Genomic DNA, 269730 nt, shown 5'->3' with positions numbered 1-269730 from the left:
TGAAGCATATGTAACCCAAGGTACCACTGTACTCTTGGGCTCAGATCCTGCTTCCCACTCAGGCCTCAGGTTGGCCACTGTGAGAAGAGGATGGTGGTCTAAATGGCAGGATCCAGTAGGCTCTCCTTACGTTGTTATTGCCATTCAGAGATACAGTGGTACCTCGGGTTACATACGCTTCAGGTTACATACGCTTCAGGTTACATACGCTTCAGGTTACAGACTCTTTTAACCCAGAAATAGTACCTCGGGTTAAGAACTTTGCTTCAGGTGTGTGTGTGTGTGTGTGTGTGTGTGTGTGTGATAAATGTTCATAACTGCATATATAAACCACATGTCTGAAACCCCACAGAAAAAGTCCTGAATCCATTTTGTTCCTCCCAAATTGACCTCAAATATATCTCTGCAAGGTTGAAGGAAAATGGAAAAGCCTCCCCATTGTCTTTTCATTCACAAATCCTGTCTTAAGGGTATGTCTGTGTATGAATAGGGTGAGCCTGTGACTTGGCTCAGGAACTAAGTAATTATCATTACAAAAGACTGGCCAGGCTCCCCAGGTAATCCAATCAAGTGACCATTAGCAGGTAACCTGCCAGACAGGAGATAAACAACGCACTCAGATTTCTGTTGTAGACTGCCTTTTCTGTGATGTAGGTATGATGTATCTGGGAGGGGGGGTTGAGCTACACCCCTTCTGTGATGTACGTATGATGTTCCTGGACTCCAGGGCAGGCAAATTAAAATGTCTATATAAGGGCGGGCACACCTTTGTTCAGGGTCCTCCTCCATCCTCCTGTGTGTGAGGGGAGCACACTGTTGCAACAGCTTTAATAAAGATCAGGCTTACTAGCTGCTTTGCTTCTCAGTATTCTCTGGTTGGCCTCTGTTATTTTCTCCTACCAATAGGGAACCCACTTAAGGACTCTATACAGGCTCTTGGATTACCCATAAGGGAAGAAGGGCAGATTTTGTTTACAACACCATTGAGGATGATAACACAGTCTTGCAATTTTGACCTGGGTCAAAAGCACTTGCTTCATTTGGATCTACTTTAACTTTCTGTTTCTATTTCCCCATTCCATTTCCCCCAATTGACTGGCACAAAGGAGCAGTTAACAGTCAACCATTCTAAAAACAAAGTGTTGATTTTGGGGGAAGAAGAGAAAACCTCACAGATGGGAGTTTGGACAATAAACCTCTTGAACAACAATAAATACCTGGGCTTGGGTTTTAATTCAAAACTGTTCTGGAAGCCACACGTACTTGCAGCTAAATTGAAACTGTATTCACTCTTTATTGTGGTTTTCCAGAGTTCGGGGGGGGGGGGAGTTTAGTTGCCCCCACAGTTGAGGTATTTCAAAAGAAGATTTTTTTATTTTAAAATAATTTTTATTCGTTTTTCAAACACATAATAGAAACAAAACAAGACAAACAGAAGAAAAACAAGAAAATCAAAACACACAAAACAATTAGACCAATATAGCTTCAAAGTCATCATTTCATACCCTTTTTTCTTTTGACTTCCCCATACCTCCCCATCCCTGCATCCTTGTTTAGTGATTCTTTAGCAACCCTTAAGTCAATTGTCGTAATTCCCTTTCATAAAGTTTCCTTTAGTTTTTTAGTTACTGCTGCAGTTCTTTACCTCTCACCCCCTGACATCTTAACATTCCTCAATTTTGCAATAGTTTTTGAGATATATTTTAAATTTCTTCCAGTCCTCTTCCACTGTCTCCTTCCCCTGGTCGCGGATTCTGCCCGTCATCTCAGCCAGTCCCATAAAGTCCATCACCTTTGTTTGCCATTCTTCCAGAGTAGGTAGTTCTTGCATCTTCCAATACTTTGCCAGTAGAATTCTAGTATTTCAAAAGAAGATTGTGCCACAATTATTGTACGGTGCAGAGATTTGGGGATATATTAATGTGGTGCAGAACTCTTTCCTGAAATCACTGTTGATTGTCCCCAAAGCTACACCCGCCGCCTTTTTAAGAGCTGAAATAGGGCTAATCTCCTTACAAACCAGTGTATATGTAGCGCTAGCCCTATACTGGCTAGTTGTCTAGCATGATTGATTGTGTGAAAGGGATTAAAAAACCCCCCATCCAAACAATGACTATCGGCAGTGCAGGTAAGAAAAATAAATAAATTTTAATTTTTATCATCTACAATTCTGTCTTTTCTATTTTATAGTACAGTACATTAATTATTAAGGAACATGGGTGGCGCTGTGGGTTAAACCACAGAGCCTAGGACTTGCTGATCAGAAGGTCGGCGGTTCGAATCCCCGCAATGGGGTGAGCTCCCGTTGCTCAGTCCCTGCTCCTGCCAACCTAGCAGTTCGAAAGCACGTCAGAGTGCAAGTAGATAAATAGGTACCACTCTAGCGGGAAGGTAAACAGCATTTCCGTGTGCTGCTCTGGTTTGCCAGAAGTGGCTTAGTCATGCTGGCCACATGACCCAGAAGCTGTATGCCGGCTCCCTCAGCCAATAAAGCGAGATGAGTGCCACAACCCCAGAGTTGTCTGTGACTGGACCTAATGGTTAGGGGTCCCTTTACCTTTACATTTATTATTGCTTTCATTTTATGGATCAATGGTCTCGTTAGATAGTATTATTCATGTGAAATTGCTGTTTTAGGGATTGTTTTTAAAAGTCTGGAACAGATTGATCTGTTTTGCATTTCTTTCTATGGGAAAACGCGCCTTGGTTTTGGAACGCTTTGGTTTTGGAATGGACTTCCGGAACAGATTAAGTTTGAGAACCAAGGTACCACTGTACTTGGCTTTATTTGCTCTGAGTAATAAACCTTAAGATTCGTTTATCCTTCATCCATCAGTCTTACCATTTCATCCTGCACAGAGCTGTAATATATTTACCAAGCTCCAGCGAAGGACACAACCCAGCTGGACAAAAACATTCTAGGACAGTGTGAAGCAGGGTCAGCGAGAAATGTAGCCCATGGAAACCCCCCCGCCAAGGGCCAGATAGAGGAGCATTAAGGGCCACATACTCATCCCCCAACCTGAGGCTCCCTTTCCTTTCCCAGAAAACAGGTGGATTCAAAATGGTTCACAAAATCTATTTTATTGGACTGTTCCCAGTGACATGGGTGCTAGTGAGACACAATATCCTATTGCATAAGCAGATTTATTTATTTTCGGGTTCCGTACCTTTTCTATTAAATTATAGAATGTGATCGTGCTGGCTGGGGCTGATGGGAGCTGGCATCTATCAGCGTTTGAAGAGTCACAGGTTCCCTGTGTGATAGGAATTTTGGTTCCAGGTTGGTCTTCCTGTGCTGATCTATGTATGTGCTTGGTTGGTACACTTATGAACATTTAACATATATCTAAGACCTCAAAATTCCTATTACACCTGTGTCAGAGCTGCCCCTAGGTCCCTGAAATTATGGAGGGGAAAAGAGCGCCGGAGTCGTGGAAAGATGCTTACATCACTCTTATACCGAAAAATGAAGCGGAAAAGACACAGCTTAAGAACTACCGCCCCATTTCCCTACTTAATGTGGATTATAAAATTTTTGCAGATATTTTAGCTAAAAGACTGAAAAAAGTTTTGGCAGGAATTATACATAAAGACCAAGCAGGCTTTCTTCCAGGTAGACATATGTCAAATAATACAAGGAATTTAATTGATATTTTGGAAAAATTACAAGTTAATATCGAAAGCAGTATTGATATTTATTGATGCTGAGAAAGCCTTTGATAATATCTCTTGGAGTTTTATGAAGAAAAATTTGCAAGGGAACGGGGTGGGAGAAAGGTTTGGAAACGGTATAGGGGCGATTTATTCTGAACAAAAGGCAAAGTTAATTGTGAATAATGCGGTTACAGAAGAAGTCAAGATAGAGAAAGGGACACGACAAGGCTGCCCAATTTCCCCTCTACTTTTTATTTCAGCCCTGGAGATATTGCTGAACATGATTAGAAGGGACCAACAGATTCAGGGTATACAGGTCGGAGTGAAACATTATAAATTAAAAGCCTATGCAGATGACCTAGTTTTGACATTACAGGAGCCAATCCCTAGTACTAGAAGAGCTTTGGAATTAATACAAGAGTTTGGTCAAGTGGCAGGGTTTAAACTCAACAAATCAAAAACTATGGTTTTAGAGAAGAACTTAACACAAATGGAGAAGGATAGGTTTCAGAGAGAAACAGGTTTAACGGTGGTGAAAAAAACAAAATACCTAGGGGTGAACATGACTTCAAAGAATGTTAATTTATTTAAGGATAACTATGAAAAATGTTGGTCTGAAGTGAAAAAAGATCTTGAAATATGGACAAATTTAAAATTATCCTTACTGGGTAGAATAGCAGTTATTAAAATGAATGTATTGCCAAGACTATTGTTTCTGTTCCAATCGCTACAGATAATTGACAAGATGGATTGTTTCAAGAAGTGGCAAAAAGAAATTTCTAGATTTGTCTGGCAGGGCAAAAAGCCCAGAATTAAATACAAAATTTTACTGATGTGAAGGAGAGAGGGGGGTTTGCCCTGCCGGACTTTAAACTATATTATGAGGCGGCAGCTTTTTGCTGGCTGAAGGAATGGCTACTTCTTGAGAACACAGACATTCTTGATCTGGAAGGGTACGATAATGCTTTTGGATGGCATGCATATTTGTGGTATGGCAAGGATAAAGTACAAAGGTCGTTCAAAAACCATATTGTCAGGAAAGCGCTGTTTAATGTCTGGGTCAGATATAAAGATCTTTTGGAGAATAAAACCCCAAGGTGGCTCTCTCCAATGGAGGCTAAGGCCTTAAAAAAACTTAATATGGAATCTAAATGGCCAAAATATTGTGAAATTTTGGAGCAGGAGGGAGATAAATGGAAATTGCAGAGTTATGAGAAACTTAAAGATAAGGTGCGTGACTGGTTACATTACTTTCAAATAAGAGAGGCCTATAATTTGGACAGGAAAAATGGCTTCCAGGTGGAAAAATCGAAGCTGGAAACAGAATTACTAGAACCCAGGGTTAAGGTATTGTCGAGAATGTATAACTTGCTGCTGAAATGGAATACCGAGGATGAAACGGTCAAATCTGCTATGATAAAATGGGCACAAGATATTGGTCATAATATTATGTTCGCTGACTGGGAACGGTTGTGGACCACCGGTTTGAAATTTACGGCATGTAATGCCTTAAGAGAGAATATTATGAAAATGATGTATAGGTGGTACATGACCCCAGTCAAGCTTGCAAAAATCTATCATTTGCCCGATAATAAATGTTGGAAATGTAAAGAGGTTGAAGGTACATTCTTTCACCTTTGGTGGACGTGCCCAAGGATCAAGGCTTTCTGGGAGATGATTTATAATGAAATGAAAAAGGTATTTAAATACACTTTCCTAAAGAAACCAGAGGCCTTTCTCCTGGGCATGGTCGACCAATTGGTGTTAAAGAAGGATAGAACCTTTTTTATGTATGCTACTGCAGCAGCAAGAATACTTATCGCAAAACACTGGAAGACACAAGATCTACCCACCTTGGAAGAATGGCAGACACAAGTAATAGACTATATGGAATTGGCAGAAATGACCGGCAGAATCCGAGATCAAGGAGAAGAGTTGGTGGAAGAAGACTGGAAGAAGTTCAAAGTTTATCTACAAAATCATTGTAAAATCTATGAGTGCTAAGGGCAGTGTAAATGAAATGATGGGGTTCCAGTGATTAGGATAAGGAAGAGTATAAAGGGAAAGATAAAGGATAAAACGAATTTGAATGAGCTTGCTGAAAAAACTTTTAAAGTGGAATACAAGAAGGGAGGCGGGAGGAAGTAAGGAAAATAAGGTTTTGAAGACTATTAGAATGAACCAGAGTTTTCTTTTAATGTTTCTGCTATTATTATGTTGAATCTTTTGTATGTTTTTGTTTTTTATGTTTTTTGATATTGTTTGTATTTTTGATGTTTGTTGTTTGTTGTTTCGAAGTTTGTTATATTTTGTGAAACTTAATAAATATCATTTTAAAAAAAAAAAGAGCTGCCCCTAGGTCCCAGCTCACAGAGGACCAACGCCCGATCGTCGTTATGTACAAAAGTCTTTATTGAAGTTCAACTTCCATTCCAAAGCCGCAGCGCGCAGCCCTACGTCTTAAACCCTAGACCGGCGAAGTCCCGTCTGAATCTCCTCCCCTCTGACACCAGTTTAAGATCCTAGCCCTGCTCCACCTTTTCCGTTGTTCTCTCCTCCTCTGGGTCCTCCTGCCCGCCGGGGCTTTCCCCTTTCTGGACTCTTCCGACGCTGAGTCGGCTGACTCCTCCCCCTGTCTCCGGCGGGCTTTAGGACCCGGTTCCCAATCCTCATTCTCTGCTGTCCCGCGCTCCTGTACATTTGAACTTGCCTCTCGCGCCAACCCAGTGACCTTCCTCCTGACCGTCACACTGCTTCTGTCACTGCTTCCCTCTTCCGGGATACTGCCCGGATCTGACCTCCCCTCCGTTGTCTGGCTCTCCGATGGAGGCGTGGCCAGCCCTGACTTATCTTCACTCCCTGGTGTGGAATCCTCTGCCCTCGATACCTGGGACTCTTCCCCCCCCCACTATGCTCTGGTGGGGAAGCTGGTCCTGATTTCCAACTGCTACTCTGGGAGTCCCTGCTGGCCCCTTGCTCCTGGAGTGTCCCCCTTGGGAATCCCCTTGCCCTGGCCACTGGCGCCCCCTTCTGTGAATCTTCCGATTCGCTGGAGAGGCTCATGGAATCTCTCGGGCCACTGTCATCTTCTCCTACGCTGCCCTCAGATTCTTCCCCTTCGCTCTCCATCTCCCCTCTTCCCTGTGCTTCTGCTCCTGAACCCCTGACATCCATCCCCCCTCGAAGCCCCCCCTTCCCCCCTCCCCCTCTTCGGATGCGGGTTCCGGGTGCTCCAGTGTTGTGGGGGTGAGTGCGGGATACAGTTCTTCCCCTCTGGTGTGCAGCTGGCCGGCTGGTTCCGGCCAGTCCGGACTGGGCTCGTCGATGTCGATCTCCTCTGCTTCCATCTCTCTGCAGCTGTGCTCGAACCCAGGATCCTCCCCCAACACGTCCATGTCCGTCTCCCCCCCGGTCGCCTCGGGGGATGCTGCCTGCCAAGGCCACTTCAGCAGGTCCCTGCTCCGCCCCACCTCCAGTTGATCGTCCCACCAATAAGAGCGGTCTGTAACAGACCCCGAGGGTGATCCCTCCGGGGAGCGTGTGTCGGGTGCTGGTTCCTCATCTGATGAGAACCCCTGAAACGTGCTGGCTGAAAGTGTGGGTGTGAAAAGATATTCGTCGAAATAATCTGCCGGCATAGGTCTGTGTGGGAAGAGTGCATGGAACTCGTCTTTGAGGTAGTGCACCTCCACGGCATAGTACGGTACCCACCTGTTGGCGCTGGCCGGGGTACCTTCCCTGGCGAGGAGATATTCAACCCCCTCTTCCCCCCATCTCGAGTCTAAAATCTCTGTGACCTCGTTGAGTGGCTCTGCTCTTGGTGACCCCCCCTTCGTGGGCGCCTCGCTGAGCGGGCCTGGTGCTGTCCCTGGCGCCTGAAACCTGTGGGGTGCCTTGTAGGGCGTGAGCACTGATCTATGAAAGACCGGATGCATTCTGGAACCCTCCGGGAGTGTCAACCGGAAGGCTACTGGGTTGATCTGTGCCTCGACTTGGTAAGGGCCTAGCTGCTTGTGTCCGAGCTTCTTCTTAGCTAACGATCTGGCCGGCACTGCCTGGGCTGCTAACCAGACCCAGTCCCCCACCCGGATGTCCTCCCCAACTCTCCTGTGCCTGTCTGCCTGCATTTTGTAGGCGTGTTTTGCTAGCTCTAACTGCCGTCGGAGTTGCTCGTGGACCTCCTGTAACTCCGCTGCCAAGGCCTCTGCTCCCTGTGGCTCCCCCTCCCCCACTTTCTCCAATCCCGGGAAGGTTCTGGGATGCCGTCCATTGTTGGCGAAGAAAGGTGTCACCCCTGTGGACACGTGTTTCGTGTTGTTGTAGGCAAACTCGGCTAGAGGTAGGTAGTCCACCCTGGTCGAGTGCTGCTGATTCGCGTAGAATCTCAGGTACTGCTGCATGATGGCGTTGACCCTCTCTGCTTGTCCGTTGGTCTGCGGGTGTCTTGCCGACGCTAGGTTGACCTTGATGTTTAGGATGCCCATCAGCTTCTGCCAGAAGCTCGAGATGAACTGGCGCCCCCGGTTGGACAGGATAGACCGCGGTAGTCCGTGCACCTTGAACACGTGGTCTATGAACAGCTTGGCGGTCTGCTCCGCTGTGGCCACTCCGCAAGGAATGAAGTGGGCCATCTTGGTGAACAAGTCTACTACCACGAGCACTGCTGTTTTGCCCCTCGAGCTGGGCAGATCAGTGACAAAGTCCAGTGCCACCCTCTCCCATGGTTCGAGCGGGGTCTGTAGCGGTTCCAACAGTCCCGCCGGCGGTCTGTGCACTGGCTTGGCCCTTTGGCAAGTGTCGCACCTAGTGACGTAATCCGCGACTTCTCCCCGCATCTTGGGCCACCAAAAGTCTCTGGCTACTAATTCCACCGTCTTGTCCGCGCCGAAATGTCCGGCGCTGGGTGCGTCGTGCAACTGTTGTAGTACTCTCGCGCGGAGGTCGTCTCCCGGTACGTAGATGGCCCCTTTGCGGAGGAGTAGGCCGTCGCATATCTGGAACTCGTCGTCCTTCGCCGTGCCGCTTCGCACTTCCTCCATCTTGGATCGTGCGAAGGAATCTGTTTGCAGCGCGCGACGTACCGCTTCCAGGTCCACGGTGGCCGAAGCGCATGCCCACGCTCTAGGTGCGAAAATGTGTTTGGCCGCCACCGGTGCCGCTTCCTCGAGATACTGCGGCTTCCTGGATAGCGCATCAGCCATGATGTTGTTGTCTCCCGGGATATACTCTATCCTGAAGTCGAAATCCGCAAAGAACTCCGCCCAGCGGATGTGTCTCTGGTTCAGGAACCGCGCTGTGCGCCAGTACTCCAGGTTCTTATGGTCCGTGTGAACCTGCACTGTGTGTTTGGCTCTGATGAGGAAGTGCCGCCACGCCTTGAAGGCTGCATGGATGGCTAGCAACAAATATAAGCCTGCATATAAGCCACGTCCTTAAAATTCCACAGGCACTCACACCCGTTCCGTTTTACCGTATGTCTGTTTCAGCAGCAATATCGTAAAAAAGCCAATTTTTGTAAGGTCACAAATTTAAGCCGCACTTAATCACAATCAGAATGGGGGGGGGGGAGAGAGAGAGAGTAGGGCTTATATTCAGGCCAATATGGTAAGTGCAATGTCTCTTTTGTCAAGTTACGCTTTCTACATATCACTTTCATTTGTTGCGAGACACTAGTGTTACATTAGGAAGAAAAGGGGGGAAGAGGTGGAGGGGGGAAGGTGAGTGGGGTGGGGTGGGGTGGCAATGCTTCTGTTCTTCTACTTTAGTGTATGTGTGGGGTTTTGTGTCAGTGTCACTTGTGTGGGTTCTATTTACTACAGTGGACACTCGGGTTGCGAACATGATCTGTGTGGGAGGCACGTTTGCAACCCGCAGCGCCGTGTCTGCGCATGCACGGGTTGTGATTCCGCGCTTCTGCGCATGCACAAAGCACGATTTAGCACTTCTGCGCGTGTGCCGAAACCCGGAAGTAAGCCGTTCCGGTACTTCCAGGTTTCGGCGGGTCCATAACCCAAAAAAAACAAAACCTGAAGCGTCTGTAACTCTAGTGTGGCGTTTGCCCTCCTAGGTGTGTGACATCATACTGGGTTCATAAGGAAAGGGTTAACTAATTGTAAAATGACTAACCAATAGGAACCCAAGGGGAGGAGTTTGAGTTGTTAAGAAGTCAGTCTGGAGTTAGAGAAGAGACAGGAGAGGATAAGTCTGTGGGTTGAGCTAGTCTGATGTGAGAGAGAGAGAGAATCTGTTGAGAGGAGTCAGTCAAACAGTTGAGATAATCAGTCAGAAGGTATTAGGAAGGTATAGGCCGGTAAAGAAACTAAAGTTAAGAAACTGACAAGAATATTACAGTGGTACCTCCGGTTACATACGCTTCAGGTTACATACACTTCAAGTTACAGACTCCGCTAACCCAGAAATAGTGCTTCAGGTTAAGAATTTGCTTCAGGATGAGAACAGAAATCATGCTCTGGTGGCGTGGCAGCAGCAGGAGGCCCCATTAGCTAAAGTGGTCCTTCAGGTTAAGAACAGTTTTAGGTTAAGAACGGACCTCCGGAACGAATTAAGTACTTAATCCGAGGTACCACTGTATCTGAGAAACCATAAACTTGTTAATACTTATAAAATAAACTTGTTTATTTGGTTCAATTTTAACAACTGTTTGGACTCAGTGTGTACCCAAGAGTAACGTGTTGGTGGCAGCGGGGAAGCGAGCACAGTGGTGGCAGAGGGATCAATAGCCCATCAAACGTCCGGGGACCCTGTGTGATCGCCACACCGAGGCATGACTGTATTTGCTTATATTCCTTTGGTGGTGTGAGATGTTGGGGTTGGTCTAGGGCAGGGGTAGTCTGCCTTTTTATACCTACCGCCCACTAATGCATCTATCTTGATGGTAAAATTTCCTTACCGCCCACCAGTGCTCGATGGAAGAGGGATTCAGCTTGTGCCGTAGAACCCCCTACCGCCCACCTAGAATCCTGAAATGCCCACTAGTGGGCAGTAGGGACCAGGTTGACAAGCCCTGGTCTAGGGTGTGGTTGTTTGTTTGTGAATGGCTATGGTGAACTTTCTTTTCATGTGTGTGAGTGGGGTGGGGGGGGGGAGTGTGGGTGTTTGGATCAGGTTAGCCAGATTGATTCAAATGCTGTTGGCAGATTCTTGTTGTTGTCTTGTTGGGCTGTGTATGTGATAAAGGGGAACCATAGCGGGGTGAAGGCGTCTTCTTCTATTTGTCCCCGTGTCAGTTTCAGTTTGTTGGTTAGTTTTTCTAATAAGGCTGTTTCCCATACTATTTGATACCATTGGTCCATGCTTCCTTCTGGCAGGTCTCTCCAGTGTCTGGCTATGATGTTTCTGGCTGCTGAGAGAAGGGGGGCTATGAGCTCTTTGTGATGTCAGTGGCATCCACTTCTATCTAGAAGAGACCAGAATGTTCATGACTTTGGGCCTAGAGACCTCAGGCAACTATTAGCATTCAGAAACCCAACTCCCAAGATGCATCTGTTGTAAACAAAATCTGCCCTTCTTCCCTTATGGGGTATCCAAGAGCCTGCATAGAGTCCTTACGTTGGCTCCCTGTTGGTAGGAGAAAATAACAGAGGCCAACCAGAGAATATTGAGAAGCAAAGCGGCTAGTAAGCCTGATCTTTATTGAACTGTCGCAACAGGGTGCTCCCCTCACACGCAGGAAAGGAGGAGGACCCAGAACCAAGGTGTGCCTGCCCTTATACAGTGGTGCCTCGCAAGATGAAAGGAATCCGTTCCGCGATTCTCTTCGTCTAGCGGTTTTTTCATCTTGCGAAGCAAGCCCATTGACGGCTTAGCGGATTAGCGGATTAGCGGCTTTTAGCGGCTTATCAGTTTAGCGGATAAGCAGATAAGCGGCTTAGAAAAAGGGAAAGGAAAAAAAGTCAGAAAAACTCGCAAGACATTTCGTCTTGCGAAGCAAGCCCATAGGGAAATTCGTTTTGCGAAGCACCTCCAAAATGGAAAACCCTTTCGTCTAGCGGGTTTTTCGTCTTGCGAGGTATTCGTCTTGCGGGGCACCACTGTATAGACATTTTAAATTCCCTGCCCTGGAGCTCAAGACCACCCCTCCATACATCATACATACATCACAGAAGGGGTGTAACCCAAGACCACCCCCCACAAACATCATACCTACATCACAGAAAAGGTGGTCTACAACAGAAATTTGAATGCTGTTGTTTTTCCTGTCTGCCAGGTTATCTGATAATGCCTTATCTGATTGCCTTTCCTGGTAGTCTGGCTATTCCTTTGAGATGGTGATTTCTTAATTCCTGAGACAATGGGAAGGTTCCCTCACCCCCTCCCTCCTTGCAGAGAAAACATTTGGTCAGTTTGGGAGTCAAAATGGTTTCAGGGCGGTCTTCCTGTGCTGCTCCAGACATGTGATCCATGTATCTATGTACATGCTTGGTTGGTACATTTATGAACATTTATTATATATATAAGACCTTAAATTTTTAACTTCAATATCTTGGAAAGCAATATAAGCCTCTTCAGACACCCACGGAGAGCTTCTCTTACGATGAGGCTGGAAGGGGTCTCCTCAGAGTATGGTGCAAGAGTACGGCTCTTCCCAGGGCACTTGCAGCTGGAAGGAAAATGAACAAAAATGTAGTTTCCATCTGGCCCACATTTCATGTATTTTACACCCCACTTAATACTGGAACGGTCTCTCAGAGGTTTATTAAGCGATCCCTAACGCAGGCAACAGTCACAGCATCCATTTAGAGCACTGTGACACCACTTCAAGTAACCATGGCTTCCCCCAAAAGAATTCTGGGAGCTGTAGTTCGTTCAAAATGCCAAGACCTGTTAGAAAACCCCTATTCCACTCAGAGCTACAATTCCAGAGCGGTTTATAGTCAACCCCTCTTCACAGGCAGCTCTGTTGAAATGTTTAAGATTTTTTTGTTTTGTTGACTTTGTTTGTTTTAAATACGTATTCTGCAGTTGACCTCCTTTGTAATGTTTTATTCTGAAATCTTTAAGATTATAGTATTTTAGTTTCCTGTTAATTATGTTGCTTTGACTATATACTTTATATTTGACTTCCTTCAGAAATGTTTGATTCTGGGTTGTTTTATTGATGTTTAATATGCTGTAAAGCGCTTTGTGATTTTTCTTTAAAATATAAAGCGGTATAGAAATGAAATTATTATTATTATTTTATTATTATTATTATTATTATTATTATTATTATTATTATTAGCAGCTCTGGAAGGGAAATATGTTTGGAGGCCCCTCTTCTCCCAGCAACTTCAACAAACTACACATCCCAGGCTTCTTTGGGGGGAAGCCCTGACTGTTTAAAACGATGTTGAAATATACCGAGAGTCAAGAGTGGATTTCATGCTCTTTATTCAGCTCATAGCGGTGAGGAGGAATGGAAGTTCCCCCAGGATGTCTGCTTTATATACATTATTTACACAATGGGCCCCACGTGATTGGCTAATTCCGGGATTCTCCTGTAGGCCAATCAGGTTGTGGATTCACTTCTACCTGGAGTTGGATTGGGTGGTTCCTGCAGACCAATCAGACTGATGCATTCTGAACCCTATTGTTCTAGGACCAATCAGACTGCTGCATTTTGGATCCTATTCAACTCAGTACATAACAGGTGTCCTAACACTTTAAATGCATGGTGCTTGTTTACATCAGTGTGAATGTGGCCCTAGAAACTCCAGTTCCGTTCAGGAGAGATGTTGGGGAAACGAAGCATTTCTGTGTACATAAATTGAGGGGCAAGCTTCCTTTCCCCCATCTGTTGCTTTTATTAGGGGAGGGCTTAGAGGATGATTAAACCTGGGGCTGGGAATAAGGACGCAGATGGCGCTGTGGGTTAAACCACAGAGCCTAGGGCTTCCTGATCAGAAGGTCGGCGGTTCGAATCCCCACGATGGGGTGAGCTCCCGTTGTTTGGTCCCTGCTCCTGCCCACCTAGCAGTTCAAAAGCACGTCAAAGTGTAAGTAGATCAATAGGTACCACTCCGGCGGGAAAGTAAACGGTGTTTCCGTGCGCTGCTCTGGTTCGCCAGAAGCAGCTTAGTCATGCTGGCCACATGACCTGGAAGCAGTACGCCGGCTCCCTCGGCCAGTAAAGCGAGATGAGCGCCCCAGCCCCAGAGTCAGCCATGACTGGTCAGGGGTCCCTTTACCTTGCATAAATGCAAGACAATATAGATTGGAGTTTCTGTTGAGTGCGCTCACCTGGACTGCAAATCCTCACTTAGCAGAGGTCAGTCCATCAGGGCAAATGGGGCATTGCCCCACCAACTCCCTGCTTCCTTACTTGCAACCAGTCCAAGGGGTGGCCACACCTACCAGCTTCCTCCTCACTGAGTATTAGTGTTGCCCTTCTAGGACTCAGAAAAAATAATAGAGGCAAGGCTTAGAATTTGTCGGCTCCACCTATTGTTGCTTCTGGCTCTGACTGTTCTTGGCTAGGGTGCCACCTACTGTTGGCTTCCCTGCCTTCTGCCCTACTGGTAATAAACACACTCCAGCCACCTTTGTCCCTAGCAAATGTCACCCACATCACACATTCTGTCATCTCAGTCCGTGAGAGCTGGTTGTTCTTTGAGGGCCACACTTAGGGGCCACATATCACCAGCACAGACTTGACAAGCTGGAATGTGAGCAGAGAAGGGCAACCAAAATGCTTAAGGGCCTGGAAGTCAACCTTATGAAAAGTGATTGTGGGAGTTGGGTATGTTTAGCCTGGCAGAGAGAAGATTGAAATATGAGAGCCATCTTCAAATATCTGCAAGGCTTGTTTTCTGCTGCTTCAGAGGGTATGAACCAAACCAATGGATTCAAATGACAAGGATATTCCAACTCAAGTTTAGGAAGAACTTTCTAAGGATCAGAGCTGTTGGACAGTGAAACGAAATCCTTCGAAAGGTGGTGGGCTCTCCTTCAATGGAGGTTTTTAAACAGCGGTTGGATGACCAACTGTCTTTTTTTTAAAAAAATAATAATAATTTTTATTAACCGGCCAATCAAATCAAATTAAATCACATCACATAAATTCCAAATTACAATGCCGAATTTTAAATTTTGTTGGGGGGACCCATATTTCAAGATCCGAAGGGGGATTCTGATCATCTTCTTGCTACTGTAATGTCCAAATCAATTCAAATCAATCCAAACAGAGTTCATAATTCTATCCAGTCTTATCTTGCTGTTTCCACATCACATCTTGTTCATATATTTTCTCTTTTTTCTTTATGATCTGTTCTGATAGACTCCTTAAGCCAATAAACACTAATAATAATCCTGTGTGAATTTTCCATTCTTCCAATCCTCAAATCGAGATGGTTTCCATATATCATCACCTTCATAGATAACATCGCTCTTTCCATCATTGATCTCGTAAAACTGTCGCTCTTAAGTCCCTCTGAGGAGTTTCACCCACAATATATAAACAGCTCTATTTCTCTCTTTCTCCTCCCAGACTCAAGACCTCCGACAGAACTTCCCAATATGGCGACGGCATTTTTAACTGCGTCATTCCAAAGCTCTTATACATTCCACGCTCTTCTTAAAACATGCTTTGGTTCGAAAGTTTATCTCCACACAGCCTTAGATCCACAGCTTAAGTCCTTAAAATGACAATTCTGACTCGTGAGGGGAGGGGATTCTTGTTTAATCACATAAGGAAAGAAAGGAAAGTTTTTTCCCCTCCCCCATCAGTCATTTGCCATACTGTATCTTGGCGTATAGGGGACGCAGGTGGCGCTGTGGGTTAAAGCCTCAGCGCCTAGGGCTTGCTGATCGAAAGGTTGGCGGTTCGAATCCCTGCGGCGGGGTGCGCTCCCGCTGCTCGGTCCCAGCGCCTGCCAACCTAGCAGTTCGAAAGCACCTCCGGGTGCAAGTAGATAAATAGGGAAGGTAAACGGCGTTTCCGTGTGCGGCTCTGGCTCGCCAGAGCAGCGATGTCACGCTGGCCTCGTGACCCGGAAGTGTCTCCGGACAGCGCTGGCCGCTGGCCTCTTAAGTGAGATGGGCGCACAACCCCAGAGTCTGTCAAGACTGGCCCGTACGGGCAGGGGTACCTTTACCTTTACCTTTTTATCTTGGCGTATCTTCTCATGTTTTATTCTTGTCTTGTTTTATCAGAGATCTCTTCTGTTAGCAGTCTTTACTCCCCCTCCTTCCTTGAAATATGTGCATTCCTTCATCCAAATTGTTTCTTTTGAAGTTCTTGCAGCTAGTGGCGTGGATCAGGGATGGCGTCCAGGAGTGCCGGAATCCCACAGGAGGGCTTTGTGCCTAGTGCCCCCATCCCCACAAATTCGGGGGTAGTATAGGGCACAGCAGGCAAGGGCAGTCCCCCCACCATCCTGGGCTGGGTAGGGAGGCTAATTACTCCCATCATAGCCTCCAAATTACCTTGTGTGGGTCGGAGAGATGTTATTGTCAGCCATCTTCCGATGCGCCCCCTAGTGGCCCGGATGACCAACTGTCAGGGATTATTTATTCCTGCATTGCAGGGGGTTGGACTAGATCAGTGTTTCTCAACCTGTGGGTCCCCAGATTTTGTTGGACTACAACTCCCATCATTCCTAGCCAGCATGACCAGTGGTCAGGGATGATGGGAGTTGTAGTCCAATGAAATCTGGGGCCCCACAGGTGGAGAACCGCTGGACTAGATGGTTGGCTTGGGGTCCCTTCCAACTCTACTGTTATAATAATTTTAAGGTCTCAAATATAAAAGAAATATTCATAAATGCACACATATCTAAATATATAAACCATGTGTCTGAAATAGTACGGGAGAGCAAACCTTTTTGACTCTCCTGATGACCTCAAATATTCCTCTGCAGTAAGGGAGGCCAATGGGGAAAGCCTTCCCATTGTCTTTTCAGTTATAAATCCTGTCTTAAGGGCGTATTTGTGTATGAATAGGGTGAGCCTGTGACCTGGATTCAGGAACTAAAGTATGAACCATCACGAAAGAATGGCCAGGCTGCCCAGGTAATGCAATCAATGACCATTATCAGGTACAGTGGTGCCCCGCAAGACGAAGGCCTCGCAAGACGAAAAACCCGCTAGACGAAAGGGTTTTCCATTTTGGAGGTGCTTCACAAGACGAATTTCCCTATGGGCTTGCTTCGCAAGACGAAAATGTCTTGCGAGTTTTTCTGACTTTTTTCCCTCCCCCCCTTTTTCTAAGCCGCTAAGCCGCTTATCCGCTAAGCCGCTAATAGCGCTAATCCGCTAAGCCGCTAATGGGCTTGCTTCGCAAGACAAAAAAACTGCTAGACGAAGAGATTCGCGGAATGGATTCTTTTCGTCTTGCGAGGCACCACTGTATCCTGGCAGACAGGATTTCTGCTGGAGACTGCCTCCTTCTGTGATGTATGTATGATGTATGGGGTGTGTGTCTTGGGCTACAGGGTGGGCAATTTCAAAAGTCTATATAAGCGCTTGTGCACCATTGTTCAGGGTTCTCTTCCCTCCTGTGTGTGGTGAGTGATGACCCTGTTGCAACAGTTTAATAAAGATCAGGCTTACTAGCCACTTTGCTTCTCAATATACTCTGGTTGGCCTCTGTTATTTTCTCCTACTGATAGGGAACCCACTTAAGGACTCTATACGGGTTCTTGGATACCCCATAAGGGAAAGGGAACAGTTTTTCTTATAACACTACAATACTATGATTCTATGCTGCCCTCACCGGCACATTCCAGGGTTGAACCATGGAGCCATTGGGTTTCGTGAAGCATGCCTGCCTAGCACAATCCGCAGCCTTTTCTGCAAGTAGATCCCAGCGTTTCCCCTCTCCTACGTTCCCAGTTGGATCTGCTGGGTCAAGAATGACAGGCCTAAAATACAGAGACAGGAAAGATTCATTAGCCTCAGGAAGGAGCGAAAGAACCCTAGCCTAAAAACCTGGCCCACCTCCCACCAAGCAATTTTTGGGGGGTATAGACTCCCCCTCCAAACCCACTCATGGTGGTTGTGGGATGCCAGAAGTATCAGGAGATGAGGAATCACCAGCTCTGAATAAAGATACCTCTCCTCACCTCTCACCACCACTGCTATGGTCTGTATTTCAATAGAAGCCCACACTGAAGATCTGCTGCATATATGCTGGTTTGTTTGTTTGTTTGTTAGTTAGTTTGTTTGTTTGTGATGCGCCTGTGTATTCATGGGTTTGAGAGTGTGGGAAGGCAAGGCTTGCTTTCACCATGTCTATTTTCTGGCTCTGCTTGTTCTGAGCTCTGGCGCCACCTACTGTTGGCCTCCCTGCCTTTTGCCCAACCAGTCCCAATAAGCCACACCCACTCTAGCCACACCCACTGCAGCATGTAGACCTCACAAAGCATGTGACCCCACCAACAGAAAAGGATTAGCAACCTCAGCCTAGGGATTTGCAGAATCTCCTTTCAAGCACAATCAGAAAAGGCTCATTCCCAGTTTTGTTAGCTGTGGTCTAAACCACAGAGCCTAGGGCTTGCCAATCAGAAGGTTGGCGGTTCAAATCCCCGTGACGGGGTGAGCTCCTGTTACTCGGTCCCTGCTCCTGCCAACCTAGCAGTACGAAAGCACGTCGAAATGCAAGTAGATAAATAGGTAGCGCTCCGGCAGGAAGGTAAACGGCGTTTCCGTGCGCTGCTCTGGTTCGCCAGAAGCGGCTTAGTCTTGCTGGCCACATGACCCGGAAGCTGTACGCCGGCTCCTTCGGCCAATAAAGCGAGATGAGCGTCGCAACCCCAGAGTCTTCCACAACTGGACCTAACGTTCAGGGGTCCCTTTACTTTTACCTTGGTTCTCAAATGCCTTGGTACTCAAACAACTTGGAACCCAAACAGTGCCAAACCAGAAGTACGTGTTCAGGTTTGCAGACTTTCTCAAAAGCCAAACATGCTCCGTTTTGAGTGCTACACTTATGATTTGAGTGCCACATTTCTGTTTTGAGTGTTATGCTGAGGGCTGTTTGCTATTTATTTTGTGTTTTTGCAGCTTTTTTATTTTTGTGACTGTGTGGAACCCAGTTCAGCTACTGATTGATTGTGTGACTGCAGTACATTGTTCATTGCTTTCATTTTATGGATCAGTGGTCCCGTTAGATAGTAGAATTCATGTTAAATTTTTGTTTTAGGGGTTGTTTTTAAAAGTCTGGAACAGATTAATCCATTTTGCATTACTTTCTATGGGAAAGCGCACCTTGGTTTTGGAATGCTTTGGTTTTGGAACAGACTTCTGGAACGGATTAAGTTTGAGAACCAAGGTACCACTGTATTTTGATTATATTGTAGATTGATTGGTTACACTGGGTTCAATTGCTTCTCTCTTTGTTCCACAAGCTGCATCTTGTAAAACTCAGATCTTACCCACTGAGATTTTAACAGATGCGCAGAAAATCCGAAGATAGATTTGGCTTACAGGGCATCTGATTCAGTGGGTAAGATCAGGTTTTCCTAAGGCACAACTGCAAAATGAAGAGAAATTGATCTCAGATCGGGGGGGAATTAATCAATACACAATACATGTGACTGACCCCTAAGGCAGGTCATCCAGGTGTTTTTCAACTTCCATCAGCCCCAGTCAGCACAGCCATTTTGGACTGCGACTCCCATCAGCCAGCTCTGGTTGTTCTGGAGGGCGCCAAGTTGGCAAAGCCTGCCCTGAGTGGACACCCACTTTGCTTCTATAGTGGGATCAGCCCTGTGTTTGAGATTGGGTTGCCATATGTCCTCTATTTCCAGGACACATCCTCCTTTTCATGGGTAGAGTCCTTATAGTGATCCATAGTTAAAAGTAAAGGTAAAGGTAAAGGGACCCCTGACCATTAGGTCCAGTCGTGACCAACTCTGGGGTTGCAGCACTCATCTCGCTTTATTGGCCAAGAGAGCCGGCGTACAGCTTCCAGGTCATGTGGCCAGTATGACTAAGCCGCTTCTGGCGAACCAGAGCAGCGCACGGAAATGCCGTTTACCTTCCAACCGGAGCGATACCTATTTATCTACTTGCACTGGTGTGCTTTCAAACTGCTAGGTTGGCAGGAGCTGGGACTGAGCAATGGGAGCTCACCCCATCACGGGGATTCGAACCGCCGACCTTCTGATCAGCAAGTCCTAGGCTCTGTAGTTAAAAGTAGAAGTTGGCAAACGTGTTGTCTTTTTTGCTCTTTGAAATATGGCAATCCTAGAGATCTGCATCTCTCAGAGAACTACCATTCTCAGGATTTCAACTCTCACTTTAAACCTACAACAGATTTGCCTGAAGAACTCTCTCTATGCAGGAAAACTCTATGGGGAAGGATGTAAAGTTGGGAAATATAGATGGAGGAGTTGCTGTTCATTTGATCCATGGTGCAGGAATAGGAGGGGTTACTAGTCCATAAGAGGTTCCCTATTTTCACCTGCAAAATGGCAGTGCCTAAGAGAGAGGCACAGAGAATACTGACCTGGGTTTCCGGAGTTGATTATGCAGGTATTTCTTGAGAGTCTCATTCTGAAAGTCATAGTACTTTGTCCAAAAGATGCAGAGGTTTTTGTACTGTTGGATGAGCCAAAGGACCGTCTGGAAACCTTCCGCCATGTCGAAAGAAGTCCTCTTACCATCTTGTTCCCAGGCGTAGACAGTCAGCAACTCAAGTGCATACTTTGGGGGCTTCGATTGCAATTTCGGCAGCTACAGTTACATGGGAGAACATATTAAGTATAGCCCACAGCAATACAATGGGTAGCATCAATGGAAGAATATGAAATGATCAGGCAACGGAATGGGATATACAGGCTGGCAGTACCTGACAACTTAAGACCAGAATTCACAGCCATGCCCCCTTCTAAGTACATAACGGAACTTGCACCCTATTCTCTTGAAACTGAAGAACCTGGCATTTTCAGTGTTCCAAAATGCTTCTCTTTAGAGCAGGGTGTGATGTTAACATATGAGAGTGCTGGAGGTGAAATAGTTAAGCAGGTTACCCAATCAGAACCCGGGGGTGGAGTCAGAGGGACTATAAAACCAGCTCTGGGAGGGGCGAAGGGAGAGTTCGTTGGGAGTTGGGTGGTTGGTTGGAGTGGGAGTGAATTCGGATAGAGTCTGTGGGTAGGTTGAGTTAGTGTAGCGAAATAAGCTGAGTCAGGAACAGTTAGGGGCTAGGAAGACAAGTAAATATCTGAGAGGTGATTTAGTGAGTGAGAGCAAGTAGTGGAAGTTATAGGTATGATTGTAATTGACTGAGACCGTTTATGAAACCACACACTTGTTAAACTGCAATAAATAAACAGAAGTTTATGTTCCAATTTAACCCTGGCTAGACTCAGTATTGTACCAGGTAGGGCCTGGGTGGTGGCAGCAAGAAATAAAGTGGTGGCACAGGGATCAATAGATGGTGAAACGTCCGAGGACCCTGTGCGATCGCCACACAGGGTTTCCCAAATTTGGATCTCCAGCTGTTTGGGGACTATAATTCCCATCATCCCTGATTGCTGGTCCTGCCACTTCACTGAAGACCTTTTCTTTCCAGCAGGTTTCTAAACCAAATTCTGATTTTTATAGTTTGCACTTATTTTTAGTCTTGGGTTGTGTCTGTTCTCCCATTTACTGTGCGCTCACTGGGTTTCCAGTGTGTCAGGGAACTGCCATCAGTACTGGAGGGAGAGCGCGAAAGCCAGAGGGATTCCAGAGGGCGTCCAGGGATCGAGAGAAGCAGCCCATCTTCTGGGGAAGAGAATCAGCGTAGCACCAGTGGAGAAGGGGGGCAGGTGGGGGAAGTGGCGAGGCGGTCCCATGACTCCTTGCCTGGGACCAGCGGGGAGACTAGGGGTCCTCCGTTGCCCACGCCCTCCCTGCGCAGAGAGGGTAGGCGGAGACTAGGCGTCAAAGAACTTCTTTGCTGGAAGAAGTTTAAGAAACGCCCACTGACGGATTCTGCCAGCGATTGAGACAGCCACGGGTGAGTGGCTGTCCGGACAGAGGAGGTTCACTTTGGCAGCCCAGCCAGGTGTTTGCACCCAGCCAGGAAGATAGGCACCTGCTGACGCACGAGCAACCCCCTTAGGAACCATTACACAGTGCTAGGTTTTTAATTTGAATTCACACGTGATCTGAAATTCGTGTGTGTGTGTACCTGTACCTGTTTGTACCAGTATTTCACCAGACGGATGAGACTTTTCAGTTTGGTAGGGCGATCCTTGATGAAGTCTTTCTGCAACTCGGTGAAGCAGGGAGAGAACTGACCCCCCTGGCCTCCCTTGCTGTCGATCAGTCTGATGTACACCTGGGGGTCAGGCATGCCGCCCCAATAGTGACCTGTTTTTCAAAACAAAGACGGAGTCACACGTACAAGGAGAAGCAGGTGATTCAGGCCCCACCTGCCCCTTTGAACAGCCGTGGCTTCTCTTCCTGGGAACTGTTGTTTGTTAAGGGTACTGAGGCCCCCTTCTCCTTTGCAGAACTACAATTGCTACAGTTCCCTGTGATGAGGGATTGACTGTGTTATAAGAATTCTAAGGTCTCAAATATATAAATTAATGTCCAAAATTGAACAAGGCAAACACATACATAAGTATATGAACCACTTGTCTGAAATAGTACAGGAGAGCAATCCTGAAGCCATTTTGACTCTCCCAATGACCTCGAATATTCCTCTGCAGTGGGGAAGGAAATGGGAAAAGCCTCCCCATTGTTTCTTTGCTCACAAATCCTGTCTCAAGGGTGCATTTGTGTATAAATAGGGTGAGTCTGTGACCTGGACTCAGGAACTAAAGTATTAACCATCACAAAAGAATGGCCAGGCTGCCCAGGTAATGCAACCAGTGACCATTATCAGGTATCCTGGCAACACAGGATTTCTGCTGTAGACAGCCTCCTTCTGTGATGTATGTATGATGTTTTGGGGAGCTGGTCTTCAGCTACAGGATGGGCAATTTCAAAAGTCTATATAAGGGCTTGCACACCACTGTTCAGGGTTCACCTCCCTCCTGTGTGTGGTGAGTGGGGACCCTGTTGCAACAGTTCCTTGAATAAAGATCAGGCTCTGCTTCTCAATATACTCTGGTTGGCCTCTGTTATTTTCTCCTACCGCTAGGGAACACTTTTAAGGACTATATACTGTACAGGCTCTTGGATACCCTATAAGGGAAAAGGAGTTGTGTTTTTTTCTTATAACAACTGCTAAACCACTCTGGGAGTGGTAGACCTGTGAGGGGATTAGAGGGTCCTCTGGCAACTCTCAGTGCCCTTAATGAACTACAGTTCCCAGGATTCCTTGGGGAAGCCATAACTGCTCACACTGCTGTCAATGGTGCTTTACATCATAGGTGGTGTGAATGGGGCCTACATCCCTAGGCAGGTGGACTTACCGAGAGCATCAAAGGCCGGCAGGACATCAAAATCAATGTACTCTGTGGAATCGCCAGAACAAAGCTGGAAGCTGAGCACCCGTGGGTTGTCCCACTTTGGTTTTTCAATCAGTATTTCTATATCGCTCCGTATTAGTTCCCGGCATTGCTTGAGCCTCTTCTCAATCTCCTGGATGATAAAGCCCCTGGTCCCTCCCTCCAGGTCTTCGTAGCCACTGAAGATGTCAAGGAACAGCACAAGGTCAGCATCCGAGCCCCCTTTCAGAGCTGTGCCTTTGCCAGATGAGCCACCCTAGGGAGGGAAATCCGATGATGCCTCGTAAAATATCCTTGTCTCCCTGCACCCTGATGAATGAGTACCAGGGGCTGATTCCAGGCTGGTCAATTTCTAGCTTGTGTCAATTTCACACATATCAATCAATCATAGAATTCTAGAGTTGGAAGGGAGTCAAAGGGTCATCTACTCCAACCCTCTGTGATACATAGATATTGGAATCAGGCTTTTGCGTGGGGGCAACTGCACTTCGAAATCCTCCATCCCATTGCTAGGGCTGTATGCCTGAGCACTGGCGGAAGAAGAGGGGTGCGGGGGGAGCGTACCGCCCCCAGCGGCACAATGCCAGTGGGGTGCCATCGCAGCTCCTCCCCCCGTGCTGGGCACCACGCCCCCGCAGGCAGTGTGCCACGCCGTCAGGATGCACGCCACGCCCCTACAGGTGGCACACCACACCCCCAGGACGCACGCCATACCCCCAGGGCGTGTGCCAGCCACGCCCACGCCTGCTCTCTGCTTCCCTGCTGGAGCATGAAGCTCCGCCACTGCGCCTGAGTCATCCAAGGCCTGAATCAGCTGAGCCAGGGGGACTTCCGGGTCAGCGCCAGCGATTAATGGCGGATTCCCTCTGATTCTCAGAGGGATTAGCTCCGCGGGATCGGGTCTTGCCGCTGCGGCAAAGGGGGGACCCTTTAAAAATCACAGGCGGGTGAAGCCTGTGAACGTGGGGACTCGGCGGGCACCATTTGCGCCCCCCCAAGTTGCGAAGGAGCTCTTTTAAGGACTCCAGAGTGGGACGGGGGGTGAGCGGCGTGGTGCTGAGAGTCGACTGCTTCTTCCGCGGAGTGAAGCCGCACAGCTGTTATCGGAGAGCGCTGACTTTTTCCTGGAGAAATTGGACTTAAAAGCAACTACCCGTGAGTAGGATTAAACTGAATTAATTGGAGAAAAAGTGATTAAATTCGACACTGAAACGGGAAGGTATAAACAGGAAGTCTGCCTTCCCTGCTTGTAAATAGATGAAAGCAAAGAGACTGTAAAGCAGAAACTTTGAAAGACGTTCAGTAAGGACTTAAAATCTAACATCAAGAAAGTGGTTTCCCCTCCAGACTGCAGGAGTGGAGGGGAAAAGAGTTGAGCATATTTTACCTGCAAGAAGAGGGGGGAAAGAAAGTTATATCCGCTGCCTAAAACCTGGGAACGGGCTGCCCCCAGACAGGAAAAACCGATCAGTGGAAAGCCTGTCGGCAAGTTTAAAGACTTTTGAACTAGCTCTGCGAGAGAGAGATACAGTGTTTCTGGACTTCTCCTGATTCTAAAGTAACTTTTGATGATATTGAAACTGTTGTTTTTAAGTGACTTGGGGGACCTACAAGGATTATATTTGTTTTTTAAAAAAGTTGCAAACTGGAGTTGTAACTGTGTCCCCCTAGAGAAACATTGACATTGTTGCAACAATAACTAGGCTACTGGAAAATTCCTTTTCAAAACAAATATTTCAGCTGTGGGATTGACCTTGGACTCTCATGAGAGTGTTATGGCAAATGAGAAAGGAAAGTTAGAGCTGGCACAGGAAAAAACTACTAGGTCTGGCAAACAATATCGGACTGACACTACACATCAGCGAAGGGCTTCAACATCTGGAGCATCAGGCACATCAGGAGCTGCTGCTTTACAAGTTAAATCAAAAGTTATGTTGCCTGAAGATGTATTGGCACAGGCACTTGGAAAAATTAATGAATCTTTGGAAAATTTAGCTAAGCAAGTAGCTGAGACAAATAAGCAAGTAGCTGAGACAAATAAGCAACGCCCATGCCTGCTCTCCGCTTCCCTGCTGGAGCATGAAGCTCCACCACTGTGCCTGAGTCATCCAAGGCCTGAATCAGCTGAGCCAGGTTCAGACAAACACAGATCACTGCAGTTTGGATTGAATGACCTCGAGAGGTTTGGGGTTGCCAGGGGGTGGAACATCAGGAAGGAAGGAGGGGCATGCATCAGGTTCCGCCTCTCCCCCCAAAAGGGCTGCAACCTACCTAACTTCCCAGGAGAAGGTAGGAGCCTGATGCCACCTGACTCTAATGCCTCCCTGTAGAGCAGGAGACTCTTCATGGGAGAACTAATTCCAGACTCAATCCAGAAAGGGGGAATCCTGGGTCCGTGCAGGGTGTAGGTTTGCTTGAATGGGGCATGGGGCAGATTCACTGGGGTGGGGGGAGGCTATGCACTGTCCTACCCATTAGACACCTTCCATTCTGGGACTGCAAGACAGTAGTGGGCGGGTCCAGGGGCAAAAGTGGGCGGGGCAACCCAGTGCAGGTGGTAGCTTTGCAGGTAAGGCAAGTTCTTACGCACACCCCTCTCTGTCCTGCATTGAGGCAAGTGACAGGGATGGTCAGAGTTCAAGGATGCATCCTAGCCAGGGGAATGATTGTTAGAATTCCTGCTCCATGATTGCAGTCATGGGATTGTTGTCTATCGCATGACAGTATATGTTTTGACTCCACAGAGTGGGAAGTGACGGAGACAGGATGTTAGTGTTACTGTTTTCCGTGAAGTGGGACAATTGTCCTTTGTTCTTTTTCTCTTTGCTGTCTGATGCTAGAGAGAGAGGGAGCCATGTTGCAGTGTTCCGTGTGTGTTTATATGTAAATAAAGTAGATTCACCAAAATGCTGAGTTGCTGAGGTCTGTTACGCAAACTGCGAACACTCTGCGGATCCCTAAGTGTGCCAGTGTCTGTTGGCATCAGTTGCTGTGATGTTTGGGCTGAAGAAAGCTTTTGAAGCTCCTGAATGATCGACCAGGAGGGAGGGAACATGCTAGTCAGGCCTGTGTCTCTGCTAGGGTCCTACTCGAATGTAAGCTAAACTCTGGGGGAGTTCCAAGAGCCACATAGAGTGGCCCTGATATCTCCCTTAGATTTCCATCCACTATCGGAGCTGGGCTCAGTGGAGACTCACTCACTGTCAAAAGTAAATATCATTTAAGTGTTTATCTACAAATTAGGCTTGCTCTGCCAATGTGTCACCAACTGGGAGTGGGTCCCACCCATTCTGGCTCCGCAAGTGGACTTTCCTCTTCTGCGTTTTGGGATTCGTGTCTCACGTTGTTATACAGTGGTACCTCAGGTTAAGTACTTAATTCGTTCCGGAGGTCCATTCTTAACCTGAAACTGTTCTTAACCTGAAGCACCACTTTTGCTAATGGGGCCTCCTGCTGCTGCCGCGCCTCCAGAGCTCGATTTCTGTTCTTATCCTGAAGCAAAGTTCTTAACCTGAAGCACTATTTCTGGGTTAGCGGAGTGTGTAACCTGAAGCGTATGTAACCTGAAGCGTATGTAACCCCAGGTACCACTGTAACATCTTGGGCCCTCCCTCTTGATTCATGAAAGGGCTACAACATTTAACCAATTAATTGGCTAGATTGTGTTAATTGTGTTAAATTAAATAAATTTGGTTTGATTTGTATTAATTTGGAAAACTAATAAAGGGCACTTCTGTGGGGAAGGAATTCCCTAGCTCAGGGAATGTCCTCTCCTGGGCTCCCTTCTGAGGACGGTGGAGCTACCAAGAGGACCCTCTGCCCGCCTTAATAAGAGAGTCACTTAGCAGCTCTGTGTACAACCGAAAGAATTCTGGGAACTCTAGCTTACCCATCACAGAGCTGGAACCTACAATCTACAACCTTAACAATCTACACTCTCATTCTCTTCCCCACTCCCATCGCTCTCTCTTTGAACCTGCCCACACCGTTCTTTCTTAGCACCCAGACTCTGGCACTGACCTTGACAACCTTCAGCACCTTGGGTCGAGGAGGGGTAAAATCCCTGAAGCAAGTGGATTTCAGGAATTCACAGATGATGTCGATGGCACTGCACACCTGCTGATTAAATTCCCTATTGGGCTGGAGATTCTGAAAGATGAAATTATCAAGTTCTTTTGGTCCACATCTGTAGAGGAGGTCCATGGTAGAGGGGTTGAGGCAGGAGAGACAATCCAGCAGCTTCTGGGTCTGCTTTCACCTCTGCTGGCAATAAAGAAGGAAATGCCTGCTTTTTACCGCTGCCTTTTGTCTTATCGGTATTTGCTCTGCTCTGCCCTGTTCAGTTTCGTTTCCTTAAGTTTCACTTTGCTCAAAACAGCGGCTTTAATCTTAGCATAAACAGGATCGGAACAGAAAGCAGGAGAGTCATTTCCCTAAGCCTCTTATAATAACAATAATTTATTACTTATACCCCACACATCTGGCCCGGCCTCCCCAGTCACTCTGGGCGGCTCCTGCAGGGATAGGGCAGAAATGTTGATTTGTCAACTCTCTCTCTCTCTCTCTATATATATATATATATATAAAGGTAAAGGTACCCCTGCCCGTACGGGCCAGTCTTGACAGACTCTGGGGTTGTGCGCCCATCTCACTTAAGAGGCCAGGGGCCAGCGCTGTCCGGAGACACTTCCGGGTCATGTGGCCAGCGTGACATCGCTGCTCTGGCGAGCCAGAGCCGCACACGGAAACGCCGTTTACCTTCCCGCTGGTAAGCGGTCCCTATTTATCTACTTGCACCCGGAGGTGCTTTTGAACTGCTAGGTTGGCAGGCGCTGGGACCGAGCAGCGGGAGCGCACCCCGCCGCAGGGATTCGAACCGCCGACCTTTCGATCGGCAAGTCCTAGGCGCTGAGGCTTTAACCCACAGCGCCACCTGCGTCCCTATCATATATATATATATACACACGAGTTAAAGGCAAATTTCTTCCATTCAAAACCAGATGCAAACTGAAATGCATGCCTCCATTGAAACATAGATTCAAACTTTTCTGTGCTCTGGCCAAGTAAGGTGCTCCACTATGCATGTACTAAGGCAGAGGATTCCAAATGTTTTAGGTCCACCTCCCCCTTGCTACCACAAATTCATCCCCAGTGCCTTACCCTCAGGGCTGGATCTACAGTCATACCTCGGGTTAAATGTGCTTCAGGTTGAGCGTTTTCAAGTTACGCTCCGTGGCAACCCAGAAGTAACGGAGCGTGTTACTTCCGGGTTTCGCCGCTCGCACATGTGCAGACGCTCAAAATGATGTCACGCTCATGCACGGAAGCGGCAAAACGCGACCCACGCACGCGCAGACGTGCAGTCGCATCTTACATTTTACTCAGGATGCGGATGGGGCTCCGGAACGAATCCCATTCACATCCAGAGGTACCACTGCACTATGAAACTCAAACATATAAGCAGTGGTACCTTTGTTCTCAAACACCTTGGTTCCCAAACATCAAAAACCTGAAATTAAGTGTTCTGGTTTTTGAACATTTTTCGGAAGCCGAATGTCTGATGCAGCTGTCGGCTATTGTTTCCGGGGCGCCTGCACCAATCAGAAGCTGTGCCTTGGTTTCCGAACATTTCAGAAGTCAAACGGACTTCTGGAATAGATTAAGTTTAAGAACCAAAGTACCATTGTATTTGGCGCTTTTGTTTTTGCTATTTATTTGGCATTTTTGTTTCTGAGGCTTTTTCAGTTAATTTGTTTTTGTGATTGTGTGGAATCCAGTTCAGCTACTGATTGATTGATTGATTGATTGATTGATTGATTGTGTTCGAAAACCAAGGCACAGCTTATGATTGGTTCAAAACCCGGTACACTTACTTCCGGGGTTTCAGTGTTTGAGAACCAAGGCATTTGAGGACCAAGGTGTTTGAGAACCAAGGTACCATTGTATAAGGCACAGGAGCAGGGGCTAGTAGAAAAGTTGGCAACGCGTTCATTCTTTCAACCTTAGTCAGAGACAGTTCCTTCCCTCCTCTTTCCATGAATGTAGTTGAGCAAGATTCTCCATGGTGGCCTTCCATTCTATTGTTCTTCTTTATTGTTCTCTCCCTCCTTTCAACTAAGAAAACACATCCGTGCCTTTTCTCAAAACAGGCCCTGCCTGTCCTGGGAGAGTCAGTCAGAGCCAGATAACTAAAGCCCAGCTGGCGAGGATGCAATTAACATCTGAAGTTGAGGAGGGGAGAGAAAGAACGACTTTTCTGTTCTCACCCACAGTTTGTTGGGCAGGTGCAATTCAAGACAAACCATGATTATACTATTTGGGGACTGTGTCTATAACAAGGGAGAAAGAGGGGTATTTCAGGGCAAACACTCAAAGGAGGAGACTATTTAATTAACTTGTTTGCTCCAGGCTTTGGGGAAAAGTCTGGTGGTGGTGGGAGCATATTTTAACTGATTTTAACTGATCTCCAGTTGAGTTTCCCATCTGATAATAAAGTTGGGACCTTTTCCCTTTGCTCTGCCTGGTGCACACAAAATTAAGCCAGGAAGGACAGATAAGAAATCCAGTAAGTAATTTTTAAAAATACAAAAAGAATCAACATTACCATGTCATGTGAGCAACTGAGCTAATTTGGGTAAGCACATTTGGTATGGGAATCTGGGTCCACTGGGGCTGACTCCAGAGGTGTCTGGCACAGCATGTATTTGGTTACAGATGCTCATTTCATTATTTTCACTTTCACGATACAGTACTGTACATAACTTTTCCTGCAACGTAAGGGTACTTCATCTGCAGTAAATGTGTTCAGCCAGGAGAGGGCAGCAGAGGAGAATTCCTTTTTATTCTTGTAAGAAGTCACGATTTTGCTATGACTTATTGCATCGAGATGACCTGTTTATTGAGCGTTCATACTGATTTGTTTGACAGTCAGCTTAACTTTTGAATAAGCATGCTGTAAATCTGAAGGCTAGTTGGGTTGGACTGAACTACGACATTTTCAAATTACCAGAAGGTTCGTTTTGGGTTCATGTTTGTTTTTTAGGGAAAGCTACTAGCAAATTGGGACGCAGGTGGCGCTGTGGGTTAAAGCCTCAGCGCCTAGGGCTTGCCGATTGAAAGGTTGGCGGTTCGAATCCCTGCAGCGGGGTGCGCTCCTGCTGCTCGGTCCCAGCGCCTGCCAACCTAGCAGTTCGAAAGCACCTCCGGGTGCAAGTAGATAAATAGGGACCGCTTACCAGCGGGAAGGTAAACGGCGTTTCCGTGTGCGGCTCTGGCTCGCCAGAGCAGCAATGTCACGCTGGCCACGTGACCCGGAAGTGTCTCCGGACAGCGCTGGCCCCTGGCCTCTTAAGTGAGATGGGTGCACAACCCCAGAGTCTGTCAAGACTGGCCCGTACGGGCAGGGGTACCTTTACCTTTACCTTTACCTTTACCTTTACCTTTACTAGCAAATTCCTCATTACTTTGCATATGTTTAATTAGACTCCCCTTCATTAAAACAGCACTTATCTTTTAAGTATGACCAGTGACATGTCTGGGTATTCGCTGTATCTTTAAAAATAAACCTCACAAGATTTGCTCACCCCAAACTGCTCGCTTCCTTGGGAACTGTACGTGTTTGTATGTTAAGAGGCAATTTGGAAGATAACACATTAGAAACATCAAGCAATTATAACGTAAATGAATCATTGAATGAGATGCAGGGGGTTGGGCTGGATGACCCACAGGAACCCCTCTCACATCTCCAATTTACAGTGGTACCTTGGTTCTCAAACGCCTTGGTACTCAAACATCTTGGAACCCAAACACTGCAAATCTGGAAGTGTTCCAAATGTGCTCCGTTTTGAGGGTTACGCTCCTGTTTTGAGTGCCACACTTCCATTTTGAGTGTTACACTGAGGTCTGTCTGTTTTTGCTATTTGTTTTGTGTTTTTGTGACTCTTTCTTTAAAATAAATGTGACGGTGTGGAACCCAGTTCAGCTACTGATTGATTGTGTGTCTGCAGTACGTTGTTTATTGCTTTCGTTTTATGGATCAATAGTCTCGTTAGATAGTAAAATTCATGTTGAATTGCTGTTTTAGGCGTTGTTTTTAAAAGTCTGGAACAGATTAATCCATTTTGCATTACTTTCTATGGGAAAGTGTGCCTTGGTTTTGGAACGCTTTGGTTTTGGAATGGACTTCCAGAACCGATTAAGTTTGAGAACCAAGGTACTACTGTACCTTATAAATACTTGCCATTTCAAATGGGCTCCCTTCCGATTTGCCTTCTAACACACAAGCATGCACACCCAGATACAGTGGTACCTCGGGTTACGTACTTAATTCGTTCTGGAGGTCCGTTCTTAACCTGAAACTGTTCTTAACCTGAAGCACCACTTTAGCTAATGGGGCCTCCCACTGCTGCCGCACCGCCGGAGCACAATTTCTGTTCTCATCCTGAAGCAAAGTTCTTAACCCGAGGTACTATTTCTGGGTTAGCGGAGTCTGTAACCTGAAGCGTCTGTAACCTAAAGCGTATGTAACCCGAGGTACCACTGTAGTTCCCAATGAATAGAGCAGGATGGAACAAGTAAAGAATTTATAGAAACCACACAGCTTGCAACAAATATGTCAACAGAGTATTCCCACAAAGAATCTGGCAACTGGGGGGAAAATTATATCATTCTCACTCCTGTGTTCTAGCATAACCTTCCAACCCCCTCAATTGAGCAGGGTGGGGGTGGGGGTGCCACTCTTTTTGGTTCACCTCAGGCAGCAAAACATCTTGGGCCAATTGTCACGAGAGCGCTTGGACTAGAATTATCAACCAAAAGCTTTATTATTTTTCTGGCTTATCACCACAAGTCATTAACGCTGAGCTTCAGTAAAGCAAATAATCTGATTAAACAGCGCCTATATGATATTGAGCGGCAGAATAATTCAGCCACGACAAGGAAATTTTTTCCACGGTATAATTATTCTTCACCCAGTCATTTTGGCACGTTAGCACCCTGTTTGCAAAATTTAACAGTTCCGAAATACAGACGCACTTTCACTTACGCAGGATTAAATATGCTGCCTTCAGCTGTACCTGAGGGTCAGTTTCAAAAAATCCCGCTGGAAAAATGGTAATGTCCATGTGGAAATAACCATTTCTCCAGCAGATTTTTTAAAAAATCGACAGCCATGTCCCTGTGGAGATGGCAGTATTAAATGAGTAGCTCATGCGCTTCTGGCTCGCACTCTTTATAAAGATTTGAGGAGTGTTGTTATTACCCCTCTATTATTGTCCATGCCGGGTTGCTCAACCATTGTTACCGTGTCCTTTCTTCTAGCAGATCAAGATAATCAGGTGACAGCAAAAACTGCAAAAAATATATATATTTTTTTTAAATAGCAGGGGCAATTAGAATAACATCTATTATTTGATTATTGATGTAAACATCCAGAATGTATTTTGTATACAGTGGTACCTCAGGTTAAGTACTTAATTTGTTCCGGAGGTCCGTACTTTACCTGAAACTGTTCTTAACCTGAAGCACCACTTTAGCTAATGGGGCCTCCTGCTGCTGCCGCACCGCCGGAGCCCGATTTCTGTTCTCATCCTGAAGCAAAGTTCTTAACCTGAAGCACTATTTCTGAGTTAACGGAGTCTGTAACCTGAAGCGTATGTAACCTGAAGCCTATGTAACCTGAGGTACCACTGTAGTTAAGTTTTTAACCTCTGTCTTCAGTGCATTTTATTTTATTGCTGTCCTGCCTATTCAGCATGTCAGATTGTTTTGCTAGTTACATAAAAGCTGCCTTCAACCTTTCAGCTGGACCAAAGGAACTGGCCGAGAGGACACTGCCCCGATATAGGGGAAGGCAGAATCTGTTTTCCTTTCTGATCCACAGGCCAAAATCTCTCTATCTCTACATACATACAAACCCATCCCCTGTTGCCGCTCGGTCTTGCCCCATCTCAATTCCTCTGCTGTTTGACGCTGTGTTTACCTGCCGGGAAAGTTCAAAAGCGAGAGAGAGATAGCCGCATCCTTTCTGCGGTGAGCCAAGTCACACAAGGTGAAGTGACTCCCCTTTGAGGAAAGGCTTTTGCAACTTTTTAATTTAGAGGAGAGACAAGTTAGAGGCAACATTATAGAAGTTTAAAACAAACAAACCATGCAGGGCATGGAGAAATACGTTTAGAGAAGATTGGAAAACGTTTATTGAATATATGGGAAATAACTGTGTACGGCTGAAAACGCTGTCAGCATTAAGATCAATTCAGCAGTGTGAAAACTGTGTTCATTTAAAAACGCTGGTAGCATTAAGATAAATTCAACAGTGTAAATAAGTGATGATGGATCTAACAATGGTTTGCGGAATGGTGTAGTTCATGTAAAAAATGCAGGGATATTTGGTATGCAAAATGAACCATGGAAAGAGAAGAAGGGAAGTAATTGATTTAAGGCTGTTTAAATGAATATTTTGAAATGTAAATTAGAAAAATTAATTTAAAAAAGATAAATTCAACAGTGTAAATAGGTTATGATGGATGTAATCATGTTATACTGAATGGTATAGTTTCTGTGAAATAAGCAGGGATTTATGATATGTAAAATGAACCGTGGAAAGAGAAGAAAGGAAGTCACTGATATCTTAAGGATGTAAAGATGAGTACTTTAAATTGTAAAACAGAAAATTTAAAACAAGTTATAATATAAAAAAAGAGAAATTGGATACAGAAAAGTTTTCCTTCCTCTCTTGTAACACTGGGATGTCATACCTTCTAACACAAAGCAACAGAAATCCAGGACGCTATCTTTCAGGTTTTGTGCTCCGATGCGACAGCAGTGCACATGATCGCTGCCCCCAGAAAGCACTTTTTTGGGGGGGAGACAGCACTCATGTGCGGCAGCCCAAAATGTGCGGTTTCAGGTGCCATACTTGAAAACATGCAGCCCGAGATCGCAGAGGCTACTTTGTGAGAAAAAAACAGGGTGTCCCATTTTCACCGGAGCAGTTGACAGGTATGCAATGTGTGGACGTGTACCAAATCTGAATGTTGGAAGCTTTGTCAGGACAGATTTTTGAAAGGACTTCTTCACACAGTGCATAGTTAAACTGTGGAACTTGATTCTGCAGGAGGTGGTGGCAGCCACCCACTTGGGTGGCTTTAAGGTGTAAAGAGTAGAGGGACCCCCGACCGTTAGGTCCAGTCACGGACGACTCTGAGGTTGCGGCGCTCATCTCGCTTTACTGGCTGGAAACGCCGTTTACCTTCCCGCTGGAGCGGTAGCTATTCATCTACTTGCACTTTGATGTGCCTTCGAACTGCTAGGTTGGCAGGAGCAGGGACCGAGCAACGGGAGCTCACCCCGTCGCGGGGATTCGAACCGCCGACCTTCTGATTGGCAAGTCCTAGGCTCTGTGGTTTAACCCACAGCGCCGCCCGCTTCAAAAGATGCAGTAGAAAGGGTTTAACTATGGGACCCACGGAGGGGAGAAGTCCAGAGATTCGTGGGAATCTTGTTTTTATGTAAAATTTTGGTGTATGGGTGTAAATTTTAAAATGTAAAACAAAATAAACAAATGGGGTGGGGAGAGAAAACTATCCGCCCTGGGCTATGCCCCCCCCAGCCCTCCTCATGCTGTGCCCCTGCATAGGAAGGGTGCTTGGAGGCAAGAGGGCAACAGGGGGGTGCTGGGGGTGCAAATGACTATCAGAACTGGAAAAGCTGTGAGCACAAGATCAAGTTCGTGACTCAATGTGCAATTAATAGTTACTGTTTTGGCTCTTATCATGTTATGATCTTCCTTAGCGGGCCATGCAACTGCTTTTCTGAATAATGCTTTCGATCAGGTAGGGTGAGGAGCACTTGTGATGGGTTCATGGAACCAAGGGGGCAATGCCCCGCCCTCCAAGTTTGGGAATCCCTGTCCTGGATGATCAACCAACTGAGTTAAAGCTACTTTGAGGAGAAGTGGTTGTGGCCCTCCAGGCCCCTGTACATCTGAAGGCAGCCCTGTTTAGGGAAGCTTTTAATGTTTAATAGACTATTGTATTTTAATATTCTGTTGGAAGCTGCGCAGAGTGGCTGGAAAAACCCAGACAAATGCCCGGGGTATAAATCATAAATTATTATTATATTATAATTATTATTATACCTGGCCTTCAGGACTCTTTCCCAAGCCACACCTCTCACTTCCCGCTTCCTCGAATGTTTTTGCCTGGCTGGGATGTGTCCCTGAATTCTGATCCTGCCTTTTGCTCATCTGGATGGAGGACAAAGAGCTGCGTGTAGAAACTGGCCTCCTGTACAAAGGTGAGATTTACATCAGTTGCTCCGCCCACTTTTGCCCCTGGTCACGCCCACCACCAGCATGCAGCCCCCCAGGTTATCCCAAAGGGACTGCTACCCTTGGGCTGAGAAAGGTCCCACAGCCCCCCCCCATTGTTCCGTATAAAGAATCTGGAGCAGCCAGTGGCGTAGCATGGGGGGTGCAGGGGGGGCCGGCCGCACCAGGCGCAACATCTGGGGGGGGTGCGCTCGCACTCGCAGCTCTCTGCCCCCTGCTAAAATCCACAGGTTAGGGGATGCAAATTACTTGCCTTGCCCCGGCAATTTAAAGTACCCCGACAACCCACGCTACGCCACTGGGAGCAGCCTCATTCAACAAGCAAAGGAAAAGAGATGGCTCCGTTTTTATGGCAAAGCTTCTATGCCTATAAAAGCCAGGCGGTCTGTAGTAATGCAACCATTAATTGCACCTCCTTGCAGCTTTTGATGGCACACCCAGTTCTTGCCAAAAGGAAGAGCTGTCTGTCTGTGAGCACAAGCACCATTTGAGCAACGCTGGATTAAACCCTCTGGAAGCCCCTAGGCAGTCAAAGTCTCAGGCCACCCCTCACAAATTATCTCCTAATATGCTTTCGTAATTTCAAAAATCAAATCATATCATTTTGATCCATTTTCACGGGGTCCCTAAAAGACGTAGGGCCCATAGGCCTTCTCTGCCTATCTGGCAATCAGGCACCGCATTTAAGTGCCGCTGGGAAATGCAGTTACCCAGAGTAGTAGTTTTACTCAAAGATGACTTATTGAAATTAATGGACGTAAGTTAGCCACAACAGGGACGCGGGTGGCGCTGTGGGTTAAACCACAGAGCCTAGGACTTGCTGATCAGAAGGTCGGCAGTTCGAATCCCCGCGACGGGGTGAGCTCCCGTTGCTCGGTCCCTGCTCCTGCCAATCTAGCAGTTTGAAAGCACGTCAAAGTGCAAGTAGATAAATAGGTACCGCTCCGGCGGGAAGGTAAACGGCGTTTCCGTGCACTGCTCTGGTTCGCCAGAAGCAGCTTAGTCCTGCTGGCCACATGACCCAGAAGCTGTACGCCGGCTCCCTTGGCCTATAGAGCGAGATGAGCACCGCAACCCCAGAGTCGGCCACGACCGGACCTAATGGTCAGGGGTCCCTTTACCTTTACAGTACCTTTAAGTTAGCCACACTAGTTCATTTCAGTGGGTCCACGCTGAGTAAAGCATTGAATACCACCCTCTTTCCCTAGGAAAAAAATCCCCTATGGATCACTATTCCTTTAAGGAAAAGGAAAGCGCCCTTTTCCCATGAGAGTTGTAACAAGAACTCTCCACACTTCCGATTCCCAGCTATTGACATTCAGAGTCATTGACTGCCTCTGACAAAAGAGATAGAACTGTGTTGCCCCAACCCCCATGCCATCCGAATTTTGAAAAGGAAAGCTGGCATGCTCCTAATCCTGTTTGAAATCCACGAAAGGTTTCAGTTGAAAGCATTCCAGACAGGATTCCTAACGGGATCACAACTGGTGACCAATTCCTCCCTGAATCCAGCCACCTGCAGAAGTGGAAGATGTTTTGGCAAAGCGCTTGCTTGGCTGGGGCTGAGTTTGCTCCCACTTCCGAGACAGGACATTATTGTGCGGTGTGTCTGAGAGATGCCATTCCCAGGAGGGAATCTCAGGACACATTTGTGTTCTGGATTTTGCAGCGCCCTCGCCGTCAACACTGCAACCCCTCCCCCCCCCCGCCACCTGCTGAGAGACTAGGGTGCCGGGCAGGAGATTAAGCTTAGTGGTGCCTGTCAGCGCTCGGACCGGGGCTTAGCTCTCTGTGACCCTGTGATTTCGCCCCACAACACACCTCTCTTCTCAGCCTTGGTGGAATCTGCAAGGGCCACCCTCCCCGTCTCACAAGTAGAGGCCCAGTCTGTTCTAGATAGACTACCCTGGTTTGTTTGTTTTAAATTATTTAATCATTTTTTCGATACAAACAACAACCGCAAAAGACACTACAACAAAAAAACATAATAACAATAATAATAACAATAATAACAATTCAGATTTAAATACACTGATATACCTACGACTGGTGGGACGCGGGTGGCGCTGTGGGTTAAACCAAAGAGCCTAGGACTTGCCAATCAGAAGGCCGGTGGTTCGAATCCCCGGGATGGAATGAGCTCCCTGCTCCTGACAACCTAGCAGTTTGAAAGCACGTCAAAAGTGCAAGTAGATAAATAGGTACTGCTCTGGCGGGAAGGTAAGCAGCGTTTCCATACACTGCTCTGGTTCACCAGAAGCGGCTTAGTCATGCTGGCCACATGACCCGGAAGCTGTACGCCGGCTCCCTCGGCCAGTAAAGCGAGATGAGCGCCGCAATCCCAGAGTTGGCCATGACTGGACCTAATGGTCAGGGGTCCCTTTACCTTTACCGCATCTTTTATAATAATCCAAATTTTTATATCTCCATTACAGTGGTACCTTGGGTTACATACGCTTCTGGTTACATACACTTCAGGTTACAGACTCTACTAACCCAGAAATAGTACCTCGGGTTAAGAACTTTGCTTCAGGATGAGAACAGAAATCACGCAGCGGCAACTGGAGGCCCCATTAGCTAAAGTGGTGCTTCAGGTTAAGAACAGTTTCAGGTTAAGAATGGACCTCCGGAACGAATTAAGTACTTAACCCAAGGTACCACTGTATGTCTATGGTTCTCGTTACATTACAAGTGCTATTCCAAATCCGCTAATGATTTTAACTGTTTACAGTGGTCTCCAAGGTAAATTATAAATTTCCCCCCTTCCTTATTAAAGTATTGGTCTTCCTGATTTCTGATTTTCCTGGTCATTTTTGCCATTTTCGCATAGTCCACCAGCTTAATCTGCCACAGGGCACATAATTTTCAGAGAGTACGAACTAGGCACTCCCATGCTGGGAACCCCACCCTGTCTGCCATCGAGGGTCTCTGGGCCCTGGAGCCCAGCCTTGCCACAGCGCCTCTGGCCCTTAGGCCAAGGGCTGCATTGGCCGGCCGGCCGGGCTCCCCCCTGCGCAGGCAGACAGGCAAGCCGTGCAGTGTGGCCCCATGAACCCTGTGTGTCCCGTGCTCAGATGTTCGGCTGTCACAGCAGGTTTTCTTTACCCTTGGTGCCCAGTCCTGGTCCCGCCTGTTGTTGCGCACAAGCCCCAGGCACCAATAAAGGATGCGACTCCACTGTTCGTAGGTAATCTGTTATGTACTGAGTTGAATAGGATCCAAAATGCAGCTGTCTGATTGGTCCTAGAACAATAGGATTCAGAATGGGGCAGCCTGGTTGGTCCTAGAACAATAGGCTCCAGAATGCAGCAGTCTGATTGGTCCACAGGAGCCACCCAATCCAGCTCCAGGTGGAAGTGAATCTGCGACCTGATTGGCCTACAGGAGAATCCTGGAATTAGCCAATCACGTGGGGCCCATTGTGTAAATAATGTATATAAAGCAGACATTCTGGGGGAACTTCCATTCCTCCTCACCATTATGAGCTGAATAAAGAGCATGAAATCCACTCTCGACTCTGAGTATATTTCATAATCCCACTGCCCCCTAGGGGGTAGTACTGCTCACTTGGGGAACAGCTGATCTAGCAGATGAGATTATTGAAGTTATGGGCTCACTTCTGACGTGGACGGACTCACAGACCAGCTGCAAGGAGGAGGGATGTTTTCTCTCTAGCACTAGAGTCTGTTCCCCCAACTGGAAGGTCCCAGGGAAGGTTGAAGGCCAAACGGCTTGGTGTCCTTCCCTTATCTGCCGAATAACCAAAACTTTGAGCAGCCAGGAGTCCCTGATGCAAGCTCAAGGTTGACAAGGAGGCCCACCCGTTGCCCTGTTCACAGCCCTGGGCCAATAACACAGGCAGTGACATCATTTATATCCGTCATCAGATTTTGTTATTGTTTTTCGTTTTCATAGAGAGACAGAGCTGCAAGTTCTAGGCCAGGCTTTTTCAACCACAGCCCTCCAGATGCTTTGAGACTACAATTCCCATCATCCCTGACCACTGGTCCTGCTAGCTAGGGATCATGGGAGTTGTAGGCCAAAAACATCTGGAGGGCCGAGGTTGAGGAAGCCCGTTCTAGGACTCAAGAGACCATTGCAGAGAGGGGAGAACTCTCAGGTGTCATTTACCCATCACATCACCTGGCGGAAGTCTCCCTCTGGAGTGACTCTTTAAATGGGGGTGGAGAACCAGTAGCTGGATGTGATCCCGTAGGCCAAATGTACCCCCTCCGGCCATAGCTGTCAAGTGTCCCTTATTTGAAGGGACAGTCCCTTATTCCAGCGCCATGTCCCGCTGCTGTCCCTTACTGATGGATGTCCCTTAAATGTCCCTTAAATGATGTCCCTTAAATTTCAAAGGAAGCAGCTCCTCTCTCTCCTTCCCTGCCAGCCAGGGAGGAGCGAGACTCCAACTGTGCTGCTCACCCAATAAGAAGTCTAAGAACAACTGGGGGGTGGAGCTTGCATGTCTTGTGTGTGGCTAGGTAATGCAAGCTGAGGGGGTTTTTGAATGCTGGACGCCATTTTGTTGCACGTGCTGCTGCAAACTTTGCAGTGCAAAGCCAGGCCGGGGAGCCATCTTAAATTGAGGCTGCATAGGCCTTGTGCTGCATGTGATTCAGATTCTATTCAGTTGAACCTCTGGTTACAAAGTTGGTTGGACAGTGTTCTCGAAGCTACCCAGCATGAGTTTGACCAGACTGCAGGAGGACAGGAAGACTGGAGTGCCTGGAACAGGTGAGGCTGCAGGTCCCTTATTTTGGCTGCTGGTCCCTTATTTTCAAATCTGTAAGTTGACAGCTATGCTTCCGGCCCACAGCACCCCCTCTTTGAACCTCCATTCACTAGGCAGGCTTGAAGCAAGCCTCCAGTTAACGGACTGGGAAAGGCTTTGGAAGTCAGATATGAAATTTACTGCATGTACCCTACTCAAAGAGAATTATATGAAAATGATGTATGGGTGGTATTTAACCCTGGTTAAACTAGCAAAAGGGACGCGGGTGGCGCTGTGGGTTAAACCACAGAGCCTAGGACTTGCCAATCAGAAGGTCAGCGGTTCGAATCCCCGCGAAGGGGTGAGCTCCCGTTGCTCGGTCCCTGCTCCTGCCAACCTAGCAGTTCGAAAGCACCTCAAAGTGCAAGTAGATAAATAGGTACCGCTCCAGCGGGAAGTAAACAGCGTTTCCATGTGCTGCTCTGGTTCACCAGAAGCGGCTTAGTTATGCTGGCCACATGACCCGGAAGCTGTACGCTGGCTCCCTTGGCCAATAAAGTGAGATGACCGCTGCAACCCCAAAGTCGGTCACGCCTGGGGTCCCTTTACCTTTAAACTAGGAAAAATATTTAGAACAAGATCTAATAAGTGTTGGAAATGTAAAGAAACAGAGGGTATGTTTTATCTTACGTGATGGAAATGTAAGATGATTTAAAATTTTTTGGGAAATGATTTATAATGAAATGAAAAACATGTTTAGAGTAACCTTTGTTAAAAAAACAGAAGCCTTTTTATTAGTTATTGTAGGAGCGGAGATTTCAAAAGACCAGAAGGAATTGTTTATGTATGCTACGATGGCCGCCTGGAGACTGTTAGCCCAAAGATGGAAAGAGGAAGCAGCCCCGACCAAAGAAGATTGGCAAACCAATTTCATGGACTATTCAGATCAAGGGTAAATCGGTGTCCTCTTTTGTTGGTGATGCATTCACATTTTGAGGGGTGGGTGTAGAAGTGGACACCCTCCTCTACGATAATCTGGACCACTCTAGAATCCGCCAGCATCAGGATGCTCAGAAGTGCCTCTCCATCGGATCTCAGGAAGCAGGCAGGAAACTGCAAAAGGGAAGCAAAAGCACCAGATTTAGGGATTTAGCCCTCCCACAGGGCGCTGAGCAGAGGGACGCAAAAGGACGATGATAAAAATAGTAAGACCTATCTTTTTACAGGTACCTACTGAGAAGATCTATTGAAAAAGCAAAAGGAATTATTGCGAAAAGAGAAATAATAGGCGGCCCTACCTGATATTGTCCTTACCAGCCAGGGCAGGAAATGTCAAACCCTGGGACCAAATGTGTTGTAGAGTCAGTGTGGTGCAGTGGTTAGAGTTTCAGACTAGGGAGATCAGGGTTCAAATCTCTCCACTCAGCCATGTGAAGCTCACTGGGTGACCTTGGGAGAGCTGGTCTCGCCTTCCTCACAGGGTTGTTGTGGGGATTAAAATGACAGGGAGTACCCTGTATGCCACCTTGATTTCCTTGGAGAATCAGGTGGCATATAAAAGTAATAAGTTTAATAATAATAATAATAATAATAATAATAATAATTCATTATTTGTACCCCGCCCATCTGGCTGGGTCTCCCCAGCCACTCTGGGCGGCTTCCAACAAATATTAAAAATACATTAAAATGTCACACATTAAAAACTTCCCTGAACAGGGCTGCCTTCAGATGTCTTCTAAATGCCAGGCAGTTGTTTATCTCTTTGACATCTGATGGGAGGGCGTTCCACAGAGCGGGCACCACCAGAGAAGGCCCTCTGCCTGGTTCCCTGTAGCTTTGCTTCTTGCAGGGAGGGAACCGCCAGAAGGCCCTCAGAGCTGGACCTCCGTGTCCGGGCTGGACGATGGGGGTGGAGATGCTCCTTCAGGTATACAGGACCAAGGCTGTTTAGGGCTTTAAAGGTCAACACCAACACTTTGAATTGTGCTCGGAAACGCACAGGCAGGGAAGGCAGGCAGGCGGGCAAGAACACTTCCTGACCTGCCGCTTCAGCACTTTTCCATACTTTGTGAGAGGAAGAGGTGCACTTGTGCAGAGAGAGTGTGGAAATATATACAGTACAGTGGTACCTCGGTTTAAGTACTTAATTCGTTCCAGAGGTCTGTTCTTAACCTGAAACTGTTCTTAACCTGAAGCACCACTTTAGCTTAATGGGGCCTCCTGCTGCCGCCACGCCGCCAGAGCACAATTTCTGTTCTCATCCTGAAGCAAAGTTCTTAACCTGAAGCACTATTTCTGGGTTAGCGGAGTCGGTAACCTGAAGCGTCTGTAACCTGAAGCGTATGTAACCTGAGGTACCACTGTACATTTGTGACTGCATATATCTGAGTGCATGTGTGTAAAAGAGAGAGGGAAAGAGGAATGTTCTCTGTTGTTATCAGACAGCGATAGCACTTAGTGTGTGTGACTAATCATATAAAAGTTATAAATAAATTTAAGTACTTTTTTTTAAAAAAAAGTGGCTTGCCAGGCACATTCCGGCCCTTGGAATTCTCCCCAGCATTAGCCACACCTTCTGCCTTCAGGCCACCCGCCTCCCTGGCCTTGCTTCTGCCATTTCTTCGATGTGTTTGCCTGGATAGAGGGCAGAGAGGCACGTGCGCTAGTTTTGCGTAGAAAACAGCCTATTGTACAAAGGTAATATTGACATGCATTGCTCCACCCACTTTCCGCCTTTGCTTCCTGCCAGGAGAGCGTGTGGCCTTCATCACAGTGCCCAGAATGGAATGCATCCCTCAGACTGAAAAACAGTTCCCCATCCCTGAAGCAGGCGGCCCTTTACGTATCCTGGACCCAAACTGTTCCAACACTTTTGCAGTAATAACTAGCACAGCTGGGAATGGATCGTGAACTTCCACCCCCAACGCAGCTCAAAAAACCACAGTGTATCGCAGACAAAACCTCTGGCTGAGTTTAGGTGCCCTTTCCCCTTTCCTGACAGACTTCTGGTGCTTTCTTCGCACAAGAGATTTTTATACACGCAGGAGTAGCTTTCTCTCCTGGCCCAGCAATGCAGCGAGGCTGTAAAAGCTGCACCAGTTGGATTGGCAGTGTCAAGCTGCACGGCTGGATTTCATTTTGCATATGAATGAGAATTTGAAGGGACTCCTGAGGGTCCTGTAGCCCAACCCCCTGCGATGCAGGAGTCTTTTGCCAAATAATAATAATAATAATAATAATAATAATAATAATAATAATCTTTTGCCTAATAATAATAATTATTATTTGTACCCTGCCCATCTGGCTGAGTGTCCCCAGCCACTCTGGGTGGCTTCCAACAAAGATTAAAAATACATTAAAATGTCACACATTAAAAACTTCCCTAATGTGGGGCTCAAACCCCCAAACCCTGGAATTAAGAGTCTCGTGCTCTACCGACTGAGCTATCCCAGGGTAATGGTTTATTTATTTATTTCATAAACTTTCTACAGCACTCGATTAAAAAAACCCCTCAAAGCAGCTTGCAAAGAGAATAGAACGATGAAATTATCAGTAAAAAATAAATAATTCTTAAAAACATTCAAAAAGAGGATCTAGTGTCAGAATCCCCTGGAATGCAGGAATATGCAGCTGCTCCCCTTATCAGCGCCATGCTCTAACCAAATGAGCTGTGTAAAGGTCAAGGTAAAGGGACCCCTGACCATTAGGTCCAGTCGTGGCCAACTCTGGGGTTGCTGCGCTCATCTCGCTTTATTGGCTGAGGGAGCCGGAGTACAGCTTCCAGGTCATGTGGCCAGCATGACTAAGCCGCTTCTGGCGAACCAGAGCAGCGCACGGAAACGCCGTTTACCTTCCCATCAGAGTGGTACCTATTTATCTACTTGCTTTCAAACTGCTAGGTTGGCAGGAGCAGGGACCGAGCAACGGGAGCTCACCCCATCGCGGGGATTCGAACCGCCGACCTTCTGATCAGCAAGTCCTAGGCTCTGTGGTTTAACCCATAGCACCACCCGCATCCCATAATGAGCTGTGTAGGCTTGCCTAAACAAAAATGCCCTGAAAAGGATACAGTGAAGGCACCTCCCCAGGGTCAATAGGCAGGGAGTTCCAAAGTGTAGGTTTTGCAATGCTGAAAAAACTATTTCTTACACATGTGGAGAAGGTACTATGCGGCTCCACAGATTATGGCATATACTGGGGTAAGGTGATCTCACAGGGAAACTAGTCCCAAGCTGTTAAGGATTTTATATATACTACAGTGGTACCTCGGGTTAAGTACTTAATCCATTCTAGAGATCCATACTTAACCTGAAACTGTTCTTAACCTGAAGCACCACTTTAGCTAATAGGGCCTCCTGCTGCTGCCGCACCGCCGGAGCACGATTTCTATTCTCTTCCTGAAGCAAAGTTCTTAACCCAAGGTACTATTTCTGGGTTAGTGGAGTCTGTAACCTGAAGCGTATGTAACCTGAAGTGTCTGTAACCCGAGGTACCACTGTAATTGTAACCCCTTGAACTCTGCTGGCCCAAGAGCCCTGCTTGGGGGTGGGCCGGGAGGCATACAAGGAGCGAAGAGCGAATCCTCTTTGTGTGGATTCTGAGCAAGCACCGCTGCTGACCCAACATGCATGCAAGCACACACCCCAGAGGGGAGGTTTCTGAATGCCTTGTTTGCAAACAGGGGCCTGGAGCGTGCGCCCTCCTCAAGGAGAGAAGCCAGCCAGGCTCCAGCCAGGCAGGATGTCCCTGACCAACCGCAAGTGACATGGCAGCATGAGGGACCTTTGTCATGCCTCAGGCGATGGCAGCTGCACAGGAACCATGTCACAGCCCCGCACCTGGACTCTGGACCCATCGCTGCCACTTCTGCCTCGGGGGATTCACACCAGCCAAGCGGCAAAGCTCTAATCACAAGCACTCTGGCGATAAGGGCTCAGGGGAGATAAGGACCCGGGTTCAATGCCCAGCATCTCCAAGTAGAGCTGGGAATGTCCTTTCTATGAGCTGCTGCCAGTCAGAGTAGGCAACACTGGGCTAGACGGACTCAGTATAGAAAAAAGGACACGGCTCAGCTCTGCATGCAGAAGGTCTCAGGTTTGACCCTCAGCATCTCTAGGGAGGGCTGGGAAATGATGGAGAGCTGCTGCCGGCCAGTGTAGACAATACTGAGCTAGATGGGCCAAAGGTTCGGCTCAGTATAAGGCAGCTCCCTATAGTCCTATGGGGGGGGGCTGAACAGAGGGGCCAAAATTGCTTCCTGTGGATGGTAACAGTGGCATAGCGTGGGGGTGCAGGGGGGGGCCGGCCGCACTGGGCGCAACATCTGGGGGTTAGGGTTAGGGGGCGCAAATCCATGGGTTGGGGGCACAAATTACTTGCCTTGCCCCGGGTGCTGACAACCCACGCTACGCCACTGGCGTAAATTAGTGATCATGAGTGCTGAGACAGAATCATAGAACCAAAGAATTGTAGAGTTGGAAGGGAACCTGAGGATCATCAAGTCCAGCCCCCTGCAATGCAGGAACGTTCAGCTGTCTCGAACCTGCAACCTTGGTATCATTTGCACCACGCTCTAACCAACTGAACTATCCAGGCTGACCTGGATGATGATGATGATGATGATGATGATGAATTATCTATTAAACTTCTATACCAGCTTTCATCCAAAGATCACAGGGCGGTTTACAATATAAAAACACAAACAACAATAGCCTAGGGCTCGCCGATCAGAAGGTCAGTGGTTCAAATCCCTGCGACGGAGTGAGCTCCCATTGCTCGGTCCCTGCTCCTGCCCACTTAGCAGTTCAAAAGCACGTCAAAGTGCAAGTAGATAAATAGGTACCACTCTGGCGGGAAGGTAAACGGCGTTTCCGTGCGCTACTCTGGTTCACCAGAAGCGGTTTAGTCATGCTGGCCACATGACCCGGAAGCTGTCTGTGGACAAATGCCAGCTCCCTCGGAGCGCCGCAATCCCAGAGTCATCCACAACTGGACCTAATGGTCAGGGGTACCTTTACCTTTTATCCACACCCCAGTTTAAAAGGCCATAGATTGCTTAATAGCTAAAGGCCCGGGAGAAAAGGAATGCTTTCTCCTGGTGCCTAAAGATTTGTAGAGAAGATGCCCAGCAGGCCTCCCTGGGGAGAGCATTCCTGGAATGCGGAGCCACTGCAGAAAAGGCCCGTTCTCGTGTTGCCACCCTCTGGACATCTCGCGGAAGAGGCTCACAAAGAAGGGCCTCAGAAGATGATCTCAGGGTCCGGGTCAGTTCCTATGGGGAGAGGCGGCCCTTGAGGTCTTGCCATCCTGAGCTGTTTAAGGCATAACAATGAGCAAAATCCACCAGCAACAAAATCCACTGTGCAAGAGGGCTGCAGGCCTGTATCTCCACCAAGCACAACATTCAGGGCTGGCGTCAAGGGTCAGGACGGTCAGGGAGGTGCTGAGGCCCCACACTGCAGCAGGGGGGCATAAGAAATAACTCTGGAGGGAAGAAGTTGCATTTCTTTCCCAGCTGGGCTCCTCAAGTGCCATCACAATCATGCCAGGAAGAGGTGTGGGCAGTCAGGTGGGCACTTCAGCTGAAGAGGGATGCCTGGACCAGGCGATGCTTTGCATGGTTCTTGGCTCGTTGCGGCGGGGGGGGGGAGCTGGGAGGAGGGAATGGGGCTGTCTGCCACACACACACACCCTTTGAAGACCTGCAGCCCCATAGGACGGGGCCGTGTGGCACCACTCTGGGGTGAAAGAGAGAGGTGCCGCCCTGCCTCAGCCTGAAGGGCGATTAAAACAGAGTCTGCCCGCGATTTTGTTATAAAAGCATCTCCACCCACACTTCATGTGGTTGCTTCCTGGTGCCTAGCGATGGATTTGCCAAAGCTTCTCCTTAGCTGCCAAGGAAGTTGGGCAGCCTCTCTGTAGGATGAGAGGGGGGGCTTCTCTGAGTCTCCGAATGAATCTGCTCCAGAATTAATGAATCCACGGCTTGCCTTTTCCCGCACTAAGACAAGGTGTCTCCATTCTCAGATCTGGGCCCCCTTCGCAGGAGAACTACGCAGATTCATATCGAGAGAGCCTGCAGGATCAGACCAGTGGCCCATCTAGTCCAGCATCCTGTTCTGGTTGGCATAACTTTGCTTCAGGTTGAGAACGGAAATCGCACAACGGTGGTGCGGCAGCAGCAGGAGACCCCATTAGCTAAAGTGGTGCTTCAGGTTAAGAAAAGTTTCAGGTTAAGAACGGACCTCCGGAATGAATTAAGTTCTCAACCCAAGGTACCACTGTATTCAGAAGCATCATTGCCCCCAGACATGAAAGCAGAGCATAGCCATCACAGCTGGTAGCCCTCAATAGCTGCCTCCTCGTCCGTGAATTTTTCCAATCCTCTTTTAGAGCCATCCAAGCTGGCCTCCTCTGCCTCATGGGGGAGTGAGTTCTACAGGCTAACTATGCGTTGTGCGAATAAGTTATCCCATACCCTCCAACATTTCTCCGATGAAAAGAGAGACGTTCCCTCCGACATTTCTCCAAGGAGAATAGAGACATTCCCTCCAACATTTCTCCAAGGAAAACAGGGAAGTTCCATGCTATTTCTCTAGAAAAAGAGGTGCCAGAACTCACCATGAGCATCTCCCTTTTACTCTTATAATGGGAATGGCGCCCATCTGAGAGTTGATGGAACTGATTTCAGGTGAGTTCCAGCTGAAAAAAAGGCCTGGGGAGTCCTATTCCATACTCTCCAACATTTTCTCTAATGAAAATAAGGACGCCTTATCATACCCTCCAACATTTTTCCAATGAAAATTTGTTGTTGTTGTTTAGTTGTTTAGTCGTGTTCGACTCTTCATGACCCCATGGACCAGAGCACGCCAGGCACTCCTGTCTTCCACTGCCTCCCACAGTTTGGACAAACTCGTGCTGGTAGCTTCGAGAACACTGTCCAACCATCTCATCCTCTGTCGTCTCCTTCTCCTTGTGCCCTCCATCTTTCCCAACATCAGGATCTTTTCCAGGGAGTCTTCTCTTCTCATGAGGTGGCCAAAGTATTGGAGCCTCAGCTTCACGATCTGTTCTTCCAGTGAGCAATCAGGGCTAATTTCCTTAAGAATGGATAAGTTTGATCTTCTTGCAGTCCATGGAACTCTCAAGAGTCTCCTCCAGCACCATAATTCAAAAGCATCAATTCTTCGGCGATCAATGAAAATAGGGATGTCCTAAGGAAAAGCTAGACATTCCAGTTTCCAGTAAGAAACTGGGACAGCTTCTGTAAATCTGGGACAGTCCCTGGAAAAATAGAGACACTTGGAAGGTCTCCCACAACAACTTTACTCCCCCCCCATGGCAACTCCCCCCCCCCTTTGCAACCTTCCAGGGGCCATGTGCCTGTGATGGGAGGGGCCAGAGCCAATAGTGAGCAGAGCATTGGATGTGAATCTTAGCCTCTAGCTTCGTTCCACCAGCAGCCAAACACACCCCTTGCCAGCTCCTCTTTGTCACTGAAGGGTTAAAGCTTTCCCTTCCCAGGCTTGCCACCTTTCAGCGCTCAGGAGGTTTCAAGGGGCCAGACCACATGTACAAACCCGGCAGGCAGAAATGTAGCAGGCGCAGCACATTTTCTTGCATGGGAGCCTAGCCAGAGGAAATGATGGTGGCAGGGGGAATGCAGTGGGTTTTCTTCCTCATATGCAAGTGTGACAAGAGCAGAAGCAATCTGTGGCCATTGCAGGTTGGCGTTGGGGAGGGAGAATGCTGCACATAATGAACAGGAAGGCCCAGGACAGGGGTAGGCAACCTAAGGCCCGGGGGCCGGATGCGGCCCAATTGCCTTCTCAATCCGGCCCATGGACGATCTGGAAATCAGCCTGTTTTTACATGAGTAGAATGTGTCCTTTTATTTAAAGTGCATCTCTGGGTTATTTGTGGGGCCTGCCTGGTGTTTTTACATGAGTAGAATGTGTCCTTTTATTCAAAATGCATCTCTGGGTTATTTGTGGGGCATAGGAATTTGTTCTCCCCCCCCCCCAATATAGTCCGGCCCCCCACATGGTCTGAGGGATGGTGGACCGGCCCACAACTGGAAAAGTTTGCTGACCCCGGCCTAGGAGATGTCAGGTCGTAGCCAGTCCGTCTCTCCTCCAGGTACCGACTGAAAGGTACAGAGCGCTATAATCTCCACGCAGGTTAACATCCGAGACTCATCTGAGGCTATCAGCTCCAGCCAGCCAACAGAAGTCACTCGGAGGCTGATATGATTATCAGCGGCTTATCTCCCAAAGCTCCACGTCAACCAAAGATTGAACACAGAGCAACTTTCCCTGAGATGGAAGGAATCGACTTGGGTGCCATAAAAAAGAAGGAAGATGCAAGTAAATAAATAAACCCTCTTCCCATGAGGCTGGTGCCCAGAGATTGATCGGCAGCACATTTGCCCTGCTGTGTCCACCTCAATTTACCCCTATTTAGGGGGAGGGTTGGGACGCAGGTGGCACTGTAGTCTAAACCACAGAGCCTAGGACTTGCTGATCAGAAGGTTGGCAGTTCGAATCCCCGCAACGGGGTGAGCTCCCATTGCTTGGTCCCAGCTCCTGCCAACCTAGCAGTTCGAAAGCACATCAAAGTGCAAGTAGATAAATAGGTACCGCTCCAGCAGAAGGTAAACGGCGTTTCCGTGCGCTGCTCTGGTTTGCCAGAAGCGGCTTAGTCATGCTGGCCACATGACCCGGAAGCTGTACGCCGGCTCCCTCAGCCAATAAAACGAGATGAAAACCGCAACCCCAGAGTCGTCTGCGACTAGACCTAACGGTTAGGGGTCCCTTTACCTTTATCTTTGGGGGGAGGGATGTGGGTCAGTGGTTAGAGCATCTGCTTTGCACGCAGAAGGTCCCGGGTTCAATCCCTGGCATCTCCTTGTGCCTGACCATGGGTGTAGCTGGAATTTATGTTGGGGGTGGGGCACCGGACACCTGTCTGTCATCATTCCCTCTGCCTGGCTATGTCCAGCAGATTTGGAATGAAATGTCTCGACAACAATTGTTTTAAATTACTTTCTTTTAACCCCAAGTGTTCGGGGGGGGGGGGGAATCTGTCCAAATCTTCAGTCTTATGAAAATTGGGAATAATAATAATAATAATAAAACCAGGGAGTACCTTTCATGCGTTTAACGAGTATATTTTGTTTTTTTTAATAAAATTTTTATTAATTTTCCAATTTTTAACAAAGACAACAAAAACAACATAGAAACAAACACAAAAAATCATAATTTCTTAACCTTATTTCCATAAGCCTCTTTTCTCGGACTTCCCCATACCTTCCCCTTTTTGCATCCTTTTATTTTTAACAATTATTCAACAACCCTTTTAGCCAATTAAATATAAATTCATTCTCCTTTTCAATTTCACCCTAAATCAAACAAAATTTACCGCTGTAATTCTACGTCTTCCTCTCCCTTAGCATTTTAGCACTCCTCAATTTTATAGTAACTCTTAAGATATATTTTAAAATTCTTCCAGTCTTCTTCCACAGTCTCTTTCTCTTGGTCGCGGATTCTGCCGGTCATTTCTGCCAGTCCCATAAAGTCGATCACTTTCGCCTGCCATTCCTCCAGCGTGGGTAGCTCTTGTGTCTTCCAATACTTTGCTAGAAGAATCCTTGCTGCCGTAGTAGCGTACAAAAAGAAATTTTTATCCTTCCTCGGCACCAACTGGCCGACCATACCCAAGAGAAATGCCTCTGGTTTCTTGTGAAAGGTGCACTTAAGCACTTTCTTAATCTCATTATAAATCATTTCCCAGAAGGCCTTAATCTTTGGGCAGGTCCACCAAAGGTGGAAGAAGGTACCTTCAGTCTCTTTACATTTCCAACATTTGTTATTGGGCAAATGATAAATCTTCGCAAGCTTGACTGGGGTCATGTACCACCTGTAAATCATTTTCATAATGTTTTCTCGTAGGGCATTACATGCCGTGAATTTAATACCTGTGGTCCATAACTGCTCCCAGTCAGCAAACATAATGTCATGACCTATGTCCTGTGCCCATCTAACCATAGCTGGCTTCACTGTCTCATCTATTGTATTCCACTTCAACAGCAAGTTATACATTCTTGATAAATTCTTAGTATTGGGTTCTAACAGTTCTGTTTCTAATTTCGATTTCTCCACCTGTCTTGTTTGTAGGCCTCCATTATTTGAAAATAATGGAGCCAATCCCGTACCTTGGACTTTATTTTCTCATAACTTTGTAGTTTAAGTTCACCACCTTCTTGTTCTAAAATTTCAGAATATTTCGGCCAATTAGTTCTCATATTGAGTTTCTTTACCTCCTTGGCCTCCATTGGTGAAAGCCACCTGGGAGTTTTATTTTCCAGTAAATCTTTGTACCGAATCCAAACATTGTATAGTGCTTTCCTAACAATGTGATTTTTAAAACCCTTGTACACTTTAACCTTGTCATACCAGATATATGCATGCCAACCGAAGTTATTATCAAATCCTTCCAAGTCTAGAATGTCTGCATTTTCAAGAAGTAGCCAGTCTTTTAACCAGCAGAAAGCTGCCGATTCATAGTACAGTCTTAAGTCCGGCAGGGCAAACCCCCCTCTTTCTTTAGAGTCGGTAAGTATCTTAAACTTAATTCTGGGCTTTTTGCCCTGCCAGACAAATTTAGATATATCTTTCTGCCACTTCTTGAAACAGTCCAATTTATCAACAATTTGTAATGTCTGAAACAAAAATAACATCCTAGGCAATCCTAGGCATTTTAATTACTGCAATTCGACCTAACAAGGAAAGCTTCAGGTTCGACCATATTTCTAAGTCTTTCTTTATCTCTGTCCAGCACTTATCATAATTATCCTTAAATAGGTTTACATTCTTAGATGTCATGTTAATCCCCAGGTATTTTACACTTTGCCACCACTAACCCAGTTTCCTCTTGGAATCTCTCTCTTTCAACATTTGTTAAGTTTTTTCCAGTACCTTTTAACGAGTATATTTTGCAAAATTACAAAGTACACACATTTTTTTATACTAAAGCAAGTTTTCTTGGATTTGCTGAAAACCTTTCCAGCAGTTTCTTCTCAACTCCCTCCTTCTTTCCCCCTCAATGCAGTTTTTCGGTACGCACTCAGTAAGAGTAGCCTCTTGAGATGCTCCCCTGCCATCGCGGACCTTAGCTAGATCTTTATTCTCCACAAGGTACTGAATGACCGTTCTATGGCACGAGTGGGGCATGGCTGAGCAAGAGAGATGAGGAGTTGTAGGTAAAAAAAAAACCTCCACCTCTTTTACCAGATCTGCTTATGTTCAGCTCTTTTAACTGCTTTTTGCTATCGCTCAGCCAGGTTGCCAACTGTGTCACTTAGAATGCTCCACAACATCACCCACGTGAGCCCAGCGAGCATTTCGATTTCTGGTTATTTCTACTTTTACTTAAGTATTGCCATTTATTTACTTGATTTATGAGGAGGGCAGCTGCCCCCACCCCCTGCCCCCCTGGCTATGCTCACGTGCCTGACATATTACCAGCGCTGCTGGAACATGAGAATGACGGGCATCAAACGTAAGACCTTCTGCATGAAAAGTGTCCTGCTATGACCTCTCTTTCTGCCCCAATCTTGGCTTAGCTGAGTAGCAGTGATCCTTTCCCATCAGATAGGCACATATCCCTGTTCCTCCCAGAACATATGTCCATGGTTTCGTTTGGAAAGGCTTCTGTGGTTTTTCTGCTCGTTATGCTGATGCTCTCCCCTGGAGCATGAGAAGGCTTTGGGAAAGGGCTGTGGCTTAGTGGTTCAGCAGAATGTCTCGCACAATGCCCAGCATCTCCCGGGAGGACCAAGAGAGAACCATGCCTGAAATCCTGGGGATCTGCTGCCAGTCAGTGCAGGTAGCACTGAGCTAGCTGGTATAGCAGTCAGCATAAGGCAACTTTCTATGTTCCTCTGCCACACAGGATTTCCCGGGATTTCCCCCTTCGTTTTGGACCTGCTGCTCTGCCTGCCTCCATGCGGTGAGGAGGGCGTGTTCTTTCCCAAGCATCACCATCGGAAGATGAGGATGAGTCACAGGTGGCCTGTTCTGTGCCAGAGGAAAGGTGGAAGGCAACCAAATCTGGAGCTCTGGGCTGGGTGGCAGATGGAGGGAGCAGCTGCCTTGGGAAAGAGAGATCGTTTCGCTTCCCTGGAGACTTCAGATGATGCCTCTTAACTTCTTAGCAAACTTTGAAGCAATTTTTAATGTTATTTTTTGAAGAAGTAATCCACCATCTCTCCTCGTTAGCACTGATGGAAGGGGAAGTTTTATTGCTGATGATTTTTTGTGAGAGAAGTTTGCTGTGACAAATAGGCCCTGGATGAGGTTTCGGGCTAGCAAATAATAATAATAACAGACCCTCCAAGTGTCCCTATTTTCCTGGGACGGTCCTGGATTTGCAGAAGCCATCCCTGTTTCTAATTGGATCCCACTTTTCCTTAGGCTGTCCCTAATTTCATCAGAGAAATGTTGGAGGGTGTGGTAGGACGTCCCTATTTTCATTGGAGAGTATGGAGTTACGTGGCCCCTGAGCCAAGGAGATACAACTTTTAGAAGACATCGGAAGGCAGCCCTGTATAGGGAAGGTTTTAAATGTTTAATGTTTTGTTGTGTTGTTTTTTTTTATATGTTGGAAGCAACCTAGAGTGGCTGGGGCAACCTAGTCTGATGGGCAGATTATTATTATTATTATTATTATTATTATTATTATTATTTAGAACATCCCTTTTTCCATCAGAAAAATGTTGCAGGGTGAGTTATAACAATAATATTATTATTTATACCCTGCCCATTGATTGAATTAAGGAGCCCATTGATGGAAACCAGGATGTTTATTTTATTATATTTGTTTAAAGGGAATACCTTTGTGATAATTCACACTAGCTGTTTAGCTACTATTGACTGATTGCATTTGTATTCCACTTTTCCCCACACAGTTCTCCCCTCTTGTCATTTAAACCCCACAACAACCCTGTGAGGCAGGCTGGGCTGAGAGGCTGCTCCATTGTTACCCAGTGAGCTTCAAATGGCTGCGTGGAGATTTGAACCCAGGTCCTAGTCTGACCACTTTAACCAGTGCACCATACTGCCTCATTACTTATACCCTCCCAACACACACACACTTCATCTGCTAAAACCCCAGAGTGTTTTATAGCACAAACTGCTTCCAGTCCCTCAGATGCTTCTGGGATGCTTGCTAATGGGACATGCACAGTTGCCCATCCACTTGATACTCAGAGGTAGATGCCTCCTGAACATAGAGGTTCTGCCCCAAACCATCATGGCTCATAAGATCTGCATTGCTGGATCACGGCAATCATATATTGAGCCCAAATGGAAGAAAATTTACTGGAAAAAGTGGGACACTACCACCAACCTCAGTTGCCGCTGCTGCCTCCTTACTTACAACCAGTGTGACCCAGCAAGACAGTTCCAATATCCAATAAAAGTTGGTGGAATGGAGCCTCTCTGCTAAAGAGCAGTCTACCTCTGAGTACCAGATGCAGGAGACAGAGCGTTGTGGTCCCCAAGGCCTACCTGGAAGCATCTCCACACTATCTGACTGTGGGCTAGAGCGGTCCAGAGGGTCTGATCGGGCAATGGTTTTATCTCAAGGGGCACCATTGAGGCTCCCAGCCTCTCCCTTTCCCTTCCTCTCTCTCTCTCTCTCTCTCTCTCTCTCTCTCTGTGTGCATGCGCAAATGAGTGTGGGGGTGTGCCAAAGTGAGTCTTTGATCCAGGTGAAATAAAACCTAGTTTCACCCCCTGCTATTTGGGCCACACAAGTGCAAGCTGGATTTAGAAGAGGCAGGGAAACCAGAGACCAAATTGCAAACATGCGCTGGATTATGGAGAAAGCTAGAGAGTTCCAGAAAGACATCTACTTCTGCTTCATTGACTACGCAAAAGCCTTTGACTGTGTCGACCACAGCGAACTATGGCAAGTTCTTAAAGAAATGGGAGTGCCTGATCACCTCATCTGTCTCCTGAGAAATCTCTATGTGGGACAAGAAGCTATAGTTAGAGCTGGATATGGAACAACTGATTGGTTCAAAATTGGGAAAGGAGTAGGACAAGGCTGTATATGGTCTCCCTGCTTGTTTAACTTATATGCAGAATTCATCATGTTAAAGGCTGGGCTGGATGAAGACAGGAGTGCCTGGCGTGCTCTGGTCCATGGGGTCACTAAGAGTCGGACACGACTAAACCTGGATAGCTCAGTTGGTTAGAGCGTGGTGCTGATAATGCCAAGGTTGCAGGTTCAATCCCCATATGGGACAGCTGCATATTCCTGCCTTGCAGGGGGTTGGACTAGATGATCCTCAGGGTCCCTTCCAGCTCTTTGATTCCAAACGACTAAACAACAACAACTGATCCAGCGGGCTGTCTTGGGGGGGGAGCGCCTACTCTAAGTGGGCGTGCCCTCCGCAGGTGGTTTTCCCACGCCCATCCCTCCCCCTGCGTCAGAGCGCTCTATTCGTACCTAATCCGCGAGTTTGAATGAGTCACAGCGGAGGGGCGCGGCTGCGCGAGGAGGGGGGGTTGCCCAGAGCCGTCCAATGAGCGGCCGAGTTCTCTTCTTGTGAAAACCCGCGGCGGTGGGAGGGAGCACTTCATTCATTCAGCGGCCGGCTTCCGAAGGAGGCAAGCAGAGCGTGCGCCGGCAATACGAACTTAACTAACCAGCCAGCGGTCGGGGAAGGAAGGTGTTTGTAGGCTCCCATGACGTCCCTGCGGCCCCTCTTGGCCTCCCTGCTGGCCCTCGCCCTCACGCTGCCTCCGGGCGCCCTGGGCTCCTGGAACAAAGCCAACACCTTCTGCCACACGGTCGCCCCCGACGGCGACGGCCGCTCCCGGTTGCTGAGCTTCTTGTGGCGGCGCCCCGACGGGCTCCCGCCGGCGCTGGTCCAAAGCGCGTGGGACTCCCGGGGGCGCCTTCAGGGCTGCGCTTGGAGGGCGGAGCCATCCCTTACCAGCCGCTACGCAGAGCTGTGCGCGCCTCCTCCACCAACGGGGCCCGGGAGCCGTCGAAGGAGCGGCATCCTAGGGACCCCCCACGGCAGCGCTTTGATTCGCTCCTACTGGGGGCCGGAGCTGCAGCGACGGCTCACCGCCTTGGACGCGCAGAAAGACGCCTGCAGGGGACCTCCGGGGGAGGCTGGAGCTGGCCGTCGGGGGGTCTTGGAGGATCGGGGGCACAAGCGGGTCCGGAGGGGTTGGACGGTGCCCGGGACGCTTTGGTGCGGAGCTGGCGACTCTGCAGGCAACTTCACCGAACTGGGTAAGGATAGTTGGAAGCGGGGCGGGGCGGGGCGGCGGTGTTGTTCGTGTGATGGAAATGGGATGGATTCAGTTTTGGCTGGCGTCGGATGGGTGCAGGGGTGCCTAATTGAAAAAAAATATTGCGGGGTAAGCCCCACCCCGCATAATCGATCACATGACTCAGTGCGCGCACGCACAATTTGAATGGGAATGCCCATCAACTTTATCGGGGTCCGGCCCCCTTAAATATTTTATTGTGGGGGGTCGAAGCTCCTCCAACTCCTACGAGTTGACTCCTTTGACCGCAAGAGCAGCTGATTTCAAAATGGTCCTGGAACGTGGAGTACTAAGAAAGAGTTTCTGAGCATGTGCAGAGCGTTGTTCCTATCCTGCTGAGTCAGTGCCGCCAACCGGGAGATTTCTTTGGAAGAAGGAACAGGCGCTGTCTGCAGACAAAACAACTGTAGCTTTGAAGCTGGAAGGCTGATTCTGGAGGCTGATCAGTTATTGTGCTCATATCTTCTTCCTCTTCTTCTTTTAAAAGTCTATTCTATAATATGAAACTATTCTGTGCAGCTCATGTGGGATTGGGGGCATATGAGCAATTATTCAGGCACTAGGCAACTTTCATACAATGCACGACTGACTTGCGGAACTCACTGCCACTAGATGTGGCTGGTGTCGCATAAGTTTAGATGGCTTCAGAAAGGCTGGGCTGCAAAATTAGTTTTAGGACAGGCCCCTGCAGGTCATTAACTCTGACTCCCCCTACTATTGGCCTCCACCCTGTTTGTGGTTAATGACCTGCAGTTAATGACCTGCAGGGCCAACTTAATTCTAGCTTTCTTCCTGCCCTCCTCCTCCTTGCTGAGCTCTAGGAGGGCAACATTGAGAGGAGGAAGGTGGCAGGCAGGGCCACCGCCTGGAACAGCTGAAAGTCCAAAGGCAGGCAGGTGGGGGGTGACAGGGGCCAGACTGATGGGGCAGTGCCCCATTTGCCCTAATGCACCTGCCATTCATCCAGTGTGGGGAGAAGCCAAAAATGGAATCTAGGAAGCAGCCTTATCTGGAGTAAGATTATACTGTACTAGACTAGACTATACTAGCAGTAGCTCTTCCAGGTCTGTTTTCTCCCACTCCTATCTGGAGATACTGGGGATTGAGCCACTGAGCCACCACAGATCTTCTCTTGAGCCCCCTCCTCTGATGCACATCTGAGTTCATCCAGGACGTTGATTTCATTGCACCATCATGGCTGTCAGATTTTTGGGTACCAAAAGTTTATGTTAGTTTGGAACAGATAACAGCTATGTTGCCTAACGCCCGGTTTAGTTGACAATGCCTTTATTGCTTCATCACTTTTGATGTTTGCCGTCTGGGACTTGTTTGGGAAGAAGGGCTGGGTATACAGGAAATCAAATACATTTCATAAGGATCCTTTGGCAAAACCTCTTTCCACTGTCAAAAGAGCTTGCTTCTCATGTGCTGCAGTGCGCACACCCGAGACCACAAGGGGGCAGTGGTGGTATCGCAGTTTCTCCGTTTTTTTAATTGCTGCTACTCTAGAGCCATGATTTGCGGGGGGGTGGGGAGCATTGCAAGTCTTGTTGGTGGTGGGCTGAGCAGCAGGTACTAGGAGGGAAGACAGTTCAAATGTCCTTGGGTTCATCAAACGAAGAATGCTCCCTCCCACCAAATTCAAAAATCCTGTTAGTCGCATGGCACTGTAGTCGGTTCAGCCCCAAATGCAGCAATAAAGTAAAGGTAAAGGGACCCCTGACCATTAGGTCCAGCCGTGACTGACTCTGGGGTTGTGGCGCTCATCTCGCTTTATTGGCTGAGGGAGCCGGCGTACAGAATCCGGGTCATGTGGCCAGCATGACTAAGCCGCTTCTGGCGAACCAGAGCAGCGCATGGAAACGCCGTTTACCTTCCCACCGGAGTGGTACCTATTTATTTACTTGCACTTTGACGTGCTTTCGAACTGCTAGGTTGGCAGGAGCAGGGACTGAGCAATGGGAGCTCACCCCGTCGTGGGGATTCGAACCGCTGACCTTCTGATCGTCAAGTCGTAGGCTCTGTGATTTAACCTACAGCTCCACCCACATCCCTAAATGCATCAATAATGCACCCCAAATGCAGTATTCGTGAGCTGGAATACTGTGCTTCCAGGCTTAGTGTCCAATGAATTTGTGTGCTGTCCTTTTCACCCTTCTATCTCCAGAATGATTTTTGCAGCCATGAAGACTAGAAACGTGTTTGTATTTGAGATTCTTGGTGCTCCAGTGAGATTAAAGATTGCCTCCAGCATTTGGGAGCGGTGACAATCAGTTTAGGAACACAGTTCTCTGTATAGTATTGCAGCATCTTATTAAGCAAACCGGTATGATGTCATTTTGCAAGTGGGCAGCACCGATAGAACCAGATGGGAAAGAAGGTTCAATCAGCTGGGAGAAAACCCTCCAGGGTTAGTGTAGAGGGCTTCCGTGGTAGCTTTGTCAGTTTCCAATAGTTGCCAGTTAAGCTGTAAAAATCTTTGATGTGCCCAAGTACAATGGACTCTTTGCTCATTCGTGCCAACAAACAAGGGTTGTTTCCTGTCCAGATTAACTCCTTATTTTCCTCTTCTACTCTACCATCATGGGGCAATATATGGTTTACAACATCACCAACTAAACATCGTGATTGCCTGGCTTCGCGGTTTTTCCGCACATTGTGATTTTTGCATAGCACAAACGCATACCACGATTAGTGATATATTGCCAGTTCAAAAAATATGAAACCAGTATCACAAGATGGACTTCAAACTAGTGTTGGATGATATTTTGCCCAGCCCTAGCCATGTAGCTGCTGCAGAAGTCACTGCTGCTTCAAGCACTGTGGCACCTACTCTGAGTAGACAAGCCCTTCACATTTGTGCTGTGGATGCACCCCTGATTGCTAGAGCAGCCTTTGACAATTGGGTGCCTTTGGGTGGACTACAACTCCCATGAGCCGCAGCCAACGGCAGCTCCGCTATCATACGGCTGGGGGTGGCACGGTCAGGAATCAGTGTTGCGAGCATCTTCTTCCCCCGGGCGTCTCCTTGCTCCTGTGGTCACTACACCCAGCCCTTACTCAGCCACAAGCTCTGGAGCTCTCACACCTTTCCTTAGCCTGATCTCCGCATTTTCTCTTGCAGGCGTCTTCCACGGCCCAGACGTGTGTTGTCGGGAGCATGACATGTGCGAAGCTCAGATCTCTGCGCTGGGCTACAAATTCGGGATGCGCAACTTCCGCCTGCACACAATATCTCACTGCGAGTGTGATGAGCGGTGAGTATTGGGTGGCGCTGGACTAGAGCATGGCTCTCGCTCAGTGCCGGATTTACGTATAAGCTGAACAAGCTATAGTTTAAGGCCCCACTCTCTTGGGGGCCCCAAAAAAATTTAAAGGGGAAAAAAACTGGATGTACATTTCCAAAATATAAGATAAACAACAAATAAAATAAAACCTACATACAGCATATGTGTTGCGTAGGCTCCTATGATGTAAGTAATGGGCCCCGCCTGCTAGCCTGCTCCCTAAAATATCACTGGTTTGCTCATTTCTATATATAGGGTGCCTGCATTCTGCGTGGGTCGCGGGTGGCGCTGTGGGTTGAACCACAGAGCCTAGGACTTGCCAATCATAAGGTCAGCGGTTCGAATCCCCGCGACGGGGTGAGCTCCTGTTGCTCGGTCCTTGCTCCTGCCAACCTAGCAGTTCGAAAGCACATCAAAGTGCAAGTAGATAAATAGGTACTGCTCCGGCGGGAAGGTAAACGGTGTTTCCGTGCGCTGCTCTGGTTCATCATAAGGGGCTTAGTCATGCTGGCCACATGACCTGGAAGCTGCACGCCGGCTCCCTCGGCCAATAAAGTGAGATGAGCGCCGCAACCCCAGAGTCGGCCACAACTGGACCTAACGGTCAGGGGTCCCTTTACGTTTACATTCTGCATGGACTGGCTGCATGGCAACATGTGCAAATGGCTTTAGATACCTATTAGGTCCATAAATTACCATATAGCGTATATTCAACACAAAAAACAGCGACAATTTGTTGTTGACAAAGGACAGCTGGACATATAAAGGGCCCCATTACCTTCAGTAGCTTAGGGCCTTGTCAAACCTAAATCCGGCCCTGCTCTCGCTTTGAATTCCAGAAGCCCCAAATCTTCAACCCTGCATGAGGTTTTTCTTTCTTTAGCTATTTTGCAGCATGCTCCAAAGCAGTTCAGTCTCCAGCGCAGACTGAAATGGAACTTGATTTATCAGCCCAGACAAGACCTCTCTGCTTGAGGCCTTTTAAAGTTGGGTTGGAGCAGGGAAATGAAAGACGAGCTGGTCGAAGACTATATTTTTTCCTAAATTTTTGAAGTTTAAAATAAGGGGTCATCTTATACACGGATAGTGCATTTTCTTAATTTTTTAGTTCCCTGAAAATAGGGGGCGTCTTATACATGGGGGTGTCGTATACACAAAAAATATGGTATATTCATCATCCCTTTCTCGCAGTGGCCAGCCAGATGCATGTTGGGAAACCCTCAAGCAAGACTTCTGCACATGGCCTCCCTCCCCTCCTGCGGTTTCTAGCATTCAGAAGCCTTACTGCCTCTGAATGAGGAGGAAGCGCACAAAATGATTGTGAATGGTTCGATACATATTCTGCTCCAGCAGAGTTTCCCAGCTGGGTGAATAGCTGGTCCATTAGGCTGAAGGGGGTGCTGCCCCATCAAACTGTGCCCTCGGCAAGCCCCCTTCTGACCTCGAACCAGTCCAGGGGGCAGCTTTTCCTATCGGCTTCCTCCTGCATCTCTTCAGCACCGCGCAGACTCTGTATGGAGGAGGACGGGGCAAAACTAGTATGAATTTGCTCTGCCTTCCTTTGGCTCTGGCGCCCCCTACTGCTGGACTCCCTGCCTTCTGCCCAATGGGCATAAGCCTCCAAGGGTGCCCACTTCATATTGTTTTTAAACACATATTCTGTAAATTAAAAAAAAGCCATATGTGGAATGTGATCAATAAAATATCAGTAATAATAACACAGTGGAAGCTTTGAAGTTGTCCTGTGTGACAGGCTAGCCTGCCCAGAAGGGACTTGGGGAGGGCTAAGGAGGCACCCACATCCCTGTCTCTCTCCCATGCCAGTTGCCCTGTATAAACCAGCACTGATGGTCGCTCCGCTTCTATTGACAGGTTCAAGCAGTGCCTGTTGGATCAAAACGACACCATCTCCAACCTCGTGGGCATCAGCTTCTTCAACCTGCTGGAGGTTCCCTGCTTTGTCCTGGAGAACTCTGAGCAATGCCTGGAATGGCATTGGTGGGGAGGGTGAGTGTTGGGGTCTCTCTGGTCTTCCCTGGCTGTAGGGGGCTTGCTTTCCCTCTAGGTGGCGCTCATCTTATTTTACCCTGTGCACTGAACAGGGTAATTATATACATCTATAACTTTGTATTTATATCCTTTTTACTTTTTATCTATCTATCTATCTATCTATTTACAGTGGTACCTTGGTTCTCAAACTCAATCTGTTCCGGAAGTCCATTCCAAAACCAAAGCGTTCCAAAACCAAGGCACGCTTTCCCATAGAAAGTAATGCAAAATGAATTAATCCGTTCCAGACTTTTTAAAACAACCCCTAAAACAGCAGTTTAACATGAATTTTTCTGTCTAACGAAACCACTGATACATAAAATGAAAGCAATAATCAATGTACTATACAGTGGTACCTCGGGTTACATATGCTTCAGGTTACATACGCTTCAGGTTACAGACTCCGCTAACCCAGAAATAGTGCTTCAGGTTAAGAACTTTGCTTCAGGATGAGAACAGAAATTGTGCTCTGGCGGCGCGGCAGCAGCAGGAGGCCCCATTAGCTAAAGTGGTGCTTCAGGTTAAGAACAGTTTCAGGTTAAGTACAGACCTCCGGAACGAATTAAGTACTTAACCCGAGGTACCGCTGTACTATAATTTTTTTCCCCCTTACCTGCACTGATGATAGTCATTGTTTGGATGGGGGGCTTTTATCCATTTCCGCAGTCACACAATCAGTCAGAATCAGTAGCAGAACTGGGTTCCACATAGTCACAAAAACAAATTAACCAAAAAACCCTCAAAAACAAAAACACCAAATAAATAGCAAAAACAAAAGCGCCAAACTTAATCCATTCCGGAAGTCAGTTTGGTTTCCGAAATGTTCAAAAACCAAGGTGCAGCTTCTGATTGGTGCAGGTGCCCCAGAAACAATAGCTGACCAGCCACACCAGATGTTCGGCTTCCGAAAAACGTTCGAGAACCGGAACACTTTCTTCTGGGTTTTCAGCATTTGAGAACCAAGGCGTTTGAGAACCAAGGCGCCACTGTATCTGGTTTTTCAGATCAAAATTTCACAGTCACATATCCAACATAAAAAAAAGATTCCAAGGAATCTCTTGAACTTCCCTCCTCCCCTTTGTGGGTCCTGTTGTTAATCATTTCCTTCTGCATCTTTTATGAAAATCCAAATCTTTTCCCTCTCCACTGTGTCCAAAATTCACCATTAAACTACAAGTGATATTCCAGTCCTACTAACAATTTTGACTCTTTTCAATGGTCTTTAAGATAAGTTAGAAATTTTCCCCATTCCTTAATAATACAATTTGGTCTTCCTGATTTCTGATTCTTCCGGTCATTTTAGCCATTTTGGCATAATCCATCAACCTGATCTGCCATTCTTCTCTGGTAGGGAATTTATCTTCTTTTTAGCTTTCAATAACGAATATATTTTCCAAAATGCCTGAAGCAGTATATTATTTAAAAGGCCTGTTGCTGGCTTGGATTCACATGCATCATTGGTGTCAGAAGTGGGATTAAATGTCAAGACATCACTCCTTGTCTTAACTCCTCCTCCTCCACCTTGCCTTTCCAGGTGCAAGGAGTATGGCCTGAAGCCATTGGCTCGCTTGGTGGAGCAGAGCCACTACCACGCCGCCTTGCCATACGTCGAGAGCTCCAGCCCTGCCACGCCTCCACCCCCACCCAGAAGGCATTGGGGCAGGGGCAGGAAGCACGGCTGGAAGAAGAACCGGAAACACCGGAAACATCCAGAACAGGAGGCTTCGGAAAGCCTGCACCCACACCCGGAACACCCAGGCGCCTTGGGTTCTGTGACTCGGCCAATCCTGATCTCCAAGCCAGATAGGATCGCACACTTCCCAGTACACACCAGTCCAGGAGCGGTCTCCGTGAACAAGGAGAGAGTGCCTTTGCCACCCACCCTCAGGACTAAGTCAAAACCAGACTTGTTCAGGTCAGGAGGCGTTCACACGACGGCACGTTCAGATGTGCAGCAAACTGGTGCAATCGGCGCAAGGCTACCCAACGAGGCAGGGCAGGAAGCAGTGTCGTCGTCTAACGCCAGCAAACACAACCGCACTCGTAAACTGGGTAAACTAGGTGAGTAAATGGCTGGGGGGGCGCTGTGTCTGTGCTTTCTGGTGGGGGGTGGTTTTTAGGAGGTCCCCTAATGTAGAAGTATTTGGGAATGGGGTGGGGAGCAAGAGAGCAGATCGTGAAAGAGTCCCCCCCCCCGACTGTGTTAGAATATGAATGGTCTTCTATTCCCCCCCCCCAAAAAAAAAATTTATTACATTTTCTCTTTTACATTTTGGAGCATCCATTTAAACAACTTTAAAATATCAATAACTTCCTTTCTTCTGTTTCCATGGTTCATTTTGCATAACATAAATCCTTGCATATTTTATATAAACCAAACCATTCCATATTCCATTATTACATCTATCAAAACTTATTTACACTGTTGAATTTAACCTCAATGCTGCAAGAGATTCAGATGTCTTCTAAAGGTTGTCTAGTTACTTGACACCTTGGCTTGCGTAACTCCATACCCTCCAGTATTTCTCCGATGAAAATAGGGACATCCTAAGGAAATGCGAGACATTCCGGGATCAAATCAGAAACCGAGACGGTTTCTGTAAATCCGGGACTGTCCCTGGAAAATAGAGGACACTTGGAGGGTCTGTAGTGGCTTGACTACTACCTCTGGGATTGTGGGCTCCTCCTGGTTTTAACTGCTTCCCGCTTTCCTCACCAGCCCAGTCACGGAGCTGCAGCTGCTACCGACGCCTGGACCAGTGCCCATACAGGATCGGGCCCAACGAGGTCAAATACCAGCTGCACAATGTGGACTCCCGCACCCTCTTCCACTGCAACTGCACCCGCAGGTAAGTGCAGGTCTTTTCCTCCCCCACCCCATCCAAATTGCACCATCCCTGGGGCTGAGCAGCTGAACTGATGGGGAGGAAACTGCTGGGAAGGAAGCCCCATAGCCTGTAGACTTGGAGGAGGCGGGGTCTTGTAGGCCACATCCATTTCAACCCGCTTCTTGGGGCGTTTTCAACTGATGGTGGTCCAACCTTCCTTGGAGAACTTCCAGTGAGGGAGACTCTTATCAGGTGGCAGAGGAACCAAACCCCATGGCAGGTTGCCAGGAACGAATAAGACCAGTGCCGGATTTACGTATAAGTTAAACAAGCTATAGCTTAGGGCCCCACTCTCTTGGGGGCCCCCCAAAAAATTAAAGGGAAAAAACCCTGGATGTACATTTCCAAAATAGAAGATAAAAAACAAATAAAATAAAACCTGCAACAGCAACAGTGTTCTGTGTTGTGTAGGCTCCTGTGATGTAAGTAATGGGCCCCGCCTGCTAGCCTGCTTCCTAAAAATATCACTGGTTTGCTCTTTTCTATATATAATAATTATTTCACTATTAATATACTTCTTAATAGTATTTCAGTTCAACAGTTACTTTGATAAAATTTTGTTATGTGCAAATGGCTTCAGATACCTATTAGGTCCATAAATTACCATATAGCATATATTTAAAACAAAAAATAGAGACAATTTGTTGTTGACAAAGGACAGCTGGACATATAAAGGGCCCCATTACCTTCAGTAGTTTAGGGCCTCATCAAACCTAATCCCGGCCCTGGATAAGACAAGGAAAAATCCTTACCACCTGCTTTTTAATTCAATATTAACAGAGAGAGGCTTGGGAATGCAGCCTCTTGGAATACAGTGGTACCTCGGGTTACAGACTATTCAGGTTAGACTCCACTAACCCAGAAATAGTACCTCAGGTTAAGAACTTTGCTTCAGGATGAGAACAGAAATCGTGATCCGGCAGCGTGGCGGCAGCAGGAGGCCCCATTAGCTAAAGTGGTACCTCAGGTTAAGAACAGTTTCAGGTTAAGAACGGACCTCCGGAACGAATTAAGTTCTTAACCTGAGGCACCACTGTAATGGTGTTAGCCTGAGTGACTCTCCGCCCCCTTTTTCTCCCACTTCCTCATTCGTCATCTCTTCTACGGATGGCACTGAGGGCCCTCTGCCTCTGAGCCCTCTGCTCTCCTACTTTCAAAGCTTGCCAGGTTCTGGGAGAGGGGGCTCTCGACTGCTTTCTAAAGACACTGTGTCCGTCAGCTGTCTCCCTTCTGGTGCTGCTTCTTCCTACTCCTCTCCCATTATTCCCCAGCTTTCCCCTTCGTCTTCCTCTGAGCTGTGATCTCCCTCAAAGCCCTGTTGTAATTCTGAGCTGTCTCCTCCTTCTCTGGGAGGGTCAGGCTGGGCAGGTCTCCACCAGTCCCCTTCTGCCCAGTCCCTGACACCGATTTTCTGCCACTGAGCTGAAGTCCTTCCCCTGAAAATAAAGTAGATGGTTCTGGAAAGGAAGAGCTAGATTAAATAGGAAGCTGCCCTATTCCAAGCCAGACCATTGGTCCAGCTAGTTCAGTATAGTCTACACCAGCGGTTCTCAACCTGTGGGTCTCCAGATGTTGTTGGACTACAACTCCCATCATCCCTGAGCTCTGGCCTTGCTAGCTAAGGGTGATGGGAGTTGTAGTTCAACAACATCTGGGGGCCAACAGGTTGAGAAGGGCTGGTCTACACTGACCAGCAGCAGCAGCAGCAGCAGCTCTCCAGGGTTTCAGGCAGACATACCTGAAGACGCTGGCCCTTGAACCCGGGACAACCTGCATGCAAGGAAGGCAGACTGCCACGGGGCTAAATCCTTTCCCTCGGCTTCCTGACTGGAGGGGTGGTGTGGGCTGGAGGTCTCTGGTTTCTAAGCCTCTTTCTCCTTGCAGGCTGGCCCGGTTCCTCCGGAGGACGAAGGGTCCCAACGAGGTGGAAGAGGAGGTTCTCTCTGGCTACGTCTCCTCCTCATGTTTCGTCCTGCAGAGGCCTCCAGGTTGCATGGAAGGAGAGGGCAAGCAATCCAAGTGAGTGGCCTGTTCGTTGGGTGGTGGTTGGGTAAAAGGTGGGCTCGGGCTTCTGGAAGGGAGGCTGGAGGCGGGGCCAACGCGAGGCATGTTGCTTCCCTAAGAGGCTACAGCAGCTAGATGGGATGGGTGTCCCTGACCGGCCCTTATGGTTGTACAGTCGTACCTTGGAAGTCAAACAGAATCCATTCCGGAAGTCCATTCAACTTCCAAAACGTTCAGAAACCAAGGCATGGCTTCCGACTGGCTGCAGGTTTGCAGTGTTTGGGTTCCAAGTTGTTTGAGTACCAAGGCATTTGAGAACCAAGGTAGTCGTTGATGTACAGTATTTTTCGCTCTATAAGGCTCACCTAGTTTTTGGAAGAGGAAAACAAGAAAAATTATATTCTGAATCCCAGAAGCCAGGACAGCCAGCAGGATCGCAGCGCTGCGATCCCGCTGGCTGTCTTGGCTTCAGCGACAGCAACACGAAGCCTCCGGAGCACAACAGGAGCTCCCGCTGCGCTCCGGAGGCTTCGCATTGCTTTCACTGAAGCCATAGAGCCTGCATTCGCTCCATAAGACGCACACACATTTCCCCTTACTTTTTAGGAGGGGAAAGGTGCGTCTTATAGAGCGAAAAATACAGTGATTGAGGAAATTATGACTTTGCTGAAACGGCCTAGCAAACGTCTGTGTGGCAGAGGTGAGATTCAAACCAGGGTCCTTCCCGTTCCCATTCCTAGCGGCGGACCCGTTCTTAAGCTTGTTTTTATCCAAAACCCTTGGCAAAAACCCACAATAAAATTCCCCGCCCCGTTTCCCCGGAGGCAGGGAGGGCTAACCTGTTCCTATTTCTTTGCCCTCTTGCAGTTGCATTGATGTGGGTAGAGCCGTCCTGGCCCCTGCACGGCACCTCACCAATCGGCTGGCACGGACGCACAGGGGCTCCCGCCTCAAGGTGAAGCGGCAAGAGTGGGCGCCCCCCAGCCAGCCTCTCCGACTGTTTGATAAATGCATGCAGCTGCTGTGAAGGCGCCCACCAGACCCGGCCCCATTGAGCCACAGGCAGTCTTTTTCCTTTGGACACTGATGGGGTGGGGGGAAAGACCCCAGAGTGGGTTGCAGCCGAGCTTGGCCCCCATGAAGTGGACTGCCCTGCCTTTACCGTGGGGTTGCCTCTACTTCCGCTGATGTCACTGAGGATATGATGCCCCCCAGCCGTGCTGAGTGCAGCAGGGGAAAGGGCTTCCCTCCAGAGGCTGAGAAATCAGTGCTTACCAGCGCTCACCATCAGCACAACTTTGTGCAGAAGAGGCCAAGAAATGGCCTTGTGGGGGGGGGTGGCGTAAAAGGGCTCTTTGCGGAGGGTGGATTTGTCTTGAGCTGAGAACAGACTCTGCTCATCTTCAGCAAACAAATCGCTTCCAACCCCTTTGAGGACCCACGGGGGGAGGGACATTGGATTACGTGGCATGGAATGGAAGTGGGGGGGGGAAGGACCTCTGGTTCCCCTGCCAAGGAGAAATGAGCCCCTCCTGCTCCTTAATGCTCTTCCTGCTCCCTTTCCCTTAATGGTGTATTTATTAAGAAAGCTCTTGCTGTGTGTTTTGTAGGATGTTGTCGACTTGCAGCTGGACGCACCCCAAAGTCTGCACCCTTGCTTATAATTTATTGGGAGGGGGGTTGGTTCTTGCTTCAGCTACTGTAAATAGTGTACTAATGAATAAAAGTGCTTTTTCTGTATGCCTGGGTTCTGCTTAGCAAGGGGAAAGATGCCCGAATGCTGAGGGGGAGAGGTGTGAACACAAATCCTATCCCACGTTGGCGGGGTTCTTTGCCACTGCCAGGGAGAGAGAGAGACAAATGCAGTCATCCGTAAGTTGGTTTGTAGATGATTTTTATTATTATTATTGGAAAGGAGGCGGAAGGGAAAAGTGAGGTAGGACAGATTGCATCAACTCTGAACTCGTCCCAGCGAAGGTCATGGATCTGTCTCGGGGGAGGCCAGCCCCCCCACCCTCCCCTTTCCCCAACCCCCCCAGGCAGCTTTCGTCATTTCTGGTTCCAAGGCACCTTGGTCACGTTGCCCCGACAACCTAGCCACACATACTGCCCCCTCACACACACACCCGTTTCTTTTTCGGCTTCCTGGGTCAGAGTTCTCCCCCCCCCCCTGCCTCGTAAGGCAATGGAACCCAAACTCTCCCCCCTGTACCTCCACAATCTCAACTGGGTTGCATCTACCTCCTTCCCTCCAGCAAGAACGTTCTGCCATTTGCAGTTCTCCCCCAGTTCCTCAGGGGCCCCCCAAGCCTTGCGGGGGGAGGATACCAGCTGAGCCCTAACCGGACCTGAAGCACCTCTTATGGTCTCAGCCACTTCCTGCAAGCAGGCTGGGCCTGGTCCTGCAGCAGCCATTGAGTCCAGCCAAGCAGAGCTTTTGCAACCGATAGCAAAAGTGCGTCTTCATCCCGTACCCAGCCAAGCTTCTGGCATGCGCTCCTCTTTCTGCAGCTGCCCATTCCGCTGTACTGATCAATTGTCCTCCCGTCGGATTGCAAGTAGCAGGCTTTCCTCTTCCTCTTCCTCCACCACCATCGTGCCTCAGGACAAGAACAGAGATGGCGCTAGGAGAGGCAGGTGAAGCTCCATCGCAACACCAAACTGGATGTTCAATGGGGAAGGGAGTTCTCATCAAAGGATGGGTCCCCCCCAAAAAAACAAGGAGTGGAGAGTTTCTATGGCTGAAAAGGCTGAGGGGGCTGAGGGCTTTTCGCTCGCGATGTTCAGCCCCCTACGCAAAGGGAGGGAGGAAGTTGATTGTCAAGCATACTCGAGTCGGGAGACGGGGCCTGACAGGTGGCAGCCCCCTTCCCCAGGTCTTCGTGTCACACACCGGGAGAGAGAAAGACACACACGGAGCAGAAAACTGGCAGGTAAAGGACACAGATAACACTGCAAGCTCACTACACGGGATGGTTGGACAGTGGGCTCATGGCGGCCGGCTGCGTCCCCCTCAGTGTCCCACCTCACGGCTGTGGTGGTTTGGACCCTGGTGGTCTGGGGATAACCCCTCCTTTGGGGAGGTGCTGAAGAGGTTGGCCAGGGCCACGGTCGGACTAGTGGGACTCATCCTGCGGGGAGGCAGGCCGTGGTCGGCACTCTCTCGCCGGGGGCCCATGACTTGATCGATGGTTTCCAGGCGCATGGCTGGCAGCAGTCCCAGGTTGCGGGGGTCTGTGCGGGCCAGGGGGTTCTCGTCAAAGCGCCAGGGGTTCTGGAGGCGAGGCCCGGTGAGGCTCTCTGCATTCTGGACAGGCTCTCGCGACTTGGAGCGTTGGCGGGGGCTGTCCTTGGAGAATTGGATGCTGGGGATGTCGCTTTTGAGGATGCTGCTGCCCCGGCGGCCCTGGGGTGAGGGGCTGCGGCTGGCCGCATGGTCCCGGCTCGACGAGCGCAGGATGAGTCCATGGAACTTGGCCAAACTGGGGCTGCGGCTGCGGTGACCCTTCATCTTCCCGGGGCTGGGGCTGCGGGATTTGGGGCCCAGCAAAACCAGGGTGCTGTCGTCCTCCTCTTCCGAGGTGCTGCTGGAGCTGTCGGTGGGGCTGGTGACTTGCTCCAAGGTGGGCAGTGAAATCTGTGCAGGGAGACGGAGGAGAGTCGAGTCAATATTGACTTGGGAAGGCAGGGCCCAGCTGCTCCCCACTACCTGATAAATTTTGGGCTGGACGGGTTGAGAGGAGGGATAGGGGAAGAATTTCAAGTCTATCTAATTTGCACCTAGCGAAGCAAGAAGCAAATCAAAACACAGCCAACCTTCACAATCTGCTCTTCTCCAGATTTTGCAGTGTAAGGTGTACAGAAAAAAAGGCATTTAATAGTGTAAAGTGTGCATAGAAAAATGCATTATGAAATTTGCAAAATGAAGCAAGCCATTTCAAAGTTTTTAAGCTTGGTTTACTAAACACCAGCAAAAGCACACATACTGAATTAGGTCACTCCACAGGGCAATAAATGCAAATTACCCTGTGCAAGTTATCCCAAGAAGTTTCCAGTTCATAATTTCCTGGAACATAGGAAACCTGCCTCAAAGCAAGTCAGACCCCGGGCCCAGCCAGCTCTGCACAGGAGCCAATTCCTAGGGGCCAAGGTCCCTTCAGCTGCCCCACCCCCCAAATAAAATATTTCAACTGCCAGGCCCCCTTCTCAAGTTGATGAGCATTGCTATTCAAATGGTTTTGGGGGGCACGTCTTGTTATTGATTATAAGGGGTAAAGGTGGCACTGTGGTCTAAACCACTAAGCCTCTTGGGCTTGCTGTTCAGAAGGTCAGCGGTTCAAATCCCCGCAACAGGGTGAGCTCCCGCTGCTCTGTCCAGCTCCTGCCAACCTAGCAGTTCAAAAGCACACCAGTGCAAGTAGATAAACAGATACCACTGCGGCAGGAAGGTAACCAGTATTTCCATGCACTCTGGTTTCTGTCATGGTGTCCCGTTGTGCCAGAAGCTGTTTAATCATGCTGGCCACATGACCCGGAAAGCTGTCTGTGGACAAACGCCAGGTTCCTCGGCATGGAAGCGAGAGGAGCACCGCAACCCCATAGTCGCCTTTACCTTTATATGGTGGGGGGGGGTTTACCTGAGCCCACCAATATTTTATTCAAGTAGGCACCCCTACAGCTTGGTATTGTCCACACAATGACTCACAGTCGCTCTCCAGGATTTCTGACAGGGGTCTCTCCCAGTCCTACCTGGAGATGTCAGGGATCGAACCTGTGACCTTCTGCATGCAAAGCAGATGTTCTACCTACTGAGCTAGAGCACTTTCCCCCCAACTCGCACTGCTGCTTAATGTCAAATAAGCATCCCTCTTGCACATCTGTCTCTGTGCTTACCTGGAAGGGCTCTGTCACACCCACCAAACAGCTGTAGCTGTTGCTGTAGTAACCCAGGATATAGTCGCCCTTCCCTTTGGGTAGAGACTCCTCTGGAAACAGTAACTAAATATTTGGGAAGAGAAAACGGGACAGCTATAAGGGTGGTCAAGAGCAGCAAGATGCCAACCTAAACAGCAGAGAGCCAGTGGTGGTGGTGTCTAATGCAATAATAAATATACACTTTGCATGTGCCATACAAACTCTAAATCACGGTTTCCCAAACTTGGGTCTCCAGATTTTTTTTTGACTACAACTCCCACCATCCCTAGCTAGCAGGACCAGTGGTCAAGGATGATGGGAACTGTGGTCCAAAAAGAAGCTGGAGGCCTAAGTTTCAGAAACCCTGCTCTAAATGATAACATAGGTATCAGTAAGAATATCATACAGTGGTACCTTGGTCCTCAAACGGCAAAAACCCAGAAGTAAGTATTCCGGTTTTCAAATGATGCTATTGTTTCTGGGGTACTTGCACCAATCAGAAGCCGCGCCTTGGTTTTCGAACATTTCGGAGGTCAAACCGACTTCCTGAACGGATTAAGTTTGGCGCTTTTGTTTTTGCTATTTATTTTGCGTTTTTGTTTCTGAGCCTTTTTCGGTTTATTTGTTTTTGTGACTTTGTGCAACCCAGTTCAGCTACTGATTGTGTGACTGCGGAAATGGATAAAAGCCCCCCATCCAAACAATGACTATCATCAGTGCAGATAAGAAAAAAACACTGTCTTATTTATTTTATAGTACACAGTGCCTTGATTATTGCTTCCATTTTATGGATCAATTATAGTAAAATTGATGTTAAATTGCTGTGTTAGGGGTTGTTTTTAAAAGTCTGGAACAGATTCATCCATTTTGCATTTCTTTCTATGGGAAAGAGCACCTTGGTTTTGGAACGCTTTGGTTTTAGAACGGAATTCTGGAATGGATTAAGTTTGAGAACCAAGGTACCACTATAATCCAACACAACGCAGCACTTTAAATACATACTCCCATGATATCATAATGCAAAATTGTTTACTGTTACCCCCCCCAAAAAAAAAATCATATTCCCATACCTGGTAAACATTGCTTTCGGCGTCTTCCTGCTTTGCCCAGACATAGGCAACATAGTCCTTCAAGTGTCGGAAGCCCACCTGAGAGAGGGGAGAGAGGGAGGTGTCCGTGAAAATCATCACCAGGGCTTGTGCATCCTCTCCCCCACCAAAAGAAACCCCTGACAGCCCTCCTATTATTGTGTCTTCCACCACAGGATCGCTCAGCAGGTTAGAGTATGGTGCTGATAAGGCCAAGGTTGCAGGTTTGATCCCCGTATGGGGCAGCTGCATATTCCTGCATCGCAGGGGGTTGAACTAGATGATCCTTAGCAGTCCCTTCTGACTCTACGATTCTAGGATTATGATACTGCTATAAAGGGTCAGGGAGTGTCAGCTCTTGAAATAAAATAAAATAAAATAAAATAAAATAAAAATTGACTTTAATTTGGAACCAGGTGGTGCTGTGGGTTAAAGCCTCAGCGCCTAGGGCTTGCCGATCGAAAGGTCGGCGGTTCGAATCCCTGCGGCGGGGTGCGCTCCCGCTGCTCGGTCCCAGCGCCTGCCAACCTAGCAGTTCGAAAGCACCTCCGGGTGCAAGTAGATAAATAGGGACCGCTTACCAGCGGGAAGGTAAACGGCGTTTCCGTGTGCGGCTCTGGCTCGCCAGAGCAGCGATGTCACGCTGGCCACATGACCCGGAAGTGTCTCCGGACAGCGCTGGCCCCCGGCCTCTTGAGTGAGATGGGCGCACAACCCCAGAGTCTGGCAAGACTGGCCCGTATGGGCAGGGGTACCTTTACCTTTACTAATATATACAGTGCTTTTCTTCTAAAAAAATGTTTAGGGGTACTCTCATTTTGACTCAAGAAAATCACCATTTTATAATTCAAATCGGGGAAAATAATTACAATAAATAGACAAAAGTACAAAGATTCACAAAATGTTTAGGGGTATGCATACCCCTGCGTCCCTCCAGAAAAAAGGCAGTGTGTGTGTGTGTGTGTGTGTGTACACACACACACACACACACACACACACACACACACACACACAGAGTGGTACCTCGGGTTACAAACGCTTCAGGTTACAGACTCCGCTAACCCAGAAATAGTACCTCGGGTTAAGAACTTTGCTTCAGGATGAGAACAGAAATTGTGCAGCGGTAGCGCGCTGACAGCAGGAGGCCCCATTAGCTAAAGTGGTACCTCAGGTTAAGAACAGTTTCAGGTTAAGAACGGACCACCGGAACGAATTAAGTTCTTAACCCAAGGTACCACTGCGCGCGCGCGCGCGCACACACACACACACACACACACATATTTTATTTTACTTTATTTCATTTGTATATGTATATGTGTATGTGTATATGTATATATATACACATACACATACACATAGTAAAGGTAAAGGGACCCTGATCATTAGGTCCTGTCGTGACCGACTCTGGGGTTGCGGCGCTCATCTTGCTTTATTGGCCGTGGGAGCCGGTGTTTGTCCGCAGACAGCTTCCGGGTCATGTGGCCAGCATGACTAAGCCGCTTCTGGCGAACCAGAGCAGCACACGAAAGGGCCGTTTACGTTCCCGCTGGAGAGGTACCTATTTATCTACTTGCACTTTGACGTGCTTTCCAACTGCTAGGTTGGCAGAAGCTGGGACCGGACAACGGGAGCTCACCCCGTTGCGGGGATTCAAACCACCGACCTTCTGATCGGCAAGTCCTAGGCTCTGTGGTTTAACCCACAGCGCCACCCGCGCCCATATGCAAATGAAATAAAGTAAAATAAAATTAACCTGCTTAGCAAGAGGGTTTTGGGAAGGGACATAGCTCAGTAGCAGAGCACATGCTTGGCATGTAGAAGGTATCTGCTTCAAACTCCAGCATCTCCAGGTAGGCCTGGGAAAGACCCCTGCCTGACTCCCTGGTGGGGACAATACCGAGCTAGTTAGACCGGGGGTCTGATTTGTCAGAAGCAATGACCCTTGGCTAGGTGACCTAAAAATCTGTAAAAAATGGCTTTCCTGTGCACACCAAAAGCTTTGGGTTCCTGCAAGGATTTTGCCAACCTTCATTTGTGCTGTTTCTGAACCTCCCACAGCACAGAGCAAGCATCGCTGCTGATCATCTTTGTCATGTGGCTGTTTGTTGCTCCCTCCACCTTTGCAGCATGAATAATTTCAATCAGATGCCTTGGAGGTCTGGCCCTGGGAATCATCACATTCTGGAAATCATCCTGAAATTGTTTTAATCCTAGCTTTTTTCCCAGAGAGGTGGCGGAACAGACCAGAGCGGGAAATGATCTTGGGAGAGCCTGTGCAGACCAGGTGGCCCAAAGTAATTTGCTTTATCTTAGCTACTGCAGTAGGGGGAGTAATAACACTTAAAAACATTGCATTTGTAATAATTATGGTTCATCCAGGCTGCCTTTTGCAGTCAGGGATTGTAAAATATTTATCGGCTTCCTGACGCTTTCAGTGGAAAGAAACTAAGTGAGTAACAAAGAGCTTCATTAATTGCTAAAACCACACCAAAAATAGTAATGGATTTTGGTGTTATTAGATCAGGTTGTCAAAGATAAAACACAGTAGACAGAACTGTCAGGTTAAATATAATATCATCTGGCCGTCTTTCTGAAATGTATGTGGCAGAATACAAAGATTGGGGGTTTTCCCACCCCACCCCTGAATTTCTTAACATCTCTTCCTGTTGTCCTCTGAGAAGCACTGAGAGATAGGCTAGCCCATGCACACACAAAAAGTTGTTTTCTTTTATTATCATTCTTCGTTTTGTCTCAACAGTGATGGCAGAAAAAAGGAAAAGGAATTGGGATATTGCATGCAGGAAAGGTGAGCTTTGCAAGAGGTCAGCTGCTGCAGGAGGAGGGAAGATAAGCTGTGCAAAATCTCACGGCGCACATCGCAGCCCATTCTCTTGTGTGCAGAAGCAAGAACACTCAAAGCTTCTTTTATTTGATACGCTCTGCCCTCGTGTTGCTGCAGCCCTCGGTCAGGTGTTACTGGAAAACCACTGTGTGCGGCAACTGCCTCTTACCCGGTAAAGGGCGACCCAGTCCCAGGAGCTGCGGTGATAGCTCGAAGACACCTTGTACCAGGTGACAGCTTGTTCTGGTTTCGTCCACTCATCAGCTACCTGAAGCTCCACCAGCGGCACGTCAGCCCTGGAAGCAAACTGCCAGAGAGAGAGAGAGAGAGAAAGGGGAGCAGGTGGTTTATGAAGATTACCCACTCTGGATCCCACAGCTAATTCTCTTCTGGTCTCCTCGCTGGCCCAAATAGGACTAATTTAGCCAGCTAGCCCTGGTGATCATCTAATGTTTATTGGATTTTTGAATTCTGAATTTATTGTTATTCACGTTTTATACTGTATTTTATTCTGTTTTTTGTTGCATCAATTAAGTGTTTTTTTAATTTGTTGTTAGCTGACCTGAGCCCGGTTTTCTGAACCGGGAAGGGCAGGGTATAAATAAAAAATTATTATTATTATTATTATTATTAGAGCCGAGCTTTGCTATGTTCAACAACTCACAGCAACCTGCTAAGAAACCCCTAGAAAGTGGTGGGATTACCTAGGGGGACACCAAAAGGCAAGGGGGGAGCAGCATAGCTGTCAAGTGTCCCTTATTTGAAGGGTCAGTCCCTTATTCCAGCGCCATGTCTCGCTGCTGTCCCTTATTGATGGATGTCCCTTAAATGTCCCTTAAATAATGTCCCTTAAATTTCAAAGGAAGCAGCTCCTCTCCCTCTCTCCCTGCCAGCCAGGGAGGAGGGAAGCTCTAACTGTGTTGCTTGGCTGTGTTGCTCACCCAATAAGAAGTCTAAGAATGACTGGGGGGTGGAGCTTGCATGCGTTGTGTGTGGCTAGTTAATGCAAGCTGAGGGGGGTTTTGAATGCTGGACGCCATTTTGTTGCACGTGCTGCTGCAAACTTTGCAGTGCAAAGCCAGGCCGGGGAGCCATCTTAAGTTGAGGCTGCATAGGCCTTGTGCTGCATGTGAATCAGATTCTATTCAGTTGAACCTCTGGTTACAAAGTTGGTTGGACAGTGTTCTTGAAGCTACCAGCATGAGTTTGACCAGACTGCAGGAGGACAGGAAGACTGGAGTGCCTGGAACAGGTGAGGTTCAGGTCCCTTATTATGGCTGCTGGTCCCTTATTTTCAAATCTGTAAGTTGACAGCTATGGGCAGCAGGGAGTGCTGGATGTGGGATGTAATCCATTGGAGCAATCAAATACAACATTCCTTGTTTCCCTAGAGTGGGCACAGGCAAGGGAACATCCAGTCAGTGTAACTTCCTGTTCTACTGGTCTGGAGTGTCCTCAACTTGAATGTGATCTGGGAGATGGGCGTGATCCTGGCTGACTCCATAAAAGAGCCGAGTCACGCAGCCATCTCTCCTCTCTTGATGACATGCTGCTCTCCTGCAGCCATTTTGTTCTCTTGATGCTGCTCCCTTAATGTATTTTGCTGTCTGCTGGCTCTCAGCCAGCAGCACATGGGCTCAATCCCCCTAAGGGATGAATTCACACTATGTTCTGTAACTACGAGCTAAAATCTGCCTTCAGGGATCATACTGTGAACTGAATGTGAGTAAACTTCTTGTTACTTTTAAGGAAAGACTCTTGTCTTTTAAGAGGGATCAAAGGGGACACCAGGAATAATCCAGGCTGTTCAGGCCAGACTGGATTGCTTAACTAAAGATATTCAAATGAATCTGCAAACTAGCTTCTAGAGGGGAATCTGCTCTGCTACATGACTCACTAGCGTGAGTGAAGGAAGGATAATATTTAATCACTATATCCTCTCCCACTGTCCTTAACATTCCCACACTGGAGTCGTAAATGACTATCAGGCTTTAACAGCTGGTATCAGGAGTTCATCAGTTTTGTGGGGTTAAACTAAATACAGGCAACCCCCGATTTGCACGGGGATTGTGTTACAGGTCATCACACATGACTGTGTAGCACATGTAAGCCTGTCATCACGACCCTGTCACACCCTCTTCCAGGTCCGAACAGGGTGTGTGCATGCACAGCTGAGCCTGCCTTGAATGCGTGCAGAATGGTCATTGCTTGTAGTTTCAATTGGATTTTGAATAAATGTGCATTTTCCACTGTTTCTAATTTTATTATTATCTTCCTTAGTGGATCGTGCAAACCACTATAACGATTAATGCTTTGCACTGGGGATGGAACCCAGGGGGCAGCGGAGGCCCCCCCAAGTTTGGAAACCACAGGTTTAGGAGAATTCAATAGACAGAGCAGAATTTTCTGTCCCAGTTTACTGGTTGAAGAGAGGCCTTGATCATCCCCACTCACAACAGCACAGACCTGACTTGGCACACAGCCAGGACAGCCCAGAGATTCTCGGCTGCATCATTTTCCACCAGGGCTCCAGACTCACCTTCACGGCAAAGATGGAGACCACCGGCTTGTGGTCACTGACGGTGTACTCCATGTGGCTGCAATAGCAAAGCTGGTTCACAGACAGGAGGCCACAGATGGATCTCCCGGGATGCGTCGGTGCACCAGAGCCTTTGATCTTCCACAGGATCCGGTCGGTCCAAGCCGGCTTCCTTTTCTTGGCGCTGTGAGGCACACGAGAGAGCAGAATGAGCGGGCGCTAAAGGAAGTGCCTGAGGGCACAGTGGTTCTCCCCTATCCCTCCACTTAGGATACGAATGCCCCCATCCAGTCCAGCCAGACAAGCCCCATTACCTGGTGTCATACATGTCGGTGCCCACGTCAAACTTGAAGGTTGGGGGGAAGTTGAGGGGTCCCTCTTGGAAGCCTTTCAAGATAGGCCAGGTGTTCTTAGCGATGTTCAGCTGCATAGAACAAGAGCCCGAGGCAGAGAGAGAGAAAGGATGAGAGCACCTGAAGGAGAGTCTCCAACCCATTGTTCTGCCCAGACACTGAGGTCCAGCGCCGAGGGCCTTCTGGCGGTTCCCTCACTGCGAGAAGCCAAGTTACAGGGAACCAGGCAGAGGGCCTTCTCAGTAGTGGCACCTGCCTTGTGGAACGCCCTCCCACCAGATGTCAAAGAGAAGAACAACTACCAGATTTTTAGAAGACATCTGAAGGCAGCCCTCTTTAAAAAGGTAAAGGGAACCCTGACCATCAGGTCCAGTTGTGACTGACTAGGGTTGCAGTGCTCATCTTGTTTTATTGGCCGAGGGAGCCGCGGTACAACTTCCGGGCCATGTGGCCAGCATGACTAAGCCGCTTCTGGCGAACCAGAGCAGCGCATGGAAACGCCGTTTACCTTCCCGTCGGAGCGGTACCTATTTATCTACTTGCACTTTGACGTGCTTTTGAACTGCTAGGTTGGCAGGAGCAAGGACCGAGCAACGGGAGCTCACCATGACGTGGGGATTCGAACTGCCGACCTTCTGATTGGCAAGTCCTAGGCTCTGTGGTTTAACCCACAGTGTCACCCGCATCCCAGGGAGGAACCTACCGACACCTTATTACACACACACACACACACAGAGAGAGAGAGAGAGAGAGAGAGAGAGAGAGAGAGAGAGAGAGAGCCCTCACCTGGTCCTTCTCCCAGAGCTGGTGGAGGATGTTGTTGTCAATGGCGTATTTCACAAAGCGGATGTCTAAGCTCTCGATGCGGAAGTTGAGGTCCCCAAACCAAAAGACGATGCTGGGGGGGGGGGGAGGGAAAGGAGACACAGGTGAGGCCGGGACCCTCTGCTGTTTGAGTCCACAGCACGGCCAAGTCAGAAGGGGAGGCAGAAAGTAAGACACATTCACAGAGGACGTCTAGCAGTGTGGCTGTTCACCTAACTGGAGAACCTCCATGTAAAAGAGCAGGGCTATCAGATGTTGGAGAGCAAGGCAGCCAGGGAAAAGCTGTCGCTTGGTTGTGCAAATTCCTTGCAGTAGCTCAATGGCCTCCTTAATTACCGTATTTTTCGCTCTATAAGACACAATTTTCCCCTCCTAAAAAGTAAGGGGAAATGTGTGTGTGTCTTATGGAGCGAATGCAGGCGGGAGGCTCTGCTCAGCGCTCCCTTTAAAGAGCCGTGTGGATCATGTGTGCAGCTCTTGGGGGCTTTTCTCTTTAAAGGGAGCGCGGCTCTTGGGGGAGCCTTCCTCCCGCTGCCCAGGAGAGGCTTCATGCAGCTATCCCAGAAGCCAGAACAGCAAGAGGCTACCCCATAAGCCAGATCCCTCTTGCTGTTCTGGCTTCTGGGATTCAGAATATATATTTTTTTTCTTGTTTTCCTCCTCCAAAAACTAGGTGTGTCTTATGGTCTGCTGCGTCTTATAGAGCGAAAAATACGGTATTTATTTGTGCTTTTATCGTGTGTTTTCATATTGGGAACCGCCCTGAGATCTTCTGATGAAAGGCAGTATATTAATCTAATAAATAAAATATTTCTTTTTTAAAAAAACAACAACAGGCATTTCTTTCTCACACACGCACAAACAAACAACTGAGACACGATTGAGGGGAGAAGGAGCCCTCCCTCCCAAGCAGCGGAGGACGGAGGCTTTTGCAGGGAACAAACAGCGGTGGCTAAGCCGAGATTCTGAGCCGGGATGTAGGTCAACGCCAGCCGGAAGCCCTCCTGGCTGACTTCCAAACTGCTCCGCCGCCGAATGGATCAGGTGGCTTGGACCATCGGCATCAGCTTCGAGCGCCGCCTGGTTAGCCGAAGCCTCCCGATAAAGAGAGTCTCAGGCTTCAAGAGGGTCAGATGTCACAGCAAGCCCTCTGTGTGCCAGCCTCCCCACCTGGGCGGCCCACAAAGACACATTTCCACCAGCGGGAACCAGTCGGAATCAGATGGCAGAAGTGATGTGGGCAGATGGTGGGGGGGCAGGGAGACAGATTGCACTTAGCACTGATACCCTCCCATATTTTTTTCTTCTTTTTTTTAAAAAAAAAAAGTGCCAGAAAACAACCACTTTGAAGATGGAAATTCGCCTGTGAGTTCTGGGAATCTGGTTTGGGTTGGGCACGATTTCTGAGCAAATGCTTTCCGTCCATCGATTTCTCCCCACCCCCTGGATGTGTGAGAGAGACAGGGGGAGGGAGGGGGAGGAGTTAGTTTAGCCCGGAGAAGAGAAGAATGACGTGATCGCCTTCTTCAAATACCTAAAGGGCTGTTACAAGCTTGTTCTCTTCTGCTCCAGAGGGGAGGACTTGAACGAGAGCTGATCTACAGCGGAATGGACTCACTCAAAGTGATGGGTTCTGCTTCATTGGAGACTTTTAAACAGAGGTTGGATGGCCATCCGTCAGCGACTTTTAGCCACGATTCCTTCGCTGCAGGGGGTTGGTCTAGATGACCTGCAGGGAACCCTTCCAACTCTGCAGTTTTAGCCTCCATATTCCCTCACAGCTCCTTCAACTGCCCCACCTCATCCCTACTCAGTTCCTCTGTGCCCCTCTATCCCTGCTTCATTGAAACCTCTGCCATTATGTAAAACCTCCGTTTAAAAACCTGCCCTTCTGATTTTGTTCTCTTTCCCCCCACCCTGACTTCATGCAAATCCAAGAATGGGATGCAGTACCACAGATCCTCCAATGGGGGGACTGCGCGACGACAGCCTCGCGTTTTTATGTATATAGGAAGATATATATCACTTTGAATCTAGGTTTCTGTTGTATTAACGTTCAGATTACCTGGCCTATGTGTCACTGCTGTTTTAAACACACACAAAAACGCCGCGGTCTTTCAAAAGTCTTAAAGTGCCTGGTTTCCAAAGTAATTTCATGATTACATAATCCCAGCTTTCTCAGTCCGGAGCTTTCCAGGCTATTCTGGCTGAGGTTGATGGAAGTCCAGAACAGCTGGAGGGCACCTGGCTAAGAAAGGCAGATGTAAGCTTTCTTATTAGTGTTCTGCCCTAGGAAAAAACAGCCTATAAATAAGTATGTGTGCATTAGGGGCTGGTTCCCCTGCTCACTCGGTTTGTCAACCCCGCCTACCCCTTTGCCCTTCTCCTGCACCTTCCCCCCACCCTTTAAATCTCACCCACCTTTCCTCTCCATAGCTGACCTCCCCAACAGCTTCCATGAGCCTGCCTGCCATTCTTTGTGGTGCAGCTGGTGTGGCCACCTGCTGGCAGCCGTGTGAACTACAGAGCGTGACAACACCTTACATTTCTATTTCTATAGGAAGATATGTATTCATACACATTGAAAAGGAGTCTCAGAGACCAGCATGACTGGGAAGAGGGCAGTGGAATGGAGGCTGGGGTGGATTGGGAGTCCTGCCCATCTTCCTTCTTGCTTCTCTCTGCTCAAAATCGCCTTCCGACTAAACATCAGGAAGAACTTTTTGATGGTGAGATCTGTTTGACAGTGGAATGGTCTCTCTCGGAAGGCAGTGGGGTCTCTCTTTCACTGGAGGTTTTTAAGCAGAGGTTGGATGGCCATCTGTCTAGGTTTATTTAGTTGCATTGCAGGGGGTTGGACTAGATGAGCACCGGGGGGCCCTTTCCAACTCGATTATCCAGAAGAAAAGATTGGACTCTCTATCATACAGGAGAGCTTTTCAGCCACAGGGCCACATTCCCTTTGGGACAACGTTTGTGGGGGAGGGGGACATGCCAGGGGTGGGCAGGGCAAAGGAAAAATGGGTGGGGCAATTGATATGCAATGCACCTGGGACCGAGACTTACTCGTGGTCGAGGATCCCGCTGGCTGACGGCCCTTCGAACTGCTGCATATGGAGGATGGTGGTGAAGTCCTCCTTGCGCTGCTCTGCCTTCTCCATGTGTGCCGGTAGGTGGCAGTTTAGGAAGCAGACCATGTTGCCAAAGATGGAGAGGCGGATGCTCACCCCGCCTTTATTGCCCTGCATTGGGGAGGGAAGGTGGGGGGGGGGAGAAAGGTATGGATCAGCTGCCACCAGGGGCTATGCCTTCGCTCTGAGCCCTTGGACCCATGCACACTTTCTGTTAGGCTTCAGGGAATCGAGTTCCTCCCTTGTGGCAGCAGATAAGGAGTCTTCTTAACAGTTGGAAACTTTAATAATCACAGCGAGAGAACAAAGACCACTCCTCCAATTTGCAGTGTTCCCAATTAAGTTCCCTCCTCCCTCCATCCCTATTAAACTACGTCACTCCTACGTCTTGCAATCTGAGCTTGGAGCCGCTATGTTTTCTGTTCTGCCACCATATATATATATATATATATATATATATATATATATATATGCTTTTATTGATTTACAAAAGTGTGTGCAATGTCTCTCTCTCATATTTTTTTTCCCATGTAACATTTTTACAAATCAGTTTCATTTGTTGAGACATTAGGAAGAAAAAGGGAAAAGAGGTGGAGGGGGGGAAAGATGGGTGGGGTCGGGTGGCAATGTTTCTATTTTACTTACTATATGTGGGGTTTTGTGTCAGCGTTGCTTGTGCAGGTTCTCTGCTGTTCGCTTGTGTTCCTTTGGTGGTGAGAGAGGTTGGGGTTGGCCTAGGGTGGGGTTGTTCATTTGTGGTTGGCTGTGTTTTCATGTGTGAGTTGGGTGGGTGGGTGTTTTGGATTAGGTTAGCCCTACTGATTTGTATGCTGTTGGTGGATTTTTGTCGTGGTCTTGTTGGGTTGTGTATGTGATAAAGGGGAGCCATGAAGGTGTCTTCTTCTATTTGTCCCTGTGTCAGTTTCAGTTTATTAGTTAATTTTTCTAGTAGGGCTGTTTCCCATACTATTTGGTACCATTGGTCCATGCTTACTCCTGACAGGTCTCTCCTGTTCTGCCACTTTCTGAGCTCTTCTTGACCTCAGGGAGAGCGGAGGATTGCTTTCCAGAGAGAGTGAATCTGTTAACCCTCCCCCCCCAGTGTTTCTTCTCCTAACTGCTCCCAATCCAGTATTTCCCAGCTTCTACCTTCTGAACTATGCCCCTCTGCAAACCGTTGTTCCAAATCTATTCTGTCCTCCTGCTCCTGGGAAGATTCAGGATCAGGATCAGGGGGAGGGGGTAGCTCCCACCTTTTTTTTCAGTGCAGCCCTCCTCAGCACAACCCCTGACACTTACCCAGTATCCTCCCAGTCCCGTCCTGGTGCAGTCCGTCTGGATGTCCTGTAGAAACGGCAGGTGGTAGTACTTGGCAAAGACCATCAGGATGACACCTTGCATCCGCACCGTGCTCACCTGGAGGAGCGAAAGGCAGTGAGAGAGCCAGGCAGCATGGTGCAATGGTTAGAGCACCTGGCTAGAGGGCCTGGGAGACCGGTGTTCATTTTCCCACTTGGCCACAATGAAGGTCGCCGGGTGATCTTGGGCCAGCCACTGTCCCTCAGCGCTACCTACCTCACAGGGTTGTTGTGAGGGTTTAAAGTGGGGAGGTGTGGGGAGAACTACATACACCACCCTTGAGCTCCTTGGGAGGAAAAGTGGGATAGAAATGCAATAATGAATAAATATATCTCTCCACCCTCGCAGAAGGCACGGCACTCAGTTCGAATCCTGAACACACACACCCCAGACTCAGGATGGGAGAATCGCAGGCTTATCTGCAACAGCAAAGTGTAATTAAGGAGAATGGAACAACAGAAGTAGAGAATCACAAAGTTGGAGGGGACCACTGAGGTCATCTAGACCAACCTTGTTTCTCAATTTGACCCTTTTACATGGTTTTGTATGTTTTGTGGTATTTTATGCATTGTGACTTGCCGTTATTTTTTATTGATCATAGTTTAGTAATTCTTTATTGTAACTGACAAGTGTAAACTGTTTAATTATTATTTGTTGACCTTTAATTTTATTGTTTACTATTCTGTTACAACGGATTGCTGAATACAGTCGTACCTTTGAATTCCAAAACGTTCGGAAACCAAATTGTGTTTTCTGATTGGCTGCAGGAAGCTCCTGGAAGCCGAAGCCGAGGAAGTTCCGTCCGATGTTTGGCTTCCAAAAATATTTTGCAAACCGAAATACTCACTTTTTTTTTTTTGCGGCATTCAGGAGCCAAAATGTTTAAGAACTAAGCTGTTTGAAAACCAAGGTACGGCTGTATTGCTGTATTTGATCTAAGCTGTTTGTTTCAAAGTTATTGTGACTTTTTTTTTTTGGTACTGGATCAGAGGATCAGATTGTTATTACATGTGTGACCTTTGCTGGCTATTTTCTTGTTTCTTCAGCTCGTGAATCACCTTGTGTATGTATAGTAACATAGGAAGGCGGTGTTACAAATTAAAAGTGAACTGAAATGTACAGTAGTACCTCGGGTTAAGAACTTAATTCGTTCTGGAGGTCTGTTCTTAACCTGAAACTGTTCTTACCCTGAGGTACCACTTTAGCTAATGGGGCCTCCCGCTGCCGCCGCACGATTCCTGTTCTCATCCTGAAGCAAAGTTCTTAACCTGAAGTACTATTTCTGGGTTAGCAGAGTCTGTAACCTGAAGCGTATGTAACCCGAGGTACTACTGTATGTGTATTCGTGGAAAGTCAGCTTATTGATGGCTACCACCCATGATGGCTGTTATGTACTGAGTTGAATAGGATCCAAAATGCAGCAGTCTGATTGGTCCTAGAACAATAGGATCCAAAATGCAGCAGTCTGATTGGTCATAGAATAATAGGATTCAGAATGCAGCAGCCTGCTTGGTCTGCAGGAGCCACCCAATCCAGCTCCAGATGGAAGTGAACCCACAATCTGATTGGCCTACAGGAGAATTCCAGAATTAGCCAATCACGTGCAGCCCATTGTGTAACTAATGTATATAAAGCAGATACTTTGGGGAAACTTCCATTCCTCCTCACCACTATGAGCTGAATAAAGAGCATGAAATCCACTCTCGACTCTGAGTATATTTCAAGGGCTTTGCTGAGCCTCCACAGCTGGGGGCAGCAATGCTTCTGAATTCCAGTTGCTGGAAACCACAGGAGGGGAAAGTGGGCTCTTGTGCAGGTTTCCCAACAGGGATCTGGTCAGTCATGGTGAGAACATGATGCTGGACTCGATGGGCCATTGGCCTCATTCAGCTGGCCTCATCTCATGTTCTTATGAGTTATGCACAGCGCTCCATTTTCAAAGTGTGTTTCCTTTCTGTATTATATTACCTCGTATGCCACAGTGAGAATAGCATATCCAGTTCGAGAGCACAAAAGTAAAACATGCAAGGGAGATGGAGTTGTCCCAAGGTGATCTGGCGTGTTATGAATGTGTCCTGGAAAGCTCTGGTTGTGTGTGGGGTGGGCAGGGCGAGAGAGAGAGAGAGAGAGAGAGAGGAGTAGAGTCAGGCTGTCAGAGCAAGCCCATCCCATCGCCCCAAGTCACACAGAGGCTGTCCTAAATAGGGAGACAGCACAGCAGGATCCTCAGCCCTTGAGAAACCAGCAGCCGCTCCTCTCCCCTTCGCCGTCACAACAGCCTCCCAAACGCTCTGATGCTCCTCGTCTCCATGGCATCGCCATGGAGACCGCTGTGATGTTATCGTCGGGAGCAGGGCAGGGTTCTGAGGTCATCTGAGGAACTCAGGCAAGAAAGCACCCAAAGCAGCACGCCTGGAGCACCCTGACTTTGCCAAGGCTATTGGTGCCTCGCACCCTCAAATCCTCAAAAGCGGGGCTGTGGAGGGAGGGAGGCTGGCACCTGCAACACTCACAAGGGGCATCGCCTCAGCCAGCCTTTGCGTCCCTGAATCCCACCAGCGCCACAGTCGCTGGGCCAGAATGGGCTGGTGCATGCAGATCTTTGCAATCTGGGCTGTCGTCTGAGGTTTCGTGTGCGCCTTGGGGACACATCTCTCTATGCGAACCTGCCTCCCTGTGTGAGCACCTTCTCTCAGTGCCCTCGACGTCAGAGGAATGAACCAGAGAGAGCCTTTTTGGTGCCCGCTCCCAGGTTGTGAGGTTCTCTCCCAAGAGAGGTCAGATTGGCTCTCTCCATACAGAGATACCTCGGGTTAAGTACTTAATTCATTCTGGAGGTCCGTACTTAACCTGAAACTGTTCTTAACCTGAAGCACCACTTTAGCTAATGGGGCCTCCTGCTGCTGCTGTGCCTCCGGAGCACGATTTCTGTCCTCATCCTGAAGCAAAGTTCTTAACCTGAAGCACTATTTCTGGGTTAGCGGAGTCTGTAACCTGAAGCGTCTGTAACCTGAAGCATCTGTAACCTGAGGTACCACTGTATTATCCTCCCACTGGTAGGCTAAGAGAGGCCTTTGAAAGCTGAGGATCAGATGATGCAGATCTACTGGGCTGCCATCCTGGCAAACTGGATTGGGACACCATATCAAGCTGCATCCCATAATGCGCTTTAGGACAGGAGTGGGCAGGAAATCTGTCTGGATCGACTGGGAGGCTGCCACATCGAGAGGGCAGAGGCTATGGGTCAGAAGAGTGGACCCATGGGCAGTGACAGACATTATGTGCATTTGTGTACAGTGGACGCTCGGGTTGCGAACATGATCCGTGCGGGAGGCACATTCGCAACCCACAGCACCCGCAACCTGCAGCACCGTGTCTGCACATGTGCAGGTTGTGATTCGGAGCTTCTGTGCATGTGCAAAGTGTGATTCAGCGCTTCTGTGCATGTGCGAGCGCCGAAACCCTGAAATAACCCATTCCGGTGCTTCCGGGTTTCAGCGCGTCCGTAACCCGAAAACGCACAACCTGAAGAGTCTGTAACCCGAGGTATGATTGTATTCTAATGAACTGAACAGAGTGAAAGGTTATGAGTCATGGGGGTGCAGAGATGGGTTGTGTGAATGGGGGTGTGAATGAACTTAGTGCTTAGCTTATATCTTTAGTTACTATTTTGTTAATGTTTTTAATATTGTTTTATGGATTCCAAATGCTGCATCGATTTGTTAAACGCACCAGTTGTCACAACTGTGAGGTTTAGCTTATTTTTTAGTTGCTGTTTTTTATAGATTGCAATTTTTTTTGGATAATTTGTTAATTCTTTTATATGACGTATGATGTATTCGCGATGTGCTATCATGTTTTATTATGTTATGGTTATTTATAGGTTGTTAAATCGCTTTGAAGGGACGCGGGTGGCGCTGTGGGTAAAAGCCTCAGCGCCTAGGGCTTGCCGATCGAAAGGTCGAAAGGTCGGCGGTTCGAATTCCCGCGGCGGGGTGCGCTCCCGCTGCTCGGTCCCAGCGCCTGCCAACCTAGCAGTTCGAAAGCACCCCCGGGGGCAAGTAGATAAATAGGGACCACTTACTGGTGGGAAGGTAAACGGCGTTTCCGTGTGCTGCGCTGGCTCGCCAGATGCAGCTTTGTCACGCTGGCCACGTGACCCGGAAGTGTCTCCGGACAGCGCTGGCCCCCGGCCTCTTGAGTGAGATGGGCGCACAACCCCAGAGTCTGTCAAGACTGGCCCGTACGGGCAGGGGTACCTTTACCTTTAAATCGCTTTGAGATTCATTTGAATGAACAGTGGCATAGAAATGCAATCAATCAATCAACCACAGCTGCCCCACCCCTGGCTTATTGCTCACCACTACCATGGCCAGGGACCAGGGACCAGCGCATTGCCAACAGACACTTGAGATCTGCAAGGCTAACTCCCCCAACACCTACCTGCCCACCAGCTGATGTCACTTGTGACATCATCTGATGAGTGGGAGGACAAGGTTAAATCCTGCACTGGCAGTGTGTACCGGTTTTGAGCAAGGAACAGGGGCACATAGCCAAAGCAGCAGGATTTTACACACACATCCTGCTCATCAGCTGGTGAGTGGAGGGGTTAAATCCTGCTCGTTTCAGCAAATTTCCTAATTCAGAACCCCTTGCTGAAACAGTCAAGGAAAGGAAGCATAGCGAAAGGAAACCCAGGAACCACAGCAGGGAGATCAGAAATCATACTAGAATTAGTGAAGAATTAGTGCGGGTGGCGCTGTGGGTTAAACCACAGAGCCTAGGGCTTGCCGATCAGAAGGTCGGTGGTTCGAATCCCCGCGATGGGGTGAGCTCCCGTTGCTCGGCCCCTGCTCCTGCCAACCTAACAGTTCGAAAGCACCTCAAAGTGCCAGTAGATATATAGGTACCGCTCCAGTGGGAAGGTAAACGGCGTTTCCATGCGCTGCTCTGGTTCGCCAGAAGCGGCTTAGTCATGCTGACCACATGACCCAGAAGCTGTACACCAGCTCCCTCGGCCAAAAAAGCGAAATGAGCGCCGCAACCCGAGAGTCATCTGTGACTGGACCTAATGGTCAGGGGTCCCTTTACCTTTTAAACTCAATTTTGGATGTAAGAAGTGCAAACTCTTTTTCGGATTGCTTTTTATTGTGTACTACATTTTCTTTGTCTTGCTATGTTTTTTCTTTTAAAACCAATAAAGCAGTTTTAAAAAGAAACAGTCAGGGAAAACCTCCTTTTAGCAGTACCCTGAAAGGTACTTTGACGTGCTCCTTTATTTTTATTATTACAGCCTTTATTTAATTTTTTTTACACCTCACCTTTTCTCCAATGCCTGGATAGCTAAGTTGCTGATAACACCAAGATCACAGGTTCAAGCGTTGCATGGGACAGGTTGAGTAGATGACTGTTGGTGTCCCTTCCAACTCTACAATTCTAAGCCCTGACTTTGGAACTTCAAGGCACCTTGCAGCGGACATCATTGTGATGTCAGGTGATTGACAGGTGGGCCTCCTGTCCAATGCGGCTCATGCATCCGATCCCAATACGGATTTGGCCCATGTAGCTTCACACACACACACACACACACACACACACACACACACACTGGTAATCTAAACTGCTGGACTATGCCAGAATGGCAAAACTAACTGGGAGACTCAGGAACCAAGAAGACAAGGACTTTAAAAAGGAATGCGGGAAATTTACAATTTACTTAGGAGAGCACTGTAAGCAAAGCAAAACTTTAGCTGGACTATAAGAATCACTTGTAAAGTAACGAAGTTTATGGATAATTTGGGGAAATGGAAATAGTGGAGAACATATTGATATGCAGTCTTAATTACTGTAATAAGGACCCATGTAGGAGATGGGCAGGGGGAAATCACGAGAGTCAGAGAATCTCACAAAATGATTATAGAAATTGTTTGATTGTAAATTTCTATTGATAAAAATTAAAAAAAAATTAAAAGAATAACAACAACAACTGTGGGAATAATAACACCGTCCATTAATTCAGTTTGCATTGATCCTGGCTTTAAAAAAAATCTGTTAGTACAAACAACATTCTGATTCACTGTTGTTATTTTGTGTAAAAATTAATTTTATCAGCCCTCTGATTATTTGCAGTTATTAAAAGCATTTGCATTCGTAACCAAGAAAGAAAGCCCCCCCCCAACATTCTTAACCTGTCCTCAGCTTGTCACTGAGTTCCCCTCGGTGCTTACCAGTACAAAATTAAATGGACTCAACACCTCCATGAAGAGTTCGCTCCACTGGTCTGTGAAAAGAGCATCTTTGAGCCGTTTGTTGATCATGGAGTTCACCTCCTGGAGCCTGAAAACAATTCAAAATTGTCACCAGCTGGCAGGCAAACATTTTGGAAAGAACACTCTGCTCTCCAAGCACTTTCATGGGATAAAGAAAATGGAGGAAGTCTCATGTTCTTATAAATAACCCCTCTTTTTTCCATAAAATTTATATACCAATTGATTGTAAAGCAAAAAGTCTCAGAGAGAATAAAACTATAAAACTAACTATAAAAACAATTCTTCAAAAGATAAAATCAGCAATGAACTAAAAACAGATTAAAACTTACAGTAATTTTTTTTAAAGGCTTTTCTAAACAAAAATGTTTTTTTAGCAAACGCCAAATAGAGGGCAGGGAAGGCACCTGCCTGGTGGCAATAGGTAGTGAGTTTCAGAGATTAAGTCCCACTCTAGAAAAAAAAGAAGATTGATTTCTTACAAATGCATAATGGGTATTATGTGGGACCTAGAACAGCGCCAATTCCGTAGTTCAAAGCAGCCGAGGATTTTTCAAGCCAAGGATCAGAGGGGGCTGAGCTCACCCCACCCACAGGGCTGAAATCACTTCCCCCACCAACACAGTACAAAAGACTCAGTGGCTCTACAAAACCTCGCCCTGTACCAATTCAAAATCAAAAGGAGAACCTGTTCTTCTGATTCAAGATATGAGAGGGGAAAACCACATAATTGCCAGATAATGGAATCATAGAACTGTAGAGTTTGTTCTGAGGTTTGGGCTGAGTTGCTGCTACGTCAAAAAAAAATCTTGGGCATTGTCCTTTTTCAACCATTCTCCGTCAATTTAGGAGAAAGGAAATCGCATCTGAAAATTACAAAAGGGGAGGGAGAATTTGGGGTGGCGTGCCTTGATTTGTGAAGATTGCATTAGGGAAACTTGGCTGCAAAAAAACAAACAAACCCTGCAACACTGTGCAAAAATGTATATATTATTAAATTAAAGGTCGGCAGTGAATTTTTAAAAAGAAAGATCTACAAACTGATGTAGGAGTTGAAGGAGCAGGGTATGTTTAGCCTGGAAAAGAGGAGGCTGGGAGGAGATATAATAGCCATCTTCAAATATCTGAAGGGCTGCCACATGGAAGATGGAGCAAGCTTGTTTTCTCCTGTTCCGGAGGGTAGGACCCAAACTAATAGATTCAAGTTACAAGGAAAGAGATTCCAACTAAGCATCAGGAAGAAATGTCTAACAATAAGAGCTGTTCGAAAGTAGAGGTCGTAGATTCTCCTATGTGGGGCTACCTTTAAAGGTAACCCGGAAACTACAACTAATCCACAATGTGGCAGCTAGACTGGTGACTGGGAGCGGCCACCAAGACCATATAACACCAGTCCTGAAAGACCTACATTGGCTCCTAGTACGTTTCCAAGCACAATTCAAGGTGTTGGTGCTGACCTTTCAAGCCCTAAATGGCCTCAGCCCAGTATATCTGAAGGAGCATCTCCACCCCCATGGTTCAGCCCGGACACTGAGGTCCAGCACCGAGAACCTTCTGGTGGTTCCCTCCCTGCGAGAAGTGAGGTTGCAGGGAACCAGGCAGAGGGCCTTCTTGGTATTGGCGCCCGCCCTGTAGAACACCCTCCCACCCGATGTCAAGGAAATAAACAACTATCTGACTTTTAGAAGACATCTGAAGGCAGCCCTGTTTAGGGAATTATTTAATGTTTGATTGTGCTTTTAATTCTGTTGGGAGCCACCCAGAGTGGCTGGGGAAACCCAACCAGGTGGGCAGTGTGTTTATTTTTCTCTGTCTTTGTCTTTGTCTTCTTTGGAGGTTTTTAAAGCAGAGGTTAGGGACGCAGGTGGCGCTGTGGGTTAAAGCCTCAGCGCCTAGGGCTTGCCGATCGAAAGGTCGGCGGTTTGAATCCCTGCGGCGGGGTGCGCTCCCGCTGCTCGGTCCCAGCGCCTGCCAACCTAGCAGTTCGAAAGCACCTCCAGGTGCAAGTAGATAAATAGGGACCGCTTACCAGCGGGAAGGTAAACGGCGTTTCCGTGTGCGACTCTGGCTCGCCAGAGCAGCGATGTCACGCTGGCCACGTGACCCGGAAGTGTCTCCGGACAGCGCTGGCCCCTGGCCTCTTAAGTGAGATGGGCGCACAACCCCAGAGTCTGTCAAGACTGGCCCGTACGGGCAGGGGTACCTTTACCTTTTACCTTTAAAGCAGAGGTTGGATGGCCATTTCTCATGGATGCTTTAGTTTAGATTCCTGCATTTCAGGGGGCTGGGCCCCAAGGTCCCTTCCGATTCTATGATTCTAAGTGGGGAGAATGAAACTTAAAGGTTGTGGAGGGAGGCTGAGAAAGAGAGAGAAACTAAACAAGGCAGACTTGGCCATCTCCAGTCCCAGATGCAGTGGCGTAGCATGGGGGGTGCAGGGGGGGCCGGCCGCGCCGGGCGCAACATCTGGGGGTTAGGGTTAGGGGGCGCAAATCCACGGGTTAGGGGGCGCAAATTACTTGCCTTGCCCCGCATGCTGACAACCCACGCTACGCCGCTGCCCAGATGTTCACATCTGGGAATCACTGCCCTGAGCACCGTTCATTCACCCTGCAGAGTTGTGTTGGATGGGAGTTCACACACACTTAAACACACACTCTAGAGACATGCTTTGCCAAAAGGGCAGTCCATGGCGGATCCTTTTCCTTACCCAATGGTGATCATGTCTGTGTCGTTGGAGTCCCCCGTGTTGAGGTGCAGGAGCGAGGTCACGTCCGTGGGAGGCATGGCTGTACCAACGTTCCAGGTCACGATAGTGATGCTAAAAGGAAACAGGGAGCCTGGCGTCAAGGGTCATTAATATAAACTCAAGGCTGGATGACTGTCACGCACTCTATTTGGGGCTGCCCTTGGGCCTGGTTTGGAAGCTCCAGCTGGGGCAGAATGCTGAGGCCAGACCGCTGACAGGAGCTTCTGGTCAAGAACATGCAGCCCCCTTGTTAGAACACTTCCACTGGCTGCCCATCTGAACAACATAGGGAACACTTGAACCCAGTACATTTCCAAGCACAATTCAAAGTGTTGGTGCTGACCTTTAAAGCCCTAAACGGCCTTAGCCCTGTATACCTGAAGGAGTGTCTCCACCCCCATCGTTCAGCCTGGACACCGAGGTCCAGCACTGAGGGCCTTCTGGTGGTTCCGTCACTGCGAGAAGTGAGGTTACAGGGAACTAGGCAGAGGGCCTTCTCGGTAGTGGCACCCACCCTGTGGAATGCCCTCCTATCGGATGTCAAGGAAATAAAGCACTATCTGACTTTTAGAAGACATCTGAAGATGGCCCTGTTTAGGGAATTATTTAATGTTCGATGTTCTATTGTGTTTTTAATATTCTGTTGGGAGCCACCAAGAGTGGCTGGGGAGGCCTAGTCAGATGGGCAGGGTATTATTATTATTATTATTATTATTATTATTAGTCCTTGCTTGAGCACGGAAATCACCTGCATGAGCATCATTGGTTGTTCCCCAAGTTGGTGAAGCTCATGAAGCCCATTTGTCAACAAGAAACCAAGCTTTTAGTGTCATCGACTCAGTCCTGTGGAACTCTCGGCCACTAGAGAGTCAGCAGGTGCCTTCTGTGCCAACGTTTAAACACCTGCCGAAAACATTTCTGCTCTGTCAGGCCTATGCAGGCAATTAAGAACACCGTTGGGATTCCATTCCACCTTTTGCTGCAGACATGGGATTGTTGCGTGTCACACGTCTGTTTACATTCCAGCACAGATTGCTGGCGTGAGCGGAACTTCCGCTCTGTATAGTTGTTGTTTTTAGCTCTCTCTCTGAGAAGACGGCAAGGAGAGACGACATGTTTCTTTGTCCTGATTTATGTTTAATAAATGTGTAGCTCGGTATATATCTACAGCCTCAAGCCTCTTCTGTTGCGCAGTATACACTGCTGAGTAAAGTGTGCTCAAGTCTGTAAGCTTGGGTCGCTGATGTACGTCGGAGCAGAGGTCAAAGAATCTCTGCAGCAACAAGGCTGAGAGGGAGACGTTCCAGTTGGGGCTGAGACCCCCCCGATTCCGACAAACACACCCTTCCACATTGGTTAATTGATGTCTGTTTTTAACTCTCTAACCTTTTTACAGTTTTTATTTAACTATTTTAATGTTTTACTGCTGTAAACCACTTTGATTTTTTTTTTGACATAGCGGAATATAAGTATAGTTAACCTTGGTTGTAGAACGCTCCGGACGTCGGACATTTTGGCTTTTGAACGCCAACAACCTGGAAGTGAATGCTTCCATTTTTGAACGATTTTTTGGAAGTCTAACGGCTTTCGAGGTGCATTTCTCCATTTTTTCAATGGATTTTGCCAACAGCCCCATTGTGCCTAGGTTGTCAAACATTTCAGAAGTCGAACCAGAATGTATTACATTCGACAACTGAGGTTCCACTGTATTTTTGTAAGTAAAATAAAATAATAATTATGGGTTGTTGTTATTAGTATCATCTTTGTGCCCTTCACCCTAAAGTCCCAAGGAAGGTTACATTAATTTGCACTATTAAAAACAGTTTAAACAACTTACAATCACAATCACAAAATAAGGTAGGTCCCTGATAGGTTTGCCATATTTTGAAGAGCAAAAAAGAGGACACATTTGCCAACTTACCGTATTTTTCCGTGTATAACATACCCCATGTATAAGACGACCCCTATTTTTGGGGACTCCAGATTAAGGAAATGGGGAAAGATTGCACAGAGTTGTTGAAGTTTGGGGTGGGGGGTTGCCGACAATCACTCACCCGCCTGACCACCACTGCCAATCACACGCCTCGACGAACCCACCAATCATCTGCCCACCAATTGCGAACCCAATTGTCGCAGCAGCAGCCAATCCCCTTGCCACAACCACCAATCACCCGCCCAATTGCCGGTGACATCTCCTGCTCGCAGCAGCCACCAATTGCCCATCCTCACTCTGCACTATCCGTGTACAGTGGATGTTTGGCTTGCGAACGTGATCCGTGCAGGAAGCCTGTTCGCAACCCGCAGCGCCATGTCTGCGCACACATGGGTTGCGATTTGGCACTTCTGCGCATGCACAAAGCACGATTTAGCACTTCTGCGCATGCGCCAAATCCCAGAATTAACCTGTTCCAGTACTTCCGGGTTCGGCGCGGTGCACAAACTGAAATCACACAACCCAAAGCGTCTGTAACACGAGGTATGACTGTATACGATGACCCCCATTTTTTTTTAGTAATAATAGAAAAAATCATCTTATACATGGAAAAATATGGTATACTTTTAACTATGGATCACTATGAAGAAAGCGGACATGTGCTGGAAAAAAAGACACATGGCAACCCTAAAACTGTCGAAAGCCAGAGTGGCAACCCTAAAGTAAGCTGGACTGAGGCTTGCTAGGCTGAGATTCAGCTAGCCAGAAACACTTATTTCACATTCACACCTGCACACCAGGCATGCAGGGAGGATCTGTGCAGATGAAGTTGCCCCCCCATCAACAAACCACAGACAGAGTTTCCTTGCCTCACCCCAGACACCATCATTCAGCTGCAGGCTTGTGAGACGTGGTGTTTCATCTGAGACAAGCAGCTTCCAAGAATTTTGCAGATCAAGACAGTGACAGCCTTTGAACACCCCAGTATTTTATGCCTCAACCACCTCCTCATTAATTCAGAATTTGCTACCTTCATACATCACACAGGCATCTTCTAGGTGTAGTTTTAGACATCTTAAAAAGGTTATTTAGACAAGCTTACGCTGCCACGTGAGTGACCTAGTTTTGCATTTTTTGCCTTGCTGGTTTTTTTTACCTCAGACTTCATTATGTTGATTATGTACAGGAGTACATATAGCAGTATAGAAATTTATGCATAAATGAATACATATTTATACAGAAGATGCTAACTTCTTTTATTTATTAACTCTGCCTGCCACACTACAATATAAACTTCTTTGGGGCAGTTTAGAATAAATAAGGTTTGAAAAAACAGCTAAAAGCAAAAAGCAAAAGCAAAACAGAAAACCGTTTAGGGGAGGGAGAATCCTGCATTACTTGTTATTTATAAAGCTTGGATGAACAGAAAAGTCTCTGTCTGGTGCAAAAATGACCTCCAAGATGACACCACTTGAGCCTCCCTGGGAAATCTGTTCCATTACCAAGGGGCCACCACAAAAAAGTCCCTCTCCTTAGTGGGGTCCAACAATACCTGGATGCATCAGACTGACCCCCTTGGATGCTGGCATCCACCAGACATTCAGATGTTGTTAACAGACCCTCCAAGTGCCTCTGTTCTACAGATTTACAGAAGCTGTCCCAGTTTCTAATTTGTTTTTCCTTAGGACATCCCTATTTTCATCAGAGAAATGTTGGAGAGTATGGAGTTATGTGACCCCCCTGAGCCAAGGAGATAACTAACTATACAACCTTTAGAAGACATCTGAAGGCAGCCCTGTATAAGGGAAGTTTTTAAATGTTTAATGTTTTATTATGGTTTTATGATGGTTTTATTATGGGAAGAGAGTGGCGCTGTGGTGTAAACCACTGAGCCTTGGGCTTGCTGATCGGAAGGTCGGCAGTTCGAATCCCTGCAACGGGGTGAGCTCCCGTTGCTCGGTCCCTGCTCCTGCCAACCTAGCAGTTCGAAAGCACGCCAGTGCAAGTAGATAAATAGGTACCACTGTGGCGGGAAGGTAAACAGCATTTCTGTGCGCTGCTCTGGTTCACCAGAAGCGGCTTAGTCATGCTGGCCACATGACCTGGGAAAACTGTCTGCGGACAAACGTCAGCTCCCTCGGCCAGTAAAGCGAGGTCAGCGCCACAACCCCAGAGTCATTCGCAACTGGACTTAGATGTCAGGGGTCCCTTTACCTATATATATTGGAAGGTGCCCAGAGCAGCTGGGGCAATCCTGTCAGATGGGCTGGGTCAGTGCTTTTTTTCTAGGGGGATGCATACCCCTAAACATTTTGTGAATCTTTGTACTTTTGTCCGTTTACTGTATTTATTTTTCCTGATTTGAACTATAAAATGGTGATTTTCCTTGAGTTAAAAATGAGAGTACCCCTAAACATTTTTTAAGAAAAAAAAGGACTGGGCGGGGTATAAATAAAACAACAACAATTGAATAAGATGTCCCTATTTTCATCAGATAAATGTTGGAGGGTATGTAATAATTTTATTATTTATGCCCCACCCATCTGACTGGGTTGCCCCAGCCACTCTGAGCGGCTTCCAGCAAAATATAAAAACGCAATAAAACATCAAACATTTTTTAAAAATCCCTATAAAGGGCTGCCTTCGGATGGACTGCAAAACTTTTGTTGGACTACAAAACCCATCGGATGCAGCCAGCATGGCCAATGATCATAGAACTGCAGTCCTGCAACAGCAAAGTCGTAAGATACAAATGCAATAAATAAAACACAACAACATTATAGCCAACTAACCCCCAGTTAAAACCTCGCTTTGGCCACAAATGCACGAAGGGACCTCTGCAGAGACACTCTCTGGCTCAGCTGCTTAGAGCTGGGTGCTGATAATGCCAAGGTTGCAGGTTCAAGCCTTGCATGAGACAGGTTCACATTCCTGCATTCCTACAATCTATAATTCTTTTGGCCTTCCCTGCAGGGCTGTCATTAGCCAGGGATGGGGCCGATGTCCTCATGATGGTCTCCAAGACTCCCGGCAGCTTGCACAGCAAACAGTCAGGGATAACGGGAGTTGTCGTCAACCAATGGGCACTAATACAATTTAAGCACTCTGACCGTTTGGCACGTGCCATTTTCAGACACTGCTGTGCTAATATGATTGGCGTGGCCAGCTGGAATACTCAGTGCCTGGCAGAAGCCCCCAGAGGGCCACTGGCCACGCCAGGCTCCCTGGCAATAAATCCCAGGGCATTAACACAATTAAACCGCATATGCGGAAAGGCGCCAGTTAGCGTCAGCAAAAAGGACTTGCTGCAGGTGCAAGGAGGGGGGCTGTTGCTCCATGGGAGAAGAGCTTGCTTGGCCCTCCAGCAGGAGAGAGTTGGTTCCAAGTTGCTTATGCCAGGCATCCTGGTAGCCCCATTGTGGGGGGGGGGGTGCAGGGGGAATGACTGGTGGCTCTCTAGTCGTCGGATTCTCAGTTCCCGTCAGCTCCAGCCAGCAGGATGCAGTGTCCAAATTGGACCCAACCCTAGCCTGCATCGCTGGGAAGTTGGGTTGTGAAACGAGGGCACAATTTAGGAAGCCACAGAGAAGGACACACACAGAAGACACACCTACAGGGTTGCTCCTAAAGGAGCGAAGCCCAGTTTTTCTTACCAGCTCACTGGCACTGTGCCGAAAGGGACAATAGTTATGAACCGTAAAAACAGGCCTCAGTACAAAGGTCTTATGGCAAAGGCTTAAAGATAAGACCGGTTTGGCCCGTTTGATGTTGCAATAATTATAATGAGGTTTGCTGTAAAAAGGTGGTCTACTCTCTCATTCATAGTGTGAAGCAGCCGCGGCAAAAAATAAAATTGGCTAATGCAATTCTAGGCTGCATCAACAGAAGTCCAGAGTCCAGATCAAGGGAAGTGATAGTACCACTCTATTCTGCCTTGTTCAGACCTCATCTGGGGTTCTGTGTCCAATTCTGGGCGCCCTAGATTAAGAAGGCTAATGACAAGCTGGAAGGTGTGCAGAGGAGGGCAACCAAGATGATGAAGAGTCTGGGACTCAAGCCTTAAGAGAAACGGTTGAGGGAGTTATAATATCAATATTATAATAAACTGTTGTTGTTGTTATATTTTAATATTTATTATTTATACCCTGCCCATCTGGCTGGGTTTCCCCAGCCACCCTGGGTGGCTCCCAACAGAATTAAAAGCACAATAAAACATCAAACATTAGAAGCTTCCCTAAACAGGGCTGCCTTCAGATGTCTTCTAAAAGTCAGATTGTTGTTTATTTCCTTGACATCTGATGGGAGGGCGTTCCACAGGGAGGGCGCCACTACTGAGAAGGCCCTCTGCCTGTAACCTCATTTCTCACATTGGGGGAACTGCCAGAAGGCCCTCGGCGCTGGACCTCAGTGTCTGGGCTGAACGATGGGGGTGGAGATGCTCCTTCAGGTATACTGGGCTGAGGCCATTTAGGGCTTTAAAGGTCAGCACCAACACTTTGAATTGTGCTTGGAAACGTACTGGGAGCCAACGTAGGTCTTTCAGGATCGGTGTTATATGGTCTCTGCGGCCGCTCCCAGTCACCAGTCTAGCTGCCGCATTCTGGGTGTGTTTAGCCTGAAGGAGACCGAGAGGTGATATGAGAGCTGTCTTCAAATATCTGAAGGAGTGGTGGAGGATATTGGATATGGGAAACGGAGCAAGCTTGTTATTTGCTGCTCCAGAGGGTAGGGTCCAAAGCTGCTCAACAGTGGAATGAACTGCCTGAGAAGGTAGCCAAACTCTTCTTCACTGGAGTTTCCTAAACAGAGGGTGAATGCTCATCTGTTAAGGGTTCTTTAGCTGTCATTCTGGAATTGCTGGGGGTGGACTAGATGATGCTTGGGGACAGCTTCGAACTCTACGATTCTACGACTGAATGATGGGCATCGGGATTCATCAATATCTAGAGGGACAATACATGAAAGTCTTTCAATAAAAACTACAGTGGTACCTCGGGTTACAGACACTTCAGGTTACAGACTCCGCTAACCCAGAAATAGCACCTCAGGTTAAGAACTTTGCTTCAGGATGAGAACAGAAATTGTGCTCTGGCAGTGCGGGGGAGCGGGAGGCCCCATTAGCTAAAGTGGTACCTCAGGTTAAGAACAGTTTCAAGTTAAGAATGGACCTCCAGAACGAATTAAGTTCTTAACCTGAGGTACCACTGTATCTATCTATCTATCTATCTATCTATCTATCTATCTATCTATCTGGACACGTGCTCCCCAATACGATACAATTTGCATCTCACTGACCCTCCCCTGCTTCAAAATACAACCTTCCTCCTAACTCAGGGGTAGGCAACCTAAGGCACGGGGGCCAGACTCGGCCCAATCGTCTTCTAAATCTGGCCTGCGAACAGTCCGGGAATCAGCGTGTTTTTACATGAATAGAATGTGTCTTTTTATTTAAAATGCATCTCTGGGTTATTTGTGGGGCATAGGTTATTCTTTATTATGTTTCAAAATATAGTCCGGCCCCCCACATGGTCTGAGGGACGGTGGACCAGCCCATAAGCTGAAAAAGGTTGCTGACCCCTGTCCCAACTGCTCTTGGTCCTTCACCCCACCCCCTGAGCCATCGCTCCCCCCATCACGCCCAGTCCGCCTCACCGAAACTCATTGTCCTGCTTGGTGTGGGGCTGGCCGAGTCGCATCAGAAAGCTTTCCTTGGGATTCATGTTGCTGCTGCCCAGGTCCTGGGATTTGAGGGGCTGCCGGAGCCTGCCATACGAGACGATGTCCTCCGACTCAGCCTTGGAGAGCATGGCGGACTTAGAGGGGCCCACCCTTCCTCCGCCCGAGATGTACTCGCTCGAGATAGCTTTCGGGAGGGACATGGGCCGGTGCGAGGAGCCGGAGCGACCCAGGTAGATGTGGTCACTGGATTCGGCCTTTGGGAGAGTGTCCTTGAGTTCCACCGTGGCAAGGATGCCAGAGGTCACTGGGTCCAGGCCGCAAAGTTCTGGGAGCACACCCCGGCTGGGTGACTGGCTGAGTTTCATGGATGGAGAGACGTTGGATTGGGTTGACGAGCTGCCGGAAGCTGGAGACAATGGCCGTAACTCTACCGGAGAACGCAGGTTTGGGGTGTTGAACGCATGGACGCCCCCAGAGCCCTCCGGCTGGGCTCTGTTGAGATCCAAGGAGAGAGGCTGGTTCTGTCTCTCAGATGCCGAATGGCGAGACCCGTCGGGCTGCAACCGGTTGTGGAAAGAGTCAAAGAGCGAGTCAGGCCTAGTCCCACTTGGCAGGTTTCCTCCGGTATACACGGCATTGCTGGATCCCTCAGGCTGGTACCGGACTGTCCCGTCTGAGGCGTACTGGTTGCTGGCAGGAGAGAACAGACCTGGCGATGCCAATCCTGTGATACTGTTGCGTGGAGACACCGGCTGGGACCCGATGGGGGAGGGCGGGCCTTGGTCCCTGCTGCCACGGTGACTGGACTCCATCTTGAAGAAGGGGAGAGAAAAGGGCAGAGCACATTAGACAGCTGCGTGGCATGTGAGGCCCTGCCTGCCAGCCTATCTTCATGCAAAGATGCCCACAACGACCCTGGCAGGCGCAAAGAACCTGTCTCAATTTTGCCCACAAATTCTGCAGCGGCGTCTGCAGAACAGAGCCAAGCAACAGAGCCGGGCCCTGATGGGAATTCTCTGCAAGGAGGTTTTTGCAATACATCTGGCATGTCCCCGTGGGGTCACTGCAACCTCCTTCCTTCTCATCTTCTCTTCCAGGGCTGGCTACGACCATATCGCCCATGCAAGAGAACTTCCCTGACTCTTAACCTCAGGAACTCAGGACAGAGGGTACACCATGTCTCTGTATACAAAGGCTGCCCTTTGAGATGACCTGGGCTCTCAGCATCAACTCCTAACCCTGTCTTCTTCTGCATGTTCACCAGACCTTCTGAAGAAGCCCTTGTAGCACCCTGGGGCAATGAACTCCAGGCGGAAATTGTGACACAGCATGGATTCCTTCAGATACCAGGCAGCTTGCTCCCAGCCCAAATTCAATAGAAACTGGCAACACAGGAAACTACCTTCTGCTGAATCAGACCATTGGTCCACCCAGCTTGGTGTTGCCTCCACTGACTGGCTCTCCAGAGTTTCAGTCTCTCCTAGCCTTGCCTGGAGATGCCAGGGACTGAACCTGGGACCTTCCAGATGGAAAAAAATAAATAAATACTCTGCCACTGAACGCCAGCCCTTTCTCCAAGTTGTTTCCGTGGCTCTCAACAGCCTTTGACAACTCCCTGCTCTTATTCCAGATCGACTTAACTACCACACACACAGGCGCCTACAACATGGGTGGCTAGCCGGTCACCCTCCAGATGTTACTGGACTCTCGTCATCCCTGACCCTTGATTGAAGGGTTAACAGGAGCTGGAGTTCCAACAATGAATGGACAGGGCCCAAGGGAACTGTCCAATTCCTGAAGTTCCCATGGCCCTCCCCTCCACCCCATAGCAAAGGAGCCATTATCGTGAATTTCAGGTCAGATCTGAAACACATCGAGAGACTTCATTTCCCTGACGCTTCCTGGCACAGTACCCAAACCCATCCAAACAGGGAGAATTCATGGCCTTCATCTGACGAATCACTTTCCATGCCACCATGCCCAGTTTCTCCGGGTGGCAGGAGGTTGGCATCGCTTTCCCGTGCCAACAGCCGTGGAACGTTGGGGCTGAGGGTTCTCTCTCCTGGGAAAGAAGCTTGGGCAAGTGGCCAGCGGCCAGCCAGGGTCTGAAGGGGGAAGGTTAGGGTTCAAGGTTATGACTGGTGAAGCCCTATATGGTTGGGACTCAGGCTATCAGAAAGACCGTATATCCCTCTACGAACCTGCCCAGGTGGCACAACCTTCGGGTAAGCACCTTCTCTCGGTCCCAACATCAGCAGAGGCACAGCCTTTGGTGACACGAGGGAGAGCCTTTTCAGTGACTGCACCCAGATTGTGGGATTCCCTCTCAAGAGAGGTCAGGCTGGCTCCTTCTGCCAGCAAGCTAAGACCTTCCTGTTTCAAAGGCAGGCCTTTGAAAATTGTCACACAGGTGGCTGTCAGGGCAAACTGGGTTTGAACTGCTGGCTCCAAATATGTTCTGATGTGGTTTAATCACTATTTTTAACTAGTTAGTTCTCATTAAAGGTAAAGGTAAAGGTAAAGGTAAAGGTAAAGGGACTCCTGACTGTTAGGTCCAGTTGTGGACAACTCTGGGGTTGTGGAGCTCATCTCGCTTTACTGGCCGAGGGAACTGGCGTACAGCTTCCGGGTCATGTGGCCAGCATGACTAAACCGCTTCTGGCAAACCAGAGCAGCGCATGGAAACGCCGTTTACCTTCCCATCGGAGCGGTACCTATTTATCTACTTGCTTTCAAACTGCTAGGTTGGCAGGAGCTGGGACCGAGCAATGGGAGCTCACCCCGTCACGGGGATTCGAACTGCCGACCTTCTGATCAGCAAGTCCTAGACTCTGTGGTTTAACCCACAACACCACCAGCGTCCCTTTGTTCTCATTACTTTGTATTTTATAATGTTTCTACATATTGGAAGCTGCCTTGAATCCCTATTTGGGAAAGGGAGTGATATAAATACATATAATCATCATCATCATAAAATAATCATAAAATTGTAGAGTTGGAGGGGACCCCAGGGATCATCTAGTCCAGGCGTAGCCAAACTCCAGCCCTCCAGATGTTTTGAGACTACAATTCCCATCATCCCTAGCTAACAGGACCAGTGGTCAGGGATGATGGGAATTGTAGTCTCAAAACATCTGGAGGGCCAGAGTTCGCCTATGCTTGATCTAGTCCAACCCAGTGGAATGCTAAAGAATCCGTGACATACAACCTCTGCTTAAAAACCTCCAACGAAAGACCACCTTCCAAGGTCATAGAATTGTAGAGCTGTAGAGTTGGAAGGGAAGGAAACGTCAGCAGATATGTTCTATGCTTATGATAATATTTTATTCTCTTGATAATTACGCCATTTTAAATGTGGATTTCATACAGGACTTCCTTTAGTGATGTTTTCTTTTAAAATGTGTTTTAAGATTTCTCTTTCTTAACTTTGCTGCGTTGAATGTGCATTCTGCAGTCGACCACTTTTGTAATGTTTTATTTTGAAATCTTTTAATAGTTTAGTTTCTAGTTAACGATGTTGCTTTTAATGTATACTTTATATTTCTGCAGGAAGGTTTGGTTCTGGATTGTTTTATTCAGTGTTTTAATTTAGGTTGTAAACTATTTCCCCCCCCCCCCCCGCTTAAAAATATAAAGCAGTATAAAGGTAAAGGTAAAGGGACCCCTGACCATTAGGTCCAGTCGTGACTGACTCTGGGGTTGCGACGCTCATCTCGCTTTAGTGGCCGAGGGAGCCAGCGTACAGCTTCCGGGTCATGTGGCCAGCATGACTAAGCCGCTTCTGGCGAACCAGAGCAACGCACGGAAGTGCTGTTTACCTTCCCGCCAGAGCGGTACCTATTTATCTACTTGCACTTTGACGTGCTTTTGAACTGCTAGGTTGGCAGGAGCAGGGACCGAGCAACGGGAGCTCACCCCATTTTGGGGATTCAAACCGCCGACCTTCTGATCAGCAAGTCCTAGGCTCTGTGGTTTAACCCACGGTATAGAAATGATAATCATCATCATCATCTCAACGGTCCTCTCTAGACCAACCCTGGGAATGCAAGAATAACAGCTAAAGATGACCACCCAAACTCTGCCTTAAAAACCTCCAACGAAAGAGATTCAACTACGTTCCAAAGCAGTCTGTTCCACCATCTAACATCTCTATTATTATATTAAGTCATTTTTTAAATTATGTATAATCAGTAATTAGTTATTATTATAAGAAGCACTGTAATAATACATTCAATATCACCATATCAGGGAAAGGGCCCTCGCCTGCCTCCTTTTTTTAAAAAAAACCAAACCAGACTCTAATTGCCTTGATAGCTCGGACAAAGAAACCGACTGAGTCAGGCTAACAGCAAATCAATATTCAACAATCTCCCCATACACAGCGAGAGGGTCTTCCCTGCAGTGCCCCAACATATGCAGACAGCATTCCGTAAACAAGAATCAACAGTCCCCATCCCAGTTTCAGAGCAGATAAACTAGCCAGCCACAGGGGCTAGGGCCATAGCTCAGTGGGAAAGCTCCTATATAATTGCATGCAGAAGGTATTGGGTTCAATCCCTGGCCTCTCCAGATGAGGCTGGAAATGTCCTGTGTTCGAAAACTGCTGCCAATGCAAACTATATTGAGCTAGATACTGAGCCTCAGTGTAAGGCAACTTCTTGTATTCTTATTACATAGGACTTATGCCAGGGTTAGACTCTTTGCCCAACAGAGAGCTGGTGTGGCACAGCAGTTAGAGTGTCAGACTAGGACCTGGGAGACCAAGGTTCGAAACCCCGCTTCAGTCATGAAGCTCATTACCTTGGCCCAGTCGCTGCCTCTTGGCTCACAGGGTTGTTGTGACTATAAAATTGGGGAGGGGACGAGTGAGCTGCTTGGAGGAAAAGTGGAATAAGTTTAAAGATAAATACATAGGTTGAGCTTTTAACATCATGATCAAACAGACTGTGTTTTTTCACTGTGGTTTAACAATCCCTCTTTGCAGGGAGCTGTGGGAACTGTAGCTCTGCGAAGGGAATAGGGAAGTCTCCTAACAGCTCTCAGCACCTGGAACAAACTACAGCTCCCAAAATTATTATTTGGGGGGAGGGGAGTCATGGTTGCTCAAAGAGGTATTGCAGTGTTTTAAATGGATGGGGCGAATGTGACCTAACATGGCTTCTCACTCCAGAAAACTTTTCAAAGAGGGAATGGCAGGGACTGGAGGCTGGAGCATCTGTGCAGGCTTCACCAGTGAGCTGCAGCCTGCTCCTGTCAGAGAGGCCTGAGGCCTTCAGCCTGCCAGAAAGACCCACCGCCAACACCTGCACTAGAAGACGAACAGTGCTGGCAGTACTGTCCAAGAGAAATGCACTCTGCACATGCTCTTGAGCGCTCCCTTGTTGGCAATGACATCGCTCGTCTCTGGGGCTCAAAACCTGGTAGTGAAAATGAGCTCTGAGGCTTGGATCCTGTGTGTTAGCAAAGAACTACATGGAGTTTTTGAAAGGGATGGACCACCCACTCTCAACTTCAATATAGGGTTAAACACACACACACACACACTTTTCTTGCCCTCAGGAAATCTTAAAGGAAGTAATTCCAACACTATTCATTACATGCTAATTCCTCAAAGAAAGGAACGATTAACAGTTTTCCAAGCTTCCTTGGGCTGACCCCTCCATCCCTTGCACCCCACAAATGGGGGGGGGGAAAGAAGCTTTTTTAGCTTTCTGAGGAAAAGTCCCTCCTGCCTCAGTTTCCCCATCTGTGCATTTTTCTCCTAGGAGCTCAAGGTGGGATGGAGAGCGCTCCTTCTCCTTAAGCCACACAACCACCCCCTGGGGTGGGTTTCGGCTGAGAGGCAGCAACCACCAGCCCAAGGTCGCTTCGTGGCGGAGTGGGGATTCGAACGCGGGTCTCATCCGACTTTCACCTCTATGCCACACCGGTTTGCCCGACTGCAAAAAGGGCAGCTAGGGCTCACAATCAAAATCAGTGGAGGCTGGTTTATTAGTGCCATTGTGGAAAACGGCCCCCACCAACCTCAGCTAGCCCCCTCAGCTAGCCAGCCTTCTTAGAGACATCCGGTCCAGGGGGTGGCACTGCCAAAACCGCTTCCTCCACCTCCTCTGTCAGTGTTGCCCTTGGCAAACTCAGCGCAGAGGAGGATGGGGACAACACAAAACTAGAATGAGATGGTGCTGTCTATTCGGGGGGGGCAGCCCCCGCTTTCCACACCAGCAGCCCCAACTAGCACCACCTGCCATAGAGGATTGGTGGGCACCTTCTGCCCTCCACAGTGCCCATCTCTCACAGCTTACGTGCCCTTCATTTCCCTTCCCCTCTCTCTCCTGCTCTGCCCGGCTGGATGCAGAGCTCCCAGTCCTGCTGACAGAGAGAGAAAGGTAGAGGACGTCCTCTCTCCCCGTCCTCTCCCCGGCTCCCTTTCCCCAGAGGAGAGCTTCCTCTCCCTGCCTCCCTTCCCTCTCTGCCTGGGCCTGCCCAATGGCCGCCTTGCTGCTGCTGCCAGGTGGGCATATTCATTCACCTTGGCATCCATGCTTTTGCATCTCCCGAAAGCAGGAAGCGGGCACAGAGTGCCTGCGGCAGGCAGACCCCGGGCGCTCTTTTGCCACCAGCAGGAGGAGAGAGGAAAAGGGGGTGTTTGCTCGACAGTGCCAGCTGCAGACTCAAAAAAAGAAAAAAAGAAAAAAGGATTTGCCCGCAGACCAGCTGGCACTAGAATGGGCAAGGGCACCAAAGGAGTCCGGCCCCAGCAAGAGCTGGAGAAAGGGGGGGGGGAGAAGGTGTAGCTTAGACACCAGGATGGCAGCTGGCAGGAGGTGCAACAAAGGGGCATCGAGGAAAGATTTAAAGGGAACATTTTCCTGGAAAGGTGACACGGGACATCTGGTGGCATCAGGCAGGGGGTGTCCATGTAAACCCACCACTTCCGCAAAGCCCCTGCTTCAACCCCACACACCCAATCTACACACACACACACACCATCTGAAACAAAGGCCATGTAGGCGTTTAAAGTTCCCTTTCAAGATTCCTCCATCTGCCGTTATCCTTACTTCACCCCAACCCCCCCCCCCACGTGTCTAAAATTAGATTGTAAGCTGTTTGGGGCAGGGAACCACCCTTTGCATATTTTGCTCTACAGAGCCCCCTATCACTAATTAATTATAATATTGTGCTAATGTTGTTGATAATGATGATGATAGTAATAAAAATAGCAAGGGAGATGGCATTAGCAGAGAAAGGCGGTTGTGGGGGGTGGGGGGTCTGCCTGTCCATCACCACTATGTCACCCTCTTCCCCATAAGCAAAGGCTGAGAGCCAGCAGGTTGTCGTGGTTAGAATGTCTGGCTGAGACCAGGGTTCGAATCCTTCACTCAGCCACATGAAACTTACTGGGTGATCTTGGGTGCCAAACCAGGTTCACAGGGTTGTCCTGAGGAATAAATAAGGGGGGGGGGGGAGATCTGAATCCCTAGTTCAGCCACAAAACTCATTGGGTGATCTTGGATGCCAATCTCTGCCTCTCAGCCTAGCCTACCTCACAGGGTTGTTTTTGCTGGGATTAACTGAGGGGAGAACCACATATACCACCTTGAGCTCATCGGAGGAAAATAAGGTAGGATATAAATGTTATGAGTAGATAATAAATAAACAAGCGAGCAAGCGACCTGGAATCTGGGGCAGGGGGAGGAGAGAACAGAGCGCCTCTTGAAAACAGCGGCAGAGCCCAGCTCGCTACAATGGGCACCTCAGAGTCTTCCTGCAGGGAACCGATCCAGAAAATAGGCAGCCCCAGAATGCACACCTGTCAGAATCGGAAGCTCACCCTTGCACCGAATGGACCACCGCACGCACGCTAAAAAGGGGGGTGGCGGTGGCAGAAGGGGGTCTCTTCTCAAAACCTGGCTGGCGCTTCTGAGATGCGGTGCTCGGTGGTCTTCAAGCATCCCCCGTCCCACCTCCCCGGTGCTGCAAGCACTCCCACGTGCGCGCACACAATGGACAGATAAGCTCCTCTGAACGCCGCCCCCCCCCGCAATGCTTAGGAACCAGCCCCCTCCACCCACCACCCCACACCCAGAAGCCAGCCCCTTCCTTTCTGCCCAGACTCTGCGTGTACCCATTTCCCAGAGGAGGTGGGGGGGATGAGCGAGCCAGACAGCCGCTCGCTAACTCCCGGGAGGCTCCCCCTCCCACGCACCCGGAGCGTGCCTAACTTACACACCTGAGCCCCCATGCTGGGATTCCGGACTCCTGGCTCCCTCCCCACCGTCGCCCCTTCGCCTCCCCAGCCAGGGCCACCTTCGCCTTCTCCTTCACCTGCCCGGCCATTGGCTCCGGGGGCCGCCGGCTCCGCCAATGGCCTCCGTCCACCTGCGGCCAGGAGAGGGGAGGACCGGCCCCGTCCGCGCTCACCTGGCGCCGCTCGGACGCCCCCGAGGCGGCTCGGCCCCTGGCCAGCGCCTGCTTCCTCCGGCTGCTGCTGGCGCTGCTGAGCGGCGGCGGCGGCGGCTGCTGCGGCTGCTGCTGCTGCTCCATCGCGTGCGCAGCTCCTTCCCCGGCGATGCTGAGCTCCCTCCCGCAGCCCGGGCAGCCCGTGACGTCACCGGAGCCGGCAACCTGCCGGAGGATTTAAAGGCGCAGGAGCGCGCTGCGGCCAGCCGCGTGGGGGCGCTGCGGAGAAGAAGCGCGGCTTTCCTATGCTAAAAATACAGTACAAGCCGCTAGTCCTCGTGAGCAGCAGGCGCCGGAAAGCGGCGCCGGAGGAAATTCCCAACGAAATCCAATAATAATAATAATAATAATAATAATAATAATAATAATAAAAAATCTGTTATTTATATCCCGCTCATCTGGCTGAGTTGGAAGGGCTACTGCTCCTTGATCTTTCCTAGCAGGAGTGCCAAAGTACAGTGGTACCTTGGTTCTCAGACTTAATCCGTTCCGGAAGTCCATTCCAAAACCAAAGTGTTCCAAAGCCAAGGCGCGCTTTCCCATGGAAAGTAATGCAAAACGGATTCATCCTTTCCAGACATTTAAAAACAACCCCTAAAACAGCAGTTTAACATGAATTTTACTATCTAACGAGACCGTTGATCCATAAAATGAAAGCAGTAATCAATGTACTGCAGTCACACAATCAATCAGTCAGTAGCTGAACTGGGTTCCACACACAATCACAAAAACAAAACAAAAAAGAGCCGCAAAAACAAAAACGCAAAATAAGTAGCAAAAACAGACAGACTTCAGTGTAACACTCAAAACAGAAGTGTGGCACTCAAAACGGAAGCATAACACTTAAAATGGAGCATGTTTGGCTTCCAAAAAAAGTTCGCAAACAGGAAAATTTACTTCCAGGTTTGCAGTGTTTGGGTTCCAAGTTGTTTGAGTACCAAGGCGTTTGAGAACCAAGGTACCATTGTGAAATATTGGAGGGCCCAAGTAAACCCCACTATGGGTGTAGCCAAGGGGGAGGCAGGTGGGCAGCTGCCCACCTAAATCAATACAAATCAATACAAATCTGAAGTCCCCCCCCCAACAAATGCCTGCCCACTAACAAAAATCCTGGCTACATCCATGAGCCCCACCCCACAGAATTCATCACAAGACATGGCACAGAGACAGCATTTGAATGGCAATGTCCATCAATTGGGGGGAGAGGGTGGCAGAAGGGACCTTGGCCCCTAGGAGTTGGCTCCTATTTTTCTAAGTCAGGGTGTACCCAAGGCAGGTCAACTTATTGTGGCACCTGAATCTCACAAGAAGTACCCCTTCTTGGGAGGAAAAGGAGAGGTACTACGACTAAAGGTAAAGGTACGCCTGACCATTAGGTCCAGTCGTGGCTGACTCTGGGGTTGCGGTGCTCATCTCACTCAATAGGCCGAGGGAGCCGGCGTACAGCTTCCAGGTCATGTGGCCAGTATGATTAAGCCGCTTCTGGCAAACCAAAGGAGCACACGGAAACACCGTTTACCTTCCTGCCGGAGCAGTACCTATCTATCTACTTGCACTTTGACGTGCTTTTGAACTGCTGGGTGGGCAGGAGCAGGGACTGAGCAACGGGAGCTCACCCCATCGTGGGGATTCGAACCGCTGACCTTCTGATCGGCAAGTCCTAGGCTCTGTGGTTTAACCCACAGTGCCCCCCGCGTCCCAACTACTAATGATAATAATAATAATGCTAATATAACTCTTATAGAAAAAATTGGGGTTGGCTTTTACAGCCCAACTCTCCATCAAGGCATTCAGTGTCCCCCTAAGTTCGTTATCGGTCAGAGGTAACTGAGTAGAGGCAGGATCCAGTGAATGTGAGGAAGAGCTTTATTTTTTCTGTGGCAACAGCTGATGCTGCAGTTTCGTGCACACGTGCTTGCTGGGGGTGATGGAAGTGATTGCCCCAAATGACCATGCTTGCTGGGGGCCAGCTGGGGGTGGGGGCCAGGTCAGGGGAGGCTGCTTTGACCCCTGCAAGGTTGCTGCTTCCTCCTGTTTCCCTCTCCTTTTTCTCGGTTGCACTTCAAACTAGGTCACTGCCCCAAAGAGATGGGTGCTGCTGCTTTTTTTTTTTTTTTTTTTGTCCTTTTACAGCCCTTCAGCGCTAAGGCGCACATATCCACTCACCCATCCCATCGTCTTGTTTCTATTGATTATATGTAAGGCACACTGGCTCTCGGCTTCAGGGCAGGGTGAAAAACGTTTCAGACAGGAAAATAAATAGCCCATCTCATTCGCTGACCTCCCCAAGGTCACAGATGCACGTGCCCTTCCTTGCTTGATTCAGTTTGGCTGCGAATCGGCATGTGTGGAATCCGGTTCGATTCCTTCTTCCCCAAAATCGATCAACAGATGTCCTGTTTGAATTCCGGGCGGCTCTGAGTGCACGGACGCCCCCTCCAACATTTGGCCACTGTGAGAACAGGATGCTACACTAGATGGCCTGGTCTGGCAAGACCCTTCTTATGGAGGGCGATTCCGATAGAACCTCCATGCTCAGGCACAGTCTACCTCTGTATACCAGAAAATAGGGAGAGCGACAATCGGAGAGTACTGCCGCACTCAGGTACTGCCATTTGGGATAGTTCAGTTGGTAGAGCATGAGGCTCTTAATATCAGGGTTGTGGGTTAGAGTCCCACATTGGGGCAAAAGATTTCTGCATTGCAGGGGGGTTGGGCTAGATGACCCTTGTGGTCCCTTCCAACTCTATGATTCTTTGCTTGGCGGGCTTCCCATAATGGGCATCTGATCGGCCGCTGTGAGAACAGGATGATGGACTAGATGAGCCATTGGCCCATTGCAGCAGGGCTATGTTCTTTTTTTATATACATATAATATTTTATTAAATTTTCTGTTTTACACTCTAGAATATTCATTTAAACAACCTTAAAATGTTAGTGACTTCCCTTCCTCTCTTTCCATGTTTCATTTTGCATATCATAAATCCCTGCATATTTTACATAAACTATACCATTCAGTATTCCTTTATCCAACAAAAATTGAATTTATCTCAATGCTGCCAACGTTTTCACATGCACACAATTCCCACCCCCCATATATTCAGTAAGCATTTTCCAATCTTCTCTGTTACAAGCACGTGTGTCAAGGAGACCCCCAACGTCATGAAGTCTGGAGAAGGTACAGGGCCGTCTGGCCTCAGGCCTGCACTGAGATGCCTCCAGAATCTCTGGGGAAGCAATGCCTGGGCTGCCCACAGCAGAGGACCTGAGGAGAGTTGAGAGCCAAGAGGTTGACTTACCTGAAGCAGCTCCTCTCTCACCTGCAGACTCAGGGATGGGATGTCTTCCCTGGTCAGTCCACACAAGGCTTCAGTTGGCTGGCGCTCCTTGCAGAGGCAACATGTCTTGGGAGTAAGCATAAAAACCTGGCTGCTGGATCAGGCCAATGGCCCATCTAGTCCAGCATTCTTGTTCTCACAGTGGTCAACCAGATAGATAAAAGGTAAAGGTCAAGGACCCCTGGATGGTTAAGTCCATTCAAAGGCGACTGTGGGGTTGGGGCGCTCATCTCACTTTCAGGCCGAGGGAGCTGGCGTTTGTCCACAGACAGCTTTCTGGGTCATCAATTTTGATTTTAATTAATTTTTATAATGTTTTTATAATGTTGTACTGTTTTAGTGTTGTTAGCCGCCCTGAGCCCGGCTTCGGCTGGGGAGGGCGGGATATAAATAAAATTTATTATTATTATTATTATTATTATTATTATTATTATTATTATTATTATGTAGCCAGCAGGACTAAACCGCTTCTGGCACAATGGGACGCTGTGATCAGTGGTGGAGAGCAGGCGGGGCGGGGCGGGGCTGGCACACATCCTGGGGGCATGGTGTGCCGCCTGTAGGGGCATGGCTCCCAGCGCTGGCAGGGAGGCAGTACGATGGCACCCCACTGGGATTGCTCTGCCGGGGGTGGTGCACTCCCTCTGCACACCTCTTCTTCTGCCAGTGACTGCAATGGAAGCCAGAGCGCACGGAAACACCGTTTGCCTTCATGCCGCAGCAGTACCTATTTATCTACTTGCACTGGCATGCTTTCAAACTGCTAGGTTGGCAGGAGCTGGGACAGAGCAACGGGAACTCACTCCATCATGGGCATTCGAACTGCCGACCTTCTGATCGGCAAGCCCAAGAGGCTCAGTGGTTTAGACCACAGCGCCACCCACATCCCATGGCCAACCAGATACCCCTATAGGAAACTAGCAAGCAGGATTCGAGCACAGAAGCACTTCCCCCTCTTTTATATATATATATATATATTTATTAAGATTTTTAAATACAAATACAGAAATAATAAACAGTATAACATATATCATAACATAGTTTCATAACTTCTTTGGACTCCCTCGCGTCTCCCGCTCCCACTTACATCATTGTAAATTTTGCCAGCAATTTATCATCTTGTTTAGATTCTTGTATCCCATTCATTTGAATATAATCTAATAATTCTCCAAAAGGTTTATATTTTCCTCAATCTCACTTATCGTCCAAATTCCACCTAATTTGGTGGTGCTCAATTATTTATGATCTAGCATCCTCCTTAACATTCAACCAAATTACAGTATTTTTGTAAATAAATCTTAAATTTCTTCCAATCTTCTTCAGCTCTCTCCTCTCCCAGGTCTCGGATTCTGCCGGTCATCTCAGCCAATTCCATATAGTCTATCAGTTGCATCTGCCATTCTTCCAGTGTGGGTAGATCTTGGGTTTTCCAATACTTAGCGATGAGTATCCTTGCTGCTGTTGTTGCATACAGGAAAAAAGTTCTGTCCTTCTTTATCACCCTCTGGCCGACAATACCCAGGAGGAAGGCCTCTGGTTTCTTGGGGAAAGTATACTTAAATACCTTTTTCAACTCATTATATATCATTTCCCAGAAGGCCTTCACTCTAGGGCACGTCTACCAGAGGTAAAAGAATGTTCCTTCATTTCCTTTACATTTCCAGCATTTGTTATCAGACAAATGGTATATTTTGGCAAGTTTAACTGGGGTCATGTACCATCTATATATCATTTTCATTACATTTTCCTTCAAAGCATTACATGCAGTGAAGTTCAACCCAGTGGTCCACAACCTTTCCCAGTCCTCAAACATAATGTTATACCCAATATCCTGTGCCCACTTTATCATAGCCGATTTAACCATTTCATCTTGTGTGTTCCATTTTAACAGCAAGTTATACATTCTTGAAAGTACCTTGGTCTTAGGTTCTAACAGTTCTGTTTCCAATTTCGATTTCTCCACCTGGAACCGTAACCTTTTGTCATTTTTAAAGACTTCTTTAATCTGAGCGTAGTGTAACCAGTCTCACACTTTATCCTTCATTTTCTCCAAACTCTGCAATTTCCAATTGTCTCCATCTTTTTCTAGTATTTCCCCATATTTTGGCCATTTGGCCTCCATATTGGGTCTTTTTCGGGCCTTAGCTTCCAGAGGTGATAGCCACCTTGGAGTTTTATTTTCCAATAAGTCTTTATATTTTGTCCAGACATTAAACACTGCTTTTCTGACAATATGGTTCTTAAAGGCCTTATTGATCTTAACCTTGTCATACCATAAGTATGCATGCCAACCAAAAGCATTGTTGAAACCTTCCAGATCCAGTACGTCAGTGTCTTCGAGAAGTAGCCAGTCTTTTAGCCAGCAGAAAGCTGCGGCCTCATAGTACAACATTAGGTCTGGCAGGGCAAAGCCCCCTCTTTCTTTCGCATCAGTTAGTATCTTAAACTTAATTCTGGGCTTTTTGCCCTGCCAGACAAACTTAGATATATCTCTCTGCCACTTCCGGAAGCACTCCGTCTTGTCCACAATCTGTAGTGTTTGGAACAAAAACAACATTTTTGGCAATACATTCATCTTGATAGCAGCAATTCGGCCTAACAAAGAAAGTTTCAATTTTGTCCAACTGTCTAAGTCTCTCTTAATTTCTGACCAACATTTTTCATAATTGTCCTTAAATAGATTCAGATTTTTTGCTGTTATGTTTACCCCTAGGTACTTTACTTTTTTAACCACATTTAATTCTGTCTCTCTCTGAAACCGTTCTGACTCTGTATCTGTCAAATTTTTTCCCAATACCTTGGTTTTCTGTTTGTTTAATTTAAATCCCGCCACCCGACCAAAGTCTTGAATCAATTGTAATACTCTTTTCGTACTAGATTCTGGCTCCTGCAAGGTCAAAACTAGGTCATCTGCAAAAGCTTTAAGTTTATATTGTTTCGCTCCGACCTGAATTCCTTCCACCAACCGGTCCCCTCTAATCATATTCAAGAGCACCTCCAGAACCGAAATAAATAGCAGAGGGGAAATAGGGCAGCCTTGTCGTGTTCCTTTTTCAATTTTAAACTCTTCTGTAACCACATTGTTGACTATCAATTTAGCCTTTTGCTCTGAATATATTGCATCAATCCCATTCTCAAAACCCCGTCCCACTCCCATTTCTTTTAAATTTCCCTTCATAAATTTCCAGGAAATATTGTCAAAGGCCTTCTCCGCATCTATAAAAATTAACACTGCTTTTGTATTTATATCTGTTTGCAAAAGTTCCAAAATGTCAATGATGTTCCTTGTATTAGCAAACAGGTGTCTACCTGGGAGAAAGCCTGCCTGGTCCTTGTGAATTACTTCATTTAATACTTTTTTAAATCTACTTGCCAAAATGTCTGCAAATATTTTGTAATCCACGTTTAAAAGAGAGATGGGACGATAGTTCTTAAGTTGTGTCTTTTCAGCTTCCGATTTTGGTATCAATGTGATAAAAGCTTCCTTCCACGATTCCGGCGCCCTCTTCCCCTCCATAATTTCATTGCTAACCTCCATCAGTGGTTGTATCAGATAGTCTTTTAATGTCATATAATACTTGGAGGTCAGCCCATCTGGCCCTGGGGATTTGCCCAATTGCATGTTCTGAATGGCTTGTTCAATCTCTTGTCGTGTTATTTTGCAATTCAGGATTGATCTATTTTCTTGTGACAATTTAGGTAGTCCATCACTTCCCCCTCTTGTGGCTTCCAGGAACTGGTATTCAGAAGCATTGCTCCCTCCAACCATGGAGTCAGAGGAAATCCATCATGGCTAGTAGCCACCGATAGCCTTCTCCTCCATGGATTTGTCCAATCCTCTTTTAAATTATTATGATTATTTATCAAACTTGTATCCTTCATGCACAGATATCAGAAAAAACAATATATTATTTAAAACGCTTTAAGTTGGTGGCCATCACTGCCTCCTGTGGCAGTGAGTTCCACAGTTTATGCACTTTGTGAAGATGGACTTTATTTCCAACTTCCAACATCCACCTTCGTTGGATGTCTATGAATTCTAGGACTATGACAGGGGGAGGGAAAACTTTTTCTAGTCCTCTTTCTCCATGCAATGCGTGGTTTCACAAACTTCTATCATGGCACTGCCGGTTTGTCTTTTCTCTAAACTTAAAAGCCCTAAATCGTAGAATTGGAAGGGACCTTGAGGATCATCCAACCCTAAGCAGTGCAGGAATATGCAGCTGTCCCATACAGGGATTGAACCTACAGCCTTGGCGTTATCAGCACCATGCTCTAACCAACTGAGCTACCCAGGCTGCAGCCTCTCCTCTTTCCAACCCCTGGATCACCTTGCTTGCCTCTTATGAACCTTTCCCAACTCTGCAATAGGCTTTTTGAGGTGAAGCTGCATGAACAGTACAGGGTCCCTTGGAGCTGTCCAAGGTCCTGGTCCTAGCTGCGCTCTTCTGGACTGGGTTGCTCCTGTGAGACTCAAGATCCGCCCCAGACCTGGACAGAGCAGGGAAATCTCACGTTGCTGGACAGCTAAAGCCCTCATGATGGCTGAGAGACTTCCATTGCAAGGATAGAAGGACCACAATCTTCCTCCAGGTCTGCCTGCCCTTCCTGGGTTTGAATGCATGGCTTATCAGTGTCGATTTCATTCAGACACCGGTTTGGATATTTGGGCTGCCTGCATTAATTTGCAAGGCTACATCAGTATTCCTATTGTTAAAGTCATCTTGCAATGGATTTTTGTTGTCTGTTGTTGTGTTTTGTTTTGTTTTTAAGCTAACATTACTATTTTATCATTTGTTTGTTTTCTTTCTTTTTACTTCTATTAGATTCACAATTTTTTAAAAAATATTTATTTTATTTTTCTTTATTTATTGAATTTATATACCACCCTATACCCAGAGGTCTCAGGGCAGTTCACAGAAAATGGAAGGAAGGAGGGGGAAGGTTGAGGGCTGCCTGTGCCTCCCCCCCGCCCCCCGGCCAGGCTTCTCTCTATGGATCCCCTGGGATCCTTCCTGCTCAGTGGGGCAGAAACTACATTTCCTAGGATCCTCGTTGGAGAGGAAGGTGTGTTGAATGTGCTTTAAATGTATGCATAGACCTGCCTTGATATCAGCTCTTCCTTGCCTGGAACCTCAGAGAGCTGCTGCCAGTCAGTGCAGACAACACTGAACTAGATGGACCAGTGGCCTGACTCAGTGCAAGGCCTGTTCCTGTTTTGGAAGGGCAATAGCTCAGTGGTAGAGCACCTTGTCTGCATGCAGAACGTCCCAGGTTCAGACCTCAGCACCATCTCCAGATTAGGGATGGGAAAGCGAACCCTGCCTGGAAAACTGGAAAGCTGCTGCCTGTCAGTGTAGACATTACTGAGCTAGGTGGACCCAGTGGTCTAATGCAGTGTAGTGAGGGGCTGCAGCTCAGCGGTAGAGCATATGCTTTGCATGCAGAAGGTCCCAGGTTAAGTCCTTGGTGTATCCAGTTTGGGTGGGGGGAAAGACTCCCTGCCTGGACCCTGGGCAGCTGCTGCCAGTCAGTGCTGACATTACTGAGCTAGGTGGACCAGTGGTCTGGCTCAGTATAAGGCAGCCTTTCTGTGTGTTTTTGTTCCTATCTGTGAATATACTGGATATGATAATATTTTACTCTCTTGTTAATTATGCTGTTTTAAATGTGCATTTTATATTTGACTTCAATTAGCATTTTTTTTCAAATATTTAAGTTTTTTTTGTTAACTTTGTATTAAATATTTATTCTCTAGTTGACCTCCTTTCTAATGTTTTATTTTGAAATCTTTAAGATGACATTTTAGTTTTCTGTCGATTATGCTGCTTTGACTGTATACTCTATATTTGACTTTCTTCAGAAATGTTTGGTTTCAGATTGTATTATCGATCTTTTAATATGCTGTAAACAGCTTTGAGATTTTTCTTAAAAATATAAAGCGGTATTGAAATTAAATTAAATGAAACGAATGTTTCAGCCACTGCACCACACCAGCTCACATATCCGGAAGTATTTATTTCCCATGCAGTGCCCTTATCCTTTACAACAGGTGCACAGACCGCAATGAACTTTGGATGGCCTCAAGGCTTTTTCCTGAGCATCACACACACACACACACACACACACACACACACACACAGAAACAGACACACACATATATAACCTTTCAAGCATGCGCCAAACTCCCTGGGGCTGAGCGCTCAGCACAGGGAGAAATATCTGCCCCCTGGTGGTTCATGGCAGGACTGCAGCCAAATGGCTGATCTCAGAAAACCCTTCCAGACTGAGGCTCTTTTCCAGTGGGATTCAGTCCCATCCAGGCTGTGCAATCCAAGTTCATTTGGTGCATCTGTAGTAATGCACCAGAAAACGTGGGATCAATAAAAACTTGAAACAATGGCATCTCACCTCTCCACAACAAATCAGAATGGGTGCCCAATAAGGAGATCGTCTGGAAGTACAGTGGTACCTCGGGTTAAGTACTTAATTCGTTCCAGAGGTCCGTTCTTAACCTGAAACTGTTCTTAACCTGAAGCACCACTTTAGCTAATGGGGCCTCCTGCTGCCACTACCACTGCCGCCGGAGCACGATTCCTATTCTCATCCTGAAGCAAAGTTCTTAACCCAAGGTAATATTTCTGGGTTAGCGGAGTCTGTAACCTGAAGCGTATGTAACCTGAAGCGTATGTAACCCGAGGTACCACTGTAGTCAGAGACAACAACGAGGAAAAAGCAGATCACCGCGATAACATTTAGGCCTGGCCCACCTGTGTAGTAGAATCATAAAATAGTATAGAAGGAGATCACATTTTGGGATGCTATCAGTCCCCACGCAGAAACAATATCCCCTGCAAATTAAACTAGCATTATGTGAAGGGAGGAAAGTCTAGTTCAGCCTGCTTCCTGATGTGCTACTTTTCCAATTGCAGGGGGAGCGTGTGTCTTTAGGGTACGGGAGCTTTCAAAAATAGGGCACAGCCTTTTGTACCCTCTTTTCCAGCTGCTTCTGCAGACCAGGACTCCTCCGTTGGGGTGGGGGTGGGGCCTCCCAAAGGCACCAGGATGCAGGACGAGGTGGGCCACAGGCCCATAGCTGTCAACTTTCCCCCTTTCTTGTGAGGAATCCTATTTGGAATAAGGGAATTTCCCTTTAAAAAGGGGAAACATTGACAGCTATGCACAGGCCTGATCCTGCCCAGCTTATCTTTCTTTTTTTCAATTTTTAAAATTAATTTCCCCCAAAAAATTTAAACAAGCAAACAAATAGACAAACAGACATAAATCTCAGCCATATTTAAACCAATCTTACTAACATTGTTAAGTGACTTCCTCGTATCCCCCTGGTTGAATTTCAGTGTATATCATTTTAACAGTTCTCCAAAACCAATATTCTTTTAAAATTAACTTAATCACTTAATATCTTTCTTTCTTTCAAATTTAGCATCGAACATATTAATTCATCACATTACATATTTATATCCTAACCTAAGCCTATCTGGTATTTGCAAGCTTTTCCAATTAAGTTAACATATTTAACTAAATAGTCTTTAATTTCGTCCATTCCTCCTGATACTCCTCCTCCTTCTGGTCGCGGACTCTTCCAGTCAGGTTGGCTAGCTCCGAAAAATCCATCATCTTCATCTGCCACCTGCCCAGCTCATCTTATGTTGCACCACACAGTGGTTCTGCGTGAATGTTCAGGCTACCTTGGAAAGACTAAGAACTCAATGTGATTGTGGCCCTCGCAGTCCTCATCACCTGGCCCCCAGGACTCTCCCCAGCCTGTGCTTACACTCCCTACAAGCCCTGCTCCAGACCCTCCCCGAGTGCTTCCACCCACATGGAGCACATCCTTTACACTGGCTGGATGAAGGGTGGAAAGACGTTTCTGTCCAAACCTCCGACCTGTGTAGCCGGAATGCAGCCGGAGTTGCATTCGTGACTCCACCCATGTTTGCCTCTGGCCTCAACCATCCCTGGTGTGCAGCCCCCAACTGGCTGCCCACAAGGGAATGCGGCCCCCCAGGCTGAAAGAAAGGTCCCCTAATATAAAAGTGATGCCCTATTGCTGGTTTTGGAATCCTACCCCACCCCCCAACGCTGAGACTTGCGATATTTCTCTAATTAGAGGTTTCTCTGCTGCTCTGACATTCATTGCAGAATACATTCCCACCCCCTTCCATGCTTTGATCGCTGTTCCAGAACAGCTTGCATTGGTTATTATTAGGCTCTGTAATTGAACCTGAGAGGTCGAGGGTTCCATACCCTCCAACATTTCTCCAATGAAAATAGGGGTGTCCTATCTAATAATAGGGATGCGGGTGGCACTGTGGGTTAAACCACAGAGCCTAGGACTTGCCGATCAGAAGGTCGGCGGTTTGAATCCCCGCGACGGGGTGAGCTCCCGTTGCTCAGTCCCTGCTCCTGCCCACCTAGCAGTTCGAAAGCACGTCAAAGTGCAAGTAGATAAATAGGTACCGCTCCAGCGGGAAGGTAAATGGCGTTTCCGTGCGCTGCTCTGGTTCACCAGAAATGACTTAGTCATGCTGGCCACATGACCCGGAAGCTGTACGCTGGCTCCCTCGGGCAATAAAGCGAGATGAGCACTGCAACCCCAGAGTCGTCCGCGACTGGACCTAACGGTCAGGGGTCCCTTTACCTTTTTATCCCACAATAATAATGTTACTATGTATACCCCACACATCTGACTGGGTTGCCCCAGCCACTATGGGCACCTTCCAACATAGATAAAAACATAATAAAACATTAAACATTTTTAAAAACGAAAACTTCGCTATACAGAGCTGCCTTCAGATGTCTTCTAAAGGTTGTCTAGTTACTTATCTCCTTGGCTTGCATAACTCCATACCCTCCAATATTTCGATGAAATGGGACGTCCAGTGCTTTTTTCCTGGGGGGACGCAGGAGTATGCATACCCTTAAACATTTTGTGAATCTTTGTACTTTTGTCCATTTACTGTATTTATTGTTCCCCGATTTGAACTATAAAATGGTGGTTTTCTTGAGTCAAAATGAGAGTACCCCTAAACATTTTTTAAGCAAAAAAGGACTGGGGACGTCCTAAGGAAAAGTGGGACATTCCGGGTTTCAGTCAAAAACTGAGCTGGCTTCTCTAAAAATCAGGGACGTCCCTGGAAAATAGAGAGAGTCTGGGGTTCTGATCTCACAGTGGCCAAACAGATGAGAAGCCCATAAGCAGGAACTGAACCCAACGGACGCTGCTTCCCAGCAGAGCCACAAGAACATAAGCAGAATCTGCTGGATCAGGCCAGCGACCCATCTTGTCCAGCATCCTGTTCTCACAGAGGCTGACCAGAGGCCTGTAGGAAACCCTCAAGCACGATATGAGTGCAACAGCACTCTGTCTACCTGCGGTTCCTAGCAATGTTCAGAAGCATTACTGCCTTTGACCATGGAGGCAGAGCATAACCATCATGGTTAGCAGCCGCTGGTAGCCTTGTCCTCAAAACATTTGCCTAAACGTCTTTTCAAGCCGTCTGGGTAGGTGGCCATCAATGCCTCCTGTGGCAGGGAGTTCCACAGATTTAACTCTGCTCTGCGGGAAGAAGTTATTTTTTTCACCTGTCCTGACTCTGCCAACATTCAGTGGTACTGAATGTCCATGACTTGTGAGAGAGGGAGTAAAAAATTTCTCTAGAATTTTTATTAAATTTTCTGTTTTACATTTTAGAATATTCATTTAAACAACCTTAAAATATCAATGCCTTCCCTTTCCATGGTTCATGTTGCATAACATAAATCCCTGCATATTTTACATAAACGAAACCATTCAGTATTCCATTATTAAACCTATGCCCTTCTTGTTCTCTTGTTCTATATGTTAGGTCTGCAAGCTGTGCATATTCCATCAGTTTAAGTTGCCATTCTTCTTTGGTTGGTACCTCGCTTTTTTTCCATTTTTGGGCTAACAAAACACGGGCCGCAGTAGTGGCATACATAAACTACCTTTTTTGACACCTGGGAATTTCTGTCTGGATTATCCTCAACAAAAAGGACTCTGATTTTTTTTTGGGGGGGGAAGTACTTTTAGGGAGTAAAAATATTCTCTATCCACTTTCACCATGCCATGCCATCATTTCATAATATTCTATCACCTCCCTTCTTACTTGCCTTTTCTCTACACTAAAAAGTAAAGGTAAAGGGACCCCTGACCATTAGGTCCAGTCGTGGCCGACTCTGGGGTTGCGGCACTCATCTCGCTTTACTGGCCGAGGGAGCTGGTGTACAGCTTCCGGGTCATGTGGCCAGCATGACTAAACCGCTTCTGGCGAACCAGAGCAGTGCACGGAAATGCTGTTTACCTTCCCGCCAGAGTGGTACCTATTTATCTACTTGCACTTTGATGTGCTTTCGAACTGCTAGGTTGGCAGGAGCTGGGAGCGAGCAATGGGAGCTCACCCAGTTGCGGGGATTCGAACCGCCGACCTTCTGATCGGCAAGTCCTAGGCTCTGTGGTTTAACCCAAAGCGCCACCCGAGTCCTTTCTCTACACTAAAAAGTCCCAATTGTTGCAACCTTCCCTCCTAGGGGAAAGGGACCTTGTGTTCGAATCCTGTTTTCAGGTTTGCCACAGGCATCTGGTTCCCCACTCCAAGGCTTTTTCACTCCAAGCTGCGGAAATGGGGTGAGAGCGGGGTGTCGCATGCATGAAGGAATACTCCATCCCCCTGAAAACACGTCCCTGCTCCCCACCCACATGCAAGGAAAAAAAACAGCACCAGAGAAATGGTATTTGGAAGCCGACGCCTCTTCCCTGACACTCTAGCTTTCCGCTTGCGGAACACTTCCCACATGTCACTCAAGCCACGCAACCACCCACCCGCTTCTGCAGCTCCCCCCCCCCCACCGGCACCCTTCCTTGCTTCACAGGGGGAAAGTCTGACTCACAGAGGACAGCGCCCCCTGTTGAGAGACCCCTGCGTGACCCTGCTCAGCACGGAGAGCTCAGCAGAACCCTGCAATTCTGCCTGACTCACAGGCTCCCTGGCGGCTTTTTAATTTACCCACATTTGCCGTGACTCATCCACTCTCCGCTTGCAAAGGCAGGAGACCGTCAGGATTTATTATTATCCCCCGTTATTATTAGAAGCGTAGCATTCTTCCTCAATGAAGGCTGAGCAATATGCTTTTCTGGGTAGAGGGAAGAAGCTGCCAGCTTCTGGGTGTCAGAGGAACTGTCTCCCACTTGGGCAAGAAACTATTCCCCATGGGGCCAAAATCCCGCCTTGTGACTCTTGCCTGGTGACTCTTAAGAGTCTTCCTGGGTCACAAGATTCCTTATTGGGATGGATGGATAAAGCCCTGGCAGACCATAGCTCAGTGGCTGGAGCATCTACTTGGGATGTAGAATGCTCCGGGTTCAATTCCTGCCATTGCCAGGTAGAGCTGGCCATGTCCCCTGTTTGCAACCCTGGAGAAGTTGCTGTCAGTCTGTGATTTCTTGGTGGGTGGGTGGGTTTTTTCCCTCTTTACTAGTTATCTGCCAGGCGGAAATCCAACAGGTGCAGCTCTCCTTAGCATGAAGGCGCAGTGATAGGTTGGTGTGAGTGGTGAGTAATAATAATAATAATAATAATAATAATAATAATAATAATAATAATAAAATTTTTAAAAAATATTTATACCCCGCCCTCTCCAGCCAAGTTCAGGCTCAGGGCGGCTAACAACCAGTAATAAAAACAAGTTGATTGAAATACAACTTAAAAACAAGATTGAAATTCAACATTAAAACAATTAAAACATTAAAATGCATCCTCATCACAGGAGGAGAAAGGAAAAAAAGAAGGGGGGGAGGGAATCAAATTGTACGGGATGTAGATCTTGTTCATTTTCTTTCTCTACGTCCTCCATGCATAATTCTTTGCGCCTCTACCACGTCCCTCTTATTCACCTTTTCTCTGAACTGCAAATGTCGTAACCGTTCCTCTTCAGCTGGGAAGAGAGCACCTGCATTTTGCACGTGAAACTCAAGCCTGTAGCAGCTCTGTTTCTGAAGTCAATATTGTTGGGAAATCAACCCCTGGGAGGGGACCTACTGGTCTACCTCAGGCCAGCCAGAGAAACAGCTGCCTGTGGCTATTTATTCTTTAGCAGTGCCTCCCTGATAATGGCAAGCATGAGCCAAGCTGGAATCAACAGAGGCCCAGGTGGGTCTTGTTAGCGCAACCAGCTGCGGTTGGCAGGCTCCCCTGAGCAATGCTGGAGGAGAACAGCATCAGGAGGAGAGACTGAGCAAATGATTAGGAGCAAGGGGCGAGCGCCCGATTATTCAGGGTGGTTAAAACCAAAATGGGACCACAAGGAGCTCCGAAAAGCGTCTCTCCCCAAACTGGGTGAATCGGCATTAAAACGGCACATGCAATTCCATGTGAGAAAGAGTGAAATGATGGACATTGGTGCAAAAAGGAGAATAATAAGAACGTAAAGTGAGTCTGCTAATGGATCAGGCCAATAGCTCATCTCATCCAGAATCCAGTTTTCAAAGCCCCAACGGGAAGCCTGTATGTAGGAGCCGAGCACGAGAGCATTCTCCCCGTCTTGTGGTTTCCAGTAACTGGTATTCAGAAGCATAACTGCCTTTGTATACATACCCTCCAACATTTTGCATGAAAATAGGGACATTCTATTGTTTTAGGGACGCGGGTGGCGCTGTGGGTTAAACCACAGAGCCTACGACTTGTTGATCAGAAGGTTGGTGGTTCGAATCCCTGCAACGGGGTGAGTTCCTGTTGCTCAGTCCCTGCTGCTGCCAACCTAGAATAAAGGTAAAGGTAAAGGGACCCTTACCATTAGGCCCAGTCGTGACTGACTCTGGGGTTGCGGCACTCATCTCGCTTTATTGGCCAAGGGAGCTGGCGTACAGCTTCCGGCTCATGTGGTCAGCATGACTAAGCCGCTTCTGGCGAACCAGAGCAGCGCACGGAAACGCCGTTTGCCTTCCCACTGGAGCGGTACCTATTTATCTACTTGCACTTTGATGTGCTTTCGAACTGCTAGGTGGGCAGGAGCAGGGACAGAGAAACGGGCGCTCACCCCATCGCGGGGATTCGAACCGCCGACCTTCTGATCAGCAAGTCCTAGGCTCTGTGGTTTAACCCACAGCGCCACCTGCGTCCCTATTATTAGATAGGACACCCCTATTTTCATTGGAGAAATGTTGGAGGGTATGGAACCCTTGACCTCTCCGGTTCAATTACAGAGCCTAATACTAACCAATGCAAGCTGTTCTGGAACAGCGATCAAAGCATGGAAGGGGGTGGGAACGTATTCTGGAATGAATGTCAGAGCAGCAGAGAAACCTCTAATTAGAAACCTCTAACCTTCTGATCGGCAAGTCCTAGGCTCTGTGGTTTAACCCACAGCGCCACCCGCATCCCTAATTGCTTTAGAATAGAAGGTCCCTATTCTGTAACCCTACCTGCACTTAGGCCCAATCTGCACTGTGTGCTTAAGGCACAATACCTCTTTAAAACAGTCATGGCATCCCTTAAAAGTATCTTGGGAACTATAGCTTGTTAAGGGTGCTGAGCATTGTTAGGCGGGACCCCTATTCCCTTCCCAGAGTTACAATTCCAAGAGTGGCTTAACAGTCAATCCCACTTCGCGGGGAACTCAGGGAATTGTAGATCTGTAAGGGGAAGAGGTGTGTCTCCAAACAACTCTCAGTGCCTTTTACAAACTACACTTTCCAGGATCCTTTGGGAAGAAGCCGTGACTGTTAAAAGTGGTACCATGGTGCTTTAAATGAACAGTACAAATGTGAACTTGTAAGTTATTGAGTCTGAAATAGTGGTGACTGACTAGGAAAGAGATCTTGAGGTTGTGACAGACAGCACAACCCAATGTGAGTCCACATCCCGAATTGTGCTGTTATTAAATAACATAGAAATGGAGGTTGGAAGAAGGAAAAATCAAGGATCCGGGGGTTTTTCTGGCCAAAAGCGCTTAAAACAGAATTTTGAAATCTACCAGCTGTGACTGGGACGTGGGTGGCACTGTAGGTTAAACCACAGAGCCTGGGACTTGCCGATCAGAAGGTTGGCGGTTCGAATCCCCACGACGGGGTGAGCTCCCATTGCTTGGTCCTGTTCCTGCCAATCTAGCAGTTCAAAAGCACGTCAAAGTGCAAGTAGATAAATAGGTACCGCTCCGGTGGGAAGGCAAACGGCGTTTCCGTGCGCTGCTCTGGTTCACCAGAAGCGGTTTAGTCATGCTGGCCACATGACCTGGAAGCTGTACGCCGGCTCCCTCAGCCAATAAAGCGAGATGAGCACCACAACCCCAGAGTCAGTCATGACTGGACTTAATGGTCAGGGGTCCCTTTACCTTTAACTTTACAGCTGTGATTGTGCTTTCCCAGTAGAAATTTCTGCAGGGGCAGCCATGTTTGTCTGTTGCGGCCAAATGAGCAGATGCTCTTGCAGCATCTCAGATACTTGTCAGAATTTTTTTCTCACATTGAAGGAAATTGAAGGAAGAAACATCCAGAACCCCACGGAGATTAGAAAGTGTTTCCAGAAATACTTCAAAAAATTATATACCCAAGGGCCGCAGAATGAGGTCGAGTTAAAACAATTTTTGGAGAAAAATGGACTTAAAAAGTTGTCACAAGAAAATAGATCTCTCCTGAACAGTAAAATAACATGTCAAGAAATTGAACAAGCCATTCAAAACATGAAACTGGGCAAATCTCCAGGGCCAGACGGGCTAACCTCCAAGTATTATAAGATATTAAAAGACCATTTGATACAACCACTGATGGAGGTTAGCAATGAAATCATGGAGGGGAGGAGGGCGCCGGAATCGTGGAAGGAAGCTTTCATCACATTGATACCAAAATCGGAAGCTGAAAAGACGCAACTTAAGAACTACCGTCCCATCTCCCTTTTAAATGTGGATTACAAAATTTTTGCAGACGTTTTGGCAAGTAGATTTAAAAAAGTTCTAAATGAAGTAATTCATAAAGACCAGGCAGGCTTTCTCCCAGGTAGACACATGTTTGCTAATACAAGGAACATTATTGACATTTTGGAACTTTTGCAAACTGATATAAATACAAAAGCAGTGTTAATTTTTATAGATGCGGAGAAGGCCTTTGATAATATCTCTTGGAAATTTATGAAGGGAAACTTAAAAGAAATGGGAGTGGGTCGGGGTTTTGAGAATGGGATTGACGCAATATATTCAGAACAAAAGGCTAAATAGATAGTAAACAATGTGGTTACTGAAGAGTTTAAAATTGAAAAAGGAACACGACAAGGCTGCCCGATTTCCCCTTTGTTATTTATATCAGTTCTGGAGGTGCTCTTGAATATGATTAGAGGGGACCGGTTGGTGGAAGGGATTCAGGTCGGAGCGAAACAATATAAACTTAAAGCTTTTGCAGATGACCTAGTTCTGACCTTGCAGGAGCCAGAATCTAGTACAAAAAGAGTATTACAACTAATCCAAGATTTTGGTCGGGTGGCGGGATTTAAACTAAATAAACAGAAAACTAAGGTGTTGGGGAAAAACTTGACAGATGCAGAGTCAGAACAGTTTCAGAGAGAAACAGAACTAACTGTGGTTAAAAAAGTAAAGTACCTAGGGGTAAACATAACAGCAAAAAATCTGAGTCTATTTAAGGATAATTATGAAAAATGTTGGTCTGAAATTAAGAGAGATTTGGATAGTTGGACAAAATTGAAGCTTTCTCTGTTAGGCCGAATCGCTGCTGTTAAGATGAATGTATTGCCAAAGATGTTGTTTTTGTTTCAAACATTGCAGATTGTGGACAAGACAGAGTGCTTCCGGAAGTGGCAGAGAGATATATCTAGATTAGTCTGGCAGGGCAAAAAGCCCAGAATTAAGTTTAAGATACTAACTGATGCGAAAGAAAGAGGGGGCTTTGCCCTGCCAGACCTAAAGTTGTATTATGAAGCCGCAGCCTTTTGCTGGCTAAAAGACTGGCTACTTCTCGAAGACACTGACGTATTGGATTTGGAAGGGTTTAACAATGCTTTTGGCTGGCATGCATATCTATGGTACGATAAGGTTAAGATTAATAAGGTCTTTAAGAACCATATTGTCAGGAAAGCAGTTTTTAAAGTCTGGACAAAATACAAAGACTTATTGGAAAACAAAACTCCGAGGTGGCTTTCACCTCTGGAAGCTAAGGCCCGAAAAAGACCCAATATGGAGGCCAACTGGCCAAAATATTGGGAAATACTAGAAAAAGACGGAGACAATTGGAAATTGCAGAGTTTGGAGAAAATGAAGGATAAAGTGCGAGACTGGTTACATTACGCTCAGATTAAAGAAGTTTTTAAAAATGACAAAAAGGTAGGGTTCCAGGTGGAGAAATCGAAGTTGGAAACAGAATTGTTAGAACCAAAAACTAAGGTATTATCAAGAATGTATAACTTGCTGCTGAAATGGAATACACAAGACGAAATGGTTAAATCGGTTATGATAAAGTGGGCTCAGGATATTGGGCATAATATTATGTTTGAGGACTGGGAAAGGTTGTGGACCACTGGGCTGAACTTCACTGCATGTAATGCTTTGAAGGAAAATGTAATGAAAATGATATATAGATGGTACATGACCCCAGTTAAACTTGCCAAAATATACCATTTGTCTGATAATAAATGTTGGAAATGTAAGGAACATGAAGGAACATTCTTTCACCTCTGGTGGACTTGCCCTAGAGTGAAGGCCTTCTGGGAAATGATTTATAATGAGTTGAAAAAGGTATTTAAGTATACCTTCACTAAGAAACCAGAGGCCTTCCTTCTGGGCATTGTCGGCCAGAAGGTGTTAAAGAAGGACCGAACATTTTTTATGTATGCAACAACGGCAGCAAGGATACTCATCGCCAAGAGTTGGAAAACTCAAGATCTACCCACACTGGAAGAGTGGCAGATGCAGCTGATGGACTATATGCAACTGGCCGAGATGACTGGCAGAATTCGAGACCTGGGAGAAGAGAGGGTTGAAGAAGACTGGAAGAAATTCAAGATTTATCTACAAAAGTATTGTAATTTGGTTGAAGGATAAGAAGGATGCTAGATCATAAATAATTGCCTACCACTGAATCAGATTTGAAATTGACGATAAGTGAGATTGAGGGAAACATAAAATTTGTGGAGAATAGATTAAATTAACTGAACAAAATTTAAGAATATAAACAAGATGATAAATTGCTGGGAAAAATTTATAACGATGTAAGTGGGAGTGGGAGACGTGAGGGAGTCCAAAGAAGTTCTGAAAAATGTGTTATGATTCATGTTATATTGTTTATTATTTTTGCATTTTGTATTTTAAAAAAAATCTCAATAAATATTTATAAAAAAAAAAAAAATAGAAATTTCTGCAGGGGCAGCCATGTTTGTCTGTTGCGGCCAAATGAGCAGATGCTCTTGCAGCATCTCAGATACTTGTCAGAATTTTTTTCTCACATCCTTGAGAAACTTACAACACAATGCCCCCCCCCAAGTGTCACAAGACAGCTGCGACCTTCGCAAAGCCGCTGTTCTCCAGAGCCAGATTGGGTTCATGGGAGTTGTAGTCCAGAACATCTGGAGGGCACCAGGTTGGCGAAGTCTGCTCTGATTTCCCTTGATCTGTGCACTTTCCTCTTTGGCCTAAAAAAAGATACCCTGCTTTGTTTCTCTTCAAGTGCTTTGATCATCCACGGAAAGATTCCTAGCAGGGCTCTTATTCTGAGAAACGGTGAATAATTTAGGGCATACCTTGTCTCCAACGCTCCCTGATCAAAAGCTGTGTGTGCTTGGCTGTTGTCAGCATTTGTTAGGGGGGAGTTGGTAGTGCGTACTGTTTTTGTCTGTTTCATTCTGTCTGTTTTAAATTGATTCAAGTTTCCCCACTCAGAAAGAAAAAGGGTATATAGATCTTCACGTGTAGAGGACTCCTTCATGTGGGGGACTCCCTGGTCCTGAATGGGGTAACTGTGCCCCTGAAGGACCGGGTGCGCAGCCTGGGAGTCATTCTGGACTCACAGTTATCCATGGAGGCACAGGTGAATTCTATGTCCAGGGCAGCTGTTTATCAACTCCATCTGGTACGCAGGCTGAGGCCCTATCTGCCCACGGACTGTCTCGCCAGAGTGGTGCATGCTCTGGTTATCTCCTGCTTGGACTACTGCAATGCGCTCTATGTGGGGCTACCTTGGAAGGTGACCCGGAAACTACAACTAATCCAGAATGCGGCAGCTAGACTGGTGACTGGGAGCGGCCACCGAGACCATATAACACCGGTCTTGAAAGACCTACACTGGCTCCCAGTACGTTTCCAAGCACAATTCAAAGTGTTGGTGCTGACCTTCATAGCCCTAAACAGCCTCAGTCCAGTATACCTGAAGGAGCGTCTCCATCCCCATCGTTCTGCCCGGACGCTGAGGTCCAGCGCCGAGGGCCTTCTGGCAGTTCCCTCACTGCAAGAAGCCAAGTTACAGGGAACCAGACAGAAGGTCTTCTCGGTAGTGGCGCCTGCCCTGTGGAACACCTTCCCACTAGATGTCAAAGAGAAGAACAACTACCAGACTTTTAGAAGACATCTGAAGGCAGCCCTGTTTAGGGAAGCTTTTAATGTTTAATAGGTTATTGTATTTTAGTGTTCTGCTGGAAGCTGCCCAGAGTGGCTTGGGAAACCCAGCCAGATGGGCGGGGTATAAATAATAAATTATTATTATTATAGACTTATAAATCATTATATGTGCTAATACGAATAGAAGATATAAATACTGCAGCTGTTGTATAAGGGATTGCTATTGTGAATGGAATGGAACTGAAATCAGTAAGATTATGGAAAGCAGAAATAAAGTAAATTATCAAACCATCAATTCTAGCACGCGGGTGGGGGGCACCTAAATTATGTAATTGGATATTTGAATAATTGATATTGGGAATTGTTATTGTAATTTGGCATTGATATAATGATATATTTGATATTTGATATATTTGGATTAATATAATTGAAAACTAATAGAATTATTATCAAAAATAAAATGATGCAAATTTCAGAAGACTCCTGGTGCGGCAAAGGTGAAGCATGGCATTTCCCAAATTTTTTTGAACTTGGGCCTTGCTCCTAAAATAAGAACAGAGGAAGAGTCTGATGGTTCAGGTCATTGACCCACCTAGTCCAGCATCCTGATCTCACTATGGCCAACCAGATGCCTGTGGGAAACTTGCAAGCAGCACCTGACTGTAGCAGCACTTTCTCCTCCTGTGGTTTTCAGCAACTGGTATTCAGAAAAATTACAAACTCTGACCGTGGAGGCAGAGCAGAGCCATCATGGCTAGCAGACATCATGAGGTTTTCTCCTCCATCAATTTGTCCAGTCCTTTTTTAAAGCCATCAAAGTTGGCTGTCGCTGCCTCCTGTGGGAGGGAGTTCCACAGGAACACACACACAACCCCAGCAGGCCAAAGTACTTTGAACACGTGGAGATTCTTGACTTGCAGCAGCAAATAAGATGATCAGAGGAAGCTGCCTGATGCCAATTCAGACCAGTGGTCCATCTAGCTCAGTACTGCCCACACTGACTGGCAGCGGCCTTCTAGGCTTCCCAGGGACATTCCCAGCCCTAGCCAGAGATGCTGAAGATTGAACGTGGGACCTTCAGCATACAAAGCAGATGCTCTGCTATAAAGCCGCAGCCCTTCACTGCGCTGATTCTGGCCATTGGTCTATCTAGCTCAGTACTGTCTACACGGACTGGCAGCAGCTCGCCAGGATTTCAGACAGGAAATCCCTTCCAGGCCTACTTGAATGTGCTGGAGATGGCACTTAGGACCTTCTGCATGCAAAACAGATGCTCTGCCACTGAGCTATAACTCCTAACTAGGAACTTGGGAAGATACCTTACACGGAGTCAGACCAGCTAATGCATCTAGCTCAGTATTGTCTACTCTGACTGGCAGCAGCTCTCAGGATTTCAGGCAGGGTCTCTCCCAGCCTTACCTAGAGATGCTGGGGATTGGACCTGGGACCTTCTGCACGCAGAGCAGGTGCTCAACACTGCTGTTTAAAGCAGATTTTCCAGTAGCACAAATTCCCCGTCAGACACCCACACTTGGTTTTATTGTGACGATTTTTTATTCAGCGACCACAAAGTGTTACTTTGCTTCTTGCTTATACCCTTTATCCTTGGCTGCTTCTCCATAGGAGTCAGTAATTCTGATCTACTAACTGTACTGTATAGTGATGATTCGTTTCTCCATCTGCCTTCGTTCCGTAACTAACCAGAGCAAAAACAAGGAGGGCTTTAATAGGGGGTGTTTGCAAGGATGCAACAAAATGTTACCTGCTCAAAGACGTATAATAATAATAATTTGTTATTTATACCCCGCCCATCTGGCTGAGTTTCCCCAGCCACTCTGGGTGGCTCCCAATCAAGTGTTAAAAACAGTACAGCGTTAAATATTAAAAACTTCCCTGATCAAGGTGATCTGGTCCAGGAGGTCTGGCTCTGTTTCCCCAGGCAGTGGGGAGAGCACACTTTCTCCCCGAATCCACACCCCAGATCACAGCTTCTTCCACACCACTTTTTACTCACGTTCCACAGACAGGGCAGTGTGTGCCCTTTACTCTAAAACAAATTAAAGAATGAAATCCAAATTTCTGCAACAAGGGGGCGTTGCATTTGGTTGCATATCCTGCGAATGTGGCACATTCATTTTTTGCATATACGTATCTTGCTATTTTGCGGGGTTGAGGAGCAGACCTCCGCACTCAAGACCGCTGCAAATCTTCATAGAATTGTAGATTTGAAAGGGACCTAAAGAGTAATTTAGTGCAGCCCTCTTCAGGCCTCTCAGGATATCAGCAGGCACTGCCCAGACACTTTCAGTACACCTTTCCAACCATGAGGTCTAGAAACTTGTCTTTTCTTTTTTTTTAAAAAAAAGGATTCTACAGCCCAGGCCACATTCCTTGGCTCTCCTCTGGCAGGTGTGCACACACAACCCTGCATATATGAACAACATATACTACCATGCACACCCACCGGTACAGCTATGCTTGCGGATGTATTAAAACATGAGCCACACTCTCAACCCTTGCACACACTCGCACACAAGACACCCCTGAGGTTTTCAAGAGCACAACAGAGCTAGAGTTCTCCACTCGCAGCCCCTTTGCTCTCTGCTGCACGCTCTCCCTTGGCGCCTTCTGAACCAGGGGGCGGCCGGGCAGGAGCAAGCTGGAACTCTTTGGGGACAGGCGAGTCGGGTTTCTCCTTCCGGTAGAAGCCCAGCTTCTGCACCAGCTCGTTGATTTCTTTGCGGGACATATCGCTCAGTGGAATTCTCTGCAAAATAAAAGCATAAGGCGCTGCCTTAGGCCAAGTCAGAGTATTGGTCCACCTAGCTCAGTGCTGCTTACACAGGCTGGCAGATGCTCTACCCTTGAGCTACGCTGATGGGTTAGCACTCCAGGGCTTCAGACCAAAGACCTTCCCTGCCCTACCTGGAGATGCTAGTGAGAATTGAAAAGGGGATCTTCTGCAAGCAAAGCAGATGTCCTAGCATTGAGCCACAGTCCTTCTTCCCCTGGTCAACCAGAGACTTGCAGGTGGCAACAACATGCTGAGACCCAGCTGGATTGGTGCCAGCATATCCAAATGCAGATGGCATTGGACCCAGGGGCATAGCCAGGGCACAGCTACCCCCCCATCAAGTAAGTAAATAAGAAAACTTAACTTAAAAGTTGAAAACGCCTATGCTTACTGAGTGTGCGCAGAAAAACTGCATTGGGGGAAAAAGAAATTGGAGAAGGAATAGCTGAAAAGGTTTTCAGCAAACCCAAGAAAACTTATTTTAGTTTAGATTTTAAAAATAAGATTAAAAAGGCATGCTCTTTGTCATTTGGAAAATAGACTCGTTAACCACATGAAAGCTATTCCCGGATGTTAATTTTTTTATTTAACTTCCTGGTTTTCAAATTGCTGGAGATTTTGACAGATTTTTCTGAATGCTTGAGGTCAAAGGAAAGTAACTTAAAACAACTCTTGCTGAGACGTTTCATTCCGAATCTGCTAAGACAGAGGATGATGACAGGTGTGTGTCCTACCCCACCCCTGCCATAAATTCTGGCTGCACCCATTTTTGATGGACCTTTGCTCCTTTGCTGTGTGAGCAGCACATTAATTAGCCTGTTAAGCATCACAGAGCAAGATTTGCATCTTACCTGCCCATGGCTGAAATCTGGCAGATGGTTTCCTGAAGAGAAGCCCCCAAAGGCCTGCTGCACCCGGTCCCTCTACTTTTGAATATTCCTGGAGCTTTTAAAGTGCTATGCAACTTAATCTTGCTAGTCCAGCGGAGGAGGAATTAAAAAGTCCCACTGGCTGGCTTGCTGGACAACAATAACCAATCTGGCTGCGATTTACCAACCTGCTGCCCATATACTTTCAAGCATCCCTTCAATGCCATTGAAACCTCCTTGAAAAATAAGATTTCAAAAGAAACCCCCCATGATTCTTAGGGAGATGGATTCTTGCCGCTGCGCTGCAACATTTTGTTGCGGGCCCTACAGGTTCGATTCAGAAACACAAGCAAAACTATTCCTGCAATTGCATATTCCGTGAAGAGCATCACCTCTCCCAGTTCTGCCTGAAGCTAAAAATCCTCCGGTGGGTCACACCAGTGTGGGGAGATCAAAACTCCCTCTCACCTCCAGCTCTCTGTAGTGTGAGTTCAACAGGATGAGTTCGGGGTCTGCTCCAGCGAGGTGCTTCATGTCAAGGTTGTGGCTGGAAAAGGCAGTTAAGGAGGTAGGATATGGGCAAAGGAAGCTGCCTAACAGAGCCAGAACACTGGCTCATCTAGCTCAATACTGTCTGCACTGACTGGCAGCATCTCTCCAGGGGTTTCAGGCAAGGGTGAGTGAGGACACCCAATTCTGTTGCGTTGGCCAGCAGGTCTAGCAAATCAGCTCCCTGGTTAGACTGCCAACCTGGTGCCTCCAGAGGCAGGGCCGTCTTACCCATAGGCACTGGGCTCTCAGGGGTGCCAGGCCGAGAGTCCGGGGCCCGAGAGTTGAGTCCAGGGAATAATAATAATAATAACAATAGTTTATTATTTATACCCCACCCATCTGGCTGAGTTTCCCCAGTCACTCTGGGTGGCTCCCAGTCAAATGTTAAAAACAGTACAGCATTAAATATTAAAAACTTCCCTAAACAGGGCTGCCTTCAGATGTCTTTTAAAGATAGGATAGCTGCTTATTTCCTTCACATCTGGAGGGAGGGTGTTCCACAGGGTGGGCGCCACTACTGAGAAGGCCCTCTGTCTGGTTCCCTGTAACCTCACTTCTCGCAATGAGGGAACTGCCAGAAGGCCCTCGGCGCTGGATCTCAGTGCTGAACGATGGGGGTGGAGACGCTCCTTCAGGTATACTGGGCTGAGGGTGTTTAGGGCTTTAAAGGTCAGCACCAACACTTTGAATTGTGCACTTTGAATTGTATAGCAGAAGGTGGAGATTCCAGCCCCACAGAAGAAGGCATTGTGATGTGGTTGCTTTTAAGCATGGAGCACGTTCTGTCCTTATGCAATTTGTGTACATGCTGTTCTTGACATTGCCAGTCATTAAGCACTTAATAAACACATTTGCATACCACACCCACCACCAACCCTTGTTCAAGCTGCACATTATCAGCTTTCCAACTGAACAGCTTTCCCCACCAGTTCTGCGTTTTCTACCCAACTGCAGCAAACACTATTTATTTGTTTATTGTGTTGCTATCCCAGCTTTGTTTCTCCAGGGAGCTCAAGGTGACCCCTTCCTCATTTAATCCCCACAACAACCTGGCGAGGTAGGTTAGACTGAGAAGCAGCGACTGGTCTAAAGCATGGGTAGGCAAACTAAGGCCCAGGGGCCGGATCCAGCCCAATCACCTTCTAAATCCAGCCAGTGGATGGTCCGGGAATCAGTGTGTTTTTACATGAGTAGAATGTGTCCTTTTATTTAAAATGCATCTCTGGGTTATTTGTGGGGCAAAGGAATTCGTTCACTCCCCCCCCAAAAAAAAAATATAGTCTGGCTCCCCACAAGGTCTGAGGGACAGTGGACCGGCCCCCTGCTGAAAATGTTTGCTGACCCCTGGTCTATGGTCACACCTAGCAAGCTTCATGATGGCCAAGTGGGGATTTGAACTCAGGTCTCCCGGTCCGAGCCCGATACTCTAACTACTGCACCACACTGTCTCTCTTGTGGGGGGGAGGGAGGCAGGGAAACTCCATTTCTCTACCACCAAGTTGCAGCCCCTTTTGGGGTGTGATGTAGTTTGCAGTGTGGAGGTGAAAGGACATTAAATAATGTTTTAGCAAAAGTGCTAACCCCAGTATCTTACTGAGCAATGGGGTCTGCCCCGGTGCTCCCAGCATTAGCTGGGAAGAGCAGGTATCGTGCAGCTCTGTGATGAATGCCAGAGATGTACAAAACTGTCATAAAGAATTGTAAGAAAATATTTAAGGTCTTATATATATAATAAATGTTCATAAATGTACCAACCAAGCATGTACACAGATATGTGGACCACATGTCTGGAGCAGCACAGGAAGACCGCCCTGAAACCATTTTGACTCCCAAACTGGCCAAATGTTTTCTCTGCAAGGAGGGAGGGGGTGAGGGAACCTTCCCATTGTCTCAGGAATTAAGAAATCACCATCTCAAAGGAATAGCCAGACTACCAGGAAAGGCAATCAGATAAGGCATTATCAGATAACTTGGCAGACAGGAAAAACAACATTCGAATTTCTGTTGTAGACCACCTTTTCTGTGATGTACGGTAAGTATGATGTTTGTGGGTGGTGGTCTTGGGCTACACCCCTTCTGTGATCTATGTATGATGTATGGAGGGGTGGTCTTGAGCTCCAGGGAAGGCAGTTTAAAATGTCTATACAAGGGCAGGCACACCTTGGTTCTGGTTCCTCCTCCTTTCCTGCGTGTGAGGGGAGCACCCTGTTGCAACAGTTCAATAAAGATCAGGCTTACGAGCTGCTTTGCTTCTCAGTATTCTCTGGTTGGCCTCTGTTATTTTCTCCTATCAATGGAGAACCTACAAAGAACTCTATAAGGGCTCTTGTGTCCCCCATAAGGGAATAAAGGCAGATTTTGTTTACTACAGAAGGAAGAAGACATCTAAGCATATACAAAGTTTATTTCCCTCCCACCCACTGAAATCCCAAGGGTTATAAAGAACTTCAGCTCTGGATTCAATTTTTTTAAGTTGGAGTAATAAAGGAACATAGCTCAGTGTTAGAGCACCTGCATTGCATGTAGAAAATCCCAGGATCAATTTGCAATCCCAGACAGCCGCTGCCAGTCAGTACGGACAACACTGAGCTAGATAGCTGAAGGCCTGATTCAGTAAAAGGCAGCTGCATACCCTCCAACTTTTCTCCAATGAAAACAGGGAAGTCCCATTCCATAATAATAATAATAATTTTACTATTTATATGCCACATATCTTACTGGGTTGTCGCAGCGACTCTGGGCAGCTTCCAGCAAAGAGAAAAACATAATAAAACAAAAAACAGTTTTTTAAATTAAAAATTCCCTATACAGGATTGCCTTCAGACGGCTCAGGGGTTGGATAACTCTATACCCTCCAGGATAACTCCATACCCTCCAATGAAAATGGGGACATCTTCACACCCTCCAACATTTCTCCAATGAAAATAGGGACGGCCAAGGAAAAGTGGGATCAAATCAGAAACCGGGGTGGCTTCTCTAAATCAGGGACGTCCCTGGAAAATAGGGATACTTGGAGGGTCTGCAACTGCCTGCGTTCCTAACGGAGAGATGCAAAGCGGCGTAGCGGTTAAACTTTAAAGCCTCGAATTGAGGCCAAATCCACACCACGCCGTTCAAAGCGCGTCCAGCATAAATTTAAAGCGCACGGCTCTCTCGCAACGAATCTTGGGAGCTGTAGTTTGTTAAGGGTCCTAGGAATTGTCATCTGCGAAGGGGCAACTACAGCTCCCAGGAAACCTCGGGGTGTGGTTTCGTTGTGCGCGGAAGGCGCTTTCAATGTGCAGGATGCTCCATCATGAGACCAAAGGTGTAAAGAAATCATCGGGCCTCTGAGCATGTGCAGAGAGTAAGGAGCGCTAGTAGCACTGTGCAAGCACCCGGGTAGGGGACACTCAGGTCCTCCGAGGTGCCCCCGTCGCCGATCCTCATTTTCCTTTGGAGAGCCGCTCATCCCCGAGCTCCGCCTTGCCCTGCCCAGATGATGCTCCTCCCTGGAGAGCCGGGCGGCGGGGCGAGGCTTGCCGCCCGAGGCTCCTCCGCCTTCCCTTCGCGGGGGCTCCGCCCGATCTGACGTGGCAGCGGCTCCAGCAAGCCGGAGGCCGCCGCGTCCGGAGCGCAGAGCGCACAGCCAAGAGCGCAGAGCGCAGCGCGCGTCGCTGGAGTGGAGGTGCCCGATGGCACGTCCGCGCTTCGTGCTGCTGGTGGCGCTGGTGGTGCTCTCGGGATCAGGGCTGCTCCGCGGCTACGAGCCGGACTGGCGCCGCCTGGAGGGCCTGGCGAGAGGGAAAGTGGAGGTGAGGCCGAGCCTGGAGGGCGGAGGGAGGGAGCTGGGTGCCTTAGAGCATGTGCAGAGGGCCTGATGCCCCGGGGCCCGCCAGCTCCCTGGATTGAAGTCCCCACCCCACCCCAAGCAAATGTGGTCTCCCCATCACTTGACAGATGAAGCGTGAAATGCGCTGGGCAGCCTTGAGAGAAGCGCTGGCCCTCAGCCGGAGCTTAGCCTCCCTCGCAAGGCTGTATCGAGGCTCTGTGAACAGGCGGCAGTCACCGCCGCAAGCCTTTGAAATGCGGGCGGGACATTAGAAAGAATTAAGGATGTAGCGTCTGTGTTGTTTTTTAAATGTTGCTGCTGTTATTGAAAGGCAGTATATGGGGGGGGGTCGTAAAAAAAGAGAAAAGTGAGTTTTGCTTTGCAACAGATCACGCCAAACAACTACAGTATTAAGTCTAGCGTCAGACAGAGATTGCGCAGAGCTTCCAAGAAGGATGTCTGTCTTGTCTTGGCTGTTCTTTTGTTATTCAGAGGTATACTGCCCTGGCATGTGGATTTTCTATTTTACCATCATTCAGAGGGATATACGGGGTTACCCTAGTTGAAGTTTAGAGCAGGGCTTCCCACAGTGGGCAGGGCATTGGTGGGCCACTGAAGTTTCAGGCAAGTCTGTGGACCATAATTTACCATGTCTGCGAATAACACTTACAGCTGGAATTCAGATTGTTGTACTATGGTTGACCTCTGGGACTCCCTGCCACAAGAGGCAGTGATGACCACTAACTTGGATGGCTTTCAAGGAAGACTAGACAAATTCATGGAGGAGAGAGAGGGCTATTGATGGCTACTAGCCACAATGGCTCTGCTCTGCTAACACGGTCAGAGGCAGTGATGCTACTGAATCCATCCCGGTTGCTGGAAACCACAGGAGGGGAGAATTGCTCTTGTGCTCAGGTCCAGCTTGCAGGTTTGAGGGCCTCTTTGAGAAGGTGGTCTAGATAGGCCACTGGCCTGTTGCAGCAGGTTCTTCTTAGCGTTCTTAATGCTTCTGAACACAGTTTGCATCTAGCACAGTGCAACAGAATTGCTGAAACAGGAGGGGAAAGTCATCTTCTAAAACCCTCTGCAATTTTCAGGTGGTCTGGGGCACGGGGGGGGGGGGGGTTCAGTTTGAGAACCACGGGCTTAGAAGACTAAGGAGAAATTTGGTGCTATTCCCACATATTCCCAAGTCTGTCCTTATAGCCATTTTATTTTAGAGGTGGGAGGGGCATCCAACAAAGCCCATTTATCCCTGAAGGTGACGTGGTTGCATTGGTGGGGGGTTGTTTTTCAATCTGCTAACAGGTGGCCTTGGGCACACCTGCCGCAGCAGGTTCTGACAAGCCCTTGGAAAGGATTGTCAAGGGAACAGGGGGCCGGGGAACAGCTGTTTTTTCATGGTGGAAGGGAAAGGCTGCAGAGGGCGAATGTCTTTGTGGGGTTGTCAACAAGTGTCCTGGGTTGGCAGAGGTTTCTCCAAGAGCATCATTGAAACATGGAATTGTAGAGTTGGAAGGGACCCTGAGGAGCATCTAGTCCCCTTGGTGTCCCATACGGGGATCGAACCTGCAAACCTGGCGTTACCAGCACCACGCTCTAACCAACTGAGCTGGACCTCCAACTCCCCATCAGACCCAGAAACCATCACAGTCAGTGGCCAAGGACAGTGGGAGTTGACAACACAAGAAGAGAGCACTCACCCACCCTTCAGTTTCCAGCCATTGCTGTCTCCAATTGTGGAGGCAGAGCACAGCCATTGTGCCTAGTAGCCGTTGTTCCAGAGATTTAATTACATGTTCCATCAATAAGCCCTATCTTTTATCTGTCCTGACTCTTCCCAACTTTCGGCTTCATTCGGTTTCTCTGTCCACTTCCTCCACACCTTGACATTTTTTATAAACTTTTATCGTGTCACCTCTTTATTGCCCTTTCTCTAAGCCAGGGGTAGGCAACCTAAGGCCCAGGGGCCGGATGCAGCCCAATCGCTTTCTCAATCCGGCCCACGGACGGTCCAGGAATCAGTGTGTTTTTACATGAGTAGAATGTGTCCTTTTATTTAAAATGCATCTCTGGGTTATTTGTGGGGCATAGGAATTCCTTCAATTTTTTTTTCAAAAAATAGTCCAGCCCCACACATGGTCTGAGGGATGGTGGACCTGCCCATGGCTGAAAAAGGTTGTTGACCCCTGCTCTAAGCTAAAGAGCCCTCAAAGCTGCAGGCTTTCCTCAAAGGGCAATCACTCCATCCTTTATCATTTTGGTTGCCCTGACCTGGGATAGCTCAGTCGGTAGAGCAGGAAACTCTTAATCTCAGGGCTGTGGGTTTGAGCCCCACATTGGGTAAAAGATTACTGCATTGCAGGGAGTTGGACTCGATGACTCTTGTGGTCCCTTCCAACTGTACAATTCTATAAAGGAGATGCTGGCTGGCTGATGAGCTGTTGGGAGTTGGGTGTCAGACAACATCTGGAGGTCTGCAGGCTCCCCGTCCTTCCACTACAAGAATCGAGTCTGGATTTCTTGGGAAGTGTGTTTGTGTTTGATGGTGTATTCATATTCTGTTTTCTCCCTTTTAAAGAGCTGTGGGGGATGACGGCTGAATCGCCTGCCAGAGGTAAGTGTCGCTTTGTTCCTGCTCGCCAACACCTATCACTCACTTCCCCTGGGTGAAGAAGTGCTGCAATGGCTCATAAGACAGAAGGCAGGGAGCCCAACAGTAGGTGGCGCCAGAGAGCCAACAACAGGTGGAACCCAACACATTCTAGGTTTCCCCCCCCCCCACCCTCCTCCCTGCCAGAACGGAGATGGAGGAGAAAGAAGCTGACAGGCACGGCCACCTCCTAGACTGACTGAAAGTAGGGAGGCGGGAAGGTGGGGACTGGCTGAAAGCTGTCTGGGGTTGGTGGGGCAGACTGGAGCAGTCTGGGGTTTCCGGGGAGCCACCACCGGAAAGGCCCTGTCACCAACAAAGCCTCGCCTGTTGATTGTAGGTTCCGAGAATAAACTGGGCTGGTGGGGCAGGGGGAGCCGTCTTATTCCATGTGTAATATTTGCATCTCATTCATTTTTTACCCCCTAGGTGAAGGCCTTCATCAATGAGGACTTGCCTCTGTAGTATCCTTTTTGTATGTTTGTGCAGGGCCTAAGCATTGGAGGTAGGAGAGGTAAAAGGAGGACATCAGCAGGGATCCCAAGCAGCAAGCCCATTGCCCCCCCCCCCAATTATTTATTTATCCTCCCTGGCCCAGGAGCCCAAACTTGAGAAATTCTGAACTGCCGAACCTGGTGCCCTTTAGGATGCTGCCTGGGGCTGACGAGGGTCATAATCCAAAACCTCTGGACAGGGCTGTCTTAAGGATATGCGGCGTTGGGGTGCAAAGATCCACCCGGTGCTCCCCCCGGTTGCTCAGTCCCAGGCTCGCAGGAGGGCGGAGCCAGCCAGCCGCCTCAGCGTCTCTCTGGCTTGGTCGCCCCTGAACTCACGGTGCACAGTTGCCTGCAGAAGAGCACGCCGCCTGGAGGCGGTTGGAGGATGGATGGCGGCTAACAGATTGAGGTTGAATCCTGACAAGACAGAAGTACTGTTTTTGGGGGACAGGGGGCGGGTGAGTGTGGGGGATTTCCTGGTCCTGAATGGGGTAACTGTGCCCCTGAAGGACCAGGTGTGCAGCCTGGGAGTCATTTTGGACTCACAGCTGTCCATGGAGGCGCAGGTTAATTCTGTGTCCAGGGCGGCTGTCTACCAGCTCCACCTGGTACGGAGGCTGAGACCCTACCTCTCCTCACACTGTCTCGCCAGAGTGGTGCATGCTCTAGTTATCTACCTCTTAGACTACTGCAATGCACTCTACATGGGGCTACCTTTGAAGGTGACCCGGAAACTGGAATTAATCCAGAATGCGGCAGCTAGACTGGTGACTGGGACTGGCCAGGGACATAACACCAGTCCTGAGAGATCTGCATTGGCTCCCAGTACGTTTCCGAGCACAATTCAAAGTGTTGGTGCTGACCTTTAAAGCCCTAAACGGCCTTGGTCCAGTATACCTGAAGGAGCATCTCCACCCCCATCGTTCAGCCCAGACACTGAGATCCAGCGCCGAGGGCCTTCTGGCAGTTCCCTCATTGCGAGAAGTGAGGTTACAGGGAACCAGACAGAGGGCCTTCTCAGTAGTGGCGCCCACCCTGTGGAACACCCTCCCTCCAGATGTGAAGGAAATAAGCAGCTATCCTATCTTTAAAAGACATCTGAAGGCAGCCCTGTTTAGGGAAGTTTTTAATATTTAATGCTGTACTGTTTTTAACATTTGACTGGGAGCCACCCAGAGTGGCTGGGGAAACTCAGCCAGATGGGTGGGGTATAAATAATAAACTATTGTTATTATTATTATTATTCCCTGGACTCAACTCTCGGGCCCCGGACTCTCGGCCTGGCACCCCCGAGAGCCCAGTGCCTATGGGTAAGACGGCCCTGCCTCTGGAGGCACCAGGTTGGCAGTCTAACCAGGGAGCTGATTTGCTAGACCTGCTGGCCAACGCAACAGAATTGGGTGTCCTCACTCACCCTTGCCTGAAACCCCTGGAGAGATGCTGCCAGTCAGTGCAGACAGTATTGAGCTAGATGAGCCAGTGTTCTGGCTCTGTTAGGCAGCTTCCTTTGCCCATATCCTACCTCCTTAACTGCCTTTTCCAGCCACAACCTTGACATGAAGCACCTCGCTGGAGCAGACCCCGAACTCATCCTGTTGAACTCACACTACAGAGAGCTGGAGGTGAGAGGGAGTTTTGATCTCCCCACACTGGTGTGACCCACCGGAGGATTTTTAGCTTCAGGCAGAACTGGGAGAGGTGATGCTCTTCACGGAATATGCAATTGCAGGAATAGTTTTGCTTGTGTTTCTGAATCGAACATGTAGGGCCAGCAACAAAATGTTGCAGCGCAGCGGCAAGAATCCATCTCCCTAAGAATCATGGGGGGTTTCTTTTGAAATCTTATTTTTCAAGGAGGTTTCAATGGCATTGAAGGGATGCTTGAAAGTATATGGGCAGCAGGTTGGTAAATCGCAGCCAGATTGGTTATTGTTGTCCAGCAAGCCAGCCAGTGGGACTTTTTAATTCCTCCTCCGCTGGACTAGCAAGATTAAGTTGCATAGCACTTTAAAAGCTCCAGGAATATTCAAAAGTAGAGGGACCGGGTGCAGCAGGCCTTTGGGGGCTTCTCTTCAGGAAACCATCTGCCAGATTTCAGCCATGGGCAGGTAAGATGCAAATCTTGCTCTGTGATGCTTAACCGGCTAATTAATGTGCTGCTCACACAGCAAAGGAGCAAAGGTCCATCAAATATGGGTGCAGCCAGAATTTATGGCAGGGCTGGGGTAGGACACACACCTGTCATCATCCTCTGTCTTAGCAGATTCGGAATGAAACGTCTCAGCAAGAGTTGTTTTAAGTTACTTTCCTTTGACCTCAAGCATTCAGAAAAATCCGTCAAAATCTCCAGCAATTTGAAAACCAGGAAGTTAAATAAAAAAATTAACATCCGGGAATAGCTTTCATGAGGTTAACGAGTCTATTTTCCAAATGACAAAGAGCATGCCTTTTTAATCTTATTTTTAAAATCTAAACTAAAATAAGTTTTCTTGGGTTTGCTGAAAACCTTTTCAGCTATTCCTTCTCCAATTTCTTTTCCCCCCAATGCAGTTTTTCTGCGCACACTCAGTAAGCATAGGCGTTTTCAACTTTTAAGTTAAGTTTTCTTATTTACTTACTTGATGGGGGGGGTAGCTGTGGCCTGGCTATGCCCCTGGGTCCAATGCCATCTGCATTTGGATATGCTGGCACCAATCCAGCTGGGTCTCAGCATGTTGTTGCCACCTGCAAGTCTCTGGTTGACCAGGGGAAGAAGGACTGTGGCTCTATGCTAGGACATCTGCTTTGCTTGCAGAAGATCCCCTTTTCAATTCTCACTAGCATCTCCAGGTAGGGCAGGGAAGGTCTTTGGTCTGAAGCCCTGGAGTGCTGCTGCCCATCAGCGTAGCTCAAGGGTAGAGCATCTGCCAGCCTGTGTAAGCAGCACTGAGCTAGGTGGACCAATACTCTGACTTGGCCTAAGGCAGCGCCTTATGCTTTTATTTTGCAGAGAATTCCACTGAGCGATATGTCCCGCAAAGAAATCAACGAGCTGGTGCAGAAGCTGGGCTTCTACCGGAAGGAGAAACCCGACTCGCCTGTCCCCAAAGAGTTCCAGCTTGCTCCTGCCCGGCCGCCCCCTGGTTCAGAAGGCGTCAAGGGAGAGCGTGCAGCAGAGAGCAAAGGGGCTGCGAGTGGAGAACTCTAGCTATGTTGTGCTCTTAAAAACCTCAGGGGTGTCTTGTGTGCGAGTGTGTGCAAGGGTTGAGAGTGTGGCTCATGTTTTAATACATCCGCAAGCATAGCTGTACCGGTGGGTGTGCATGGTAGTATATGTTGTTCGTATACGCAGGGTTGTGTGTGCACACCTGCCAGAGGAGAGCCAAGGAATGTGGCCTGGGCTGTAGAATCCTTTTTTTTTTAAAAAAAAGAAAACACAGGTTTCTAGACCTCATGGTTGGAAAGGTGTACTGAAAGTGTCTGGGCAGTGCCTGCTGATATCCTGAGAGGCCTGAAGAGGGCTGCACTAAATTACTCTTTAGGTCCCTTTCAAATCTACAATTCTATGAAGATTTGCAGCGGTCTTGAGTGCGGAGGTCTGCTCCTCAACCCCGCAAAATAGCAAGATACGTATATGCAAAAAATGAATGTGCCACATTCGCAGGATATGCAACCAAATGCAACGCCCCCTTGTTGCAGAAATTTGGATTTCATTCTTTAATTTGTTTTAGAGTAAAGGGCACACACTGCCCTGTCTGTGGAACGTGAGTAAAAAGTGGTGTGGAAGAAGCTGTGATCTGGGGTGTGGATTCGGGGAGAAAGTGTGCTCTCCCCACTGCCTGGGGAAACAGAGCCAGACCTCCTGGACCAGATCACCTTGAGTCCCACCTTGGTCTGCGCACCATTTCTGTCTAGATTCATTCGATCATGCATAGCCCAGTCGGAAAGTTTGGCTCCGTGCCTCTTTGTATAGCTCAGAGACCGGGAACCTGTGGCCTTCCAGGTGTTGCTGGATTCCTCGCCCCTCTCCCCCCCCCCAAAAAAAAAGTTTTAGTTTTGCTGACTGAGGGGAGCTGGAGACCAGCAACATCCAGAGGGGGCCACAGGTTCTTCCCTCCTGCTTTCAGTTCAGACCACACTCCCTAGCTGCTGTTCCTTGCTCCAGGCCATAAGCAAGCCTTCGTGTTTTTTCTGCAGCTGTGCCCCGTCTGCATGAGACAGGATGATACCCTCGGCCGAAAGCTCTTGGTGCCCAGGGTGGATAGTCAGTGTCCCATCAGGCTTTGGAGCACAGCGCGCTAAGGAACACGAGCTCAGTCGCCCACCCTGCAAAAAACAACAACCCTCTTGCAGTTGTGCCTAGAAACAGTAAAGTCTTTTACATCCACTGTGCTGGTATCTGTGTCTCTGTTGCTGGATAATTAAAAGTCCCAGGCTGAACTGGCCAAGGTGTTCCCCTGGGCCCTCGCCCCATCCCACCCTCAGAAACTCACTGTGATGAGGTGGAGATGTGACCTTTTTCTTCCTTGAAGAGCACGGGGAGCTGAAGAAGTTGGAAGTTGCAGCCTTTCTCAACCTGTGGGTCCTCAGATGTTGAACTACAACTCCCACCACCCCTAGCTAGCAAGGCCAGAGCTCAGGGATGATGGGAGTTGTAGTCCAACATCATCTGGGGACCCACAGGTTGAGAACCGCTGTCTAGAGACTCTGTCCTGCCTCACCTGAGCAGCATGTTGAGTTGCTGGGAGAAGATGTGTCCTTGCATCCCTCAGCCGTGCGCTGTCCCCTGCCAGTGGGGGAGGCAGGTGGAGGGCAAGAGTCAAGGTGGTGGCAGCGCCCAGGCTGGGGGCATGCACCCACCCATGCCCAGCTGCTGTTCTGCAGTTCTGCGCCGCATGGAGGCGCCGGTTAGGAAGCACAGTCCTTGCCTTAGGGGGCACAGTGGTTTCCATGCCCCGGGTGTTGGCAACCCATGCTACACCACTGCTACTAACCCGCCTCACAGGGTTGTTGTGAAGATAAAATGGTCCGTGTGAGCTCCTTGAAGGAAAAGGTGGGGTGTAAATGCAATGACAGGAATACAAACTCCCCTAATCCTTGACCACTGGGCCAAGGCTGACGGAAGCCGGGAATCCAGCAACATCTCAGTGGCTCAAGAGGTACCCAGATCCTGCTGCACACCAGCCTGCCGCTGGCATTCTCAAATGGCGGGAAGTCGCCAAGTTGCGCTAGGTGTACGCTAACCTTAAAAGGACCGAGCCCTGGAGGTTGGAGAACAGTACGAAGCAGAAACGGCCGTCAAAACAGTCTATCCAAACTTTTATTGTCTTGCTGGTGCCTACATAAACATCCTTGTGCTAGTGCGAGAACAGTTACAATCGGACGCGTGGCTGAGTGCTGAGAGCGGTGTCAGAGGAGCACATCCCGCTGTCCGTCCCTCGCTCCAGGCTCCAGTCGTTCTCAGCTGGCTCATTGGCCCCAACCTTCCCGTATTAATCAGGTCCTCAAAAGGCAAGGAGACTTGTGCAAAGGGCTGATGCGCTGGGAACTCCCAGGAACAGAGTGGACATTGCTCGATGGTGCATAGGCAGGAGAGCTGTTCCATCCAGAGAGGCCACACCAGTGAAACCCACGTGGTTTCCCCCCTCTCCTGCCATGTCTAAGCACCCAGAGTTGACCACAATCGCTCCTGGGCTGGCAGAGCCATGGGTGAATACACACATAGGGCACATGGATGGGCAATACTTGATTTCAGCAAACTGGTGGCCAAGAGATCCTGTGCTTGCAAGGGAGCCTCTGCGCTGATGCAGAGTGTGCCCTTCACCACCACCATCCAGACAGGGAACACAGTTTGTTTCTCTTTAAAAAATTTAAAAAAAACCTGTCCTCTCTACCTCAAGCAGCAAAGAAATCCACATCTCTGTCCAGTTACCCCACAACTTCAAAAACTGCACTTTTCTAAACGAGCTGATTTCAGGAGGCGTTTCGGTCAGGGTTCAGGGGTGGCTCTGAGGTCTCCTCCTATCCCTCGTCCAGCTTTTACCCACCAGGAAGGAAGCTATTTGCCATCTGAAAGCCTGGCTTCTCCTACCCACTGGTGCCAGCAGGGTTCAATCCAGAAGAGGCGCAGTCCCAGCCCAGTGGGGCCTGTGCACTACATTTATAATCGGGTTCCTCTTCTGGAAGTGTGAGGAGGGGGGCAGGAGGAAAGTGCAAGACCTCTGCCTCGAAGGTGGTGAAGGAAGAGGCCCTCTGCCATAGCTCAGCGTTAGAGAATCTGCTTTGCATGCAGAATGTCCCAGGTTCAACCCTCAGCCAAGGCAGTCAGTGTAGACAATACTGAGCTAGATGGACCAACAGAAGCAGTATAGTAAAAGGCTGCATTCAGCTTTATGGCAGGACATCTGCTTGGCATGCAGAAGGTCCCAGGTTCAAGCCCCGGCAGCATCTCCAGCTGGGGCTGGGGGAGTCTCCCTATCAAAAATCCTAGAAAGCCACTGCCAGTCAGTGTAGACAATACTGAGCTAGATCGATCAACAGAAGCAGTATAGTAAAAGGCTGCATTTAGCTTTATGGCAGAACATCTGCTTGGCATGCAGAAGGTCCCAGGTTCAAGCCCCGGCAGCATCTCCAGCTAGGGTTGCGAATGTCTCCTGAAAGCCTAGAAAGCCACTCGCAAGTCATGGTTGCCAATATTAAGATAGAAAGGACCAGTGGTTTGGCTCGACAGAAGGTAGCTATCTAAGATCCTAACGCCTGGTTTTTTGGGGTGGGCACCACACCTGTCTATAACCTGCTGAGCAGGCTCTGCACTTGCAACGATCATCGCAGTTCAAGGATTTGGGGGAGGTGGGAAGCAGGGATGAGTTAAGGTCTGCACACACAGACGACAACGGTCCCCCCCCCCCTTTTAGCACGCTCCAGCATTTAGCCGTTCAAAGGTACAGACAAGACGCGTGGTCAGTCAATCACACCTGCACAGGTCGCTGCCCCTTATGCTGCTCGGCCGTGCACAATGCAAAAAAAAAAGGGAGTTTCGAAAAAGGAGGAAATGGGAATAACTTACAGTAAATAACGACAACGACAACAATAATATAAAAAGCACGTGCGGATGAGAAGGGCAGTCCCGGTTCTCTCCGTAGAGCGGTCTAAGCTCGGCCGGTCCCCTCCAAACCGGCCTGGATTGCCAATTGCCCAGCCTGCTGTAGCGGGGTGTGTGTGTGGGGGGGTGTTGGTTCCTCTTGCCTTTTTGCTGCTGGTGGCTCCTGCCCATAGTAAGAGTTCTCTGAAAGCAGGGGGGAGGAGGTGGGGCTGCAGGGACACGGATCGGGACCAGAGGAGCAAGCGAAGACATCCTCCTTTCCCCTGCTGCCGCACCCAGGGTGGGTGGGGGACAGGCTAGGCTGGATGTTTCGGAGGGAAGGGTGGGGGTGGGGGGCGGGAGAGGAAGGCTAGAAGCGCTGCTGCCTCATCTGGAGCTCGTGGCGCCGCAGGTGGTTGTAGAGGGACTGCACGTAGGTGAAGACGCACTTGGCGTCGGGACGTTTCCCCATGATCATCATGTCTTCCACGTCCACCAAGGGCACGCAGTCCACAAGCACCCTGCAAAATGGGGAGGGAGAGAAAGGGGGAGAGTAAGTGGTCAAGGTCAAGGTCCCCTGGACAGTTAAGTCCAGTCAAGGACGACTATGGGGTTGCGGCACTCATCTCGCTTTCAGGCCGAGGGAGCTGGCGTTTGTCCACAGACAGCTTTCCGGATCATGTGGCCAGCATGACCAGGGACGGAGGAAGAAGAAGAGTTTGGATTTGATATCCCGCTTTATCACTACCCAAAGGAGTCTCAAAGTGGCTAACATTCTCCTTTCCCTTCCTCCCCCACAACAAACACTCTGTGAGGTGAGTGGGGCTGAGAGACTTCAAAGAAGTGTGACTAGCCCAAGGTCACCCAGCAGCTGCATGTGGAGGAGCGGGGAAGCAAACCCAGTTCACCAGATTACAAGTCCACCGCTCTTAAGCACTACACCACACTGGGGGGTGCGGTAGGTGCGGCCTGTTCTGGGTGTCAACACTGAGGGTGGGTGACAAAATGCTGGGCAGCACTCACCTCAGGGCCTGCAGCACGCCCGAGCCACGTGTCTCTCTTGGGAGAGATGTGGTGGCCTGGGCGCCCGCAGGCTCCACGCTACCCAAATGGTCCACCCGCTGCCTCCCCCCACAGCTGTAGGACGGCTGAGTGGGAGGAGGCAGGCAGACTCCAGAGGCCCCACAGTGCACTGCACACCAATCCAGGCTCCCGAGTGGCTTCCTCCACTGTTGAGCATGACCAAACCGCTTCTGGTGCAATGAAACACCATGACAGAAACCAGAGCACACAGAAACATCATTTACCTTCCTTCCTTCCTGCCGCAGCAGTACCTATTTATCTACTTGCACTGGTGTGCTTTCGAACTACTAGGTTGGCAGGAGCTGGGACAGAGCAACGGGAGCTCACTCTGTTGCGGGGATTTGAATCACCAACCTTCTGATCAGCAAGCCCAAGAGGCTCAGTGGTTTAGACTGATTCCTCCCCCCCCCCCAAGACCCATAAACTAACCCCACGTTGTACTGCAGGTTAGCAACAACAACTACCAGCACTTATCCCCGCCCCTCGGGGCTTGGGTGCAAATCCTAGGAAGTAACTACCCAGGTTTTCCCACCGTTATTCATTTCTGCAAGAACAGCCTTTGCACGGGTGGGGAGAATGCAGAGCCCCCACCCCAGAGATAACCTGGGGATGTCAAAGGAGCCATCGGTTATTGCAAACGGCAAGGAAACCTTTGATCCTGAAAAGAGAAAAGTTGCCCCTTCAGGAGTCTAGCCAGAACAACACTAGCGAGGGTTGCTAGCGTCTCGTTTTGAAAGTGTGAGCAGCCGCCTGGTGTTTATAACTTTTTGCAACTTTTAGTGCAGGGGAGCCCTATATTGATGCTCTAAGAACAGTTTGCGCCTGTGAAGAAGCTGGTTTGGCCAGTGTGAGGACAGGATGCTGGATTAATTGGACCCTGGGCCTGATCCGACACGTTTCCACTTACACTCTTAATGCCCACTTTCAATGCCAAGACCCAGGACCTTGCATCAGCTTTGCGCTGGTTTCCCGCCCGGCCTCCCCAGTCCTCAGCCTTGGGGTCAAGCGTGTGCAGAGGGGGTGGGGGTGCGGGTGCACAGGGAGGTAACCGCGAGGTTTAATGGGCTCCCTCCTCTCAGCAGCCTCAGCAATGGAAAATCTCCTGAGCAAGCCAGTGTGCCCTTATAAAGCCTTTGTTTAGCCTGTGTGATGGGCTGTTGTACCCAGTGTCCCGGGAGAACGAGGCTCTAGGGAGGCAAAGATATTAACAAGGAGTGCCTGAGTCACTTTTTCCAAGGCTCTCTAGCTCCTCCGAGACATATATGGCCGGGGCAAAATAAATAAAAATAAAAACCCACCCCACCCCACCCCCTCCAAAAGGAGAAAATAAGAAGAAACCATCTCCATCACCTGTCCATCTCTCTTTCTGTGCACCCCGGCCTGCAAAAGCAAAGGATTCTGGGAAAGGCAGGCACTGCCGCCACCATTACCTGGCAGTTGTCAAAAATTATCCGCCCCTCCCGCAAAAGTGAGAGCTTAAAATTTTATTTTTACGATTGGTATTTGATTTCTTCCCCAGCCTTGTCCGTGAGCTCCCATTGTGGGTTAAAACAATCTAAAAACACAACATGGAAGAGCTAGTAACACTGGGAACAAGGAATATCGGGAGCCAGTGTGGTGTGGTGTAGTGGTTAGAGCATTAGGCTGGAATCCGGGAGACCAAGGTTCAAATCCCCCCCACTGCCACAAAGTTCGCCAGGTGTGACACTAGGCCAGTCGTTGCCTCTTGGCCTGACCTCCCTCGCAGGGGTGTTGTGGGGGTTAAACAAGGTGGGTGTCTGCCCCCTTGAGCTCCCTGGAGAAAAAGGTGGAATAATGTTGTGGATTCTCCTTCCTTGGAGGTTCTGAAGCGGAGGTCGGGGTTTAGCTGAGATTCCTGCATTGCAAGGGGTTGGCCTAGATGCCCCTTGGAGTTCCCTTCCAACCCCACAATTCTATGATTCTATGAGATGTGGAAAGGAAAGATAAACATGGCGCCTTCAACGCCTTGTGAGGGGGCAGGAAGGGTAGTGCTTAAATGCAACCAGTCCATCAATAATAAACTGTGCCAGGGTGGAAAGATGAAATATATCTAGTTTAGCACCATCATACAATGGCAGATCCTCTCAGCACCAACCGACCCACTACGAAGAGCAGGCTGGATATTTTTTTCTTAGATAAATGTCTTGATAATAACCCGTCCTTCACCAGCAGGTCTCCCAGAATTAACAACAGCCAGATTACACAGGCCCTAGGGTGCGTCTCAAAAACAGACATCTTAAGGGTCAAGAGGGAAGTCTTCCGCATTCACAGGGAAGGTGCCAGACGCATTGCAGTGGGGAGGGAATTCCACAACTTTGGGGCCACCACAGAGAAGGCCCTTTGCTGGGCTGTCACCACCAACACCGAGGGCTGAGGAACTATCAAGAGGTGCCCTGCTTGCCGATTCCAGCACCCGAGGAGGTAGCCTTTCGGGTATTTGAGGCCTGTGTCATTCAAGGCCTCGAACACGAATGTGAGCGCCTTGAATTGGGCCCAGAAACAAAACAGCCACCAGTGCAACTGTCTTAAAATGAGGTTTTTAATGTGATATCTCAACAGAACCAATCCTCATCCCCCCCCCCTTTTATTATTTGCACTCCGCACATCTAACTGCCCCAGCCACTCTGGGCGGCTTCCGACATATATAAAAAAAACTTCCCTTCAAGGCTGCCTTCAAATGCCCTTTAAAGGTTGCATAGTTGTTTATCTCCTTGACATCTGATGGGAGGGCGTTCCACAGGGTGGGCGCTACTACTGAGAAGGCCCTTTGCCTGGTTCCCTGTAACCTCGCTTCTCGCAGGGAGGGAACCGCCATCAGGCCCTCAGAGCTGGACCTCAGTGTCCGGGCTAAATGGTGGGGGTGGGGTGGAGATGCTCCTTCAGGTATACCGGACGTTTAGGGCTTTAAAGGTCAGCACCAATACTTTGAATTGTGCTCAGAAACATACTGGGAGCCAATGTAGATCCTTTAGGACTGGTGTTATATGGCCTCAGCAGCCACTCCCAGTCACCAGCCACATTATGGATTAGTTGTAGTTTCAAAGGGGCTATTGGGGTTGGGGGGCTATTGGGTTGTTGTTTTTATTTTCATTATGTATATTGTGGTTTTGTATCTTGATTTTATTCTGTGAACCACCCTGAGACCCCCGGGTATAGGGCGGTATATAAATTTAATACAGTGGTACCTCGGGTTACATACACTTCAGGTTACAGACTCCGCTAACCCAGAAATAGTACCTCAGGTTAAGAACTTTGCTTCAGGATGAGAACAGAAATCGTGCGGCGGTGGCAGGAGGCCCCATTAGTTAAAGTGGTGCTTCAGGTTAAGAACGGACCTCCAGAACGAATTAAGTTCTTAACCCGAGGTGCCACATACATACATACATACATACATACATACATACATACATACATAAATGGCCCGCATACTGAAGGTCCCCAAGCAAGGTAGTTTCTGAAGGAACTACCAAGGAATTGCCGTCTGCCTCTCCCACCCTCCGAATTTCCCTGCCTCCCAGCGTGGAAACGTTTTGCAACCACAATGCAGAGACATGTATCTTTCCCCCCCCCCACCCCTCCGCCACCCCCCCCCCAAATAAATCAAGAAGGAGGAGGAGAGTCTCACCATTGCTCCGCGGGTTGGAAGGTTAGGACTTTTTGGTTTTAACCAGCCCCTTCTGAACCAGGCACCGGTAGAACTCCTGGATGTACGTGTAAACGCACTTCCAATCGGGCTCCCTCATCCGGACCATGTCCTCCACATCCAGTAACTGGGGGCACTCCGCGTGCATCCTGGGTGGTGGGGCAGGGTGGTGGGGTGCCAGGAAAGGGGAGGGAGAAGCCAGTGATCACAGCCCGGACAGATTTGGAAAGGGGGCAGGGAGGGAGGGAGAGAAAAAGAAGAGAGAGACAGAAGGAAAAAAACAGAAGAAATACATAAATCCATTTCACATTCCTCTGTGGGTGTGTCAAACTTACATACATGCTTTTGGGGGGTGTCTCTCTGGCGTGCAATACAAACGAGGGTGGAAAGAGGGGGGGTCCATTGCACACGTGCGCCTGGGAGTCATTCCTCATGGGGGGGGGGGGAGATAGGAAGGGTAGGGTGAGCGTGGCCTGAAGTGCTGTTGTCGGGGGCTGGTGCCACGAGCAGGCGTGGGGAACTCGAACCCGGATCTCGACAGCAAGGACAGTCCGACAGACGGAAAGGGGTTGGGGGGGAGGGAGAAAAGGAGATGGACGGGGCGGGTTGGGAGGAAAGGTGCTGTGCTCTGGTGCCTGTTCCAAGGTGGGGCCTTCCTTCTATATGGACGCATATAGAGAGAGCGGATGAGGGGGGCCGGAACGCACCCTGCTGCCTCATCCCATCCTACCCCAGCCTTGCAACAGTGCTGCGGCACAGCCGGGGTGCCTGAAGCTGGGGGGGGGGGGCACGCAGGACGACAGCGACACAGGAGGGAAAGTGAAAGCAGCCCAGGAAAGCACCTCTGGTCCAGATCGTGGAAGGAGGGGGTCGGTCGCTCTCGTGGTCCATGGAAAGGAGAGGGGAGCAAGGAAGAGGCAAGTGGGGGTCTCTGGCAGGAGAAACCCTTCGCAGGCAAACGCCCCTTGCCCTCCTCTTGGGCCAGGACATTGCATTTGGCCCGCAGGGGAGAGACCTGGCTCAGAGAAGAGGAAACTCGTCATCCCGCCAGCCTGGGACATCAACAGAACGAGCAACTAGGAGTCATTGAGCAGACCACCAGGCTCCTGCAGCAAGGCTCTGGCACTCGTGAAAACGTCCTTTAAAAAGGGATCACCCTCAGGTCCGCTAGTAAGGGAGGCAGCAACGATGGAGGCCCTCAGTTTGACACTCGGAAATCTCTGCAGGCCGCACCCTGAGTGGTTTTTGCCTGGCCGGGGCTTGGCCTTGAATGCAGATCATGCCTCTTGCTTTCACACAGGAAGCTAGTGTAGAAACCAGTCTACCGTGGTACCTTGGTTCTCAAACGCCTGGTACTCAAACAACTTGGAACCCAAACAATGAAAATCTGGAAGTAAGTGTTCCGGTTTGCAAACTTTTTTCGGAAGTCGAACGTGCTCTGTTTTGAGTACCACACTTCTGTTTTGAGTGTTACGCTGAGGTCTGTCTGTTTTTGCTATTTATTTTGCATTTTTGTTTTTGCGGCTCTTTTTGTTTTGTTTTTGGGATTGTGTGGAACCCAGTTCAGCTACTGATTGATTGACTGTGTGACTGCAGTACATTGGTTACTGCTTTCATTTTAAGGATCAATGGTCTCGTTAGATAGTAAAATTCATGTTAAATTGCTGTTTTAGGGGTTGTTTTTAAAAGTCTGGAATGGATTAATCTGTTTTGCATTACTTTCTATGGGAAAGCGCGCCTTGGTTTTGGAAGGGGCTTCCGGAACGGATTAAGATTGAGAACCAAGGTACCACTGTAGTGTAAAAAGCTAAAATTTGCACTGCTTGCTCCGCACACTTTAGATCGGCCTCACCCACCAGGGACTGCAGCCCTTGGGCGGAAAAAGGGTTCAAAAAAAGTGCTAAAATGCAGCATTATTTTGTTGTGCTGGTTCTGTATTTTTAGGGCAAGGCATGTTCAAAAACACTTATCCTGAGACCTGCAAATGTGGGTGAGCAGTCCTGACTTTCCTGGGTGCTGTGGTCTGCAGGATCAGCCCTAATCTCTCCAGAGTGCCAAATCTTGCAAGTGGCCTGGCTCCCTAAATTTGCATGTGGAGAGGTGGGAGAAGCATTTTGCTCAATGCTGCTCTGCGGGGGCCCTGCTGTCGACCTCTGGTTGGGAAGGGGACAAGCAGCCCACAGGGGGAGAAATAAGAGACAAGAAAGGGAGACAGAGAGAGAACTCCCTTCCGTGTCTTTCTGCTCAGACCCGTTCCAGGCACAGCACCCAGGGGTGTCCCGGCTCAAGAAGCGGCAGCGGTGCACCCAGCCAGGCCCCGAGGGCGTCCGCAGCCCTGAAGTCGCTCTCACCACGCAACCCCAAGCTGCAACAGCACACAGCCCTATAAGAAAGAGGTGCAGGCACGCTCCCGCTCCTCCATACCAGCTCACAGTGTCCCACGTGCGCCACCGCCCAATCCAAATTTTCCAGAGGAATCAGAATGCCTTCTGGCGTGGAAGAGCTCCTGCGCTCTGCGTAAATAGCTGAGACCCCTTCCCTTCCTACCTTGTGCGCGAGAAAGCAGCACGGATCGAGCTGGAGCTGGAAAAGGTCCGTCTGCAGGTTACAGGGCAAAAATCCCAGCACGCTTGTGAGGCCCCGGCATGAACGGTTAGCTGGCTTGGGTGGTGCAAGAGCACAGTGAGGGGTAGTGGTTACAGCAGTCCTCCCAAAATGGGCAGTACTGCCCCCCTGGTGGGAGGCAGAAGGATTAACCGGGGGGGGGGGGGATAAGAAGCAAGGGGGCAGCAGGGGCACACTGGAAGTGTAAATCTGACTTTGAAAAGTTGGAATCTCTGGTCCAAGCCCACCAGTTTTGCTGGATTAATTAAACTACCGTATTTTTCGCCCTATAGGACGCACTTTTTCCCCTCCAAAAATGAAGGGGAAGTGCGTGTGCGTCCTATGGGGCGAATGCAGGCTTTCGCTGAAGCCTGGAGAGCGAGAGGGGTCGGTGCGCACCGACCCCTCTCACTCTCCAGGCTTCAGGAGAGCCGCAGCGCCAGTCCCACAAGGTCGGGGGACAGCGGGGAGGCGGAACGCCGCCACCCCGCTGTCTCCCAATGTGGTTTGGAGGCTGACGGCGGGGAGACGCCTGCTTCTCCCCGCTGCCTGCCCCGCAAGCTCCGGGGACAGCTGGGAGGCGCAGCACCGGCCCCACAAGCGCCTGGGGGGGAAATAAATTTTTTTTTCTTTATTTCCCCCCCCAAAAAACTTGGTGCGTCCTATGGGCCGGTGCGTCCTATGGGGCGAAAAATACGGTAAATAGTTTTAATTGGATTTTGAGTGTGATTAACCGTTACTGTTTTGAAACTCTTATTCTGTTCCTGAGCGGGTCATGCAAGCTTTTTCTAGGGTAGGGGGCATGGGGGATGAATTTATGGAACGAAGTCTGAAAAAGTTTGGGAACCACTGAGTTAGAGTGTCGGACTAAGACCTGGGAGACCAGGGTTCGAATCTCTGCTTGGCCACGTGAAGCTCACCGGATGTGACCCTGGCTGCCAGTCACCTCTCTCAGAACTAAACCTACTTTAAAGGGTTGTTGTGGGGATTAATAGGAGGAGGGAGGGAAGACCACATGTGCCGCCTCTGAGCTCCTCGGAGGAAGAAAGGGGGATGATGAATGCAATAAGATAAATAAATATTAAACAAACAGCCACCTGTGCCCCTACACGCTTCAAGAGATGCCTTTTGCCAGAGCTGCGTGTTTGTTGTGATTCTGCAGGTAACCACCAAAGGTACAACTGGGGCTTCAATCTTCCTAAGAACCCCAATCTTGCATTTTAAAAAAAAGGCGGAACAAGCATGTTTCTAGACCTCAAGGTTGCAAAAGCACTCTTTGATTTTCACAGTGGATAGCTGAGACTCCCTTCCCCAGGACTAGCAAAAATGAAATAAACTGTAAGCATTCCAGAAGCCTGCAAAAAAATAATAATCAGATTTTGCTTTTCCCAAGCCCAGAACTTTCTTCCTTTTGATGAGGCCCTGCTACATGACACCAGCCTTCTCCAACCTGGTGCCCTCCGGATAGTGTTGGACAGACAGCGTGGGTTAATGGTCAGAGGTTTGTGGTCTAGCAACGCCTGGAGGTTGGGAGAGGATGGTGTCTGCATACAGGGAGCGCTGCTTTCTGTCTAGACAACACAGCTTAGGAAGAAGAACAGGGGACGAGAGGCAGGCCTTATTCCCCACCTTGAGGCTTTACTGGGAGGAATTTCTCCCCCCCCCCCCAGTCGTCTGCCCAGTGAGACATTTTCTGGTTGAGAACCTCCCAGCCGGAAGCAGCACAGGTTTGAGCACAACTGAGCAGAAAACAGCCATAGCCCTGCAGAAAGGTGTCCGGTTAACTCATTGCCACAGGATAGTTAAGCCAGCCTTCCTCACTATGGTGCCCTCTAGATTGCTTTAGATGCTACAACTCCCATCAGCCCCTGCCAGTACAGCCATTTTGGACCACAACTCCCATCGGCCTCAGCCAGCACTGACGGCTTGGACTACAACTCCCATAATCCCCTGCTATAACGGCCCTTTTGGACTTCTAGCTCCCCTCACAGCTGTAGCACAAAGTCCATAGAGAGCACCAGATTGGCCAAGGTTGCGTTAGGCAGAGAGAGAGAGAGAGAGAGCGCACAGGTATGCCAATAAACCAGAAAAGGTGCTAGACCTCTTGAAGGAAAAACAGGCCCTGTGCCCGCGCTTCTCTCCCACGCCCGGCGGGGGGCAGGAGCAGCTAAGGGGTACATACTCAGCCGCCGAGAACGCCATCTCGAAGTTGCGCCGCCGGTCCTGCGGTGAAAGCTGGGCATAATCGAAGGCCTCTGGGAAGAAGTTGTGGACGAGGGCGCAGAAGGCCATGCCGTCGCTCCAGCTGGAGGAAAAGTTCTGGATGTCGACGTGCTGCCGAGTAAAATAAAAACAAAATTTGAAAATGTTGTTTTATCTTTTTTTAATTTGATTTAAAATCAAGAAACCTCAAAGCGGGGGTTTGCCAAAAAAAGAGAGAGATAATGTTAGCAGTAAGAAGAACGAGCAACACTAACTTAAAAATTTCAAAAAGAGAACAAGAAGACTGCACGTTTAAAGAAGACTGGGAAATGTTTAATGAATATATGGGTGAAAACTGTGTTCATTTAAAAATGCTGGTAGCATTAAGTTAAATTCAACAGTGTAAATCAGTTTTGATGGATGTAACAGTGGATTACTGAATGGTTTAGTTCATGTACAAGATGCAGGAATGTATGGTATGTAAAACGGACCATGGAAATAGAAGAAGGGAAGTAATTAATTTAAGGTTATTTAAATGAATATTTTGAAATGTAATTTAGAAAATTTAATAAAAATTAGTGTGTGTGTGTGTGTGTGTGTGTGTTAAAGACAACTATAGACTAAAAAAGAGATGAAAACTCACATAAACTGCTTTAGGCTTGTCTAACAGAATATTTTTAGCAGGCTCTGAAAAAAGTACAGCAAAGGCATCTGCCTGATATCAATCAGCAGGGAGTTCCAAAGTGTAGGCGATGCAACACAGAAAGATCCAAGTTCTTACAACTGCAGAGCAGGTATTATGTGGCCTCTGAAAGAGGGCCAGTTCTGCTGATCGAAGCTGTTGAATGGGGTATGTGGGGTAAGGCGATCTCTCAATCTGGGGAAGCCTGGGCAGAAAGGGGCAGGAAAGTGGGCACAGGCGAATGGCAAACTAAGTTGCCGGACTGTGCCGAAATGGCAAAACTGACCGGAAAGCTCAGAAACCAGAAAGACCAATAAGGAATGGGGAAAAATTATTATTTACCTAGAAGACCACTGTTAGCAGTTGAAAACACTAGCGGGATTGCAATAACACTCGTAACGTAACGAGAACTATGGACATAATGGGGTTATAAAAAAAAATATGGACTATTGAATAAACATGCAGTAGAAAATGGGTAACAACAGAACCTATGGAGGGAAAGTGGGAAGTCCAGAGATTCAGTGGAATCTTTTAACTGTGGATCTGTCATGGTAGGATTATAACTTTAAATTTGTAAAATCAAGTAAAATTTATTATTTTTAAAAAAGGAAAGTGGGCACAGGCCCGCCGGGGGCACACTCACCTCGTAGCCTCGTGTCTTAGCGCGGCACCAATCCAACAGCATTTGCTTGATGCTGCTGGCGTTGGGGACCCCAAAGCTGCCCGAGCGCTGGACCGCCACCCGGGACACGGCTGGGTTGGCTGGGCTGCGGAGAGAAGAGGAGAGTGTAAGAAATTGCCGTATCCCAAACCAAAGCGTTGCTCCCATTGGAAGAAGGAAACGGCCTCCGATCGTGGGGGGGGGGGGTTGCTTGGAATACATCCGCGAAGGAACGCAGGCGACTCCCTGCCGCCTTCCCTAAAGCCGAGCACCGCCACCCACCCCAGGACTTCTGCGCCAGCCACCCGCACCTCATCCGAACATGGCGGGGCTCCTCACCTGCCGCTCTCCTTCTCCAGCTTCTCAATCATGGCCTTCCGGGCTTGCGAAGCCGACGTCTTGGGCAGGCTCTGGGCCTTCATGAGCTCCTTCTTCTTCTCAGCCTGGCGACGTTCCAGGGCGGCCAGGCTGCCAGCACGCCCAGAGGTCTCGTCCTCTCGCTCGAAGATGCTGCCAGAAAGGGACAAAGGTGAGAAAGGGCAGCAGGGGCTTGCAAGGAGAGTAGGAGGTCAACGCTGGCTTCTCGCTGGTTCCCCGCTTCCCTCAGAAAGTCTTATGACCTTACTGCGGCAGCGAGACTGGTAACTGGGACTGGCCAGGGACATAACACCAGTCCTGAGAGATCTGCATTGGCTCCCAGTACGTTTCCGAGCACAATTCAAAGTGTTGGTGCTGACCTTTAAAGCCCTAAACCTTGGTCCAGTATACCTGGCCTTGGTCCAGTATACCTGAAGGAGCGTCTCCACCCACATCATTCAGCCTGGACACTGAGGTCCAGCGCCGAGGGCCTTCTGGCGGTTTCCCCACTGCAAGAAGTGAGGTTACAGGGAACCGGGCAGAAGGCCTTCTCAGTTGTGGCGCCCGCCCTGTGGAACACCCTCCCATCAGATGTCAAGGAACTGTCTTTTAGAAGACACCTGAAGCCAGCCCTGTATAGGTATGCTTTTAATTTTTGATGTCTTATCGCTTTTAAAATTATTAATATTCTCTTGGGAGCCGCCCAGAGTTGCTGGGGAAACCCAACCAGTTGGGTGGGGTATAAATAAGTTGTTGTTGTAGCAGAGCCAGGGGGCTTTTCATAGAATCATAGAATCATAGAGTTGGAAGAGACCACAAGGGCCATCGAGTCCAACCCCCTGCCAAGCAGGAAACACCATCAGAGCACTCCTGACATATGGTTGTCAAGCCTCTGCTTAAAGACCTCCAAAGAAGGAGACTCCACCACACTCCTTGGCAGCAAATTCCACTGTCGAACAGCTCTTACTGTCAGGAAGTTCTTCCTAATGTTTAGGTGGAATCTTCTTTCTTGTAGTTTGGAGCCATTGCTCCGTGTCCGCTTCTCTGGAGCAGCAGAAAACAACCTTTCTCCCTCCTCTATGTGACATCCTTTTATATATTTGAACATGGCTATCATATCACCCCTTAACCTCCTCTTCTCCAGGCTAAACATGCCCAGCTCCCTTAGCCGTTCCTCATAAGGCATCGTTTCCAGGCCTTTGACCATTTTGGTTGCCCTCCTCTGGACACGTTCCAGTTTGTCAGTGTCCTTCTTGAACTGTGGTGCCCAGAACTGGACACAGTTTTGCTAGGGTGACCCCCACCAGCGGATGCACCACAAGGTGTTGAAGAATACCCTGTCCCCATTTTGGATGTGAACTCCCATCAGTCTCAGCCAGTGGAGAACTCCCAGGAACGCCTTTCGCTTGCCTGGATGAAGACAGCAAGGGACGCACAAGCACATGTAGGACCTAACAAACCGCACAAAAGGTAGCATCTAAAAATCCATTGATCCTCCCACTTTCGCCGCTGTGCCCTGGGGTCCCCCTGCCAACTCTGCAATTCTGTCATTCTGTGAATGCGACAGGACCTGTGCAACTGGGAGAGGAGCTCCAGGAAGGACTCACCTGCCGACTTTCTTGGAAGACGATGTGCTGTAGGACGATTTGGTCTGGACAAAGGTGTTGCCGTCTGCTGAAAGGTTGAAGCGTGGAGAGGGGTGGGAGACAAACATAAGGACCTCAGGTACCACGGAGGCAACAGGGCGACATGCCACGGACTGCGCCAAAACATAACCCTTTCACGGGTTTCGAATTTTATTGTGTTTTTAGCTTCCTTAACGGGTCGTGCAAACCACTCTTCCAAAGAATGCTTTTTTATAGCGTAGGAGACACAGGGGATGAGTTTATGGAACCAAAGGGACAGTGGCCAAAAAAGGTTTGAAAACCACTGAGTGGGTGTGTTGGACTTGGACCTATGAGATTCGGGTTCGAATCCCCACTCAGCAATCTAAAGCTCACTGGCCCAAGTGGCTGCCTCTCAGCTTAAACCTATTTCACAGGGTTGTTGTGGGGATTAAATAAGATGGGGGAGAAACCATGTGAGAAGGGGGCAGTGGTCCCAAAAAGTGTGGGAACCGCTTCTCTAACCACTACACAACACTGCAGTAACTTATTATGCTTTGGTCTTCCAGTGTATTGGTGCTGACCTTTAAAGCCCTAAATGCCCTCGGTCCAGTATACCTGAAGGAGCGTCTCCACCCCCATCGTTCTACCTGGACACTGAGGTCCAGCGCCGAGGGCCTTCTGGCAGTTCCCTCACTGCAAGAAGCCAAGTTACAGGGAACCAGGCAGAGGGCCTTCTCGGTAGTGGCACCCGCCCTGTGGAATGCCCTCCTACGATATGTCAGAGAAAAACAACTCCCAGACTTTTAGAAGACATCTGAAGGCAGCCCTGTTTAGGGAAGCTTTTAATGTTTAATAGGTTATTGTATTTTAGTGTTCTGTTGGAAGCTACCCAGAGTGGCTGGGGAAACCCAGCCAGATGGATGGGGTGTAAATAATAAATTTATTATTATTATTTATTATTATTATTATTAACCCTTCAAGCCCAGACATCTCAGAAAACAGAGAAACACTCAACACCACAATAAATCTGCTCTCAGTCCCATTTAGCTTGGCAAGAAAGAATACCCCTCCCTCTTCCTGGGAGCCCCTCACCACACGGAAAGAAAACAAGGTGCAGGAAGAGCCTTACTTTCCGATCTCTTCACGTAGCTGGACTCCATCATCATCGTGCGGGAAGTCTTGCTGCCATCATCTGGGAGGGGAAAAGCATAAGAGGGTAAGCAGAGTGTTTATGGATCAGGCCAGAGGCCTACCTCGTCTGGCGCCCTGTTCCCCACAGTAAGAAGCCCACAAGCGAGACTTGTAAGCTTTAGGCTTTTCTCCCTTTGTTATTCCACCTCTGGAAGGTGTACTAAAGGCTAATGGATCATCTAGGCGAGATTCCTGCATCGCAAGGGGGTTGGACTAGATGACCCTCGGGGTCCCTTCCAACTCTACAATTTTGGGATCTAGTCTGACCTCTCCTGCCCAATGCAGGAAACCCAGCTGCAGCAGATGGTTGCCAGCCTCTGCCTCAAGACCTCCAGCAAGAAAGAGGTCTCCAAACTTCCTAGCCCCATAGCCAAGCAGCTATTAGGGTCAAGAAGGAACATTTCCCTAAAATATTCTCCCCAAATCTACTCTCCTATAACTCAATCCCCAGTTAGACCCAATCTTGTTCTCAGTGGTAGCAGAGAAGAAGACTTTGCCCCCTTCTGCCTGATGACAGCCCTTCAAATATTACACTCCTCCTCTGTCTGATTTTCTCTCGGGTAAAAATAAACAAGTTTCCTTATTTTATTTACACCTGACCATCTTGTCTTCCTCTGGGCCTGCTCCAATCCAACTAAATCCTTCTTTAAGCACAGTGCCCAGAACTGGACACTCCAAGCAGAGAAAAAAGCAAAAGTATTATTTCTCACGACTTGGAAACTCTGGTGCGAGCAACGCCGTCTAAAATTGCAATAGCCCTTTTTGCAGCCGCATCGCAGGGCTGCCTTGTTACCAGTAGCCATTGCTACTAGCCTTGTTCTCCACACATTTGTCTAATCCCCTTTAGCGCCCTCCCAAGTTGGGGGCTGTCATCATTTGCAAATTCCAGAGTCCCGCTGGGTGCTGCATGAAGAATCCTTTCTTTTTGCCTGAATCTTCCAACATTCAGATTCATTGGATGACGCAGAGCTCCAGTATTTGGCAAAATGCATCTCCCTATCTTTACCGGGCAGAATTTTATACCCCTTTATCATGTTCCCTCATGCTCACCGTTTTCCCTAATCTAAAAACAACCAAGCATTGGAAATACACTTTCCTTGTAAGGAAGTTGCCCAAAACCTCTTAAACCAGGCTTCCTCAACCTCAGCTCTGCAGATGCTTTGAGACTACAGTTCCCACTGGTCCTGCTAGCTAGGGATCATGGGAGTTGTAGGCCAAAAAAAAACATCTGGAGGGCCAAGGAAGCCTGTCTTAAACATTGAGCTTGTGCTTTTCCAAACCTCTCTCAGCTCCTACAATATCCTTTTATGAGGAGAGGCTGTGATGGGTCAGGGGGAAGCCCTTAGCCTTGAAGCCAAGAAGCTGCCTTAAAACAGGCCATCAGGGACATAGAAGCTGCCTGAAACACAAAAAGAACACCGTGTCCATCTAGCTCAGTGCTGTCTACACTGACCGGCAGCAGCTCTCTGGAGATTCAAATAGGGGACACTGCCAGGAATCAAACCCGAGACCTTCTGCGCCAAAAGCAGATGCTTTACCACCGAGCTACAGCTCTTCCCTTACGCTGCCTGGCGACTGGTCCACCTAGCTCAATACTGCCCACACTGACAGGCAGCAGTTCTGCAGGATTTCAGATAAGAAGTTTCTCCCAGGTGTACTTGGAGATGCTTTTGGGGACTGAACCCGGGACCTTTTTGCATTCAAAGCAGATTATCTGCTGGCCTTCCTCACGTGTCCATCCCTCTATCCATCCCAGTGCTGCCTACTCTGACTTGCAGCCACAGCTCTCCAGGGTGTCAGCCAAAGAGAGGCCTTTCTGAGTCTTGCTGAGCCCCCTTTGACTGGAGAGGCCTTGGATTCGAGGGTGCAAAAGGTACTTCAGCCCATCGTTCTCCCTACAACGGAGGCATGAGTCATGGCAGAGCGAGGAGCGCTTACGTCCCAAAAGAAAAGACTAACTCAGATGCTCTGAAGCATGGCCAGAGGACAGAGAGAGAGAGAGAGAGAGAGAGAGAGAGAGAGAGACGAGCCATTCCAAGCTTCAGTTGCCAGGATGAGGCCGTGGAGACGGCCAGAGAAGGCACCAACCATCCCGGTGCAAAAAGAGAAGAAAAACTGCCAGCGTTGACCCCCGATGCAAAGAGGAGAAATCAGGACAGTTTCCAGAGCAGAGAGAAGAGGGCGTCTCTCCACGGGGAGAGCAAGGACCCGAAAGAGGCCTGATTTGACGTCTGGGATGCGTGCCGTGTGTCTCCCCCCGGAAGCCATGCGCTCGGAAGGAAAGGCGGAGCGTCCCCGAACCCCCAGCTGCTCCTTACTGGACTGGACAAGGCGCTGGGTCTTGGTGACGGTGCTGATGGCTGAGCCATCGGCGGACATGGCGCTCTGCCGGGCCGTGGTCTCTGTGGTGTGGGTGGCCCCTCTCGATTTGGCTTCCTGGATCCGCAAGCTGCGCTCCTTTTCTCGTTGCTCTGCAAAACGCCACATCCCAGAGGGGTCAGGAACAGCGGCAAGAATGGAGGGAGGAGGGCAAGGCTACAGGAGCCATGGGGGACCCACTGTGCCTTTTTAACAAACCAATCTTTTAGCGCTGGAACTCCCTGCCTATTGACAACCAGGCAGGCCCCTTCCTTGCACAACGCCGGCTGAAGAGATTTTTGTTTAGGAAAAGCTTATCCAGACATGTAGGAAACTGGTCTGTGTTTTGTGTTGTTTTCATTTCACCGTTCCTTTTCATTTCCCTGAAGATGTCTTACAACTGTTGCTTTCAACAGCTTTTACTGATACAGCCGTACTATGGAAGTCGAACAGAATCCATTCCGGAAGTCTGTTTGACTTCCAAAACGTTCAGAAACCAAAGCACGGCTTCTGATTGGCTGCAGGATGGTAAAAGTAAGTGTAATTTAAAAAATGATTAAAAATTATGATATATGTAAACTGCTAAAGATGAGGTAAAATGAAAATCAGATTGGGGGGACTTGGGGAAGCTCACTTAACAATGTTTAGAAAAAATAAGGATAAGACAAGAATTTGTTTGTTTTTCTGTTTGTGTTGTTTATTAGTGTTATAAAATGAATTTAAAAAATGGGGGGAGGAGGAAGCTCCTGCAGCCAATCGGAAGCCATGGAAGCTCCATCAGACGTTCGGCTTCCAAAGGAATGTTAAAAAAACCAAAACACTTCCAGTTTTCGATCTTCCGGGAGCCAGAACGTTCGACTCCCAAGGCATTCCAGAACCAAGGTACGACTGTAGTTTCATAGTTCTATACTTTTTGGAAACCGCTTTAAGGATTTTGTTTTATGAGAACAAAGCAGTACATAAACCTTAGGGAATAAAATATACTGTGGCCGGGAACCCTTTCTTTAGTTCACAGATTCGTTAAATTTTAAATTTCACCTTTCCTCCAAGGAGCTCAACTGTAGCAGCTGTGAGTCTCCTAAAACACCACTGGTTTGATCTTCACAGCAGCCCTTGGGGGGGTGAGTTAGGTCAAGGGACAGTAACTGGCTCAAGGTCACCAATGAGGAGGGGGTGGTTTCTTCACTCAACTGCAGATACATACAGATTGCTGCATATCATAGGAATACAGGAAGCTGCCTTACTCCGAGTCCATCCAGCTCAATATTTTCCACACTGACTGGCAGCAGCTCCCCAGGCTGTGGCACCAGCATGGCCTTAGGATGGACAATGCAGCCATGCTGGCTGGGGGCTGACAGGACTCGTAATCCAGTTGTAGTCCAAAAGGCAGCAGGTTGGCAAATACTTGTGTGAATCCGGTGGCTTTTGCACAGAAACTCTTGGCGCCCATTTACCTCCCACTCCTCTATAGTTTAAGTCTTCTCATTTGAGGCCTAGATTTCTTGAAGTATGCAATTATAAAGCTCCCCACCCCCCAAAAAAATTCCCAGGCCGGTACCTCGCTTCCGCTGGCGCAATTCCCGCATGGCGGCCCGTATCAGCCGCCGCTCCTCAAAGTCTGTGGTCTGATCCAGCTGCAGGGAGATGTAAAGAGGGGTTATTACTACCACTACTGCTTCTCTCTCTCTCTCTCTCTCTCTCTCTCTCTCTCTCTCTCTCACACACACACACACACACACACAGCTTTTCTCCTTTCATTTAAAAAAAGGCATAAAACTCCTCCCAACAAGGAAAAACCACTCAGAGAAATTTAATTCACACAGATGTAACTTTGCAAGCATGCAGGCGAAGGACATTCAAGTTTAATTTTATTTTTAAAAACCTGGAGAAATGCTGCCAGTCAGTGCTGACAATATGGAGTTAGATTCTAGATCCTTGGTTTTGTTATTTATGTTCAGAAGGACCGGCAGCCTAACTCAGCATAAGGCAGCTTCTAAATTTGACCATCCCTTTATTTTGGAACCATGAGGACTAGGAACTTATTTTGAAGTAAAGCCCTTGGGCTCAGTGGCAAAACATCAGCTTTGCATTCTGCTTCCATGATCATTCTGGCTGCACCTGTCATGGGCCAGGAATTACCTTCACCTGTTGAGCAGCAGCCTGAAGGGGCAGAAGGAAGTGACTCCACCTGCTGCCGATCAGCCTTCTTGCTCCTGGTGTGAACCACCTGGCTCCAGCTTTCTTAAGCACTGTTTCCAGCCTCAGTCAGTAGCTGGAAACAACATTGGTAATTCCTGGAGAAACCTTGCCGCTTCTTGCTTCTCGTAACCTTGGACTCTCAGCTTTCTTGACCCCTGGACCGTCTGACTACGTGAATTGAGATTCCCCTGACCTTAGGATTGGACTGAACCTTGCATACGGACTCTGCCTCCAGGCAAGTACCCCCCTGAGACTTGATTGGCTGGCCTCTCCCGCCACTGAGCTCTGCCATGACTGATCAGCGCAGGAATAGGACAGCATCTTTACCCACATCTAACAATTAGATTCCAGGTCCAAATTCAGAGTGCTGGTTTTGACCTATAAAGCCTTAAACAGCTCAGGACAGCGATACAGTGGTACCTCGGGTTACAGACGCTTCAGGTTACAGACTCTGCTAACCCAGAAATAGTACCTCGGGTTAAGGACTTTGCTTCAGGATGAGAACAGGATGAGAATCATGCTCTGGCGGCATGGCGACAGCAGGAGGTCCCATTAGCCAAAGTGGTGCTTCAGGTTAAGAGCAGTTTCAGGTTAAAAACGGACCTCCAGAACGAATTAAGGACTTAACCCGAGGTACCACTGTACGTCAAGGATCGCCTCTCCATATGAACCTACCCAGACCCTCAGATCATCTTCTGAGGCCCTTCTTCATGTGCCTCCTCCTTTAGAGATCCAGAGGATGGCAACATGAGAACGGGCCTTTTCTGCAGTGGCTCCCCATTTAGGGAATGCTCTCCCCAGGGAGGCTTGCCTGGCGTCTTCATTATATATTTTTAGGCACCAGGCAAAAACGTTTTCTTCAACCAGACCTTGGGCTGATGAATATCCTACAGCCTTTTACATGCGACTGTGGGAAGGAGGGGTTATTGTTTTGGTTTAATTATTTGCTTGTGTTTTATCCTGTATTTTATTCTGTGAACCACCCCGAGATCTTTTGATGCAGGGCAGTACAGTGGTACCTCGGGTTAAGTACTTAATCTGTTCCAGAGGTCCGTTCTTAACCTGAAACTGTTCTTAACCTGAAGCACCACTTTAACTAATGGGGCCTCCTGCTGCTGCCACGCCGCCAGAGCACGATTTCTGTTCTCATCCTGAAGCAAAGTTCTTAACCCGAGGTACTATTTCTGGGTTAGCGGAGTCTGTAACCTGAAGCGTATGTAACCCGAGGTACCACTGTATATAAATGCAATACATAATAAAAATGTTGGTTCTCATCAGCCACAGCCAGCGTGACCAATGATTAATCTCCCCTAGTGCATTGATATAGGGAAGCGGGTGGCGCTGTGGGTTAAACCACAGAGCCTATGACTTGCTGATCAGAAGGTCGGCGGTTCAAATCCCCGCAAAGGGGTGAGCTCCTGTTGCTCAGTCCCTGCTCCTGCCAACCTAGCAGTTCGAAAGCATATCAAAGTGCAAGTAGATAAATAGGTACCGCTCCGGCGGGAAGGTAAACGGCGTTTCCGTGCGCTGCTCTGGTTCTCCAGAAGCGGCTTAGTCATGCTGGCCACATGACCCAGAAGCTGTACGCCGGCCTCCCTTGGCCAGTAAAGCGAGATGAGACTGCAACCCCAGAGTCTGTCACGACTAGACCTAATGGTCAGGGGTCTCTTTACCTTTACCTAGTGCATTGATATAGTTCTCTTGGCGCCTCCATTATACACCTTTTGGCACCAGGCAAAAACGTTCCTCTTTAATCAGTCCTTTGTCCAATTAACATTCTTATGTCCTTTCAAATGCGTTGGGGTGGTGCTGGTTCTGGGTTTTGTTCTTGTTTTTATTCTGCATTTTGCGGTTTTTATTTTGTATTTGAATCGTGTGCCGAGGAGGGCAACCCAGACGATCAAGCGTCTCGTCTTATGAGGAGTGTTTGAAGGAGCTGGATATGTTTAGCCTGGAAAAGAGGAGGCTGAGAGGAGATACGATAGCTGTCTTAAGAGCTGTCACATGGGAGAATGGAGCAAGCTTGCTTTCTCCTGCTCCGGAGGGTAGCACTCAAAACCAATGGCTTCAGGTTACAAGAAAGGGGATTCCAACTAACTTTCTGACATTCAGAGCTGTTCAACAGGGGAACGGACTCCCTCAGGAGGTTGTGGAGTCTCCTTCCTTGGAGGCTTTTAAGTGGAGGTTAGCTGGGACGCAGGTGGCGCTGTGGGCTTGCCGATCGAAAGGTCGCGGTTCGAATCCCCGCGACGGGGTGCGCTCCCGCTGCTCGGTCCCAGCGCCTGCCAACCTAGCAGTTCAAAAGCACCTCCAGGTGCAAGTAGATAAATAGGGACCGCTTACCAGCGGGAAGGTAAACGGCGTTTCCGTGTGCGGCTCTGGCTCGCCAGAGCAGCGATGTCACGCTGGCCACGTGACCCGGAAGTGTCTCCGGACAGCGCTGGCCCCTGGCCTCTTAAGTGAGATGGGCGCACAACCCCAGAGTCTGTCAAGACTGGCCCGTATGGGCAGGGGTACCTTTACCTTTACCTTTAGCTGGCCATCTGTCATGGATGCTTTAGCTGAGGTTCCTGCACTGCAGGGGGTTGGACTAGATGACCCTTGGGGGACCCTTCCAACTTTGATTTTCTGCCACCCTGAAATCTTCAAATGAAGGGTGGTATACAAAATTTAATAAACAAATAAGCAACCCCCTTTCGGACGCTCCCTAGTGAGCAAAACGACACCCGCTTGTGGCAGGAGGCGACCCATCCCAAATCCAAACCCTCTCCCAAACATTGATGATGATGATGATGATGATTACTTGAATTTATTTATATACTTCCCGGAGGTCTCAGGGCAGTTCACAGAAGAAAAACATTTGCTCCAGACACACAGACAAACATGCACACACACTTAAAGGGAAAGGGACCCCTGACCATTAGGTCCAGTCGTGGCCGACTCTGGGGTTGCAGCGCTCATCTCGCTTTACTGGCTGAGGGAACTGGCGTACAGCTTCCAGGTCATGTGACCAGCATGACTAAGCCACTTCTGGCGAACCAGAGCAGCGCACGGAAACAGCGCTTATGTTCCCACCGGAGCGGTACCTATTTATCTACTTGCACTTTGACGTGCTTTCAAACTGCTAGGTTGGCAGGAGCAGGGACCAAGCAACAGGAGCTCACCCCATCGTGGGGATTCGAACCGCTGACCTTCTGGTCAGCAAGCCCAAGCAGTGCAGTGGTTTAAACCACAGCGCCACACACCCTTACCCGACCCCAGATATGTGAAATGTATCATCACTGAAGCAGTCAAATACAACATTTCCTGTTGCCCAGAGTGGACACACAGGGGAATAATGCTCCAGACAGGGAAAACTTCCTGTCATACAAGTTCTGGAGTATTCTTCCCCTGTCTCTGACCAGGTAGATGGGCAGACCCTAAAAAGGGGCTAGTCACACAGCCATCTTCCTCTTTTACCAGCAACACATGGCTCATCCTTAGAGGATGGAAGCCATAAAGTAGAAAGTCCGAGGCCTAGCTCAGACTTCTTTTCACTACAAATGTAACTGTAACCACAAGATAAAGCCTGCCTCCAGAATATTACAGTGGTATCTCGGGTTACATATGCTTCAGGTTACAGACTCCGCTAACCCAGAAATAGTACCTCAGGTTAAGAACTTTGCTTCAGGATGAGAACAGAAATCGTGCTCTGGCGGCGAGGCGGCAGCAGGAGGCCCCATTTGCTAAAGTGGTACCTCATGTTAAGAACAGTTTCAGGTTAAGTACAGACCTTCAGAACGAATTAAGTACTTAACCTGAGGTACCACTGTACTGTGGACTGAATGTTAAGTAAACTTTACTCTTACTTTCAATCAAGACTGTTGCATTATTATTATTTTTAAGAGGAAGATAAAAGGCGAAACTTGCCAAGAACAAGCCAGACAGGACTGCTCAACTTAAATGATTCTAACGAATCCATCAACTTGCTTCCAGCAATCTGCAAGGGAATGTGCTCTGCTGCTTGCTCACTAGCGTCAGTGAGGAGGGGTAATATTTAATCCATATATCCTCTCCTGCTTTCCTCAACATTCCCACAAGATACCCAACCCCGAAAATCAGCTAGGACTGTTACCACCCCGCTGTGTGCTGCGGAGTCCCAAATTCATGCCGCTGTCGCCAACACGTACCATCTTATCCAACACATGCTCTTCCTCGATCTTGCTCAGCTCTTCGGCGCTCAGGCGGCTTCGCTGGTGCAGCTCCTGGGCCTGTGGCTTCTCTTTCTCGGTGCCGTTTGACAACGCCGAGTCCGCTGCCTCGCGGTGCACCGGCACCTCGGCTTCCATCTGAAGCAAAAAAAAGAAGATGACACCAATGTAGGTCAAGAGCAACTTGGAAGATCATATACGGGATCTTCCATGCTGATTATTTTTTCTTTTCTTTTTTACTCATTCCATTTATAGTCTTATCTTCTTTCCTTCAAAGAGTTCAAGGTGGCTTAGTTAGTTTCCCCCTGCCTATCCCATGTTTTCCCATGCATTTCTATTTTATTTTTAAAAAATTGTAAGAAAAAGAAAAGTTTGCAGAAGGAAAATAAGAGGGGAGAGAGAATGCCAGAAGTAAAGTAGCGTCAGTGCAAAAACAGAACACAAATGCAGCCGAAATATAGTCGTAGCCCGGAAGTCAGACAGAATCTGTTCCGGAAGTCCGTTCGACTTCCAAAACATTTGGAAACCAAAGCGCGGCTTCTGGTTGGCCGCAGGAAGCTCCTGCAGCCAATCGGAAGCCGTGGAAGTCATGTCGGACGTTCGGGTTCCAAAGAACGTTCGCAAGCCAGAACTCTCACTTCCGGGAGCCAAAATGTTCGGCTCCCAAGGCGTTCAGGATCCAAGGTATTGCTGTGGTTTAACAAATACTTCTACATACTTGGAAAAGGAAATGCCGCGGTTGTTACTAGTATTGTTGAACGAATAGCGGGTCAAACAAAAGTGTTAATCTTAAATCCCTTACTTTCTTATCACGTGTATACCACGCTAAGAGATATGGTAAGAATAAAGTATCATAAAATAAAAAAGCATGGGTGTGTTGTAGCTTACTGGTTGTATTTTTATGGGATACTCTCCACCACCACCCCCAATTTTATCCTCGCAACAGTCCTGCAAGGTGGGTTAGGGGATGAGTGAGTGACTGGCCCAAGGATACACCCAGTGAGCTTCATGGCCGGGTTGGGATTCGAACCCTGGTCTCCCGGGTCCTAGTCCAACACACTAACCACTACAACACACTCTTTTTCAACTGCTAAGCCAAAGCTAGTGTTCATTAGGAAGGGAGGAGGTGGCAGATAGGAGATGATCATGGCTCCGTCGGTAGAGCATGAGACTCTGAAGCGCAGGGTTGTGGGTTCAAGCCTCACGATGGGCAAAAGGTTCCTGCACTGCAGGGAATTGGACGAGACGACCCTTGTGGTCCTATGATTAAAAGGCACAGAAGCTGCACTCTCTAAACATGGTTGTAATGGTTCTAAGGAGGTTGCTCGTGCCTAAGTTGCCGCCACTCCTGGCTAGGTTGCCTGGTTGAACCCTTTCTCTCTGGACAGCCTTGCACTCGTGGCTGTCTCAATCGCTGGCAGAATCCGTCAGTGGGCGTTTCTTAAACTTCTTCCAGCAAAGAAGTTCTTTGACGCCAAGTCTCCTCCTACTCTCCCTGCGCGGAAGTCTTCTGCGCAGGGTGGGTGTGGGCAGAGGAGGACCAGTGCTCTCCCCACTGGTCTCCGGTGAAGAGTCCTGGAGCCTTCTCTCCGATTCCCCCATCTGCCCCCCTTCACCCCTGGTGTTACGCTGATTTCCTTCCCCAGCAGATGGGCTGCCTCTCTCCCTGCTGGGACCCTCTCCAGCATCGCTCTGGAGCCTTTCCTCCGCCTCTGGCTCCGATGGCAGTTCCCTGGCAATGGTGCTTCATAAACACATTCTACGCACATGAAAGCTACAAACTTTTTCCTCTTTAAAAAAAAGGAAATTTAAAACACTAATGTTCTATAACACTTGTCGGATCCTGGGGTACAAAATACTGAGTGGCAAGCAACCAGAGTTGCACCTTGCCCCCAAGAAATGATCAATTCTAACACGTGCAAATTGAGGATATTTGCACGGCAGTCCTTATTTTGTCTAAACTTCATTCTTTTTTTTGCTCCTTCCTTTGCATAATTTGTGCACGTCTTCCAATCACTGAAAGATGACGGACCCGAGCAGGAGCCTTGAACCACTTTCCTCTGAGCACTGGAAACGTCGTTCAGAAACATCTCGGACTCCTAGAATTCCAAGCACGCCTTTGCAAACGAGAAGGACTAGAAACTTGATTTTATTTTTTAAAAAGAGAGCCAAGATTCTCCAAGAGGTGAGTTCCATACTTAAGAAACACTTGTTTTCAAATACACCCAGGCCTGCATCTACCGAGGGGACAGCGGCTCTTTGGTTAATGGGCCAGCTCCAACACGAAGCTCCCTGATAAACTGTGTCAGGGGATTTCTAGGGGAAGATTAGAAGGGCTTACTCAGAAGCGGTTTGCTGATCAGGGATCAAGGTGGAGCTGGCACCTCATTTCAGGGACTCGGGAGCACAATGCCAGCTCCCTGTCAACACGACCCACACACAATGCCACTTGGGATGCCCGCCCGGTTTAAAAGACACCACAAGGGCACCGGCATTTGCATAGAGCAGACAAGGGGGTGCGGGGCAGCAATAGTCATTGCTATTATTTATTAAATCTCCACCCTGCCTTTCAGCAGAGAATCACAGGCCAGTTTACAATACAGAAGCACAAAAATACATGCCGTAATAAACAAAAACGATTAAGCTTCCCCCCAGTTTAGAAGGCCATAGATTGTTTAACCATTGGAGCCTAAAGATACATAATGAAAGCACCAGGCAAGTCCCGCTGGGGAGAGCATCCCACAAGCAGGGTGTCACCACAGAAAAGGCCTGTTTTCAAAGTGCCATCCTCCATACCTTTCATGCCAATGCCAAACTAATCCCCCTAGAGCAGGCATTACTACAATTCCCATCATCCCTGACCACTGGTCCTGTTAGCTAGGGATGATGGGAGTTGTAGTCCCAAAACAGCTGGAGGGCCAAGTTTGGCCAAGCCTGCCCTAGAGTAAAGGATACATCAACGGGCTTAGCTTGGTCAGGATTGAGTAGACACTTCCAGTGTTAACGCTAAATAAATGTATTCTGGTAAATGAGCTGCTAGAGGGCCGTGAAAATTTGTGCCCTGGTCTTTATAGATTCATCTACCCATGTACCAGCTGAAGCCAAAGGCATGCATCAGATACCAGATATGAAATATGTTGGCATTACAGTCATACCTCGGAAGTCGAACAGAATCCGTTCCGGAAGTCCGTTCGACTTCCAAAGCGCAACTTCCGATTGGCCGCAGGAAGCTCCAGCATCCAATCGGAGGACCCGGCGGACATTCGGCTTACAAAAATAGTTTGCAAACCAGAACAGTCACTTCTGGGTTTGCGGCGTTCGGGAGCCAAAACATTAAGGAAATAAGCTGTTTGAAAACCAAGGTACGACTGTATTTCCAGCTCTAGAGGAATCTGCCAATGCGTCTCTGTGTGGGATGATGGGAGTTGTAGTTCCTTTGAACAGCTGCCGGCTTGTCATCCCAAGAAAAGCACACCCACTGATGCATGTAGGGGGTCACGGGTGCTCCAAACAAGGAACGGAAGATCACTTTTCTAGTTAACCACAGAATCACAGCTAAGCAACCTGCACGCTACAGTCCCCCGCTCTGTCCGCAAAAGCTCCAATTTACAACTTGACAGGTCCTTGTTGACGGCAGGACGCGGTCCCGCAGGCTTCTGGCAAATCCCAGCACAAAATCGCCAGCGCCACGAGATCAACAACAGGAGAGGGGCCCAGCTGCTAGCGGGGCTTGCAGATTCCTGGCTGGGGGCCCCAGAGCTCAGCTGCTTGTAAAGAGGAGCCTTTCTAACAAGCCGCGGCTGAGGAGGCTGCCACTCACGCACCACCTCCCCGGCTCTGGGCCAGTGAAAGGCGACCCTGGGCAGCTGCTTGGGCAGGAGTTTCGCATCACCCACCCCAGCTGGCATGAAGAGGAGGAGGAGGAGGAGGAGGAGGAGGAAGGCCTGGCTGGCGCAGGTAAAGTGCCAAGTCACAACAACTGGGCTCTGCACACCTGTCGCCCGAGCAGGCGGCTATAATCCCAAACAGAGAGGCAGCTAATCCACCCTGGGTGGGTTGAGCGGGGGGCACAAACAGCCTGCTCCATGCCCGCTCCAATCCAAGAGGGGAGCGCTTGCCAGTCTGGCGCCGTGACAAGCAAGAGAGGGCTGGCATGACATTTGCCCGCGATAAAGGGTGGCCATGAACTTCAGAACTTCCTCCCACAAACCCACCGATTGGTGTCAGGGGAGAAAGTTGCTTAAACGATATACAGTACATATATGTTTATTTCTGTGTGTGTGTGTGTGTGTGTGTGTGTGTGTGTGTGTGTGTAGCCCAGGCTTCTGGGAGAAGCCTGACGTTCACCCTTAACCCTACAGGCGGCAGCATCACCTGCTCAGCTTGGCATTCTGCACATGCCCAGAGGCACCCTTCTTCATTATGTAACATTACTTCGAATTGCTGTTTCTTTAATGAAGCAGACTGGCTGGTGTTGGGGAGGCAGGAGCAGGGAACATGCTAGGGCTGAGAAACCATGATGGGCGTTGCTTTTTCCTACATACACCACGAAAGTCAGGGGGGGCGGGCAGAAGGGCTCTAGCTAAAGGGCAGGGAATCTGCTTCGCAAACAGAAAGTCCTAAGTTTGATCCCTGACAGCAGGGCAGGGAGGAAGAAGGCAGTGGCCGGCCAGGCAGACGACTGGTGCCACTGTGTGCAGCTTCTGCCCCAGGTACATCAGCCAGGACACCGCATGACTTTGCACCGCTGGATCCCTGGAGCTGCCAGCTGTGGCTTAACCCGGTGATAGCCTCCCAGCGGCGCCATGCAAGCAGCAGCTACCGGGAGCCACCCTCCGGAGCACCATGCAAGGCACAGAGGTGGCTCTGTGATCGGTGCAAAGGAAAAAGGGAGGGAGGAGGCTGCTCGCCGGCACTCACACAGCCAGAGAAAAAAATGAAGGCGGGGCTGGCAGGCAGGCAAGACCCACTCTATCTATCTATCATTTTTATTTTAGTTTTTGCAAATAACTCTTGCATTCAAATATAATCAATTTTTCTCTGAATCTTTGGACTTCCCTCCACTCCCCTGTGATTTCCAACATACTTCCTTTTATACTGTATCTTATAATATCATCCAAACTTATATTCAAATTTCCATTTTGTAAGCACAGAATTAATACCTTACAAAGTGTTATACTGGTCCTGCTAACATTTTTAAGTGTATACAGTATTCTTTAAGCTAATCTATAATTTTTCTTTCCATTCTCTATTAATTTTCTTATCATCCTGGTTTCTGATTCTCCCTGTCACTTTTGCAATTTCAGCATAGTCTGTCATCTTGAGCATGCAATCTTCTCTGCATGCTTTGTCCTCCTTTCCCCACCCTTATCTCGGGCTCCGGGGGGGGGGCGGGGGCAGGAGTTGGCGCATATCAGGTGGCCTGGCCAGGCTCCCCATATTGAAGCGCGCAACGCCACTGCAGCCGGGGGCAAGCGGGGATTCACGATTCATCGCCTGCTCTGAAATCCATCTCGCAACTTTAACTTTCAACCAGTTTCAGGCAATGTATTGCTACGTCGCCCAGGCCTAACTCCAACACCTGTCAGATGGGAGCGAGATGGGCAGGCAGGGCACAAGAGGGGGTACACCTCCCTGCACACCAAAGCCCCTAACCCGTCCCTACCCATGTTTGGCATAAGAGCCACGACTCACAAAACTCCCGCTGCGAGAGAGGTGAACCTCTGAATGCCTCCTGGTGCTGGCGAAGGTTGGCGGGTGGGCCGTCGGCGGCCCAGCCTCCTCGGTGCCCGCAAAGTGGGCGCAGGGATCTTCCGCCTCCAGCAGCAGGGTGCTGGGGTCCTTCTCCTCCTCACCCAGGTAGAGGGTGAGCAGCGCCACGTCCCGGCTGAGCCGCCGCTGCTCGGCCCGCAGGGCGGCATTCTCCTCCCGCAGCTGGGCGAGGGTGGCAGCCAGCGGGCGCACCGAGCCCAGGGCCACCTCCACCCGGTGCTCGACGGCCTGGCGCCACGCCTGCAACTCCTGGCGGACCTCCTGCAGGGCCTGCCGCAGGGGGGCCTCCTCGAACAGGGGCGGCTCAGGGCTGGGGGTAGGCACCCCGGGCATGGCGCAGAGGAGCAGCGCCGGGAGAGAGAGTGTAGGGGAGCCCCGAATGACAGGACCACGGCTCTCTGGTGACCGGCGGGGCTGAGCGGGGTCTTTTGTGTGGCTGGGGCAGCTATTCTTGTCCTGCAGAGGGACGCTTCCCGGTGACAGACAAAGACAGGATGATGGAGTTGGGCCAGGTGGCCGGGCTGTGTGGGCGGGGGGTAGGCTGGACCCAGTGCAGAGTTAGGCAGGGGCTGCCTTGTGATGGCAGGGGAAGGGTGCCCCCTGAGGGCTGCAGAGGCTGGTGCCATTAGAAAGGCCGTCCTCTGGGCAATTCAGAGCAGGGGAACAAGAAGAAGAAGGAAGAAGGAAGAAGAGTTTGGATTTGATATCCCGCTTTATCACTATCCGAAGGAGTCTCAAAGTGGCTAACATTCTCCTTTCCCTTCCTCCCCCACAACAAACACTCTGTGAGGTGCGTGGGGCTGAGAGACTTCAAAGAAGTGTGACTAGCCCAAGGTCACTCAGCAGCTGCATGAGGAGGAGCGGGGAAGCAAACCCAGTTCACCAGATTACGAGTCCACCGCTCTTAACCACTACACCACACTGGCAAAGGAGGGAAGAGTGTGACTGCTGCAAACAGGGACTGGCAGCTTGCTTTGAAAGAAAAAGATGGAAGGAACAGGAAACGCTAACCAAGGAAGAGTAGATAGTGAAAATGACGGACTACAGTGGTACCTCGGGTTACATACACTTCAGCCACTAACCCAGAAATAGTACCTCGGGTTAAGAACTTTGCTTCAGGATGAGAACAGAAATCGCGCGGCGGCAGCAGGGGGCCTCATTAGCTAAAGTGGTGCTTCAGGTTAAGAACAGTTTCAGGTTAAGAACAGACCTCCGGAACGAATTAAGTTCTTAACCCGAGGTACCACTGTATGTCAACATGACAAAAATGACTAGGAAGATGATAGTAAATTTTAAAAAGAATGGTATAAATTTATAGAGTACATTAAAGAACAATGTAAAGATTTGAAAATGTTAGCAGGATTGATATAGCGCTTGTAAATTTATAACAGGTAAAGGATTTAACTAAAGTTGGATAAATGTAATTAGATGTGGTTGAAATAAAATAAAAACGTATCTGTTGAAAAACCAGAAGGGAGAGGAAAGAAGTCCGAGGGTTCAGGGAATCCCACAATTGTACAAATACTGCTGAATTTAAGTTTGAAGGATGTTAATGATGAAAAACTGGAAATATTTTTTTTAAAAAATGAAAGAAAAAGAGGAAGAATCTCAGGACATCTGATTTACCACCCAAGAGCCAAAATCCTGGCCCAAACAGTCGAAATGGGGATGTTGTTGTTGTTAATTGAATTTATATACCGCCCTATACCCGGGAGTCTCAGGGCGGTTCACAGAATAAAATCAAGATATAAAACCACAAAATACCTAACAAAAATAAAAACGACAAGCCTATAGCCCCCCCCCCCAAGACCTCCCACACATTTTAAACGGGCATTAGATGTAAACTGGATTAACCAAAGGCCTGGCTAAAAAGGAATGCTTTTGCCTGGCACCTAAAGTTGTATAATGAAGGCGCCAGGCAAACTTCCCTGGGGAGTACATAATGGTCAGGTATGGAGCTGCAGGGCAGCCCTGGGTTCACAGGTGTGTGGGTACGATAACTACTGGAAAAAACCATCCAAGGAGGCAGGAAACAAGGCATGCCAACAACAGATGAGGCAATCAACTTGTGTCTGAACTGAAACGCATCACTACAAATCACAGGTGAGGAATCATATCGTCAAATGGTTTTACATGGGGGGACCCTGCAGTGAGAAAGCTAGTAGATGGAAAAGAGGAACCTTTCTTCCTGAGGAGCTAGCTTTCCCTGTGCATGGATTTTTTAAAAAATGCTACGGGGGAGCATTTAAGCACTCAATCCCCTACCTGCTGTCTGAAGCAGCACAGACGGACACGGCCTCCCTCTGTTGTGGCTGCGAAGCAGGGACAAAATCCCAACCCACCACCTAACTCCTGGCTGCCAACACTGCTTAGACCACCCTGCTGCTTGTCCCAGTCGTCAGACACGCTGCAAGGCAGCAGAGGCAAGGAGTGGGGGAACACACACATACACACACGACACAGAGTCCCGACACAGCTGCCGCTGCTCAGATGGCCTGGCCAAGGTGCAGGGATATTGCTCAGGCTGGAGCAAGGAATGCAGGGAGAGGGACGAAAGAAAGAGGCCAGCTCCGCTCACCTGAGCGGCTATTTCCAGGCCCAGCTCCAGCCTCCTGCACAGCTTCCTGAATAATGCACATGGCTGATGAAAAGAGCGAGTGATCGGATTCCCGGCCCGGGCGAACGGCCCTCTGTTGTTGTTCTGTCCTGCTCAGAGCATCCCCTGCCCTACAAACTGCCTGAGCTCCTGCTCGTAGCCGCAATCTCGCCCTTCACTTCCACCCTCCTGGCCGGCTGCCACACACACACACACACCCGTCCCGGGACTAGAATCCTTCCCACGCCCTCACCTGCAGGGGACGGCCACCCAGAGGCCCACCCGGAGCGAGTTGGCACAACCCTGTTGCCCGTTGGTGCAGCTCCTCGCGACAGCCCACCCGGATTCCGGAGCCGCAGGTCGCATAATGCCTTAACGAGAGGCGACAGGCCGGCAGGGCCAAGCGGGACGAGGCATTAGGCTAATTAGCCCGGGCAGGAGAGCTGCCGGCTTGCTCCACAACCAGGCTGTGAGAGGCAGCCAGGGCATGGCTGGGAGCGCTGGCAGAGTGGGTGTGTGTATGTTGCAGAGCTGGTTCATAAAAGGGCACCCCAAATGGTTCACGTCCACCATGAGGGAAAGTTGCAGAACCTGGAGCTTTCTTAAAAGTTTAGAGCAGGGTCTTTAAGCTGTCTTCGGACTACAACTCCCATCATCCCTACCTAGCAGGACCAGTGGTCAGGGATGATGGGAGTTGTAGTCCCAAAACAGCTGACAGCCCAAGTCTGGGAAACCCTGGTTTAGAAGGAAGGCGAGTAAGATTGAGGTGTAAAAGAATTATGCCTGGCCAAGAGAAAGTGGATAGAGAAAAGTTTGGGTCTCTCTCATAACACTAGAACTCAGGGACATCCAATGAATTTTGAAAGATTCGGGACGGAGGGGAAAAAAGACCCTCTTAATGCAGCGCATAGTTAGACTGTGGAACTCCCTGCCACAGGAGTTGGTGATGGGTTTAAAAGAAGATTGGGCAAATTCACGGAGGAGAGGGCTATCCATGGCTACTATAGCCATAGGGGCTACGCTCTGGTTCCACCATTGGAGGCAGCAAGGCTCCCGAATCTTGTGCTGGGGTCCTGCTTGCTGGCTACCCACTGAGGCAGCTGGAGGGCCCTTGTGAGAACAGGATGCTGGACATTAGACGGTCACCGCCTCTCCTGCGCAAAGCCCAGGCTGTGCCCTTCGCTCTGCCTCTTGTAGCTGCAGAACTGACGCAGCCCTCCGCCCTCCCTGAGGCTCCACGGCTTCATGGAGGGCCAAAGGGACTTTTCAAGTTTCCCCCACCTGCAGAAACAGGCATGATCAGAGGAAGGAAGGAAGGAAGGAAGGAAAGGGAAGGGAAGGGAAGGGAAGGGAAGGGAAGGGAAGCAGAAGAAGGGCAGGGAGCGGGAAGACTCACCTTATTAAGGCTGGAGCTGCTGCTGCCATGGTTGGAGCTGTCGACGCTGCTGCTGGTGGTGGTGATTCGAATGGGAGTGCTTCTCAACCCCAGGGTGAGTTCTGTGGCATGGGGAGAAGGCACAGGTGTGAGAAACAGCGGCCAGGGGTCGGGGCGAGAGGAGGGCTCCAAACTGGGGCTTTGGGATTTTGCCAGCTTTTAAGCCCGCAAGTTGCCAGTCCGCATGAAAAGCACAAGTTACTAGTCCACATTAAGTTCTGAAGTTATTCATTCCCTTTGTAGAAACAAGCTGGCCCGTGTGTTCCAAGGCATACCTGAGCAAAAGAGCACCAAGTCCCATCTCCCCAAAGCTTGCGCCTACCTGCTTGGCAGGAGTAGGTAAGGAACCACAAAGGACACAAGCCGGGGAGGGCCTGTTTTTTCGCCAGCGTTGACTTGGCACATTGCCACCCGCCCTTCTCCCCAAGCCCTGGAGATTTGGTGGGCTTCAAACCAGACACTTTTTAAAAAGCGGCTGGCGTTCTCCTAATAGAAAACAGAAAGCGGCAAGCTGCAGTCAGGTAATGTAGCTGAGATCAGTGCCCAGAGTTGCTTTCTCTAATCTGCTGCCTTTCCAGGTGTTTTGAACTACAGTTCCCATCAGCTTTTATCAGCACAGCCGTAAGGCTGACAGAAGGTGCCTTCCAAAACCTCTGGAGGGCACCAGGTTGGCAGACGTTGTCATAGAGAACTGGGTCAAATCAAAAACTAGGATGATTAAAGGAAACATCACCGCGATGCGGTGTTTCGAACCTTGATGTGGTTTTCACGTATCACCGTTGCGTTCGTCGCTTTGACATTTTAAAATGAAATTGTGGCATAAAAGGGTATGTGTATGTTTATATCCTCCCTGTTTCTCCCCACTCCTCATTTAATCCCCTCAGCAACCCTGTGAGGTAGGCCAGGCTGAGAAGCTGTGACGGGCCAAAGGGGGAAACCCAGTGAGCTTCATGCCCGAGAGGGGGATTCAAACTCTTGTTCTCCCATGTCCTAAGTCCGACACCACCACGGGCTCAAAATAAAAAGTCAAGACTTCAAAGGCTTCGTGGGGGGGTGGTGTAATCTGAATTTGCACCCAATCGCTGAGAAGATCAATCCGACGCACTCTGGCCACAGCGACAGAAGTTTATCCCACCAGAAACAGGAAAGTTTCCAAGTGCGGAGACCACACACACACACAGGAGCTACTGAACCCATGGCAACCTGTCACTGGCCTCTCTGTCTCTATCTCAGTGGAAACATCATGCAATTATGGCAAAGTGTTCTGGCTCAGGGGTAGAGCAAGCCCTAAACGGCCTCAGCCCAGTATATCTGAAAGAGCATCTCCACCCCCATCGTTCTTCCCGGACACTGAGGTCCAGCGCCAAGGGCCTTCTGGTGGTTCCCTCATTGTGAGAAGCCAAGTTACAGGGAACCAGGTAGAGGGCCTTCTTGGTAGTGGCGCCCACCCTGTGGAACGCCCTCCCACCAGATGTCAAAGAGAACAACTACCAGACTTTTAGAAGACATCTGAAGGCAACTCTGTTTAGGGAAGCATTTAATGTTTGATGTATTACGGTATATTAATACTTTGTTGGAAGCCGCCCAGAGTGGCTGGGGAAGCCCAGCCAGATGGGAGGGGCATAAATAAATTATTATTATTATTATTATTACTACTACTACTACTACTACTACTACTACTACAGAAGTTCCCAAGTTCAATCCCCACCAGCATCCCCCGAGACAGCTGGAAATGATTCCTACTTGAAACCCTGAATAGCTGCTGCCGAACAGACCAGCATCCTGATTCAATATTAGGCAGCTTCCTATTTAATTCAGCTCTTTAAAAAAAAAACCAAACCAAAACCCTGGGGACTAAAATCTTAATTTATCCTCAAGAGAAGGGCTGTAAACTCAGCGGGGCAGATTATCTGCTTGCTTTGCATGCAGAAGGTCGCAGGTTCAATCTCCAGCAGCCCCTCCAGGTGGGCATGTCCCCTGCCTGAAAACCCCCGGAGAGCTGCTGCCGGTCAGTGCAGACAATGCTGAGCTGGATGGGCCAACAGTGTAAGGCAGTTTGCTGAATTACCTATGCAGCCCGCAGCTGCAAATTCCTACTAGCCAGAGGAGAAGCCAGCATCGCCCAAATCTCTAGCCTTTTAAACCTTATGGATAACAGATATATTCCCTTATAAAGGGGCAGTGGCAACCTGGAAGCAACTAGGAGAGGAGAGTGCTTTAAGTCCCCGCAACAAAATGCAATTTTGCAGAATAGAGGGTTGTAGCTTCATGCAAAAAGCGCTGGCAGAAGGTCCTGGGTTCAGCCTCTCCAGGTTGGGCTGGAAAGGATTCCCTGCAGAGCCTTTGCTGCCAGCCAGTGAAGGCAACACTGACCTAGATGGACCAACATTCTGACTTGCGCTGCACAAAGTAACTCTGGAAGGGGGTTTCTGGTGCAAAGCAGCGCTTGCAACTCTACAGCAGGAGACAAGCCTCTGCCGGCAAAGCAGAGGCTGCCATTTCCATGCAGGCTCATGGCATTTTGTCCCAATTTCTCTGAAGATTTTTGACTCTCCCTGCAGGAGGTTTGCCAGACCAAACTACACCCACCCACCCAAGTCTGTCCTGCAATTTCCTATTTTGGGGGCAAATCGGCTGGCATTTTGTGGGCAAAGGCTCTGAGCTTTAATGCGTGCAGAAGAGGCAGAAATTCACCAAGCAGGTAGTGCCACAGACAGGGAAAGATGCTTCTCTGCGCAGAACTTTAATCAGGGGAGAAATCCACAAGGTGCAAAACACACATTCTCTGCCCTGCCTGCCGTCCTGGAAATTCCACTCCTTTCGGCAAAATTCTCCTCACTTGCCTTGAAGGTTCCTACAAGACCAGATCCACTTCAAAAGTCACTTTATGGGATGTCTGGTGGCAATTGTGCCATCATGGAATAGTTAGAGTGTCCGACTAGAACCCGGGAGGGATTGAGGTTCGAATCCACACTCAACCAGGTGAAACTCACTGGGCAACTCTGGGTCAGTCACGATCTCTCAGCCTGACCTACCTCACAGGGTTGTTGTGAGAACGGAGGTAGAACCACGTGCGCTGCCTTGAGCTCTTTGCAGGAAAGAAACGCAGTAAATAAACGATTCTGTCCAAAAGGAGCCAAACCGAGAAGAAGCAGAATCACAGAGTGGGAGGTAGGGACCTCATGGGTTGTCTAGTCTGACCCACTGCGATGCAGCAATTACCACGAACAAATTGGTGCTCTCCCTACAGAACTTCCGCAGAGCAGGCAAGAAGTGCCTATAAGACACTCTTGCACCCGCGCCAACTTCCGAGGGCGCTGGACGGTAACGCAAATGCACAACCCGCGGAGCCACTCACCTGCCCGCTGGTTCCCTGGGGTCCCCACGATCTGGCTCCTGAGGGGCTGGCTGCGGCCATCCTTGATCTCGATGGTGAAGAGGGTCTTCATCTCGTCGCTGGGCTCGGTGGCGCCGAGGTTGCGCGCCCGGGCTGGCAGAGGGCTGCGGGAGGAGGAAGAGCTCAGCGGGGGGACATGGGGCTCCTTTGAGCCGGAGGAGCTCCCCGGAGTGTTTTCAGCAGAGGGGCGGGCAGGTGCCCACTTGCTCCCCTGCCATTGGCCGGCCTGGCTCCGCCCCCGGGGGCCGGCCGCCTCTTTAGGGCCGGCCGGACTCTCGGTAGGAGGCCTCACTGTCCCGGTCTTTGCCTGGATGGCGGAGGGCTTGGCCGGCTGCTGCTCCTCTGCACCCCTGCTGGCATCCTGGAGGGTACGACTGGCAGCGCCACTGCTGCCACCCCGTGCCCCGACAGGTAAGTCTCCTGCACACGGGGGGTTCAGGAGCTGTTGCTGCTGCTGCAGGATCCGGGTGCCTTTGCCCGCACTCTCCACCTTCCGGGGGGTGGCAGCAGAGCCCGCCGGCTTGGGGGGCTCCGAGCTGAACTTCCGTGCGCGGTCCAGCACAGAGCCGGATCGCTGGAAGGGTTGATCCCGCCGGGAATCTGCAAGACAGAGAGAGGGAAAGGGGCGTGCATGTCGGCTTGGGAACAGAGGAGAGTTTATGCATCACCCAGCTGGGAATCTGGCCAAGAATGCTTCTGAGCTCCTCCCAGAGTTTATACGCACTTAAAACAATAACAGAAGGAGCTTCGCCAGCACAGACAGTGTGAGCGGCTCTCAGAGTCCTTCCCTCTGGAAGGAAGATTAAAGTTAGGAAGCTCAAAATCGCCAGTTTGTAAAAAAAAACAGATTTGGAAGGGACCCCGAGGATCGTTTAATCCAGTGTTTCCTAAACTTTGTTCTCCAGCCATTTTCAGACTACAATTCCCATCGGCCCTGACCACTGGTCCTGCTAGCTAGGGATGATGGGAGTTGTAGTCCACAAACAGCTGGAAATGCAAGTTTGGGATACACTGAATTCTAGCCCTACGCCCAGCAATGCAGGAATATGCAGCTGGCGATCGAACAGGCAACCTTGGTTTTATCAGCACTGCGCACCAGCCAACTAAATAACCACATTTCCACCACACATCTTAAAAGGGCATTGGGTGTTGATCAGTAGGGCGGTTCATAAGAAACTTTTTTTTTTAATGCCTGCTCCAAAGGTCTTGTCTTACTACACTAGGGATTATATAGCTATATCTGAAATTTCATGCATATCAGTTAATATCTTGAGCCTCCTCCACAAAAACAGCTGTTTACTTGGCCGTTTTCCTACGTTGTAAAGGCTGAAATTTCAATTCAATTCAAGTTTTTTTATGAACCGCCCAATTGATCAGCCAAAGGCCAGGTGAAAGAGGAACATTTTTGCCTAAGGGTTATAATGAAGGCACCAGGCGAACTTCCCTGGGGAGAGAATTCCACAGACAGGGAGCCACTGCAGAGAAGGCCCCGTTCTCGTGTTGCCACCCTCCAGACCTCTGGAGGAGGAGGCACGTGAGGAAGGGCCTCAGAAGATGATCTCATGGTCCAGGTAGGTTCATATGGAAAGAGGTTCATATGGAAAGAGGCGAACCCTCCTCACACCACCCCAGCAAAGAAACGCTGCCCACTCCATTTAGCCACATGTACGAGCTGAGAAAATCCAAAACACTCACTCATGCAGCCTTCCCCAACCTGATGCCCTCCAGATGTTTCAAACTACAACTTGGCTGTGCTGGCTAAGGCTGAGAGATGTTGTAATCTATTCCCACTCTTTGGAACTCCCTGCCGATTGATATTAGACAGTGTCTTCACTGCACTCTTTGTGGTGTCTGCTACAAAAAAAAATGGTTTAGGCAAACACTATTCAGACATATAAAATGCTGACAGGTGTTTTTATTGGAGGGGGAAGTTTATCAGTGATGTTAATTATTTTTCTGAAGGTTTTAAATAGTTGTTTCTATCTTTTCTTTTACTGATGATTCCATTGTTGTTGTTTTTTTAATAAGCTGCTTTGAGGGTTATTCTTTTCTTTTCTACAATCCAGCAGTATACACAATTTATTAACTAAAATAAGCACTATGTACTATTAAGATGACTATGTACTATTAATGACCTGCTGTCATTTTCTGTATTGTTGTTAACGTTTTGTAAAGCTATTTTTACTCCATTTTCTAACATTTACTTAAGCAAAAAAAAAATATGCTGCTTGATTGTTGGAAAACCTCTTGTTGGTTTGCAAATATATAAAAGAACACTTTTTAAAAAAAAAAAAGCTCAATTTAAAAACAGGTATAAAAAGGTAAAGGACCCCTGACAGTTAAGTCCAGTTGCAGACGACTCTGCGGTTGTGGCACTCATCTCGCTTTCAGGCCAAGGGAGCCGGCGTTTGTCCACAGCCAGTTTTACTGGGTCATGTGGCCAGCATGACTAAGCCGCTTCTGGTGCAACGGAACACCAAAACCAGAGCAGAGAATGGAAATGCCGTTTACCTTCCTGTCGGAGCGGTACCTATTTATCTACTTGCACTGGCATGTTTTCTAACTGCTAGGTTGGCAGGAGCAGGGACCGAGCAACGGGAGGTCACCCAGTCGTGGGGATTTGAACCACCGACCTTCTGATCGGCAAGCCCAAGAGGCTCAGTGCTTTAGACCACAGCACCTTCCTAAAGAGGGATAAAACACATCTCAGTATCCTGAGTGTCTGGGTAGTCTTGCTTAAACAAAAATGCTTCAAGCAGGCATCTAACTGAGTAGAGCAAAAGCATTTGCCTGATGTCCAGGCAGGTAAAGTAAAGGTAAAGGTACCCCTGCCCGTACGGGCCAGTCTTGACAGACTCTGGGGTTGTGCGCCCATCTCACTCAAGAGGCCGAGGGCCAGCGCTGTCCGGAGACACTTCCGGGTCACGTGGCCAGCGTGACAAAGCTGCATCTGGCGAGCCAGCGCAGCACACGGAAACGCCGTTTACCTTCCCGCTAGTAAGCGGTCCCTATTTATCTACTTGCACCCGGGGGTGCTTTCGAACTGCTAGGTTGGCAGGCGCTGGGACCGAGCAGCGGGAGCGCACCCCGCCGCGGGGATTCGAACCGCCGACCTTTCGATCGGCAAGCCCTAGGCGCTGAGGCTTTTACCCACAGCGCCACCCGCGTCCCTCTGATTGATGTCCAGGCAGAGAGACCGAAAATGCAGGTCCTATTATACTAATGACCGATTTCTTCTGTACAGAATGGCCGTGGCTCAGTGGAGGCGCTTCTGTTTTGCATGTAAAGTGTCCCAGATTCAAATTCCCAAAAACTCTAAGTAGGGCTGGGAGAGACCTGAAACACTAGCGAGCTCCTGCTGCCACCCAGTGTAAACGACATGGAGCTAGATGGAGTGACGAGGGGACTCAGTATAAAGGCAGCTTCCTATGTTCCTTTTTAAAAAGGGCTGCGGCTTAACGGTAAGAGCACTGCTTGGGATGCAGAAGGCCGCAGGCTTGATCCCCAACAGTACCCTCCAGAAAACGTCCCCTGCTTGAAACCCTGGAGAGCTGCTGCCAGTCAGTGTCGACATTACTGAGGTAGATGGACCAACAGTCTGACTCGGTATAAAGCAGCTTCGTATATTCCTAAGTCTACTGTTGGGCCTGGAAAGCTCAGCAGGTTTGATCCCCATATGGGACTATTGCATATTCCTGCATTGCAGAGGGTTGAACTAGACCAGTGGTTGTCAACCATTTTTGGCCATGCCCCACCTAGGTAAAGGTAAAGGGACCCCTGACCATTAGGTCCAGTCGTGGCCGACTCTGGGGTTGTGGCGCTCATCTTGCTTTATTGGCCGAGGGAGCCGGCGTACAGCTTCCGGGTCATGTGGCCAGCTTGACTAAGCCGCTTCTGGCGAACCAGAGCAGCGCACGGAAACGCCATTTACCTTCCTGCCGGAGTGGTACCTATTTATCTACTTGCACTTGACGCGCTTTCAAACTGCTAGGTTGGCAGGAGCAGGGACCGAGCAACAGGAGCTCACCCTGTTGCGGGGATTCGAACCGCCAACCTTCTGATCGGCAAGTCCTAGGCTCTGTGGTTTAACCCACAGCACCACCTGCATCCCATGCCCCACCTAAGCATCTCTAAAATCCTGATCCCCCCCCCACCAGTGACATATAATTCTTTTCTTATTCACATTGGTCTAAACAAGCTTCCAAATTGCCCCCCTTAAAAATCAAATTGCCCCCCCCCCTCGTGTTGCGTGTGCCCCATGTTGGGAACCATGGGGCTAGATGATTCTCAGGGTCCCTTCCCACTCTACGTTTCTATGATTCTAAGGCAGCTTCCTTTGAAAGGCATAATAAAAATTAAAATAATGCAAAACACCTGGGAGGGGGCTGAAACAAAACCCACACAATGCCACCTCTGGCACCAAGGTTCCCCTGTCCTGTTAGATAAGTAGCAACTATGCCACAGAGAAAGAGAGAGAGAGAATGAACATCCCCCTAACACAGCCATGAAGCAATCCGTTGCTAGGCCAGACGGTTGTTACCTGTGCTGGTTGCCTGGCGTGGCGTCGGTTGTGTGGTTTCACCGCAGCGGGCATCTGGAGGGGCAGGGGTCTGGGGGGTGGCACTGGATGGAGCTGCTGAGGAAACTGTCGGGGGGGGGAGAGAAATGAAGCTATGTTAAATGAATGGTTCTGAAGCTTCTCAAGGGCTTAGATCAGTGGTTCTGATGCCCGCCCCCCCCCCCCCCCCCGTGACATATAATTCTTATTATTCAAAAAGTGAACTCCTATTCATGTGGAGGAAGCCTAAAAGGCCATTCACTGTTAATAGCTCTTTCTCGAATTGCCCCCCTTAAAAATCAAATTGCCCCACGTTGGGAACCATGGGGTTAGACAAAGGGGTTCTCCAGTGGGGAAGGAGCGTAGCTTGGTGGCAGAGCACCTGCTTGGAATGCAGAAGGCCCCAGGTGAAACCCCAATGGCCCCTTCAGGCATCTCCATTGGAGAGCTGCTGCCAGTCAGTGTCGAGAACACCAAGCTGAATTTTCCCAGCCCTGCCCAGAGATGCTGAACCTGAGACCTACTTATGCACAAAGCAGGCACCATCTGTCACTGAGCTTCTAGCACCTTCTGCTTAAAAAAGAGCTAAGACTCTAGTCGTCACTGTTCTGGATAAAAGGCCAGATTGAAGTGGAATGTAATAATAATAATAATAATAATAATAATAATAATAATAATAATAAAAATAATAAATTTATATCCCACCCTCCCCAGCTGAAGCCGGGCTCAGAGCGGCTAACAACAATAAAAGTAACACAGTTTACATAAAATCACAATCAATTAATTAAAATACATTCTAAAATCAATTCATTCTAAAATCAATGTAGGAAGCTGCCTTATACCAAGTCAGGCAATTGGGTCCATCTAGCACAGTACTGTCCACTCGGACTGGCAGCAGCTCTCCAGGGATTCAGGCAGGGGTCTTTTCTCAGCCGGAGGATTGAACTCAGGACGACCTTGCGCAGGCAAGGCTGATGTCCTGTCACTCAGTTACAGCCATAATAATAGCTGCGAAGGGGGGTGATGGTGCCTGGCCTTAATAGATGATAATGATGCAAAAAGTCTTCAAAAACATGGGATAGCAGGACAGCCTGTCCCAGTTCCCCACTTGTAAGAATTCTCGTTGCCAGGAGTTCCCATTCCATGTGTGTGTGTTTTTGTTGTGCAAGAAGAGGCACAACTTCTGCCCTGTGGCTGAACTTTGGGGCCAGAGGAAAGGACGACTCTTCATAATTATTCCTTTCCGACTGTTATTAAGCACTGGATTTACGATTCGCCCTCCCTCCCGAAAGATCCCAGGGTGATGAACTGCAGAAGAGCAACAAAAGACGTCAATGTGTTTTTTTTATTTTTTAAAAAACCACCTCCCGTTGGTTTCCGCAGCCGGCCTCGCCAAACTCTTGGGAGTCTCTGCACCCTTCGGGAAAGTTAAGAAGGCAAGAGGGGCAACAAGGAACGTGACCGAAGATTGGAGATTCAGTCAAAGTGGTGGGAGAATATGTTTGCAAAAGGGGGCCCTGGAGTCTCCTCAATCTGGCAGGGAACAAGGGGGGGGGCGGGGAGGAGAGAGAGACTGGGACAGAGCAAAACCCAGAGGAGAAAGGAAGACGGGATGGGGGGGGGGTGGAGAAGGCAGCTGAGGATGGAGCGAGGAGCCGTTCCTGACCTTATTGGGAGAAGGAATGCAAAAGGTCCAGCTTGGCGGAGCAACAGATTCCCTTTCATGGCCCTCGGAGGAAGCCTTAGACACTGCCTGGCAGAAGGGGGGAAAGCAGGGAGGGGATGCAAGGACAACCGCAGAGAGAGGCCCAGGGCCCAAAACAAGGGGGCATGTCTCCCTGGGCCAGGGCAGACCCCGGACTCCCTTTGCAGCAGATCCGGGTCAAGGGGCCTGACCCCGTCTTTGTGGAGTCTGACAGAGGATGGGGCAGGGGTGGCCGGAGTTTTTCCAAAATTGCAGCTGGGGTGAAGAGAGGACGAGGTCTAAGGCTTGGGCAAGGATGTTGCCGGGATTAAAGGCTAGATGGGGCATCTCCAGCCAGATGGGCAGGGGTATAAATGATAAATTATTAAATTATTATTATTATCTCTCTTGGGGCTCGCACTCAACTCTCATAAGCGACGCCGCGCCGTCAAGGCCAGCCTGTGGCCAGAGAGCTCTGGGGTGCCTGAGAGGGTTTGCTTCACACACACACACACACACACACACACACACACACACACCGTGATTCCAGACACGGGTAGGGTTTCTAGAAAGGAAGGTGTGGGCTGCCGGTTGGGGCTAGTGGGAGTACATGCACGACAAACACATAGCTCTCTTTCGGCAGAAGGGAAAGGACTCCACTCGGGGATGGAACACAGTTCAGCGGTAATGCATCCGTTTTGCATGCAAAAGGTTCCAGGTTCGATCCCCGATGACATCTCTGGGTACGGTTGTGAATCCCTGGAGAGCTGCTGCAGGTCGGTGGAGGCAGCACTGGCCTAGGTGGACCACTGGCCGGGCATCTAATTTGTGTGCAAAAGGTGCCTGGCTCAATCCCTAGAGGCATCTACAGGTAGGGCAGGAAGAGGCCCTGGTCAGAAACTCCGGGAAGCTGCTGCCAGTCAGTGTTGACAGTACTGAGCTAGATGGACTTAACATAAAGCAGCTTCCGATGATATGGGGGAAGGTCATAGGTCAGCAGTAGAGGATCTGCTTTGCATGCAGAATGTCGCAGGTTGAATTCCCAAGATCTCCGGGCAGGGCTGGGAAACGCAGGCGGTTGGTGTAGATCAGGCATCCCCAAACTCGGCCTTCCAGATGTTTTTGGGACTACAACTCCCATCATCCCTGACCACTGGTCCTGTTAGCTAGGGATGATGGGAGTTGTAGTCCCAAAAACATCTGAAGGGCCAAGTTTGGGGATGCCTGGTGTAGATAGAAAATACTGAGCCAGATTGACCAAGTTTCTGGCTCAAGTATGGCGAAGGGCCACCAGCTCAGCCGTAGCGCATCTGCTCTGCATGCAGAAGGTGCCGGGTTCGCTGCCATGCAACATCTCCAGTTAGGACTGGAAACGAAATATCCCTGTCCAAAAACCACTGGAGGGCTGCTGCCGGTCAGTGTAGACAACACTGAGCTAGATGGAGCAAGGGCTTTGGCTCCGTCGAAGGCACATTTTGACATCCTCATGTTTGGGGGCCTACAATTCCCCAGCCGCACTGGCTGCAGCTAACAGCATATCTAGTGCAGGCTGACCCACAGCATCCCAAAGGCAGCCCCCCTCTTAATGGGCTCAGCACCCCCACTGCAACCCAGCACCCATCAACCAATGTCCACCAGCCTGTTATGCTTGGCTCAAGACCTTACCACTTTCTCTGCTGTCCACGACACCCGCTTCCTGCTTGGGGGCTTGAGGTGCATCCTGCGGGAGGTTGGAGAGAAAACAGGGTAAAAATCGAACCCATTGCCCAGCCACGCAGGTTGGCAGATCTCAGAAGAGCAGCCAGAATTCACCCCACCAGATCTGTGTCTGCCCCTCTCTTCCTCACGGGCCAAATTTTGCCTGAGGCAGGTCCCACCCACCTGCTGATCACCCGATTTGTAGCCTTTACAGTGGTACCTCGGTTTACGAGCTCAATCCGTTCCGGAAGTCCGTTCTTAAACCAAAACCGTTCTTAAACCGAGGTGCGCTTTCCCTAATGAGGCCTCCCGCCGCCGGTGTCCTTCCACCATTCGGATTCCGTTCTTAGACCGAGGTAAAGTTCTCAAACCGGGGACGCTACTTTCGGTTTTGCAGAGTTCGTAAACAGGGCTGTTCTTAAACCAAGGTACCGCTGTACAGTGGTACCTCTGGTTAAGAACTTAATTCGTTCCGGAGGTCCGTTCTTAACCTGAAACTGTTCTTAACCTGAAGCACCACTTTAGCTAATGGGGCCTCCTGCTGCCGCCACGCCGCCGGAGCACGATTTCTGTTCTCATTCTGAAGCAAAGTTCTTAACCCGAGGTACTATTTCTGGGTTAGCGGAATCTGTAACCTGAAGCGTATGTAACCCAAGGTACCACTGTACTAGGCAGAAGGGCAAATGATGCCTTCTTCCCTCCCTACCAGCCACACCCCTCGCCCCAAGGCCACACAGCACCTCACGTGCACCCTGAAAGTTCCTGCTTGCCTAGAAAGTGTCCTCGAACCCTCAAAATGAAGGATGGAGAGCTGTATAGAAACTACCCGACTGTACAGAGGTAAAATGTTCATTCGTTGCCCCACCCACTTTGACCCCTGACCTCTCGCATCTCCAGCATGCGGCCCCTGGAAAGTTGCCCAGAAGGGAATGTGGCCCTTGGGTGGCAAACCTCTCCCCACACCTGCACTATTCATCCCTTTCCTGTGAGGTTAGGGGGAATGGCGCCCACATACCTGTTCTCTCGGAGTCTCTTCGCGCGGTAATTTCGGGGAAGCCTGCTCTTCCTGGAAGGAATCGCTCGCCATGCTTGGAGCATCTGGCTGCCCTTGGGGAGGCTGGCTGGAAGCGGACCCTCCTTCGGGAGCCCTCAACCCCTCACTGTCTTCTGGAGCGGAAATGCGGCCGGTGCCCGTCTCCTCCTCGGAAGCGGGAGGCGATTCAGTCCTGGAGTCGCTGTCTCGGGAGCTGGCCTCGGCGCTCGACTCTGGATCCGGCCCGCTCTCTGACAGCGAGGGTGGCTCGGCGGGTGCTTGGCCAGCGACAGGGTCCAGAAGCAGGAGAGTTCCCACGGGGGTGGAGGAGTCTGCCAGAAAGGAGGGGTGGGAAGGAAGGTCACGACCGGCGGAAGAGAGAAACCCCACCCCTTAGTTCCCCGACCCTTGATCGCAGAGGTAGACTCACCCGGCATGTCTGCTGGCTTCGCTTCCTGCCGCTGCTGGCTTCGCAGCTCCCGGATCTGGGCCCTGATCAATTCCCGCTCCTGCACCTGAGGAGAGATGAGAGAGAGAAAACGCGGCGTCAGCCGGCATCACTCTGCATACGACTCGGCGACCTCACCTGAGCACACCTGCAGGCACAAACATCCACTCGCATATTGCCACACCCTTTCGATGCCTGATTATAAAAGTAGCTTCCAAAGGATGGGCTTTTCATCCTTACGGGTGTCTGTGCATGTGCAGAGTCGCAGCAGCGACTTGCGTTTGCGACGGCAAGAGGATTCTGAATCGCCTTGGAATCAAGGATCCAGGTTTTTTTATTTCGTTTTTTAAGCAAGGTCTTTATTCACCTGTGGGGAGGTGTCCCCAAATCACCACACAACAGGTCAGGTGTAGCACCTCAGAGAAAGAATCTGAGAGGCAGACAAAGGTTTGGTGACGGCCAGCCGAGGGCAGCATCCAGCAGATGTGTAGACACAAACACACACACACACACACACACAACCTTGTCACACCCATCCAAAGGCTCTCATCAGGTCCTTTTCTCCAAAACAAGACTCGGCGTGTCTTGGAGTGTCCAAAACTATGGGAGCTGCTGAAATTAGGGAGCCGATCCCCCTACCACAAGGAACAATTAGGCAGAGCGTGCATCTATGTGGGAACGGTTGCTAAGCAACCAGATGCAGCCCCCTCCTCAAAATAATCCATCCATCCAGGTTAACTCTGGGTTGCTAGGCAACCACAGTCCCCGGTCCCCTGACTCTTTTTCAAAGATGCTGAACAGAATGTGGGAATTTGGGTGGGGGGGGCGCGGAGGGAGGAGAAATTTGAGAGGGGGCTTTGCACGGGGGGGGGCAGCAGGGGAGGGACCACCCACACGACGGTTTGAAGGCAGCCTTCGCCAAGCATCCAGTGCCCTCCAGGTGTTCCCGGACTACAACTTCCACCGGCCACGGTCAGCGCAGCCATTTTTGAACTACAGCTTCCAACTCGGCTGGGGAGGAGGGTGGGCTGGAGGGAGTTGACGTCCAAAACTACCATAGGGCCCCCCCCCCACCCACATCGCATGTCTTTTCCAAAAAGCAAACTGGCAGAGGGAGGCAGTGATTTGGCTTGGGGCCGCAGCATGTGCCTGTATAAATGGAGAACACGGCTCTCTTTTTAAAAATTCACCATGACTGAATTAGGGTGTGTGTGTGTGTGTGTGTGTGTGTATGTATGCACGCCCATCTTCATGGATTGGAGTTCAAAGTGAGCAAAACCCCACAGAGGGAAGACAAATGTTTCTGCAAGTCCATCTAGGTGGTGGGGGGGGGTGAGTTGGAGGGGGGGTGAGCATGGAGACGCCAGACATCCGTCATCAGAAACAAGGTTCTAAGCAAGGACCTGGGCTAGACCAAAATCTTCCTCTCTTTTTTCCCCGGGAAAAAACTGCCATCTAGTGGACAGCCCACACCACTGCTCGGGAAACCTAAATCTGCAACGCTGCATTTCCCGCAAACCCTGCAGGGCGCGATGCTCACAGGTGAGCCCCGAGTCCTGCCAAACTGAACAAGGACCGAAACGGCAGCAACCAATGGCCCTTCCAAGAGGAACCCCTGCAAACCACACCCCTCGGCTCACCCCAGACCTCCTAGGAAAGGCGCGAAGAATCTGTGGCCCTCCAAGCTAAAACTCCCACCGTCCCTGATCCCATTAGCTGTGCAACAACACCTGGACAGCCACAGTTTAGGTTCGGTCGCCAATGGCATCTCTACGTAGGGCAGGCAGAAAATCCATGCCTAGAATCCAGGAGATCCGCTGCTGCTGCCAGTCAGTGTAGGCAATATTGAGATGGATGGATCAGGGGATTTGACTACATCTAAGGCAGCTTCCCGGCAGGGACATAGCTAGGGGGTGGCGAGGAAGGCTCCCACCAGGGGTGCAGGTGGGTGGGGGTGCAAAATCGGCTTTAAAATATGTCCATAAATATGTCTATAAATAAAAATATGGATTATTGCCTCATAAGAAAAAGTTTTAAATAGAGGGTCTTTATATGATATGCAGGGGCCCAGTTTTTCCCTATTTCTTTCAGTGTCACATTCCTTTTTCTTTAAATTTCACAAACTCCAAATGCGCACTATTTCACATTGCGTACTTAGACTCAGCAACGTTTCGGCCAATCTGTGAAAGAATTCATTACAAGGTGAAGTGCGTGAGGAATGGAATGGGTGGAGGTTGGGAGGTTGGAGGAGAGGCAGAAAGAAGAGCTGATTTGTACGTTTGTGACCTTCTTCTTGCACATGACTTCCGCTCACCTCAGAGATGCCCCCGTCCGCTGTGTTTCCTTCCCTTCCTTTGACCCCCAGGGCCTCATCCGTCTCCCGCCGGTTGTAGTAAGCTTTCCCCGCCAAAGCTGCAGCTTAAGAGAGGAAGAGAACAAATAAAGCAGGTTTTGCCTCTGGAGGTTCGCTTCCCGGCACATATTTGCAACTCATCGCATACGGCCCTCAACTGACTTCCGCAAGGCCCCCGTGCTGCCTCTCCTCTGGCCAGCGGATCCTCTTCCCGCACGCTCTTCAGCTGTTCCCACCATCCTTCCACCTGCTGCCACACAACTGAATGGCGGCGGCTGAGGAATGCACCAATCAGCATGCCCCGCAGCTGTCCTCACTGCCAATTGGTTGGGCAGCATGCTTTTCTGCATAGTTGACAGGCGGGTGGGGCCCAGGCCCGCCCACCACCAGCATGGATCCAGCCAATGGCCTATCTAGTCCAGCATCCTCTTCTCCCAGTGGCCAACTAGATGCCTCCCCTGGGAAACCCACAAGCAGGATTCTCCCCAAAGAGCCATTCTCCCCCTCCGCAGTTTCCAGCAACCAGAATTCAGAAGCCTTGCCACTTCTAAACATAGAGGCAGAGCATAGGCATCATGGCTAGTAGGCACTGAAAACCTCCACCACCTCAAATTTATTTGATCCTCTTTTAAAGCTGTCTACAGGGCCATCTTGGGACGCGGGTGGCGCTGTGGGTTAAACCACAGAGCCTAGGACTTGCTGATCAGAAGTTTGGCAGTTTGAATCCCTGCGACGGTGTGAGCTCCCGTTGCTCAGTCCCAGCTCCTGCCCACCTAGCAGTTCAAAAGCACGTCAAAGTGCAAGTAGATAAATAGGTACCACTCTGGCGGGAAGGTAAACGGTGTTTTCGTGCGCTGCTCTGGTTCGCCAGAAGCGGCTTAGTCATGCTGACCACATGACCCGGAAGCTGTACGCCGGCTCCCTTGGCCAGTAAAGCGAGATGAGCGTTGCAACCCCAGAGTCGGCCACAACTGGACCTAATGGTCAGGGGTCCCTTTACAGGGCTGTCTTACCCAAAGGCACTAGGGGTGTGAGGCACCTGGGTGCCGGGCTCTCAGGGGCACCAGGCCGAGAGCCCAGGGCCCGAGAATTGAGTCCGGAGAAGAGACCACCCGTTGGTCAGGGCGCCGTGAAAGGCTCTTCTGCTGTGGGAGGCTCTGTGCCGCAAGTTCGGGGGTGACTGAGCCAGCAAGAGGCTGAGGCCTGGGACTGGGCAACGGGGGGAGGGTGGATCTTTGCACCCTGGCACCATATATGCCTAAGACAGTCCTGGCTGTCTAGGTTAGTGGCCATCACTGCCTCCTGAGGAAGTGAGTTTCGTAGTTTAACAATGTACCGAGCAAAGAGGTTCTTTTATCTGCCCTGAATCTTCCAACAATCAGCTTCACTGGATGTTCCTGAGGGCGGGATTCAATAATTTTAAAAAGCCGTACAGTGGGACCTCGGGTTAAGAACTTAATTCGTTCCGGAGGTCTGTTCTTAACCTGAAACTGTTCTTAACCTGAGGTACCACTTTAGCTAATGGGGCCTCCCGCTGCTACCACTCTGCCGCTGCTCAATTTCTGTTCTCATCCTGAAGCAAAGTTCTTAACCCGAGGTACTATTTCTGGGTTAGCGGAGTCTGTAACCTGAAGCGTCTGTAACCTGAGGTGTCTGTAACCCGAGGTACCACTGTATTTAAAACAAGTTTGTTAAGGAGCCACAATAATACGCTAGGTCCTAAAAATATACAGTGGTACCTCAGGTTACATACGCTTCAGGTTACAGACTCCGCTAAACCAGAAATAGTGCTTCAGGTTAAGAACAGAAATTGTGCTCTGGTGGCGTGGCGGCAGCAGGAGGCCCCATTAGCTAAAGTGGTGCTTCAGGTTAAGAACAGTTTCAGGTTAAGAACAGACCTCCGGAACAAATAAAGTACTTATCCCGAGGTACCACTGTATATAATAAGCAACAAATACAAATAAGCAAAATGGTCTCTCAGCTGTTCCTTCCGCACTTTCGCCAGCCCCCTCCTTTCCGGCCCTCACAATTCCTGGAAGACACACACAAACACCCTGGGGGGCTTCAGGTCTCTCTTCCTCCACTTAAGTCAGAGCCCGTCATACCTTCAATTTCTTCAGCACGCAGTTTGCGAATGGCGGCACGGATCAGTTTCCGTTCCTCGTATTCGCTGGCCGCCCGCATCTGATGGGAGAAAAGGAAAGGTCAGCCACTTTTACAGGTTGGCTTCGTTCTCCGCAAGTCAAGGCCAACTGGGAGCAGGCAAGATAGATGCTGTCAGTCCCGACGTGCACGCGAATACCCGCTGGTTAGACAAATGTGTCATTTTTATTCATTTTTTTAAAACGATGAGAAACATGGATTATCTCCACATGGTGAAACGGAGGGGCCAACACTGAGAAGACCCTGCTTGCTTTTCAAGGAGGGACCTGTTGGCTGCAAGGCGCAGCCAGACACCCTAAAATACAGTATTGAAGGGGTACACACATCTTCGGAAACCACACCCCCTCTCATTGGGCCATGCCCCCTCCAGCCCCCTCACACCTTCCCTGGGTGCTTTTGAACGGCTGGGATTTTTAAATTATTATTATTATTTCACAAAATTTAGGCAGTACTTGATTGCAAAAAAAAGTGATTAGTTTGCCACAAAGGTAAAACGATGAAATTATCATTCGGAAAAATTCACAGCCATTGCAGAAAGTTAAAATAACAATAGATTACAGTCATACCTTGGTTTTCAAACAGACTGTTTTTCCAGAAGTTCATTCGACTTCCGAAACATTAGGAAACCAAGGCGCAGCTTCCAATAGCCTTCCAATTGCACCAGGTGCACCAGAAACAATAGCAGAAGCTGCTTCGGACGCTCGGCTTCCCAAAAAAGTTTGATGACTGGAACACTCACTTCCGGGTTTCGATCATTTGGAAGCCGAAACATACGAGTACTGTACCAAGGAATTATAAGGTCTCAAATACAGTTGTGCCTCGGAAGTCAAACAGAATCCATTCCAGAAGTCTGTTCAACTTCCGAAACGTTTGACTTCCCAAGCGCAGCTTCCGATTGGCTGCACGAAGCTCCTGCAGCCAACCGGAAGCCGCGGAAGCCCCATCGGACATTCGGCTTCCTAAAAAATCTTCAAGAACTGAAACACTCACTTCCAGGTTTCGATCGTTCGGAAGCCAAAACCTACAAGTACCAAGGTGTTCAACAACCAAGGTATGACTGTAAAAGCAGATTAAAAGTCGCATCAACGTTCTAAGCATCTGGGTGGGCTTATCTAAACAAATAAAAAATGTTTTTAGTGGGCTCTGAAAAAAGTACAGTGAAGTTGCCTGCCTGATATCAAGAGGCGGGGAGTTCCATAGGTGCTGCCTCACTGAAAGATTGATTTCTGACAACAGGGAACAAGATGTGTCCTGGGACTCTAACAGTGCCTCTGGCATGGCTGGAGGGCAGAAAGAGGCAAGGGAGTTTCTGCAGAAACCAGCCTAGTGTCCTAAGGCAAAGTGCACATTCATTGCTCCATCTGACTTTGACTCTGGCCCTACCCACCACCAGCATGTGGCCCTCAGAAGGTTGCCCAGGAGAGAATGTGGCCCTCTGAAGGAAAAGTGCTTTCCCCCCCCCCCCACAAAATCCCTGAAATACAGGGATAGTTACATGAGCTGGCCACTAAATGGCACTCTTTCCTTGCCAAGGCACTTGGCAGCGGCCGGGGAAAGAGACAAACGAGGCAGTTATCTCCCCAGAGCCTGGAGAATGTCGGATCCAGAACTCCCAGCCAGCTCAGACCCAAGTAAAAAGCTGCAGGAAGGAAGCCAGCAGCCTGCCACTTTGCAATCGTGAAGTTCATATTGACATCACGCTTCTGAAAATTCAGAGCGTTTCCCAGAGAGTTCCCGCACTAAAAGAACCCATTTCTTACAAGGGCAGATCGAAGCGGTCAAGTGGGGGTAATCTCGGAAGTAAACGAGTACCGAGTATATTGCAAACTGAGACAGTTTATACTGAGAGAGGATGGGGCTTGCCCAACAGCAAGAGACAGGATTCGAATGCAGGACTTTGGCTCTTTGTTCGGTCTCTTTATCCCCTCTGCTTCAAAAGCCAAGGCTGGCACGTTCAAAAGAGAAGGTCCCCAAGCCACTCACCAAAGCAGTCAGTTCCTCCACATCCTGGATGGTTTCCAACTTCCCGGATAGGATGTCCAGAGTTTTCTGCTGCTGCTTCTGCTCCTCCTCCAGCCGCAGTGATCTGTAGGGAACAAGGGACACATCTTCGGGGGGGGGTGATGGCTAAGATCTGTGAGACCATTGGCGAGTAAGCTGACAGGGAGGCTTTTTGTCTGACCCCCCCTCCAGCATATCAGGGACAGAAACCTTCCTAGAAAGTTCTTTATACTGAATCAGATCAGTGGGGTCCATCTAGTTCAGCACTGCCTACACTGACCGGCAGAGGCTGTCTGGGATTTCAGATGGAGATCTTCCTTTCCCGTCCCTACCTGGAAATGCCAGGAATCGAACCAGCGACCTTCTTTCTGCATGCAAAGCAGATGTTCTGCCTCTGAGCTACAGCCCTTCACTATCCCGAGTCAGACCATTGGTCCATCTAGTGCAATACGACCTACACTGGCTGGCAGCAGCTCTCCAGGGTTTCAGGAAGGGAGTCTTCCCCGATTCGCATGATACGTGTGTAGAGGGCAACGCACATCAGCAAAGCCACCTGCAGCCCTAGAAATTCCGCAACCCTAGAAATTCCGCAACCCTAGAAATTCCGCAACTGATCCTGCAATTATTTAAAAGCAATGGGAGGAGAGGCTAAGCAAGCAGATTAGAGGGGGAAAGAAAGGGGTTCCGAGGACCCACCTCAGCACGTTCTCCTTGTTCTCCTGCCGTTCTGCACAGCGCTCCGTCCGGAAGCGCTTGGATGCCAGCGCCTCCTCGTCTCGCTCCAGTTCCTGCCGCCGCAGCTCCCGGATGGCGGAGCGGATCTGCCGCCGCTCGGTCAGGTCCAGCGTGGCTTCCAGCTGTGTGGGGAGGGAGGGGTGGCAGCAGTGTAAAAGGCAAATGGTCACTCCGGGACGGATAAAGGGCATCGTAGAGACCGGCTCCACCCACCGCGCTCTGGCCCACCTCGGCTCAAAACCCTCGAGATTCCGGGCGACGCCGCACACAATGGAGGCAGTGTCCCGGCTGACACAGGGGACCAGTGTCCCTGCAACCACCCACTCTCCCGGCATGGAGCCCAATGACTCACGCACGCGACTGCCACTAAGCCTCGGACAGTGGCCAGGAGACCTCCACCCAAAGAATGGCATCGCTGGACACACACACACACACACACACACACACACATGGGCCTGGGCAGCAGGGAAAATCCCTAGAGGTGGTGGTCTCAAATTGGGAACCACAAACCCCACACAACACTTGAGGAGGTCAAGAGGCAGGGATAACCTCTCCTACCCTCTGGTTCCGAGCAGCGGGCAAGGATTGTCACGGTCACTTTAACAAATTAAAAAAAAAGCCGATTTGTGTGATGCCCTCTGCCGTACTTGAGGGCAGATACCAAAAGATTCCAACCGAGAAATGACTCTGCCCCTGTGGAGATGGCAATCAGGAAACAGTGGCTCATGTTCTCCTGTCCTGTCCCCTTTATAAAGATCTGAGGAATGGGATCATTACCCCACTCTGACTTACTATGCCAGGCTGCCCATCTGTGGCCACACTTTCTTTTATCAGATCAAAATGATCAGACAACAGCAAAGATTGCTAGGTTTATCAAGGGTGCAATGAGATTAAGGGCCACTATCTGAAAAATAATCTTGGTCATTTGATTGCCCTTTTTACCCATTGTCGTCTTTTTAATTGTATATACGGTTTGTTTTATGTTGCTACGGCCGTTGGCTAATGCAAATAAAGTTTATCTATCTATTTTCAAGCAGATTTGTGGCACCAGAGACCCATCTCCAGTGCACCCTTAAAGCAGTATCGTGCCGGTTTGAACAGTCACGGCTTCCTGCAAAGGCTCCTGGGAAATACAGTTTGCGAGGGGTTCTTGTAGGAGGTCCTTATTCCCTCTCTCGCAGAACTACGGTTTCCATGGTTCCCTGGGGATGGATTGTCAAGCCGCTCCAGGAATTGCAGCATTAAAATTACCAATAAAAATCAGACGTTAAAAAAGAGCAAGGGCTACATTTGCACCATACTTTTAAAGCGCTATGGTGCCGCTTTTTAAATTCTTTTCGTTTTTTGCATGAACCTTTTTTTCGCCCAAGAAGCAAGGTAACATGCATGGTTCTGTCCCTCCTCATTTAGCCCACACAACAACCCTCTGAGGTAGATTTAGACTGAGGAGCAGCAATGGGCCCAAGGTCACCCAGTGAACGTCACAAGGCCAAGTGAGGATTTGAACCCAAGCCTCTCCCAGGTCCCAGTACCGTGGTACCTTGGTTCTCAAACTTAATCCATTCTGGAAGTCCCTTCCAAAACCAAAGTGTTCCAAAACCAAAGTGCGCTTTCCCATAGAAAGTATTGCAAAACAGATTAATCCATTCCAGACTTTTAAAAACAACCCCTAAAACAGCAATTTAACATGAATTTTACTATCTAACAAGACCATTGATCCATAAAATGAAAGCAATAAACAATGTACTGCAGTCACACAATCAATCAATCAGTAGCTAAAGTGGGTTCCACACAGTCACAAAAACAAAACAAAAAAGCCGCAAAAACAAAAACGCAAAATAAATAGCAAAAACAGACAGACCTCAGCGTAACACTCAAAAGGGAAGTGTGGCACTCAGAATGGAGCACGTTCAGCTTCCGAAAAAGTCTGCAAACCGGAACACTTTTGCAGTGTTTGGGTTCCAAGTTGTTTGAGTATCAAGGTGTTTGAGAACCAAGGTACCACTGTACAACACTCTAACCGCTACACCACCCTGGCTCTGATTTAAACTGTCTGCTGCACACCTTTTCCTCGTGAGGAAATCTCTGGACTGCAATTCCCATCATCCCCAGCCAGCGTAGTCTGTAGCCAGGGATGATGGAAAAGTGCAGTCCAAGAACATCTGGAGGGAGAGACATCCCCTGATCAAAGCCAAGCCACCACTGCGGGTGTCCCGCTTCCTGCTGGGTGTGTCCACGACCCTCCCTCTCTCAATCTCTCTACCCCCAGCCCAGCCCAGCCCTGTACAGCAGTCAGGCCCCGTCTCATTTCCTGGATGTGGGGTGGAGTAAGGGGTCATGCTTCCCAGCATTCAGCCTCGCCACAGCTGCATTTCCTGACCCCTTTTGTCTGAGTCAGGAAGTGTGCTGCAGAGGCTGCTCTCCGGAGCGACTGGATTCAGAGACGGAATATGGAGGAAAGGCAGCAATGGGGAACAGCGAAGACATTTCCTGCAGCATCTGCAGGGATTGCCAACACACATACACAACTCTCCGTCACAGCTGACAACAGCGCTCTTGCTCTCTTTCACACACACAGACACACAAGCACACAGATAAGAGGGGACGCAGGTGGCACTGTGGTCTAAACCACTGAGCCTCTTGGGCTTGCCGATCAGAAGGTCAGCGGTTCAAATCCCCGCGGCAGGGCGAGCTCCCGTTGCTCTGTCCCAGCTCCTGCCAACCTAGCGGTTTGAAAGCATACCAGTGCAAGTAGATAAATAGGTACCGCTCCAGCAGGAAGGTAAACAGTGTTTCCATGAGCTCTGGTTTCCATCACAGCATCCCATGCTGGCCACATGACCCGGAAAGTTGTCTGTGGACAAACGCCAGCTCCCTCGTCCTAAAAGCAGGATGAACACTGCAACCCCATAGTTGCCTTTGACCGGACTTAACCATCCAGGGGTCCTTTACAGGTAAGAGGAGAGTGGGCACTGCAATCAGAATAATCTTCCCCAACCTGTTGCCCTCCAGCTGTTTTGGACTACAACTCCCATCAGCCCGAGGCAGCATGTAAGGTAGTTCAGCATTGCGATTCCCATATTGCAGACACAAGAATCGAAGGAGAGCTTGCTCAGTCAGGCCAATGGCCCATCTAGGCCAGCATCCTGTTCTCATAGTGGTCAGCCAGGTGTTTGAATGGAAAACTTGCAAGCGGGACCTGAGCATAAGAGCAATTCTTGCCTCCTGCGGTTTCCAGCAACTGGGATTCAGTAGCATTGCTGCCTCTGACCGTGGAAGCAGAGCAGAGCCATCATGGCTAGTAGCCTTGAATGGCCCTCTCTCTCCTCCATGAATTTGTCTAGTCTTCCTTGAAAGCCATCCAAAGTTAGTGGTCATCACTGCTTCTTGTGGCAGGGAGTCCCAGAGGTCAACCATAGTACAACAATCTGAATTCCAGCTATTAAGTGTTCTTCACAGACATGGTAAATTATGGTCCACAGATTCAGAAGCATTGCTGCCTCCGACTGTGGAGGCAGAGCATAACCAGCTCGATAGGCCTCTTCTCCATGAATTTATTTAATCCTCTTTTAAAGCCATCTAGGTCCCTATGGCTCCTGCCAACCTAGCAGTTCAAAAGCACTTCAAAAGTGCAAGTAGATAAATAGGTACCGCTCCGGCGGGAAGGTAAACGGTGTTTCCGTGCGCTGCTCTGGTTCGCAAGAAGCAGCTTAGTCATGCTGGCCACATGACCCAGAAGCTGTACACTGGCTCCCTCAGCCAATAAAATGAGATGAGCGCCACAACCCCTGAGTCGGCCACGACTGGACCTAATGGTCAGGGGTCCCTTTACCTTTAGGTCCCTATGGCAGGGAGTTCCAAAGTTTTAACCATGTGCTTTTGTGAAGTTCTCTCTTTTAATAACAAACTTTATTCAATAAAAGAATGGAAATGGTTTATTGAATATTTGATAGATAAATTTTATACAGATAATAACACTGGTTGGATTATTGTAATAACCTGCAGTTTCATAAGAGTATATATTTAAAGTAGATGGAATAAGTGAGCAGATTAAGTAAAGTTGGATAGGCAGAAGATATTAAAAATGAATTTAAGGAACCGCAGAAAGAGGGGGAAGGAAGTCAAGTTTTGAAATGTTAAAATGATTGTAAAATTGGTGACATGTATAAACCTGAAAAGCATAAATTTAAAAAAAAAATATAAATAAGTTTTTTAAAAGCTTTAAACCACTGCACATAGAAGTGCTCTTTTGTGGGGGGCAGCGTGGGGAGGCAGAAGCCCAAGGCAACAGAGTGTTGTAAGACGTGCGCTGGGGTCTTCCTGTTGGTGCAGAAAGAACTGGGGATTCATCTTGCCCACCTAACCTAGCCAAACAGCTCCTGCTCATGTGGCATGTGGGGCAATCAATGGCGGAAACATCTGTCCATCACCCACTAGGGCTCTCTCTCTCTCTCTCTCTCCACCCTATTCTCCCTCGCATGGCTGGCCACTGGCACAGCTACAGTTAGACTGGGAAGGACAGTGCCAAGCCAAGCAACTAGGGAGGGACTCCACCGCGGCATTTCCCCTTGGATGCTGAAGGCAAGAGGTCACAAACAGCTGCTGCAGCAGCTGGAAAGATCCAGGGCACACCAGACCCACTTCAGAACTCTCCGCACAGCCTTGATGCCTCCTTAAAATAGCCAAGAGTTGAGCTCCCTGCTCCAAGTCTCTCCAGCCCACTCGGAAAAGAGGGGGGCATACCCCTCATGATTTGCCACCCAATCAGTCCTCTATATATGCGAGCAAAGGAGGGGAACAATCTTTGCCCAATGCATCATTAATTTACAGGATTTGCAGTCACAAGATGTGCTGAGTGAAGGTCACTGGCTTTAAAAGGCTATTAGACCAAATGCATGGAGAAGGGACCATTTAGCCACTATTAGGCAGTAGAACCTGCAGGTCCAGCAGCAGTCTACCTCTGAAGAGAGAGCAGACCTACAAGAGGATTGAGAGAAAGGGCTGGTTGGCGCTACCACGGCCCCTGCCAGGTCTACTCTCCCAGCCAGCGCAAGTGTGTGTGGTTCTTTGCCTCGACTGCCCTCCTCCTACACTCCAGGGGGGAAAGCCTTCCTAGGAAGGTAGAAAGCTGCCTTTTACAAAGCCAGACTGCACTGGCTGGCAGCAGCTCTCCAGCGCTTTATGAAGCAAGGCCGATGTGGAGATCCCCTGCATACCAGGCAGATGCTCTCTACCTCTGAGCTACATCCCTTTCCCAAGTGAGAACACTGGAAGGCGCCTTATAGCAAGTCAGACCACTGTCCCATCTAGCTCAGTACTGCCTACACTGACTGGCAGCAGCTCTGCTGGATTTCCGGCAGGGAGGCTCTCCCAGTCCTACCTGGGACCTTTCGCAAGTGCTTGAAGGCTGCGCAACCGTCACCCCTACCCATCAGACCAACGAAACAAGCAGAAACTTCGGACTTGCCTGGCTTCCAGGGGTCCGAGACAGACGGATGTGAAATGCTTGGAAAGGTTTTGGTTTTGAGGGGTGGGGGGGGGGAAGCGATTGCAACTTGGGGGGGGGTAGGAAGGGCAGTCGTCAAATGTGCACACACAAAGAGAGAGAGAGAGACCCCAAGGCCACGTAAGCAGCCCAGGGAGGGCGGAGGCCAGAGGCAGCCCTCCGGGCCTTGCTAACAGGCCAGCCCCGCTCTGCGGCCAGAGGTTGCTGGGAGCCGCAGAGTGGATTCCAAGAGGAGCGCGCAGGGAGAATTCGGCGTCCTGGGCTGCCCTGCGCCCTGGGAAGAACAGGACATGCTGCGGCCCCAGCTCACGCTCCCCTGCCGGGCAGGAAATTAACGGTTACGAGCGGCCGGCCTAGAAAAACAGGGCCTCAATTTAAAGCAGGGAGTTAGCTAGGTGGAGAGGCAGCTGGAGGCAAGCAGGACTCTGCAGGGCCAAGATGCTGCTGTTTTCCCAGACCAGGCGGGGAGAGCAACAGGGAGCAGTGCCTTGAGAAGCAAAATCCAGATGTCAGAGCAGCCGACGCAAGAAGCCTTCGATGCTTTCAGACAAGGGACCTTCCTTTCACCCAGATGTGCATTTCTTAATTTTCTGTTGTCTTTATGTATTGTTACCAGAACTCTTAACATCAGCCTTGCTTTCACTGCCTGTGCTCATTCATCACAGGCTGATAAACTTGGGGGACACTTGGGTCCTTTTAGATGGGGAATTAGGCCATTGAAAAAAGGCACACCAGCGGCCTACACCTACAGGCTGATATAGATAGGTGTAACCCAGGCTCAGGTTTCTGCAGACACGTAACCTCGCTAGATGGGACGCGGGTGGCGCTGTGGGTTAAACCGCTGAGCCTAGGACTTGCCGATCAGAAGGTCGGCAGTTTGAATCCCTGCGACGGCGTAAGCTCCCGTTGCTCAGTCCCGTTGCTCGGTAGGACTTGCTGATCAGAAGGTCGGCAGTTCAAATCCCTGCGACGGCGTAAGCTCCCGTTGCTCGGTCCCTGCTCCTGCCAACCTAGCAGTTCGAAAGCACGCCAAAAAGTGCAAGTAGATAAATAGGTACCACTCCGGCAGGAAGGTAAACAGCGTTTCCGTACAATACTCTGGTTCGCCAGAAGCAGCTTAGTCATGCTGGCCACATGACCCGGAAGTTGTACGCTGGCTCCCTCAGCCAGTAAAGCGAGATGAGCGCCGCAACCCCAGATTCGGCCACGACTGGACCTAATGGTCAGGGGTCCCTTTACCTTTAACCTCGCTAGACCTTATAATGTAGTAGTTTTTCAAAAATGAAATAGCATTCCACATCTGTATGTTGCTCTTCCTCCAAGGAGCATGGGGTGGTCCCCTTTTATCCTCCTAACAGCCCTGGAAGGTAGACAAAGCCAGAGCAAGCTTCAAACCAGACCTCTCTAGCTGTGTATCTATTAGACAACTCCCACCAGCTATAACCCTCTTCCTAGGTAAAGGTAAAGGTACCCCTGCCCATACGGGCCAGTCTTGACAGACCCTGGGGTTGTGCGCCCATCTCACTTAAGAGGCCAGGGGCCAGCGCTGTCCGGAGACACTTCCGGGTCACGTGGCCAGCGTGACATCGCTGCTCTGGCGAGCCAGAGCCGCACACGGAAACGCCGTTTACCTTCCCGCTGGTAAGCGGTCCCTATTTATCTACTTGCACCCGGAGGTGCTTTCGAACTGCTAGGTTGGCAGGCGCTGGGACCGAGCAGCGGGAGCGCACCCCGCCGCAGGGATTCGAACCGCCGACCTTTCGATCGGCAAGTCCTAGGTGCTGAGGCTTTAACCCACAGCGCCACCTGCGTCCCACCCTCTTCCTACACCCTAGCTAAAACCACCACCTGCCCTCCATTTGCCCTGCAGTGGGACTTGGGGAATCCCCTGCAAAAAAAAAAAAAAAAAAAAGAATCCCGAGAACTTAGTTTATGAAGGGTGCCAGGAACTATGGTGCTGTGACAGGGTAAACTACAGTTCCCAGGATTGTTTTTCATAGGGGAAAAGCCATGTGCTTTAAACATATGGTGTGCACAGAGTTAACATTTTTTTTTATATTTCGCATCAACCCTGAAAGGCAAACACAATTTCATACTGGAATAAGAAGTACAGTGGTATCTCGGGTGAAGTACTTAATTCGTTCGGGAGGTCCGTACTTAACCTGAAACTGTTCTTAACCTGAAGCACCACTTTAGCTAATGGGGCCTCCTGCTGCTGCTGCCGTGCCACCAGAGCACGATTTCTGTTCTCATCCTGAAGCAAAGTTCTTAACCTGAGGTACCTATTTCTGGGTTAGCAGAGTCTGTAACCTGAAGCGTATGTAACCCGAGGTACCACTGTACGTAAAAAGTGAGTGGGGAAAACTTTTTCCCAAACTTTTACTGCATTCAAGCTCTGAGTTTAAGTTTCCTTTTGTTTTTAAGCATTCACAAATCATTTTTTGCCCTTTGTACCAGTTCTGGGAGAACCTCGTAAAAGAAAAAGAAAGCACAACTGAGTTTCTCTCCCCACACCGCCCTCTTCTCAAAAAAACTCTGTTCTTATGGGACTTTGAGACTTTGAAAAGAATTCCCTTATATTTCTTTTTCAAGTTTTGCAGCTTGCTTTTTTTGAGGGGGGTGGAGGGGGTAGTAAAACATGCACCCCCAAAATGAAGGAGAAGGGGAGTCCAAAGATGGGCAGTTACAGCTGGAGAGTGTGTATTGGTGTGATCCAGGTACAAGACTGTGACCATTTGCCACCACTGCCCTTTTGCTAAACAAAGCCAGGCCTCAGTGAGTGGTGAGTGGTGCTTAATTCATCAACTCGAATTAGCCAGGCTGGAATTCCAAAGGGATTCCCACCCACTTCCTTCTCCCACTACAAGCAGGCATTCCTGGACTCGGACTCACAGAGGCTGGAGGTAGCTGAGCATCCTGGGAACAAGATTTGCATCCCACACAGGCAGGAGCTCCAGAAGGATAGGGTGCAGGGGGAGGAAGCCAGCCACCCCTCCTTTTGAGAATGGTACGTTCCCAGACTCTGGTACACTGCCCTCACCCTGGAGGTTCCACTTAGCTCTCCTGGACAACAGCAGGAGAGAGAGATTAGTGACCTGTGAGTGATTTTGAACTAAGTTTTACTCGGTTTTGTTATAGGAATTCTAAGGTCTCAAATAAAGTCGTACAGTCATACCTCGGGTTGAATGTGCTTTGGGATGAGCGCGTTCAATTTGCGCTTCGCAGCAACCCAGAAGTAACGGAGAGCATTACTTCCGGGTTTCACCGCTTGTGCATGCGCAGACGCTCAAAATGACATAACACACATGCAGAAACGTCGAAACGTGACCCGCGCATGCGCACGGACACGGGTTATGTTTGCTTCTAGATGCAAACGGGGCTCCAGAACGGATCCCGTTCACATCTAGAGGAACCACTGTACCTCGGAGGTCTAACAGAATCCATTCCAGAGGTCTGTTCGACTTCCAAAACGTTCGACTTCCAAAGCGCAGCTTCCGATTGGCTGCAGGAAGCTCCTGCAGCCAATTGGAAACCGTGGTTTTCGAATGTTCTTTCGGAAGAACACTCACTTCCGGGTTTTTGACTGACTCCCAAGGCGTTCGGGAGCTGAGGTACGACAGTATAGAATAAATGTTGATAATTACACAAGGTAAAGACACATACATAAGTATAAAAGCCACATGTCTAAAATAGCACAGGAGAGCAATCCTATGATTCTATGATTCTATGAAAAGCCATCTTGGCTCTCTTAAAGACTCTAAATATTTCCTCTGCCTCCTTAGTCCTCTTTGCCTGAGAACAGGTAGGCAGATAGCAATCAGGAGAAGTTCCTGAAGGGATTCCTCTCCTATATCTATGAACCTCCTTTGTATTGTCATTGTTTGCCCAGATGCTCTGCATTGAGGGATGTCTGCTGGCATCCTGATTGTCTTATCAAATGCTGATGTTTTGTGTAAACTGTCTGGAACTATGTAAAACGTGCTTGGCCTGCCTGAGCCACAGCAACCCCACTTTATGTGAGATGTAATTTCAGGCTGTAGAGAGGATGTCCTTCTTCTCCACCCCAAAATGCAAACGCTTAAAAGAGATGTTTCTTCTGGGCTCTGGGTGTTTCTTGTCTCCTTGCTTGGAGGGGAGGGAGCTCTGTTGCAACAGAAAAATAAAGATCTGCCTTGCTTTCACTGCCTCCTGCCTCCATCCATCCATCTCTGACGGATCATGGACTTAGGGGAGTCAGTCCCTTGGGGAGTTGGGCAGCAAAAGCCAACCACCCCTATTTTTTCTATATCAGGTTTCAACCAGTGTCCTGTGGCACCCTGGGGTGCCTTGAATGTTGGTCAGGGGTGCCGCAGGCCACACTGGCCTCAGTCCCTCTTTCCTTCTTGTTTATCTGCCTCCCAAAGGCTTGCACAGCTGTTTGTTACAGCAGCCCTGTCTACAAGCTCCCCAGGTGAATGGTGCCTCTGGGCCTGGCCATGGGGTGCTTCTCAGGCCCCCATGGGGCATTGTGAGGAGACACCCCTCTTTGGGGCAGGGGAGGAAGCTCAGAGACCAGGGGTGGCAGCTGTAGCTGCCCAGAGGACTCCCAAGGAGAGGGGAGAGGAGGAAGGGGGAACACACAAGGGAGGGTGTTTGAAAAAGGGTGAGGGGCTGCCAGCTCTGTAGGCAAGGGGTGACACAACTGGGCTCCTGAGCCCCACAGGAGTGCCGCAAAAAGAATGCAATTGGTCCAGGGGGCTGTGGACCCAAAAAGGTTGAAAACCTCTGATTAGAGAAGGGGTCAGCAAACTTTTTCAGCAGGGGGCCAGTCCACTGTCCCTCAGACCTTGTGGGGGGCCGAACTATATTTATTTGGGGGGGGGGAATGAACGAATTCCTATGCCCCACAAATAATCCAGAGATGCAGTTTAAATAAAAGGACACATTCTACTTATGTAAAAACACGCTGCAGATTTAGAAGGTGATTGGGCCAGCTTCAGCCCCCGGGCCTTAGTTTGCCTACCCATGGATTAGAGAAAACACCCCGCTGAAACTGATGAAACCTATAGGGCCAGTGTGGAGCCCCCCCCCCCACTTAAGAGCACAGGGATAGTACTTGGAAGACCAGGATTCGAATCCCCCACTCAGCCACGAAACCCTCTGAATGACCTTGAGCCAGTCCCTGTCTCTCGGTCTTATATTAAAACAATATTTTTTTTATTTAAAAAAATCATTTAACATATTGATGATTTAACCATTCACCCCCTCCTGGAATAGAAGAAAAAGCCCAAACCCTACAAAAATGCTATAATCCACCCCACTAGAGGTACGGGGAGGGGGAGGGGAAGTGTTTCAGGAACTTAACCCACCCTCATTCCCATCTGCAGGGAGACACCCCCCAGAAGCAAAGGCAGCCTGCCACACCCCACATTTCCTCCTCCCCACCCAAAGGGGCGGCCGCAACCTGGAGCCCTTGATTCAAGGTGAACAGGAGACAAAAGAGGCATTCAAACCAGCCAACCCGAGGAGGGTGGCACCCAGCCAGCACCTTGCCCTGTGCCAGCCAAGGCAGTGGCAAGCAGGATCCGGGAGGCAGATTGTGCAGGTGTGCCAGTTGGCCTTCCCTTCGCCAACTAGCTCGGTGAACAGGTGAGCCCCAAGCAAGGTGGAGGGAGGGAGGAGATGGATCTGAGGTAAAGACTCAGAACTCCTTATCTTCCGCCCCACCTGGCTGAAAAGGGGCATAAGCTGTTCTCTCCCCACCCCTTGGGGGTTGGCCTTGTTACCTGGCTAGGTAGGGAGGAGAGAGAAGGGCTGTGGTTCAGTGCCAGAGCATCTGCTTTGCATAATAATAATGTAGACAGTCCCAGTTTTGATCCCTAGCAAGTCCAGGTAGGGCCCTTGCTTGAAGTCCTGCATAGATGCTGCCAGTCCGTGTTGACAGTGCTGAGCTAGATGGACCAATGGTCTGAACCAGTAAAGGGGCACGGCTTTTTAGTGTAGAGCATCTGTCTGTCTTACATGCATAAAGTCCCGGGTTAAATCCCTGGCAACTTCGAGTATCTGCTGCCAATCAGTGCTGACAACACTGAGCTAGATGGGCCAACAGATAGCCGAATATCTGCTTAGCATATAGAAGGATCCCTGGTTCCATTCCCAATGGCATTTCTAGGTAGGGCTAGGAACATCCCCTGCCTGACACCCTGGAGAGCTGATGCTGCTGCTGCCGGTCAGAGTCAGCGATGCTGTGCCAGATGTACCAATCATCCCGAATCTGCCGAGGACTGCAGCTGCGCACCAGCCCTTTTCCTTTTTTCCACCCACCCTTTGCTGGAGCACACACAATCCCCTCCGTGCCCAGCCCTCAGGAATGCATTGGCAGGGGAAAAAAGTTATAGGGGGAATCTTGCTGGTATTTGGAGGGGGGCATGGATGGAGGCGGCAGTGGGGCAGAGGAATGCAAGCACAGGATGGGTAAAGACGGGGCAGAGAGGTGGGGAGGGGAGGAAACCTGGCTGAAGGGCAGGAGAGGAGAGAGAGGGAGAAAGGGAAAAATAGAGAAGAGCATAGTTTTCTCCTTATATGGGCTAATCCCCTCTTAGCCTGAGTGAAGAAATAAGACCAGCCTCCAGTCTCCAAAAGTTCAGAGAGCAGGATCAAAATAACAAGCCCCCCACCAACAAAAAGACAGGGGTCCCAGTGGGGCAGGGGAATTCTAACCCTCCGCAATTTCATCATCGAGCTGGATAGCAAAAAATAAAATAAAAAACCCGCACGGATCAATAACAATGTTGTTCGGCTGTTATTTTACAACAAATAAATCATTTCCACTGCAAAACTGTAACATCCTTGACTTCACGTTGTCCACTACTGCAACAGTTGTACTGTGAATCTGCTTAAACCTTTGTTCCCTGCATATTTTGAAAACCTGTGAACAAAAATATTTGCTGAAAAGTAATTTCTGACGGTGCACTTTTAACCAAGTCTTTTTTAGAACCAGGTAGACACCACCTTGAGCTCACTGGCGGAAAGGCGAGATCTAAATGTAGTAAACAATGTTATCCGTGGGTTAAAGGAGGGCAGCTCTTGAACTCGCCTCCCGGGTCACCCCAAGGGAACTGCGACTGAGAACAGGTAGGGCTAATTGTCAAATATTGTAAAAATATTCCACGAAGCTGCTTTGAAGGAACTGGCTTGCAGCTTTAAAAATTGGCTTTTTGCTTTTTTAATAGACACAGCTATGTGTTATTTCAGTTTAATTTTCCTCTTCTCCTTTCTTATTAATTTTGCAACTGCAGGCAGATCTGGGCTTTTGAGCCAAGAGGGAAAGCGTTCTCATTTATATCTTCTCTAACATTGTTTAATAAGGTAGATTAAATTAATATACTGTCTTGCTTTTTAAACTTTGCACAAAATTGTTGGCACATTATAAATTGAGTCATAATAACGCTTAGATTAACAGCTACATTTTTAAAAGGCAATTTCATTGTTTCCACACTAAAGAGTTGTAACTATTTACTTTCGGAGCTAACATAAGTATCAGATTGGTTGATGATTAAAGTTTTTTGTTGAGCTGAGGTAATGCTTTAAAACTACCCGACCAAATCTTTGACCCGCAGAACACGGAAGGTTATAGAAAGCCTGTTTTCAGAGCACAGAGAGACTAAGAGCACCATTTTTCCTCACAACAACCCTGAAAGGTAGGCTAGGGTGGGGAAAAGAAATACTGAATTGCTGCCCAGCACATACCTTACAGGCCACAGAACCAAGCAAGGATTGGAGCAGAGATTTCCCCATAGGCAAACCCAACACACTAAACCAGAATTAAAGGGTGCTGGAGATTTAGAGGGAAACAAGTCCGAGGAACTACAAGACAATTTTTGGCAAAACCTCCATGCTGTTCCAGGCAACAATTGGTTCTTGAACCTTTCTTTGCTGAAAAACAACAGCTAACCCATATGACAGTCAAGTACTGTAGAGACAGAAGCTGAACAACAGAGCTCCTTAGAATGTACACTTCTTAATGAGGACTAGAACCACAGTTTTCCATCTTTAAACCGAAAACTGAATCAAATATCACATTCTATTATACTATTTTGGCAACAGAGTCTGGGTTCAAGGCTGGTCTGGAACAGAAGGGAAGATCTGGGGGAAGCTGGTCTGTTTGCTATGCATCTGGGCACCTCTTAAGGTGCCTGGATAGCTCATTTGGTTAAGAGTGTGGTGCTGATAATGCCAAGGTTGCAGGTTCGATCCCCGTAAGGGACAGCTGCATATTCCTGCCTTGCAGGGGGTTGGACTAGAATTCAGGCAAACTCGGCCCTCCAGATGTTTTTGGCCTACAACTCCCATGATCCCTAGCTAACAGGAACAGTGATCAGGGGTGATGGGAATTGTAGTCCCAAAAGATCTGGAAGGCCAGGTTTGCCTGTGCCTGGACTAGATGATCCTCAGGGTATCCCTTCCAACTTTATGATTCTATGATATCATAAAGAAAAAAAATTTTGCACGGTAGTTCCCGAGTCTGAAGGAGCAGGTCTTAAGTCTACGCTTTCCAACAAGGAGATGTAATTTTGAATCAGTCACTGGTTTCAAAGCCACAGTTTTTTTGTTTTGTCTTATTGGCTGCAGGAACTTCCTGCAGCCAATCGGAAGCTGCGTCGGACATTCAAGTTCCAAAGAACGTTCGCAAGCCGAAACACTCGCTTTGTAGCATTCGGAAGTCAAAACATTTGACTCGCAAGGCGTTCGGGATCCAAGGTATGACTGTATATATATATATATTCTGGATTGCTGATGCGATGAAGAGAACAAAGAGCAATACAGTGGTACCTCAGGTTAAGTACTTAATTCGTTCCGGAGGTCCGTTCTTAACTTGAAACTGTTCTTAACCTGAAGCACCACTTTAGCTAATGGGGCCTCCTGCTGCTGCCGCACCGCCGGAGCACGATTTCTGTTCTCATTCTGAAGCAAAGTTCTTCACCTGAAGCACTATTTCTGCTGGGTTAGCGGAGTCTGTAACCTGAAGCGTATGTAACCTGAAGCATATGTAACCTGAGGTACCACTGTAAATTAAAATTAAGATCTAAGCTTCTTTTTAAGCTATAAAGGGATACCGTTCCTCACAAAAGTGAGGAAGGATCATATCTAATAAATATATCCTAGCATCTATTCACATCCCTATAGGGAGTCTCCTCCACATAGCAGCCTGCTGGCACCACAGCCCATCATCTCATTCTGCAAATGATATTGTGTGCCTGCCGCAAAGGGCACAGAGGAGCAGGTGGCCAGCACCGGGTCCCAGACACACCTCTCTGCCTGACTTCCTGAAAAAGCAGCCACCTCAGTGCACCTGTTCTCGTTCTCCAACCAAGCACACACAGCCTCAGAGCTGTCAGCATAGGTAAACATCCCTGCTGGGTCATGTCAGTGGAACATCTCCTCCAGGATGTTCCCACACCTACCTGGAGACACGAAGGACTGAAGCAGGGATCTTCTATACACAAGCCAGATGCTGTACGGCTTAGGCCTAGTTTAAATCTAGCTCCTTAAGTTAATCCATTTATTTACAGATTCATAATATAGCAAGGTGGACTCCGACGTACCGTTAAAATCGGCAAAACATAGAGCGATCGGTAAAGCCATAAACAACCATCATCAACAAACCAAAGACTGATTCGATTAAGAGAAAAGATCACATTGCAAAGTCCGGTCTAAAGAACAACAACCAAGTTTTTAAAAGTCATGTGATGGTTCCTGCTGAACCTCCAGTGGCAGGGTGTTCCACAGGGCAAGGCCTGCCACAGGCTCAGTCCCCAGCGAAGGGCAGCCAAACCTCAGGGGCCACGTGGGGGAGCAGTGAAAGTGTCCCATCAGAGGATCTCGGCGACAGAGGTGGAGCATAAGGAATCAGGTCTCTAAGGGACTTTGGGCTCAAGTTATTTAGGGCTTTGTGAATTAGCACAGGTACGTTGAACGTGGCCCAGCAGCAAATCAGCGACCAGGGACACTCTCTCAGCCACAGAGGAACAGGTTGCCAGGAATAGGATCCTGTGATGCCTCGGCTTGAATGCGGGGACCTTGTTTGAAAGGCTGGTGCTGTTTCACAGATCTACATCCTTTACCCTCAAAAGAAATTAGGATTCTAGTCCTTATGGTTCTAGAAAGAAAGAGCTGGACTGAATGGGATGCTGCATATTGTTTTCATTTCTGTACCACTTTATATTTTAAAGAAGAAGAAGAAGAAGAGGAGGAGGAGTTTGGATTTGATATCCCGCCTTTCACTCCCTTTAAGGAGTCTCAAAGCGGCTAACATTCTCCTTTCCCTTCCTCCCCCATAACAAACATTCTGTGAGGTGAGTGAGGCTGAGAGACTTCAAAGAAGTGTGACCGGCCCAAGGTCACCCAGCAGCTGCATGTGGAGGAGCGGGGAATCGAACCCGGTTCCCCAGATTACGAGTCTATCGCTCTTAACCACTACACCACGCTGGCTACAAACAGATCTCAAAGCGGCTGACGACACATTGAAACAGCAAATAAAACAATCCACAATAAAACAAAGGAAAATATTTCAGATCCTTCTCTAAGTGACATTCTGCTGGACCCATGCTGGTCACAAAATGCGCTTGGCACCTGGCTAAATTCGAACTCTGCCTCCAGCCTCTTAGGAAAAAACAGGTCTTGATCTTGCCTCCGATTGTCAATCCTCATCGCCTCACCTCAAAGAAGATATTGTAGAGCTGGAAAACGTTCAGAAAAGGGCAACCAAAATGATCAAAGAGGCAGAGTGACTCCTACATGATTGCAGCGTTTTGGACTTTTTTAGTTTGGAAAAAAAAGGTGAATAAGAGGAGAAGTTTACACACAATTATGCACGGCGTGCAGAGTGGATATAGAAAAGGTTTTCTCCTGCCCTCGTTAACGCTAGAACTGGTAGAGACATCCAGTGAAGCTGGATATTCTGGATAGATAAAAGAAAGTCCTCCTTCACACAGCACAGAGACTGTGGAACTCCCTCCCACAGCAGACAGTGATGGCCACCAACTTGAATGGCTTTAAAAGGGGTTTTGACAGTCAGTTTTGCCATCTCGGCACAGTCATCAGCTTGTTTTTCCATTCTTCTCTGAGTACGGACTTTTCCATCTTTTTCCCATCTCTGGGCTAGTAACATCCGGGCGGCTGTTGCTCCGTACATGAAAAACTGACTGGAAAACTCAGAACCCAAGAGGACAAAAACTTTATAAAAGAATGGGGAAAAGATATAAGTTACTTAGGAGACCACTGGAAGCAGATGGAAACAAAAGCAGGATTTTGATTTCACTTGCAGTGTAAAAATTACCATGGTTTGATATAAGAATTGGAGTATGGATGAATATGCAGTAGTAGATGTTTAAAACGAGACCCCATGGAGAGGATTGGGGGGGGGAGTCCCGAGATTCGGATAATCTATTTATATAGATTTTTTTAAAAAAATATAATCTCTGTTTATTTGTACTTTGCATTTGTAAAACCAAAAAAAAAAAAAGATTTCAAAAAATAAAAGAGGTTTTGACAAATCCAGGAAGGCTATCAAGCCACAATGGCTATGCTGTCTCCATAGCTGGAAGCAGTAATGCTTTCGAAGACCAATTTGCTGGAAACAGCAGGAGTTTGGGCTCAGATCTTGCTTGCTGGTTTCCCATGGGTATCTTGGCGGGTCACTGTGAGCAGAAAATCCTGGACCAAAAGGGCCATTTGGCTTGATGCAGCAAGTTTGTCTCATATACAGCCGACTCTTGAGTAAACTTGTGCAGAAGGAAGGCTTGCAAAGCTAGGGACGTGGCCTGAGAATCACATATCTTCTGGCCAATGGACAGAGCAATTTTCCTTGAAACAGCACCTGAACATTTTCTTTACACCATCCCAGAAGGTAGCATGTTTGCTCGATGGGAGAAGACAGCTGAGAATTCGCACAGGTCCTGATCACAGTGTGTTCCCAGCTTGAGGCAAACTAATCTTGTTGTGGCAGGAATGGGGGGGGCAAGGGGGAGTTGCTGGTTAACCGAAACCTGGCATTATATGCACGTCACCAAGTTTTTAAGGGGCCTCTAGGCCAAAGCTTCTTTGGCACTCGGGCTGAAGGATAAATCAAGCTAGCAGGTTGTGTCTTTAAGCATCTCACAGAACAGGCTTTTTTTGCCCGTGAAGCCGGTATTTGCCACGACGTAGCAGCAAAACGGACAAACAGAACGACGCTTGTGCAAACAAATAGAAGAACGGGAGATAGCAGAAAACACAAGGACACGGTGTGCCGGTCACCTGCCTCTGGCAAACCGGCGACCAGAGCAAAAACAGCCCCAGGTGCTCAGAGCAGGCGATGGGACGAAGCGTACCTCAGGGTAGGAAAAGAAAGGATTGCGTAAACTTTAAGACGGCACGATTTGGCAGCTCAGGTGTCCCCAAGTGCCTTGTAAATAGTTGACACTTAGAGCATTGGACTAGGCCCTGGGAGACCAGGGTTCGAATCCCCACTCAGTCAGGAAGCTCATTGGGCGACCTTGGGCCAGCCACTGTCTCTCAGAATAACCTACATAGCAGGGTTGTTGTGACGATAAAATGGAGAGGTGAAGAATCATGTTTACCACCTTGAACTACTTGTAGGAAAGGTGGGATATAAACATAGTAGTAGTAGTAGTAATAGTAGTAGTAGAAGATAATAATAATAATACAATGATCCTATAAGGTAGGCTTCCCATATTCTTCCCTGAGACCTCCAGGTATAGGGCTGTACAGTGGTACCTTGGTTCTCAAACTTAATCCATTCTGGGAGTCCATTCAACTCCTGAAACCATACAAAAACCAAGGTGCGGCTTCCAATTAGCTGAAGGAGCTTCCTGCACTCAAGTGGAAGTTGAGTCGGACGTTCGGCTTCTGAAAAACATTCGCAAACCGGAACACTTACTCCGGGTTTGCGGCATTCAGGAGCCGATCTGTTCGGGAGTCAAGGCGTTCAAGAACCAAGGTACCACTGTATATAAAGTCAATAAAAATAATAAAAGAATAATATTATAGATTGGACAGAGCTGCGAGGACAAAGGGCTACTATCTCCAGCACAGATGACGTGAGATTTGAAGCTGGGGTTCACAGCTCATGCTCAGCCCTGACACTACTTGCACTAAGTTTTGAAGTGGTACAAGAGGGAGCCATAGAACCCAGCTAGTGACAAGTTTGTAGGGGCTGCGAAGGAAGAGTCTATTGCAGGGAACATCAACATGCAGCTGCTTGGGGAGGTAGCCTCCAACCATACCATTAAACCCAGAACAACTGCTCTTCAGTCACATTACACTATTCATTGAGGAAACAGCTCAGTTGGTTAGAGCGTGGTGCTGATAACGCCAAGGTCACAAGTTTGATCCCCGTATGGGACAGCTGCATATTTCTGCATTGCAGGGGTTGGACTAGATGACCCACAAGGTCCCTTCCAACTCTACAATTCTAGGATTCATTCAAAGCACTTTAGAAACAGGAATGGCTTCCCCCAAAGAATCCTGGGAGCTGTAGTTCGTTAAGGGTGCTGAGTAGTCAGGAGACACCCCCCATTCCCCCTCACAGAATTACAATTCCCAGAGTTCCCTGGGAAGAGGGACTGACAAGTTAAACCACTCTGGGGATTGAAGCCGGACGACCTTCTGCAAGCAAAGCAAGCACTCCACTGAGCTCAAGCATCCAGCTCAGTGTTGTTTACACTGACTGGCAGCAGCTCTCCAGGGTGTCAGGCAGGGGGGTCTTTTCCCAGCCCTACCTCAAGATCAGGGCTCAGCAACCTTTTTCAGCATGGCCCGGTCCACCATCCCTCAGACCTTATGGGGGGCCGGACTATATTTTTTTTGGGGGGGTGAACGAATCCCTATGCCCTGCAAATAACGCAGAGATGCATTTTAAATAAAAGGACACATTCTACTCATGTAAAAACACCCTGGACCGTCCACGGACCGGATTTAGAAGGCAATTGGGCCAGATCTGGCCCCGGGCCTTAGGTTGCCTTGTTGTTGTTTAGTCGTTTAGTCATGTCCGACTCTTTGTGACCCCCTGGACCAGAGCACGCCAGGCACTTCTGTCTTCCACTGCCTCCTGCAGTTTGGTCAAACTCATGTTAGTAGCTTCGAGAACACTGTCCAGCCATCTCGTCCTCTGTCGTCCCCTTCTCCTTGTGCCCTCCATCTTTCCCAACATCAGGGTCTTTTCCAGGGAGTCTTCTCTTCTCATGAGGTGGCCAAAGTACTGGAGCCTCAGCTTCAGGATCTGTCCTTCCAGTGAGCACTCAGGGCTGATTTCCTTCAGAATGGAGAGGTTTGATCTTCTTGCAGTCCATGGGACTCTCAAGAGTCTCCTCCAGCACCATAATTCAAAAGCATCAATTCTTCGGTGATCAGCCTTCTTTATGGTCCAGCTCTCACTTCCATACATCACTACTGGGAAAACCATAGCTTTAACTATACGGACCTTTGTTGGCAAGGTGATGTCTCTGCTTTTTAAGATGCTGTCTAGGTTTGTCGTTGCTTTTCTCCCAAGTTAGGTTGCCTACCCCTTCTCAAGATGCTACAGATTGAACCTTGGAGCTTCTGCGTTCCACAAGGCAGATGCTCTCCCACTGAACAGCAGCATCTCCCAGGTCACTCAAACAAGGGACTTCCTCTCGCAGTGTTTCTCAAGCTTGGGTCCCCGAGTCGTCGTTGGAACTACACCTCCCATCATCCCAACTAGCAGTGGCTAGTTGTAATCCAACAACAGCTGAGAAACAGCTAGGCCAATTCTTTTAGAACTAGCGCAGCAGCGAACAGCCCCTGCATCTCCCAGCCCACCCAACACCTCTCCAGGTGTGATGCTCAGCCCTGAACAATCTCCAGACATCTCTTATCCAAAGGGAATGAGTGGGGAGATGGAGAGGTCCAACACGGAGAAGTTTCTCCAGGAGAGAGAGAGAGATGTTCCAACCTCCTTCTCCAGCTCTGAATGATGTATATCCCCCCCTGGGCAGGGCAGGGCAGTGGAAACGGAATTTGGCACAGTGAAAAAGAAAGAGAGAGAGAGAGAGAGAGAAGACGATCTGGAAGGCACACAAAGAGCCCTTGTAAAGCTCATCGGCTCATTTCAAGGCCAACAGCTCCAGGGACCAGGTGAGCCAAAATGGGCTCTGGGACGGCTCATTTTCAAAGGGCGCCGGGGACCCGCTTGGTTTGGCAGGCAAAGGACACCTACAGAAGATGCAAAACTGGCAAACTTTTACGAGAGGAAAGAACGTCACGTGCCGGCCATAAAACCAACGGATTCCTGTTGCCTAAGAAGGTTCCACTTCCCCAGCCTGGAAGAGCCCTCCTGGATCAGGCCAGAGGCCTGTTTAGTGCAGCATCCTGTTCTCACAGTGGCCCTAGGCAGATGCTTAAAGGTAAAGGGACCCCTGACCATCAGGTCCAGTCGCGGACGGCTCTAGGGTTGCAGCACTCATCTCACTTTACTGGCCAAGGGAGCTGGCGTACAGCTTCTGGGTCATGTGGCCAGCATGACTAAGCCACTTCTGGAGAACCAGAGCAGCGCACAGAAACGCCGTTTAACTTCCCGCCGGAGCGGTACCTATTTATCTACTTGCACTTTGATGTGCTTTCGAACTGCTAAGTTGGCAGGAGCAGGGACCGAGCAACGGGAGCTCACCCCGCCACAGGGATTCAAACTGCCGACCTTCCGATCGGCAAGTCCTAGGCTCTGTGGTTTAACCCACAGTGCCACCCGCATCCCAACCAGATGCTTACAAGATGCCTAAAAGCAGGATCTGAGCTGGGATTCCCAGCAACTGGCATTCAGAGTCATCCTGCCTTTGGAAGCAGAACACAGCCATTGTGAAGGCAGAACATAGCCTGGCAATGTTGTTAGACTACAACTCCCATCAGCCCCGGGCAAGCACAGCCATATGAAGCAGGGGCTGATGGGAACCACAGTCCAGTGATACAGCAAGCCCTCAACTTGCCCAAGGTTACATTTCGGGGATCACACTTAAAGCCAAAATCAGGTATAGTCGAAACACATTGAGATGAATAGAGGGCGGGACTGCCCAAGTTTCCACACACACACACACACACCAGATGCATGTCCTCTTTACACCCCCTTTTTAATTATTATTTTTTTAAGTTGCCAAGCGTGTAAAGCTGAATGCGCACTAGTTAAATGTGTGTTCGTTGTGAGATTACTGTATATAGAGGGCACCAGGCTGGAGCTGGGCTTACAAGAGTCCATGTTGCATTTCAAGTCTATTATTGGCAAGCGGAGTTCGTTTGCAAGGAGCCTCCTCCTTGCCTTTCCTTCCTAGCCCTTGCCCGGTGGCTTACAATTTCTAAACAGAGGTCAGGATTGGGCCCTTCCTTTGTGCATATTCGGAAGCATGGTGCACTCAATAAGTTCCCTTGGCAGGTGCAGAATTCTGCCTCTATGACGTCAGCTGGGACTGATGGGAATTGCAGTCCAAAACATCTAGAGGACACCAGGTTGAGGTAGGTGGCCATAGAGTTGCTTCTGATCAGTGTAGGCAATACTGGGTTAGATGGGACTAATGGACTGACTCGGTATACAATGGCCTCAAATTTTCACGTGAGCTCATATATATGGGCCGCTACTAGCTTTGCAGAGAAGCCGGGTTCCTCCCTCCATCAGCTGTCACCTGGCAGCAATAGCCATTCCATCAGGATAAACTAAGGAAGAAAGAGAAGGGATGCAGGGCCACCCCATTGATGCAACAGGGAAACCAGCACCTTTTGATGGCATCTCACCTTGAGCTTTTTCACTTCAGGTGGTCATGAGAACTTGTACCAGACTCTGCTTACTATTTCCTCTGCCCTCCCAGTCCATTTTCCTTTTGTGCCGTGTACTTTCAAGATTCTATGCCTGAAAGCAAGGTAAACCATCCTGCAAGCCTTCATTAAGGATTTTTTAAAGTAATAATCTTGTCATAAAAATAACCAAGATTTATTGTATTCAGAAAAGACCCGCTGAACTATTGCCCATTCATTTTACTGGATCTACTATTCTGAGTATTACTTAGATTGGGGGCAATCCAGTCAGATGGGCGACATATAAATAATAAAATTATTCTTAGTAGCAGTAGCAGTACTATTTTTCTCCCATTTCATGGTGGAAGAACATGTTATGGCCAACATTAGACAAGTCTAAGAACATAGATCCATCTAGCTCAGTATTGTCTACACTAACTGGCAGCAGCTCTCTGGGGCTTCCGGAACAGAACAGTCCTAGCCCTGCCAAGAGACTGAACCTGGAACCTTTTGCATGCAAAGCAGATGCTCTGTCACTGAGCCAGAGACCTTCACTGTAATGCATCCATCTAGTTCAGTTTTGTCTGCACTGACTGGCAGCACCTGTCCAGGGTTTCAGCCACAGGACGTTCCAAGCCCTACCTGGAGGGTTGGACCTGCGACTTTCTGCCTGCAAAGCAGTTGTTTCCAGACACTCTAGCCTGTGCATGGACAGAAGACTACCTGGAGGCCCCAAAATACACCACCTTGACTTCCATGGACAAATGCACACACACACACACACACACACACACACAAAGTCTGTCGTTCTTGCATCAAAGATCTGCAGACCTTCCAGGCTCTGAGAAGCAAGAAGCGTGCTGGGGGGAGAAGGCACTCTTGAAAGCCCTCTGGCTTCACTCTGGACTCTAAGAGCTCATGAAGAACAGTGCTAGATGAAGTCAATATCCCATCTAGTCCAGCATCCTGTTCTCACAGTGGCCAACCAGATACCTGTGGGAAACCCGCAAGCCGGACTCGAGCACATTTTGCCTTATCTTTAAACTAAAAAGTCCCAAACACTGAAACCTAGGGGAGTCGCTCCACTCCCTTGATAATTTCAGCTGCCCCTTTCCAAGTTTTCAATACCCATTCTGAGATGAGGCAGCCAAAACCGTACACAATGCTCCCAATGCATTTGCGCCATAGATTCGTACAGCTTTGTTATATTGGCAGTTTCATTCGCTCCTAACAATCCCTAGTGTGGAATTGGTGATCTGAACCCACAAGTAGCCAGCGATAGGTACCCAAAACTTTCTTAAATCCTCTGCAGCAATCTGCAGGCACCTTCCATAGGGCAGGCATCCCGGGAGAAACTCACCAATTTCCGGAGCGCCCCCTCGTCCATGCTTAATAGCCTCTCCTCCGACATGTCCCCCGGTCAACGTCCAGCTTCCCACCTTCTGCCCCCCACCAAAGAAAAGACCCTCACAGTGGTCTCAAGACACCGCTTCCGTGTGCAAACTCTGGGAGTGTGGCCCGCTCAGCATCCAAACAGCCGGCTCGGAGGAGGAACTCTGGAAGAGAACAAACCACAGCTGCGTTAGGCGGGGGGGGGGGGGGGGGAGAGAGGAGGGAAAGAGATAATAATTGGGAGGTCTTTCCCCCGGAGTCATTAAACAGGGTGTTGAAAGGCAAATGGAGTCAGGGCAGCCAGATTCACTGGCTGCTAATCCCCAAACTGGAAAAAGAGACCGTCTGAACGCCAGTCCTGGCCGAGAACATCGTAGATCTCTCTTTCTCTCATGCACACACACCGGCCAACTGGCTTCCAGGAAACTCTGATGAGTCCCTCAAGACACACAACCCCAGACCTAGAGAGAGAGAGAGACCTCTCCCCCTCTCTCAACTCCGTTTTCCAAGAGTTTGGCCAGGCAAGGAGCCTCAAGCAGAGCGCCAGAGTTTCTCAACTCATCAGGGAGAAAAGCTTTCCACCCAGCTCAGACGCATACCGATTCCAAAACGTGCCAAAAAGGCAGCAGGCCAGCTAGCATCTTGCCCACCCAGATACCCAACATATTTTTTTTTTGGGGGGGGGGGGAGAAGGGCTGACTCAGGAAAATAAGCCTTGCAGAAGTCGGCACAACTGACTACTCACAAGAAATTGCTTCATTTTAATTGGGAGTGACAAAGAGCCAGGCAGCATACTTACCGGGCTGGTGTCATCACTGACACACACAGAGAGATATTATATATATATCCAGACACACGAGGTAACACAGAAATGATAAGAAATGAATGGAAACTGATTTGGACCAGAAGAGGCTTCAGGTGCCTATTCAGACATCAGACTCCCTTTGATATGTTGCATCCTCTCCACAAGCCTACCTCACAGGGTTGTTGAGAGGATCAAGCAGGCTGACCCAGACATATATTAGCCTGAGCTTTTATTTGGGGGGGGGGTCAAAAGACAGTAAATAATATACAGTGTATACTGATTTAAGTCGTTATTTTAAAAAGTATCTGTGGGAAGGATGGGGGCATAGCCCACAGGCAGTTTAACGTGCAGTTATGCAAAGTCTTTCATCCAGAGTGGAACAAGAAACTCAATATTTTCGAGGTTCAATAGATCTAGAAATAGAAGGTCCACATGGTTATGGCACAATGACTATTAAAATAGTGAAAAATCAAGTGAATGCTAACTTTTAAATCTTTCTACAGCTGCCAGGTAAGTGCCAACCGATGTCCACACACACACTCTAGAAACGACAGTATCTGGTACTTCAGGGGCCCAAAACCAGGTGTCAGGAAAGGGCAGCAACACACGAAGTTAATAGCAAGTATAGGAGGGAGGTGTGGGGTGAGAAATCCCATTTAATCCAGATTAAGGAATTTCATTGCACACGCACATCTCTTTAGTAGCGCTTAAATGTGTAGCCTTTCCTGAAACCGATGTCCAAGTTGCGCACCCATTTTCAGGATTACCGACGACAAACCAGACGCGCTGTCCTCTTCAATCCGGATCTACTAGTCTCACACATCCTCTGCAATCCGGATCTAGTCCACTGTGGTTCCCGAATCCAGTTAACCCGTTGACTTCTCTTCCTCTCAATAAAGACCCGCTTTACGTTGGCAACACACCTTTCCCAGTCCGGATTAGCCATTCACCTCCCCCCTCCGCTCACATTAATCCGGATTAACTATTTACTCCCCCCCCCCGGCCTCATACACAATCAAGAACAAGGCACGCACCTCGGCAGAACCGGCAGAGCCATGCAGGAGCCAAGCCCTGCCCCTATCCACTTTTCAAATCCCGATACAGATCCGCTCCCTCCGGCTCTCGAAGCACTTCTGAGCCAGCAACCCGCGCCGCGCCGCCAAATCCCAGCCTCCTCCTTCAAGGCCCCGCCCCGCTTTTCTCGAAGGGACCAATCGCAGGGCGGCTCTGTCTCCGAACGCTCGCGTAACAGCTCTCCGCCTTGCGCTATTGGTTCAATTCAATTGGGTGGCCACGCCTCCCTATGCCTGTAAGCCCGCCTTCCCTGCTTGGCATGCTGGGGGTTGTAGTTCAAGGTGGCGCCCCGGGATTGAGGACAAGACTGGCTTGAACGACGTTTTTTTAAGAGAAAGCTCATTGAAATTAAAGGTATTTAGCAGCCATTTCTGACAAGCTGCTTAGAGTTATTGTATCTTACTGCGGAATTGCCTTAATTGTTTATTTGCTTTTTGCATATATTTCCCCTCCAAATGATCATAATGTTATACTGATGGGAATGTCATTTACAGTAAGTAGAGGTTCTAGAATCTACTGTATATGTTATTTTCTAACACTTTGCTATCGGTTGTTAATTTTGTTGGAAGAGCGATAAGCAAGCATCAAATCAAGTAAGTATTCCCGTTCATGACTAGCAGCTTTTTAAAAGCGTTCAAATATCTTTTAAGGCAGCCCCCTCAACAACAGCACTGCAAAGTAAAAGGTAAAGGTAAAGGTACCCCTGCCCATACGGGCCAGTCTTGACAGACTCTGGGGTTGTGCGCCCATCTCACTTAAGAGGCCAGGGGCCAGCGCTGTCCGGAGACACTTCCGGGTCACGTGGCCAGCGTGACATCGCTGCTCTGGCGAGCCAGAGCCGCACACGGAAACGCCGTTTTTACCTTCCCGCTGGTAAGCGGTCCCTATTTATCTACTTGCACCCGGAGGTGCTTTCGAACTGCTAGGTTGGCAGGCGCTGGGACCGAGCAGCGGGAGCGCACCCCACCACAGGGATTCGAACCGCCGACCTTTCGATCGGCAAGCCCTAGGCGCTGAGGCTTTAACCCACAGCGCCACCTGACAGCATTATTGTCGCTGTAGTGCAGGTTGGAGCAGTGTGAGCCTGAGAGAGTGTTCCCACCTCAAAAATACGGTACCTCAGTCCTCAAGAATTTATGGCAGAGGTAAAGGACTTCTTCACACAGCACACAGTTGAACTGTGGACCTCACTCCCACAGGAGGTAGTGATGGGCACCAATTTGGACAGCTTGAAAGCCTATACAGTGGTACCTCGGGTTAAGTACTTAATTCGTTCCGGAGGTCCGTACTTAACCTAAAACTGTTCTTAACCTGAAGCACCACTTTAGGTAATGGGCTCTCTTGCTGCTGCCGCGCCGCCGGAGCACAATTTCTGTTCTCATCCTGAAGCCAAATTCTTAACCCGAGGTACTATTTCTGGGTTAGCGGAGTCTGTGACCTGAAGCATATGTAACCTGAAGCGTATGTAACCCGAGGTACCACTGTAAATGGCTATGGATATCATAGAATCATAGCTGGAAAGAGCGCTGAGGATCATCTAGTAGTCCAAACCCCTGCATACAGGGATCAAACCTGCAACCTTGGCGTTATCAGCACTATGCTCTAACCAACTGAGCTGTCCAGGCACTGGAAAATAAGGAATATTATTCATGTGAATGGATGTTTTTGTTTTTATAGGCTTTTATCCTTCACATTGACAGGACGCGGGTGGCGCTGTGGGTAAAACCTCAGTGCCTAGGACTTGCCGATCGTATGGTCAGCGGTTCGAATCCCCGCGGCAGGGTGAGCTCCTGTCATTTGGTCCCAGCTCCTGCCCACCTAGCAGTTCAAAAGCACCCCTAAGTGCAAGTAGATAAATAGGTACCGCTTTATAGCGGGAAGGTAAACGGCATTTCCGTGTGCTGCATTGGTGCTGGCTCGCCAGAGCAGCTTCGTCACGCTGGCCACGTGACCCAGAAGTGTCTCCGGACAGCGCTGGCTCCCGGCCTCTTAAACGAGATGAGCGTGTAACCCTAGAGTCAGACACGACTGGCCCGCACGGGCAGGGGTACCTTTACCTTTACCTTATCCTTCACATTATATCCAAAGTATGGAACGTATCGCTGATGTCTTGGGGGGGGGGGCTTTTATCTCTGCTTTGATATTTCATGCCTTTGTTCTGAGATGATTTTCTTCTATGTTTGCCCAAAAAAAGTGAGGGGAAGGGGAAGAAGATTGGACTAATTAATGGAGGACATGTCTATCAATAGTTACCAGCCTTACTGGCTATGCTGTGCCTCCACTGTCGGAGCAGTAAGTACTTCTAAATACCAGTTACTGGAAACGACAGGAAGGGAGTGGGCCCTTGTGCTCAGGTCTGCTTGCGGGGTTTCCTATAGACATCTGGTTGGTTACTGTGAAAACAGGATGCTGGACTAGATGGGCAATTCACCTGATGCAGAAGCCTCTTCTTGGGTTTTCAGAGGCATCCCAGCCAGCACTTGCATCTCCCAATCCCATGTGCAGTTTTTTGTCATGTAAGCCACACTGGGGTAGCAGGGCAAACTCCCAAAGCAAGACTACAAACTCCAATTGGAATACGCCAAAATGGCAAAACTGACCAGAAGGCTCAGGAACCAAGAAGACCAAAAGCTTCAAGAAAGAATGGGAAAGATTTATAATTTATTTAGGAGACCACTGTAAAACTAATGAAAACATTCGCAGGATTCTAATAACACTTGTGATGTAACAAAGACTATGGACAATATGCAGAGATATGAAATATGGATGGAATATCATGCAGTTGAAAATGTTGACAGTAGGACCCAGGGAGGGGATGGTGGGAAGTCTGGAGATTCAGAGAAATCTCTAAACATGAACATGTATTTGGTATTGTTATAACTTTACGCTTGTAAAATAAAATAAAAATGATTTCAAAAACAAACTACAAACCCCCAAATTAGGGATCCCCGCCAAACCTGTGCCAAGTTGTTTTGCCGCAAAACACCCCAACATTTTGTAGCTCCCCACAAACCGAGAAATTGATACATCAAACACGGGGTTCCCAAATGTTGGGGTTCACAGTTAATGAGCCCGCCCCAAAAAGCAGTGTGCTCAGGACTCTTTTCCACATACCCTGTGTGTTCTGTAAACTCTCAACCCAATTCGTGACCCACACCACTCGCAAGAGATCTTCTGAATGAACAGACCTGGGATAGTTAGGGTTTTAATTTGCTTTTCCTATGTTTTCAGCTGCTCGGTTTTCACTGTTTTTACCGATCATTTTAATTTCTTGTATGCAGCTTCAAGAGCTTTTTTTGGTGACAATCCAGCAATATTCACATTTTTTTAAATAGTAAGAAACCAGCAGGAGGGTTGGGCTATATGAGCTCTAAGGTACCTCCAGTTCTTTTCTTTTTTAAAAACAACAACAACTTAACAATTGATGACAGGGGATCCTGGAACAGCAGCAGCAGGCATCTCAGACAGCTAGGGAGTTCCTGCTTGCTCCTAGCAATTGTGCTGCTGACAATGAACAAGGATTAAGGGCGGCCATGCCACAAACAAGCAAATGTAATTGTCTGGAATTTGGTTACCTTGGGCTTAAGGGTCCCAGCAGCTATTTGCTATGTGTCTGGCACATTTCAGTGCTGCCTGGTAGCCAAGCTTAAGTACACTGGTCATAAATACTGTGTTTTGCACGTCTGTTCCCTCCCCGTGAGGCAAGAGCGGGGAGCCATCCCTGCCAAAAGCTATGTATGCGCAATACATTTAAAGCACATGCCTTTCACTCAATCATCCTGGGAACTGTAGCTTCCCCACATAGAATAATAGAATTGTAGAGTTGCAGGGGGCCCCAAAGGTCCTATAGTCTGACCCCCTGCAGTGCAATAATCGCAGCTACAGAGCTACAGTTCCTAGCACCCATAACAAGTTAAAGTTCCCATGATTCTTTTGGGGGAAGCCATGTGCTTTCAATGTGTGGTTTGTGGATGTGTGTGTGTATGTATGTATCTTCTCTTCTTCTTCTTCTTCTTCTTCTTCTTCTTCGGCGATCACTCGTAGCCAAGTAAGATTGTCTTCCATAAACAGGGTTTTAACAGTGAGTCCGTGACTGTAGAGGCCAATTCTGGATCCGCACATCCTTCCACAGTGCGGACATAGGTTTCCGGGCAGGAGTTGATCACCTTGAGAGTTTGCCAAACGTACCTTTCTCTTAGCTCATTTCTCCCTTTCGTCTTGAGTTCGAGTGTCTTCATCATTACAATCACCCAGCAGAGCCATTTTCCTTACATCTCTCTGGCTTGGTCCACAAGATGCAGACGGTTGCCTGTTCTCTTCCTTCAAACTTCTGCTGTCTCCACCCAGGAGGCATTGGAAGGGGGGTGCCGCCCATCCCGGGTGTCATCCTTGAGGGAGGTGACTAAATGACACACCCTGGATGATTAGGTCCAGTCAAAGGCAACTATGGAGCTGCAGCGCTCATCTCGCTTTCAGGCTGAGGGAGCCGGCGTTTGTCCACAGACAGCTTTCCGGGTCCTGCGGCCAGCAGGATTAAACCGCTTCTGGCGCAACGGAACACTGGGACAGAAACCAGAGCGAACGGAAACGCCGTTTACCTTCCCGCCGCAGTGGTACCTATTTATCTACTTGCACTGGCATGCTTTCAAATTGCTAGGTTGGCAGGAGCAGGGACCGAGCAACGGAAGCTCACCACTGTTGAGTGGATTCGAACCGCCGACCTTCCAATCGGCGAGCCCAAGATGCTCAGTAGTTTAGACCACAGTGACACCCATGTCCTGAATACCATTTGCTAGCAACCACAGGAAGGAAGAGTGCTCTTGTGCTCGAATCCTGCCCGAATTCTGTTAGATGGGCCCTTGGCCTGGCTCATCAGGCTCTTCTGAGGTGCTTGTGTTGACCTCTGTCACCTTTTTAGCGGTTGTGCGTTGGCTTGTGACAACCGGATCTCTAAACCAACATGAAATGGAGAGGAACAGCCATTGTGGAACAATCAGATATGGGGCAATAAATCATCGGCATGCGCACACATGCACACCCCTCCCCTAAGGTTAGGTTGTGTTGAGATAGCGCTGGGGTCAGAGAGGAAGGCTGGGCCAGTTACCAAGGCCGAAAGCAGCCAAGTGCCCAGGAAAATGACCTGATAAAGAGGACATTATGCCCTGAAAGAATTTTCAAAGTTCGAAAAAGAATTTTTGGAGAGTAATGAGAAAATCTGATCGAAAATGTGTAAGCTACTGTTAGAATGGTGATGGGCCAATGGCCGTAATAAAGATCAATCAATCTACTGTTAGAATGGGGCACTAAAGGTGAAGAAGTTAAAGCTGTAATGATACACTGGGCAAAAGATGTGGGTTACCAAAAATATCTTTTAATTTATGGGAGAAGTTGTGGAAAGAGGATTTAAAATTTACGGCTTGTGTACATTGAAAGAAAACTGCATGGAAATGATGTACCTTTGGTATTTGACTCCAGTAAAACTAGCAAAAATGTATAGAAACACCTCCAACCTATGTTGGAGGTGTAAAGATAAAGAAGGTACTTTTTACCACATGTGGCAGACATGTAAAATAGTAAAAGACTTCTGGGAAATGATATACAATGAATTTTAAAAAATGTTTAAGATAACTTTTATCAAAAAACCAGAAGCCTTTTTACTAGGGTTAACAGGAGATGAAACACCAAAAGAATTAAAAAGACTATTTATGTATGTGACAACAGCCACAAGAATGCTACTTCCCAGGAGTGGAAGGGAGAGAAAGTCCCAACTAAAGAAGAGTGAATAACCAAGATGATGGACTATGCCGAAATAGCAAAGATGACCGTCAGGATCAGGCACCAAAAGGACAAGAAATTCATTCAAAAGTGGAAAAAAATTATAGAATATCTTAAAAAGCACTGTGTATCCCTCAAAACATTAGCAGGGTTATTGTAACATGTATAATGTAATATTAGTTAAGGGAGGGGGAGAAACAAAATGGATTAGAAAAATGTAATTAGATGCAAAGAAATACGGGAAAATTTGGAAATGCGGGGGGGGGGGGGCGTTTCCGAAGGATCCAAGTAATTCCAGGAGTGCAAAATTTGAAAATGATGTGAATGTATAAAAAATTGGTTTAAAAAATGAAAATAAAATATTTTTTTAAAAAAGGAAATTATGTCCTGAGGAATTTTGACAACTGCCTCGGGTGCAGATCCCCTGAGGTGGTGTTGGGGGGCAATGGTACCAGCCTTCTGGCCCTACCCCTGTGTGGGCCATAGGGCCTGTCCTGTAGCCCCATAATGGGCCTTTGGGACTTTCAGCCTAAAAACGCAACACACACCCCAAAAAAAGGACAGGGAGGGAGAAGGAAAAAGCAAACTCGAGAGTCCATTTTCCTAAAGTTAAACAGAAGTTCCTATCATGGCCAGCTAGAATGGAAATAAATACTGTAACACTTGTTAATGACAATGGGAATTATAGGGACAGAACTACCGAACTTGTATAGAAATCTATTTATGTATGCGACTGCATACTACATACATGTATGTTGTTGTAAATGGGCATATTTTTATTTACAACAATGTTACCCACCCAAAAATGGAAAGAAGCAGAACTCACAGCAAAGGAAGAATGGATATAAAAAGTTATGGAATATGCAGAAATGGCAAAACTTACCAGAAGAATAAGAAATCAAGATAACAAACCTTTTATATTCATACCTCGGGTTACAGATGCTTCAGGTTGTGCGATTTCGGGTTGTGCACCGCACCACACCCGGAAGTACTGGAACGGGTTACTTCCAGGTTTCAGCGCATGCGCAGAAGCGCTAAATCGTGCTTTGCACATGCATAGAAGCGCCAAATCACAACCTGCAAGTGCACAGGCGCAGTGCTGCAGGTTGCGAATGTGCTTCCCACACGGATCAAGTTCGCAACCCGAGCGTCCACTGTATAAAAGAATGGAAATGATTTGTTGAATATTTACAGATAAATTGCAAACAGATAAGAACACTGGCAGGATTATTGTAATAGCCTCCAGTTTCATAAGAGTATATATTTAAAGTAGATGAATAAATGAGCAAAGTAAACAAATTTGGATATGCAGAAGATATTAAAATAATAAATGTAAGGAACCGCAGAAAGAAGGGGAAGGATGTCAGACTTTGAAATGTTAAAATGATTGTAACATTAATGAAATGTATAAATTTGAAAAGTATAAATAAAAACTTTTTTTAAAAAAAGAACACCACTTGATAATGACTTGTTTCCCGTGTTAATTAGTCTTTGAGGGTAGGGGGGATTTTTGCTAGGCACCAGCCCTGTCCCCAAGTTGAAACCTTCTTTGTTTTTCTGTGCTGCTGGGAGTCAAAGGAACAGCTAAGGTTGTGGAAGCCTTTGGCTGAATGGAGGTCACTGACCCTCACCTTAAGGCTTCTGTTTTTTTGGCTTGCCTCGGAGAGGAGGGACCTCCTCAGTCTCACCGAAATCTGAAGGGGCCATCCTGCTTGACCTTTCACTGCAAGCTCCTCTAGTTTGTTCCTGGCTGCAGGGCAAGTGGAGTACTGTGTCCAGTTCTGGGCACCACAGTTCAAGAAGGACACTGACAAACTGGAACGTGTCCAGAGGAGGGCAACCAAAATGGTCAAAGGCCTGGAAACGATGCCTTATGAGGAACGGCTAAGGGAGCTGGGCATGTTTAGCCTGGAGAAGAGGAGGTTAAGGGGTGATATGATAGCCATGTTCAAATATATAAAAGGATGTCACATAGAGGAGGGAGAAAGGTTATTTTCTGCTGCTCCAGAGAAGCGGACACGGAGCAATGGCTCCAAACTACAAGAAAAAAGATTCCACCTAAACATTAGGAAGAACTTCCTGACAGTAAGAGCTGTTTGACAGTGGAATTTGCTGCCAAGGAGTGTGGTGGAGTCTCCTTCTTTGGAGGTCTTTAAGCAGAGGCTTGACAACCATATGTCAGGAGTGCTCTGATGGTGTTTCCTGCTTGGCAGGGGGTTGGACTCGATGGCCCTTGTGGTCTCTTCCAACTCTATGATTCTATGATTCTATGATTCTATGATTGCTAGCCCCTCCTTCAGCGAAAACTGCAGAGGTGATGCTTTTTAGATCTGATAAGACTTGCATTGATACAGATCTTGCACCTCCAGCCCAGGCTATTGTGTTGTAAGAGCCCTATCCAGAGACTGTTGTTCCCTGAATTACCGTACTTCTGCCTCCTGATTCATCCGTCCTAAATTCTCATCTTGCAGTTGGAACATTTTGTATGTTTGTTTGTTTGCTTGCTTGCTCGCTCGCTTCACTGGCTGGCTGTTCGTTTTATCCAGACAATGGCAAAAGCAGTAGATGTTTCTTATTTGATAGTCTTGGGGTTTGGACCTGGGCCCTGGATGCCAAGATTAGACGCACACCCTCCCTTTCATTCTGAATGGAGGAGAGGTGCAAAAAGCTTCTCCCTGTGAGCAAGGATATCGGTGGCCGATGAAATAGTGATTTTACGCTTTCTGAGCTGCCTCCGCTGCTTTTTCCATCGCATTGGCATTTTCCTGACATTTTGCTGATTCGGCAAAACCACCGCACACACCCCTTGCCATTTTTACACCTGAAAACCAGGACATGTCAGGAAGTTTCCTGACTTATGATGAAGGGAAGAACATATGAGCCTGCTGCTGGATCCGGCCCCCACCTGTTCTCACAGTCGCCACCCAGGGGCAGGGGCAAAACTAGGCTTTATTTCTTCCAGGTCAAAGGCCCAGTTTGGTACACACATGTGTGTGTGTACACAAGCACACAGGCTAGAAGCCTCAATGGTGCCCCTCTGCAGGCTTAAAGGTAAAGGGACCTCTGACCATTAGATCCAGTCGTGGCCGACTCTGAGGTTGCGGCGCTCATCTCACTTTATTGGCTGAGGGAGCCGGCGTACAGCTTCCGGGTCATGTGGCCAGCATGACTAAGCCGCTTCTGGCGAACCAGAGCAGCGCACGGAAACACCGTTTATCTTCCTGCCGGAGCGGTACCTATCTACTTGCACTTTGACGTGCTTTCAAATTGCTAGGTTGGCAGGAGCAGGGACCGAGCAATGGGAGCTCACCCCATCGCAGGGATTCGAACCGCTGACCTTCTGATCGGCAAGTCCTAGGCTCTGTGGTTTAATCCACAGCGCCACCTGCGTCCCTACTCTGCAGGCTTCATCTGGGGCAAAAAAACCCAGCTTGCCCTCCCTCCATAGCTGTGGTTCTGCCCATAGCACAAGCAGGACCTGAGCACAAGAGCCTTCTCCTGCCCTGCTCTTGTGGCTTCTTGCAAGTAGGATTCAGAAGCATGACTGACAATGGATGCAGAGCATAGCCATCATGGCCACTAGCTGGATGCAGAAGAGTCCTGGGAGGCACCAGTTGAAGAGCCCCCAGGGGAAGAAAGCTCAGAGCCAGGAGACTGGCGGTGGGGAAATGATGAGAGGTCAGAGGGAGAAGACTGGGGGGGAGAAGGAGGTGTTGGAAGCTGAAAAGCAGTCCAGAATCAGAGGCCGGAGAGGAAGGGGGACCAGGAGACAGAGATGAGGCAGGCTGCTGAAGAACCCAGGGAGTCTTCCCCTCCTGCTGCGACCAGCTCTTCTCCACTACCGAGAAGCCCTTCTGCCTGGTTCTCTGTAACCTCACTTCTCGCAGGGAGGGAACTGCCAGAAGGCCCTCGGAGCTGGACCTCAGTCTCCCAAAACACACAGAGAAATGAAAAGAGCAGAGGAGAGATTGGTTGCAGACAGAAACAGCCTCTGATTGCTTGGCGGGGGGGGGGGGGCTGGAAAGGAGGGGACTTAGGCAGCTGTGGGAAATTAGGGACCTTCGCACGACCTCCTCACCACTGCTTCCTTGGGGCAAGACCTACTGGGAAGGGTTGCTGTGACCTCCATGACTAAGCTGTTTCTTTAAAGAAAGAGTTAACTTCACTGATACAGTAGAACCTTGGTTCTCAAACTGAATCTGTTCCGGAAGTCCGTTCGACAACCGAAACCATTCAAAAACCAAGGCCCGGCTTCCGATTGGCTGCAGGAGCTTCCTGCACTCAAGCGGAAGTCACGTCGGATGTTCAGGTTCTGAAAAACTTTCAAAAACTGGAACACCTCCAGGTTTTTGTTCGTCAACTAAGCCATTCGAGAACCAAGGTTCCACTGTACTGGTGTCTTAAATGGCTGACCTACACCTGGCTCCGGATACCTCCTTAGTGTCAGTGCAAACCTTGCAGAACACAGCAGGGAGGAGGATGGAGGCAAAACTATTTAGCTGGCTCCGCCTTTCTTCAGCTCTGGCGCCACCTACTGTCAGGCTCCCTGCCTTGTGCCCCATCAGCCGCAATAGGTACCAGCCGCAGAAGATAATTCAGCAGAAAGGATGAGTGTTACCTTTAGGGTTTTCTGCACCATACCATCTTAGGCTGGCCCTGCCTCCAGCCCATCCCAGGATCTTTGGGACCAGCCAGGGAAGGTGTCCAAAATCCCACAATTGTAAGTCCCAGGCCTGAAAGCCTTCAGCCAAAGGCATGTCTGATACCCAAAATAAGGCCTCCAAGTTTCCACTTTTAGGACAAGTAAACACAGTCTGGGCTGGGAGAATGACAAGTTGCCAGGCTGTGACTCCCATCTGCTGCCCAGCTTTGGTCTCCGCCGGGACTCCACACAGCCTGCCAAGGGCATCGAACCAGAGGGAAGGAAGAGCCAGCCATGCCACGCCCCACCTGAAAGAGAAGTTCATGCACCCAGCAAGCCCCAGCGTTGCAATCTGTGTGTTCCAGATCACAGTGGATGGGAAGGGACCAAATGAATATGTAACAGGAGTGAGTGAAAAACTGGAGTGATGCAGCGATGGCCACAGACTTAGAATGATAAGAGGAGTACCTCTGGTGCGGGACACGTCATGCTCCTTCTGGGGTAGTTTGTCCACTTTTGGTCCCCATCCTGCACTCAGCTCTCACCTGCGTCTCCTAGAAGCCGTCACCATACAACAGTAGCTGCACCCCGGGAACGGCTTCGACTGGCCGGCTAAAGCAAATGAGAGTGGCAACACGAGTACAGGCCTTTTCTGTGGTGGCCCCCCATTTGTGGGATGCTCCCCCCAGGGAGGCTCACCTGGTGCCTTCATTGCAAATGTTTAGACGCCAAGCGAAAACATTTCTCTTTAAGCAGTCCTTTGACTGAATAACTTTCAATGGCCTTTTAGATGTGTGTTTTGTTTTGTTTTGTTTTTTTGAGGGGGTGGGGTATTGGTTTGTTTTTGTTTTTATCGTGCGATTTCTGTTCTCTTTTTTGTATTTTTATGTTGTGATCCATCCTGCGATCTTTGGTTGAAGCGCAGTATACATATTTAATTGATTGATAGATTGATTAATAATAGGAAAAAGTTGCCTCCAACTGATTTATTGATTAATAATAGGGGGGGGACTGCCTCCAGCTCCCCACTTTGCACTCTGCCAGGTCAACACTGCAAGCAACCAGTCCTGTGCCCGGTGGCAAGAGGGTCTGTTCTCTTTGCTCCTTCAAGCTGGGAAACAGTGCAGGCACCTCCTCCAACCCTCGATCCAGATGATTTCCATACTTCCTTCTGATTCCCTGTTCCCCTTGCAAAAAAACTCTGCTCTACAATGGTGTTTGGCAGCAGGGAAGATGGAAGGGGGGCTTGTTTGTTTTAAAGAGGAAAGTTGTTTCCAATGGAATGAAAAACAAAACCAAACACATCATGGAAATCTCTTGCGCTCTCTTGGGCTTCGATCAGCACCAGAAAAACCCCCAAATTTGGGTGTAATCTTGATCTGGCAGGTTCCTCGCTACACAACTTGGCCCCTTAACTATTTCAGGACTGGTCTGGGTGCTGGAAATTTGTGTGGTATTTCCTCCCTGCTCCCCCCACCCCCAGTCGCTGGCTGACAAGCACCCAGGAGAGAAGCCTTGCAGAGGGATAATGTGAAATTCTCCGAGTCAGCAGAGGCACCCAGGTGAACCTTGAAAGGGGCTGCACCAGGGATGTAGAACTTTTGTTCGACTCCACACCAATCATCCCTGATCATTGGCTGTGCTGGCTGCAAGGGATGATGGGAGTTGTAGTTCAGCAACATTAGGAGAGCCACAGATGTGCCTTGGGAAGCACCACTGGCCCATTCAAGACCAGTAGTCAACCTGATGCCCTGCAGATGTTGCTGGACTACAACTCCCATCATCCCTAACCAGTGGCCATGTTGGCTGCTAGGGATGATGGGAGTTGAAGTCTAACAACGTCTGTGTCAGGGACTGGCTGGACGAAGAGGAGTGGTGGGAGGCACCAGCCAAGGAACCTCCAAGAGAAATCCCAGAGGAGGAAGGCTCAGAGCCAGGGGATTGGAAGTGTGACACTAAGGAGAGGTCAGAGGGAGACGATTGGGAGAAGGGGCTGATGCTGAAGGGGCAACAGGGTTTAGTGAGCAGGGAGAATCGGTGGCAGGGAGCAGTTAAGACTCCAAGGCTGAAGCAAAGATGGGGGGTCAAGAAGCTTCTGAAGACTCCAGAGAGTCTCCCCCTCCTGTTGCAAAAGCTGCCCTCCTCCCCAGTCTCCAAGAACGCACAGAATAATGAGGAGGGCAGATCAAGAGGTGTGCAGACACAGCTTAAGACAGCTTGAGAATCATCTGGGAGAGGAGAAATCTTAGAAAGGGTTGAAGATAGGGGCTTTCAGTCCTGGCAACTACTCCACAGGGGCAAGACCTACTGGGAAGTGTTGCCAAGTTGTATACGATTTCCTTGAATAAAGAGTTAACTTCACTGGCAACTGGCTCTTTGTGATGACTTGCATCGGACTCCAACCCTGACAGTCTGGAGGGCACCTTGTTAGCTAACCCCAGGGTAGACAATCCCAGACCCTCCAAGTATCCCTATTTTCCAGGGACAGTCCCGGATTTACAGAAGCTGCTCAGTTTCTGATTGGATCCCGCTTTTCCTTAGGACGTCCCTATTTTCATCAGAGAAATGTTGGAGGGTATGGAGTTATGTGACCCCCCGAGCCAACGAGATATGTAACTATGCAACCTTGAGAAGACAGGCAGCCCTGTTCAGTTGTACCTTGGAAGTCAAACAGCTTAGTTCCCGGACGTTTTGGTTCCTGAACATTGCATATCCGAAAGTGACTGTTCTGGTTTGCGAACTATTTTTGGAAGCCGAATATTCAACGGGGCTTCCAAGGCTTCTAATTGGCTGCAGGAGCTTCCTCCAGCCAATCTGAAGCCATGCCTTGTTTTTTGTGATGGTTCTAGGGGTTGCTCGTGCGTAAACCGGCGCCACACCTGGCTGGGTTGCCTGAGTAAACCTTTTCTGTCCGGACAGCCACTCGCCCGTGGCTGTCTCAATCGCTGGCAGAATCCAACTTCTTCCAGCAAAGAAGCTCTTTGATGCCTAGTCTCCGCCTACTCTCCCTGCGCGGAAGCCTTCTGCGCAAGGAGGGTGTGGGCAGCGGAGGACCCGTGCTCTCCCCGCTGGTCCCCGGCGAGGAGTCATGGAGCCACCTCGCCGATTCCCCCATCTGCCCCCCCTTCTCCACTGGTGCTACGCTGATTTCCTTTCCCAGAAGATGGGCTGCTTCTCCTCATCCCGGGACGCTCTCCGGAATCCCTCTGGAGCCCTCTCTCTCCCTCTGGCTCCGATGGCAGTTCCCTGACAGTTTTCAAACGTTTTGGAAGTCGAACGGACCTCTGGAACGGATTGCCTTCGACTTCCAAGGTGTGACTGTATAGGTATAGGGAAGTTTTTTTAATGTTTAATATATCATTATGTTTTTATATATGGGATGCGGGTGGTGCTGTGGGTTAAACTACAGAGCCTAGGACTTGCTGATCAGAAGGTCGGCGGTTCGAATCCCTGTGACGGGGTGAGCTCCCGTTGCTCGGTCCCTGCTCCTGCCAACCTAGCAGTTCGAAAGCACGTCCAGTGGGAAGGTAAACGGTGTTTCCGTGCGCTGCTCTGGTTTGCCAGAAGCAGCTTAGTCATGCTGGCCACATGACTTGGAAGCTGTACGCCGGCTCCCTTGGCCAATAAAATGAGATGAGCGCCACAACCCCAGAGTCAGTCACGACTGGACCTAATGGGAAGGGGTCCCTTTACCCTTTACCTTTTATGTTTTTATATGTGTTGGAGGCCACCCAGAGTACCTGGGGCATCGCAGTCAGATGAGTTGTTGTTGTTGTTGTTGTTGTTGTTGTTGTTGTTGTTAAATAGGACGTCCCTATTTTCATCAGGAAAATGTTGGGTAAATTCTGAGCTGGGATGGACCCAGGTTCTGAATCATTCTAAGGCAGTTTGTTGTGCTGCTATGAAAGATACAGTGAGATGTCAAAGACCCACATTTTCCACACGCGACTCATTTCCATCCATCCATCTTTCTCTTTCATAATTGCAGCCCTTATCTCTGAGGTCGGCCTGCCTCCCCCTCCAGGCAATGGGGCTGCCATCCACAACTCCACCACCTCCCCTCTTGGCTTGCAAATTCTACCAAAAAAAGAAATCCCTGCACTCCTCTGGCAAGCAAATGTGATCTTTTCCTCTGCACATGGAGGAGTAGGCCGATGGCTCACGGCTCTGGTATCCTTCAGGCTCTCCAGCCCTGTTCATATTTCTCCAGGGGGTCAATGACCCTCTTGCAAATCCTTGCACCGAAAAGGAGTGCTTGCTGTTCTTGTGACCGAGGGCAGATGTCACCTAAAATTAGGAAGAATTTTTTAAAAATAAGAAAGAAGTGTTGTCACAGGATGAGAAGGTCGTCAAGAGCTTGCTATTTCTGTTAAGGAGGCAGAGAGGAGGAGGAGGAGGAGGAAGCAGCAGGAAATTTATGAGGTTTTTGGTGCAAGTTGAAACCTTGCATACTTTGGCTCATGAGAGCTAGCTAGCTGAGGCTGCAGGTACATGGGATCTGCTCTCCTCCTCTGCTTGGGACAACGTAAGATGACATCACTCCATAAAACAGCAGCGGCAGATCTGTCATCAGGAAATAAAATCAAACTGTCAAAGTTTGCCTGTCCAGACACAACCCGTTTGCCTCTAGAGTCAAGGAAGGAGAGATGGAGGTGTCCTCATTGCACTGTGCAACAATGATTATTATTATTAGTAGCAGCAGCAGCAGCAGCAGCAGTACAGTGGTACCTCGGGTTAAGTACTTAATTCGTTCCGGAGGTCCGTTCTTAACCTGAAACTGTTCTTAACCTGAAGCACCACTTTAGCTAATGGGGCCTCCTGCTGTCGCCGTGCCGCCGGAGCACAATTTCTGTTCTCATCCTGAAGCAAAGTTCTTAACCTGAAGCACTATTTCTGGGTTAGCGAAGTCTGCAACCTGAAGCGTATGTAACCCGAGGTACCACTGTACAGTCATACTTCATGTTACGTTTGCTTCATGTTTCAGGTTGTGTCCCGCGGCGACCTGGAATTACTGGAAAGGGTTACTTCTGGGTTTCACCACTCATGCATGCGCTGAAGCGCTAAATTGCGCCGTGCACCTGCGCAGATACGGCGCTTCAGGTTGCGGGGTTTTCATGTTACAAAATGGGCCTCCGGAACGGATCCTGTTCACAACCAGAGATACCACTGTATTGTTATTTCCATTTACATCCCATTCTTTGGTCAAAAAGGCTTACATATGATCAATTAAAGCAAGACCGTTGCTCCTTCCTGCAAGTTTACAATCTAAAGAAACACAACACACAAGGGGAAAGGGACAGGGAGGAAAGAGGAGGGGAAATCAAACTCGGGCACCTGTTCTTAAACTGGTGTTCTTAAAGTTCATTCGGTAGAGCATGAGACTGTTAATCTCAGGGTTGTGGGTTCAAGTCCCGTGTTGGGCAAAAGATTCCTGCAATGGACTTAGATGACCCTCGTGGTTCCTTCCAACTTTGCAAGTCTATGATTCTATGATAATGGCCAGCTGGCACAAGGCCATTATTTGCCATCCAGTAAGTCTCATGGAGATGCATCACATTTCCTGGGTGGTTGGTTTCTCTTTGTGGATGGAAACATAATAATAATCATAATAATTTATTATTTATACCCTGCCTATCTGGCTGGGTTTCCCCAGCTACTCTGGGCAGCTCCCAACAGAATATTAAGAACACGATAAAACATCAAACATTAAAAACTTGCCTAAACAGGGCTGCCTTCAGATGTCTTCGATAAGTCAGATAGTTGTTTATTTCCTTGACATCTGATGGGAGGGCGTTCCACAGGGCAGGCGCCACTACCGAGAAGGCCCTCTGCCTGGTTCCCTGTAACCTTCTCGCAGGGAGGGAACCGCCAGAAGGCCCTCGGAGCTGGACCTCAGTGTCCGGGCTGAACAATGGGGGTGGAGATGCTCCTTCAGGTATGTTTACGACATGGGTAGGCAAACTAAGGCCCGGGGGCCGGATCCGGCCCAACTGCCTTCTAAATCCGGCCCACGGACAGTCCAGGAATCAGCGTGTTTTTACATTAGTAGAATGTGTCCTTTTATTTAAAATGCATCTCTGGGTTATTTGTGGGGCATAATAATTAGTTCATTTATTTTTTTTCAAAATATAGTCTGCTCCCCCCACAAGGTCTGAGGGACAGTGGAACGGCCCCCTGCTGAAAAAGTTTGCTGACCCCTGGTTTAGGGTTTGAAAGATCAGACCCAACACTTTGAATTGTGCTTGGAAACGTACTGGGAGCCAATGTAGGTCTTTCAGGACCGGTGTTATATGGTCTTGGCGGCCACTCCCATTCATCAGCTGAGCCCTGCTTGATGTCAGGCTAAAGGCCTGTCTAGTCCAGCCTTCAGTTCTCCCTCTGCATGGAGTGATGCCTTTGGGAAGCGCACAAGCAGAGCATGAGTGTATTTTGCCCCAGGAATTGATATTGAGAGGCTGATAACTGGAGGTAGCAGGAACATGGGAAGCTGCCTTCTGCTGAGTCAGAACGTTTGTGGATAGGAATTTAAGGAAGCCCGTAATGATGTACACTCACCGTGCTTTAAAACTAAAATTAAAAGGCAGTGACCCTGCCTCACCCCAAGGCATAGGGGAAGAGGCAAGACCTTTTTAAAAAAGTTTTATTAATACTTTTCATAATTTAATAAAAAGAAACTAATCTAAACCAAAAATAATAAAAAGAAAGAGAAAGAATGAAAAGAAAAAAGGATTTTTAAAAAATACAAAGTCCTCTCTCAGGTGTACCTTAACTTTTGTCCTATACAGAAAAGGCTTTGCCTTCTCATTTTCTCACCTGAGGGCATCCATTTCTCCCCACACCTCATCCTGGAATATCTCATCTATCTGCCTCTCACACAGGGTCCAGAAGAAGCAAGACTGATGGCTTAACACTTAATTTGGTAGTAGGTAGGCACAGGGGTCAAATTTGAGTCAGTTTGTGTTTAAAGGGTGGCGCTGTGGGTTAAAGCCTCAGCGCCTAGGACTTGCCGATCGAAAGGTCAGCGGTTCGAATCCCTGCGGCGGGGTGTGCTCCCGCTGCTCGGTCCCAGCGCCTGCCAACCTAGCAGTTCGAAAGCACCTCCGGGTGCAAGTAGATAAATAGGGACCGCTTACCAGCGGGAAGGTAAACGGCGTTTCCGTGTGCGGCTCTGGCTCGCCAGAGCAGCGATGTCACGCTGGCCACTTGACCCGGAAGTGTCTCCGGACAGCGCTGGCCCCTGGCCTCTTAAGTGAGATGGGCGCACAACCCCAGAGTCTGTCAAGACTGGCCCGTACGGGCAGGGGTACCTTTACCTTTTTTTTACCCAGTTGGTACTTCAGGAAACAATATACAAAGCAAAACGCAGCCACCCTTGGGAATTTGCACTTCTCCAAATTTTGCAATGCAGCTCTCCGGCCAAGTGTACAAAAAGCCTATGCCAGGGTAAAAATGAGCATAAAAATGCATATATTAGTGAAAAGGACATGCAAAAAAAATCATTATGTTATTGGAAATTGCTTGCAAGTATGCATTTTAGTCAAAGCTATGTACAAGAACATATTTATTAGGAGAAATTTCCACTAAAAGGCTGGTGGATTTTCATCATTTTTTTAATTAAAAAAACACACATATAACAAATGGTTGCAGAGATGTAGAAATCTGAATTTAAGATTGAAAAAGAAACAGAAACATGGAGAACTGAAGTTGACAATTTGTCCATCTGTCATTTTAGCAGCATAAACTGTTCTACCTCAGCCCAAGGCTGAAAGATGTGGTATCTCTACGTTTGCCTTCTTCTTCATCCAGGTCTACTCTATATGGTTGCTTGTAAAGTTGATTGAGACAAATGTGAAGTCTTTTGAACCCTCAAAAGTGCAGTGTAAATGAAAAGTATAATTTAATTTATCATCATCATCCCTCTTTTATATTGTTCTGAGTTCTGTTTCTTGCTCAGACAGAGCTGTGGTATCCAGCACAGGCGTTCCATCAAGAGTGGAGTTAGGAGATCTTTAGGAATTTCCTGATTATATAGGAAGTCTGGAGAATGACAGCTTTTTTGTGTTGCATTAAGCAGAAACAGTTTTCCTTTGGAACTAAGCCCTGAGCTGTTACCAAAATCAGGATTATATGAATTGTCTTGATTTTCCAGACATGCTCTATTTCCACAGTGTTGTTTTCCTTTGACAGTCAGGTTTTTTTTATTTTTTCGTAGGTGTTTTTGTTTTGTTTTGTTGCAGTGCTATGAAACGTACATTATAATAGCCAATTTTAGATTTGCTTGTGAATATCATTCTCGGCCTGTTGTAATCTATCATTTTATCTGCTGTCCTTTCCTGGAATGGAGATGCAGTGACGATTAAAAAAAGGAAAAGCTTCACCTGTTGGATTATTGCCTATGCAGGCAGCTGTTCAAAGCATCAAGCCACAGCCCACTGCAATCTTGAGACCCTTTTCTGCTATGTTTAGAACAGAAGAGGAGCCTGCTGGATCAGGGCAATGGCCCACCTAGTCCAGCACCCTGTTCTCACAGCTGTGCTGGTCCCAAGGGTTATCCGTGAGGCTGGGTCCGAGTCCAGTCCGAGGTCGAGGATGCAGTAGGGAAACAGTCCATCAAAGCTGAAGCCGGGTCCAAGGCAGGGAGTCGGGTGAGGTCAGGAGCTCCGGCAGAGAAGCAGGACAGGGTGCAGGCAGGAACGGGCTACCAACAACGTTGCTCTCACAACCTGGGACTGGCTGGCTTTTATCTGCCCCGAGGCATAGGGTGGCCCCGTTCCACCTCTCCTGGCCTGGAAGTGAGCACTCCTCCTGCAGGAATTTAGTTCCCTCCGCCTCTCTGCCCTGAGCCTCTGCAGCTCAGGAGAGGCTGGAGGGTTACCGGACCCAGAGGCAACCTCAGCTTCCCCTGACGGGGCTGAGAGTGGAGCACCTGCAGGCAATGGGTCCTCCATCACCCCAGGAGCCAGAGCAGACACAGCTGGTGCCTGCACCTGAGGATCCAGCACAGGTCAGGACCCTTCAGGCTCAGGCCCCAGCCCCAGCTCAGCTGGTTCTGGAGGTGGGGAATCCTGTGCAGGCTGGGATTCCTCAGGTTCAGCCTCCGAGTCCAAATCCCAGGCCATCACAACAGCGGCCAGCCAGATGCCCCAATGGGAAACCTGCAAGCTGGATTGAAGCCCAAGAGTCCTCTCCCCTCCTGGCAGCCATTGACAGCCTTTTCCTCCATGAATTTGTCTAATCTTCCTTTAAAGCCATCCAAGTTAATGGGTATCGCTGCCTCCTAGAAGGATCTAGAAAAACACATACGGTTAGATCATCAAAGCTGGATTGCAGGGCTTCTTGCTTCAGTGAAATGGTGGTTCCGTTCGACTCGAGGGTTTCGGTTTAGGAAACGGATTGTCAGGCCCCACCACAATTTGCCCAGACATTTCAATGGCCTTGTTTGTGTTTCTTGAAAGGATCCAGCTGTCTCTCTTTTTCCCCCTGGCATTCAGAAGATCTTTTTCCTCCTCCTGAGAACAGGAGGTTGGCTCCCCTTTGCTGCTTGGCAGCTGCAAGAGTTTGTGGAGAGATTCTTTGCTGACTGTGCCCTGAGGGCAGTGCTGAAATGGAGACGGAAAGCTGGATTGAAGTGCTGTGTTCCTGAGCCTTGTCTCTTTTCCTCTGTCCGGGGCTCGGCCTTATGACAGAATGGAACACGTAAAGGGAGAGAGCTCCTCAGAGCATACACAGAGTGCATTTCACTGACACCGTGGCTATTCATGCACTACTTTACCTCGTGTTCAGACGCATAGGAAGGTGCCTTATACAGAGATAAACGCTAGGCCACTGGTACCTCGGTTTTCGAATAGTTTAGTTCATGAACAACTTGGAACCCAAACACTTCAACACAGGAAATAGATGTTCCGGTTTTCAAACTTTTTCCGAACTTTTTTTCGGAAGCCAAACATGCTCCGTTTTGAGTCCCCCTGTGTTTCCTGTTGCACTGCTCATTTGTGCCCCCCGTGTTTCCTGTTGCACTGCTCATTTGCGTCCCCCCATTGTAATTCAAGCCTTCCATTTGGTGCTTTTGCTATTTATTTTGCATTTTTTGTTTTGAGGCTTTTTCAGTTAATTTGTTTTTGTGACTATGTGGATCCCAGTTCAGCTACTGATTGATTGTGTGACTGTGGAAATGGATAAGTGCCTCCCATCCAAACAATGACTATTATCAATGCAGTGTTTTAGGGGTTGTCTTTAAAAGTCTGGAACGGATTGATCCGTTTTGCATCACTTTCTATGGGAAAGCGCACCTTGGTTTTGGAACGCTTTGGTTTTGGAATGGACTTCTGGAATGGATTAAGTTTGAGAACCAAGGTACCACTGTATTTCTACACTGGCAGGCAGTGTCTCTCTAGATTTTAAAGCAGGGGTCTACCTGGAGATGTTAGGTAATCAACCTGGGACCTTCTATATGCAAAGCAAATGCTCTAGCACTGAGCTAAGGCCCCCTCCCCAATGCATAGTCTGATAACTCATCTTTCGAAAGGGGCAAACATTGCTATGTTAAGATCTTGCAATTACCCGAGACACCTTGCAAGTTTCCATTCAAGCCACTGATCACAATAATGCAACACTGCAACTTCAGGCCCCTTCTTGGGCCAAGACCTTGGAGCACTGAAATTGGAGTGGGATGCTCCTGTTTGTCTGCTAGCATTCTTTCCTTTTTCTTGATTAGATGCACTTGGATACAGGCACAGGATTAACAGTTTGCAACCTCGTCAGGCTGACTTTTCTCTCTCCCGGTTTCATGGACCTGACTTACCATCCTGCTCAGGCCTCTAGCTCTATGGGAGAGAGACTCATTTCTTTACCAGAGTTGGCATGCCACCAAAACCTGCGCAAGAATTCCAGACTGCCACCACCATCAAAAATCTTGCTCGGGCCTCCCTTGCGAGACACAGAGACGACACCAGCGAGAGAAGATTCTGGCTGGGATCCCCCTAGGGAGTCAGAGGCGCCACACCCGAGACAGAAGACAAAGGCGAAGATGGAGAAGAGAGTCAACTCCATCGGGGCGGTTCTGTTTCCCTCTCTTCTCCCTCCAAGCAGACAGCTGCCCCACTTCTTTTCTGTCTGTACCAAGACTCTCAGCTGCGTCTTTCTTGCTCACAGGGGGCACTCCATCTGTGGGGTGGGAGGGCGAGGACCCCCAAAAATTGTCAAGAAGGGGGCTGGGCTCCTCAAAATTCTGTGGAACATGCTCAACTCACCTGCACACGCCATCCAGTGTGCTCGCATCACATCCGTGCAGTGTGCAAACAGCATGCCAGCACATTGCCTGGCATGTGCAAGTGATGTTGGCATGTTGCAAGACATGCGCACGTCACACGGCCCCCACAATTTGGGGGCAAGCCAGCACACTTGCTTGCTCCCTAGAAAGGCCTCTTTGTGTGTGGCTACATTCACATCACACATTTCAAAAGCTATGATACCACTTTAAACAGCCACAGTGTCCCACAAAGAACCCTGGGAGTTGTAGTCTGTTAAGGGTGCTGAGTGATGCGAGGAGACCCCTATTCTCCTTCCAGAGCTACACTTCCCAAAGTGCTTTAACCATCACTCCTTCTTCTCAGGAAACTCTGGGAACAGTAGCCAGAGGCGTTCCCAGGGTCCCTTGCGCTCTTGGTAAGGAGCTGTATCTGTTCTCCCCACTCCCACCCCCACCCCCCAAAAAAGAAATCACTTCACTGCTCACCTTTGTGTTGCGGTGTCGGGATGGGAAGATTATCCCATATTTGATCTTGCTGCAATAGCGGTGGCACATCATCACACACATAGGTGATTTTTGCATATGCCTCAGACCTGCGCCCCCAGCGAAGGGTCAGTTTTGCCAGTCCCTAGATACACCTCTGATTGTATCTCTGGGGGGGGGGAGTATATTGGGTCTCCTAAGAAGGTCGGCAGTTCGAATCCCCGCGATGGGGCGAGCTCCTGTTGCTCAGTCCCTGCTCCTGCCAACCTAGCAGTTCAAAAGCATGTCAAAGTGCAAGTAGATAAATAGGTACCACTGCGACGGGAAGGTAAACGGCATTTCTGTGTGCTGCTCTGGTTTGCCAGAAGCGGCTTAGTCCTGCTGGCCACATAACCCGGAAGCTGTATGCCGGCTCCCTCGGCCAATAAAGCGAGATGAGCGCTGCAACCCCAGAGTCGGTCATGACTGGACCTAATGGTTAGGGGTCCCTTTACCTTTGGAGTTGACTCTCAGCACCCTTAACAAACTACTGTACATGTCCATTATTAAAACATGCCCTGTTTATCTATTAGATTAGTTATCTGAAGTGTTGGTACCATCTGTTGCCTGCTCCTGTTTCCCAAATAGTCCTACGCGCACCTCGCCGTTTATGGGACCTGTGCTGAGCTAGTTCTGAGCACATGCCGTGCCTTTGCATAAGGACAGAAGAAGAGCCTGCAGGATTAAGCCAAAGGGGCCCGACCTAGGCCAGCATCTTGTTCTCACAGTGGCTAAGCCAGGCATAGACAAACTCGGCCCTCCAGATGTTTTGCGACTACAACTCCCATCATCCCTGACCACTGGTCCTGCTAGCTAGGGATCATGGGAGCTGTAGTCCCAAAACATCTGGAAGGCCAAGTTTGCCTATGCCTGGGCTAAGCAGATGCCTTGTGGGAAACCCTCGAGCAGGACCTGAGCACAAGGCTCTCCTCTGACTTCCAACAAGTAGTGTTCTGAAGCATGGCTGCCTCCAGCTGCGGAGGCAGAGCATAGCGAGACTGGCTAGCAGCCATCAACAGTCGTCCTCCATCAATTTGTCCAATCCTCTTTTGAAGCCATCCAAGTTGGGGAGGGGCCATCACTGCCTCCTCTGGGAATGAGTTTCGTGGTTCAGCTATGTGCTTGTGAAGAAGGACTTGTGTTTATGTGTCTTGGATAGTCCAACATCCAACTTCTTTGGACGTCCACCAGTTCTAGTGCTACGAGAGAGGCAGAAAAACTTCTCTCTCTCTCTCTCTCTCTCTCTCTCTCTCTCTCTCTCTCCTCTCTCTCCTCTCTCTCTCTCTCTCTCTCCACTTTCCCCATGATTTTGTAAACTCATACCATGTTGCCTCTTACTCACCTGTCCTCCAAACTTTAAAAAGTCCCAAAAGCTGCAACCTTTCCACTTAGTGGATTTGCCCAACCCCCTGCATAATTTTTGGTTGCCCTTTTCTGAACCATCATGGCTAGGAGCCACAGATAGCTTCATAATCCATGAATTTGGACAAAGCTGAACGTTCCAGGGTTACGAGATGTTATAGAAATTTTAAGGTCTCAAATATAGAATAAATATTCATAAATGCACACACATCTAAATATATGAACCATGTGTCTGAAATAGTACGGGAGAGCAACCCTGAAGCCATTTGGACTCTCCCAGTGACTTCAAATATTCCTCTGCAGTAAGGGAGGCAAATGGGGAAAGCCTTCCCATTGTCTTTTCCCTTACCAATCCTGTCTTAAGGGCAGTATTTGTGTATGAATAGGGTGAGCCTGTGGCCTGGATTCAGGAACTCAAGTATGAACCATCATGAAAGAATGGCCAGGTTGCCCAGGTAATGCAATCAGTGACCATTATCAGGTATCGTGGCAGACAGGATTTCTGCTTTAGACCACCTTCTTCTGTGATGTATGTATGATGTTTTGGGGGTGGTCTTGGGCTACAGGGTGGGCAATTTCAAATGTCTATATAAGGGATTGTGCACCATTGTTCAGGGTTCTCTTCCCTCCTGCGTGTGGTGAGTGGGGACCCTGTTGCAACAGTTCCTTGAATAAAGATCAGGCTTACTAGCCGCCTTGCTTCTCAATGTACTCTGGTTGGCGTCTGTTATTTTCTCCTACTGATAGGGAACCCACTTAAGGACTCTGTACGGGCTCCAGAATACCCCATAAGGGAAAGGGAACAGTTTTTCTTATAACAATATCTCCTCTCAATCTCCTATTCTCTATGCTAAAAATACCCAGCTCCTTCAACCGTTCCTCATAAGGCTTGTCTTCTAGACCAGGTGTAGTCAACATTTTTTTCCTACTGCCCACTAATGCATCTTTCTTGATGGCAAAATTTCCTTACCGCCCACCAGTGCTCGATGGAAGAAGGATTCAGCCTGTGTCGTAGAACCCCCTGCCGCCCACCTAGAATCCTGAAACTCCCACTACTGGCTGGTAGGGACCAGGTTGACAACCCCTGTTCTAGACCCTTGATCATCTTATTTACCCTCCTCTGTAAACATTCCAGCTTGTCAACATACAAATTGTGGGATGCGCAGGAAGTCAGGCCATTGGTCCCCTTTGCTCAGTGTTCTCAGTGACTGGCAATAGCTCTCCAGGGTTCTCAGGAAGGGGGCATTTCCAGCCCTACCTGGATATGCCTTGGGGATTGAACCTGGGCCTTTCTCCATGCAAGGCAGATGTTCTCCCACTTAGATATGGCCAGTCCCCAATCATAGGAGGCTGTCTCATACCAAGTCAGAAGCAGTTTGGGGAATGTTTGTGGCTCTCCAGATCTTGCTTAGCTTCCAGCTCCCATCATCCCTGACCACTGGCCATGCTCAGCGCCCCCAAATTACCATGGATGGGGGGGGGGGCGAAGATGCGTACTGCCAGCCATGGGGGGTGCACGCAACTCTCTCCCATGCCGCTGTGGGAGAACAATCCCTCCAGAGGCTTGGGAGGGAAGCTGTGTGCCCGCAGCCATATAGTTGGCAGGGCGCAGCTTCCATCCTAAGCCTCTGTGGGGATTGCTCTCCTCCCATGGAGGCTTAGGAAGGAAGCTGCATGCCCACCAAACTATGGTTGATGGGGCACAGCTGGCGTGCGTGCAGGGAAAGGGGAGGCCGCCGGCAAAGCCGCGCAGCTCCCCCACTCGCTGGGGCGCCTCTGAGAGGCCGGCGCCCTGGCGCAATGTGCCATTAAGCCCAATGGGAAAGACGGCTCTGCAAGGCAGATGCTCTCCCACTTACCGTATTTTTTGCTCCATAAGGCGCACCTACCTTTTTTTTGGGGGGGGGGGGAATTCAAGAAAAAAAATATGCTGCTCTTGGGGGCTTTTGCGGGAGGTGGGGGAAGTGAGAGAGCCTCACTCTGTCCCTTCTCCCGCCTCCTACAAAAGCCAGGGATAGCCACGCGAAGCCTCCACAGGGCAGCGGGATGAAGGCTCCCCGCTGCCCTGCGGAGGCTTCGCAGGCTACCCCAGAGCTGCTCGACCCAAAGAGCAGGTCGGGGAGCAGTGCAAAGGCTGTGTGCAGCCTTCCTGCTGCTCCCCGAGCTTGTGGGGCTGGCGGTGGGGAAAGCCGAGGTTCCCTCACCGCCAGCCCGGGGACCACACATTCGCTCCATAAAACGCACAGACATTTCCCCTTAGATTTGAAAAGGAAAAAAAGTGTGTCTTATGGAGTGAAAAATACAGTAGATATGGCCTGTCCCCAATCATAGGAGGCTGTCAGAAGTAATAGAAGGAGAGGACACCACCAAGCTATTTCGAGCATGTCTTACAAGCGGCCACCCCATCTCCCCACTTCTGTCAAAGGAAAAATGTGGGAGTTATCAGCCTTTCCAGGACTCCAGGCCTTCCCCGTTTCCTGTGCCTCTTGAGGACTACACTTCCTGTCTGTGCGCGAGAGCACACTGCTGCAAAGAGTCCTGTTTTGGCTGGATTATGATGTCACTCGATAACAACACCATGCGCGATGGGAGCCACGCTGCCGGGACTGCCTCACATCCTGCCCAACCTCACATGCTGAGTCACACAGGCTGAGTCACATGTGCCTCACTTGCTGCCTGTTCTCACATGCCGTCAAGGCTGCCGTCCTTAAGCGTAGTTCATCTCCTCTGCAGTGGAAAAAGGAGTCCAGCAATGGAGCCTATGAGGTCTCTGACCTTTTCTCACCTTACAAAATGCCATTGGCAGGGGATGAAGCGAATGGGAGCATTTTAATAAGGCAAATTATCCAGCTTCTCTTTTTGGTCTGAAGGACAAGACGGATTTGAGGAGCCCTTGTGGTCATTAAGAGACATATACGGTCATACCTTGGTTCTTGAACAGAATCCATTCCGTAAGTCCGCTCGATTTCCGAAAATGTTTGAAAACCAAGGTGCACCTTCCGATTGGCTGCAGGAGCTTCCTGCAGCCAATCGGAAGCCCCATTGGACATTTGGCTTCGCAAAAAAGTTCACAAACCGGAACACTTACTTCCGGGTTTGCGGCGTTCAGGAGCCAAAATGAGTCACAAGGTGTTCGAGAACCAAGATACAACTGTACTTCCAAATCTGGAAGGTCAGGACTGCATCCGTACCAGTCGTTTAAAGCACTGTTATATAATTCTAACAATAATGGCTGCCCCAAAGAATATTAGGAGTTTGTTAAGGGTGCAGAGAGTTGTTAGGAGACCCACTATTCCTCTCACAGAGCAAGCATTTCCAGAGTTCTCTGGGAAGAAGCCTTGGTTGTTAAACCACTCTGGAACTGTAGATCTGCGAGGGGATTTGGGGCTTTCCTAGCAACATTCACACCCATAACGAACTATAGTTCACAGGATTCTTTGGGGGGGGGGATGCCATTACTGTTATGAGTGGTATCATAGTTCTTTAAATGTATGGTGTCGAAGCAACCTAAATACTCACAATCTATTACAGAATATGAGCTTTTCGGTGGAGTTTCCTTCTTTTTCTTCCTACCCCCACTCCTCTCGCATTAGTATTTTTAAAATTATTTCTCTCCCCCCACACACACACTTTGTTTTTTAAATTTCCTAAATAAACTTGCAATTAAAAAATCATTTTAAAATGCATTCTCCGCCAACCTGGCTCCCTCCAGATGTTTTGAACTGCAGCTCCCATTAACCCCAGCTGGCAGAGCTCTAATGCACAGGATCTGTAGGTTCCCAAATTGGGCAAGGCTGAGTTAAGATTATATGAGTCACTCGACCCCAAATAACCTCTTCTATCTCACTCGACTTGTTGCAAAAATAAAGTAAAATATGGACATGTTGTGATTCTTTTTACCATTGTTTTCCTGTTTTTTTTATTGTAATGTTCTTATTTAGTGAGATTTATATGCCGCTTAATCAAAAAGGTATCGCTAATCAGTTCACATAAAATAGTATTAAAATAATTGCTAAAAAATAGCAAATAAAACAGACTTTGAAAACAGTAGACATAATAAAAATGATAAAAATATGAAGATCAATAGATTTTGAAAACAAATGTAAATATTAAAATTACATGTCTGTGTGTGCTTAGAGTTAAGGCAGTGCTCCCCAATCCAAAAATCACAGAATCATAGAATTGTAGAGTAGGAAGGGACCCCCAAGTGTAATCTACTCCAACTCCCTGCAATGCGGGAATATCCTTCCTTTGGCTTCTGAATATTGCCCTTTTGGACGGCAATGTTGTGTCCATTTGTAATTTTTCCTTGCAGATTGGCCTCTTTGTGCCTTGCAGAAGGGCGTTTAGAGAGATATGGCCAGCTGAAATGCAGACCCTCCAAATGTCCCTATTTTCCATGGACAGTCCCGGATTTACAGAAGCTCTCTTGGCTTCTGATTTGATCCCAGAATGTCCGACATTTCCTTAGGATGTCCTATTTTCATTGGAGAATTGGTGGGAGGGTATGGAGTTAAGCAAGGAGATAAGTCACTATACAACCTTTAGAAGACATCCGAAGGCAGTCCTGTACTGTAGAGGGAAGGGTTTTTTAAAAAAAGTTTGATGTTTTATTATGTTTGCATATATGTTGGATGCTGCCCAGAGTGGCTGGGGCAACCCTGTCAGATGGGCACCGTATTATTATTATTATTAGTCATTATCATCAGTGCTTTTTTCTGGGGGGGGACACAGGATTACGCATACCCCTAAACATTTTGTGAATCTTTGTACTTTTGTCCATTTACTGTATTTATTTTTCCCAATTTGAACTATAAAATGGTGATTTTCTTGAGTCAAAATGAGAATACCCCTAAACATTTTTTTAGAAAAAAGCACTGATATTATTACTATTACTCCTCTTCTTCTTCTTCTTCCTCTTCTTCTTCTTCTTCTTCTTCTATAGGACGTCCCTATTTTCATGGGAGAAATGTTGGAGGATATGCAGCACCAGGATTCCCAGAAAGCAAACAGCAGGCTGGTCACTTGTGGAGCCAGCAGCCATCATGAGCCATTGAAAAAATATGTTCCATCCCTTAATGCCCATTGAAACATCAGCTGATCATTAGCAGGCAATCTGTACAAAAGATAGCAACATCTTAGCTGTCAAAATACACAGGATATGCTGAGTTGTGCAGGAAGGACACACATCCTTCAGGGTGCTGAGACATCAGAGATGCCTAGTCTTTTTATTTTTATTTTTCCTGGATCCTTGCCACACTCACCATTATCATTCCTTGCCCTCCCTCACAGCACGGGACATTCAGTGAGTGTCCCAGCATGCCTAAGGGGAGACTGATGGTTTAAGAGGAGAGTCTTGGGATACTGTACTGCCTTCGGGGCTGTTATGCGGCTATAACAGGAAATGGCCAATACAGAGAAGGAATCCCAGAAATGAAATGTGGGTGTGGAACTGCCTCCAAATCCAAAACTTGCACAACTGGGAAGCGGAGGGAAGAATTGTACCACACTGAACTGTACAGTGGTACCTCGGGTTAAGTATTTAATTCGTTCTGGAGGTCAGTTCTTAACCTGAAACTGTTCTTAACCTGAAGCACCACTTTAGCTAATGGGGCCTCCTGCTGCCACTGTGCTGCCGGAGCACAATTTCTGTTCTCATCCTGAAGCAAAGTTCTTAACCCGTGGTACTATTTCTGGGTTAGCGGAGTCTGCAACCTGAAGCATATGTAACCTGAAGCGTATGTAACCCGAGGTACCACTGTATTTCTGAAACATGGGAGTGATTTAGTGGATCGGTGTGGGAACAACGAATCAGGAAAGTGTCTTGGACAAATGATCGCCTCTGCCATTAACTCACTAGCAGGGCCGGCCCAAAGCATTTTGCTGCCTGAGGCAAAGGACCCTCATGTGTCCCCTTCCCATACCAAGGATAGAATATGTCTGGACTGGTGATTAAATCGGTGCTGTTGAATGAAAAGTGTCCTCTGCAGCCAGACTACAGGGCCCAGGGCAAGCTGTGAGCCAACCGAGGACAATGCTTGAGGTGGAGCTTTTGGAGGAATGCTGCCGCCCCCCAACATCTGCCACCTGAAGCAGGTTACTCACTCTGCCTAATGGTAGGGCTGACTCTGCTTATTAGGTAGCTTTAGATAGGCTGTTGTCTCTCAGCCTCCATCTGCAATATGGGGAATAAGAATAATACTGACATAAGTTGGAGGACACGGGTGGCGCTGTGGGTTAAACCACAGAGCCTAGGACTTGCTGATCAGAAGGTCAGCGGTTCGAATCCCCGTGACGGGGTAAGCTCCTGTTGCTCGGTCCCTGCTCCTGCCAACCTAGCATTTCGAAAGCACGTCAAAGTGCAAGTAAATAAATAGGGACCGCTCCGGTGGGAAGGTAAACGGCGTTTCCGTGCGCTGCTCTGGTTCGACAGAAGCGGCTTAGCCATGCTGGCCACATGACCCAGAAGCTGTACGCTGGCTCCCTCGGCCAATAAAGCGAGATGAGCACCACAACCCCAGAGTCAGTCACAACTGGACCTAATGGTCAGGGGTCCCTTTACTTTACCTTTAAGTTGGAGGACAGTTGTGAGGATAGAAAACTAGCTAGCACATTTCCCAGTACCTTTCTGAGCACAATTCACAATTTAATTTAAAGGTGCTGACCTTTAAAGCCCTAAATGGCCTTGACCCAGTATACCTGAAGGAGCTTCTCCACCCCCATCATTCAGCCCAGACACTGAGGTCCAGCTCTGAAGGCCTTCTGGCAGTTCCCTCCCTGCGAGAAATTAGGTTACAGGGACCCAGGCAGAGGGCCTTCTCGGTAGTGGCACCCGCTCTGTGGAATGCCCTCCCATCAGCTGTCAAGGAAATAAACAACTATCTGACTTTTAGAAGACATCTGAAAGCAGCCCTCTTTAGGGAAGTTTTTAATGTTTGATTTTTTATCGTGTTTTTTATATTCTGTTGGGAGCCACCCAGAGTGGCTGGGGAAACCCAGCCAGATAGATAGGGTATAAGTAATAAATTATTACATTATTATTATTATTATTATTATTATTATTATTATTATTATACAGCTGCATGAATGCTATGTCAGGGCAGGAAGTCCCCATCTAGTCACCCGTGGGCTGTTCAGTAGGTAGCGGCTGAAAAAATGAAAAGGCTTTGATATTGTACAAAAGCTTGCAATTGCAGCTCGTTCTTCTGCAAAAAGATCTGTTGCAAGGCTGTTGAAGCAGAGAGCGAAACTTGGTCCCTTTCAAACCTGTTAGAAGCGTCCACTTTGCAATTGCAAGCAAGCAATTTTGGGACCGCAATTACATTTTGAAGTCTGAGGATTTGAAAAGCTATAAGGCTGGGCTTGCCGTTCACCTGTGCACTGACGTTATTGGCATTCTTCTTCTGCAATTACGGAGTTCTTTTTCCAGACAGATAATGGGTGTTGCAGAGATTTTTTAAAAAACTAAACTGTGTAAAACGTGAAACTTGAGCAGTGTGACTAAGAACTCAATGTTTGCTTCTCTTTTGGTGGGAAATAGTTCTGTCTTTGTGAGTCGAGAGTGTGCAACTGTGTGTGGATCTAGCTCTGTGCACTATTGTAATTCGGGCCCCTGATAGTTTTTCAACTGGATAATACGGCTCTCAGCTAAGGGAGAAAATGTAAATCCTCACCCCTGTCCTAAGTGATATGAAATTATCTAAGAACTGCCTTGCTGGATCAAGGTCAGAAGTATGACCCAGCCCAGTCCTCTGTCTCCAACAGTGTTCATCAGCAATATCTAGGCAACACGATGACCATGTACATAAGCAATAGACAATCTTTATAGAATTCCTTCAAACCATAATAAATACAAAATGAAATCTTTAGTCTCAAAGTCTCTGAAAATCTTTAAATGAAGTGAGGTACCAGACTTTGTATGGTGAAAGACAAGCTGTGAAGCTTTGTGTATACAGCAAAGATAATGTCCAGCACTCAGTGGCGTAGCGTGGGTTGTCAGCACCCGGGGCAAGGCAAGTAATTTGCGCCCCCTAACCCGTGGATTTGCGCCCCCTAACCCTAACCCCCAGATATTGCGGCCGGCCCCCCCGCACCCCCCACGCTACGCCACTGCCAGCACTGAACAGTGATTCCGGACATTGACTACTGTTTTGTAGAATTCTTTGTCAGCATGGTGGGAGGATATAGAATTGGTTCATAAACCCATCTTATTTTGAATGAATGTATGTAAATGAAAATATCAAATGCTGTGGAACAATGCTCATGTAATAGCACTCCAACAGCATTCAGCCTCTCAGAATGATGCAAGCAGAGTTAGCCACGTTCCAGTGCTTGTGCACAGCATCTGGTAAGGAGGAACACAGAAACTCTATTTTCATTTATCGCTGCTGGTGGTCATGGATAGAATCACAGAACTGTAGAGTTGGAAGGGACCCCAAGGGTCATCTAGCCCAACCCCCTGCAATGCAGCAATCTCAGCTAAAGCATCCACGACAGATGGCCATCCCACCTCTGCTTAAAAACCTCCAAGGAAGGAGAGTCCACCACCTCCCGAGGGAGACCCTTCCCCTGTTGAACAGCTCTTACTGTCAGAACGGTCTTCCCAATGCTCAGTTGGAATCTCCTTTCTTGTAATTTAAAGCTATTGGTTTGAGTCCTGTCCCCCAGAGCAGGAGAAAACACGCTTGCTCTTATCTTCCATGTGACAACCCTTGAGATATTTGAAGGTGACGGTCATATCTCCTCTCAGTCTCCTCCTTTCCAGGCTAAACATGCCCAGCTGCTTCAACATTTCCTCATAAGGCTTGGTTTCCACACCCTTGATCATCTTGGTTGCCCTCCTCTGCACACGTTCCAGCTCGTCAACATCCTTCTTAAATTGTGATGCCAAGAACCGGACACAGTATTCTAGGTGAGGCCTGACCAAGGCAAAAAAGATGGGCCTGTGACTTCCCTTGGTCTGGACTCTAGACTTCTGTTGATGCAGCCTGGAATAGCATGAGCTCCTTTCCCCCCTGGTGCATCATACGGTCAATAACCTAGCCTAAACAGTAATCTGCCTAATTCATTTGCAAGTTTCTGGACCTAACAAGGAGCAAGGATCGTCCAACCTCCAGGGTAACAACTTAATAGCTGAATAGCACTGGGGCCTGCACTTGTCTGAAACATCATGTGCTTTGAGCTGGAAGATTTTGACTTCTAATTCTCGAAGGGAGGCCTGCCTGTACATGCAATCCTGTGTATCTCAAATGCAGGGCGCACAGAGAAAGTTTGCCTCCTCCAGAAGCCCCTGCAAAATACGACCCCTTCTCCTGTCACATGCATCCCACCCTGACTTTTTTTGCTAGTTGGGCAATACTTAGGAACTTGTTTTAAAGCGCTGGGTCTCTAACAGCCTTGCATCTGGTGTGCTGTCATTCCTTTTGCTGATCCAGAGTGAGGAGCTCCACCTACTGGCTTAGCAGCCATGATGCAGTTCCCAACCACACATTGCCACTGATTTTCAGGACGTTTCCAGACTCCTGCTGGGTGGGATTCCATCACATGATATTGTGTTTTTTTTAAATGTATTTTTATTAAAGAATTTCTTGATTTACAAAGGTATGTGCAATGTCTCTCTATCGTATTCCCCCCCCATGTAACTTTTTTTTTTTTTACAAATCGGTTTCATTTGTTGAGACATTAGGAAGAATGGGGGAGAGAGGTGGGGGGGGGAAGGTGAGTGGGGTTGGGTGGTGATGTTTCTGTTTTAATATATGTGGGGTTTTGTGTCAGTGTTGCTTGTGCAGGTTCTCTGCTGTTCACTTGTGTTCCTTTGGTGGTGAGGTTGGGGTTGGTCTAGGGTGTGGTTGTTTGTTTGTGATTGGCAGTGGTGATTTTTGTTTTCGTGTGTGAGTGGGGTGGGTGGGTGTTTTGGATCAGGTTAGCCAGATTGATTTGTATGCCATCGGTGTATTATTGTCATTGTCTTGTTGGGCTGTGTATGTAATAAAGGGGAGCCATACCAGGGTGAAGGAGTCTTCTACTATTTGTCTCCGTGTCACATGATATTGCTATAGGAATTCTAAGGTCTCAAATATAGAATAAATGTTGATGGCTGCACGAGGTAAACACACATACCTAAGTATATAAGCCACATGTCTAAAATAGTACAGGAGAGCAATCCAAAAGCCATCTTGGTTCTCCTAAAGACTAAATATTTCCTGTCTCCTTAGTCCTCCTTGCCTGCGAACAGGTAGGCAGCTAGCAATCAGGAGAAGTTCCTGAAGGGATTCCTCTCCTATATCTATGAACCTCCTTTGTATTGTCATTGTTTGCCCAGATGCTCTGCATTGAGGGAGGTCTGCTGGCATCCTGATGGTCTTATCAAATGCTAACGTTTTGGGTAAACTGTGTCTGGAACTATGTAAAACTTGCTAAATCTTCAGGAATAGCACACCTTGGCCTGCCTGAGCCACAGCAACCCCACCTTATGAGCGTAGTAATTTCTAACTGTTTGTAGAGGGGATGTCCTTCTTCTCCACGCCAAAACGGAAACACTTAAAAGAGATGTTTCTTCTGGGCTCTGGGTCTCTCTTGCCTCCTTGCTAGCAGGGGAGGGAACTCCGTTGCAACAGAAAAATAAAGATCTGCCTTGCTTTCACTGCCTCCTGCCTCCATCCATCCATCTCTGACGGATCATGGACTTAGGGGACTCAGTCCTTTGGGGAGTTGGGCAGCAAATGCTAACCACCGCTATTTTTTCTTTATCACTGGCAATTTCAGTTTGTGCAATTATAGTGAGTTAGGAGGTATTGCACAACAAACCCACTACCCTAAAGGATCAGACTATCACAGAAGGTGACAGGAAATTGCACTGGATAACACAAGAAGAGAAGAGTCCAGGTAGATCAGGCAGTTGCCCATCTAGTCTAGCATCCTGTTCTCACAGTGGCCAACCAGATGCCATTGAGTGTGTTCTCCTTCTCCATGTATTTGTCCAAAACTCTGTTAAAGCCATCCAATTTGGTGGCCATCACTGCTCTGTGGCAGCGAGTTCCACAGGTTAACTACGCACTGCATAAAGTACTTCCTTTTATCTGTCATGAATCTTCCAACATTCATTAAATAGTTTAATATCCAGAGAAGTGCTGTTCGCTGTCCCCCCACATCTCAGAGACCCCAGTGGCTTCAACTAGAAGTAAAGAAACATCATGGGAGGGGTATTTCCAGCTCTCTCACCCTTTGCTCTTTGAAGCCTTCCAAGGAGCTGCTGCTGGAAAGGGACCGTGAGCAGCATCCTTGGAGGGGTGTTCCTAGGACTAAGGTGAAACTGTGAAGCTCCCTTGCTATTTTTGCTATTGGATGCTGCTTGCTGTTTAAGTAATATTGTTACATCTATAGTATTGAAATGTGGGGTGCGTTTTTTGGTATGTTTGCTATATTTTTTGTTCTGCTATGCTATTATGAAATGGTTGCTATGCTATTGTTTTATAGTTATTACGAAATCATTTTTGTAGCGTTTGAAACGTACCCCAGTTTGTTTGTTGTAAGCTGCTTGGAGCAGTATACAGATAAAATGAAAATAAATGGATAAACAAGCATTTAGTGTCAATGGCCCCAACACTGTGGAATACTCTGCCAGCAGAGAGTTAGCAGAGACCTCCTAGCTGCTAATCGTCAAACACATCTCTTGTTGTGTGTGTGTGTGTGTGTGTGTGTGTGTGTGTGTTAGTGAGAGAGAGAATTTTAACATTACATCTCTTGTTGACTTTTTACACCGGCTATTTAATTTCCTTTATAGATTTTGTGATATTTTGTATTTTTTCTACGGGATCAGATGTTGTGCAGGCCCTTGATATTTTATGAGAGTGGATAGTATATAGATAATTTTATAAGTAGGTAATGATGAGGAACCTTAAGTGGCCCAAAAATGGGGCATAACAGAGCGGGGTTGGCTCATGCGCACCCCACCAATATGTTGGGGGACAGAACCCAGGAGCACAACCCCCATACTAACAGGGATTTGTCTGTAAATAAACAATAGCCAGCATCATCTATCCTCCCTGCATGCAGTTCAGAGTGAATGTTCAATAAACAGGGTGATAAGGAAAATTCTGGGGTGAGAGACTACTCAACAGCCCAGCTCGTCAGGGTTCAAGTCCCCCGGTGATCCATGTGGTCAGTAAAAGAAGGAAATTCCAGCTAAGTAATTTGGAGCAAAAGTGATCAGTAGACTATGCTCTTTATTGTTGCGCAACAGGTCCCCACAGGAGTAAGGAACCCCGAGCATGGGGTGACACTGCCTTTTAAATCATCCCACAATATCCCAGAATACAGTTCATAAAGCATCATTGTTGCATCATCTTTACATCACTAACATGTCACAAAAGGGGAGGGGTACACAGGGGTTACACTACTTCAACCTTGGCAAACATGACCAGACAAGATGAGGATAGGCAAAACATGTCCAGTCACCTCTCAAGTAAAAGGTAAAGGTACCCCTGACCGTTAGGTCCAGTCGCGGACGACTCTGGGGTTGCGCGCTCATCTCGCTCTATACGCTGAGGGAGTCGGCGTTTGTCCGCAGACAGCTTCCGGGTCAAGTGGCCAGCATGACTAAGCCGCTTTTGGCGAACGAGAGCAGCACACGGAAACGCCGTTTACCTTCCCGCTAGAGCGGTACCTATTTATCTACATGCACTTTGACGTGCTTTCGAACTGCTAGGTGGGCAGGAGCTGGGACAGAACAACAGTAGCTCACCCCCCCCCCCTGTTGCTCTCAAATACCCACCATCAAAGGACAATAGAGCTCCCTTTGCACACCCATAACCTGGGGTAAGCCTGGCTTTTGGAAACTAACTGCTCAGTAATTGTCACCCCTGGGCATTTCCTGAGGTAGGAGGTGTGTATACATGTCTTCAAGCTTGGGGAGGTGGCAGGGGAAAGAGTCCTTTTTCCAAGGGCAAAATGGCGTTGGAATGGAGGAAATTGGCAGAGGGGTTGATTTTATGTGATTTATAAAGCTAGCTATCTTCCCTGAGCTGTCAAGCCAAAAGGATACATTCAGGCATAATATCTGTAACACTTAAAAACAAGATGTGCCCCACCCTGCAATTTCTGTAACAAGGGCGACTGGAAGCACTCTTAAGAACCTAAGAAGAGCCCTGCTGGATTAGGCCAAAGGAGGCTCACCTAGTCCAGCATCCTGTTCTCATCGTGGCCAATGAGATGCCTCTTCTGGGAAGCCTGAAAGCAGAACCCGTGCGCATCAGCAGTTCTCTCCCTACTTGCAGCTTCTAGCAACTAGTGTTACTGCCTCTGACCATGGAGGCAGAGCATTGCCTCCACTGTGGCTAGTAGCAATAAGGCAGAGATTGGGTATTGCATACGTTGTTGGACTCCAGCTCCCATCGTTCCCAGGCAGCATGCTCAGTGGTCAGGGATGATGGGAGCTGGAAGATGAGCAAGATCTGGGGAGCCACAGACATTCCCCAACCCTAGTCTAAAGGCTTAACTGCTTCTGACTTGGTATGAGACAGCCTCCTATGATTGGGGACAGGCCATATCTAAGTGGGAGAACATCTGCCTTGCATGGAGAAGGGCCCAGGTTCGATCCCCAAGACATATCCAGGTAGGGCTGGAAGTGCCCCCTTCCTGAAAACCATGGAGAGCTGTTGCCAGTCACTGAGAACACTGAGCCAAGGGGACCAATGGCCTGACTTCCTGCGCATCCCACAATTTGTATGTTGACAAGCTGGAATGTGTACAGAGGAGGGTAAATAAGATGATCAATGCTTTAGAAGACAAGCCTTATGAGGAACAGTTGAAGGAGCTGGGTATGTTTAGCCAGGAGAAAGGGAGATTGAGAGTCCTTAGTGGGTTCCCTATTGGTAGGAGGCCAACCAGAGTATACTGAGAAGCAAAGTGGCTAGTAAGCCTGATCTTTATTCAAGGAACTGTTGGAACAGGGTCCCCACTCACCACACGCAGGAGGGAGGAGAACCCTGAACAATGGTGTGCAAGCCCTTATATAGACTTTTGAAATTGCCCACCCTGTAGCCCAAGACCACCTCCAAAACATCATACATACATCACAGAAGGTGGCAATCTACAGCAGAAATCACAGAAGGAGGCGATCTAAAGCAGAAATCCTGCCTGCCACGATACCTGATAATGGTCACTGATTGCATTACCTGGGCAGCCTGGCTATTCATACACAAATACACCCTTAAGACAGGATTTGCAAGCAAAAAAGACAATGGGAAGGCTTTCCCCATTGGCCTCCCTTACTGCAGAGGAATATCTGACGCCATTGGGAGAGTCAAAATGGCTTCAGGATTGCTCTCCCGTACTATTTCGGACACATGGTTCATATATTTAGATACGTGTGCATTCGTGAACATTTATTCTATATCTGAGACCTTAAAATTCTTATAACAATATGATAGCCACCTTCAAATATCTGAAGGGGTGTCACATGGAAGATGGAACTCAAACCCATGGCTTCAAGTTACAAGAAATGAAATTCTGACTAAACACTACAATTCTATGAATTCTATATATCCATGTTTCTTTGGTCTCCTTCCTGCCATGCCACACCACTTCTAACCATCACTAACTCCACTTCTCCCTCCAGTCTATAATGCAAGAACACAGTTCTCTCTCCAGCTGTTGTTGTTGTTATTGACCTCAGAAGCATTATGAGCACAGCGCAGTGCACATGTGCTTAACCTTTTCTGCCTGTCTTGCAACTGAGCATTGTCCTCCTTTTCAGGTTCCCGGTTCCCTCCGTTGCCTCTTCCCTCCATGCTCGTAAATTTGCAGGCCGGAGACGCAGCTGTGCCCAAGAAAGGAAGGACAGCTTGGTGGATCAAGAGGGCCAGAGGATGAAAGTGGTCCAAGTTCGGCCCCCCTTCCTGCATCCTGAGACAACACAGGCCCAGCTGTCCAGACATCTTCCTGGCTCTGCTATGAAAGTTTGACAACCCCAAGCCAGCACCCCCTGCCCAGGGCAGACATCACCCCGTGGACAACTGTGTTACGCTGCCAGGGCTGGCTAGGAGAACCTGACAAGGAGACAGTAGATAAGCTCCTTTCAGCAGAACGTGAAATATGCAATAAACGTCTATCTGTCTGCATCGGGGAGAGGAGGAAATTGCTTTTCTGAGAGGCAGCGGGAGGGTAAACATACAGGAGTTTTTTGCAGTTTATGAGGACAACCAATTATCTGGTCACCGCAACACGAAAAGGTTATTGTAGAGTTGGAAAATGTTCAGAACACGGCAACGCAAATGATCGAGGGGAAAGAGAGACTCCCCTACAAGGAAAAGTTGCAACATTTAGGACTTTTGGTGGAGAGGTGACATGAGAGAAGTTTATAAGATGATGCGTGGCATGGATAAAATGGATAGAGGAAAGTTTTTATCCTTGGACTCAGCTAGATTGGTAAAGAAAAAGTGTTTTATGACATCCCAAAGGGTCAGAAAAGACTTTTTTATGTACTCGACAACAGCCACACAGATGTTACTAGTCCAGAGATGGAAAGAAGAAAGAGTGCCTACCAGAGAGGAATGCAAACTAAGCTGTTGGCCTATCCTGAAATGGCAAAACTGACCGGAAAGCTCAGGAACCAAGAAGACAAAAACTTTAAGAAAGAATGGGGAAAATTTATACAGTAATTTATTTAGGAGGCCACTGTAAGCAGACGAAAACATTAGCACGATTCTATTAACACTTGTAATGTAACAAACACTATGGACAATGTGGACAGATACAAAATATAGATTATGAAATAATATGCAGTTGAAAATGTTGACAATAGGACCCATGGAGGGGATGGTGGAAAGTCCTGAAATTCAGAGAAATCTCTATATATGGATATTTGGTATTGTTACAACTTTACATTTGTAAAATCAAATAAAAACAATTTCAAAAAGGAAAAGAAAAGGCATTTTATATGCATTGTATATGTGATATAGTACTGTGACACCAGATGGTGTTGTGGAGTCCCACCTTTCCCTACTGGATGTCCCTGTATGAGATTACAACGTGTTTAATTGAATCGCTTCTTTGGCATGTCTAGATCCAGCCCCTCTCTCACAACACCAGAATTCATGGGCATCCACTGACGCTGAATGTCAGAAAATTCAGGACAAATAAAAGAAATGACTTGTTCACACAGCACATAGTTAATGGAACTCATTCCCATATTCTTCCCTCCTGCAGATTCCAGCAGCTAGTATTCAGAAGCATTAGTGCCCTTGACTATGGATGTAGAACATAGTCATCGATAGCTTTCTTCTCCATAAATTCATCCAATTCTCTTTAAAAGCCATCCATGTTGACGGCCACCACTGCCTGCTGTTGGAGGGAGTTCTGTCCCTCAAGTATGGACTTCTTCTCCTTAGAGAACACACGACATGTTGACATATCTGCATATTGCAAAGGGTTCTGGGTATTGTGAGGGCATACACTCAGTTGGCATGGCCCATAGGCCATAAACTAGAGCACACCCAGTGCTCCTCTACTCTTGTGAATGCAAGCCAACTTTCAGGGCTGTCCTCCATGAGAACCTCATCAGCACCTAGTAAAACTGGGACTCCTCCAAGCACTATTTGAAAGCCCCTGGAATGAATGAACATGCCCCTGACCATGTGCAGAGTGCACTGTCCTCACCTCAGAGGTGCCCCAAATGTCACAAGTTAGTTAAAATGCTTTTCAGATTCTGTTTCTAGACCAATTTGAGTCCATGTCTCTCTCCCCCCCCCCACTTAGGAATGAAGCCCTGGTTTCCTGGGATTAAGAACCTTCTTCAAAAAGTGCAGCTGTGCACAACCCTCCTTTCTTTTTGGGTGGTGGTGGAAATATTTAAAAATGTGGAACCGTCTAAAAAGAAATGGACATTCTCCAATAATCCAATGATTATATATATTCCACTGAAGCAAATGTATGCTTATGTTTCGGAGGCTGGAGTAACTCGTTTTGAAGTCATGACATCATCTGCCAAATCCTCCAGGATCTCATCCAAAAAACACCATGAAGTCCCGATATATGTTTCCAGTGTGGTTTGATGTCATCTTTTTTTTGGGGGGGGTGAGATGTGCTCTGCTCCTGAGGTTTCCTTCTAAGGAGAGATAATTTTGAAGTTCCAGTGTTTGTCAAAAAAAGAAAGAGATGTCAGCATGCTTCGTTCTGTTCTTGTGACAGAGTGCCATCTTTCATGTGAACCAGTCCAGTGTGCAACATAATAGCTTAGTGAGCCAATTCAAGTCTGCAGCTTTTTAAGAAACCCCTGTAATTTCCCCTTTAACAGCCGTTCTGGGTCTGCAGCAATTAACAGGAGATTCTGCTACTCACTTTTCCATTAGCAGCTTCACCTGCTGATTTCTGCAGCTCAGAACTCGGCTCAAGGCAAAGCAGAGCAATCTGGGTTTTCTTGATTTGGCAGAAGAGGTGCCTCTCTCCATTAGACCCTCCCTGTTTTGCTTTACTGAACTAGGAACATAGGGAGCTGTCTTATGCTGAGTGTTCATCCAGCTAGTGTATTATCTACACTGACTGGCAGCAAGTCTCCAGGTATTTAGGCAGGTATGGTGTCTCTCCCAGCCCTTCCTGGAAGTGCCAGTGAGTGGACTTCCGGAGGCGGCGCGTCCGGCATGGCTGCCCTCTTCTAACTGCGAAGAGGGAGCTCCGCAGGAACGGGTCGTCCGCTACGGCGCAGCGGAGACCCACATCGGAAAACCACAGGCAGCGTAAGCCTGTGGCCGTGGGACTCGGCGGGCACCAGGAGCGCTACCCGAAATGTGGAAGGGACCTCGTAAGAGGCTCCGGAACGTAGAAGGGGGTGCGGTGCTGTGAGTCAATCGCTCTTTCTGCGGAGTGAAGCCGCGTAGCTGCTGTCGGTGAGCGCTGTCCTCTTTTCCTGGAATCATTCGGCTTGGAACCAACAACTCGTAAGACAAGAAAAGATAAGGATTGGGACCAAAATTTTGCTAATTTGGCTAAAAACGAGAGACGTAACCAGGAAGTCCATCTCTTGCCACTGCTTAAGATCTTAAGCAAAGGCTTTGACGTTTGGAGCCTTTGAAGAGCTGTTAAAGGACAATCAATTCTTACACCTATTGAAGCTACTTTAGGACTTAACTTTTGAAAGTTTTATTTAATTTATGAACTGTGTGATACCCCCACTGTTGGATTTACAAATTGATAAAGACTCCCAGGCAGTCGGACTGCCTAGACACCAGAACTGTCAGATTGCAAGATTTTGACATTTTGTTGCTCGAGCCAGTATTAGCTGAGCTTAAATGGAACTGTTGCTCTGAACTGTTACATTCTGCACTTATTGAGACATTGTTATATACTGAGACCAACTCTGCTAAATACAACTGCTGAAGGGTTTTCAAGAAATTAAAGGCTGTTTGGACATTCTTTTTAAAGTATTGAAGTTTGGAAAATTTTAATAACTGATATTAATTAATTTGACTTCTTCCTTACAATACAAGTGGACTCCCCCTAGAGGATCTTTGGATTTACAATTATATGTGACTTTCCTTTTGGTTTCCTTTCCTCCGATTTGTTTTGTTTATCTTATGGGCTTGTGGATTCCCATGAGAACATACTCAGTTTGACCTTGACTCGCAGACAGAAGTGGAATGAGCGGCACTGGGAGACAAACAAGAGCGGGTAAAGGAAGAAAGCAAACAACTTTGAATTTACTTTCCCAGCCGCGCAGATCATCGGTCCCTGATGTTTTGGAACTAGAAGAAAGTGAGCAGCTGTTGGGTGAAGATATGGCAGCAGGCGGAACTGCTTCAGTATTAGACAAAATACTTGAAAAATTGGAAGGCCTAGATAAAAAGGTGGATGAACAAACGGCAAAGATTGATCAGACCAGAGACTCTGTCAACAAGTTAACTGAACAAGTTATTTCGAACGCTCAAGCAATTAGCAATTTATCTGAAGCCACTGTAGAAAATCGGAGATTGGCAGAGGAAGCCATTCAGTATT

The 269730-nt window shown here is 48.5% G+C and overlaps 6 protein-coding genes and 2 long non-coding RNA genes across 18 annotated transcripts; 3 read left to right on the top strand and 5 right to left on the bottom strand.

Moving 5' to 3' along the window:
- Positions 1-12131: 12131 nt before the first annotated feature.
- LOC307204897 (2'-5'-oligoadenylate synthase 1-like) lies at positions 12132-27462 on the bottom strand. Its single transcript, XM_079957035.1, has 6 exons — positions 27066-27462; positions 23010-23301; positions 21782-21957; positions 20105-20331; positions 17369-17516; positions 12132-12277 (listed from the first exon to the last, which is right to left on the bottom strand). Exons 1-6 carry the CDS (start codon positions 27246-27248, stop codon positions 12233-12235), a joined length of 1071 nt encoding a protein of 356 aa, XP_079813161.1. The 5' UTR covers positions 27249-27462; the 3' UTR covers positions 12132-12232.
- Positions 27463-55731: 28269 nt separating this feature from the next.
- On the top strand, positions 55732-68407 carry PLA2G3 (phospholipase A2 group III). The gene is made up of 7 exons (XM_079956776.1): positions 55732-56401; positions 59564-59696; positions 61599-61733; positions 63310-63836; positions 64495-64624; positions 66548-66682; positions 67535-68407. Exons 1-7 carry the CDS (start codon positions 55843-55845, stop codon positions 67692-67694), a joined length of 1779 nt encoding a protein of 592 aa, XP_079812902.1. The 5' UTR covers positions 55732-55842; the 3' UTR covers positions 67695-68407.
- A 296-nt stretch (positions 68408-68703) lies between these two features.
- Positions 68704-108889, bottom strand: INPP5J (inositol polyphosphate-5-phosphatase J; the record flags this gene model as incomplete). 3 transcript variants are annotated; one of them, XM_079956560.1, is made up of 13 exons in its annotated part: positions 68704-70304; positions 71561-71665; positions 72652-72729; positions 75681-75818; positions 78051-78234; positions 78365-78474; positions 79190-79301; positions 82295-82470; positions 83659-83775; positions 89946-90054; positions 92695-92805; positions 100319-101157; positions 108767-108889. In XM_079956560.1, the coding sequence occupies 13 exons, from the start codon at positions 108887-108889 to the stop codon at positions 69681-69683; spliced, it is 2826 nt and encodes a 941-aa protein (XP_079812686.1). In that variant the 3' UTR covers positions 68704-69680. The 3 variants fall into 3 exon arrangements, with proteins under 3 accessions (XP_079812686.1, XP_079812688.1, XP_079812687.1); XM_079956562.1 differs by lacking the exon at positions 108767-108889 and adding an exon at positions 108576-108602; XM_079956561.1 differs by lacking the exon at positions 108767-108889 and adding an exon at positions 102259-102403.
- LOC307205031 (selenoprotein M-like) lies at positions 102432-146277 on the top strand. 2 transcript variants are annotated; one of them, XM_079957303.1, is made up of 5 exons: positions 102432-102570; positions 141342-141377; positions 141843-141877; positions 143454-143532; positions 144900-146277. In XM_079957303.1, exons 1-5 carry the CDS (start codon positions 102499-102501, stop codon positions 145095-145097), a joined length of 420 nt encoding a protein of 139 aa, XP_079813429.1. In that variant the 5' UTR covers positions 102432-102498; the 3' UTR covers positions 145098-146277. The 2 variants fall into 2 exon arrangements, with proteins under 2 accessions (XP_079813429.1, XP_079813428.1); XM_079957302.1 differs by lacking the exon at positions 102432-102570 and adding an exon at positions 138467-138743.
- LOC307205399 (selenoprotein M-like) lies at positions 132638-134985 on the bottom strand. Its single transcript, XM_079957699.1, has 2 exons — positions 134866-134985; positions 132638-133501 (listed from the first exon to the last, which is right to left on the bottom strand). Exons 1-2 carry the CDS (start codon positions 134929-134931, stop codon positions 133304-133306), a joined length of 264 nt encoding a protein of 87 aa, XP_079813825.1. The 5' UTR covers positions 134932-134985; the 3' UTR covers positions 132638-133303.
- A 914-nt stretch (positions 146278-147191) lies between the features above and the next one.
- On the bottom strand, positions 147192-227288 carry SMTN (smoothelin). 8 transcript variants are annotated; one of them, XM_079956539.1, is made up of 22 exons: positions 227155-227288; positions 225284-225479; positions 201603-201763; positions 200889-200991; positions 198848-198926; positions 196704-196807; positions 194372-194456; positions 193924-194273; positions 192876-192930; positions 189509-189613; positions 184930-185568; positions 181533-181633; positions 171748-171906; positions 166938-167013; positions 165340-165492; positions 162960-163022; positions 161831-161897; positions 160206-160376; positions 159849-159972; positions 158504-158655; positions 153700-153866; positions 149352-149491 (listed from the first exon to the last, which is right to left on the bottom strand). In XM_079956539.1, the coding sequence occupies exons 2-21, from the start codon at positions 225332-225334 to the stop codon at positions 153722-153724; spliced, it is 2943 nt and encodes a 980-aa protein (XP_079812665.1). In that variant the 5' UTR covers positions 225335-225479; positions 227155-227288; the 3' UTR covers positions 149352-149491; positions 153700-153721. The 8 variants fall into 8 exon arrangements, with proteins under 8 accessions (XP_079812663.1, XP_079812664.1, XP_079812666.1 ...); XM_079956541.1 differs by having other exon boundaries at positions 161831-161894; XM_079956537.1 differs by lacking the exon at positions 153700-153866 and having other exon boundaries at positions 147192-149491.
- LOC307205142 lies at positions 185286-205540 on the top strand. Its single transcript, XR_013833908.1, has 3 exons — positions 185286-185379; positions 202679-205224; positions 205480-205540. It is a non-coding gene; the product is annotated as an uncharacterized lncRNA (long non-coding RNA).
- Positions 227289-241421: 14133 nt separating the features above from the next.
- On the bottom strand, positions 241422-253464 carry LOC307205134. Its single transcript, XR_013833900.1, has 3 exons — positions 253135-253464; positions 249346-249452; positions 241422-241898 (listed from the first exon to the last, which is right to left on the bottom strand). It is a non-coding gene; the product is annotated as an uncharacterized lncRNA (long non-coding RNA).
- Between the last annotated feature and the right edge of the window lie 16266 nt (positions 253465-269730).

Source organism: Podarcis cretensis (genome assembly GCF_951804945.1).
Source record: "Podarcis cretensis genome assembly, chromosome: 16".
Lineage (NCBI taxonomy): Eukaryota > Metazoa > Chordata > Lepidosauria > Squamata > Lacertidae > Podarcis > Podarcis cretensis.
This window is presented reverse-complemented; position numbering and strand designations above follow the sequence as displayed.

What these genes read in the sequence shown, in the direction of transcription:
- LOC307204897 (XM_079957035.1), bottom strand. Translation starts at nt 27,248, where the DNA reads ATGGACCTCCTCTACAGATGTGGACCAAAAGAACTTGATAATTTCATC. An exon ending in GCCGGCCTTTGATGCTCTCG is followed by an intron (nt 21,958 to 23,009) that starts GTAAGTCCACCT and finishes TTTGAAAAACAG; the next exon opens with GTCACTATTGGGGCGGCATG. An exon ending in TTCAACCCTGGAATGTGCCG is followed by an intron (nt 12,278 to 17,368) that starts GTGAGGGCAGCA and finishes TTTTCCTTCCAG; the next exon opens with CTGCAAGTGCCCTGGGAAGA.
- PLA2G3 (XM_079956776.1), top strand. Translation starts at nt 55,843, where the DNA reads ATGACGTCCCTGCGGCCCCTCTTGGCCTCCCTGCTGGCCCTCGCCCTC. An exon ending in AGGCAACTTCACCGAACTGG is followed by an intron (nt 56,402 to 59,563) that starts GTAAGGATAGTT and finishes TTTCTCTTGCAG; the next exon opens with GCGTCTTCCACGGCCCAGAC. An exon ending in GGAGAGGGCAAGCAATCCAA is followed by an intron (nt 66,683 to 67,534) that starts GTGAGTGGCCTG and finishes GCCCTCTTGCAG; the next exon opens with TTGCATTGATGTGGGTAGAG.
- LOC307205399 (XM_079957699.1), bottom strand. Translation starts at nt 134,931, where the DNA reads ATGAAGCACCTCGCTGGAGCAGACCCCGAACTCATCCTGTTGAACTCA. An exon ending in CACACTACAGAGAGCTGGAG is followed by an intron (nt 133,502 to 134,865) that starts GTGAGAGGGAGT and finishes TTTATTTTGCAG; the next exon opens with AGAATTCCACTGAGCGATAT.
- SMTN (XM_079956537.1), bottom strand. Translation starts at nt 225,334, where the DNA reads ATGTCGGAGGAGAGGCTATTAAGCATGGACGAGGGGGCGCTCCGGAAA. An exon ending in AGGGGGCGCTCCGGAAATTG is followed by an intron (nt 201,764 to 225,283) that starts GTGAGTTTCTCC and finishes CTCCCCACACAG; the next exon opens with CTGGAAGCCACGCTGGACCT. An exon ending in ATGGCGTTCTCGGCGGCTGA is followed by an intron (nt 149,492 to 158,503) that starts GTATGTACCCCT and finishes CCCATTTTGCAG; the next exon opens with GGTGCTTGTGGACTGCGTGC.